This window comes from Pristiophorus japonicus, chromosome 5 (assembly GCF_044704955.1).
Source record: "Pristiophorus japonicus isolate sPriJap1 chromosome 5, sPriJap1.hap1, whole genome shotgun sequence".
NCBI lineage: Eukaryota > Metazoa > Chordata > Chondrichthyes > Pristiophoridae > Pristiophorus > Pristiophorus japonicus.
In genome coordinates this window covers 283515895-283804252 of record NC_091981.1, presented here as the reverse complement: position 1 = coordinate 283804252, position 288358 = coordinate 283515895, and the positions used below count along the sequence as shown (strand labels likewise).

At 44.2% G+C, this 288358-nt stretch overlaps 1 protein-coding gene across 9 annotated transcripts; it reads left to right on the top strand.

Moving 5' to 3' along the window:
* The first annotated feature begins 63443 nt into the window (after nucleotides 1–63443).
* On the top strand, nucleotides 63444–283764 carry nktr (natural killer cell triggering receptor). Of its 9 annotated transcripts, none has more exons than XM_070881735.1 (19): nucleotides 63455–63490; nucleotides 108977–109139; nucleotides 158715–158784; nucleotides 189560–189634; nucleotides 192712–192819; nucleotides 196555–196599; nucleotides 197428–197515; nucleotides 231693–231722; nucleotides 234548–234693; nucleotides 237840–238059; nucleotides 239498–239557; nucleotides 242330–242476; nucleotides 244108–244195; nucleotides 246269–246417; nucleotides 247742–250699; nucleotides 258279–258371; nucleotides 271344–271403; nucleotides 272805–272885; nucleotides 283477–283764. In XM_070881735.1, the coding sequence occupies exons 2-19, from the start codon at nucleotides 109092–109094 to the stop codon at nucleotides 283574–283576; spliced, it is 4566 nt and encodes a 1521-aa protein (XP_070737836.1). In that variant the 5' UTR covers nucleotides 63455–63490; nucleotides 108977–109091; the 3' UTR covers nucleotides 283577–283764. The 9 variants fall into 9 exon arrangements, with proteins under 9 accessions (XP_070737839.1, XP_070737836.1, XP_070737835.1 ...); XM_070881734.1 differs by having other exon boundaries at nucleotides 242327–242476; XM_070881738.1 differs by lacking the exon at nucleotides 108977–109139 and having other exon boundaries at nucleotides 63444–63490; nucleotides 242327–242476.
* Nucleotides 283765–288358: the final 4594 nt, after the last annotated feature.

The following is a 288358-nucleotide window of genomic DNA, read 5'->3' as shown; positions in this document are numbered from 1 at the left end:
GATCTAAGCATCAGAGTAGAGTGAAAAACACCTACAACATCATTGAGTGAGTATGGACGCAGTGTCGCAGGTGTGTGCCCCCTTTTCCTTTGAGATTCCTCAGGCTCAGTGGGGAGGAAAATCGACCCAACCACGGCACTGATTGATTCTTCCCTCAATCAAACTCACCAACAAAAGGAAATGGATGAATCATTCCTTTCTTTGTGGTATCTTGCTGTGCAGAAAATAGCTGCTCCCATAACAGTTACCGCACTTGTAAATAGTTCGCTGAATGTGAAGTGCTTTGAGATGTTCTCTGGGAGAGTTGATAAAAATATTATGTTCAAGAAAGAAAGAAGTATGAACTTGCATTGACCTCAGGACATCTCAAAGCTCTATACAGTAAATGACCAATTAAAAAAATTACAACAACTTGTGTTTAAATAGTACTTTTAATATAGAAAAAAGGTCCGAAGGTGCTCCACTGAAGCATAATGATGAAAATTGACGCTGAGCCAAAGATGTAGATATTATGAGAGATGGCTAAAAGCTTGGTTAGAGGTTGGTTTTACGGAGCATATTAAAGAAGGAGAGAGAGTGAGTGAGGCGGAGAGGTTTAGTGAGGTAGTTCTAGAACAGAGCCTAGACAGCTGTAGGCACGGCCACCAAGGAAATCAGGAATACAAGAGGCCAGAATTGGAGGAATGCTAAGTTCTCATGGGGTTGAAGGGCTGGAAAAGGTTGCAGAGATAGGGAGGAGCGAGACCAGGGAGGGATTGAAACATGACGATGAGAATTTTAAATGTGAGGGATTGGGGTCCAGAAGCCAATGTAGGTTAGCGAGCACAGGGGTGATGGGTGAACGGGACTACCTGCCGGGTAGGATACGGGCAACAGAGTTTTGGATGAGCTGAAGTGGATGGAGGATGGGAGGCTGGCCAGGTTAACTGGAAGGTCAAATCTGGACATAACAAAGACATGGCTGAAGGTTTTGGCAGATGTTACAGAAGTGGAACTAGGCAGTCTTTGTGATGGACTGTATATATTAGGCCGAACGATCAGCTCAGGATCAAATAGGTTGCTGAAATTGGTTCAACCTATATATATATACACAAGTCTTTCTTATCCCTTTCACGTTGATTGAATATTCACCCTCAAAGTTTGGTTGATACACATGGATACCTGTAGACACAGCGGGGCCGAAATTCGGCCTCCCGAAAAGGCCTCTGACCGCCGGAAAGAGGCGGCCAAGCGGCGGAGTCGAGTGGTCATCGATTTGGAGTCCAATAGTCACTGCCAGAGAAATTCACCTCGGTGATTTATCTGGCGGTCCCCACTTCCACCCCACTGCTGCTCTCCTAAGTGCATCATCAAAGGGCACACCCCCAATCTCCCGCACCTCAATCGATATACAGCACAAAATATCTTCGGGCCGCCGAGCTTGTTCTGTCGGTGAGCCTTGTTTTTAATGTGTGGGACCTGGCTGCACGGTGGCCATTCAATGGGAGGGCGCACTGCCGCGGCAGCCATTTTTTTTTGCCGGCCGACGTCCAGATTGGCCGGACAATTATGCCCCCAGGTTCAGCCAGGCTGCCAACAGGTAGCCTGGCACCCCCTCTTGGATGCCAGGCCGCTGGCCCGGCCGAAACCCGCCCTGTGGCCCAGTAAACCTAACTAAAATCCTCGCAGAGCTCGCAGCGGCTCTCCCCTTTAAGTGAAGGGGAGGTACGTGATACACACGCGTCATGACATCATCACCGCTCCGCTGATAAACGACAGCGACGGAGACTCCGTCCCGCCTTGACTTGCACCTCTCCTGTGGTCGATCTTCCGCTTACCGCCTCACTTCTGCCTCACTTCCGCCCCCATTATGACCGACTTCTGGTCTGCCTGAAAAAAAATGACAAAGAGCTGAACTTCGCGAAAGAGGCCACCTCATCCACAGCAGAAAAAACACTTCAAGAGCAGTTGGTGCGACCTGTTTCAGGCGGACCTGAATTTCTGCCCCAAGACAAAGCTATCCCAGTCAACGCTTGATCGGCACCCCATCCACGAGCTTAAATATCCACTTCCTCCACCACCGACGTATCGTGACTGCAATGTGTACTATTTCCTACATTAAAACAGTGGCTTCTTCGGCAGCATCTCCCAAACCCATGACCTAGAAAGACAGTTTCACTATAGCCCACTGACTCCCACAGCTACCTGGACTACACGTCCTCCCACCCCGCATCCTGTAAGGACTCCATTCCATTCTCCCAGTTTCTCCGTCTCCATTGCATCTTCTCTGATGATGCCACCTTTCACGCTAGTGCCTCTGACATGTCTTCCTTTTTCCTCAACAGAGGATTCCCCTCCACCATGGTTAACATGGCCCTCGACCTTGTTCGTTCTATTTCCCGCACCTCTGTTCTCACCCCTTCCCCTCCCTCTCAGAACCATGACATGGTTCCCCATGTCCTCACCTTTCACCCCACCAGCCTTCACGTTCAACAGATCATCCTCCGCCATTTCCGCCACCTCCAGCGTGATCCCACGACCAATCACATCTTCTCCTCCCCTCTCAGCATTCTGAAGGGACCGTTCCCTCCGGAACACCTTGGTCCATTCCGCAGTCACCCCCAGCACCCCCTCCCCTTCCCATGGCACCTTCCCGTGCCAGCGCAGGAGATGCAATACCTGCCCTTTTACCTCCTCCCTTCCCACTATCCAGGGCCCCAAATACTCCTTCCAGGTGAAACAGCGATTTACTTGTACTTCTTTCAATTTAGGATACTATATTCACTGCTCACAATGTGGTCCCCTCTACATTGTGGAGACCAAGCGTAGACTGGGTGACCGCTTTGCGGAGCACCTCCGTTCAGTCCGTAAGTGTGATCATGAGCTTCCGGTCACCTGTCACTTTACATCATCATAGGCAGTCCCTCGGAATCGAGGAAGACTTGCTTCGACTTCTGAAGTGAGTTTTTTTGGTGGCTGAACAGTCCAATACGAGAACCACAGACTCTGTCACAGGTGGGACAGATAGTCGTTGAGGGAAGGGGTGGATGGGACTGTTTGCCGCATGCTCTTTCCGCTGCCTGCGCTTGATTTCTGCATGCTCTCGCCGATGAGACTCGAGGTGCTCAGCGCCCTCCCGGATGCACTTTCTCCACTTAGGGCAATCTTGGGCCATGGACTCCCAGGTGTCGGTGGGGATGTTGCACTTTATCAGGGAGGCTTTGAGGGTGTCCTTGTAGCATTTCCGCTGCCCACCTTTGGCTCGTTTGCCATGAAGGAGCTCCGAGTAGAGCACTTGCTTTGGAAGTCTTGTGTCTGGCATGTGGACTATGTGGCCTGCCCAGCTTTAATCCTCCACTCGACTCCACTCCCACTCTGACCTCTCCAACCTCGGCCTCCTACACTGTTCCAACGAAGCTCAACGCAAGCTCGAGAAACAGCACCTCATCTTTCGTTTAGGCACTTTACAGCCTTCTGGACTCAACATCGTGTTCAACAATTTCAGAGTGTAGACGCTGCCAATCTTTGGCTCCCTTTCCAACCACCCCTCCCCCACCCACCCAACCCACCCTACCCCCAACCCTGTTTTTTTATTCTCCTTGTCTCTAATGGCAGCTGGTCATTATCCCACCATTCACACCCTATCTTGACTAAAGCTTTTCTAACTCCTGGCCTTACCATTTCAATTCGGCTCATCATCCCTTTTGTCTCTCTAATATCTCCTGCCTTCCACCCTATCACAGACCTTCCTTTTTGTTCTTTCCTCCCCTCGCCCTATCAGTGCTCCTTCAGAATGTGTTCTTTTCGAACATTTCCAGTTCTGACGAAGGATCGTCGACCTGAAACGTTAACTCTGTTTTTCTCTCCACAGATGCTGCCTGACCCGCTGAGATTTCCCGCATCTTCTGTTTTTATTCACCTCCAAGTTCCCCTCCGAGTCATACACCATCCCGACTTGGACACATATCGGCCGTTCCTTCATCGTCGCTGGGTCAAAATCCTTGAACTCCCTCCCTAACAGCACCTTCACCACATGGACTGCAGCGGTTCAAGAAGGAGGCTCACCACCACCTTCTCAAGGGCAATTCGGGATGGGAAACAAATGCCGGCCTTGCCAGCGACGCCCACATCCCGAGAATGAATTTTTTTCATGTTAGTGAAGCATTCACTACCAGGTGCACTTTATATATGTCAATAGTCCTAATGCAGTCTCATGCTATAATTTTAGCAGAGTATTGCTACATCTGCAGCAATAAATTACAAAACAGAATCTTGTCTTGACAGCCTGAGAGGCTATGTTATTCATTTTACCTCCGTGCCGATGGAGCTGACAAGTCTCCCCTCATAATGTACGACTTTGTTTATACAGTGCCATACACCACTACAGAGCATGATCAATAAAAGATGTAACTGTTGGCAGACACAGTAAGACATGAATTTGTAATGTGAAATCCATATCTTGTATTTACACCTATTGTCTTTGATAGTGAGAATTATGATGTGGACGTTGATTCCTTCAGTGGACCACAGTCGGGGCTGGATTTTCGGTAGTTTGCCGCCCTTGTTAGCACCCCAGAGGAGCGGCAATATCGGCAGAAAGCACTTGCGCCCGGGCGGCCAGCTTCCAGCGCCCCCGCCGGGATATTCGGTGCCGGTACCAAGGAGGCACGGAGCATTGCCGCCCGGAAGTGGCGAGCCGGTATGCAACGCCCCTGGTTGCAACACCGGCTCGATTTTTGGCTGCTGCCCGACACTTAGCGCTCTGTAGTCCCCCCCCCTGGTGGGACCGCCTGTGAGAGCGGGCGTTCCGAGCTGTAGCACCCGCAGTGCGTTAAGTAATGTCCACCTCAGGTAAGTGTGATTGATATTTTTGCGATTTATGTTGTGTTAGCGTGAGCTGTATATTGGGAATGTTTTTGGTGGGGTTTTTTTCCAGGGGCTTTCCCCCCCCCCCCCCCAGGCCTCTGTTATGGCGCTTCATGGCCGGCTGTTTAGCTCGGGATTTTCCCTTGCTCAGCCGACCTAGCGCCCTAAAAGAGGTGCGAAACATCTCCCTTAGCACTCCGACTCACACTCAGGGCAGACGCAAACCACTTGTCTCATCGCCTCGAGTCTCATCGCCTCGAGTCTCAATGCCGAGAGCATGCAGAAACCAAGCGCAGAAATCAGCGGAAAGAGCGTGTGGCAAACCAGTCCCACCCACCCCTTTCCTCAACCACTGTCTGTCCCACCTGCGACAGAGACTGTAATTCCCATATTGGACTGTACAGTCACCTGAGAACTCAGTTTTAGAGTGGAAGCTGAATTTACCACTCCGCCCAAGACACTGCCCCAACTGAGGTATGACCAGATTTCTCCCCCCATATCTTCGGTTGAAAAAAAAATAATTTGCATTTATAAAGCGCCTTTCAAGACCGCAGGATATCCCAAAGCTCTTTAAAGCCATTCAAGACGTTTTTGAAGTGTAGTCACCACTGCTGTATTGTAGGAAATATGGAGGCCAATTTACGCACAGCAAGGTCCGACAAATGGCACTGAGATAAATGATCTGTTTTAGTGATGCTGGTTGGGGGATAAATATTCCGACAAAAACTCCCAAAGCAAGCACTCTACTCAGAACTCCTACACGGCAAGCAAGCCCCAGGTGGGCAGAGGAAACGTTACAAGGACACCCTCAAAGCCTCCCTGATAGAATGCAACATCCCCACCGACACCTGGGAGTCCCTGGCCAAAGACCGTCCTAAGTGGAGGAAGAGCATCCAGGAGGGCGCTGAGCACCTCGAGTCTCATCGGCGAGAGCATGCAGAAACCAAGCGCAGAAATCAGCGGAAAGAGCGTGCGGCAAACCAGTCCCACCCACCCCTTCCCTCAACCACTGTCTGTCCCACCTGTGACAGAGACTGTAATATCCGTATTGGACTGTACAGTCACCTGAGAACTCACTTTTAGAGTGGAAGCAACTCTTCCTCGATCTCAAGGGACTGCCTATGATGATAATGATTGGTTAGGACACCGAGAACAACTCCCCTGCTCTTCTTCAAAGCAATGCCATGGGATCTTTCACATTCACCTGAGAGCAGACGGGACCTCGGTTTAACATCTCATCCAAAGGACGGCACCTCTGACAGTGTAGTACTCCCTCAGTACTGGAATATTAGTCTAGATTATGTGCTCGAGTCTCCTGGGTGGGACTTGACCCACAACCTTCCAACTGAGCCATGGCTGACGACCAACATCAGCATCAGCTTGTATTTATGTACAGCCTTTAACATCGTAAAACATCGCAAAGGGGTTCCACAGGAGTGTTGTCAAACAAAATTTGACACCCGGCCACATAAGTAGATATTAGGGCAGGTGACCAAAAGCTTGGTCAAAGAGTTAGACTTTAAGGAGGAGAGAGAGGTAGAGAGGTGGAGAAGCGGATAGGCTTAGGGAGGGAATTCCAGAGCTTAGGGCCGGCTAAGGCAGCTGAAGGCACAACTGCCAAAGGTGGAGCGAAAAACATTGGGGATATTCAAGAGCGCAGAGATCTCGGAGGGTTGTGGGGCTGGAGGTGTTTACAAAGATAGGGAGGGGCGAGGTCATGGGAGGGATTTGAAAACAAGGATGAGAAATTTTAAATCAAGGCTTTGCCAGACCGGGAGCCCATGTAGGTCAGCGACACAGGGGTGATGATGGGTGAACAGGACTTGGTGCGAGTTAGGCTACGGGCAGCACAGATTTGGATGAGTTCAATTTTATGGAGGGTTGAAGATGGGAGGCCGACAAGGAGTACATTGGAATAGTCAAGTCTAGAGGTAACAAAGGCATGGATAAGGACTTCAGCAACGGATGAGCAGAATCGGGGGCGAAGACAGGCAATGTTACGGAGGTGGAAGTAGGCGGGATTTGGCCCAAAGGGTGCACTATGTGTTTTCACCCTTCATGGAGGTTTCTCAGTCATTTAAAAAAACAATTACGTTTCTACATTCTGTTCAAAAATACAAAGCGAACTACTGTAATACCCAACATCTGAAAGAGAAGAGAGAGTTATCATTTTATCCTTTAGAGCTCCGTTCTATTCACCTGTCGGTCTCGCTGGATGTTCTGGACCTGAATCGTGTTCCGACAGCGGAGTCACAGCCACGCACAGCGACAGCTCTTGCACCCAAGGACACTGCGGCCACTGCTCCATATCTGAATCTCTGGCCGAGGTTTTGCTGACCTCGGTGAGTCTGGTACGGCCGGTGGCCGTGGAGGGTTGCAACCTCACTGCTGGCTCCATCCTGCTGCCTCAATGGTGCTTGTTAAGCCCACACAGTGCGTTTCCCAGCCCAATTAGATGGAGAGGGTCTGGTGACTTCATTCGTGACGCATCTTGAGCCGGTTTCCATGCCATCTTACTTTTGACATTTGCACTGTCAGTGTTCTACAGCACTGAAGTGCTGCAATCATCGACAATCACGGCACAGAGGTGCAGGATTGCACCCAAGTACTCCCATGACTCCCTCCATATGCTTAACAACACACAAGGGTAGGCACTTGGGTGTTTTATCTAATGTTCATGTGAAGTTTCTTTAATGGCTGTCAAACATTGAAATCATTATTTTCAACACTTTGCATTCTTGGACAGATTTGTGTGCACCTTTGGAAGTGGCTTAGTGAATTGCAGTGAATGGTGAGACATAAGGATACCCGCGCCCGCAATGGTGATGAGTGTGAAATGAATGGCTTGGGCATTGTAGGGATGCTTTACGGTGTTGGTGTGGGGTGGTGCCAACCTGGTGCATCATGTGACAGCCAGGATCACAACGTCAAGTGAAGTAAATCCAGTCATGGTGAGGCCATCCCTGGCCTCCCGGGCAGCAATGTGCTTGGGTAATAAAACCCTCTGTCCTGTGCAGTATCAGGTGATTGTGGAGAAGGTTGATGTTGTTGTTCGTGCTGCTGGTGTGCTTAATTGGGACTGATCGTGGTCAGATTTGGAGGACCAAGATGAAACAGTATAGACGGTACCCATGCTGATGGACTAGATAGCAGGTGAAGTTGAGATGACAGAAGCGATCTGCCAATGGTGAGAGAGGTTGTTCCAATGAGGTGACACTGGATGGTGAGTTTACTTCAAACATTTGCAACCTGCATAAAGCTCAATCTGTGTTCCAAATGATGTAAGCAACAGCTTCTGCTCTTGGAAAGTGAACAGCTGTGAGGTGGGAGCTTTTATAGTACATTTCAAGCTGTCAACTAATCAGCTGATTCAATGGCCATTCAACTCCCACCCCAGGTTAACAGACATGGTCCATGAGCAGCATGGACCCTGTGGGCGAGCAGTTAAAGTGAAAAGGTAAGGTTAAAACCATTATTGAAGGTCTGTCAATAAGCCAATAATTGCTTTAATTGGGTTGCCTGCTTCTGCTGGTCGGGTCCATTCTGAGATCACAGACACGCCATTGGGAAAGGTGCATTGCAGTGGGATGACAGTGGGTGGCAAATTTCCCATCCGACCCACCACCGATCCTGCTTGCTGACCCACCGAAAAATTTATCATCTCCGCGATGCTCCATTAACGGGCAGGTGCACGGGGCGAGGTGGAGCGCGAGATTAGGTGGGCGTCCACAGTGCGCTTTACAACCAATGAAGTACTTTGGAAGTCCATTCACTGCTGTAATGTAGGGAAACACAGCAGCCAATTTTTGCACAGCAAGCCCCCACCAACCACAATATAGTAATGACCAGATAATTTGTTTTAGTCATGTTGGTTGTTAGTTTTTTGTTTTGGAGTGGTACGTCAGCTAGTGTGAGCATTTTGGGTTACCGTGTACGTGCAGCAATGAGTATTCATTCAGTTATGTGCTGCAAGCAAACTCCAGCTGTTACAGGAAATTGCTTTGCCCAAAATGCTACCTAGCCCGGGGATAGCACCACTTTTACAACCATTTATAGCAGCACGACGTATCTTAAATACAGGAAAAGACATGATTCCAGTTGTAATGTATGCACCTGTGAGTATGCTCAAAATAGTTGTAGAGCTGTTGCATTGAGAGTGGCTTCATAGAATCATAGAAATTTACAGCACGGAAGGAGGCCATTTTGTGTCCGCGCCGGCCGACCAAGAGCTATCCAGCCTAATCCCACTTTCCAGCTCTTGGTCCGTAGCCCTACAGATTACGGCATTTTAAGTGCACATCCAAGCATTTTTTAAATGTGGTGAGGGTTTCTGCCTCTACCACCCTTTCAGGCAGTGAGTTCCAGGCTTAGATAGTCACGTGATGTTCACAAGACTCAATAAAACCCCAGTCAGTTGGGTCTAGGTCACCCACGATGAGATATGCAATTGTGAGCCTAGTGGATGAACTGGTAATGTGCAGTGTGATTGTTAAACTTTTGTCAATAAACCAACTAGTTCTTAATAGAAATGTGTTGCTATGAATTCTTAAGCAAAGAACCCATGAAGCAAATATATTACACCAATCAAATAAAGGACAACTGCAGAGAACTTCCAACATGCAAATTAGACTGCCGAAATCACAGCTTAGGAAGCTTTAAATATTAAAGCTGCTGAGCTGAACCTTCCTTTGATGCTGGGACACAGGGCATGCTGGGAATACAGCAGGCAACTCGAAGCAGCTGCTGTTTATGGTGACATGCAAACACTGCTATTTTGGAGCTCGTGGCTTGGATAGGATCACAGTGATGGGGGACGGTAGGGGAAGGAGGGTTTCTCAGAGTCACTGTGGTTTGGAGTCACTTTTAAACCAGCAACGCGGAGATACTGCCAGACCACATTGCAAAGCTGCTTTGTCCTGTTGGCAGAGTTAAAAAAAATTTAATAATTTTGTTGTTTGTAAAGCGCTTTGGGATATCCTGAGGTTGTGAAAGACATTATATCAATGCAAGTTCTGTCGCTTTCTCTCTTTCTTTCTCTCTTTCTCTTTTTCTTTCTCTCTTTCTTTCTTTTTCCTTTCTCTCTTTCTTTCCCTGAAACACAACTTTTACTAGAGGTAACGACACACACAAATGGTGTCCAATTCTATCTCAAAGACTGCTGTCATCATTTAATGCATTCACAGCTGATTTTGTTCTAACCTTTTTTTGCTGTCTGAGTGAATTTATGCACATTACCTCATTGCTATAAAAAAATCTCCTCCCAATAAATCAGCTGTGAACAGTATGTTCAAATTATAGTGCGTTCAAACTATCCGGAATTTGAATACGACTGCAGTTCTGGTCTGTGGAGCGTGATGCAGAAATCCTATAATGCAGAGTCTGTGTGACCCTTTACAAACCTTGTAGTTATAGAAGCCACTTAGCAAGAAACAGAGTGTAAAGTTGGCAGGTTAGGTACATCATAACTAACGTAACCAACCTGCGACTTCGTGGGTCATTAGCCAGCTAACTAATTTCAAGGCTCTAGGTGTCTGTCATGTGGATTCAAGTCCTGCCCCAGAGAATTAAGCATAAAACCCAGGCTAATACTCCAGTGCAGTACTGAGGGAGAGTTGCACTGTCGGAGGTGCCGTCCTTCAGATGAGATGTTAAATCATGGCTCCTATCTGCTTTTTCAGCTGGACATAAAAGATCTTATGGCACTATTTCAAAGAATAGCAGGGGAGTTATCCCTGTTGACCTGGTCAATATTTATCCCTCAACCTACATCACTAAAACAGATATCTGGTCATAACTTTACTGTCTGTGGCACCTTGCTGTGTGCAAATTGGCTGCATTATTTCCTACGTTACGACAGTGACAACACTTCAAATGTACTTAATTGGCTGTATTGCGTGTTGGGACATCCTGAGGTTGTGAAAGGCACTATATAAATGTAAGTTTCTCCTTCAGGTGGAACTTTATTTTTAAGTAAACACCAAAAACAAGAAAGGCAACGCCCCGATATTCCCAGTTCGTGCTGATAGCACATTGGCACATGTGCCAATGTGCCGCACATATTGGGTAACCGTGGGCAACGACTACACGCCCGTAATTTCTCTGTATGTGCGCTGTTGGCCTAGGCCCCAGGCCAGCAGCGCAAACCCAATGTCGGCCCCATTGTGACAACAGGCCGCAGCCCCTACGTGGGAGAACATTTCCAAATGCTTTACAAAGGGGAGGGGATGCTGAGCACAATAAAAGAGGGGGGGGGGGAGGATCGTGAGGAACCTACTGCATTGTGACTGAAAGATCAGTGTCAGGTATGTATGCTTGGGGTTACTAGCCATTGTCGGAGGTCATAGAAACATAGAAAATAGGTGCAGGAGTAGGCCATTTGGCCCTTCGAGCCTGCACCGCCATTCAATAAGATCATGGCTAATCATTCCTTCAGTACCCCTTTCCTGCTTTCTCTCCATACCCCTTGATCCCTTTAGCCGTAAGGGCCATATCTAACTCCCTCTTGAATATATCCAATGAACGGGCATCAACAACTCTCTGCGGCAGGGAATTCCACAGGTTAACAACTCTCTGAGTGAAGAAATTTCTCCTCATCTCAGTCCTAAATGTCCTACCCCTTATCCTAAGACTGTGTCCCCTGGTTCTGGACTTCCCCAACATCGGGAACGATCTACCCGCATCTAACCTGTCCCATTAGTCTATCGAAACATAGAAACATAGAAAATAGATGCAGAAGTACGCCATTCGGACCTTCGAGCCTGCATCACCATTCAATAAGATCATGGCTGATCATTCACCTCAGTATCCCTTTCCTGTTTTCTCTCCATACCCCTTGATCCCTTTAGCCATAAGGGCCATATCTAACTCCCTCTTGAATATATCTAACAAACTGGCCTCAATATCTTTCTGCGTTAGAGAATTCCACATACAAAACATTTGGCGACGAGGACGGCTCAACAAGTTAAGAACTGGACCAGCCAGGACCCGATATTATCGGTTGTGAAATGTTGTGTCCTTAGTGGTGAGTGGTCTGCCATACCCAAGCAAATGGATGATGATACTAAACCTTACAACCGTCGCAAAGATGAACTATCCATTCAGTCAGATTGTTTACTGTGGGGTAATCGTGTTGTTATGCCTAAGAAAGGCAGAGAGAAATTTGTACATGATCTACATAGCACTCATCCCGGTATTGTCATGATGAAAGCCATTGCCAGGTCTCATGTATGGTGGCCTGGAATTGACTCTGATCTGGAATCATGTGTGCATCAGTGCAACACTTGCATGCAGCTTAGTAAAGCACCAGCGGAATCGCCGCTGAGTTTGTGGTCGTGGCCATTTAAATCATGGTCCAGGATCCACATCGACTTTGCAGATCCCTTCTGGGAAAGATGTTTTTAGTTGTGGTGGATGCATATTCCAAGTGGGTAGGGTGTATAATCATGTCATCCAGTACATCCACTATTACCATTGAGAGCCTTCGTGTCATGTTTGCCACTCATGGTCTGCCCGACATCGTTGAAAGCGACAATGGACCTTGCTTCACTAGTCTGGAGTTTCAAGAGTTCATGAAACTCAATGGTATCAAACATATGAGGTCAGCACCATTCAAACCCGCATCTAATGGTCAAGCAGAGTGTGCTGTCTAAACCATCAAGCAGAGTATGAAACGTGTAACTCAAGGTTCACTGCAGACTCACTTGTCATGCATGTTGCTTAGTTACAGAACAAGACCCCACATGCTGTGACCAACCAACCTACCCTCAGTCATCAGTGGACTCCGCTGTCATCAATGAATCTGGACTTTCAATCCCTAACGTGGTCATTGCCACTCCCATCTGATCGGCTACCCAGCCCCCAGTCATAACAGACTCAGAACGCTCGCCCAAGGCTGGAGTTGAACTGAGACGATCAACTCGGGAGTGGAAAACCCCGGACCGTCTCAATTTGTAAAATAACTGTTACTAATATTTTAAAGGGGGATATTGTCATGTATGTATGCTTGAGGTTACTAGCCACCAGGTGATGCCACTGTCGGAGGTCATTGGGCTGTGCACACGTGTGTGCGGCCCAGGTATAAAAGGCCAGCCATCTTGTAATGTAATCATTTTGGGCCCTAATAAAGCAGAGCCAGGTTTATACCTGTGTTCAGTCTATCGAGTTATTACATACATAGCAATCAGTTTCCAATGGAAGAGGGCACCCCTGATCTTTGGAATTCTCTCCCATAACCATTCCCTCCCACCCTCCAACTCATTCCTGGAGCCTTTGGCTTGGTGGTAGCATTCTCATTTCAGAGTCAGAAGTGTTCAAACCCTACTCCAGGCAGCGCCTGGCGAGTGGACATTAGTTTGGTTGACTCATATCTGGACGGAGTGACAACTAGCTCAGTAAAAATCAACCCTATAGAGTTCCACGGCACAGAAGGGGACTATTTGACCCATCCAGCCTGTCATCATCATCATAGCCAGTCCCTCGGAATTGAGGGAGACTTGCTTCCACTCTTAGAATGAGTCCTTCGGTGGCTGAACAGTCCAATACGAGAACCACAGTCCCTGTCACAGGTGGGACAGACAGCCGTTTAGGGTAAGGGAGGGTAGGACAGGTTTGCCGCATGTTCTTTCCGCTGCCTGCACTTGTCTCCTGCATGCTCTCGGCGATGAGACTCGAGGTGCTCAGCGCCCTCCTGGATGCACTTCCTCCGCTTAGGGCAGTCTTTGGCCTGTGCTGGGTCTCTGAAAGAGCTATTCATTTAGTTACCCTCTCCCCATACTCCTAATATAGAATCATAGAATGATACAGAACAGAAGGAGGCCATTTGGCCCATCATGCCTTGAAAGAGCTATCCAATTAGTGCCATTTCCCTATTCAAAATTTGGCCTGGCCCCATCCTAACTTCGCTCTTCTAACACCTCTCCTTGACCCTCGCTCCCTCTGCACCACCATTAGTGAATTCTAATTTGGCACCACAATCTTCCCCTTCTGGAATTTCCCATCCAGTTCCCTCCACTTTGCCACCTCTCTCCCCAATTTAAAAAAAAAGACCTCTTCAAAACCCTCCTCTTGGAGTGTGCCCTTGGTCCCTGATCCTCTCCATTCCCGTGCCCTTCCCCCACGCTGCCCTTATTGTAGAGCTTTCTGGAAGGTCTTGCTGCACATCGGGATCGCGGTGTAAATGCAAGATTTTGTTGTTCCGCACTGGACAGTTCAAATTGGAAAGTCATCGCAGAGGTTATCACGTTTTAAAACATGGAGTGGGTGACTGATCAGTGAAACCATCTGAGTCGAAGGACATCATTTGCCTTCTTGAAATTTATCTTGCTGTTTCCCTCCTCGCGCACCAGATCTTTTGCGGCACAATTACACTCGTAGTAGAAATCCGGGACTCTCTTCCACCGAAAGCCCGAGGATCTGGGACAATTGGAACTTTCAAGACTGATCGCTAAATGATTTATGTTAGGTCAGGGTATCAAAGTATTATGGAACAAAGACAGATAAATGGAACTGAGGTACAGATAAGCCATGATCTAATTGAATGCCAGAGCAGGCTCGAGGGGCTGAATGGCCTCCTCCAGTCCCAAATGTTCCAATTGTCTAAGTTGCACGTCCAACATCCCATTGGCAAAACACAAAGCTGATGAATTGTAAGGGAATGGTAGCATAGTGGTTATGTTATAAAACTAATAATCCGGAGGCCTTGATGAATCTGGAGACATGAGTTTAAATCCCACCATGGCAGCTGGCAAATATAAATTTAGTTAATTAAATAAATCTGGAATAAAATGCTTGCATCAGTAATGGTGACCATGAAACTGTCATAAAAACCCATCTGGTTCATTGTTGTCCTTTCGGGAAGGAAATCTGCCGCCCTTGCCCGGTCTGGCTTACATGTGACTCCAGACCCACAGCAATGTGGTTGACTCTTGACTGCCCTCTGAAATGGCCTAGCGAGACACTCAGTTGTAACAAACCGCTACAAAGAACAGTGGTTCAAGAAGGCGGCTCACCAACCACCTTCTGAAAGGCAATTAGGGATAGGCAATAAATGCTGGCTCTCATGTATCCGACATGGCTATTGTTGATACTATCTCAAGGTGTGCCACCAGAGGGCACAGCAGTGGGAGACTTGTAGGTTACCTGTACAGATGTGCCTGGCCTAGTATAAAAGGCAGGCCACCAGGTGAATCCTCACTCTGGAGTTAACGAATAAAGGACTAAGGTCACTACAGTTCAAGTACAATACATTGCCTCGTGGAGTCATTACTAGAGCATCTAAGGACGCAACAATTCACGACGAGATTACGAACTTTCATGGAAAAATGGCTCCCCTTGGTACGTTGCAGCAGTTCGCCGATGGTGATGATTGGGACGCCTTTGTGGAGAGGCTCGAACATTTCTTCACAGCAAACGACCCGGCCACACTGGCTGATAAGCGCAGAGCTATCTTGCTAAACAGTTGTGGGCCCACCGTCTATGGCCTCGTCAGGGACTTGCTGGCACCAGTGACGACAACGATCAAGACGTATGAGGAGCTCGTAACCCTGATCCATGAACATCTCAAGCCCATGGAGAGCATCCTCACAGCCAGACCCCAGTTCTATACCCACCGACGGCCTGAAGGCCAGGAAATCGTGAAGTAGGCTGCAGACCTCAGGAGCCTGGTGGCACCGTGCGAGTTCGACAGCCACCCTCAACGAAGCATTGCGGGACATTATTGTCATTGGAATCGGCCATGAGGGCCTTCTTCATCGGCGGATACCACAGTCACACTGCAGAAGGCCATCTCTGTGAGACAATCATCCATGACCTCGACCTGCAACTCAAGGCAGATGACTCACCCTCAGGACTCAAACCCGGCAGGTACTGTGCGCAGAGTGGCGCCGTTTAAAGGCTGGACTGTAGAGCGCAAACCGTCTCAGGGAAGAAAGAACAGGCCCATGAGTCCCTTAATTCAGAGTCTGCCGAGGGGGCTAATCGAGTAACACCATGCTGGCATTGTGGAGGGAATCACAGGGCTCACCAGTGCCGCTTTAAAGACTATGTATGCAAAGGCTACAGCACAAAGGGCCACCTCCAGTGAATGTGGAAGAGAAATATGACTCACTGTGTCAATGAAGAGTCTGCAGATGGCTAGGAATCCAGCGCGGATTATGAAACGATAGGCAGAGAGGCAGCCCAGCCCCACAGGGAGGTACATAACATGTTTCCCTGTACCACCGAGTGTTCCCCGCTGAAGATGGAAGTCGCGATGGATGGCTTTCCTGATATGTCCTTACTCTACAGTATAAATGCACATGAGGCCCATACTTGAGAGAAGGTCAGTCTGTGACCAGTTACCTTTATTACCAAGACCTCAAGTGATGAAGGTGGGTGGAGCTTCCCCTTTTATACCTGAAAGTCCAGGTTAGGAGTGTCTCCCACAAGTTCGCGTCTTGTGGTCAATGTTCTCAAGGTGTACAACTTAGGTCAGATTATACATGGATTACAATGATAGTTGAATACATGACATCACCTCCCCCCCAAAGTCTTATTGGGATCACAGGTTAAGTCTCTCTAGTGGTTTACGCTCCCTTGTAGAGTGCCTGAGTTGGGGCTCCGGTTGTTGGGCGCTGGCCTGAGTGTCTGTGTTTGCGGTGCCTCAGACCTGTCCGGACTGTCCACAGTGACTGGGCTCTCCTCCACTTGGTTCCGGTGTTCGGTCACCTGTGGTGGAGTAAACTCTATGTCGTGTTCTTCCTCTGCTTCTTCTATGGGGTTGCTGAACCTCCTTTTAGTTTAATCAACGTGTTTGCGGTAGATTTGTCCATTGGTAAGTTTAACTACCAAAACCCTATTCCCCTCTTTGGCAATCACAGTGCCTGCAAGCCATTTGGGCCCTGCAACGTAGTTGAGGACAAAAACAGGGTCATTGACATCAATACATCGCGCCCTCGCATTCCTGTCATGGTAGTTACATTGTGACTGATGCCTGCTCTCAATAATTTCTTTCATAGTAGAGTGTATAAGGGATAACCTGGTTTTGAGTGTCCTTTTCATTAGCAGCTCTGCGGGTGGAACCCCTATGAGCGAGTGTGGTCGGGATCTGTAGGCCAACAGGAGGCGTGATAAGCGGCTTTGTAGGGAAACCCCTTGGATTCTGAGTATCCCCTGTTTGATTATCTGCACTTCTCATTCCGCCTGGCTGTTTGAGGCCGGCTTGAACGGTGCCGTTCTGACATGGTTAATTCCATTGCCTGCCATGAAGTCCTGGAATTCAATGCTTGTGAAGCACAGGCCATTGTCGCTGACCAAGACATCCGGTAGACCATGGGCGGCGAACATTGCCCATAGACTTTCTAACGTGGCAGAGGATGTGCTTGAATTTAAAATGACACACTCGATCCATTTGGAGTAGGCGTCTACTACAACCAAAAACATTTTTCCCATGAAAGGACCTGCGTAGTCCACATGGATGCGTGACCATGGCTTGGCGGGCCAGGACCAGGGGCTAAGGGGGGGCTTCCCTGGGTGTGTTGCCCAGCTGAGCACACGTGCTCCCAATAAGACTTTGGGGGGGAGGTGATGTCATGTATTCAACTATCATTGTAATCCATATATAATCTGACCTAAGTTGTACACCTGCGAACACAAAGTTCCAGATCTGCGTCTATACCTGGCCACCAAATGTGTGACCTGGCAATTGCCTTCATCATGACAATGCCCGGGTGCTCATTTTGAAGTTCTCTGATGAACACCTCTCTGCCCATCTGGGGCATGACTACTCGGTTTCCCCACAGTAGGCAATCGGCCTGAATCGAGAGTTCATCCTTGCGCCTATGAAACGGTTTAAATTCCTCAGGGCATGCCCCGTATGTGGCTGCCCAGTCCCCAATCAGGACACATTTCTTAACTAAAGACAGTAGCGGGTCTTTATTTGTCCAGAATTTAATCTGACGGGCTGTCACAGGTGAGCCTTTGCTTTCGAAAGCTTCAATAGCCATGACCATCTCAGCAGCATGCTCGGTTGCCCCCTCGGTGATGGCTAGTGGGAGCCTGCTGAGTGCCTCGGCGCAGTTTTCAGTGCCCGGTCTGTGCCGAATTGTGTAGTCATAGGCAGCTAACGTAAGTGCCCACCTCTGTATGCGGGCTGATGCATTCGCATTTATGGCCTTGTTGTCAGCCAAAAGGGATGTTAGGGGTTTCTGATCTGTCTCCAGCTCAAATTTCCTGCCAAACAGGTACTGGTGCATTTTTTTTTACTGCATATACGCATGTTAGTGCTTCCTTTTTTACCATCCCGTCGCCCCTTTCTGCCTGGGAGAGACATCTGGAGGCATAAGCTACCAGCTGTAACTGACCCTTGGCATTGACATGCTGTAACACACACCCGACACCATAGGACGACGCATCGCACGTTAAAACAAGCTTCTTACACGGGTTATATAACGTTAGCAGTTTGTTGGAGCATAACAAATTGCGTGCTCTATCAAAAGCCCTTTCCTGGCTGTCCCCCCAGACCCATTCACGACCTTTGCTTAGGAGCACGTGTAGCAGCTCTAACAGTGTGCTTAACTTGGGAAGAAAGTTACCAAAATAGTTCAGGAGCCCCAGGAACGAACGCAGCTCCGTCGTGTTACGGGGTCTGGGTGTTCTCTGGATCGCTTCCGTTTTGGACGCAGTAGGTCTAATCCCGTCTGCTGTTACCCTTATCCCCAGGAATTCTACCTCTGGAGCTAGGAAGACACACTTCGCCTTTTTCAGTTGCAGCCCTACCCGGTCCAGTCTGCGTAGCACCTCCTCCAGGTTGTGGAGATGTTCTTCAGTATCGCGACCCATGATGAGAATATTGTCTTGAAAAATCATCGTCCTTGGAATCGACTTGAGGAGGCTTTCCATATTTCGCTGAAAGATCGCGGCGGCCGAACGAATCCCGAACGGACATCTGTTCTACCCCTTGTGTGTCGTGATGGTGGTCAGCTTCTTCGACTCACTCGCCAGCTCCTGGGTCATGTAAGCTGAGGTCAGGTCCAATTTGGAAAAAAGTTTGCCACCGGATAGCGTCGCAAAGAGGTCCTCCGCTCTCGGTAGCGGGTGCTGGTCTTGGAGTGACACCCGATTGATGGTGGCCTTGTAATCGCCACATATCCTGACCGACCCATCCGCCTTGAGCACCGGCACGATTGGGCTCACCCAGTCACTGAATTCGACTGGCGAGCTGATGCCTTCCCTCAGCAGGCGGTCCAATTCGCATTCTATCTTTTCCCGCATCACGAACAGCACCGCTCTGGTCTTGTGGTGTACTGGCCTGGCGTCTTGGTTTATGTGAATCACTACCTTGGCCCCCATGAAAGTGCTGATGCCGGGTTGAAATAATGAGTCAAATTTGTCCAGGACCTGTGAGCATGATACTCACTCCACAGAAGAAATTGCATTGACATCACCCCATTTCCAGTTCATGACAGCAAGCCAACTCCTCCCCAATAGTGGGGACAATCCAGAGTGGCAATCTGTTCTCCGAATCTTTGTGGGTCACGACTACCATGGCGCTGCCTAACACTGGAATGATCTCCTTTGTATATGTCCGTTGCTGTGCGTCAATCGGCAATAATTTTGGCCTCCTGGCCTTGGACACCCACAACCTTTCGAACTGTTTGATACTCATCAGGGACTGGCTGGCCCCCACGTCTAGCTCCATTAATACTGGGATGCCATTGAGGAGCACTTTCATCATTATCAGTGGCGTCCTGGTATATGAACTGTATACGTGCTCCACATGAACTCACTGAACTTCAGCTTCCAGCGATTTCCCCCAGTATTCATTTGGCCTTGTAGAGCTTACATCGGGCCCGTCCTCCTCGTACATCAACCTGGCTGCAGGCTTCCTGCACATACGCACCAAGTGACCGCTGATGATGCAGTTTCTGCAGGTATATTTCTGATACCTGCAAGCTCTGGCTGGGTGTTTGCCTCCACGCCTCCAGCATGAGCTGGAGACCCCGTTGTTGGAAACAAAAGGTCCATTACCAGTCGACCGTCTCTGACTGTCTCTGTAACTGTCCTTAAACCACCATTAACAGGTGTTGATGGCCCCATTACTGGCCGCATTGTCCATTGCGACGGCATGAATCGCCGTTCAGCTAGCCATTGTCTCTGTTGACTTCCCCCTTTGGGTTCAACTACATGCTGGAGCATATCTGATTGCCCTTGTCTGCCTGGAGAACTGTGTGCCGCATTAACAATGTTGACTCCTAGTCGTTTGCCGCATTTGAGCCAAGATTTTTATCATACATCATTCTGGTCTCTTCCTCCCCTGGGATAAATGTCTGGGTTATCGGAGCCGCCGCTTCCAAGGTCAAGTCTTTGGTCTCAATCAGTTTCCTGAAAACCCCAGTGTGCCCGATGCCCTCAATAAAAAAGTCTTGCAGCATCTCCGCTCTGCATGCATCTGGGAACTTACATCGGCTCGCCAGTCGCCGGAGATCTGCCACGAAGTCTGGAACGCTTTGCCCTTCTCGCCGCCGGTGCATGTAAAACCGGTATCTCGCATGTGCATGCTGCTCGCCAGTTTAAGGTGTTCCCCGATCAATTTAATGAGCTCTTCGAACATCTTGTCCGCCGGCTTCTCTGGCGCTAGAAGGTCCTACATCAGGGAGTACATTCTGGATCCACAAACTGTCAGGAGATGAGCCCTGCGGTGGTCGGCCGAATCCTGTCCCAACCATTCCTTAGTGATAAAACTTTGCTGTAGTCTCTCAATAAAGTCGTCACAATCATCACCAACACAGTACATCTCTTCTGTGCTGCTAGTGGCCATGCTCGCGTGGTTTAAATCCAAGTTTCTCGTCGCCAATGATATGTCCTTACTATACAGTATAAATGCACACGAGGCCCATACATGAGAGAAGGTCACTCTGTGACCAGTTTCCTTTATTACCAAGACCTCAAGTGATGAAGGTGGGTGGAGCTTCCTCTTTTATACCTGAGAGTCCAGGTAAGGAGTGTCTCCCACAAGTTTGCCCCTTGTGGTCAATGTTCTCAAGGTGTACAACTTAGGTCAGCTTATACATGGGTTACAATGACAGTTGAATACATGACATTTCCAGTCTTCATGGAAGTGGACACGGGGGCAAGCCAGTCAGTAATGAATCAAGAAGCCTTTGAGAGGTTACAGGACAATCAAGCTGAACGATCTAAGTTGGTCCCGGTTCAGGCAAAGCTGCGCACCTACACCGATGAAATCATCCCAGCCGTTAGTAGCACGAATGTAAAGGTACTCCATGATGGCGCGATGCACAAGTTACCTCTGTGGATTGTTGCAGGTGATGGACCAACGCTGCTCAGCAGAAGGTGGATGGAGAAGATCCATTGGAAGTGGGAAGACTTCACCCCCCCAGCGATCGACGTCCTCTGCGCTCAGAGGCAAAGCAAGCCCTCACCTGAGAGCGGACCCAGCACTGGAGAGCAGACCAGCACAGCACCCGAGACACAGACCGCTCAGCACGACTGTGTAGAGATGACCCAGCCGAGACGTCCCAAACACACCTTCCAGGCTCCAGTGGCAGGACTCCGGAGGAAGAAAATCGGATCCAGAGGCAACTTCCCAGTTTCAGAGGCAGAACCCGGGAAGAAGAGGATCACCGCAGTCGACATCGTGGATGGAGGAAAGATGGCGTCCAAACCACGAGGTGAGGCGCTGAAGAAAAAGATAGCCGCGGCCAGACCACGAGGTGTAGCGCTGACGGAGCAACATGTGGCACCAAACGGAGAAGCGGATTGGGGCAAAAGAAGGAAGGCTCTCTTAAAGGAGACCTGCAACCTACTACAATTAAAGGGACAGTTCCACACACTCAAGCAATGGAATAGTAACTGTAAGTCAGAGACAAAGGCCCCAAGTTTCCACATGATTTGCTCCTGATTTTTAGGAGCAACTGGTGGAGAACGGAGTATCTTAGAAATCGGAATTCTCCACATTTAAGTTTTCTGCAGTTCTCGTCAGGTAGAACAGTTTCAATTTTGAACAGAATTTTTTTTTTCAAAAGGGGGCGTGTCTGGCCACTGACGCCTGATTTGAAAGTTTCCACAGTGAAAAAGTACTCCAAACTAACTTAGAATGGAGCAAGTGAAGATTTTTGTTGGCCTGAAAAAACCTTGTCTACACATTAAAAAATCAGGCGCAGGTTACAAATTAGGCGTCGGGAACGAGGTGGGAGGGGGGAGGGGGGGAAGGGAAGTCATTACATTCTACAATAAATCCTTAGTTATACTTATACAAATATTATACAAATAAATCCAACCTGAATAAAAATTTATAAGCAAAGAAAAGATTAAATAAACCATGTTCCTACCTGTGTGAAAGTGCTTCAGGTAGGCCTTTCAGGCAGCCGTTCCCGACGGGCCCAACCGACGGCAGGAGGGGGGAGGCAGGGAGAAGGCTACAGGAAGCCTCATTACTTGAGGCAGCCGTTCCCGACGGGCCCGACGGACGGCAGGGGGAGAAAGCTGCAAGAAGCCTCAGTGCTGGTCATGGAAGGGCAATGTGGTTTTATTAAAAAATGTTAAACATTGAACAGCTACAAAGAATTTGAATAGTCTCAAACAAGTGCATGTGTCCCGTTTATCACAGTCTATCTTTAATTACAGAATGCACTCCCTCACCCTCACACACAGAAATATCAAGAAAATTAAAATACAAGCCTTTGCAAGGGTTCAATCAACAAATTTTCACTTTCTCTGCAGCACTTTTTAAAATGGCCGAGTGCCAATGTTTCCTTCACACTGCGCGTGCGCGAACGCTCCAACGCGCACGCGCAGGGTTGCCGGCACAAAAAAAACTAATTTAAATGGTACCCGCCCCCTCCTACTTACAAAATCGGCGCGAGTGGTAGGCTCCGCCCCCTGGGCGCCGCGCCAAGCAGACATCGAGCTGCAAAGCGCTCGAGAATAGCGCGGTTTTTTTCAGGCGCCGTTTTCGGCGCGAAAAACGGGCGCCCAGCTCGGAGGGACGCCTGTTTTGCCGCGAGTGGAAACTTGGGGCCAAAATGTGTAACTGATCATGTAAAATGTGTAATTGATAATCTGAATTGTGCACATGCAACCAGCGAGGAAAAGTCGCGCAATTATGTAAAATGTGTAATTGATGATCTGAATTGTGCACATGCAACCAGCGAGGAAAAGTCGCGCGATCGCGATCGGACCCACAGAATGTCCATCATAAGTAAAGAAAAGTTGTGCGATGCAGGATTTCAACTGCACGCAGCCAATACAGCGGGCAGATACCCATTGGGAGCACACAGGTCCAGCGAGCTACCCAATGCTGTATCCTGCATCTCGGGTACCAGAGTCATGCACCATGGAGTGTGGCCAAAAGCAGCCAACACATACCAGCTGCAGAGCAAGTGACCTCAGCAGGGCAACGGCACCGGTATCGATACCATGCCCCTGGTCGGCTCCACCTTTCAGGCACCCAATGGCACCGATTGCCACGAGACTGAAGGAGCAGACTGTGCTAAGGTGCAGTCCCCAGACCCCATCGCCACCAAGGCCATACCCATAAATGAAGGGTCACCAGTCACAGTTCCCCCAAAGGGGACCGGGACCAGCCAGGATCCCAAACCAAACAACGCCCAGGCTAGCGACTCAGCAGTCCCCTGTGCACTGCTCGACAACAGTTCCTCAGGAAGCAGCAGCGCCTCAGGGCGCAAAGAAAGGACAGGGAGGTCACAGGCATCTGTGAACCTGCCCGACACTAGGGACCACGGCAACAGCCCCGAGAGCAGGCAACTCGAGCCATCCGGGTTCCCACTGCTAGCACTGGGCAGTGCGCTGCTACCACCATACTGCAGGGACTCAATCCAGCAGCCCTGGAACTATTTTTTCCTCACGCACCAGTCATTGCATCAATAAGGCATCTCACCAGTCTAACGTACTGGTCTCACAACGGAACCACAAATGTAACGTTTTCCCTGAACTTGAATGTATATGAATGCTGTGAGCCTCTGGCATAATCTATATGTGGGCGGGGGGTGGGGGGGGTGCATCGGGGGAGGGGGGGGGGAGAATGGAGTGGTCAGAGACACACACAAACAGCAACCACCAGCACGCTACTGCACCAACCACTCACCCAAGGGTCAGCAGATAGAGCCCACATTGAGCTAAGCCCAGAGCACAGTCAATGCAGAGGTGATTTGTACTAAAGGCTCAGGGGAGAGTGGTGTCCTGTATCCTACATGGCTACTGTTGGTGTGCCACCAGAGGGCACAGCAGTGGGAGACTTGTAGGTTACCTGTACGGGTGTGCTTGGCCTAGTATAAAAGGCAGGCCACCAGGTGTGATCCTCACTCTGGAGTTAACGAATAAAGGACTAAGGTCACTACAGTTCAAGTACAACACATTGCCTCGTGGAGTCATTACGAGAGCATCTAAGGACACAACACTGGCCTAGTCAGCGACGCAAGCATCCAATAACATTTTTAAAAATCTACCTTAGAGGCAACATTTCTCCTTCAGTCTTTGGATCATCGAAAGCCTTAAGAGCTTTTTGTAGCAGGTTGGGGTTGATTGATGGAGGAAACTAATCTACAACAAGTGACATTACAAAGGGAAAAGAAATGAATGTTGCTGACTTGCTTGAGTAGAGTGGAAACCTTGACACAATAAAGAATTGCTTGGTTACGGGAGCTTTCACTGACAATATCCCCAGAGGGTACAGCAGCACAGGAGCTTCCCCGGAAGGAATGATATCTGAACAGTTTAACAGCTATGTTTCTGTCGACTGTTGAAGTCCCAGCTGCTGGAACGATGAGGGGTCTTGGAAATATGTCAAGAATGTAATGAGCAGAGCAGCAAAGAAATATCTTGATGTGTCATCCAATGTTCAAGTGCTGTGATGGGATCCTCGGGATGTGGCATTCTGAACCGTGTGTAATGGAATCGGGAAGAGGTATTTGAATCCTACACATCTTCCCCGCTGCTCCAAGCGAAGAATTTCAGTGCTGACATGGGATCCTGAAATACCACGGACAATGTGACTTGGAGATGTATAGGCATCAGGAATGTGCTGTAAGATACGTGACGTGAAGGTGCAATATCCCATAGCTGTGGCTCAGTGGGTAGTGCTCTTGCCTCAGAGTCAGAAGGTTGTGGGTTCAAGTCCCACTCCAGAGACTTGAACACATAAACATAACAAAAACAGATTATCTGGCCATTATAACATTGCTGTTTGTGGGAGCTTGCTTGTGTGCAAATTGGCTGCTGCGTTTCCTACATTATAACAGTAACTACATTCCAAAATTGGTTGTAAAGCACTTTGAGATGTCCGGTGGTCAGGAAAGGTGCTATTTAAATCCAAGTCTTTCTTTCATTATTAAATTACACAGCTCAGAGTAGTTTCTTGCTGTCCTTGTTGAAAATGCTCTCAAGGACCTGTGAGGATCTCAGTGGCCTCACCGAAATTTCAAAATCTTTCTAAGGTAGCCTTGATGGGAATGATTGAGTTTTCTGATGTGGCCCAGCTATCGTACAAATGCACAAAAACAAAAAAGTTCCTGAAGGCACAAGTAAACACAGAAACGAACAAGGTACTGAACAAGGTGGGAGCTAAATCACAACCCTGTTTGACTCCATCGGAGACAGGAAACAATAGCAACAACTACTTGTATTTATATAGCACCTTTAACATAGTTAAATGGCGCACAGCACTTCACAGGAGTATTGTGAGATTAAAAAATTGACACCAAGCTTCATAAGGAGAAATCAGAGCAGGTGGCCAAAAGCTTGGTCAATGAGGTAGGTTTTAAGGAGCACAGGGGTGATGGGTGAGCAGGACTTGATGCGAGTTAGAACATGGGCAGCTGAGTTTATCTCAAGTTTACTTAGGGTAGAATGTGGGAGACCAGCCAGGAGTGCATTGGCATAGTCTTAAAGGAGGAAAGAGAGGTAGCGAGGGGGAGAGGTTTAGGCAGGGAGTTCCAGAGCTTAAGGCCTAGGCAACAGAAGGTACGGCCAACAATGGTTGAGCAATTATACTCAGGGATGCTCAAGAGGGCAGAATTAGAGGGGCGTAGACATCTCGGGGGGTTGTGGGGCTGAAGGAGGTTACAGAGATAGGGAGGGGTGAGGCCATAGAGGGATTTGAAAACAAGGATGAGAATTTTGAAATAGAGATGTTGCTTAACCGGGAGCCAATGAGGGTCAGCGAGCACAGGAGTGATGGGTGAAAGGGACTTGGTGCAAATTAGGACACGGGCAGCCGGGTTTTGGATCACCTCTAATTTACATAGGATAGAATGTGGGAGGCCAGTCAGGAGTGTGTTGGAATAGTCAAGTCTAGAGGTAATAATGGCATGGATGAGGGTTTCAGCAGCGGATGAGCTGAGGCAAGGGCGGAGACGGGCGATGTTACAGAGGGTATGCTGTGGCTATGCGGTCAAAAGCTCATTTCAAGGTCAAATATGGCATCTAGGTTGTGAACAGTGTGGTTCAGCTTCAGGCAGAAGCTGGGGAGAGGGATGGAGTTGTAAGGGGTTGGAAACTTTACGTTCTTCAACAACTGGCCATCATGGAACTCATGAATCACTTCGATAAATATTTTTCAGGGCATCTAACTTTAGCCAGGAATTTCCACAAGCCCTCTCTGCTGACTTATAGAAGGCCTTTGTGAGATCGACAAAGACACAGTAAAGGTTCACGTTTTGTTCTCGATACTTTCCCTGAAGTTGTTGGGCAGTAAAGACCATATCAGCGGTACCTCTGCTTTCTCTGACTCCACACTGGTTAGCAGGCAAGAATGTGTCCGCTATATGCTTGATGTAACTATTTGGGATAATCCAAGCAAGAACTTTCCCTGCGAGGACAAGTTGGGAAATTCTTCTACGATTGTCACACACACATATCTACCGCCCTTTTTATGAATAGATGGAAGATGGAAGCATCTCTATACCGCATGGATGAAGTACAACAATTGTACATTCCTGTCTGGCGTAAAAATAAAAAGGGGAAGGTGGCTCAACCGTGGCTATCTAGGGAAATCAGGGATAGTATTAAAGCCAAGGAAGTGGCATACAAATTGGCCAGAAATAGCAGCGAACCTGGGGACTGGGAGAAATTTAGAACTCAGCAGAGGAGGACAAAGGGTTTGATTAGGACAGGGAAAATGGAGTACGAGAAGAAGCTTGCAGGGAACATTAAGGCGGATTGCAAAAGTTTCTATAGGTATGTAAAGAGAAAAAGGTTGGTGAAGACAAACGTAGGTCCCCTGCAGTCAGAATCAGGGGAAGTCATAACGGGGAACAAAGAAATGGCGGATCAATTGAACAAGTACTTTGGTTCGGTATTCACTAAGGAGGATACAAACAACCTTCCGGATATAAAAGGGGTCAGAGGGTCTAGTAAGGAAGAGGAACTGAGGGAAATCTTTATTAGTCGGGAAATTGTGTTGGGGAAATTGATGGGATTGAAGGCCGATAAATCCCCAGGGCCTGATGGCCTGCATCCTAGAGTACTTAAGGAGGTGGCCTTGGAAATAGCGGATGCATTGACAGTCATTTTCCAACATTCCATTGACTCTGGATCAGTTCCTATGGAGTGGAGGGTAGCCAATGTAACCCCACTTTTTAAAAAAGGAGGGAGAGAGAAAACAGGGAATTATAGACCGGTCAGCCTGACCTCAGTAGTGGGTAAAATGATGGAATCAATTATTAAGGATGTCATAGCAGTGCATCTGGAAAATGGTGACATGATAGGTCGAAGTCAGCATGGATTTGTGAAAGGGAAATCATGCTTGACAAATCTTCTGGAATTTTTTGAGGATGTTTCCAGTAAAGTGGACAAAGGAGAACCAGTTGATGTGGTATATTTGGACTTTCAGAAGGCTTTCGACAAGGTCCCACACAAGAGATTAATGTGCAAAGTTAAAGCACATGGGATTGGGGGTAGTGTGCTGACGTGGATTGAGAACTGGTTGTCAGACAGGAAGCAAAGAGTAGGAGTAAACGGGTACTTTTCAGAATGGCAGGCAGTGACTAGTGGAGTGCCGCAAGGTTCTGTGCTGGGGCCCCAGCTGTTTACATTGTACATTAATGATTTAGACGAGGGGATTAAATGCAGTATCTCCAAATTTGCGGATGATACTAAGTTGGGTGGCAGTGTGAGCTGCGAGGAGGATGCTATTAGGCTGCAGAGTGACTTGGATAGGTTAGGTGAGTGGGCAAATGCATGGCAGATGAAGTATAATGTGGATAAATGTGAGGTTATCCACTTTGGTGGTAAAAACAGAGAGACAGACTATTATCTGAATGGTGACAGATTAGGAAAAGGGAAGGTGCAACAAGACCTGGGTGTCATGGTACATCAGTCATTGAAGGTTGGCATGCAGGTACAGCAGGCGGTTAAGAAAGCAAATGGCATGTTGGCCTTCATAGCGAGGGGATTTGAATACAGGGGCAGGGAGGTGTTGCTACAGTTGTACAGGGCCTTGGTGAGGCCACACCTGGAGTATTGTGTACAGTTTTGGTCTCCTAACTTGAGGAAGGACATTCTTGCTATTGAGGGAGTGCAGCGAAGGTTCACCAGACTGATTCCCGGGATGGCGGGACTGACCTATCAAGAAAGATTGGATCAATTGGGCTTGTATTCACTGGAGTTCAGAAGAATGAGAGGGGACCTCATAGAAACGTTTAAAATTCTGACGGGTTTAGACAGGTTAGATGCAGAAAGAATGTTCCCAATGTTGGGGAGGTCCAGAACCAGGGGTCACAGTCTGAGGATAAGGGGTAAGCCATTTAGGACCGAGATGAGGAGAAACTTCTTCACCCAGAGTGTGGTGAACCTGTGGAATTCTCTACCACAGAAAGTAGTTGAGGCCAATTCACTAAATATATTCAAAAGGGAGTTAGATGAAGTCCTTACTACTCGGGGGATCAAGGGTTATGGCGAGAAAGCAGGAAGGGGGTACTGAAGTTTCATGTTCAGCCATGAACTCATTGAATGGCGGTGCAGGCTAGAAGGGCTGAATGGCCTGCTCCTGCACCTATTTTCTATGTTTCTATGTTTATACTCTTGCGGGATGCTTTCTTTTCACCTCATTAGCTAGAAAAGCTCAGTCAAAGACTGGGCTCATTGGTGTCCTCCAGCTTAATATATCTCACTCCGACCTCTCCGTCCTCCGTCTCCTACACTGTTCCAATGAAGCCCAACACGACCTCGAGGGACAGCACCTCATCTTTCGTTTAGGCACTTTACAACCTTCTGGACTCAACATCAAGTTCAACAATTTCAGATAACCTCTGCCATTTTTGGCTCCATTCCTCCCACCCCCCCGCCACCCCGCCCCCCACCCCCCAAAACCCCCACCCCCCGATCTTATGGTTTTTTTTCTCTTTGTCTCTAATGGTAGCTGGTTATTATTCCACCATTCACACCCTATCTAGACTAACCTTTTTCTAACTTCTGTCATTACCGTTACAATTCGGCCCATCGTCCCTTTTGTCTCTCTAATCTCTCCTGCCTTCCACCCTATCACAGACCTTCCCTTTTGTTCTTTCTTCCCCTCCCCCTTTCAGTGCTTGTTAAGAATGTGTTCTTTTCGAACATTCACCAGTTCTGATGAAGGATCATCGACCCGAAACGTTAACTCTGTTTTTCTCTCCACAGATGCTGCCTGACCCACTGAGATGCCCATCATTTTCTGTTTTTATATCTCAGCAGGTATAGCATCAGAACCAGGTGCCTTGCCACTGGAAGGAGACTTGATAGCCTTGAAGGTTCTTCAGTGACAGACACTGTGATAGAAACATAGAAACATAGAAATAGGTGCAGGAGTAGGCCATTCGGCCCTTCGAGCCTGCACCACCATTCAATAAGATCATGGCTGATCATGCAACTTCACTACCCCATTCCTGATTTCTCTCCATACCCCTTGATCCCTTTAGTTGTAAGGGTCACATCTAACTCCCTTTTGAATATATCCAATGAACTGGCCTCAACAACTTTCTGTGGTAAAGAATTCCACAGGCTAACTACTCTCTGAGTGAAGAAGTTTTTCCTCATCTCGGTCCTAAATGGCTTACCCCTTATCCTTAGACTGTGACCCCTGGTTCTGGACTTCCCCAACATCGGGAACATTCTTCCTGCATCTAACCTGTCCAATCCCGTCAGAATTTTATATATTTCTATGAGATCCCCTCTCATCCTTCTAAACTCCAGCGAATATCCAGTGATCAGACATTGGGGTAGCCATTTACTTCAATAATGTTCCCCCGCCACCTGCCCGCCTGCCCCCAGTTATGCCAATGTCGCTACAACTTCCAGCGTCCCTTGGAGAAAATCAAAATGAGTCAACCTAGCATCCAGACTGCTTTTGGTTACAATGTACTGGCTGCTTTCAAAGTTGCATTAAAGGGGAAAAATACTCTTTTAAGAAAAGGAGCGTGGTTAGATATAACAAGAAAATAGCTCAAATATTCTGACTGTGGATCACCAAATGAAGAAGGTTGGGGTGGGAATGAGTTGTGAATGCAATTACTTCACCTCATTAAATATTTCCATATTTCATGGAGATGATATTGTTCGGACTTGGGCAGATTCCCTATACGTTTTCTAACTCTCTCTGCAAAAGAAAACTTTCATGGAGAGGCTTGAACTCTAAAACTGAACCTTACGGTGAACCGAAAGAGCCGGCGCAGAATTGATGGGCCGAATGGCGTCCTTCTGTGTTGTACCATTCTATGGGGCCGATTTTCATCGTGGCCTCCGCCCGCCCAAGTGCTGCCGATGGCCGCCGACGGCCACCGGACGGTACTTTAGGCGGGATATTCATGGCCAAGGTCCCTCGAAAGTCGTTGGGCGGCAAATGGACGACGTACGTCGCCAATCTGGGCGGCAGCGGGCGGGAGGTCCCATTCTCAGCGGCAGAAGCGCTTGCCGCCCAAGTGCCGCCGAGGATGGAGTCGGGCCCACGGAGGGTCAAAGAGCTGAAAAAAAAAACAGTAAAAAATGTTTTTAAAGTATCCGAAGATCTTCGGGGACACCATCCAGGTAAGTCTCCGTCGAAAACAATATGAAAATGTTTACTTACCTTTTTTTCAGGTTCTTCAAACTTACCGTTGGGGACAGACTAGTCTCCTCGCAGCGGTTCCCCCCCCCCCCCACCCCCTCCCCGTTCTGGCGTCGACTCCCGCCGACTCCCGCCCTCAGGAATCTGGGAGCCTGGTGGGCGGGAGCCCACTCACACCACTTACACCGTCACCGAGCGGTTCCCGGCGGCTCTCCCCTCCCACCCACTCCAGGCCACCCCGAAAGTGGCACTGGCCGGATCTTCAGGAGGAATGTCGGTGGCAGCGGGCGGTGAGTGATGAATTCCGGCCCCTATAATTCTATGCCTTTATTATATAGAACATGGCTTACCACAAGGACTGCAGCTGTTCAAGAAGGCGGATCACTACCACCTTCTCATGGGGCAACTAGGGACAGGCAATAAATACTGGCCTTGCCAGCGACGCCCACATCCCGGATCGAATAAAAAAAAAAATCCTTCCTCCTATTGTAAGCTTGTCACTAGATACTACGTCTTACAATACATCAGAAGGAAGTATCAACAATGCCAGACACTTTGTAACAGGTTAAAACATGTTTCATTCAGAAATGCAAGCATTTATAGAAGTGAGCAGTACAGGTGAGATATTGAACTGTCCAGTGCAGCAGGAGTCTGGGCACTGATTCCACACCAGTCAGACAAGTGCTTTTAAATTCTTCTCACACAGCATGAGACAAAGTGCTTCTCCGAAGGAAATAAACAATCATGTTCCCATACAAAAACGCAGCACAATCTTTGTACAATTGTACAATAGGCCTGCAGAAATCTCTGTGCATTACAGCAAGGCTACCAACATGTGAAATGTGATGGTTTTTGTATAATCATAATCTCCTTCAAGAACAGCCACTCACTTTGATGACTGATCTCTCAGATAAAGTTGACTGACTGAACAATACCAAAGCTCTACAACCTATAGTCACAAAAGCATGGTCGCCCAGGCAGTGTTGACGAGCTGTGGCTCAGTAGTAGCACTCTCGCCTCTGAGTCAGATAGCTAGTGCGTTCAAGTCCCACTTCAGAGACTTGAACACAAAAGCTAGGCTGCCACTTCAATGCAGTGCTGAGGGGGTGCTGTACTGTCGGAAGTGCCATCTGCAGGATGAGACGTTAAACTGAGGCACCATCTGCCCTCTCAGGTGGACGTAAAAATTTGCGCTATTCAAAGATTGCTCCCTGGTGTCTTAGCCAATATTTATCCCTCGAACATCATCACTGAAAAACAGATGATCTGAGCATTAATCACATTGCTGTGTGCAATTGGTTGCTGCATTTCCGACATTACAACAGTGACTATACGTCAAAAGTACTTAATTGGTTGTAAAGCACTTTTGGACATCCTGGAGTGCTGTATAAATGCAAGTCTTGTTTTCTTTTTACTTCGATGGGGTCTCTATTGCATTCTTTAACTTCAACAAAACTAAGGAATTGTGGTCAGAATATTTGGCGTATGTTATCCCACACCAGTATGGCAGTAACCTTTTCAGTGCTCAAATGGTACTCAGTTGCAGTAGCTTATGGTGGTCCTCCCTCTTATCATTCCTCTGGTTCGGCATGGCATCAACACCCTTGCCCAATGTGTCCATGAGGTTGGTGAGCTGTCAGATTTAATCTGGCCTGGCTGGCAAAGGGTCCACTTATTAGACATCTTTCTGCTTTCCAAATGCATTCTCCATAATCAAGGGCCATCTAGTGTGACTTTGCCTTTTCGATCAAATCCAATGTCAGCATCATAAGCGGTCCCTCAAAATGAGGATGACTTGCTTCCACGCCAAAAAGGGATGAGTTCACAGGTGTTTCAATGAAGGATTCAATATTCCAGATCCCAAACTACATCTTGAAGAGTGGAAGGTGCCTGTGCGTGGATTTTTTTAATGTGTGATGGCCGTTGCACATCAGCCACCACACGGGCCTGACAGAGCTAGGTCTTGGTCCAGTGGCAAGGGTTATCCAAGACTAACTGGAGACCAGTTCTGCTGCACGGACCTAGTGCGCACACATATCGCAGTGTGGGCTGGCCCGTGCTGCCCCTGGGTCCTCGCCTCTTCTGGGCCCCGAGCTCACGCCTGTCCTGGGCCCCGAGCTCACGCCTCTCCTGGGCCCTGAGCTCATGCCTCTCCTGGGCCTCGAGCTCACGCCTCTCCTGGGCCCCGAGCCCACGCCTCTCCTGGGCCCCGAGCTCACGCCTCTCCTGGGCCTCGAGCTCACGCCTCTCCTGGGCCCCGAGCTCACGCCTCTCCTGGGCCCCGAGCTCACGCCTCTCCTGGGCCCCGAGCCCACGCCTCTCCTGGGCCCCGAGCTCACGCCTCTCCTGGGCCTCGAGCTCACGCCTCTCCTGGGCCCCGAGCTCACGCCTCTCCTGGGCCCCGAGCTCACGCCTCTCCTGGGCCCCGAATTCACGCCTCTCCTGGGCCCCGAGCTCACGCCTCTCCTGGGCCTCGAGCTCACGCCTCTCCTGGGCCCCGAGCTCACGCCTCTCCTGGGCCCCGAGCTCACGCCTCTCCTGGGCCCCGAGTCACGCCTCTCCTGGGCCCCGAGCTCACGCCTCTCCTGGGCCCCGAGCTCACGCCTCTCCTGGGCCCCGAGCTCACGCCTCTCCTGGGCCCCGAGCTCACGCCTCTCCTGGGCCCCGAGCTCACGCCTCTCCTGGGCCCCGAGCTCACGCCTCTCCTGGGCCCCGAGCTCACGCCTCTCCACAGCATATCCACAGCTACATTGCTGCAACTAGGAATGAACAGGAAATAATAGACAGCCAACCTGAGGAATGCCTGGATCTATTTCATGGTCCCATTTCAGAATCACATCACCTTCACCTCAGTAGGTCTCGGTTCCGCAGCCACCCTCCCCTTCTCTCCACCCCACCCCATTCCCTCCCCCGCCCTGCCCCACCCACCTGATGCTGGTTTGGGCACAGTCACACCAAAGTCACACTTTTTGGCTTTATGGTTATCCCTGCTTTGCGTAACCAGGTGAGTAAGTTGTGACATGGGTGAGATGCTCAACCTATGCCTGACTCGAGATCTCGATGCCATTTGTTGATGTCACAGTGTGATTCCTGGCCCCAGTCCAGCACCAACTGCAGTGCGAGAGATCCGTTTCTCCTCTTGAACCCCGCAGCAAACGTGGAGTGCCACTGGGCTCTGGGTTCTTGGCAGGTTTCTGCCAAGCTTTTTTTTGGTCAGGTCAAGGCTCTTCATGCACTCAGTTCCAGCCCCAGCTTCTCAAGGCTTCTTTGTTTCACCTCACTGGCACCAAAAAAATCAAGCAGACTCTGTCCTGCAGGACACTTTAAATACGTGGCATTGCGATCATCCCAGCTTTTCTGTCAGTCCTGCACATACTCGGACAATCTAGTGAGGTCATCTCGCTGCAACACGTATCCCACTCCATTCCTATCCTCGCCCGAGTCCTTGCCTGATGGCCATAATAACTTGCAATGTATCCCAAGGCTCCTGTTCACATATCCTTTGCTTAATATAATCTGCCAGTTCAGTCCTCGGTTTAACTTCTCACTTGTCAGCCAAGGCTCAGTGGATAGCCCTCTCGCCTCTGACCCTAGAAGGTCACGGGTTCAAGTTCCACTCTGGGGACTTGAGCGCATAATCCAAATGCAGTACTTCTTTTTCTTCTTTTTCTTTTGTATGGTTGTAGCAAAGCAAATCAAATGTCAATATCTAAGTTGGATATCCAGGCCAAAGCTTCTGCTGTAACAGCGTGGTTATCTTGTAGGCTGCCTGCAAGTTTCCTCCAAAGGGCAGTGCTCAATGATGTGGTCCAGGGTCTGATTAGGAGCTCCACAGTCGCATGATGGGGCTGCTTTAATCTTCCACCTCATCATAGGCAGTCCCTCAAAATCGAAGAAGACTTGCTTCCATTCTAAAAGTGAGTTCTCAGGTGGCTCGATAGTCCAATAAGGTGGGACAGACAGTGGTTGGAGGAAAGGGTGGGTGGGACTGGTTTGCCGCACGCTCCTTCCACTGTCTGTGCTTGATTTCTGCATGCTCTTGGCGACGAGACTCGAGGTGCTCAGCGCCCTCCCGGACGCTCCTCCTCCACTTAGGGCGGTCTTTGGCCAGGGACTCCCAGGTGCCGGTGGGGATGCCGCGCTTTGTCAAAGGAGGCCTTGAGGGCATCCCCGAATCGTTTCCTCTGCCCACCTGGGACTCGCCTGCCATGTCGGAGCTCCGATTAGAGCACTTGCTTTGGGAGTCTCGAGTCTCGTGTCTTCCATCTATGGAGAAGGTGGCAGCATTTACCAGGACCGGTTCTGAGGTGGTTGATGGTTGTCCACTGTTTGCGAGGAAGATTTGATCCTTCAGGTTGGACTGTGGGGTCCTCTATAAGGAATCCATTCCGTACGTCACAGTTCTTCCAAGCGTTTCGCCACCGGTCATCAAGGCTGAGGGGAGATCGCTGAAGGGCTTCGGTGACAGTCCAAAATGACATGCTAGGTTTGAGACGGGTTGGTGGCAGGTTGTTCAAATCGGCCTGGCTCGGCTGGTGTAGTGGTTGTATTCTCTGGCAACAGCATCGCGGCGTAGATGTGATGGTGCAGTACTGAGAGAGCGCCGCACTAAAGCGCTTTGGGACGTGGTGAGAGATGCAATATAAATGCAAATCTTTCTCAGTTGAGCGCAGATTTAAAACTTAAATTGAGATGAAGAATCTTGACACAGATAAGTAGCAATTGACATAATCGTCACGTCAGTTTCTGGGTTAGGGCCCCACTGGGAGAGCATCTTGAGGCTGTTGCTGGCTTGGCACGCTCTCCACCTTTAGGTTTTGAGTTCAAATTGAAGCCCAGGCAGGATTAATGTCTGGCCAATTATGTTGAGCACAATCTTCCAGTCGGGGTCTAAATTAGCAATTGAAACCATGGGGAGAATTCTGACAGTGCTGGAAGCTGTCGAACTGTCTAATCGAGGGACCTTGTTTCAGTCGCTGTGATGGGACTCGGAAAGAGATGATAGGGATTCAAGATAGGAAGGAGGGGCCGATGGACGTCTGGGGAGTTTGTCTTTTTTAAAACGCTGCGGCTTTGTACCAAGCTCAGCAGCGGAGGTCCAATCGTCAGCAATGTCTATACAGCTGCCAGAAGACCAGTGCAAGAAGTAGATGTTCTAACTGGTGCACAGTAATAAGATGTGCCGTGTATCTGTATGGATGGAATCAACCAAAATATTGCAAGCTGTCACATGCGATGCAATATATCATTAGAAACAGAAAAAGGTTGGAAATGCACGGCAGGTGCAAAGTGTTGATGGGCGAATGCAGACTAATCCATTTGAACTTCTCACACACTGATGGACTTGCTGTGTGTTTCCAGTATTTATTGATTTTTGTTTTAGATTTCCAGCGATTGCAATTTTGGCTTTTTCTTTCTTTTTAGCTGTAAAGTCACCTCAGTTGTGGATTCATCCATTTATCACATACAGATGAACACACCAGGAAACGTACTAGCGTTTTGACTGAGTCTCGTATGGATTTACTATTCACACAATATGCACGTCTCCTGTCTATCTGTTGGTACCAGCCAAAATAACAACAACTTGTATTTATACAGCGCCTTTAACATCGTAAAATGTTCCAAGGTGCTTCACAGGAGCAATTATCAAATAAATGTTGACATGAGCCACATAAGCAATGTGGTTGAGTCTTAACTGCCCTTTGAAATGGCCTAGCAAGCCACTCAGTTGTAACAAACTGATACAACAAAGTCAGCACTTTGCGAGTGCTTTCACCACACGGACTGCAGCGGTTCAAGAAGGCGGCTCACCACCACCTTCTCAGGGGCAACAAGGGATGAGCAATAAATGCCAGCCTTGCCAGCGACACCCACATCCCGTGAACGAATAAAAACATAAGGAGATATTAGGGCAGGTGACCAAAAGCTTGGTCAAAGAGGTCGTTTTTAAGGAACATCTTAAAGGAGGAGAGAGAGGGAGAGAGGCGGAGGTATAGGGAGGGAATGCCAGAGCTTGGGGCTCAGGCAGCAGACACGGCCGCCAATGGCGGAGCGAACAATATCAGGGATGCGCAACAACGGTAAATCTTTTTTACGAGATGAGGGACCAAGCCCAGGCTCGCACTGCAGAGTCTCGCTTGATGGAAGTGCTGGTCCCAGAACTGGGCTCCAAGGTCAGCGTGCCGGATTGACGGTGTCCGCGATTTGCCGGCCGTTGATTTTAACAATCGCGTATTGGGCATGCTAACCTCTGTGCCCGATTCACCCATCAGCAATCTCATCAAGTGAGACGCCACACCGAGCATGCAAGTCCAGGAGAATCAATATTTATAACCTGTAGCCACACCGTCGCAAACCATATTTTCAAATGATTCATGTCACATGTCATTTAGAATACATTTAATATAAAAGTATAGCAAATTATTCAGTATAGCCTCAGCACTTAATTTAATTTGAAAGTGTGTCTTTACTGCTTCTCTGCTGCAGGTATTGACTCGTAGGTTGTTGGGGCTCTGACACCTTCGTCAAGTGGCTTGATTTAAGAGGTGTTAACACATGTCATGCAGCAACCAGTTAGCAACCAGTAACTAGTGGGGTGCCGCAGGGATCAGTGCTGGGACCCCAACTATTTACAATCTATATTAATGACTTGGAAGAAGGAACTGAGAGTAACGTAGCCAAGTTTGCTGACGATACAAAGATGGGAGGAAAAGCAATGTGTGAGGAGGTAACAAAATATCTGCAAAAGGACATAGACAGGCGAAGTGAGTGGGCAAAGATTTGTCAGATGGAGTATAATGTTGGAAAGTGTGAGGTCATGCACTTTGGCAGAGAAAAAAAAATCAAAGAGCAAGTTATTATTTAAATGGAGAAAGATTGCAAAGTGCCGCAGTACAGCGGGACCTGGGGGTACTTGTGCATGAAACACAAAAGGATAGTATGCAGGTACAGCAAGTGATCAGGAAGGCCAATGGAATCTTGGCCTTTATTGCAAAGGGGATGGAGTATAAAAGCAGTGAAGTCTTACTACAGCTATACAAGGTATTGGTGAGGCCACACCTGGAATACTGCGTGCAGTTTTGCTTTCCATATTTATGAAAGGATATATTTGCTTTGGGGGCAGTTCAGAGAAGGTTCACTCGGTTAATTCGGGGATGAGGGGATTGACTTATGAGGAAAGGTTGAATAGGTTGTAATATGTCCTTACTATACAGTACAAATGCACACGAGGCCCATACTTGAGAGAAGGTCACTCTGTGACCAGTAACCTTTATTAGCCAGCACTGAAGTGATGAGGGTGGGTGGAGCCATCTCTTTTATACCTGAAAGTCCAGGTTAAGAGTGTCTCCCACAAGTTCACCACCTAGTGGTCAATGTTCTCACGGTGTAAAACTTAGGTCAGTTTATACATGGGTTACAATGCTGGTTGAATACATGACATCACCTCCCCCGCAAAGTCTTATTGGGATCACAGGTTGAGTCTCTCTGGTGGTTTACGCTCCCTTGTAGAGCGCCTGAGTTGGGGCTCCGGTTGTTGAGCGCTGACCTAAGTATCTGCTGTTTGCAGTGTCTCAGGCCTGTCCGGACTGCCCACAGTGACTGGGCTGTCCTCCACTTGGTTCTGGTGTTCGGTCACCTGTGGAGGAGTGAACTCTACATCGTGTTCTTCCTCTGTTTCTTCTATGGGGTTGCTGAACCTCCTTTTTGTTTGATCCACGTGTTTGCGGCAGATTTGTCCATTGGTAAGTTTAACTACCAAAACCCTATTCCCCTCTTTGGCAATCACAGTGCCTGCGAGCCATTTGGGCCCTGCAATGTAGTTGAGGACAAAATCAGGGTCATTGACATCAATACATCGCGCCCTCGCATTCCCGTCATGGTAGTCACATTGTGACTGGCACCTGCTCTCAACAATTTCTTTCATGGTGGGGTGTATAAGGAATAACCTGGTTTTGAGCATCCTTTTCATTAGCAGCTCTGCGGGTGGAACCCCTGTGAGCAAATGTGGTCAGGATCTATTGGCCAACAGGAGGCGTGATAAGCGGCTTTGTAGGGAACCCCCTTGGAGTCTGAGCATTCCCTGTTTGATTATCTGCACTGCTCATTCCGCCTGGCCATTTGAGGCCGGCTTGAACGGTGCCTTTCTGACATGGTTGATACCATTGCCTGCCATGAAGTCCTGGAATTCAATGCTTGTAAAGCACGGGCCATTGTCGCTGACCAAGACGTCCGGTAGACCATGGGCGACGAACATTGCCCGTAGACTTTCTACCATGGCAGAGGATGTGCTTGAATTGAGAATGTCACACTCAATCCATTTGGAGTAGGCGTCTACTACAACCAAAAACATTTTTCCCATGAAAGGACCTGCGTAGTCCACATCGATGCGTGACCATGGCTTGGCGGGCCAGGACCAGAGGCTAAGGGGGGCTTCCCTGGGCGCATTGCCCAGCTGGGCACACAAAGTTCCAGGTCTGCATCTATCCCTGGCCACCAAACATGTGGCCTGGCAATTGCCTTCATCATTGTGGAAATGTATTTTTATCTAAGCTGTACCACACTATATTGTTGTGCCCTTTTTAATATAAAACAAAATGGAGTCCTGGTCCTTCCAGGAATTTCTGCAACAAGCAGTCGGTTTGCATAAACAACTAAACCTGGCTTGAAATGGCTGATAGCCACCAGACAGCTGGGAGGCAAGTCCTGCTGAGACAAGTACACCCACACCCCCCCCCCCCCCACACCCCCACCCCATGGTGCTCTCCTATTGTTTATATGACACCAGTTCCACTCCACCCCACCCTTTTCGAAGTACTCAAACCACCAGCCGTTATCTCTTGTAGAGACCTCACCCATTTGATGCAAAAAGATAACTGACCAGGAAACTGGACAATCCTGACACAATGCAAGGCAGGTAATAGCTCATTACCACACTCTCATCGAGTAATGGCTGGCTGGCCAACTAATAACCCTGACAAAAGGAAATATTTGGAAACCATGTCAGGACAAGGATGTAATAATTAACTCTTTATCTGTATTCACTAACTGTGAGACAGAGCCAATACACAGGGAGAGGCCATAACTTGGGTTTTACTGTATAAATATCTCATGAAATTGTACCATTTTGGAAGTGTTCACTTAGCCATTGACTGAGTGTGACCTTTCCCTTGCTAGCAAGTAAATTAAAGAAACTTCCGCCGGAGCTGAAGGTGTCTGAGTCGTTTATCGGAGGTTGAGATTTTGACAGTTACTTCTTGGAGGTTCCACCGAGATGCATACTCTCTGCCCTGTGAGTAAAACCGATACAGGCATAGTGCCTCTACAGTGAAAGGCTTCAGTGGCCAAAACAAGGTGAGACTTTTGCTCACAAGAGGTTTCTTCACTGTTGAATCGCATATGTAATCTGTTGTCCACAGGGGAGGTACTGCAATCTACGAGACTCGACATTTAAAAGCTAAAGTTATTTTTTATGATCATTTCTTTCTCAGCTTGCAGGCAGAAGAGATCTGGTTCTGGAAATATCTTGTAACAGCCCGGGGAAGGTTTCAGTAGGTAAGGTAAAAACAGCACTAGTCGATCGAAGGTTCTTATGTGATAAGAGTTAATTAGGAAAACGGTTCTTATGTGATAAGATTATGGGGGGAAAAAAGCGCTAATCGATCGAAGGTTCTTATGTGATAAGAGTTAAGGTAATGGGACCATAAGTTTTATAAGTTTTATTAGGATAAGTTAAGGACTCGGTCTGTAGTGGCGTACAACACAGACTGAGAATTGATTATTTGTTTCGATAGAGTTTAAGATTATGATTTGTATACTCGCGTGAATGTTGTTTATCCTAGTTGTCCTTGTTATACTGTTGTGTGCAATACCTTTCTGCGACATTGCAATTAGAGAAACAGGAAGAGTCACTAGGGAAAAATTGTGATTTGGAAAAACAAGGATTGATTAAGAAAAGAAACAGTAACTGATTGATCAACTATGGTTGGTTCGTGCCAACATATCTCACACACCCAGACTGAGCCCGAATTAAGAGCCTTTTCAGGCCACGTAACGGCCAGGAGAAGTGGGCGTAGAGAACTCGGTTGGCCAAAAGGATTGTGAGATCATAAACTGTGGAAAATCTTAATCATCCAGAATGGGTGCCGGAGCAAGTTAAAACACCACAAAAGGCACACCAGCCTATTTTATGCTCCAGAATTGTGGTCAGTCTTCAATTGACCACCAAAATAAAATGGGTAAGGTGGATTCAGGGTGAAAACAGGCCATTTCCACCCGATGGTTCATTTAATTTAGAGAGAACAACATGCCTAGAGGTGTGTCTTATAAACAGAGACCCAGGTAGAAGAGGTAAAAAAAAAAGGAAAGTAATAGAAAAGGCCTGGGTTCTGATTCTTCAAGCCCGTGTAAAATTAACAGAGGAAGTAAATCAATAAAAAAAAAGAGAACCTGATAGTGACTTATGGATTAAAAAAAAAATAAAGCTGGCCAACAGAATGAAGAGACACTTTTGTGAATGTCTGTCTTGAATGAGAGGGCTTCTGTGTTTTTTTTCTCTCGTGTCTGGAAACCTGTTTGGAAAGGTTGTGGAGCTGCCTGTTTGTTTTAGCTCCACCCACTTTTTCAAACAGAGTGAAGTTTTTTTTTTAACCCTTCATAGTGTTGTCCTGTATGTGGGAAGTTTAAAACACTTTAAGTTAGAAACGCAGGTGTGGATTTATTCGGATGAGAAGTTACGGAGCTAGGAAATGCACAAAGGATAGGTTTGTTGAGACATGGCCCGGTGGTTTAAAAAAAAGAGAATTTATTTGACACGCTCACTTACTTGTCGAAAGAAGACACGCAATCATTGATTATATTGGTATGAAAGACACAAATTTAGTCTAGGAGTAAGATAAAGAACAGGGAAGGGAAGTTGTAATGCCTTGGGAAGTTGTAATGCCTTTTTAAAAAAAGGCCTTTGTGGGTCTCTCGAGGCTGCAGGCTTCCATTGTCCTTGGTGTAAAATCTTGACGCGAAAGCTTCTAGCTCAGACAGAGGATTTGTTTTTAGATAAAGAGTGGCAGTACAATATTTGAATTGGGATTTTGAGATATTTCAGGTGATCTCCTTGATCAACATTTTGGGTTTTTGGAAAAATCTTGGGTTTGGAAGCCTTTTAATAAAATTATAAAACAAATACTTTACATTCTGTGATCTGTGAATCACTATAAGCATAAATGAGAAGTCCGTGTAACACACCGATTTTTCCGGTTCAGAAGCCCAATAGTGACAAATGGAGGTTTGTCCAAGACCTACGAGCTGTGAATGAATCTACTATATTCTCACAATGCTTAAAGAAGGATTTGGAATGAATTATCCCGGAATGCTTTCCAGAGTCTTAAGCAGTCCCTCACTTCAGCACCAGCCTTGGGATTACCAGATTACACTAAGACATTCAACTTATTTGTTCATCACAAGTCGGGTTTTGCACAATCTGTTTTGACTCAGTTACATGGGGACAGGCAGCGACCGGTAGCGTATTTCAGTGCCCAACTAGACCCAGTGGCACGCGGACTACCAGGATGTCTTCCTTCGTTGGCAGCAGCTTATTATGCTATGCAACAGGCTCAGACAATAACTCTAAATCATCAGACCATTCTATACATCCCACACTCTGTCGAGATTTTACTTACTAAATGTGCCACCCAACACCTAACCTCTGCAAGAACCAATAAATATGAAGTTAAACTGTTATCAAATCCGAACCTCATCATCAAAAGATGCACTACCTTAAATCCAGCCACTCTACTCCCCACGGAAGGAGACGGCGAACCCCATTCATGTGAAATGGTAACCAAATTAGTGACTAAACCACGTATCAATTTAACAGATGTACCAATGTGTAACCCTGATCTAGTGTACTATGTTGACGGATCAGCCTTACGAAATGATAAGGGCCAACCTAGAGCGGCTTATGCAATTGTAACCCAGTTTAATGTTGTCGAAACAGCCTCTCTTCCAGACTCCTTTTCAGCCCAACAAGCCGAATTGTTTGCGTTAACTCAAGCCTGTATTCTGGCTGAAGGACAAGCAGTTAATATCTACACTGACTCCAGGTATGCTTTTGGGGTATCACATAACTATGGACAAATTTGGAAGATTCGCGGGTAGCTGACTTCTTCAGGAACCACTATCAAAAATGCAGAACAAGTGGAGAATCTCCTGCGAGCCATTCAATGCCCCTTGAAACTTGCCATTATCAAATGCCAAGCACATACAGGCCAGTTGAATGAGGTGGCACTTGGGAACGCCAGAGCCGATAATGCAGCTAAGTCAGCAGCTCTGTGAAAAGGGGGGATGCAGGTGTCATTGTTCCCACGAAGGAAAAATAATTGCTCAGATCCGCCACCCACTATTAATGACGTGCTGGCCTTTCAGACACAGGCGAGTATGGAGGAGGTGGTGACCTGGACGAAGGAACAATGTTATAAAAATCCAGAAGGAATATGGGTTTACCACGACGGCCACGTGGTGGCGGCCAGATCCTTACTTCCATGGATTGCCCGATGTGTTCATACATTCACACATGCGGGCAAAGGGGGGATGGCAGATTATATTTTGGCAACTTGGTACGCACCAGGTATTTCGGCAATTGCAAAACAAATCTGTGAAAATTGTGTTACCTGTCAGACAATGAATCCGGGTAAGGCGGAAAAAGTAGAGTCTCCCTCCCACCCAAATCCAGTAGGGCCTTTTATACATTTACAAATGGATTTTATTGAATTACCTATGTGTATGGGATTCAAGTATGTATTAGTTATTGTAGATGTGTTCTCTAGATGGATTGAAACCTTTCCATGTAAAAAGGCCGATGCCACTACTGTTGCTAAATGTTTGTTTAAAGAAATCGTACCACGCTTCGGAATCCCTGCTAAGCTTTCTAGTGATAACGGGTCACATTTCACGGGAACTGTTATAAGAGAAATGTGTAAAGCTTTACAGATTAATCAACGTTTTCATTGCAGTTATCATCCACAATCAGCTGGACTTGTTGAAAGCTATAATGGAATGCTTAAAAATAAGCTGGCAAAGTTATGTAATGACACTGGACTGAAATGGACAGAACTGCTGCCCTTAGCTTTGATAATAATGCGATCTGCAACCAACAGACAACAGGCCTGTCACCGCATGAGATAGTTATGGGACGTCCCCAACGACTACCTTTTACAGCACCATTTACTGCAAAACAAATGGACATCCACAAAATGGAGGAAAATATGTTGAATTATTGTATTGCACTAACCAAATGTATTTCCAGCTTTCATTCACAGGTAAAGGAAGCTCAAGTCAAGCCAGTGGAAGGGAAGTGTCATAACCTGGAGCCCAGGGAATTCGTTTACATCAAAATCTTTAAAAGAAAAAGCAGTCTACAGCCAAGATTTGAAGGACCATACCAGGTCTTGCTGGCGACTAATACTGCAATCAAGGTAAAGGAAAGACCAACATGGATCCATGCGTCCCATTACAAAAGGGCACCGGACCAGGAGGAAGGGAAGAAGGAACCAGAGGAACAGAAAAAGGAAGACTGAATAAGGAACTGTATGGACTATGGGGACTGATGGTGCTGGGCTTGACAGGGTTTTACTTTGCATTATTGATTATACCAGGGGTACAGACACGCCACCGAAGGGAACTGCAAGTAAACGTATTTATGGCACTGAGTCATAGGTATGCTCAAGAAAGAAACTTGTTGAGTTGTTGGATATGTTCCCATGTACCTGTCCACTCCGAAGGCGGTATTCCCCTGAGATCTGTCCCCTTTAACAAATCAGAAATGGTAGAATGGTTGATAGTACAAAATAGGACAAAGCTAACCAAGGTGTCAGAAACGAAGGGGCGAACAGAGTGGAGGTCAGCAGGGTATAAAGTTACAGCCTTCCAGGGATGGTACCAGCCCAATTATAATAATAACCGTCAGTCTCCCTTCCTAAGCATTACTCCCAGAATAGGAAATCCTGAAGGTATAATATGCCTAGTGAGTAATGAGACTAAAGGACCAGAAATGGGACGCAGCAAGTGTTCCCAAATGACTAAATGGCAAGCCACAACTAATCCCACTGATGGGAGAAAGATAGCAACCGTTGGCTGGATAATGGTCCATAACAAAGCCCCAGGTGAAGGGTGGGAAGGTGAGACCACTCGAGTAGGGATAGCGCGAAAGGACCAGGAGCTGACGTCCTATAATTGCACCTACTTTATTTGTGGCCATAAAGCTTACCCATGGTTACCAGCCAACTGGACAGGGTCCTGTTACTTAGGATATGTGGTACCCTTTATCAGATCAATAAAGACTCTAAGGGATGCCTATGGAAGTCATAGATTTAAACGGGATTTGACATGGCTAAATGGAATATTCAAGGTTATGGTGCCACCCTATGGAATAGCATCAACCGAATGCCAGTTACGGGAACTGGCTAACTTAGTCGAATCAGTAGCCAACGCGACTTCCCAAGCCTTTGAAGGGGTGAATGATGAAATGGTAGCTATTCAAACAGTGGCTCTCCAAAATCGTACGGCCTTAGATTATCTCCCAGCCAAGGAAGGAGGGACATGCGCATTAAGAGGTGGAGAATGCTGTACGTATACCCCGGATAAATCAGAAGAAATCAGCAGTCTAGCTGAATACATTAGGAAAAAGGTAATACTGTATAAACAGACAGTTGGCCAGGATGGTATCACCTTGTGGGGTTGGGCATCGGGATGGTTAGGATCCCTACGGAGATCTATGGTACGGATTTGATCATATTCCTGCTGATAGTCTTTGCCCTATATCTATTACTTGTCTTGGTTAAGTGTTGCTGTGCCAGGGTGGGAAAAACCATGTTACCTACCGAGACCATGGCTAGAGTTATGGTAGCAACAACTACTGAAGGCTCTTGTGTGGAAATGGAAATAGAGAGACTGTACAAGATCAGAATGGATTAAGTTGTCCTTGTGAAGGATATTTAATTGGCCTCAACAACTTTCTGTGGTAGAGAATTCCACAGGTTCACCACTCTCTGGGTGAAGAAGTTTCTCCTCATCTCGGTCCTAAATGGCTTACCCCTTATCCTTAGACTGTGACCCCTGGTTCTGGACTTCCCCAACATTGGGAACATTCTTCCTGCATCTAACCTGTCTAAACCCGTCAGAATTTTAAACGTTTCTATGAGATCCCCTCTCATTCTTCTGAACTCCAGTGAATACAAGCCCAGTTGATCCAGTCTTTCTTGATATGTCAGTCTCGCCATCCCGGGAATCAGTCTGGTGAACCTTCGCTGCACTCCCTCAATAGCAAGAATGTCCTTCCTCAAGTTAGGAGACCAAAACTGTACACAATACTCCAGGTGTGGCCTCACCAAGGCCCTGTTCAACTGTAGTAACACCTCCCTGCCCCTGTATTCAAATCCCCTTGCTATGAAGGCCAACATGCCATTTGCTTTCTTAACCGCCTGCTGTACCTGCATGCCAACCTTCAATGACTGATGTACCATGACATCCAGGTCTCGTTGCACCTCCCCTTTTCCTAATCTGTCACCATTCAGATAATAGTCTGTCTCTCTATTTTTACCACCAAAGTGGATAACCTCACATTTATCCACATTATACTGCATCTGCCATGCATTTGTCCACTTACCTAACCTATCCAAGTCACTCTGCAGCCTCATAACATCCTCCTCGCAGCTCACACTGCCACCCAACTTAGTGCCATCTGCAAATTTGGAGATACTAAATTTAATCCCCTCGTCTAAATCATTAATGTACAATGTAAACAGCTGGGGCCCCAGCATAGAACCTTGCGGTACCCCACTAGTCACCGCCTGCCATTCTGAAAAGTACCCATTTACTCCTACTCTTTACTTCCTGTCTGCCAACCAGTTCTCAATCCATGTCAGCACACTACCTCCAATCCCATGTGCTTCAACTTAGCACATTAATCTCTTGTATGGGACCTTGTCGAAAGCCTTCTGAAAGTCCAAATACATCACATCAACTGGTTCTCCCTTGTCCACTCTACTGGAAACATCCTCAAAAAATTCCAGAAGATTTGTCAAGCATGATTTCCCTTTCATAAATCCATGCTGACTTGGACCTATCATGTCACCTCTTTCCAAATGCGCTGCTATGACATCCTTAATAATTGATTCCATCATTTTACCCACCACCGATGTCAGGTCTATAATTCCCAGTTTTCTCTCTCCCTCCTTTTTTAAAGTGGGGTTACATTGGCTACTCTCCACTCCATAGGAACTGATCCAGAGTCTATGGAATGTTGGAAAATGACTGTCAATGCATCTGCTATTTCCAAGGCCACCTCCTTAAGTACTCTGGGATGCAGTCCATCAGGCCCTGGGGATTTATCGGCCTTCAATCCCATCAATTTCCCCAACACAATTTCCCGACTAATAAGGATTTCCCTCAGTTCCTCCTCCTTACTAGACCCTCTGACTCCTTTTATATCGGAAGGTTGTTTGTGTCCTCCTTAGTGAATTCCGAACCAAAGTACTTGTTCAATTGGTCTGCCATTTTTTTGTTCCCCGTTATGACTTCCCCTGATTCTGACTGCAGGGGACCTACGTTTGTCTTTACTACTAACCTTTTTCTCTTTACATATCTATAGAAGCTTTTGCAGTCCGTCTTAATGTTCCCTGCAAGCTTCCTCTCGTACTTATTTTCCCTGCCTTAATCAAACCCTTTGTCCTCCTCTGCTGAGTTCTACATTTCTCCCAGTCCCCGGGTTCACTGCTATTTCTGGCCAATTTGTATGCCACTTCCTTGGCTTTAATACTGTCCTTGATTTCCCTTGATAGCCATGGTTGAGCCACCTTCCCTTTTTTATTTTTACGCCAGACAGGGATGTAAAATTGTTATAGTTCATCCATGCAGTGTCTAAATGTCTGCCATTGCCCATCCACTGTCAACCCCTTAAGTATCATTCGCCAATCTATCCTAGCCAATTCATGCCTCATACCTTCAAAGTTACCCTTCTTTAAGTTCTGGACCATGGTCTCTGAATTAACCGTTTCATTCTCCATCCTAATGTAGAATTCCACCATATTATGGTCACTCTTCCCCAAGGGGCCTCGCACAACAAGATTGCTAATTAATCATCTCTCATTACACAACACCCAGTATAAGATGGCCTCCCCCCTAGTTGGTTCCTCGACATATTGGTCTCGAAAACCATCCCTCATGCACTCCAGGAAATCCTCCTCCACCATATTGCTTCCAGTTTGGTTAGCCCAATCTATATGCATATTAAAGTCACCCATGATAACTGCTGCACCTTTATTGCAGGTAGGATGTGGGTGGCAGAATTCCATTCCGAACATACAAAATTAATAGGCAGGAAAAGACCATCTGGTTCTTCAAGTCTACTCCTTCATCATCATCATAGGCAGTCCCTCGAAGCGAGGATGACTTGCTTCCACGCCAAAAAGCGATGAGTTCACAGCTGTTTCAATGAAGGACCTAATATTCCAGATCCCGAACTACATCGTGAAGGGTGGAAGATGCCTGTGCTTGGATTTTTTTAACGTGTATTGGCCGTTGCACACCAACCACCACACGGGCTTGACAGAGCTAGGTCTTGGCCCAGTGGCAAGGATTGACCAAGACTAACTGGAGACCAGCTCTGCTGCACAGACCGAGCGCGCACACATATAGCAGTGTGGGCTGGCCCGTGCTGCCCCTGGGCCCTCGCCTCTTCTGAGCCCCAGATTCATGCCTCTCCTGGGCTCCGGTCACTTCCCTCTGCAGACTCTTGTCACCCCTTCGCCCCTCCTGCTGTGCCTTCCCGCACTACAATCAGTGACCTGGCATTGCAGCCATCTCCCTCCTGCAGCAGCACGCGCTGCTCCCTGCAGTGGTATGCCGCCGCACGCTGCTCCCTCCAATGGCCCCAGCCTGCTGATGATCTTGCAGGCAGGGACCGCATGCATTGACTCAATGCACATACACCATGATGGCTGGAGGATCATGACTAGACACCTCCCATCCTCCTCCCCAACCACCCTCGCATTGACATGCACCATACGTCAGTACTGCTGCGTAAATCAGGGAGGCCGTTGGAGCTCTCAGAAATGAAGGCCCATTTTATCGGCCACACGAGGAAGTCAGATGATTATTTTGCTCAGAAGAGTGCAGCCTGTGTATGGGTTAATGTGGTGCAACACTGATGAAAGGTTTGAGTTGTGAATTTATTTTTAGATTAAAGGATTGCATCATCTTTTCTGTCGCGTTGCTATTTTTCTCTCTCTCAATTCTCCTACATTTTCGGCTTGAAACCCAGATATTATCTTACCTATCACCTTTTAATATAAAATGATATGCAGCTACTTTGAATCACTGTTTCTGCCTGTTCTTTATATACGCCAGTACAAAGGATTCCTCATTATATTTGTCAGGATGAACTTGGATTACAAGATGCAGACAAAAGCTTCCATGATGATTTTTGTCAAGTCAGTAATCGATATCCAAACATATTTGCAGTTAGATGGCAAAGACGTCATCTGGAATAGTGCTGGGCCATATATACCAGAAAGTCCCATGTTCAAGTCCTGGTCCATTCTGAGTTAGCTGACCTAAGTTGGAAGAGTTGTTGGGTGTGGAAATTGGACTTGGCACATACCGCTCCATGTGATATCAAAAAATGACTGCGTGCAATGGATATAGCAAAGGCTACAGATCTGTGTTCCACAACTAGCCATCGTCTCTAGCCAAGCTGCTCCAGTACAGCTACATCACTGGTATCTACCCGACAATATGGAAAATTGCCGAGGCAGGTCCTGTCCACAAAAAGCATGCCAAATACTACTCGGATAATTCCCGTTCTATCAGCATCAATCATAAGAAAAGTAATGCAAAGAGCTGTCAACAGTGCTATCAAGCGGCACTGCTCACCGAATCCTCAGTCTGGGATCTGCTAGGGTCATTCAGTTCCAGATTTCATTACAACCTTCATCCATACATGGATAAAAGAGCTGAATTCCAGAGATGAATTGAGAGTGAATGCTGTGGAAATGTATTTTTATCTAAGCTGATACCACACGGTATTTTTGTGCCCTTTGCAATATATAACAAAATAGAGTCCTGGCCCTTCCAGAAATTTCTGCATAAAGCAGTCAGCTTGCATAAACAGCTAAACCTGGCTTGAAATGGCTGATAGCCACCAGGCAGCTAGGAGGCAAGTCCTGCTGAGACAAGTACCCCCCGCCCCCCCCCCACCCCCACCCCCCCATGGTGCTCTCCTATTGTTTATACGACACCAGTTCCACTCCACCCCACCCTTTTCGAAGTACTCAAACCACCACCCATTATCTCTTGTACAAACCTCATCCATTTAATGCAAAAAGATAACTGACTAGGAAACTGGACAATCCTGACACAATGCAAGGCAGGTAATAGCTCATTGCCACACTCTCATTGAGTAATGGCCGGCTGGCCAACTAATAACCCTGACAAAAGGAAATATCTGGAAACCACGTCAGGACAAGGATGTAGTAATTAACTCTTTATCTGTATTCACTGACTGCGAGACAGAGCCAATACACAGGGAGAGGCCATAACTTGGGTTTTACTGTATAAATATCTCGTGAAACTGTACCATTTTGGAGGTGTTCACTTAGCCATTGACTGAGTGTGACCTTTCCCTTGCTAGCAAGTAAATTAAAGAAACTTCTGCTGGAGCTGAAGGTGTCTGAGTCGTTTATCGGGAGTCGAGATTTCGACAATGCCCTTGACATCAAGGTAGCATTTGACCAAGTGCGGCACCAAGGAGCTCTAGTAAAACTGAAGTCAATGGGCATCAAGGAGAAAATACTCCATTAGCTGGAGTCATAGCTGGTACAAAGGAGGATGGCTGCGGTTGTTGGAAGCAAATCATCTCAGCCCCATGGCATCGCTGCAAGAGTTCCTCAGGGCAGTGTCCTAGGCCCAACCTTCTTCAGCTACTTCATCAATGATGTTTTTTCCATCATAAGGTCAGAAGTGGAGCTGCTTGCTCATAATTGCACAATGTTCGGCTCCATTCTCAATTCTTCAGATAATGCATGCCTACATGCAGCAAAACTTGGACAACATCCAGTGTCGAGAAACCATTGTACCACACGAGAGTCTAGCAATGGCCATTTCCAACAAAACTTAGTGAAACTTATAAGATAATGAGGGGGTTTGACAAGGTGAATGCAGAAAGGATATTTCTACTCATAGGGGAAACTAAAACTAGGGGACAAGGTCTTAGAATAAGAGGCCGCCCATTTAAAACTGAGATGAGGAGGAATTTCTTCTCTGAGGGCTGTAAATCTATGGAATTCTCTGCCCCAGAGAGCTGTGGAGGCTGGGTCATTGAAGGCAGAGATAGACAGATTTTTGAGCAATAAGGGAGTAAAGGGTTATGGGGAGCGGATAGGGAAGTGGAGCTGAGTCCATGATCAGATCAGCCATGATCCTATTGAATGGCGGAGTAGGCTCGAGGGGCCAAATGGCCTACTCTTGCTCCTATTTCTTATGTTCTTCAAAGTGAATCCAACCACCTTCCCCTCCATCGCCAAGTCCTCCACCATCAACATCCTACTAGTGCAGCTCAGAGGCTGGGTATTCTGTGGTGAGATTTACCCCTTGACTCCCCAAAGCCCTTCCACCACCTAAAGGTCAGGAGTGTGATGGAACACTCTTCACTTGCCTGCATGAGTGTGGCTAAAACAACACTCAAGAAGCTCGACATCATCCAGGATAAAGTCGTGCAAAGGCTTTGGGGGGTCAAGGGCTGCTTGATTGGCAGCCCATCCGACACCTCAAACATTCATTCTCTTTACCATCGGTGCACTGTGCCTGCAGTGTCTACTCCCGATAGGTGCACTACAGCAACTCACCAAGTCTTCTTTGACAGCAGCTCCCAAACCTGTGTCCTCCTCCACCTAGAAGGTCACATTGCAACAGCGACTACACTTCAAAAAGTACTTTATTGGCTGTAAAGCGCTTTGAGATGTCCGGTTGTCATGAAAGGCGCTATATAAATGTAAGTCTTTCTTTCGTTCCATTCAAAGGACAAGGGCAGCAGGTGCATGGGAATACCATAACCTTCAGGTTCCTCCCCAAGTCACACACCATCCCAACTTGGACATATTTTGTCGTTCCTTCATTGTCACTGGGTCAAAATCTTGGAGCTCCCTATCTAACAGCACTGGGGGAGCTCCTTCACCATATGGGACTGCACTGGTTGAAGCAGATGGCTCACCACCAATGTCGCAAGGGCAACTAGCTATGGACAACAAATGCTGACATTGTCAGCATTGCCCACATCCCAAGATTGATTTTTTGTTAAACTCCAGGGCAAGGGAAATGAAATTGGCCAGGGTTCCAATCTCTTCATCAATATCCGGTATCCCTTGCTGTCTGGTTAGAGAATGTGGGGAAAATGGGTTTGGGCTCAGGTATGAGGTCCTCCACAATCAACCAAATAATATTCATGTCCAAGGCTTGCACTGACAGACGTCCACTTTGCTGAGGCTCATGACACCAGCAGGAACCTGTTACCCCAACAATCGGCCATACCCTTCAGAGAGAAGAGAAGATAAGGCAAGAAAAATTGGGGAAAGGAGAAAGTGTTTCCATTACAAACGAACAGTTGGGAACGAAGAACAAAATCATAGAACTGGTGACAAAATCCAGGTCTACACGTGGCATCACTCTAAAAGGACATTAGTGAACCAGTTGGGTTCAATCCAACAGCTTTATGGTCACTTTTATTTTTATCAGCATATTATTTCAAGACATCTAAAATTAAATTAAATTCTCAAACTGCAATGGTGGGATTTGATTAAATGCTCTCTGGATTAGTAGGCTATATAAGATAATCACTAGACCACACCCCCTTAGATTGATGGGGTTCATTTTTTGGAACTGGCAAGATGAACTGCAGAGTCTTTTCATGTCATGTACTTTCTCATGTTCCAATGTCAAAGTGAATGTTTTGGATGAGGCCTTCATCAAAATTGGCCAGAGATTTGTCTCTTAATTGTTTGGTTACCTGATACAGAACAGGATCTAAAAATAAATGTTTTGCTTAGTCTAAGTCATAACTAACAGGCAGGAAAATCGCATCAGCTGGTAACTAAAGGGGAGTTGGCGAAGGTACACTGGGAACACAGACTAAACGGTGGCACAATTGAGGAACAGTGGAGGACTTTTAAGGAGCTCTTTCATAGTGATCAACAAAAATATATTCCAGTGAAAAAGAAGGGCGGTAAGAGAAGGGATAACCAGCCGTGGATAACCAAGGAAATAAAGGAGAGTATCAAATTAAAAACCAATGTGTATAAGGTGGCCAAGGTTAGTGGGAAACTAGAAGATTGGGAACATTTTAAACGACAGCAAAGAATGACTAAGAAAGCAATAAAGAAAGGAAAGATAGATTACGAAAGTAAACTTGCGCAAAACATAAAAACAGATAGTAAAAGCTTTTACAGATATATAAAACGGAAAAGAGTGACTAAAGTAAATGTTGGTCCCTCAGAAGATGAGAAGGGGGATTTAATAATGGGAAATGTGGAAATGGCTGAGACCTTAAACAATTATTTTGCTTCGGTCTTCACAGTGAAAGACACAAAAACCATGCCAAAAATTGCTGGTCACGGGAATGTGGGAAGGGAGGACCTTGAGACAATCACTATCACTAGGGGGGTAGTGCTGGACAGGCTAATGGGACTCAAGGTAGACAAGTCCACTGGTTCTGATGAAATGCATCCCAGGATATTAAAAGAGATGGCGGAAGTTATAGCAGATGCATTCGTTATAATCTACCAAAATTCTCTGGACTCTGGGGAGGAACCAGCGGATTGGAAAGCAGCTAATGTAACAGCTCTGTTTAAAAAAGCGGGCAGACAAAAGGCAGGTAACTATAGGCCGGTCAGTTTAACATCTGTAGTGGAGAAAATGCTTGAAGCTATCATTAAGGAAGAAATAGCGGGACATCTAGATAGGAATAGTGCAATCAAGCAGACGCAACATGGATTCATGAAGGGGAAATCATGATTAACTAATTTACTGGAATTCTTTGAGGATATAACGAGCATGGTGGATAGAGGTGTACCGATGGATGTGGTGTATTTAGATTTCCAAAAGGCATTCGATAAGGTGCCACACAAAAGGTTACTGCAGAAGATAAAGGTACGCGGAGTCAGAGGAAATGTATTAGCATGGATCGAGAATTGGCTGGCTAACAGAAAGCAGAGAGTCAGGATAAATGGGTCCTTTTCGGGTTGGAAATCGGTGGTTAGTGGTGTGCCACAGGGATCGGTGCTGGGACCACAACTGTTTACAATATACATAGATGACCTGGAAGAGGGGACAGAGTGTAGTGTAACAAAATTTGCAGATGATACAAAGATTAGTGGGAAAGTGGGTTGTGTAGAGGACACAGAGAGACTGCAAATAGATTTAGATAGGTTAAGCGAATGGGCTAAGGTTTGGCAGATGGAATACAATGTCGGAAAGTGTGAGGTCATCCACCTTGGGGAAAAAAACAGTAAAAGGGAATATTATTTGAATGGGGAGAAATTACAACATGCTGCGGTGCAGAGGGACCTGGGGGTCCTTGTGCATGAATCCCAAAAAGTTAGTTTTCAGGTGCAGCAGGTAATCAGGAAGGCGAATGGAATGTTGGCCTTCATTGCGAGAGGGATGGAGTACAAAAGTAGGGAGGTCTTGCTGCAACTGTACAGGGTATTGGTGAGGCCGCACCTGGAGTACTGTAGTTTTGGTCACCTTACTTACAGAAGGATATACTAGCTTTGGAGGGGGTACAGAGACGATTCGCTAGGCGGATTCCGGAGATGAGGGGGTTACCTTATGATGATAGATTGAGTAGACTGGGTCTTTACTCGTTGGAGTTCAGAAGGATGAGGGGTGATCTTATAGAAACATTTAAAATAATGAAAGAGATAGACAAGATAGAGGCAGAGAGGTTGTTTCCACTGGTCGGGGAGACTAGAACTAGGGGGCACAGCCTCAAAATATGGGGGAGCCAATTTAAAACTGAGTTGAGAAGGAATTTCTTCTCCCAGAGGGTTGTGAATCTGTGGAAATCTCTACCCAAGGAAGCAGTTGAGGCTAGCTCATTGAATGTATTCAAATCACAGATAGATAGATTTTTAACCAATAAGGGAATTAAGGGTTACGGGGAGCGGCCGGTAAGTGGAGCTGAGTCCACGGCCAGATCAGCCATGATCTTGTTGAATGGCGGAGCAGGCTCAAGGGGCTAGATGGCCTACTCCTGTTCCTAATTCTCATGTTCTTATGTTCTTATGAATGAGAGCATAGCCTGAGTTATTGACATTAATTAAAGGAGCCTCCCATCCTTCACACTGTAAACTTCAGATCACCCAAAACTCAGTTCCCATATTGTATCCTGCTCACTCATCACTCCTGCCCTTGCCTCACAAACACCCAACGCATCCAATTTACATTTCTTATCCTCATGGGGCACAGTCTCAGGGTAAGGGGTCGACTATTTAGGACTAAGATGAGGAGGAATTTCTTCACTCAGAGGGTGGTGAATCTTTGGAATTCTCTACCCCAGAAGGCTGTGGATGCTCAGTCGTTGAGTATATTCAAGGCTGAGATCGATAGATTTGTGGATATTGATACGTCCTTACTGTACAGTATAAATGCACACGAGGCCCATGCTTGAGAGAAGGTCAGTCTGTGACCTGTCCTTTATTCCTTAGCACTCAAGTGATGAAGGTGGGTGGAGCTTCCCCTTTTATACCTGAAGGTCCAGGTTAGGCGTGTCTCCCACCTAGTGGCCATTGTTCTCACAGTGTACAACTTAGGTCAGATTATACATGGGTTACAATGCTGTTTGAATACATGACATCACCTCCCCCCCAAAGTCTTATTGGGATCACAGGTTGAGTCTCTCTGGTGGTTTACGCTCTCTTGTAGAGCGCCTGAGTTGGGGCTCCGGTTGTTGGGCGCTGGACTGAGTGTCTGTTGTTTGCGGTGCCTCAGGCCTATCCAGACTGCCCACAGTGATTGGGCTCTCTTCCCTTTGGTTCCGGTCACCTATGGTGGAGTGAACTCTACATCGTGTTTTTCCTCTGCTTCTTCTATGGGGTTACTGAACCTCCTTTTTGTTTGATTCATGTGTTTGCGGCAGATTTGTCCATTGGTAAGTTTAACTACCAGAATCCTATTTCCCTCTTTGGCAATCACAGTGCCTGCAAATCATTTGGGCCCTGCAGCGTAGTTGAGGACCAAAACAGGATCATTTACATCAATACATCGCGCCCTCGCATTCCTGTCATGTTAGTCATATTGTGGCTGGCGCCTGCTCTCGACAATTTCTTTCATGGTGGGGTATGTAAGGGATAGCCGGATTTTGAGCGTCCTTTTCATTAGCAGCTCTGCGGGTGGAATCCCTGTGAGCGAGTGTGGTCGGGACCTATAGGCCAACAGGAGGCGTGATAAGCGGGTTTGTAGGGAACCCCCTTGGATTCTGAGCATCCCCTGTTTGATTATCTGCACTGCTCGTTCTGCCTGGCCGTTCTGACATGGTTAATTCCATTGCCTGCCATGAAGTCCTGGAATTCAGTGCTTGTGAAGCACGGGCCATTGTCGCTGACCAAGACGTCCGGTAGACCGTGGGCGGAGAACATTACCCGTAGACTTTCTACCGTGGCAGAGGCTGTGCTTGAATTTAAAATGACACACTCGATCCATTTGGGGTAGGCATCTACTGCAACCAAAAACATTTTTCCCATGAAAGGACCTGCGTAATCCACATGGATGCGTGACCAAGGTTTGGCGGGTCATGGCCAGGGTCTAAGGGGGGCTTCCCTGGGCGAATTGCCCAGCTGGGTACACGTGTTGCACCTGCAAACACAAAGTTCCAGATCTGCGTCTATCCCTGGCCACCAAACGTGTGACCTGGCAATTGCCTTCATCATGACAATGCCCGGGTGCTCATTGTGGAGTTCTCTGATGAACACCTCTCTGCCCATCTGGGGCATGACTACGCGGTTTCCCCACAGTAGGCAATCGGCCTGAATCGAGAGTTCATCCCTGCGCCTGTGAAATGGTTTAAATTCCTCAGGGCATGCCCTGTACGTGGCTGCCCAGTCCCCATTTAGGACACATTTCTTGACTAGAGACAATAGCGGGTCTCTATTTGTCCAGACTTTAATCTGACGGGCTGTCACGGGTGAGCCTTTGCTTCCGAAAGCTTCAACAGCCATGACCATCTCAGCAGCATGCTCGGTAGCCCCCTCAGTGGTGGCTAGTGGGAGCCTGCTGAGTGCATCGGCGCAGTTTTCGGTGCCCGGTCTGTGCCGAATTGTGTAGTCATAGGCGGCTAACGTGAGTGCCCACCTCTGTATGCGGGCCAATGCATTTGCATTTAAGGCCTTGTTGTCGTCCAAAAAGGAAGTTAGGGGTTTGTGATCTGTCTCCAGCTCAAATTTCCTGCCAAACAGGTACTGGTGCATTGTCTTTACAGCATATACACATGCGAGCGCCTCCTTTTTACCATCCCGTAACCCCTTTCTGCCTGGGACAGACTCCTGGAGGCATAAGCTACCGGCTGTAACTGACCCTTGACAGTGACATACTGCAACACACACCCGACACCATAGGACGACGCATCGCACGTTAACACAAGTTTCTTACATGGGTCGTATAGTGTTAACAGAGTGTTGGAACATAACAAATTGCGTGCTCTATTAAAAGCCCTTTCCTGGCTGTCCCCCCAGACCCATTCACGACCTTTGCGTAGGAGGACGTGTAGTGGCTCTAACAGCGTGCTCAATTTGGGAAGAAAGTTACCAAAATAGTTCAGGAGCCCCAGGAACGAACGCAGCTCCATCGTGTTACGGGGTCTGGGTGCTCTCTGGATCGCTTCTGTCTTGGACGCAGTAGGGCTGATCCCATCTGCTGCTACCCTCATCCCCAGGAATTCTACCTCTGGAGCTAGGAAGACGCACTTCGCCTTTTTCAGTCGCAGCCCTATCCGGTCCAGTCTGCGTAGCACCTCCTCCAGGTTGTGGAGGTGTTCTTCAGTATCGTAACCCGTGATGAGGATGTCGTCCTGAAAAACCACCGTCCCTGGAATCGACTTGAGGAGGCTTTCCATATTTCGTTGGAAGATCGCGGCGGCCGAGCGAATCCCGAACGGACATCTGTTGTACTCAAACTGTGTGTCGTGATGGTGGTCAGCTTCTTCGTCTCACTCGCCAGCTCCTGGATCATGTAATCTGAGGTCAGGTCCAATTTTGAAAAAAGTTTTCCACCGGATAGCTCTCGGTAGCGGGTACTGGTCTTGGAGTGACACCCGATTGATGGTGGCCTTGTAATCGCCACATATCCTGACTGACCCATCCGCCTTGAGCACCGGCACGATCAGGCTCGCCCAGTCACTGAATTCGACTGGCGAGATGATGCCTTCCCTCAGCAGGTGGTCCAATTCGCCTTCTATCTTTTCTCGCATCACGTACGGCACCACTCTGGCCTTGTGGTGTACTGGCCTGGCGTCCGGGTTTATGCAAATCACTACCTTGGCCCCCATGAAAGTGCTGATGCCGGGTTGAAATAATGAGTCAAATTTGTCCAGGATCTGTGAGCATGATACTCACTCCACAGAGGAAATTGCATTGACATCGCCCCATTTCCAGTTCATGACAGCAAGCCAACTCCTCCCCAGTAGTGCGGGACCGTCCCCTGGGACAATCCAGAGTGGCAACCTGTTCTCCGAATTTTTGTGGGTCACGACTACCGTGGCGCTGCCTAGCACCGGAATGATCTGCTTTGTGTAAGTTCGTAGCTGTGCATCAATCGGCGAAAATTTTGGCCTCCTGGCCTTGGACGCCCACAACTTTTCGAACTGTTTGATACCCATCAGGGGCTGGCTGGCCCCCGTGTCTAGCTCCATTGATACTGGGATGCCATTGAGGAGTACTTTCATCATTATCGGTGGCGTCCTGGTGTATGAACTGTATACGTGCTCCACATGAACTGCTGAACTTCAGCTTCCAGCGATTTCCCCCAGCGTTCACTTCTGCAATTTCTGCAGGTATTTTGCTCATCTCTGCAAACTCCGGCTGAGTGTGTGCCTCCACGCCTCCAACATGAGCTGCTGTTTGAAACAAAAGGTCCCTTGCCAGTCGATCGTCCCTGACTGCCCCTGTGACTGTCCTTGAATGCGCCATTAACAGGTGTTGATGGCCCCACTACTGGCCGCATTGTCCCTTGCAATGGCGTGAATCGCCGTTCAGCTAGCCATTGTCTCTGTCGAACTCCCCTCTCTGGGTTCGACTACATGTTGGGGCATGCCCGATTGCCCTTGTCTGCCTGGAGGACTGTGTGCTGCTTTAACAATGTTGAATCTCTGTCCCAATCATTCCTTAACACAGTACCTCTTGTCTGTTCTGCTGGTGGCCATGCTCGCGTGGTTTAAATCCCAGTTTCTCATCGCCATTTGGTACGTCCTTACTATACAGTATAAATGCACACGAGGCCCATGCTTGAGAGAAGGTCAGTCTGTGACCTGTCCTTTATTCCTTAGCACTCAAGTGATGAAGGTGGGTGGAGCTTCCCCTTTTATACCTGAAGGTCCAGGTTCGGAGTGTCTCCCACCTAGTAGTCATTGTTCTCACAGTGTACAACTTAGGTCAGATTATACATGGGTTACAATGCTGGTTGAATACATGACAGACATTAAGGGAATCAAAGGATATGGAGAAGGGTCAGGATGGTGGAGTTAAAGTAGAAGATCAGCCATGATCATATTGAATGGCGGACCAGGCTCAAGGGCCGTATGGCCAACTTCTGCTCCTAATTTTTACGTTCTTATGTTTCTTCCAGCCCTACAGTTCCCTCAGAATTCTCCATTCCTCCAACTCTGCTATGTGGCTATAATGCAAATAAAGCGATAACAACACCGCAATGTTATATATCCCATTCTCCATCATTAGTTAGACCACTGGCAGAATACTGTGTGCAGTTTTGGCTGGGCTGCCTCATTATAGAAAGGACATTAAAGCCATCGCATGGGTGCAGCAGAGATACACCGGAATGATGCCAGGCATGGGAAGCAATAGTTATGAGAAGCGACTTGAGATGCTGGGACAATTTCCACTGGAGCAGAGAAGGCTAAGCAGAGATTTAATGTAGGTTTTTATGTATGAAGGGTTTTGACACAGTAAATGGAGAGACTGTTTTCTCTGATTGGGGAGTCAGTGACGAGGGGCCGTCAATTTAAAAGTCTCACTGAGAGTGATGAGAATGTTGGGAGCAATGTTTTTATACAGAGGGTAGTTGGAGAATGGAATACTTTGCCATAGGGAGCTGTTGATGCAAAGACTATTGGATCTGTTAAGGCAAGATTAGACGCAGAGAAAGATACAGGGCCACGGAGAGAGTTAGGGCGAGGGATTAGGCTCAGGGCATCACCATCTGTCTCCGATCGCCTTGTAAAAAGTGTGTAAAAGTGAGAATTATTACTTGGTTCCTATGACATACATTAAAATCCATGTGTTAGTGTAAAACCCACCAGTGTGATTGCAGCTAAATGCAACCAGAAGTTACATTCTGTATAAGGTGAGTGCTTGTCAATGATGTAGAAATATGCAAGCTATGGCAACATAAAATGGAAAGACCCCCCGAGAGTAAGGTTAAGATGCCTTGAACATAAAATGAATTACCAACTGAAATTTGATTAGTTATGCTTTCTTAGCATCGCCTGTAACTAGAATATACTAATCATAAGGATACAGACAAAATGTAATCAATGGGACAGAATATACTAATCAGCAGGGTACAGACAAAATGTAACCAAGGAAATGGGACAGATTGTAACTAGAATAACCCAATCACCAGGGCACAGACAAATGTGTAGTCAAAGGAGATGGGACAGACTATAGGATAGTATAAACCAGGAGGAGAAACCCCACCTAGGCAGCGAGAATCTAGGACCCATCCTCGAGAGAAGCTGGAGCTTAAGCTGGGAGCTTAAAGCAGGACACGAGAGAAGCCGGACCTTAAGCTAGGAGCGTAGAGCAGGGCTCCAGTGGCGGAGATTGATCACCTATGTTAACGGGTAATACGAGCACAAAGTAGTGAGACCTATGTGCTATTTTATACATGGTTTGTTGTACTTTAATTCTACTTTAGGAAATAAAGTTTGTTTAGCTGAAACATAATGTTTGTCGACGACTTTCTTTCAATACTCGAAGTCCCACCAAATTGTTGCGACTGTAGTGACTAAATACCTACTACGTGAACTGTCTACAAACCTACAGTGAGTTTTGGGCAACACTCTCTCCATCTCCTTCAGCTTCCTCCTCATCCATAAGTGTCAGCTGTGACCAGAGACTCGAGCACAAATCTAGGCTGATACCTCAGTGCTAGTACTGAGGGAGCACTGCACTGTTGCAAGTGCTGTCTTTTGGATGAGATGTTAATCAAATGCATTTGTCATCACAGGTGGGAGTAAAAGATCCCATGGCACTATTTCGAGGACGAGCAGGAGAGTTCTCCCCGGTGTCCTGGCCAATACTTATCCCTCAACCAACATCACTAAAACAGATTATCTGGTCATTATCACATTGCTGTTTGTGAGGGGCTTGCAGTGCGCAAATTAGCTGCTGCGTTCCCTACATTACAACAGCGACTACAGTTCAAAAAGTATTTAATTGGCTGTATAACACTTTGGGACATCCGGTGATGGTGAAACATAGAAACATAGACGTAGAAACATAGAAAATAGGTGCAGGAGTAGGCCATTCGGCCCTTCAAGCCTGCACCGCCATTCAGTAAGATCATGGCTGATCATTCCCTCAGTACCCCTTTCCTGCTTTCTCTCCATACCCCTTGATCTCTGTAGCCATAAGGGCCATATCTAACTCCCTCTTGAATATATCCAATGAACTGGCATCAACAACTCTCTGCAGCAGGGAATTCCACAGGTTAACAACTCTCTGAGTGAAGAGGTTTCTCCTCATTTCAGTCCTCATGGCCTACTCCTAATCCTAAGACTATGTCCCCTGGTTCTGGACTTCCCCAACATCAGGAATATTCTTCCCGCATCTAACCTGTCCAGTCACGTCAGAATCTTATGCGTTTCTATGAGATTCCCTCTCATCCTTCTAAACTCCAGTGAATAAAGGCCCAGTTGATCCAGGCTTTCCTCATATGTCACTCCAGCCATCCCTGGAATCGGTCTGGTGAACCTTCGCTGCACTCCCTCAATAGCAAGAACATCCTTCCTCAGATTAGGAGACCAAAACTGAACACAATATTCCAGGTGAGGCCTCACCAAGGCCCTGTACAACTGCAGTAAGATCTCCCTGCTCCTATCTTCAAATCCCGTAGCTATGAAGGCCAACATACCATTTGCCTTCTTCACCGCTTGCTTTACCTGCATGCCAACTTTCAATGACTGATGAACCATGACACCCAGGTCTTGTTGCACCTCCCCTTTTCCTAATCTGCCGCCATTCAGATAATATTCTGCCTTCATGTTTTTGCCCCCAAAGTGGATAACCTCACATTTATCCACATTATACTGCATCTGCCATGCATTTGCCCACTCACCTAACCTGTCCAAGTCACCCTGCAGCCTCTTAGCATCCTCCTCACAGCTCACACTGCCACCCAGTTTAGTGTCATCTGCAAACTTGGAGATATTACACTGAATTCCTTCATCTAAATCGTTAATGTATATTGTAAAGAGCTGGGGTCCCAGCACTGAGCCCTGCGGCACTCCACTAGTCACTGCCTGCCATTCTGAAAAGGACCCGTTTATCCCGACTCTCTGCTTCCTGTCTGCCACCAGTTCTCTATCCACGTCAGTACATTACCCCCAATATCATGTGCTTTGATTTTGCACACCAATCTCTTGTCTTTTTAACACACTTTTCCCCATTAGAATTTTGCTGTAATGTGGCCCTTTTTGTTTTTTGCCTTGGTGCTATATAAATGCAAGTCTGTATTGTTTCCCCCCATCCCCCCCCCATTGTGTTCCTAACACAGATGAGGCTGCACACAAGGAGGTTAAAGTAACAGTGACCTCAGTCTTTTATAAGACGCTCCAGAGTGAGGAACAGGCCTTAGGGGCTGGCTTATAAACATTGCTCCCAAGGGATGCAGGGATCCCTTGGGACTTCAGGGGATGAGCTCTCTGGCGGTGGAACATGGGAGTGCATACTTTACAGATACACAACATCCCCAATGTAAAATCTTACAGCACAGAAGGATGCTATTTGGCCCGTCGTACCTGTGCCAGCTCTTTGGAAAAACTCTATATGGGGGGGGGGGGGGGGGGAAAGTTATCTGATTTAGTCCTACACCCCAGCTTGTTTTTTCCTCCACTTCTTCCCCCCACCCCACTACTAGCAGCTTTTTTCTCCTCCCACCACCACCACCTGGCTTGCTGCTGTTGCTCTCTTCCTGCCCTTTGAAAGCCACAGTGAACAATGCCCGCCGACGTATAATGGCAGGTGGAGGTGGTGGATCGCCAGACGTGCCCTTTAAGGCCCGCGGGGCGGCGCGTCCCAGGATGCTCGGCGCGGCGGTTGGTAACAGCGCCATTTGCAGGGCTTCGAGGTGAGCGGCGTCTTTAACTTTTTCTCAGCAGCTTTTGGCTGTCGTTCCGCCGTCCCCGTCCGCTCGGTGTGTTGGGTTGGGGGTGGCGGGTGGCGAAGTTGATGTGGTGTCCAAAAGATTTTTAAAAAAATGCGATGATTTTTTTTTGTTGTTGACCGGAGGGTCCCGGGTCCATGCTGGGCGGCTGGCGGAGGCTGGCTCACTCACTCACCGGGCCGGGCCGGGCCGGGCGGTTGTCAGGGACCAGGGGTCGCCCCGCTCTGTGTCTCTGCTGAACTTTACTTTGTGTTTGTGTGTCTGGGGGGGGGTGGGGGAGTCCGGCTCCCAGCACCGCCCCCCCCCATCCTGGGGTTCGCCCAGAAGATTTCAACTTTGTTCCCCCCCCCCCCCCCCCAAACTCTATTTAGGAAGTTTGCTGATTTTTTTTTTAAAAAGACATTAATTCGGTTTTCGCTTTTTTTGCTTCCCCCTCCGCTAGTAACACTATATCTCCGCGTTTTCTATCTTAATCTTAAAACTCCAGTGTTGGAAATGCAGCGAATTCTCAGCAGAGTGAGATATTACAGTCTGGCTCTCGGTTCCTTTTCTTTTTGTTTATAAATATATATATTTCTCGTAGCTGAATAAATAGTGTAAAATCTAATGCTTGCAGTTGAATATAAAATTTAAATCGAGTTTTCACTTGCCAATTTGACATATGCCAAGAAAAATATTAAAATTAATATTTAAGTTAAAAGATTTTGACCTGGTTATTTATGTAATTTTCATTTTTTTAATTGGAGATTTTGATCTCTTTTTGTATAAGTTTGAACTTCCTAATGAACTTAAAAAAAATAAAGCTTTTTTGCTAGACTATTGGGTTATTTTATGGGTTATTGTGCAGAGAGGCAGACAGAGACTCATTTCAGTCCCAGGATCACTGTAATGTTGTGATTGGAGCACAAGCCAGACTTACTGGAAGGAATATTTTGAAGCTACTGTGAGCAGAGATGGGTGGGGGATGGGACCATTTCTGTACTGAAATGAAAAGATAACATAAATTTTGAGATCTTTATTTCATATTTCTTTCTGTACCATCCCTATTGGTTTGTGACTGGTTTTAAGGTAGACATTATAGTCAGGGTTTCTGTGATGGAATCTTGGGATTACTTAAGTAGCTTCTCTCTTATTTATTCTTTGCTGTTCTGTCTTTTGCTCTCCTTGTATTCATTCCAACATGAGTTGTGTAAACTGATACTCATTTAAAATAGGCTTTCCTAAAGAAGGTTATGCAATGTTTTAAAATATGTCAAGAAGGATTATATGTAAATGCATCCTAGTGCTAACTGCAAAGGAAGCTTTACTTGTACTTTTGTGTAGTTATCAATGAGATATTTCATAGTCAAATTGTAACATGGCACTGATGTTGGTATCAAAATAGCTTTGAGTGTTGGTGTCTTGAGGCTGTGTGTATGATAGTAAGTAGCTTTCCCGACAATTATTCATGATTCCTGTTGAAGGAAAAGTGTTACTTTTTTTAAATATCTGAAGGTGTGTCATCACACCCAATATTGTTTGCCATATGCTAATTGGAAGCAGCCTGAATTTGGATTGCCTGACTCTTGGTGAGAGAGACTTGTGGAAAAAGAAATGGAAAGAAAAATACAAGAAGAATTTTATTTTTCTTCCCAAACAAAATCTTCACACAAAGAAAACAGTGGAAGGAATATTTTTTTGCTGAGTATTTCAGTGATTGAATGAAATTTAAAATCCAGTTTGATACGTGGTATAATGTCCTTTTTAAAGGGGGATTTTGCCCTTGCGATTGGCTTTTTTTTTAAACCACTCTTGTCTCGGAGTCAGGTTGTGCCTTCAAGCCATCCGCCATGCTTTTGAGGGCATGATCTTCAGTCACTACCGAAGGACTGCTATATTATCGCAGGTGAGATATTAAAAGGTTCCAGTGAATGTAACAGATCAATGGGGGAATCTAGAACTAGGGGTCATCGTCTCAGATTAAGAGGTTGCCCATCTAATACGGAAATGAGGAGGAATTTCTTCTCTCAGGGTTGTGAATCTTTGGAGTTCTCTACCCTAGAGACCTGTGGAGGCTGGGTCAGTGAATGTATTTAAGGTGAAGATAAATCTATTTTTGAGAGATAAGGGAGTCGAGGGCTATGGGGCAAGGGCAGGAAAGTGGAGTTGAGGTCAAGATCAGATCAGCCATGATATTGAATGGCAGAGCAGGCTTGAGGGGCCAAATGGCCTATTCCTGCTCCTATTTCTTATGTTCTTGTGTTCATCTTATTACTTGTAAAAGACCAAGAAATTCTTCTGGAGTCCAGGGCAACATTCCTCCCTCAACCAATACCACTAAAAATAGATTAACTGGTCTTTCATTTGTTTGCTGTTTATGGGATTTGCTGTGCATAAAAAGAGTATAGTTTGGCAATACTAAATGGTTTATACTTCAATGTAAAGAGTATAGGAAATAAGGCAAATGAGAGCACAGATTGACACTTGGAGTACGATAGTATAGCTATTACTGCGACATGGCTGAAAGAAGGGCAGATATGGCAGCTCAACATTCCTGGTTACAGGGTTTTCAGACGGGATAGAGAGGGGGGCAAAAAAGGAGGGGGAGTGTCGTAGTATTGATTTTAAAGAAACAATTATAGCTGTGAAAGGGATGATATGTTAGTGGGGTCATCAAATGAGGCCATATGGGTTGAATTGAAGAACAAAAAAGGGGCGATCACACTACTGGAAGTTGAGAAGTGATTTGGCCACAATGGACTGGAAACAGCTACTTGTAGGTAAATCAGTGTTGGAACAGTGGGAGGCATTCAAGGAGGAGATTCAGAGGGCTCATGCCAAACATGTGCCCTTAAAGAAAAAGGGTGAGAATAACAATTCTAGAGCCCCCTGGATGTCCAGGGACTTTGGGGAAGAGTGACCATAATATGGTGGAATTCTGCATTAGGATGGAGAATGAAACAGTTAATTCAGAGACCATGGTCCAGAACTTAAAGAAGGGTAACTTTGAAGGTATGAGGCGTGAATTGGCTAGGATAGATTGGCGAATGATACTGAAGGGGTTGACTGTGGATGGGCAATGGCAGACATTTAGAGACCGCATGGATGAACTACAACAATTGTACATTCCTGTCTGGCGTAAAAATAAAAAAGGGAAGGTGGCTCAACCGTGGCTATCAAGGGAAATCAGGGATAGCATTAAAGCCAAGGAAGTGGCATACAAATTGGCCAGAAATAGCAGCGAACCCGGGGACTGGGAGAAATTTAGAACTCAGCAGAGGAGGACAAAGGGTTTGATTAGGGCAGGGAAAATAGAGTACGAGAAGAAGCTTGCAGGGAACATTAAGACGGATTGCAAAAGTTTCTATAGATATGTAAAGAGAAAAAGGTTAGTAAAGACAAACGTAGGTCCCCTGCAGTCAGAATCAGGGGAAGTCATAACGGGGAACAAAGAAATGGCGGACCAATTGAACAAGTACTTTGGTTCGGTATTCACTGAGGAGGACACAAACAACCTTCCGGATATAAAAGGGGTCGGAGGGTCTAGTAAGAGGAGGAACTGAGGGAAATCCTTATTAGTCGGGGAATTGTGTTGGGGAAATTGATGGGATTGAAGGCCGATAAATCCCCAGGGCCTGATGGACTGCATCCCAGAGTACTTAAGGAGGTGGCCTTGGAAATAGTGGATGCATTGACAGTCATTTTCCAACATTCCATTGACTCTGGATCAGTTTTTATGGAGTGGAGGGTAGCCAATGTAACCCCACTTTTTAAAAAAGGAGGGAGAGAGAAAACAGGGAATTATAGACCGGTCAGCCTGACATCGGTAGTGGGTAAAATGATGGAATCAATTATTAAGGATGTCATAGCAGTGCATTTGGAAAGAGGTAATATGATAGGTCCAAGTCAGCATGGATTTGTGAAAGGGAAATCATGCTTGACAAATCTTCTGGAATTTTTTGAGGATGTTTCCAGTAGAGTGGACAAGGGAGAACCAGTTGATGTGGTATATTTGGACTTTCAGAAGGCTTTCGACAAGGTCCCACACAAGAGATTAATGTGCAAAATTAAAGCACATGGGATTGGGGGTAGTGTGCTGACATGGATTGAGAACTGGTTGTCAGACAGGAAGCAAAGAGTAGGAGTAAATGAGGACTTTTCAGAATGGCAGGCGGTGACTAGTGGGGTACCGCAAGGTTCTGTGCTGGGGCCCCAGCTGTTTACACTGTACATTAATGATTTAGACGAGGGGATTAAATGTAGTATCTCCAAATTTGCGGATGACACTAAGTTGGGTGGCAGTGTGAGCTGCGAGGAGGATTCTATGAGGCTGCAGAGCGACTTGGATAGGTTAGGTGAGTGGGCAAATGCATGGCAGATGAAGTATAATGTGGATAAATGTGAGGTTATCCACTTTGGTGGTAAAAACAGAGAGACAGACTATTATCTAAATGGTGACAGATTAGGAAAAGGGGAGGTGCAAAGAGACCTGGGTGTCATGGTACATCAGTCATTGAAGGTTGGCATGCAGGTACAGCAGGCGGTTAAGAAAGCAAATGGCATGTTGGCCTTCATAGCGAGGGGATTTGAGTACAGGGGCAGGGAGGTGTTGCTACAATTGTACAGGGCCTTGGTGAGGCCACACCTGGAGTATTGTGTTCAGTTTTAGTCTCCTAACCTGAGGAAGGACATTCTTGCTATTGAGGGAGTGCAGCGAAGGTTCACCAGACTGATTCCCGGGATGGCGGGACTGACCTATCAAGAAAGACTGGATCAACTGGGCTTGTATTCACTGGAGTTCAGAAGAATGAGAGGGGACCTCATAGAAACGTTTAAAATTCTGACGGGGTTAGACAGGTTAGATGCAGGAAGAATGTTCCCAATGTTGGGGAAGTCCAGAACCAGGGGACACAGTCTAAGGATAAGGGGGAAGCCATTTAGGACCGAGATGAGGAGGAATTTCTTCACCCAGAGAGTGGTGAACCTGTGGAATTCTCTACCACAGAAAGTTGTTGAGGCCAATTCACTAAATATATTCAAAAAGGAGTTAGATGAAGTCCTTACTACTAGGGGAATCAAGGGGTATGGTGAGAAAGCAGGAATGGGGTACTGAAGTTGCATGTTCAGCCATGATCTTATTGAATGGTGGTGCAGGCTAGAAGGGCCGAATGGCCTACTCCTGCACCTATTTTCTATGTTTCAAGGGAGGATAAAGAAAAAAAGGGATGCTTATGTCATATACCGACGGTTAAATACTGGAGGAATATAGAAAGTTCAGAGCTGAAATTAAGAATATTACGAATGCTAAGAGAGAGCATGAAAAATTCTTGTCAAGGAAAGCCAAAGATGTTCTATAAATATATTAAGACGAAGAGGATAACTAAAGAAAAGGTAGGGCCTATTAGAGACTGAGGGTAATCTGTGTGTGGAGGTGGAAGATGTGGGTGTGCTTCTGAATGAATAATTTGTCTGTTTTCACAAAACATAGAAATATAGAAACATAGAACATAGGTGCAGGAGTAGGCCATTTGGCCCTTCGAGCCTGCACCACCATTCAATAAGATCATGGCTGATCATTCCCTCCGTACCCCTTTCCTGCTTTCTCTCCATACTCCTTGATCCCTTTAGCCGTAAGGGCCATATCTAACTCCCTCTTGAATATATCTAATGAACTGGCATCAACACTCTCTGCGGCAGGGAATTCCACAGGTTAACAAGTTAACAACTCTGAGTGAATTCCACAGGTTAGTGGAAGTAAGTAGATACAGCTATCGAGGAGGAGTGCGAAATTCTGGACGAAATAGATATAGTGAGAGAGGAGGTATTTTGGGGGGTGGGGTTTTGACAGCTTTGAAAGTGCGTAAGTCCCCAGGCCCAGATGAAATGCATCCCAGGCTGTTCAGCGAAGCGAGAGGAAATGGAGGTTTTGACCATCATTTTCCAACCCTCTTTGAATTCAGGCATGGTGCTGGAGGACTGCTCATGTGGTACCCTTGTTTAAGAATGGAGAAAAGGATAGGCCGAGTAATTAGAGGCCTGTCAGTCTACCCTCTGGTGGGAAAATTATTGGAAGAAATCCTGAAGGACAGGATAAATCTACATTTAGAAAGGCAAGGATTAATCGAGGACAGTCAGCATGGATTTGTTAAGGGAAGATCGTGTCTGACTAACCTGATTGAATTTTTCGAGGTGGTAACCATGAGGGTCGTGCGTACGATGTAGTGCATATGGACTTTAGCAAAGCTTTGGATAAGGTCCCACATGGAAGACTGGTCACATAGAAACATAGAAATTTACAGCGCTGAAGGAGGCCATTTCGCCCATTGTGTCCGCGCCAGTCGACAAAGAGCCGTACGGCCCTCGGTCAGCAGCCCTGAAGGTTACTTATAAACCTATGAACAATGGCGGAAAGGTAAAGAGCACCCAGCCCGCCCCACACAACTGCAACGCCCCTTACACTGAAACATTCTACAATCCACCCCAACCGGAGCCATGTGAGTGCGAGCAGCAGGGAGTCTGGGACGTCGGAGGCCTACAAAAGGTCCAGCGCATCGGAGCGGTGGGAGTGCGAGCAGCAGGGAGTCCGGGGATGTCGGAGGCCTACAAAAGGTCCAGCGCATCGGAGCGGTGGGAGTGCGAGCAGCAGGGAGTCCGGGGATGTCGGAGAGGCGGGAGTGCGAGCAGCAGGGAGTCCAGGGACGTATGAGGGGCCTACAAAAAGACCAGTAGTTCGTGAGGCGGGAGTGCGAGCAGCGGGGAGTCCGGGGACTTCAATGAGGCCAGCCAGTGCAGCTGCAGCAGGGAGGCAAAAAGTAGTAGAAAGAAATCGAAAGATGACGTCACAGCCAAGAGGGTAAGTGATTGGTAAGTAGTTTTTCTTTTTTTTTCTATATCAGTAAGTAACATTTAGCATTGTTGCCAAATTAAGTTTATCTAAGGGTTAAGACATGGCAGGAGAGCTCGGACACGTGTTATGCTCCTCCTGTACTATATGGGAAGTCGGGGACACTTCCGGTGTCCCTGATGACTGTGTGCGGGAAGTGTATCCGCCTCCAGCTCCTGACGGACCGCATTGCGGCACTGGAGCTGCAGATGGATTCACTCTGGAACATGCACGATGCTGAGAATGATGTGAATAGCACGTTTAGCGAGTTGGTCTCACCGCAGGTAAAGGGTACACAGCCAGATAGTAAATGGGTGACCAACAGGAAGAGCAGTGGAAGGAAGGTATTGCAGGGGTCCCCTGCGGTCATCCCTCTGCAAAACAGATGCACTGCTTTGGGTACTGTTGAGTGGGATGACTCATCAGGGGAAGGCAGCAGCAGCCAAGTTCATGGCAACGTGGGTGCCTCTGCTGCACAGGAGTGCAGGAAAAAGAGTGGGAGAGCTATAGTGATAGAGGATTCGATTGTAAGGGGAATAGATTGGCATTTCGGCGGCTGCAACCGAGACTCCAGGATGGTATGTTGCCTCCCTGGCGCAAGGGTCAAGGATGTCTCTGAGCAGGTGCAGGGCATTCTGAAAAGGGAGGGTGAACAGCCAGTTGTCGGGTGCACATAAGCACCAACGATATAGGTTTAAAAAAAAACGGGATGAGGTCCTACGAGGCGAATTTAGGGAGCTAGGAGCTAAATTTAAAAAGTAGGACCTCAAAAGTAGTAATCTCAGGATTTCTACCAGTGCCACGTGCTAGTCAGAGTAGGAATCGCAGGATAGCTCAGATGAATACGTGGCTTGAGGAGTGGTGCAAAAGGGAGGGATTCAAATTCCTGGGACATTGGAACCAGTTCTGGGGGAGGTGGGACCAGTACAAACCGTACGGTCTGCACCTAGGCAGGACCGGAACCAATGTCCTAGGGGGAGTGTTTGCTCGTGCTGTTGGGGAGGAGTTAAACTAACATGGCAGGGGGATGGGAACTTATGCAGGGAGATGGAGGCAGAAGCAAAAGATAGAAAGGAGAATAGTAAAAGTGGAGGGCAGAGACACCAAAGGCAAAAAATAAAAACATTACAGCAAAATTCTAAAGGGGCAAAGTGTGTTAAAAAGACAAGCCTGAAGGCTCTGTGTCTCAATGTGTGGAGTATTTGGAATAAGGTGGCCAAATTAACTGCGCAGACAGCAGTTAACGGATATGATGTGATTGGCATCACGGAGACATGGCTCCAGGGTGACCAAGGCTGGGAACTCAACATCCAGGGGTATTCAACATTTAGGAAGGATAGGCAGAGAGGAAAAGGAGGCAGGGTGGCGTTGCTGGTTAAAAAGGAAATTAAGGCAATAGTAAGGAGGGACATTAGCCTGGATGATGTGGAATCGGTATGGGTGGAGCTGCGGAATACCAAAGGGCAGAAAACGCTAGTGGGAGTTGTGTGCAGCCCACCAAACAGTAGTAGTGAGGTTGGGGACAGCATCAAACAAGAAATAAGGGATGTGTGCAATAAAGGTACAGCAATTATCATGGGCGACTAATCTACATAGTGATTGGGCTAACCAAACTGGTAGTATTGCGGTAGAGGAGGATTTCCTGGAGTGTATTAGGGATGGTTTTCTCGACCAATATGTTGAGGAACCAACCAGAGAGCTGGCCATCCTAGACTGGGTGATGTGTAATGAGAAGGGACTAATTAGCAATCTTGATGTGCGAGGCCCCTTGGGGATGAGTGACCTTAATATGGTAGAATTCTTTATTAAGATGGAGAGTGACAGTTAATTCGGAAACTGGGGTCCTGAACTTAAGGAAAGGTAACTTCAGTATGAGGCGTGAATTGGCTAGAATAGACTGACAAAGGATACTTAAAGGGTTGACGGTGGATAAGCAATGGCGTGCGTTTAAAGATCACATGGATGAACTTCAGCAATTGTACATCCCTGTCCGGAGTAAAAATAAAATGGAGAAGGTGGCTAACAAGGGAAATTAAGGATAGTGTTAAAACCAAGGAAGAGGCATACAAATTGGCTAGAAAAAGTAACAAACCTGAGGACTGGGAGAAATTTAGAATTCAACAGAGGAGGGTTTAATTAAGAGGGGGAAAATAGAGTACAAGAGGAAGCTTGCAGGGAACATAAAAACTGACTGCAAAAGCTTCTATAAATATATGAAGAGAAAAAGATTCGTGAAGACAAATGTAGGTCCCTTGCAGTCGGATTCAGGTGAATTTATAATGGGGAACAAAGAAATGGCAGACCAATTGAACAAATTCTTCAGTTCTGTCTTCACGAAGGAAGACACGAATAACCTTCCGAATGTACTAGAGGACAGTGGGTCTAGTGAGAAGGAGGAACTGAAGGATATCCTTATTAGGTGGGAAATTGATGGGATTGAAGACTGATAAATCCCTGGGGCTTGATAGTCTGCATCCCAGAGTACTTAAGGAAGTGGCCTTAGAAATAGTGGATGCATTGGTGATCATTTTCCAACAGTCTATTGACTCTGGATCAGTTCCTATGGACTGGAGGGTAGTTAATGTAACACCACTTTTTGAAAAAGGAGGGAGAGAGAAAACGGGTAATTATAGACCGGTTAGTCTGACATCAGTAGTGGGGAAAATGTTGGAATCAATCATTAAGGGTGAAATAGCAGTGCATTTGGAAAGCAGTGACAGGATGGATTTATGAAAGGGAAATCATGCTTGACGAATCTTCTCGAATTTTTTGAGGATGCAACTAGCAGAGTGGACAAGGGAGAACCAGTGGATGTGATGTATTTGGACTTTCAAAAGGCTTTTGACAAGGTCCCGCACAAGAGATTGGTGTGCAAAGTCAAAGCGCATGGTATTGGGGGTAATGTACTGACGTGGATAGAGAACTGGTTGGCAGACAGGAAGCAGAGAGTCGGGATAAACGGGTCCTTTTCAGAATGGCAGGCAGTGACTAGTGGAGTGCCGGAGGGCTCAGTGCTGGGACCCCCGCTCTTTACAATATACATTAACGATTCGGATGAAGGAATTGAGTGTAATATCTCCAAGTTTGCAGATGATACTAAACTGGGTGGCGGTGTGAGCTATGAGGGGGACACTAAGAGGCTGCAGGGTGACTTGGACAGGTTAGGTGAGTGGGCAAATGCATGGCAGATGCAGTATAATGTGAGGTTATCCATTTTGGGGGCAAAAACACGAAGGCAGAATATCTGAATGGCAGCAGATTTGGAAAAGGGTGGGTGCAATGAGACCTGGGTGTCATGGTTCATCAGTCATTGAAGGTTGGCATGCAGGTACAACAGGTGGTGAAGAAGGCAAATGGTATGTTGGCCCTCATAGCTAGGGGATTTGAGTATAGGAACAGGGAGGTCTTACTGCATTTGTACAGGGCCTTAGTGAGGCCTCACCTGGAATATTGTGTTCAGTTTTGGTCTCCTAATCTGAGGAAGGATGTTCTTGCTATTGAGGGAGTGCAGTGAAGGTTCGCCAGACTAATTCCAGGGATGGCTGGACTGTCCTATGAGGATAGACTCGATCAACTGGGCCTTTATTCACTGGAGTTTAGAAGGATGAGAGGGGATCTCATAGAAACGCATAAGATTCTGACGCATAAGACTGGACAGGTTAGATGCGGGAAGAATGTTCCCGATGTTGGGGAAGTCCAGAACCAGGGGACATAGTCTTAGGATAAGGGGCAGTCCATTTAGGACTGAGATGAGGAGAAATTTCTTCACTCAGAGTTGTTAACCTGTAGAATTCCCTGCCGCAGAGAGTTGTTGATGCCAGTTCATTCGATTATATTCAAGAGGGAGTTAGGTATGGTCTTTACTGCTAGGGGGATCAAGGGGTATGGCGAGAAAGCAGGAATGGGGTACTGAAGTTGAATGTTCAGCCATGAACTCATTGAATGGCGGTGCAGGCTAGAAGGGCCGAATGGCCTACTCCTGCACCTATTTTCTATGTTTCTATGTAAGCGGATCAAGGGGTATGGAGAGAAATCAGGAAAGGGTTACTGAGGGAATGATCAGCCATGATCTTATTGAATGTCGGTGCAGGCTCGAAGGGCCGAATGGCCTATTCCTGCACCTATTTTCTATGTTTCTATCTTCTGGGAGAGGCAAAAACCAGATTTAAAAACCCATGCCAATTTTGGGGGGGAAAATGTGGGAAAATTCCTCTCCAACCCATCCAGGCGATCAAAACTAGTCCAGGTGATCACCCTGGCCGTATTTGATTCTCTGCAGTACTTATCGTATCTGCGCCGGCCAACAAGAGGTTATCCAGTATAATCCCAATTACCAGCTCTAGGTCTGTAACCCTGCAGGTTCCTGCACTTTAAGTACCCATCCAAAATCTCTTAAATGTGGCAAGGGTTTCTGTATCCACCACTCTTCCAGTCATTGAGTTCCAGATCCCCACACCCCTCTGCGTAAAGAATGCCCTCTCCCCCTCAAATCCGCTCTGAACCTTCCACCAACCACCTTAAACCTATGCCCCCTCATAATTGACCCCTCCACCAAGAGAAATCGGCCCTTGCTATCCACTATATCTGTTATGTCTCAAATAAAGCAATGTGACTGAGTACTGTAGACTTGAGTCAGTGTGACCTTAGTTTCTTTATTCTGACTCCAGAATGCTGGCACGGCATGGGAGGCCTGCTTATATGCAGTGCTCCCAAGGGATGCTGGGATCCCTTGGGACTCCAACAGATGCATCCTCTGGTGGTGGTAGAATGCTGATTACAAGGTGTTGCATACATAACAATATCCAGGCCCCTCAAAATTTTATACACCTCAATGAGGCCTCCCCTCAGCCTCCTCTGTTCCAAGGAGAACAAACCCAGCCTATCCAATCTGTCCTCATAGCCATGATTCTCCATTCCAGGCAGCATTTCGTAAATCTCCTCTGCACCCTCTCCAGTGCAATCACGTCCTTTCTATAATACGGTGACCAGAACTGCATGCAGTATTCCAGCTGTGGCCTAACCAGAGTATTATACAGTTTAAGCATAACCTCCCTGCTCTTGTATTCTATGCCTAGGCCAATAAAGGCAAGCATTCCGTATGCCGCCTTAACCACCTTATCCACCTGGCCTGCTTCTTTCAGGGATCTGAGGGCAAGCACTCCAAGATCCCTTTGTTCATCCACACTTCCAAGTGGCCTACCGTTTAATGTGTATATCCTTTCTTTATTAGCCCTCCTCAAGTGCATTACCTCACACTTCTCTGAATTAAATTCAATTTGCTACTGTTAGATTCATTATTAACCACACAGCCAATTTTAGTGTCATCTGCAAACTTTTTAATCATGCTCTCTATATTCAAATCTAAATCATTGATATATACCACACAAAGCAAGGGGCCCAGTATTGAGCCCTGCAGAACCCCAATGGAAACATCCTTCCAGTCACAAAAACATCCATCAACCATTACCCTTTGCTTCCTACCTCTCTAAGCCAATTTTGGATCCAACTTGCCACTTTCCTCTCCTCACCTCACCACATTTAAAAGGTGCTTGGATGGGCACTTGACATGCCGTGACCTGTAGGATTCCGAACCTAGAGCTGGTAAGTGGGATTAGACTGGATAACCTCATGTTGGCTGGCGCAGATACGATGGTAAGTACATCATAGAATCTTATATGGCCAGAGTGATCATCTGGACTAGTTTCGATTGCCTGAATGGGTCAGAGAGGAATTTTCCCAGATTTTTGTCCCCAAATGGCCTGAGTTTTTATCTTTTTTTGCCTCTCCCAGGCGATCGCATGGTTCCGGGTGGGGTGGAGTGTGAAATGTTGCGATACATGAGGTATTGCAGTTATGTGGGACGGACTGGTTGGGCCGGATGCTCTTTATCTTTCCATCATTGTTCATAGGTTTATATGTAACCTTCAGGGCTGCTGACCGAGGGTCATATGGTTCTTTGTCGGCCAATGCGGACACGATGGGCCGAAATGGCCTCCTTCTGCGCTGTAAATTTCTGTTTTTATCCTGAGGGTACCGAGCAAGTATGTTTCTTTTAAAAAGAAAGGGTGGGGCTAACAATTCTAGAGCCCCCTGGATGTCAAGGGACATGCAGGGTAAGATAAAGAGAAGTTTATGATAGATACCGAGAACTCAATACTGCTGAAACACTAGAGGAGTATAAGAAGTGCAGGGGTGCAATTTTAAAAAAAAAAGATATTAGGAAAGCAAAGAGCATGAATGAATGATTGCAAGTAAAATCAGGGAAAACCTCAAGATGTTTTATAAATACATTTAAGAGCAAGAGGATAACTAGAGAAAGAGTGGGGCCTATTAGAGACCATAAAGGAAATCTGTGTGGAGGCAAAAGACGTGGGTATGATTCTTAATGAGTATTTGCATCTGTTTTCACAAAAGAGAGGGACGGTGCAGACTTTGCAATGAGGGAAGAGGAGTGTGAAATATTAGACGAGATAAGCATAGTGAGAGAGGAAGTATTAAGGGGCTGCTTAGCAGCTCTGAAAGTGGATATGTCCCTAGGCCCAGATATATCTCAGACTGTCAAGAGAAGCAGAAGAGGAAATGGAAGAGGCTCTAACCATCATTTTACAATCCTCTCTGGCTACAGGTGTGCCAGAGGACTGGAGGACTGCTAATGTTGTATCTTTGTTTAAAAAGGGAGAAAGGGATAGACCGAGTAATTACAAGCCAGTCAGCCTAACCTTGGTGGTGGGAAAATTATTGGAAAAAATCCTGAAGGACAGATTGAATCTTCACTTGGAAAGACACGGATTAATCAAGGACAGTCAGCATGGATTTGTTGAGGGAAGGTTGTGTCAGAATAACTTGATTGAATTTTTCGAGGAGGTAACCGGGCAGGTCAGTAGTGTATCTGGATTTTAGCAAAGCTTTTGATAAGGTCCCACAAGACAGACTGGTTATGAAAGTAATAACCCATGGAATCCAGGGCAAAGTGGCAAGGTGTATCCAAAATTGGCTCGGATGCAGGAAGCAAAGGGTAATGGTTGATGGGTGTTTTTGTGACTGGAAGGCTGTATCCAGTGGGGTTCCGCAGGGCTCAGTACTCGATCCCTTGCTTTTTGTGGTAGATATCAATGACTTGGACTTAAATGTTGGGAGTATGATTAAGAAGTTTGCAGATGACATGAAAATAGGCTGTGTGATAATGAAGAAGAAAGCTGTGAACTGCAGGAAGATATCAATGTGCTGGTCAAGTGGGCAGAACAGTGGCAAATGGAATTCAATCCAGATGAGTGTGAGGTATTGCATCTGGGGAAGTATAGCAAGGCAAGGGCATACACATTAAATGGTATGACACTGAAAAGTGTGGAGGAACAAAGGGACCTTGGAGTGCAGGTCCACAGATACGTGAAGGCAACAGGTCAGGTAGATAAGGTAGTTAAGAAGGCATATGGAATACTTGGCTTTATTAGGTGTGGGATACCAGAGCAAAGAGGTTATGCTTGACCTGTATAAAACACTGGTTAGGCCGCAGCTAGAGTACTGTGTGCAGTTCTGGTTGGCACAATACAAGAAAGATGTAATTGCACTGGAAAGAGTGCAGAGGAGATTTGCAAGAATGTTGCCTGGACTGGAGAATTTTGGCTATGAGGAAAGATTGGAGATGCTGGATCTGTTTTCTTTGGAACAAAGGAGGCTGAGGAGAGATCTGATTGAGGTGTATAAAATTATGAGGGGCCTGGATAGAGTGGATAGGAAGGACCTGTTTCCCTTGGCAGAGAGGTCAACAACCAGGGGGCATAGATTTAAAGTAATTGGGGAGAGTTTTCGAGGAAATATGAGGGGAAAATTCTTCACCCAGTTTGTGGTGGGGATCTGGAACTCACTACCTGAAAGGGTGGTAGAGGCAGAAAGCTTCACCACATTTAATAAATACTTGGATGTGCACTTAAAGTGCCGTAACCTACAGGGCTATTGACCAAGAGCTGGAAAGTGGGATTAGGCTGGATAGCTCTTGGTCGGCCGGCGTGGACATGATGGGTCGAAATGGCCTCCTTCCGTGCTGTAAGTTTCTATGATTCTATGTTTGCCTACAAAATAACAGTGACTGCAAGTAATTTATGTTATGTGAAGTCTTTTTTCTTCTGTGAGCATCTTTTGTTCAGTTTATTAAAGAACAGCCTCAGTGAAGTGGTTCTGCCTTGGTTGCCAATGTGGCAGAATCCGGTCCAATTCTGAGCATGGGTTGGTGCCACGGCAACACAGCATCATTGCACATTGATGGTGGCAATTGCTAGTTCCATACCTGGTTGCTGGGGAAGGTACCAGTCAGCAAGTGGAGATTTCACTGTCATACCATCTTGGCAAGCTGAGTACTTGTGCCTGGGAGAAATGACAGCTACTGGCCTTGTATATTGGGAGACATGATGATGGTGGGTGGAGGAGAACCTGAACTGAGTCTACTGTAGAGCAGGTAGCACTGCTTTTTTCACCTTTACAGTCTTGTGGCTGAATTCAAAGCTCTGGTGTTGGCAGTGTTTTACAAATTATTTTATATAATGTCATTTATGTAACACATTCTAAACCGTCATCTTATTGTTAGTGTACTTTAGTATAGTAATGGCTCCTAATTGGGGCAAAATTCAGTATCAAAAATATATAGCCTGATTTGCATTGCATGAGAAGTGTCAGTTTGACTTCATGGTAGCACACTCAACCCTGATTCAGAGGTTGGATGTTCAAGCCCAAAACTTGAGGGCACAATCTAGACTGGCACTTCATTGCTGTGCTGAAGAAATCTTGCATTGTCTGACTTGCCATCTTTCAAATGAAATGTTAAACTGAGGGCCTAGCTATCTGTTCAAGTGGATGTAGTTGATCCCATGACTATTCAAAGAAGAGCATGGATGAAGTTCTCCTGGTGTCCTGGTCAACATTTATCACTCAGCCAGCACTGCCAAAAACAGATTATCTGGTTATTTATCTCATTGCTGTTATTGGGACTTGGCTGTGTGCAAATCAGCTGCCATGTTTGCTCTCAAAACATCTGAGTACACTTAATACTTGGATTCAAGTCCCACTCCAGGGACGTGACCACAAAACTCTCGGCAGACACTCCAGTGCAGTGCTGAGGGAGAGCTGCACTATCAGAGGTGCCGTTCTTCGGATGAGATGTTAAACCAAGGCCCCATCTGCCCCCTCGTGTGAACATAAAAGATCCTATGGTACTATTTTGAAGACGAGCAGGAGAGTTCTCACCGATGTCCTGGCCAATATTTATCCCTCAATCAACATCACTAAAACAGATTATTTGGTCATTATCACATTGCTGTTTCTGGGAGTTTGAAGTGTGCAAATTGGCTGCTGCATTTCCTACGTTACAACAGTGACTACATTTCAAAAAGTACTTTATTGGTACATCCGGTAGTCGTGAAAGGCGCTATATAAATGAAAGTGTTTTTTTATATAGTTGTGAAGTTCATTGGATATCCTGAAAGATGCTATATCAATGCAAGTTTTTATTTTTATTTTGCTTTTAATGTATGTGACAACTGGTGTAAAGAAAATCAATATGATCCGGTGGTATTGTCCCACTGCTTTGGATTTTGCGCCCTGCCCAAAGATGCATCATGTTTTATGTTTGTTGTATGGTGTATGCCAAGGCTGCTCATGTAAACTGACAAACTGTCACTATATCTGGTATGACCATCTCAAGCCGAAGCCAATCTGAACTGTCTGATGCCTGGGGGCGTACAGCTGAAGGAATAACTAGTTTTCCCTATCTACATGCCATTATCCAATTTAATTGGTGTTCAAAATACTCTTCTGAAATATAGTTATTGTATAAATAGCAATTGTTGGAGTTTCTCTTTCATATTACCAGAGATTGGTCAGTAGCAAAAGCCACTTAAAATTTGTGCTCCGAGTTAGTTTGTTTTCTCTTCCCACTCGCTGTATAACTTTAAAAAAAAATACATTTCACATTTCAATGAATTGCTTTTAAATTCTCTGCGAACCTGCAGTGTACAACAGAATGGAGTACAATCCAGTGAGTGCTGGCAGACCTTGGGAACTTTTCCCAAGTGGCCATTCTTCATGTGCAAGCCTGAGCAGTAAGCATTGGCAGGCTACATGACTGTCACAGCTGAGCCCGATTCCATCCTCGTCTCTTCACTTTCCAGCACTGGTGACCTTGGTGTGCTGTCTGTATCTTGACCTTCAGCTTGGTTGTGAATATTATGCTGCATACAAAATGAATATTTGGAAATTCGAAAAATTTGGCAGTTGCTATTCATACTAGCCACAGTGGAACCTTGTGGTGTGCTACTGAGCTATGCATACCAGGATATCTGTGGTGAATTATCTGATCTCGAGTACCAGTGGGTCCTATAATGGTCTCCCTGGCACTGCGGGCAAACATTGGCATAATATTCCCATTGCTGTGGGAAATGCTGATGTGTACATATAAGATAAAGACAGAAGTGGGCAATATCATCGTGCCCACGATTGAATAATCCACTGCCTTTCCCTCGAGCTAAATGCAAAAGTAGTGATCACTTGTGCAAGGTGATGTAGAACTGCTGACACCTGAAATGATACTCCGGGTGGTGAGGAGAGTTTCCTAATCATAAAATCTTTTAGCACAGAAGAAGGCCATTCAGCCATCATGATGCCTGTGCCAAATTGTCAGTGCATTTTAGAAGTGCTATCTAGTCCATAAATTTTCTGTTACTGGCGCTCCATATCTTTTGTGTCTTTTTCACATCTCCTGAGAGGTATCGTCTGCACCAATCATCCATTTATTTCTCTCCATGCCCCTTCTGAAGGCACTTGCCCACGATGGGAGTACAGTTTCACAGATGTTAGCCATTCTTTGGTACCTTGCCCAAGTAGCCACTCTTAACATACAAAATGACAAACAGAAAGGACCGGCTGGTTTTTCAACATGTCCCAAACATTTATAATGCAACCAAGCATCATGACGTCCAATGTAGCCTCCCACTTATAGTCATGTATTCTCCTGGGAGAGGTGAAAAACTAGATTTAAAAAAAAATCTTAGGACTGTTCAGGGGAACAAATTCCAGGAAATTTATCTCCAACCTGTGAAAGCGATCAGAGTTCCAGGGGATGACAATGACTGTGAGGTACAGGCCCAACATTATGTTGTGGTATTGGCCGCAGCAAGGAATACATCCAGCCCCCTGTTGCAGCAAATCTGCACTAACCACACAAGCTGGTAACTTGTTTCAAGTGTCCACAACCTTTAGGATAAAGAAAAACCTGGCATCGAACCAAGTCTATGCTTGCGTAACTTGTACGCATAACCCCATTTTTTTCTCTGCCTATCTAGTTCAAATAGTCTGTCCGCACAGGCACAATATAGCTCCTTCATCATTTTAACTTCCATTTAACCTGCCCGAAGCCTATGCTTTTCAAGAGTAAAAAAACGCAATTCTCTAATCCTATCATGATAACTGAGGGCTTTTAAGCTAGGGATCATTTTACATTTTACTGACCCTCCTCTGAACCTTTTCCAGGGCTTCTATATCACCGACAGGGGACTAAACCTGCACTGCATTCCAGATGAGGTCTAACTAAACACTAATAGGTTGATTCTAAGACTCATTAGGACCCATTCTAAGAGTGGAAGCAAGTCTTCCTCGATTCCGAGGGACTGATGAATAGATCAAACTAAAGTCTAGTACAATGGTTGAATTTTCCTTGCCATACATGCTGATACTCTATTTTCAGTCTTAATAGGCTCACTGCACTGGTTTTGTACCTTCAGAGATGTCTTTCACACTCAACAGATCAATTCTGTACCAAACGTAGTATATGTGTGCTTGGCATTATCACTACCCACATGTATGACATTGCATTTAGCTACGTTAAATGTCATCTGTCAGATGTGAGCTAATTCCTTCATCACATCTAGATCAGATTGTAATTTTTTTCATATGTGAACCTAGACCTTGATTTTCCAGAGGTTAAACTAGCCTGGCTGAATTTCTTTTCTCCCTTCTCTGGAACAGAGCTTTAAAGACCAAATGTCACCGCAGCTGAGATCAGTTTCAATCTTTCTTATCTATTTCATGGTAAATGTTTATGAAAGGACACCATCCAGATTTTTTAAATGTGAGAAAGATTAATATAAACAGAAGCATGAAATTTAGCTTCAACAGTTGGAGTAGTATAAATTTGGCTAACCCTCGCGTGTGATTTTTTTTCCCCCTCTACAACAGTGGGTACATTGATTGCAAAGTGCTTTGGGACATCCTGAGGTTGTGAAAGACACCATATAAATGCGAGTTTTTTCATATACATGGAAACGACTTAAGAATCAGAATCTTACAGCATAGAAACAGGCTATTCAATCTGTCTGTACCTATGTTTTTCCTCACATGAGCCACCTAATCTAGTCCTACACTCCTGCTTTCTATCCATAGCCTTTAATATTCCGATAAACAGTTAAGCACTGTTTGGATTATTAACCTGGGCTCATTAATGGGTTTTCTGGTTGAGAGTGGACGTAGTCTAGATTTATATAAATATTATCGGAAACATTGTGCTTCCAGTCTTGTTGGGCCATGGAAATGTCACCTGTGGAATAATGTAGACTGAAATATATGATTGATACCTGGCATTTGGTTAGATTATCTTTGGGAGCCAGTTCTGCAGTGTCAAAAAGAACTGCCTGCCTCAGTGGGCCAAATGACCTTTGGTCGTTTCACACTCCCTATGTTTTGTTTGTATCATGGGAAAATTTGCAGAGTCCTGCAGCTGAATTAACGTAAGTAGATAGTGATGAGATCAATTGGTGTTTGATGCCTGGAAAGGAGGAAACAGCTGTGTGCCGCGTGCCATTTGTCACATATGTGACCTGATCATTTTTTTACAACATGGGACACTTGTACTGTTACCCTTATCTGTAGACCTCAACTGCCCTTGAAGAATAATTGATTTGTTCAAAGGATGTAAGCGTCGATGCAAAACTTCGCATTTATTTGCTCATCCCTATTTAGGTACAATTTGAGTGGCTTGCTGGGCTACTTCACAGGGCAGTAAAGAGTTAACCACGTTGGTGTGGAGCTGGAGTACATATATACCAGACTGGGTAAAGAGGGCAGGTTTTGTTCCTTAAAGGACATTTGTGAAGCAGTTGGATATTTACAACGATCCAATGGCTTTGTGGTCACTTACTCATATCAGCTTTTTTTACTTCCAGGTTTATAAAAGTGAATTGAAATTGTCAGCTTGCCATGGTGAGATTTGAGCTCATGTTCTTGGATTATTAGTCTCTGGATTACGAATCCAGTAACATAGCCATTATACTATATACATCTGTACTCTGTAAATTTAGCAGCCCCTCAAGTTGCTGATGTGCTGAATTTTCAACTTGTGTATATCATTATTTCTGCTGTTGGCGAATGTCCTGATGACGCTGTTAGCACCAACACTTATTCGATGTGTGCACTAAGCACAGTGGAGAAATGACTGAGCTGGAAGATTCTAAATGGATTAGCCTGTGAAAGATGTACACTGTACATTTTCCTCAATAATTGAAGCTTGCGAGATTGCAGAAAGCTTGTAAAATGTTGATTGAGCAAGATAAGGCATATAGGGCTAGAATTTCTGCCTATTTGTGGTCAGTTTGGAAAAGGTAGTAAGAAAGAAGCTAAAAATAAAGGGCTAGACTGCAAATAGTTGAGAAGAAGGCACTAAGAAACGGAAAGGGGCAAGAAAAGAAATGCACAATTTTGAAAGTGAAGAAAGATTGATCAGAAACAAAAGAAAAGACCAAAGAATAAAAACCTAATCTGGAAATCATTTTTAGCCAAAGCTACACTGAGATTGGTTCCATATGTGATGAACAGCTGGTAATTCCTTAAGGAATTTAATAATGTTTTAATATATAGTTTATTAAAATATTCCCTTGCTTTTGCATCTGAGATGTACTCTTTCAACTAAGTAAGGGCTCCACCCCCCCCCCCCCCAGTCTGATTTGGTTCTATCTCCACTTCAGCCAGATAGGCAGGTGAAGGTGAGAATTAATCCTGTCCTTCGTTGTACGATGCACTATTTAGGAAACTGGTTCGTGCTATAGGTGGGCGTAAGCATGGGATGTAGCCTGCTCAACCTGCCCACCACAAAATGATGGCCCAGGAGGTGCGACATGACTAATTTGAATCTTTCATATTTCAGAGTGATTTCAGGCAATGTTCGTTGCCAGGAGTTGCATCTTTTATATTTGGCAGATTTTAGAATCTCAAGATTCATAATTCGTGATTCTATCCCCAACAGTTAACATATGCAGCTTTTTACAACTTTTTTTTCCCCTCATCTATTGCAAATGGTAAACTTTAAGCATTGTCTTTACAAATAAACTGTTATGTTAGTAAACATGATTTGTAGTATGATAGATTTGTGTGACATGGGTAATTTATAGCTTTCAGTTAAGAGTCAGATAATAGAAATTAAGCTGAAACGGCTGATGTATAATGTGACATGCCTAGCACGGGCTACAGCTCATTCAACAACTCTACACATTGCACAAAGTTGCGCACTCCTGCCATCTTGTCTTCGCTGAGGTCCACTGGCAGTGAATACTCTCATCTTTGTCTTCAAATCTCCCACGACCTCGCCTCACTCTACTTTTAGTGATCTTCAGTTAATACCGACTTAGTCCTTGCTTCCCTGCTCTAACATAGTGACTCATTTTTCAGTCACTTTGCTCCTTCCCTCTGGCGCTCCCTTCCCAAATATCCTCACCGTATCACCATCCTTCTTGCTTTTAAAAGCATTAAAAAAAAAACGATGATGCTTGGTGTCCATTTCTGCCCTGTGTACTGTAAAGTATTAAGGTGCCCTCCCGAATGTGAGGGGGCTATAAACCAGTAACTTGCTTGAAAACATTACTTATGAGAAATTATAATTTCTGTCTATAATTAATCTACAATTAATTGAGGTATTGTTTTGCACCAAATGATTTTGAATAAAATTACACACACATCAACTACGTGGCAATCCAGTACTTTATTTTAAAATATTATCATTTGAATTAAGAAACTACATTATGAGTAAGCCTTATTTATACATTTTAACTGCTGTGAAAAGGTTCAGCTACACAATGCTCCATAAAACCCTATGCTTTCATCCTGTGGAATTCTGTATAGGATTAAATGCACTAAACGGGATCCTTTTATTGAATTAAGAATATTTAATCAGCTGGTAGACACTTCTGTTTCTGAACTGGTTCCTGTCCTACCCCAGTTTTTTTTTAAAAAAAACCTTATCTGATAGTTGTGCTTGCTCTGCAGTTTTCAAATTTTAACTTATTTTTCAAGCCATTCTTATTTTTCTCTGTTAATCTGAAATGGCATTGCTTTATTTTCTCTAGTAAAGTGGATTTGATGCAGAAGTTCTACAATAAAGGTGCATTTAAGAAAAAATGTACTAAATTTCACTCAAATGTAATTTTTTCTGTTTATAGGACCAGGAGTAAGCATTCGCTCCTCGAGCCTGTTCCACCATTCAATGAGATCATGACTTAACCATTTACCCGCCTGGGTTCCGTAACACTTATTAATACCCTTGCCTTAAAAAAAAATCTCCATTTTGAAATTTGCAGCCTCAACAGCTTTTTGGGAAGTGAGTTCCTGATTTCCAGTATCTTTTGTATGAAGAAATGCTTCCTGAAATCACACTTGATAGGTTATCTACTTTTATCACATCCTTCAATCATCTTAAATATCTCAATGAGATCACCCCTTAATCTCCTATACCTCGTCTATGCAATCAGTCCTTATGATTTAACTCTTTTAGTCCCAGTATTTTTTCTTGGCATTTTATATCAAAAAGTCAGGACCACTGAAATTTATAAGCCAACATTAATCTTTCTGAGCTACAGAAAAACCACAGGCAGATGCTTGTGATAATCATAACAAGTGTTGTGAGTGGACCTTTCAAGGAAATAATGCCGTAATGTATATTGGGTTTCAGGCTTGGAAAAGTTACTAAATAGCCCCGTAGTAATTCAGCATCAATGTTTCTCCTAAGTGCCTTGAAGAGTGCCAAATTTCACTCTGCAATGCTGTAAGCAGCAAATCGAAGTCTCCAGCCCTTCTAATCCGTTGACCTAAGCAAAACTCCCAGCAACCAAAAATAACCTATTAAGTTGCTGATGATGAGGACAAAATGGCTTGTGCTCAGTCTGCAGCTCATCACCCTGTTCGTAAGGCATCAGGATAAATCCATTTGGACGGTAGACTTTAACTCACATCTCCCACTTTTTAAAAAAAAACCTGCTCTGCAGTGTAGTATTAATAGAATATCCAGAGAGCATCAGGATGCTGCAGGATAATTCAAAGTGAGATTGGGTTGACTGCAAGGTATTGTCAGTTAAAATACAAGGACATTTGATGTGAACAGCGCTGTTTTTATGACCAGCTGTCTTTTGCATCTAATTCAGAATTCACATGTCTATCTTTCTAAATTAAAACACATGCACAAACACGTATCTCAGGCCTGTCCCATTGCACTTCCATTGACGCACTTCTCGCACTTAATAATAGCAACATTTATTCTAGTCCAAACTCTTGCAGGTATGTAAATTTCTTCCATTTAAAAAAAAAAAGTAATTTGGAATGTGCAGAGATAAACTGTCCACCAATGCGACAGAACGTGTAACCTCGGCAATCACATGAGGGGTGGGGTGGGAACAAAGCCAGACATTACATGGATTGAACTCTGATCTCTCCAAACAAACTGATGTAAACAGAGCACGGGAACTTTGCAGTTAGATGGGCACAGATCCATTTTGTAATAAGTTGTACTTACATGGTGTAATTTTCCCCTCAAAACATCTGAATTACCATGGGCTGTGCCAATATGTTAAAAATGGTACTCTGCACATGCAAAAGTTGCACTGGAGGTGCCACATTTTGTTGCAAATGCAAAACCAAATGCTTTGCACTTCTCAGCTGGTGCCTAAAACCGGCCAGCAAATTCCAGTTTGCGAAGTGTGAATGCAGTGCAGTGAGCCTGTATTGTCACAAGAATCTATTCACTGGTATATCAGTTCAGCCACGCTGCCATTCTAACTCGTCTTGCTATCAGCCAGAGCAGTGCTTAATTTATGATTCCTGCACAATACATCTCGCACATGCCACAGTATTATGTTGAGCCTTGAAACTCAACTGTTGAAACTAGATAACGGGCTTAACATTTGAACAAAATATGGGAGTTACAATGTGTGTGCAACGGGTAAATATGATTTAAAATATATTATGTTTTTTACTTGTTATAGTAACCAGCACAGCAGTTGAAGTATTGCACTATGATGTGAATGCTGTTCTTCCTGTTGGTATAAGATACATAAGAAGTTAGAGAAAGCTATTCAGTCCATCAAACCATAACCTTCAACAAATCATGTGCAATCTGTTCATATCATAAACTCTTACTCAATTGCATTTAAAGAAATAAAGGCCTGCATTTATATAGCATTTTTCACAACTTTGGCAAGTCCCAAAGCACTTTACAGCTAATTGAGTACTTTTGTAATGTAGGAAACATGGCAGCCAATTTGCACACAGCAAGGTCCCACAAATAGCAATGTGAAAATGACAAGGTAAATCTGTTTGTGTTGTTTGAGGGATAAATATTGGCATGAAAATAAAGCCACGGGATCTTTTACGTCCACCTGAACGTGCAGAAAGGGCCTCGGTTTAACATCTCATCTGAAAGACAGCACCTCCGACAGTGTAGCACTCCTTGGTAATGCACTGCAGTGTCAGCCTGGATTATGTACCAATTCCCTATAATGGGACATAAACCCATCTTCCAATTTGGGGGCAAGAGTGCTACCACTGAGCCATGACTGACTTGTGCTTGGTGAGAAGTTGCAGAAACTATCCTACCCTCTCAAAAATTGAATTAAACTCCTGAATGTTCATCCTTTAGTGAGTTCTAGCTCTCATTAATGAAAGGGAAATAAATTTAAGAAATGGTCAAGAGGTGATTAACACAAATTGATAAACTGCATGAAATAATCTTCAGTGTAGAGCAAAGGAGGGCAAAACCCCAGAAATCATCAACTTTTGTTTTATATAGTGTATTTTAATGTAGAAAATGTCCCAAGGCGCTTTAAAGAGCAGGAGAAAAAAAATCAATAGATGTAGATATTGAGCTGTAGACAGAGAGATTAGAAGTGACTGAAAGCTTGGTTGAAAATGTAGTTTTAAGAAGGTTGTTAAAGATGAAAAAAAAGAGCAGAGGGATTTACGGAGAGTACGGCCTAGTTGCCTGAAGGATCTGCCATCGATGGTGCGGCAAGGGCAGCAGGATGTGCAAAAGGCCAACGATAGAGGACATAGGGTGGGGGAAAGGATCTAGGTTGGAAGAGGTTGCAGAGATTGAATAGAGCGATTTGAAGGCAGGGATCATTTTAAATTTAATGTGTTGGACGAGTGGGTGGGTCCAGTCTAGGTCAGCAGGGGCAGGATAGCAGGTGAGTGGTACTTTCATAGAGTTACATTGGCCCCAAGTTTCCACATGATTTGCTCCTGATTTTTAGGAGCAACTGGTGGAGAACGGAGTATCTTAGAAATGGGAATTCTCCACATTTAGTTTTCTGCAGTTCTCGTCAGGTAGAACAGTTTCACTTTGGAACAGAATTTTTTTTTCAAAAAGGGGGCGTGTCCGGCCACTGACGCCTGATTTCAAAGTTTACACAGTGAAAACGTACTCCAAACTAACTTAGAATGGAGTAAGTGAAGATTTTTGTACGCTTGAAAAAACCTTGTCTACACTTTTAAAAAATCAGGCGCAGGTTACAAATTAGGCGTAGGGAACGAGGTAGGGGGGAAGGGAAGTCATTAAATTCTACAATCAATCCTTAGTTATACTTATACAAATATTATACAAATAAATCCAACCTGAATAAAAATTTATAAGCAAAGAAAAGATTAAATAAACTATGTTCCTACCTGTGTGAAAGTGCTTCAGGCAGGCCTTTCAGGCAGCGGTGTGGCATCAGTGTCTCGGCAGCAGCGGCAGCAAGCAGCCTTCGAGCTGAGCTGCAGTGCTTGAGGCTGGGGTGTGGCGTCAGTGTCTCGTTTCAACGGCAGTGGCAGGCAGCAAGCAGCCTTCGAGCTGAGCTGCTGTGCTTGAGGCAGGCCTTCATTCCCCGCGAAGATGCAGCACCCGGACGGACTTGAGGCCATTCGGCCATGGGATTGCAGCGGCATCAGTGGCTGGCCGGGAGCCGAAGGATGAACACAGAACATACGCAGCTGCAGATTTTAAATTCTTTAGGCCATTCGGCCACGCTTATGGGGCGGCGTCAGTGGCTCGAAGGCAGCCGAAGAATCAGGAGCGGAAGTGAGGCCATTTGGCCATGGGATTGCAGCGGCGTCAGTGGCTGGCCGGGAGCAGAAGAAAGAACAGCAGCAGCCTTCGAGCTGTGAGGGGGACTGACTGAGGCCATTTGGACAGGGAGAGGCAGCCACATCGACATTTTTATATTTAAATTTGCAGAATGGGTGCTGCATTGTCAACACCACATATGCAATGGTTTGCTTCCTCATGCAAGAAATTCTTTGTTCTTGGTGGACGTTGATCCATTGCAAAGTTGAATTGGCACTTTTATTTCTCCAAACACACTCCTTAATTTGCAGGCACCGGTTCTGCAAGTTTAGCAGTGAAAAGCTGAACTCACTGATTTCAGCAGGTGATTTATTCAGCAGTGCTGCTAAAAGCACTCCCTCACACACACAAATATCAAGAAAATTAAAATACCAGCCTTTGCAGGGGTCCAAGAAACAAATCTTCACTTTTTCGTGAGCACTTTTAAAAATGGCCGAGTGCCAATGTTTACTTCAGACTGCGCGTGCGCGAACGCTCCAACGCGCACACGCAGGGTTGCCGGCACCAAGAAGCCTCATTTCAATTGTACCCGCCCCCTCCTACTTACAAAATCGGCGCGAGTGGTAGGCTCCGCCCCCGGTGCGCCGCGCCAAGCAGACATCGAGCTCCAAGGAGCTCGAGAATACCGCACTTTTTTTCTGGCGCGAAAAACAGGCGCCCAGCTCTGAGGTGCGCCTTTTTCGCCGCGTGTGGAAACTTGGGGCCATTGAGTCGACAGCAGGAAAATAGGCCATTCGGCCCAACTGGTCTATGGCTATGCCGACATGTTGTGGACCAGTCGGAGTTTGTGGAGAGGGAGGGCCAGTGAAGAAGACATTACAGAAATGCATTCTAGTTCTGAAGAAAGCATGGTTTAAATTGCAGAGGGTCTGAGATGGGCAATGTTGTAGAGGTGAATCATTGAAATAAAACAGTTGAATGCTGTTAAGGGTTCTGTGCAATCTTTCCCAACACCTATGATACTATGGGCCAAATGGTCTTTCTTATCTCTTGTATATTTTAAACAACAACAACCCAACGCGGGAGCAGCAAAGCAGCATTATAGACGGCTCGAGGCTGAGGTCCAACAAAAAACCCAGGACCTAAAGAACAGGTGGTGGATGAAGAAAGCACAGGAGATGCAACAGCTGGCCGACAACCATGATGTCCGAGGATTCTTCATTGCAGTCAAGGTCATCGACGGGCCAAACACCCAAGGCCCCACCCCACTGCTGGCTAAGAATGGGGAAACACTCATCAAGGACACCGAGGCAGACAGGGCCCGCTGGAAGGAGCACTTTGAAGATCTCCTCAATCGAGACGCTGCCTTTGACTCGAGTGTTCTCGACTCCATCCCGCAGCATGCTACCTGCCACCACCTCTGACACCCCAACGCTGCACGAGGTAGAAAAAGCCATAAGACAGCTTTAAAAACAAGGCTACGGTTGCAGACGGAATTCCTGCTGAGGCATTGAAGTATGGCGGAGAGGCATTGTTGGCGCGAATACACGACTTCATCTCTCTCATCTGGAGGGAGGAGAGCATGCCGGGGGATCTCAGATGCAGTAATCGTGACCATCTTTTAAAAGGGGGACAAGTCCGACTACGGCAACTACAGAGGAATCTCCCTGCTATCAGCCACTGGGAAAGTCGTCGCTAGAGTCCTCCTCAATCGTCGTCTTCCCTGTGGCCGAGGAGCTCCTCCCGGAGTCACGGGACGGAATCCGCACTATGAGGCACAACGGACATGATTTTTGCAACGCAACAGCTGCAGAAAGAAATGCAGGGAACAGGACCTGCCCTTATACATGGCAACCTTCAACCTTATGAAGGCCTTTGACACTGTCAACCACGAGGGTCTATGGAGCGTCGTCCTCCATTTCAGATGCCCCTAAAAGTCGTCACCATCCTCCGCCTGCTCCACGACGACATGCAGGCCGTGATCCTTACCACAGACCCAATCCGCGTCCAGACCGGGGGTCAAACAGAGTTGCGTCATCGCCCCAACCCTCTTTTCAATCTTTCTCGTCGCCATGCTCCACCTCAGTCAACAAGCTCCCCGCTGGAGTGAAACTAAACTACAGAACTAGTGGGAACCTGTTCAACCTGCGCCGTCTCCAGGCCAGATCCAAGATCACCCCAACCTCTGTCGTCGAGCTACAGTACGCAGACGATGCCTGCGTCTGCGCACATACGGAGGCTGAACTCCAGGACATAGTCGACATATTTACTGAGGCATACGAAAGCATGGGCCTTGCGCTAAACATCCGTAAGTCAAAGATCCTCCACCAGCCTGTCCTCACCGCACTGCCCCCCCCCAGTCATCAAGATCCACGTTGTGGCCCTGGACACCGTGGACCACTTCCCATATTTCGGGAGCCTCCTATCAACAAGAGCAGACATCGATGACGAGATCCAACACTGCCTCCAGTGCGCCAGTGCAGCCTTTGGCCGCCTGAGGAAAAGAGTGTTTGAAGACCAGGCACTCAAAACTGCCACCAAGCTCATGGTCTACAGGGCTGTAGTAATATCTGCCCTCCTGTATGACTGAGAGACATGGACCCACCCCAAGTTGCTGGAGAAATATCACCAACGATGTCTCCGCAAGATCCTAAAAATCCCCTGGGAGGTGCACCAACATCAGTGTCCTCATTCAGGCTATAACATCCCCAGCATTGAAGCACTGACCACACTCTATCAGCTCTGTTGGGCAGGCCACATCGTCAGCATGCCAGACTCCCAAAGCAAGTGCTCTACTCGAAGCTCCTTCACGGCAAACGAGCCAAAGATGGGCAGCGGAAATGCTACAAGGACACCCTCAAAGCCTCCCTGATAAAGTGCAACATCCCCACTGACAGCTGGGAGTCCCTGGCCCAAGACCGCCCTAAGTGGAGGAAGTGCATCCGGGAGGGCGCTGAGCACTTCGAGTCTCAACGCCGAGAGCATGCAGAAATCAAGCTCAGGCAGTGGAAAGAGCGTGCGACAAACCAGTCCCACCCTCCCTTTCCTCCAACGACTATCTGTCCCACCTGTGACAGAGACCAGCCACCAAAGAACTCACTTCAGGAGTGGAAGCAAGTCTTCCTCGATTCTGAGGGACTGCCTATGATGATATTTTGTGATCATCTATAGTGTCACCCTGTCTTATCAACCTTCAACCTTGTACCTAACCAGCTATCTTTGACTGCTTTTATAGCATGCCAAACCACTGGCTCCAAACTCTCCAGTCTTGTGTAGCTGGCTGTAAATTTGTACGGTCCGGTAAATTGGCTGCGACAAGATCCAGTAAAAATGAAAAATCAAGTGTGATTGAATTGCTGGTGTTTGCATGGATCTCACGTTGTATAAAAACCAATTTTAAAAAGAGGCACAATTAAATTTTCCTTATTCACATCTTATGAAAAATATTTTAATCTTGAGACTTTGTTTTTAGTTCGATAGTGATGCCGTCATTCATCTTTAATTTCATGTTTGCACTCTTATGTCAAGTAGCCTGGTCATATCTGCACTGTTCATACCTCTGGGTATTTAAAAATGTGGCTCGTGTCTCCTTTCAATCATTGTCGTAATGAAAACAGGATAACTTTTGTAAGTCATTAATTGCAACTTAATTTAGGATTGCTTTAGGATGGTTTCTTCAATATTTTTCTACATTACAACAGTGATTTCAATTGGCTGTAAAACACATTGGCATGGCTTGAGGTTGTGAAAAGCGCTATGTAAATGTATGTTTATTTATTTCATTGGCCTTTTGAAAAAATGGGTTGAAGAATCTGCTCCCATATAAAGGAGCTGGATTTAGCACGTAAATATTGTCTCCTGGAATCTGCCCGTAGCAAGCACCAGTACAAAGGTGGCTTCAAAGTGACTTGTTTTCACTTCTGATCAGATGCCCTTGACATACGTGCTGTTTCTTGACCACCTTTTTGTATGAAACATTTAGATTGACCAGATGCTTTTGGTGGTTCATCAATAATTGCACTTGAATCTTCTGCTAGTGACGGTCCTTCATTGTGGACATGGCTCATTACCTCGCCACGAGTTATGTTAAAATTGATGTGCCAGTCCTTGGTCTATCTAGTTGGTCCCGATCTCTTTGGATACTACCGGTTTCTCTTATACTTTGTAGCTGGTTATCAGCAAATATATACAAGAAGCATCTTCCTCATTTCCTCAAGGTGTGAATGGCAGAGGACTGCGCATGCTTCCCAGCCACGAACCATGTCCATTCATCATCATCTATTTTCTGTTGAAAAGACAGCTTCCAATTGAGCTAATTCATGATCTTCTGTACGTGCCTCAATCTAGCATACAGTGAGAAAATCCAATTTCAACCACTGGATTGCCTACACCTAGTGAAGTATGATCTACTTCTAAAACCATGCTACTGCTCCTAGTGCCTTAATTGCTTTTTAGATGAATATTGATAGAACCCTGATAAATGCTTTCAAGTGGTTTCCCCATAAGCAATATTGGGCTAATTGGATTGTGTTTCCTACGCTCATGTCTCACTGGAGTTTTGAAAATCAGGAATATCATTTGCTATCCTCCAACTCTGCTACAGCTCTGTTTATGAAGTTCCAGTGCCTCATCAGTTTTACTGTCTAGAGTTCTTGGGTGTATACCATTTGATCTAAGTGCCTTGTAGACATTTAATTTCCTGAGTTTCTTTATCAGCTTGGCTCAGTGTTTAGCACTATGGCCTGAGTCAGTAGGACTTGGACACATAACCGAGGCTGACATTTCAGTTGAAGTACTGACAGACTGCTTTGCCGTCCTTTGGATACAGCATTAAACCGAGGCCTTGTCCACCATTAGTACCATTTGAAGAAGGGAAGGCGGATCTGACATCCTGGCCAGCATCCTTTCCTCAACCAGGTTAACTGATCATATATTTCAGTGATGTTTGTGGAACCTTGCTGCATGCAAAATGTTTGCTGCGTTCAACTACATTTAAAATGTTAAAAAATAATTTACTATATATGAAGGATTTTAGGATGTCCGATGGTGATTGTGTCTGGTATTAGTCGCCCTGTGAAAGGCGTTAGCATGTTTTATTAAATTAAAGGTGCGATTTATAAATACAAATTCTTTCCTTCATGTTTTAATGTTTTTTGTGTGTTGTCCTTTGTAGTTTTGTCTACAGCTTTTGTTTGTGGTCTGAAGAATGAAATTAATTTGACACTATTCCCAATTATTACAGCCCCATCACTAATATAAATGAGGCCGGCTACACTGCCTCTTGAGATGATTTGGTTCTCGGCTTCCAGAAACCAAGCTCCTCTGACAGCAAAGGTAAATGGCTGTCAGTGCTTCATGGTTCCTGGTGCAACATCTTGTTCTGCCCACATAGACTAGCAGCGTTGTAACATCGAGGCTAGATTGAGAACGTTCCAAATGTAGGTGGGAATTTCCTCCGCTCCACAACCGTAACTCTGTTGGACGCAAGGTGGAAACCGTATTTGCATCCAGAGAAGTTGCAGCGACGGAGCAGGAGCAGCTCCGAGGAAATTCTCTCCTTTTTTGAGCAACCGTGTACGTGCAGTTTTGGTGGTGTTGAATCAGTCCAATAATACAAACTGGGTGAACATGGAACTATATAAGCTGGGTTACATGTGGATCTGCTTCTGGTAATTGACTATAATTAGGGGCCTGTATAACATACCTCTCGCTATGTACAGTAAATACTGTTTCGGTCCCTCTTGCTACCTGCAAACCTGCCCTTTTATCTTTCCTACTGTTTGTTTCATTGTATTTTTTTGTAAGAAATATTTCTGCTTGGTTGCTCTCACTTTGATGCAGATGCATTGATAAACTTGTCCACATAGAAATGTTGGATTTCTGGGATTGTAAGATACTGCTTCACAATTATAAACAAGTGGGTGCAGTGTTTGTATAAGTTGACTGTTCTCTCTCTTGCTCTCTCTTTCCCCCCCCCCCCCCCCCCAAACCCGTGCGCGCACATTTTCGGGACTCAAACATAATACAGAAGAACCTATGAATAATGTATAGTGATACGGCAGAATCAAACGTGGGATTCATTTCAGTGCTGGGATTTTATAGTTATTGTTCATTTGTGCACCGTTGGTATTGCTGTTACATTCCTTTCTTTGTTTCCCTACAATTGCTTGTGTATTGTTACTGTATAGTAAAGGTTACAGCTTGACACACTATATCCTGTCTGGTAACATTGGTCCATTATTTCTAACGTGTTTCAGTTCTCCATTTCCTTTTAATTCGTGGTCAGTTTTACTATTTGGGTCAGCCTTAAGTCTTACCAGTTCCACGTGTGCTGTTGCAGTCCCCTTCCGCTATAATCTCGAGGAAAGAATATACTGTCGATAGGAACTACTCTGATCCCAAAGGAAGTGTTGCTTGAATTTTCTGCGAAGGCTATGTCGCAGCACAGTTATCTATATTTTTATTTGGGAGTGTTACAGGGCAGGGGGTAGTCGACTGGAAAATATCAGTGTAGTAAGGTGCATTTGTGGGCTATTTTTCAGGTGGTGAGCACTCCTCTGGGTAGTGGCACTACCACCTCTCATAAATACTACAAAAGTTATAAGGAATATTATAGGCGACGCCCTCACTCTCACACACTTTTTTTCTCTTCCCCCCCCCCCCCCCCACCCCGCTTTCACTCTTTTCCCTTCCCCCTCTTCCTTGTGTGCTCAACCCACTTCTCTTTCGCTCTCCTTTCCTCCTTATCGCTCTCCCGCCCCCCCGCTTCTCGACTGCTCGCTCTCTTTTGCTCTTGCATGCATTCACACTTTTCCTCTTGTGCTTTATCACTTTCTTCATTCCTCTTCCACCCCAATAAACCTTCAAAAACCTGTTTGGTGTCACAGCCACTACTTGATAAATCTAATCTCTTTTTCAACCTTAGTGTTGTCCTGCACAATTAATTTTTGTTCCTCCCACTTAGTTTCTCAATTTAAAATAAAGGAAGCTTCAGTTGATTTTTTTTAAAAAGGAGATTTACTCTTCAGTGAAGTACAGGCCCTCTTGTATCTAGCCCTTGTAGCTCTGCCGTCAAGGAGGTTGGTGGCCTGTTTCCAGACTTCATTTGGTTACATTTCTGGAGATATCCAACACAAACCTCTTTATTTTCTTTCTCATTACCTGATGGAAGTGGCTTGGTAACCGGAGGTCATAGATTAAAAATAATTGGCAAAAGAGCTAGAGGGGACGGTTGTTAAGATCTGAAAGGCTGGTGAAATCAGATTCCATAGGAAATTTCAAAAGGCAATTGGTCATATACTTGAAGAGGACTAATTTGCAAAGTTATGGGGGAAAAAGCTGGGGTGTGGGACTAAATTGGAGAGCTCTTTCAAAGAGCCAGCACAGGTAAGATGGGCCGAATATGCTGTAAGATTCTATGATGCTGAGTACCAAATATTTCTGCCATGGGTATTTTGTGTATGTGTGTGTTTTGCAACAGCTGTGAAACATGTCAACAAGTATGCTATTTATAAGCATGGATCTTTTGCATACCGTTGAAACAAATTTGCAACTGTTGCAGAGATATTTCCATTTGAGACCAGAGGCTCTTTTGCATTTCATCTTGTCTAACTACCGCAGGGATAAAGGGCTTTGGTTTTTACTCATAATGAGCTTTTTGGTTTGCTTCAGATAACTTGGGAGGACTGTAAATATAAACACTTTCTGCTTTCTTAAAATATACAGATGGCTCCTTAAATGTACAAATTATGCCATAGGATTTGAGAGTAGCCAATGTAATATTGTTGTGCAAGAAGGGAGACACGGATAAACTGGCTAATGATAGACCAGTTAGTCAAACACGTTGTGGGCAAACACCTAAAATCCATAATTCGAGGTAAAATTAGTTAGCATTTAGAAATGCATGGATAAATGTAAATAAATAGAACTTTTTGAAGAAGTGATAAATTAGATAGAGGCATTGCAGTAGTTGTATTGTATGCGAATTTTCAAAAGGTCTTTGATAAAGTGTCAAATAAATTGGCAGAGAACGGGAGTGAAACAGGAGAAGGGAGTAAGTGCAAGACTCTTTCTGACTGAATATGTACAAAGCCCAACAAAGGAGGAAGCAATGATCAATCTTGCAATGGGAAATGAACTGGAACAGATAAGAGACGCAAGTGTGGGAGTAAGTTGATAAGGTTGTTTAAAGCATATGGGAACCTGGGCTTGATAATTCGAGGCATAGAGTACAAAAGCAATGAAGTTATGTTAAACCTTTATAAATCACTGATTAGACCTCAGTTGGAGTATTGTGAACAATTCTGGGCACTACGCTCTTAAGAAAAAGATCAAGGCCTTCGAGGAGTTCACGAGAATGGTACTGGGAGGAGGGACTTCAGTTACGTGGCGAGATGAGAGAAGCTGGGATTGTTCTCCTTTAAAGAGGAGACTGTTATGGGGAGATTAAATCGAGGTGTTCAAAAGCAGGAAGGGTTTTGATAGAGTAAGTAAGGATAAATTGTTTCCAATGGCAGGAGGGTCAGTAACCAGAGGACACAGATAAGAACATAACATAAGAAATAGGAGCACGAGCAGGCCATTTGGCTCCTTGAACCTGCTCCGCCATTCAATAAGATCATGGCTGATCTGATCATTGACTCCGCTCCACTTCCCTGCTTGCTCCCCATAACCCTTTTATTCCCTTATCGCTCAAATATCTGTCTATCTCTGTCTTAAATATATTCAATGACCCAGCCTCCACTGCTCTCTAGGGCAGATAATTCCAAGATTTACAACCTTCTGAGAGAAGAAATTCCTCATCTCACTTTTAAATGGGTGGCCCCTTTTTCTGAGACCGTCCCCTAGTTTTTAGTTTCCCCCATGAGTGCAAATATCCTCTCTGCATCCACCTTGTCGAGCCCCCTCATTATCTTATGTTTCGATACAATCACCCCTCATTTGTGTATAGGCCCAACCTATTCAACCTATCTTAAGTTAACCCCCTCATCTCTGAAAACCAACCTAATGAACCTTCTCTGAACAGCCTCCAACGCAAGTATATCCTTCCTTAAATATGGAGACCAAAACTGTACGCAGTGCTCTCGGTGTGGCCTCACCAATACCCTGTTCAGTTGTAGCAACACTTCTCTGCTTTTATATTCCATCCCCCTTGCAATAAAGGCCAACATTCCATTTGCCTTCCTGATTATTTGCTGTACCCTTCATCCACGTCATTAATATAGATTGTAAATAGTTGAAGCCCCAGCACCGATCCCTGCGGCACTCCACTAGTTACTGTTTGCCAACGAGAAAATGACCCATTTATCCCGATTCTCTGTTTTCTGTTCGCCAATCCCCTCTTCATGCTAATATATTACCCCCACCGTGCGAGCTTTTATCTTGTGCAGTGACCTTTTTATGTGGCACCTTATCAAATACCTTCGGGAAATCCAAATACACCACATCCACTGGTTCCCCTTTATCCACCCTGTTCGTTACATCCTCAAAGAACTCCTGCAAATTTGTCAAACATGATTTCCCTTGCATAAAACCATGCTGAATCTGCTTGATTGAATTATGCTTTTCCAAATGTCCTACTGCTTCCTTAATAATGGACTCCAGCTTTTTCCCCAACGACAGGTGTAAAGCTGTATAGTTTCCTGCTTTTAGTCTGCCTCCTTTTTTTAAATAAGGGCATTACATTTGCAGTTTTCCAATCCGCTGGGACCTTTCCAGAATCCAGAGAATTTTGGTAAATTACAACCAACGCATCCACTATCTCTGCAGCCATTTCTTTAAGACCCTAGGATGTAAGCCATCGTCGAGGGGACATGCCCGCCTTTAGTCCCATTATTTTACCGAGTACTATAGTGATTGTATTAAGTTCCTCTCTCCCTATAGCCCCTTGATTCTCCGCTATTGGGATGTTTTTAGTGTCTTCTACCGTGAAGACCAATACAAAATATTTGTTCAACGTCTCTGCCATTTCCCTGTTCTCCATTATTAATTCCCCAGTCTCATCCTCTCGGGGACCAACCTGTACTTTAGCCACTCTTTTCCTTTTTATGTACCTGTAGAAACTCTTAGTTATTTTTATATTTCATGCTAGTTTACTTTCATAATCTATCTTCCCCCTCATTTTTTTAGTCGTTGTTTGCTGGCTTTTAAAAGTTTCCCAATCCTCTGGCCTCCCACTAGTCTTAGCCACATTGTATGCCTTTGTTTTCAATTTGATACCATCCCTTATTTCCTTAGTTAGCCATGGATGGTTATCCCTTCTCTTACAGTCTTTCATTCTCATTGGGATATATTTTTGTTGCGAGTTATAAAATGTCTCCTAAAATGTCTGCCACTGCTCATCCAGCGTCTCATACTTTTAGTCTATTTTCCCAGTCCACTTAAGCCAACTCTGCCCTCATACCTTTGTAGTTTCCTTTATTTAAGCTTAGGACCCTGGTTTGAGATCCAACTTTCTCTCCGCCCAAACTGAATTTGAAATTCAACCATGTTATGGTCACTCATTCCAAGAAGATCCTTTAATAGGAGATAATTTATTAATCCTGTCTCATTACACAGTACCAGATCTAAGATAGCCTGCTTCCTGGTTGGTTCCGCACCATCCGTTCAAGGAAACTATCCCGGATACACTCTATGAACTCTTCCTCAAGGCTACCCTGGCCAATTTGCTTTGTCCATTCAAGATGAAGGTTAAAGTTGCCCATGATTATTGCCGTTCCTTTTTTACAAGCCTCTATTATTTCATGATTATACTCCGTCCAACTCTGCAGCTACTGTTTGGGGGGGGGGGCCGATAGACTACGTCGACCAGCGACTTTTTTCCCTTATTATTCCTTATCTCCACCCAGACTGATTCAACATCTTGATCTCCTGAGCCAATATCGTTTCTCACTAAGCACTGATCTCTTTTAACAGTGCTACCCCATTTCTTTTTCCTTTCTGTCTGTCCTTCCAAATTGTCAAATAGCCCTGAATATTTAGTTCCCAGTCCTGGTCACCTTGCAACCACGTCTCCGTAATGGCTATCAGATCATACCCATTCGTATCTATTTGTGCCGTCAACTCATCTATTTTGTTACGAATGCTACATGCATTCAGCTAAAGAGCTTTTTAAAAAAAAAAAGTTACCTTTTTTTCCTGCTTTGACCCCACTTTCTGATTCACCTTTATGTTTATACATTCTGTCCCTTCCTGGCACGCTCTTGTTTTCATTTCCCCCAGTGCTCTATTGCTTTCTCGTTATTCTTTGACTTTTAAAAAATTTTCGCTCACCTGAACTCTTCCCCCACCCCCCCTAATTAGTTTAAAGCCCTCTCTACAGCCCTAGTTATTTGATTCGCCAGGACACTAGTCCCAGCACGGTCTAAGTGGAGCCTGTCCCAACGGTGCCAGTTTCTCACGAACCAAAACCCATTTCTCCCACACCAGTCTTTGAGCCACGTGTTTAACTCTGATCTTATTTAAGTTAATTGGCAAAAGAACCAAGGAGATGAGATTTTTTTTATGCAGCTAGTTGTTACGATCTGGAATGCACTGCCTTGAAGGGTGATGGATGCAGATTCAATAGTAAATTTCCACATAGAATTTACAGCACAGAAGCAGGCAGCACAGAAATGGACCACTTGCTGTTTCTGTTCCACACAAGCCTCCAGAACCCCAGTGCTTTGTTTGCACTTATGATTTGTGTATGTATATAACTAGATTCCTTTTCGCCTCTACCACATTTAGACTCCTTTTATTTTCCAAGGAGTAGGTGGCATCCTTATTGGCTGAAAACACTTTGAGATGTCCGGTGGTTATGAAAGGCACCATTTAAATCCAAGTCTTTTCTTTCTTTATTGAAATGCACTACCTCACATGTATATTGAAATTAATTTGCCATTTGCCTGTTCTGCAAGTTTGCTAATGTCATCATATATTTTGTTGCAGTCTTCCTCAGTATTAACTATAACTTCCAATGTCATCTGCAAATTTTGGTACTGTACTTCCAATTACAAAATCTAAATAATTTATGTAAATGGTGACCAGCAGTGGTCCCAACATCGATCCTTGTAGAACACCACTCCCCACCAATCGGCAGTCTGAGCAACTATCTTTAACGCCTACTCTCTGTTTTCTGTTTTGTTGCCAGTTTGCTATACATTTTGCTGCTTGTCTCCTGACTCGACATGCTCTGACCTTAATCGTGACTGATGAAAAGGTCACCGACCTGAAATGTTAGCTCTGATTCTCCCGCCACAGATGCTGCCTGACCTGCTGAGTATTTCCAGCATGTTTTTATTTCCGGCATTTGCAGTATTTTGCTTCTGACTGCATATACTGCTTGTTGATATTAAAAGGAAAGACAAAAGGGTGTTAAAGTTCATCACGTTGTTGGTTGCTTAATAATTAAAGCTGTTTAACTATAAACTAGTGTAGCCATAACTTGCTTGTCTGCTTCTTGGGTATGATTTATTTAAATGATTTTATCAAGTATATATGGTTCAGCATTTTTAAAATCGTTCATTCTGAGCACTATAGAATATGCTTCTTACAGAAAGTCCTGTCACAAGAGAGTGGATTGCTTTCCTTAAACACTCATTTTATTTCTCTCTGCTGTGCACCTTAACCAGACAGTACATTTGTCACCAGCCTTGCATAAATCTATTTGCCAACTACATCTTACTGCAATCCTAGGAGATGCAATGAGGTTGTTTGGGCATGTGCAGATAAGGTGTGGTTTCTTCAAACATGTCTTGCATTTTCTTCATTGTGCCAAAAAAAAAGAGATGCGCTTTTCCAAGTGATTTAAAAAAACAATGCTTTTAAAGCAGAGAAAGAGAAGAAATAAGGGAATGGAGGAAATGGAGCATGTTAAGTTTCTCTCAGAAAAGTTTGGAGAAATTTGTAGTGCACCGTGAAGAATTGTTGGAAGTGCACATTATTTCCAATTGCTAATGATCACATTTGGAGACATTAAGTGTTAATTCTTCCTCCTTTCTATCTACTGTCTTTTTGCGTTCTTTTCTTTGTGGATCATATTCTAGCTGAGTCCTCAAATTTATTGTGTTTTTGCAATTTTGGGGACTTTAAAAAAGCTTGCTTATTTTGGAGAGTGTTTACAGCATCGGACTTGAAAAGGTCATTGCCATAGAAACAAGTGCCAGTGCAAAGCACAAGAATATGTAGAAGGTGGCCCTCGGGAGCTGAAATGCTCTGAAGATGATGAATTATTGAATTAATGTACTTGGTGTGTCTGTTTGTCTGCTTTGAATCAGCTGCTCTTGTGTGCAGGACAGCTTTCTAAATAGTCAAAGCTTCTGCGGTTAAAACAATTGTTCAGCTGCGCATATTGGAAGAGCTTGTGTTCCTTTTCATTACAGCGATAAGATTTGTCTTTGTATTACTGCAAGGAGTACCATTTATTGTGCAGATAGTTGAACTGTGATCCTAACATTGGGATTGTAGGTGCAATGTGATTTAAACCATGATGGTAAAGGAGCTGAGAATTCAATTTAAAAGACCGAGCTGCAGGATCTTTCAAATCTTATTCCCTCCCTATAACAAGGAGGGAGAGAGAAAACAGGGAATTATAGACCGGTCAGCCTGACATCGGGTAAGATGATGGAATCAATTATTAAGGATGTCATAGCAGCGCATTTGGAAAGAGGTGACATGATAGGTCCAAGTCAGCATGGATTTGTGAAAGGGAAATCATGCTTGACAAATCTTCTAGAATTTTTTGAGGATGTTTCCAGTAGAATGGACAAGGGAGAACCAGTTGATGTGGTATATTTGGACTTTCAGAAGGCTTTCGACAAGGTCCCACACAAGAGATTAATGTGCAAAGTTAAAGCACATGGGATTGGGGGTAGTGTGCTGACATGGATTGAGAACTGGTTGTCAGACAGGAAGCAAAGAGTAGGAGTAAATGGGTACTTTTCAGAATGGCAGGCGGTGACTAGTGGGGTACCGCAAGGTTCTGTGCTGGGGCCCCAGCTGTTTACACTGTACATTAATGATTTAGACGAGGGGATTAAATGTAGTATCTCCAAATTTGCGGATGACACTAAGTTAGGTGGCAGTGTGAGCTGCGAGGAGGATGCTATGAGGCTGCAGAGCGACTTGGATAGGGTTAGGTGAGTGGGCAAATGCATGGCAGATGAAGTATAATGTGGATAAATGTGAGGTTATCCACTTTGGTGGTAAAAACAGAGAGACAGACTATGATCTGAATGGTGACAGATTAGGAAAAGAGGTGGTGCAACGAGACCTGGGTGTCATGGTACATCAGTCATTGAAGGTTGGCATGCAGGTACAGCAGGCGGTTAAGAAAGCAAATGGCATGTTGGCCTTCATAGCGAGGGGATTTGAGTACAGGGGCAGGGAGGTGTTGCTACAATTGTACAGGGCCTTGGTGAGGCCACACCTGGAGTATTGTGTACAGTTTTGGTCTCCTAACCTGAGGAAGGACATTCTTGCTGTTGAGGGAGTGCAGCGAAGGTTCACCAGACTGATTCCCGGGATGGCGGGACTGACCTATCAAGAAAGACTGGATCAACTGGGCTTGTATTCACCGGAGTTCAGAAGAATGAGAGGGGACCTCATAGAAACATTTAAAATTCTGATGGGTTTAGACAGGTTGGATGCAGGAAGAATATTCCCAATGTTGGGGAAGTCCAGAACCAGGGGTCACAGTCTAAGGATAAGGGGTAAGCCATTTAGGACCGAGATGAGGAGAAACTTCTTCACCCAGAGAGTGGTGAACCTGTGGAATTCTCTACCACAGAAAGTTGTTGAGGCCAATTCACTAAATATATTCAAAAAGGAGTTTGATGTAGTCCTTACTACTAAGGGGATCAAGGGGTATGGTGAGAAAGCAGGAATGAGGTACTGAAGTTGCATGTTCAGCCATGAACTCATTGAATGGCGGTGCAGGCTAGAAGGGCCGAATGGCTTGCTCCTGCACCTATTTTCTATGTTTCTTTTCTAAGCTCACTTGCTGACTGTATTAACAGAGGTTACAATAGAGCTTTTTGAGAATCTTTTCCTCCGCATAGTGCTTAATATTTTTCAAATGGTTCCTGAAACTTTTCATTTTAAAGTACATTACTACTATGGCAAATTATACATTTCTAAAATTTTCCATGACTTTTGGAAGTTTGTGAATGTGTGAACTTGCCTAGGCATGTTACCTTGGGCTGTGATGCCAATAAGTACTGGTCTGAGACCAATATCGTGTGATGCCTCTGGGACCTTCCTGATCACACTGGCTCAGGACCACACTGGGCAGCGCAGCACACAGCCTGGCGATAAAGAAGCTCTGTGCAAGCGCATGTGCAAAGTTCTGCTCACCAGCCAATTTAAATATTAACATTAGGAGATGGCATGAGAGCGTGGGTTCTCTGACATTAAAAACATTTATGAAATTCTCAGGTGGTCCATGGTCACTGGCTTTAAACTGGGCTGTTATACTGCAGCCGGTGTGAAACTTGAAGTGGTACAAGGCTTCCCCCTGCAGCTCTTTGCTTCAGTGTGTCTGGGATTCAGATCACTGATCTTGCTATGTGCATCTAAAAATGCTTTGCATTGACAACAAAATGGTAGGATAACGAGCACATAATCTAGGCGAACGATACCGTACTGTACTGACGGAGTGCTTCTTTGTCAGAGGTTCTGCTTTTCAGGTGCGATGTTAAACTACCTGTCTGTTCAGGCAGTCGTAATAGATCCCCATGGCACTTTTTCGAAGAACAGCGGTACTTTTTTCCAGTCTCTCAACCGACATACCTCAACTAAAACAGATTAACTGGTCATGCATCGCATTGCTGTTTGTTGGATCTTGTGTACATATTGGTGTGTGTTTGTCTGCATAACAACAACCACACTTCAGTGGTAAAGCGCTTTGGGATATCCTAAGGATGTGAAAGGTGCTATACAAGTCTTTTTGTTCAGGGTAGCAGCCTTCAGTTTTGTTTTTCTGTTCCTAGAAGCATCTTGTGAACAGATGCTGTCCAGAAACCATGAATAAAACAAGGCTGCATGTTTGTTCGTGACTCCAAACTCGGCTCAGAAAAAGCAGTCCAGAATTTCTTCATTAGTTGATTTTGGGAAAATACAGTGCATTGAAAAGGAATATAAGCTTTGTGAAGCAGCTTGGTAAGAACTCTCCCATTCTATTAATTCACAACATCTGCCATTGTGCCTACATGCTGCTTTTGGCATTTAACATTTTGTATTTTCTCCTGGCATGGTTTCAATATTTACATCTGCCCTGCTCATAAAACCTGTGTCATTTAAGGGGGCGGGCAACCTGCTTCCAGACCTCTGCCAATGCCACTGCTGAACTGTGAGTTGCCACCTCGTTGGAATATCCAAGTTCAGTTTTTCTTGAAGCTGCTTTCGTCACCTGACAAAGCTCAAATTACGATTGATTGGAATAGAGGGAAACGTGGTAAAAATGTTTTCAGGTTATAGCGAGTCTCGTCTCCACAGTGATCCATCCTCCATTCTGCAGTGTGCCGCGACCACTGTGCTAAGTGGAACAGAGCAAGGACAATACTGGGCATTCATGAGTTACTGTGGGCCATCAGCAGTATCAGAATTGTATATCTGTACCACCAAAATCTGTAATCTCATGGTCTGGCACACACCTCACTCCTCCGTCACCATCAAGTCAGAAGATCAATCCTGGTTAAATGGGAAGTGTTGAAGGACATATCTTAAAATAAGATATCATTGTAAGCTACTACACAGGGCTATCTGCATGCTAAATGCCAAAAGCGGGTTCAAAACTAACAAAATTCTGTAGCCCTACCACCCCTGTTGAGTCATGTTGGACAGCCAAGTACTCCCTGAACATCTCCATCCTCAAATTTGACCTCCACCGTATTACAGACCTTCCCCATTGTTATTTTTCTGCCCCGCCCCACCCTTCCCAGGCTTTTTTCTTAAAAGCTATTCATTTCTAACGTCTTCAAGTTCTGATTTAAAAAGTCATTGACTTGAAGCGTTGAAACTGTTTCTTTCTCCACTGATGCTGCCTAGCCTGCTGAGTATTTCCAGCATTTACAGGTTTTATTTCAAGTTTCCAGCATCTGCAGAACTTTGCTTTTGTTTGAGATGAATAATAGCTCATCTGTTTTTGGTGGTGTTGCTTGAGAGGGACACACAACCCCGGACCCTGGGATAACTCCCTCCTCTTTGAATAATGCCGTGGGATCTTTCTTTCTGTATGGTAAAAGGAAGAAGCTGTATGCTTCCATATTTTTCTGTTCCATTATTATTCTTTGAGTTCACTGCTTTTATTTAAAAAAAAATCAATAATAAGGAATCGATTCAGTAATTATCCCCTAATGCAACTGCACCCTTCCCCCTCTCGTCTGCTTCATCCCAAATCTCATTTCTATGTGAGCTGGAGTGCCCATGGCATTGCTTGACACTACATGTTTTACAGGAAACTGGGTCAGCTGTAGGTGGGTGGAGATGCACAGCTGCCTGTGTTGTGCTGGATTGCGACTGCTATTTCACTTCTGATTTTTAATGTTTAATTGATAGAAGGCAGTATTACAGTTCTGCTGATCACTACTAATTGTGGCACAGCTGCTATGATGACAAATTTTCAATTCAGCATTTTTATACAACTGCATCCATCCTCTGAAACCGAAATTCTTGCCTGTATTGCAGCGTAAATTACGTTGCCTGAATGACAGAAATCCAATATTTAAGCACTTCTGTCAGCCCTGCAGAACTTTGAAACAACAATGACCCAACAATTTGAACTTGTATTTTTACATATTTAAAATGTAGATTTCAGGAGCATTCATCAAAAGGGTTTCCGAGAAGCCTGGTGAAAAATTGAATGTAGCTTTGAAGATGCAGGGTTTTTAAAATAAAATAGCGAACATGCTTTATTCATGGCTCACTTGATCATGCTGATCCTGACAGTTTTTTTTGCATTCACATTCTGCGCAGGGTACTTTAAAAATGATGATTAAAGGGATGAAGTGCTGATGTGTCGTAGGGTAACTTTACATTTTATCTGTGTTTGTCAAGTGAGCAGAGTTTTTGTAGCTTTTTTTTTTGGTGTTTGGGTATTCAGTTTTCATTGGTTCCCTCACTGAGACCATACCTTTCGAGCGCTGGTGCTGATAGCCCTCCAAGACCATCATCATCATAGGCAGTCCCTCGAAATCGAGGAAGATTTGCTTCCACTCAAAGTGGGTTCTTAGGTGACTGAACAGTCCAATATGGGAATTACAGTCTCCGTCACAGGTGGGACAGACAGACAGCCGTTGGAGGAAAGGGAGTGTGGGGAGTCTGGTTTGCCGCACGCTCTTTCCGTTGCCTGCGCTTGCTTTCTGCGTGCTCTCGGCGACGAGACTCGAGGTGCTCAGCGCCCTCCCGGATGCTCTTCCTCCACTTAGGGCAGTCTTTGGCCAGGGACTCCTAGGTGTCGGTGGGGATGTTGCATTTTATCAACGAGGCTTTGAGGGTGTCCTTTGCTCTGTTGGGCCGGCCACATTGTTGGCATGCCTGACACAAGGCTCCCAAAGCAAGCGCTCTGCACGGAATTCCTACACGGCAAGCGAGCCCCAAGTGGGCCTCCAAGATCAATGTCGCCATTGTTCATGATTGAGCCTACATTGGGCTGACTAGCAGGTAAGTTTTCCACCATGTTAGTGAATCAGGAATGGTAATCCTGTCTGATCCATTTTTCCTGTCGACCCCCACCCCCTAGCCCAAGGTGCAGAAGAAAATTGTAGAGTTTATTTTTTCCACAATGGTACCACCTTAATTGGATGTTGCCTTACTAAAATGATCAGTGTATTCGCCTGTGTAGGATGAAAAATGGCTACCTTTGTACATCTACCATCAGCAGGTATGGATAATTTACAAGGTACGGAGGGAGCATGTGCTTCTACCAGTCTCATTATGAAGGCAAGATGCTGATTAATCGAGCATTGATTTGCTGTTAATTAAAATTTGTAAAGTAAATATATGTGTGTCACAGTATAGATTGATCGATCTTTAGATCCTGTTCTGTGGTAAAGTGGCCACATACTGTCTCGATACAGTAGCCAAATGCTCTAGTAATGTAACCTTCAAAATTAATTTTGAGCAAGTGACACACACAGGCTGAAAATGAAATGCAGTAGAACTGAAATTTGCTAGACATTAAAGCTGTACTACAGTCAAGTCAAAATTCAATAATAATCGACATGAGTTAATCCTGCAAAGATAGCAATTTTATTCTATTTTGTTTCAGGGCACATTAACATCTAAAAGGCTTGTTAAAATTCCCTGGCCCCTGCCTTTAGACCATGAAGGAGTAAGGAAATTTCAAAGGTCACAGTGATCGCCGCAGACTTGTTCAATAATCAATGCCTGAAGTGTGCTGCACAAAATGCACTCTGGAAAGTAGCTTTCAGGTTAGGCTTTTTAATTGTTTTGATCTGGGGGTTCTCTGTTGTAAGGTATTAACTTTTAAAGCCTGGAAAAGATGTGACTGGTTTCGCTAACTACTGGAGTACAGTATTCAAATATAACTGGCTTGTGACAGCACTTGAATGTCACCCTGTGGGCAAACACACCATCTGTCTATCTGTGCTGTTGTGTAGTTTTGGAGTTGGTAATCAGAGCTATCATGTCTCTTACACCAGTCATCCAGTAAAATGAAATTAAATGGGTAATGGAAATATTTTAAAGCATGGACAGCCATCTATTAGATCAGTTTGTGAATTTTGTTTTATGTTTGATCCATACACTTAAACCACAAATCCTGTTGAGCATAGACTCAGGATAAGGGGTCGGCCATTTGAGACAGATGAGGAATTTCTTCACTCGGGAGGGTTGTGAACCTTGGGAATTCTCTACTCCAGAGTGCTGTGGATGCTGAATCATTGAGTATATTCAAGGCTGAGATAGATAGATTTTTGGACTCTAGGGGAATCGCGGGCTATGGGGTTCAGGTGGGAAAGTGGAATTGAGGTTGAAGATCAGCCATGATCTTACTAAATGGCAGAGCAGGCTCGAGGGGCCGTATGGCCTGCTCCTAATTCTTATATTCTTGTGTGTCTCTACCTATTTCCAAAAGTGCCTTCAATTTGAATAAGACCTGTGCTCATGGAGCTAATTCCCAGTGCTTAGCTGGCTGCTAGCCGAATGTTAAATTGCCCACCTGAGTGACTCTGTAAAAAATACACTTTCGGGTTGCAGCAAAGGGCAAACATCTTGGGAGCTGGTATGGAACCCGTGCAATGGAAAAACCGCTTAAACAAGTCCAGCACCTCAAGACTTCAACCACCCTTCCTGACAATTTAAAGCTTTTCTTTTTGATGATGTCCAAATACCAAAATTATCAGTTTGATGGTTTGTATTTGATTAATGCTCCCAGGATATTGAAATTTATTGATTTTTTTTTTGTGTTATAATGCAGATCTCCACAGGTTTTTTTGTCTTCTGCGGTAATGTTATTAAAATAGGAATGCTGAATTTTATAATGGCAGGGAATACTTAAGAGCTGCCAAGCTTACAGCATTTTTCTAGAGACGGGAAGAATTTGCATTTATGTTGAACAGTATCAATTTCTCAGGAATACCCCAAACCACATTACAATGAATGTGGTACCTTTTTGAAGAGCAATCATTGTTATGTAGGCAAACATGCATGCAGCTAGTTTATGCACAACAGGGTCACGCAAACAGTAAATGAATGAAGGACCAGATCCTTTTTTGGTGGTGGTGGTTGCAGGAGGAATGTTGACTAGGAATTGGTTCTGAAAAGCGTAGCAGATGGATAAGTCACAGGGTACTGATGGCACGCAGCCTCGGCTATTGAAAGAAGGCAGAAAAGAGATAGTTGCCCACAATTTTTTTTTTAGTCTTTAAAATTGGTAAAGACGGTAAGTGCAATGCCAGCTATGGGCAAAAACTTAGAACCCATAATTCAAGATAAAATTTGAGTATTTATAAATCCACAGGATAATTGAGAACAGCTAGCCCAGACTTATTAAAGGAAAGCCATGTTTGACAAATTTAATAGACTTTTTGAAGGAATGACTGGACTGAATTGATAAAGAATATACGAGATGTAGTGATGGTATTCATAAGGTGTCTCAAGAAGTATGTTCTAACTATCCAGATGTATCCAGCTGCCTCCCCCTGCAAAACAGATACACTGCTTTGAGTACTGTTGAGGGGGATGACTCATCAGGGGAGGGCAGCAGCAGCCATGTTCATGGCACCGTGGCTGGCTCTGTTGCACAGGAGGGCAGGAGAAAAAGTGGGAGAGCGATAGTGGATTCAATTGTGAGGGGAATAGATGGGCGTTTCTGCAGCCGCAACCGAGACTCCAGAATGGTATGTTGCCTCTCTGGTGCAAGGGTCAAGGATGTCTCGGATCGGGTGCAGGACATTCTGAAAAGGGAGGGAGAACAGCCAGTTGTCGTGGTGCACATTGGTACCAACGACATAGGTTTAAAAAAAGGGATGAGGTCCTACGAGACGGATTTAAGATTTAAGGAGCTAGGAGCTAGGAGCTAAATTTAAAAAGTAGGACCTCAAAAGTAGTGGCTAGTCAGAGTAGGAATCGCAGGATAGCGCAGATGAATACATGGCTTGAGCAGTGGTGCAGCAGGGAGGGATTCAAATTCCTGGGGCATTGAAACCAGTTCTGGGGGAGGTGGGACCAGTACAAACCGGACGGTCTGCACCTGGGCAGGACCAGAACCAATGTCCTAGGGGGAGTGTTTGCTAGTGCTGTTGGGGAGGAGTTAAACTAATATGGCAGGGGGATGGGAACTAATGCAGGGAGACAGAGGGAAACAAAATGGAGACAGAAGCAAAAGACAAAAAGGAGATGAGTAAAAGTGGAGGGCAGAGAAACCGAAGGCAAAAAACAAAAAGGGCCGCTGTACAGCAAAATTCTAAAGAGTCAAAGTGTAATAAAAAGGCAAGCCTGAAAGCTCGGTGCCTCAATACGAGGAGTATTCGGAACCCAGGAGAGGGCTCTGAGCTAGTTAGAGTGGGTGCGAGCGCAGATCAACAGGACCCCAAGAAAGAATGCAAAAGGCAGGTGGCAACAGAGCAGAGTAGCACTGGGATAAGTGTAAACCACAAGGTGATAGGAAGGGACAATATGTATGAATATAAAGGGGCTGCAGGAGGGGTCAAAACTAAAAATTATGGTTTTAAAAACTAGTATTAAAACATTCTACCTAAACGCACGCAGCATTCGAAATAAAGTAAATGAGTTGACGGCACAAATCATTACAAATGGGTATGATTTGGTGGCCATTACAGAAACGTGGTCGCAGGGTGGCCAAGACTGGGAATTAAACATACAGGGGTATCTGACAATTTGGAAGGATAGACAAGAAGGGAAAGGAGGTGGGGTAGCTCTGTTGTTAAAGGATGATATCAGGGCAGTTGTGAGAGACGATATTGGCTCTAATGAACAAAATGTTGAATCATTGTGGGTGGAGATTAGAGATAGTAAGGGGAAAAAGTCACTGGTGGGCGTAGTTTATAGGCCCCCAAATAATAACTTCACGGTGGGGCGGACAATAATCAAGGGAATAATGGAGGCATGTGAAAAAGGAACGGCAGTAATCATGAGGGATTTTAACCTATATATTGATTGGTCAAATCAAATCACACGGGGTAGCCTGGAGGAGGAATTCATAGAATGCATACGGGATTGTTTCTTAGAATAGTATGTTACAGAACCTACAAGGGAGCAAGCTATCTTAGATCTGGTCCTGTGTAATGAGACAGGAATAATAAACTATCTCCTCATAAACGATCCTCTCGGAATGAGTGATCACAGTATGGTTGAATTTGTAATACAGATTGAGGGTGATGAAGTAGTGTCTCAAACGAGCATACTATGCTTAAACAAAGGGGACTACAGTGGGATGAGGGTAGAGTTGGCTAAAGTAGACTGGGAACACAGACTAAACGGTGGCACAATTGAGGAACAGTGGAGGACTTTTAAGGAGCTCTTTCATAGTGATCAACAAAAATATATTCCAGTGAAAAAGAAGGGCGTTAAGAGCAGGGATAACCAGCCGTGGATAACCAAGGAAATAAAGGAGAGTATCAAATTAAAAACCAATGTGTATAAGGTGGCCAAGGTTAGTGGGAAAATAGAAGATTGGGAAAATTTTAAACGACAGCAAAGAATGACTAAGAAAGCAATAAAGAAAGGAAAGATAGATTACGAAAGTAAACTTGTGCAAAACATAAAAACAGATAGTAAAAGCTTTTACCGATATATAAACCGGAAGCGAGTGACTGAAGTAAATGTTGGTCCCTTAGAAGATGAGACGGGGGATTTAATAATGGGAAATGTGGAAATGGCTGAGACCTTAAAATAATTATTTTGCTTCGGTCTTCACAGTGGAAGACACAAAAACCATGCCAAAAATTGCTGGTCACGGGACTGTGGGAAGGGAGGATCTTGAGACAATCACTATCACTAGGGAGGTAGTGCTGGACAGGCTAATGGGACTCAAGGTAGACAAGTCCCCTGGTCCTGATGAAATGCATCCCAGGGTATTAAAAGAGATGGCGGAAGTTATAGCAGATGCATTCGTTATAATCAACCAAAATTCTCTGGACTCTGGGGAGGTACCATTGGATTGGAAAGCAGCTAATGTAACGCCTCTGTTTTTTAAAAAAAAGGGGGCAGACAAAAGGCAGGTAACGATAGGCCGGTTAGTTTTAACATCTGTAGTGGGGAAAATGCTTGAAGCTATCATTAAGGAAGAAATAGCGGGACACCTAGATAGGAATAGTGCAATCAAGCAGACGCAACATGGATTCATGAAGGGGAAATCATGATGAACTAATTTACTGGAATTATTTGAGGATATAACGAGCATGGTGGATAGAGGTGTACCGATGGATGTGGTGTATTTAGATTTCCAAAAGGCATTCGATAAGGTGCCACACAAAAGGTTACTGCAGAAGATAAAGGTACGCGGAGTCAGAGGAAATATATTAGCATGGATCGAGAATTGGCTGGCTAACAGAAAGCAGAGAGTCGGGATAAATGGGTCTTTTTCGAGTTGGAAATCGGTGGTTAGTGGTGTGCCACAGGGATCGGTGCTGGGACCACAACTGTTTACAATATATATAGATGACCTGGAAGAGGGAACAGAGTGTAGTGTAACACAATTTGCAGATGACACAAAGATTAGTGGAAAAGTGGGTTGTGTAGAGGACACAGAGAGGCTGCAAAGAGATTTAGATAGGTTAAGCGAATGGGCTAAGGTTTGGCAGATGGAATACAATGTCGGAAAATATGAGGTCATCCACCTTGGGGGGGGGAAAAAAACAGTAAAAGGGAATATTATTTGAATGGGGAGAAATTACAACATGCTGCGGTGCAGAGGGACCTTGGGGTCCTTGTGCATGAATCCCAAAAAGTTAGTTTTCAGGTGCAGCAGGTAATCAGGAAGGCGAATGGAATGTTGGCCTTCATTGCGAGAGGGATGGAGTACAAAAGTAGGGAGGTCTTTCTGCAACTGTACAGGGTATTGGTGAGGCCGCACCTGGAGTACTGTAGTTTTGGTCACCTTACTTACAGAAGGATATACTAGCTTTGGAGGGGGTACAGAGACGATTCGCTAGGCGGATTCCGGAGATGAGGGGGTTACCTTATGATGATAGATTGAGTAGACTGGGTCTTTACTCGTTGGAGTTCAGAAGGATGAGGGGTGATCTTATAGAAACATTTAAAATAATGAAAGAGATAGACAAGATAGAGGCAGAGAGGTTGTTTCCACTGGTCGGGGAGACCAGAACTAGGGGGCACAGCCTCAAAATACGGGGGAGCCAATTTAAAACTGAGTTGAGAAGGAATTTCTTCTCCCAGAGGATTGTGAATCTGTGGAATTCTCTGCCCAAGGAAGCAGTTGAGGCAAGCTCATTGAATGTATTCAAATCACAGATAGATAGATTTTTAACCAATAAAGGAATTAAGGGTTATGGGGAGCGGGCGGGTAAGTGGAGCTGAGTCCACGGCCAGATCAGCCATGATCTTTTTGAATGGTGGAGCAGGCTCGAGGGGCTAGATGGCCTACTCCTGTTCCTAATTCTTATGTTATGTTATGTAAAATGAAATGGAGCCACATGAGAGTTAGGGTAAATACAAGTTGCTCGGATTGGAGAGGGTTGGGAGTGGTGTGCCCTGGGGGTCAGTCCTTGATCCACATTTCTCTCTCTCTCTCTCTCTCTCTCTCTCAATCGAGAGAGAGAGAGAGATATTTGGACTTCGCTAGTGGAATGGGCAGACAGATGGCAGATGCAATTTAATGTTTGTGTGAGGTCATATGTTTTGGTAGGTAAAAACAGGCAAGTAGTATACACTCAATAAAAAGACACTGAAGGGTGTAAGTGAACAGAGAAACCTAAGAATTCAAATATGTAATGCTTTGAAAATGTAACTACAGCCATGTAAAGTCATAAAAAGGTCCACCGCATTTTTTCTTTTAATTCGAGGCACAGAATGCTGAACGAATAAATTTGTGCCAAGTATTGGTTCAGCCACAGTTGGAGTACTGTGTAGTTTTGGGCACCCCATTATAGGAAGGTTATTAAACTCCTAGTGAGTGTACAGCATCGGTTCACCAGGATGATGCTAGGGATTGGAATCTATATAGTTAAGAGGAGAATCTTGAGATAGTGGGACTATTCCCACTGGAGCAGAAGAGAGGAGATTTAATAAATGTATATAAAATGATGTGTTTTGATAGAGCAATTAGGGAATGACTATTTCTGTTGATTGGGGAGTCAGTGACGAGGGGTCATCAATTTAAAATCCTCAGTGAGGCGAGAGGTTAGAAATTGTTCATGCAGAGGGCTATTGCAGCATGGAATACTTTGCTGCAGAGTGGTTGCGGCAGGGGCAGTGGAACTTAGTTTTGGATTGCTCTAGCAAAGAGCCAGCATACACACAAGGAGCTGAATGGTCTCCTTCTTTGCACTATAAAATTCTGTGGGCACACATTGAACACTTTACATTTGTCTGAGCAAAGAGGCATCAGTTTAACATCTCTCCCAAAATCAGTACCGGTAACAATGCAGCACTCTAAGTACTTCGCTAAAGTACCAGCCTGATTATGTGCTGAAATGCTGCAGTGGAACTAAGTCATGGATATTATTGAAACTAAGGTGGTCATCATTGCTATTCTGATCTTTCTCCTCTCAATCCTTCAATGCCAATATACCAACTGACTACAGCATTGCATTTTCATCCAGCTCCTCATACAGGAGAAAGGAAAACAGGAAGAGGGTAAATTATTGGGGTGTGGGTTGAAGACACAGTCAAGCAAAAGTGCTTCAAGAGCAAAAGCTTAGTAGTTGAACAAGCAGCCACTAATGGGGGAGTGTAAGGCTGGAGTCATCATCTTAGGCGGTCCCTCGAAATGAGGATGACTTGCTTCCACATCTTACAAAAAAAGGATGAGTTCACAGGTGTTTCGAAAGAAGAACCCCAAACTACATCCTCAAGGGTGGAAGATGCCGGTGTGTGGATTTTGCCGTTGCACACCAGCCACCACATGGGCTTGACAGAGCTAGATCTTGGACCAGTGGCAAGGATTAACCAAGACAACTGGAGACCTGCTGTGCTGCACGGACCCAGTGCGCGCACACATCGCAGTGTGGGCTGGCCCGTGCTGCCTCTGGCCCCAAACTCATGTCCCCTCTGGGCCCCGATTACATCCCTCCACAATCTCCATCCGCTCCTTCCCCTATATCTTACCGCTCCTGCTGCACCTGCCCACGTGCCAATTACCGACCTGGACCTTGCTGATGTCACTCTTTGCTGCCCAGCTCGCGCTGCCTCCTGGAGCTGCATGCCTCCACGCTGCTCCATGGCCGCTGCTCGCCACTCCTTTTACAGGATTTGAAAGTGAGGGTGAGAATTTCAGGTTTAGCTCACTGGGACATTGGGCCGGTGGAGGCTTTGAGAGGGCAAGGCGATATTGGGTGTACCATCATCATCATCATAGGCAGTCCCTCGGAATCTAGGAGGACTTGCTTCCACTCCCAAAGTGAGTTCTTTGATGGCTGAACAGTCCGATACGAGAGCCACAGACCCGGTCACAGGTGGGACAGACATTTGTCGAGGGAAGGGGTGGTGGGGCTGGTTTGCCGCGCGCTCCTTCCGCTGCCTGCGCTTGACCTCTTCATCTCTTTGCGTTGAGACTCGAAGAGCTCAACGCCCTCCCGGATGTATTTTCTCCACCTCGGGAGGTCTACGGCCAGGGTCTCCCAGGTGTCAGTGGTGATGTCGCACTTTACCAGAGAGGCTTTGAGGGTGTCCTTATAACGTTTCCGCTGTCCTCCTTTGGCTCGTTTACCATGAAGGAGCTCCGCATAAATCATTTGCTTAGGGAGTCTCATATCTGGCATGCGTACTATGTGGCCTGCCCAGCGAAGCTGATCGAGTGTGGTCAGTGCTTCAATACTTGGGATGTTGGCCTGATTGAGGACACAGATGTTGGCGCACCTGTCCTCCCAGGGGATTTGCAGGATCTTGCGGAGACATCATTGGTGATACATCTCCAGCGACTTGAGGTGCCTTCTATACGTCGTACATGCCTCAGATATACCACTTTATGCATGTAAGGATGCTGGAAACTCTTTTGTTTGAGTTGTAACGTATGTGGTGGAGTGGGGCGGGAGTTGAGACCTGGAGGCTGACTCGAAGATCATTCGAAAAGTCGCGCGTTGTGTTGGAGGGTTTTGGCAGGGATGGTGAAGTTAGAAGAAAGCAGTCGATACCAGAGGACCTGTGGAGGAGGAAGCTGAGCTTGACCGAGCAGTATGCCTGGGTTCCACACTTCCTAACTCAGCTTTAGGTTGCAGTCAGATGGAGCTGAAGGAGAAAAAAAATTGCATGAGGAAATTTTAGAAACTCAAACCAATAGACAATCAATAACCCTGCTGCAAGCAAGTCTGACATGCTTTGGATTCTCATTACTTTGAAATTGAGATTCAGCACACCATTTCCCAGCGTGACTCAATTTGTTTCCCTCGACTGTGGAACCACTTAGCTCTTCCTCCTACTGTGTACAGGCCATTCCAGTTGAACTAGCATCTCTTGATTCATCTGATTTTCGCCACAAAGATTGCATTTACACTCGATAACTTTAGCAACTCTAAAGTTGCAGCATAAATCTGGAGTCGGGCTTGACCTAACTTCAGAGAGAACTCAAACCTGTCAGTCACCCTCGAAGGAATAGTCTTCTGCAGCATGGGGCTTCACTCCAGCGCATTGTTAAACCAGCATTAAAAAGTGTTCGGGGAATCCCCTGTACACATTATTTCAATCCAACTGAGATATATTGAAATGTTTAGACAGTGCCACCAGTGTCTGCAATCTTTTAACTACAGGTTGAACCTCTCTTCTCCGGGACTGTCTTATCCGGCACCATGTCCGGGACCATTCCTGGCACCGGGTGGCATGTGCGCAGAACGCAACCGGTCAAAATCCTTCCTTCCCTGGTCTCAGAACATACATTTTTTTTTAATTCGTACAAGGTACTCACCAATATAATCTTTCTCCTCGATGTCGGGGTTATTGGCTGCCTCCTCCTTCTCGCCTTACTGGAACTCCTGCAGCCACAGTCCTCGGGCCGGCCGCTCCTCCGCTCAGGGCTCCCTCCGGGGGGTCGGGCAACAGGCTGCGTCCTCTGACTGCACCAACTCTTCGGGGCCGCCGACTTCCTCCTCCTTTCTTCCCCCCCCCCCCCCCAGATCTCTGCCCTCCTTTCCCTCCCCCCCCCCCCCACCCCCACCCCCGGGCCGATGACCTCCTTATCTGGCAAAAATCCCTCATTTCGGCTCAGGCCAGGTCCCCAGGGTGCCGGATAAGGGAAGTTCAACATGTATTAGGTTCTGGAAGAGGAGCTCTCTGCATCCACCGCACTGGAATAGGTCTAAATTCCCAGAGCGCGCTCGCAGAATGGACGAATCAGAAGTTCAAACGTTTGCGTAGTCCTCTGCTACAGCCCTCGACCCTCTGTTTTAAAAAAAAAAAAATTTCAATGTGCGATTATACTCCCAGTGAAGTGGGTCAGTTTAATTTGCTGTTCTTCTCAGAAAGAGCCACGTGATGATATCCCAGTTAATGCTGTCCTTCGGATACTTCTGTTCAGATGATTTTTGTTTGAGGCGGAATGAAGCGGATATCTATTTTCAGTGTGTGGAAATGGAGTTCCAGCATCCTTTGTTCCTTATGTTGGTGGATTTGTAACAAGCTCGATGTCTGTCACCTTTCTGACCTTTGGAACAGGAAGAACAGCAGGTTTATTGATTGCCTATTGGTTTGAGCTTTTTATAAAATTTCCCCATGCAATTTCGTTCTCTCTCAGCTTTGTTCACATCTTGGTTTTTATCTTTTCCATGTTTTCTGCTTTATTTTCCCCTTTTCCCTAGGATATAAAATTGTCTGGTTGTACTTCTATTGGGCCACTGTTTGGCCAAATCACTTCAAAGATAAGCTCGCCATGTTTCCTTTCTGTAATTTATTTCACTGATTGTCAGGAACAGGACAAGCCGGCATGCTCTAGCTTAAAATATATTTGGACCTTCACATAAGAACAAATTATAATGTCTGACTAGTTGTGTAATAGACTTACATTAATGTGATCCCTTAGCAAGGAAGGTTTTCAAGCTTTGAAATATAATTGATGAAATGATTTACAATGTAACTAATACTCCAACCAAGCAAATCTAAACTTAGGATTTACAATTGCTTGCATCTATTTTAGACTTGCTACCTTTCCAACAATAAAATTGAAGGTCTGAAGTTGTCAATCAAGTTTACTTTAATCTGAGTACTTTATTTTCTCACTGTATCTGGCTCTCGCTCATATGCTCCCTCCCTCCCTCCCTCCCTCCCTCCCTCCCTCCCTCCTTCCACACGGAGGTAAAAAAACATCTCTCATTCAGTTCACAATGAGAACTGGGCCACAAAAATCATGATTACAAGCACTTGATTCTTCGTCTATGTTGTGTTGGCTTATCTGAACTAACCTGGGTAGCAATAGGTCATTACTATTGGCCTCAGCACCCCACATTGGAGATGGTATCATTGGACAGGGCTACTGCCCATGATCACTCTCCTGCTCGAATTGCATGAGTGGGGATTTCTGGTCGGATCGGATTACACTCCAAATACTCTGCCGATGCTTGAAGTCACTGTAAACTTAGTAAGCATGCAGATTTTTAATGAGGATGCCCTGTTGTTACTAGATATGCCATTGCTCACAATCAAAATGAAAAATTGCCTGTAGGCACTTTTCTAATTGCTGCTTACAGATAACAATTGGGAATGAGAGGGTAACGCCATCTTTTAATAATGTGCAGTGACTGAAAAGTAAAAATTTGAATAGAAAGCAGAAAATCTGGAAACTCACAGCAGGGCTATCGGCATCTGTAGAGGGACCAGTGAGTTGATGTTTTGAGTTCATATCCTCCTTCAGAACAGATGGTTCAGCTGCTGACTTTCTGCTCAAAATAGTCAAATAAGAAAAGCAATATTTTGGCAAAAGTTTGAAACCAAGTTTTGTATTTTTCGTGTCTCCAATGTAGTACCTGCACGGGACAACCAAACTTCGAAGCACCAGCCTCTGTTTTTAGGTTTAAAAAAAATAGTCTGTGGCTTGTGAAGAAATAACATCTAGGCTGAGAGAAATGTGCAGGAATGGAGTTTCAAAGTCTTCATTTTCAGCTTTAAATCTCCGAGGAACCAATGAAGACTAGAGGCTAACTTATAGACCTTGTTGTTTCTTTATATAAAGAATTTTAATTCGGGCATTGATAAAAAGGGATCAACTCCTTCTAATCCTTCTGTTATCACACTTCAATTTTGTTGCTGTAAGCCGACAATGAAAATGACCTTGAGATACTGCAAAAAAAAACCACAATAAATCTGAGATGGTTTTTTAAATCTGACTTTCCTTCCTTTTCCCTGCCACCAGTTTGATTTTCCTGAATTATTCTGGATGGTATATTAGAATGAGGAGTTGCATTTATAAAAAATACATTATAGAGAGATGTAGAGAGAGAGAGATATGTAGAGAGAGAGAGAGTGAAAGATATAACTAAACCACTGCTTTGCTACAGTGATGTGGCAGACTAGTAAGATGAGAGCTTCGCTCCATGTGGGTAGGTTTTTTTTAATCTGGTTTCAACAAGGCACTTTTGATAGGGAAAGTGCCAGGTGAGTCACTGCAGTTTCTCACACATCCAAACATTCAGCTGCGATATGCTGCTCGCTGAGCCCTGGAAGCCTCTGTCGCGCATGAGGAGTGGTACCAAACTCTGCTCAGACCAGTGCCAGGAGAACACTTGTAGTGGTAAGGAGGAGAGCTTGGAGAATTGTGGTAACCCAAGAGTGTATCTCTGTACTGTTTGTGCTATCTCCCTCTCCAAAATCAGGGCATTGGCCAAACCATCATCAAATACAAAGCCGTACTAACTCACTGATTTATGCTGTGGAACAAACTAATCCAAAGATTTTAATCTGTTTTACACGAACTTGATTCAAATGCAGTTAATTGGAATAAATGCGTAGATTTCCCTATGGACAAAGCTTGGTACGGATATCTTGATGCACTTTGGTGCTTCATGTTAATTTACTACATTGCAAACTCACGCCTGTAATATAAATAGGTGCTAAATTTTAAAGACCTGAGGAATGTTGTGAAGTATTATGGTCTCCTGTTTAAATTGAAACCTACCTGCAAAACATTACCTGGGACAAAAATTCTAAACTTTTTTTGTTTTTAAATATACATGAGGAAAAACAGAATTTTGATTTAGCTGACTGTTTCAAATAAATTATTTTGCGCCATGCAGAGATTTTCAGCTTTCTTTGTGTTTAAATATTTAGTAAATTGCAGGAATTGAGAATTAAGCTTGTTTCTAGGATTTTCATGTGAGAGGCCTAACTTGGATTCTAAGTTGTCCTCCATAAATGGAGTGAATTTGAATTTATGTTGGATTCTAGTGCTGCTGGCTCCTGATTTTAAAATTAAAAATGGATTTACCAGTGGTCGGCATTATAAAGAGCCAGCGCCAGCTCAGTCACAAGCAACTGAAAATCATGCCATGGTCAGAAAAACCATTTAAGACTTGGCTCACTTAAAAATGATCAAATGAAAAAAACTGGTCACAATGTATTACTGTTACATTTCTCTACTTTGACTTGATCAAGGATAATGCAATTAGCATAATCACAAACCGAAGAATAACTCGATTTGGAATTCATGTGTGTTTAGCATAAGCATCAAGGATTTCAGAATTACCTCCTCATTCTTGGCTTACCATGTAGTTTGCCATGGCATAAATCAGCTGTGAGAATCGTATAAACACTTGACAAAGTTACTCTTTCAGTTTCTATAGAGAGCAGGTAGTGTTTGTGCATTTTTAAGTCTATATCTTGGGAGATTCCCCAATGAAACCATGAGCTTATCCGGTGAATAGCCGAGTTATGCAGAGCGTGAAGGATAACATCGGTGTCCAAGGATTGGCTTCAGTTTTAAGAAATGGAGAATTGATGACAGCTTTTCTTCTGACTCTATGCGGCATCCCCTGCTGGAAGTGTACATGCAAGGATAGTTTTGTACTTGACTGTGATTGTTTCTCTCTTTTCCCCGCCCCCTCCCCACCCCCCCGGTAGCGTATATATAGAGAAAAAAGGAGACAAAGAAATTTAACCGTTCACAGTATTGAAGACCGAAAGAGCTAAGTGAGTTTCAAACAAACATGGGTAGCAGGAAACCGATTCCTTTAGCCTATAACAATGGTCCACACGTGTCTGTGTCTGCTGACAGCAGCACAATTGTTCCATTTGCCATGTTCTGCCCTCAACTTGAGGCACGCTGCCTACATGCTGCAAAGTGGGAATATATGCTGATAACTGACAGTGTAGTTATGTGTGGATATGTTAAAACTCTTATTAAGGGTGAGGTTATGAAGATTACAGATTGACTGAGAACAGGGTTCAAACTCATTTTGAAGTAGTAGTAATGGTATGCTTCTACTTCGAAGCATTTTTCTTTGCTCAGCAGTTTTCTCATTTCTCCTACTCCTGTCTTTTCCCGATGGCGTTGACTCCTATCTGAGTTATGGTTCCACTCGGGAGCTCCACTTTCTCACCTAAGCTGTTGTTCCTGTGTGAACCTTGATTGTCAGAGTTGACCGGGTGTCACACGTGAACCTAATGCCATCTGCCTGCATGCTTTCAGGAAGGATTGTTGTATACTGATTAGGAAAGATGCCAAGGCCTTGGAGAGGGTGCAGAGGAGATTTGCTGGAATGATACGTTGGATGCAGGACTTCAATTATGTGGAGAGACGAGAGAAGCTACAGTTGTTCTCCTTACAGCAAAGCAGGTTAAGGGAAGATTTAAGAGGTGTTCAAAAACATGAAGAGAAACTTATCCAATGGCAGGAGGATTGACAACCAGAGGAGACAGATTTAAGGTAAATGGCAAAAGAACCAGAAGCGAGATGAGAATTTGTTTACGCACTGAGGCATTATCTGGCTTGAAAGGGTGTTGAAGCAGATTCAGTTATATCTTTCAAAAGGAAATTGGATAATACTTAAAGGGGAAAAATTTGCTGGGCTAGGGGGAAGGACAGGGGAGTGGGAGTAATTATACAGCTCTTTCAAACATCCGGCACAGGCACGATGGCCCGAATTGCTGCCTCCTGTGCTGTATTACACGATGATCCGAGGAGTGGGAACGCCAACCATTCCCTACCTTCCCCAGCCTAGTGGCACTGAGGTCACTTGTAGGGACCAAGTAACATTAATGTTGTTGGCGAAGTTAGTTCAACGCAAAGTCTCTGCAATAATCATAAAACCTATGGCACCAGTTGCATTATATTGCACATTTATACTCGAACCATGTTCTACATACCACCAGTGTATCTTGTTTTTCAGTTTACCCATTTAGGGACGGCTTAGAACATGATATGTGCAACTGGCTGCTGACACTACAGACGAATCAAAGACTCAGCGATTTGAATGTCACATTCTCCTCCCCGTCCCCCGTCCCCCCACCCAGCCTAGGGGTGCTGATGCCAATTTCAGCAACTCTGTTCATGATTCGTAAACACTGCACAGGCCCCGGATTGAACCTAAAATATCCCTGGTCTGTGTGGCTCAGCTATTTACTCGGTCAATTTGCCACGTTCGTTACTTGAGGACATGTGAAGCTCGAATTCTGTTTGGTCTGTGACCAGGTTATGGAAAATCTTTATATCTCCCAGGTTGTAGCTTCATTTTGCTTGGTACGAACTCTTTTCATCTTTGCACAAAATCCTGTTTGCCCATTTGATGGTGTGTCTTTGTTCACAGATTGATTGTTGATTGTGAACTTGGTATTTATGAAGATTCCTTTTGTACTAAGTCCTTTTCTTATCCTTTTCTTGTCTGTGGCAGATGAAATTTAATGCTGAAAAGTGTGAAGTGATATAGTAGAAAGAACAAGGGAAATATAAACAAAATGGTACAATCCTAAAGGGGTGCAGGAACAGAGACATGGGGCCATATGTGCACAAACTGTTGAAGGTGGCAGGGCAGGTTGAGAAAGCAGTTTTAAAAAAAAAACATACGGGATTCTGGGCTTCATAAATAGAGGCATCGAGTACAAAAGCAAGGAAGTTATGATGGACCTTTTATAAAACACTGGTTTGGCCTCAACTGGAGTATTGTGTCCAATTCTGGGCACTGCACTTTAGGGAGGATGCAGAAAAGATTTGAGAGTGATTCCAAGGATGAGGGACTTCAGTTACGTGGATAGACTGGAGAAATTGCGGTTGTTCTCCTTGGAGCAGAGAAGGTTGAGAGGAGATTTGATCGACGTGTTCAAAATCATGAGGGGGGACTAGACAGAGAAACTGTTCCCAATGGCGGTAGGGATATAGATATGCTAAGTGAGTGGGCAAAAATCTTGCAGATGGAGTATAATGTGGCAAAGTGTGAGGTTATCCACTTTGGCAGAAAAATTAAAAAGCAAATTATTATTTAAATGGAGAATAATTACAAAATGCTGCAGTACAATGGGACCTGGGGGTCCTTGTTCATGAAACACACATAGTATGCAGGTACAGCGAATAGTCAGGAAGGCAAATGGAATGTTGGCTTTTATTGCAAGGGGAATGGAGTATAAAACAGGGAAGTCCTGCTACAACTGTACAGTGTATTAGTGAGACCACACCTGGAGTACTGCTTACAGTTTTGATCTCTGTATTTAAGGAGGGATATACTTGCATTGGAGGCAGTTCAGAGAAGGTTCACCAGGATGATTCCTGAGATGATTGAGCAGGTTGGGCCTATACTCATTGGTGTTTAGAAGAATGAGAGGTGATCTTGAAATGTATAAGATTCTGAGGGGGCTTGACAGGGTAGATGCAGAGAGGAGGTTTCCCCTCGTGGGGGAATTTAGAACTAGGGGGCATAGTGAGGGGTCGCCCATTTCAAATGGAAATCAGTAGGAATTTCTTCTCTCAGGGTTGTGATTCTGTGGAATTCTCTACCCCAAAGAGCAGTGGAGGCTGAATCATTGAATGTATTTAAGGTAGAGATAGACAGATCTTTGAAAGATAAGGGAGTTGAGGGTTATGGGGAGCGGGCAGGGAAGTGGAGTTGAGGCCAAGATCAGATCAGCCATGGTATTAAATGGCAGAGCAGGCTCGAGAGGCCACATGGCCTACTCCTGCTCCTATTTCTTATGTTCCTGTGATTATGAAGGCACCTTGATGTGTGTGTTTATGTGTGTGGATTTTGTGCGCACGCATGCATTCACATTCAGTGCTTGCTCTTACTTTTATTTTTCCCCCACTTTCCCTTGCATCAATTGCTGTTCGTGGGTCCATAAACATTATAATTTACAGGTTGTGATTAAGGAACTGTGTTCAGTATAACAGCAGTGAGAAGGAGAGTTTGTAACGCCAATTTTTAAAGCGTGGGTCATTGGCAGTTTCATCCCAAATGTAAAGCTGTTGGATTTTCTTCTCTCTAGTCTTTCCACAGGATTTTCCTGGAACCAGTAGATTTATATTGGGGTCGCCTCTGCTGCTTGGATGAGGTCTTGTAGCTAAATGAGTGCAGCAAAACCCTGGCATTATTTAAGAGGCCGTAGAGCATAGTGATGGTGGGATCCTAGATTTCTATGAAGAATGAGCCCGATGAGCCGAATGGCCTCCCCCAAACTTACTTTTATGCTGTTATACTCGACACAGTGCCCTAATCATAACCTGTAAATTAGGTTTATAAAGAAACTGAGCACTGATGTTAGCTGCATCATATATGCACAGAACATGACTTCAAATCAAGTCATACTGTTAAGTCAATGGTATATTTTATTGAATGAGTGGGTGGGAGCTGAGTGATTGTTGTAAGACACATCATTAATATCATTTTAAACCATTCAATATAAATGATTGTCCATGTATCTATTATTTTATATTTGCGTGAGCAATTCTAGAGTTGATCTTTATTTTGAGTTGAGATATTAAAAAAACACTGAAGTTAGAAAGATTTTCCCGTAGGCTGTGCCTGGCTGGAGAAGCATGTCTGGAAGGTTTTCCATAAGTATTTTGCACAAGACCATCACTCCTGAGCCCCTAGACAATTTAATGAATGGCAAACCTTTAGAAGGCAATGTGATCAAAAAGTTTCATTTGTTGTCATCCTGTTTCTGCCCCTCATTATTAAATTGATCAAATATTGCCAAGAATAAATTAAAGTATTGTACTTGAAATAGCTTTTGCTTGATATTTGTGTTTATTGTAGTGGTACTTGAATTTCCTTTTTTGATTACATTTGTTAGTATTTTAATTGAATTAAAATGCAATCCTCTATTGGGGGTACCATTGGATTTCTAGCTGAAGAAAGTCATAAATATATTGAGTTGAGTTGTTTAGTCTTTGTGCAGTGAGGATGGGTGATTGGGGGGAAAGGACTGGGCTGATCATTGCAGGTTAACTTGTTGTTAGGTGCCTCTTGTTAGCCAGACAAAATGAATATTGGCACAGAGGTATGGGAGCAGGACTTTTGTCTGGCTTGTACAAGCTTTCTGCTCTTTTCTTTGCTAATTAAATGAAATGAAATGCAGTATAAAAAAAATCCAAGCCACCTGACTACCTTAAAAAGAGAAAAAGAGAATGTTTCACATCTGGATACTGCATCAGAGCTTTTTGTGAAGGGGTCTATTCCTGAACTGAAAATTAAGAGCATTTATTTTGGGGTGTAGGAGGGGACTAATTTCACTGTGTATCAAGACAACTCTCTAACCTTGAAGGCCACGTCTAGGGAGAGGACCCAATGTTCCACTCTCCCATGTTCACAGTACAACTGGATTTAGTACGGACCATTGTGATCTTAATCTCAGTATTTGTGCACAACTGATTGTGACAGGAGTGCAGCAATGTGATGGTTATGGCACTGGACTGGCAATCTGGAGATGGAATGTTCAAATCACAGTATTGCTTCTTTTCTACAATTTCTAAGCTCTTTATCCTCCCCATGACAGTCCCACATCCCAGAGAATAACTGTCTATAGTTGGATTATTTTTGATATTGCTATTCGTTTGATTTAAACTTCTGTTGCTCGTTCCTCAAAATGTTCCCTCTCCCTCGCCCTACTTCTGCAATGTGTTAACTTGTGCTTCTGGTTCTGGAGATTATAATCAGGTTTGCTCAAGAGGGCAGAATTAGAGGAGCGCAGACATCTCGAAGATTGTGCGGCTGGAGGAGATTAGAGAGATGGGGAGGGCAACTGTCCTCCAACACATTGCCCCAAGTGTCATGTATGAGCATAAACCGTGAATGTTTGCTGGTTTAATCATGGTTAAGCAGGGTCCTGTCCTCCTCACAGCTGGCCTTGACCCCATTTTTACCCAATGTCTGCACACTACTTTCTGTCAGGGGTCACTGGGTAGTAATCAGGAATGAGAATCTTGACTGCCGTCTTACCCTTTCCCCGGCTCAGTGACCCTGGGCACAATTGTAACACCTCCTTCCACTGTTGCCCAGCTGCAAGTGACTAGCTCAGCCTGGTCTGAGAGGCTGTAAACCACTGCCTACAGTGAATAGGAGATCCATGATGTGGCCCAGTTTTTTTTTTTAAAAGTAGAAATATTTCTGCAGAACTTACTGATTATTTTTCAACTGAGCACACTCGACAGGAGTGACAGCCTAGTTAGATGACATTTTTGTGTGCTATCTGTGCTTAAAAAAGCATCGCTGACTGCATGAAAAACAGACTATGTTTTGATCACTGACCTTACTCTCCCTGAAGTAGCTTACAGCTGCACTTTTAACCTCTCCACTACATAGCTTTTGGCTCTCCATTCACCATAATACTTATGCAACTGTTGATTTGCTCAACTGCTCACTCACATCCACCTTTGATGCCCTTGTCCTTAGCAAAATCTTCGTGGTCGTCCATCCCGGTTGTTCCCTCAGGTACGATCCCATCTTTGCTCAGTAATTTCCAAGGGATGCAGACTTGAGCATGTGCACAACTGCCTTAACCACCAATCATTAGCTCTGGCTGGACCACATCAAGCTCTACCAGCTTTCCATCTCCTCGGCCAAAACACCTGTTAATGGAATCATCCCTGAGAATAAAGATAACCTCCAGCTTCTCTTCTGTGCTACCAACAGTTTCCTTAAACCACTTGCCCCTCCATGCTTATCTCTGACAAGTGTGAGGAGTTGTGACTCTCTTTGTCACTAACAGAGACCATTTGTTGAGCTACCTCTGCTGTTAGCTTCCCTTCTCTTGCTTGCCAAGCCAGATCACCCTCCCATCTCTCCCCAAGGCCTCTCATTTTGTCCGAGGCCCACCTTGTGCTCACTTGACCCCATTCCCACTAAACTGCTCACCACCAAACTGCCCTTCCTGGCTTCTATGCTAGCTAACATTGCAACTGGTTTCATCGTTTTGGGGACTGTGGCCCTCCATTTCAAAACCCCCATGATCACAAACCCTCCTCCTAAAAACCCTCCATCCTGACCAACTACTATACATCTCCAGCTTCCCGTTCCTCTTGAATGCACTTGAATGTGTTGTCTGCTGTTGCATCTATGTTGCAACTCCGACTGATCATTCCAATTCAGTTTTCTGCCCATCCTCCCATCACACAACATTAAAAACTGCTCTAATCAAAGTGATCGACATTTTCTGTGATTGTGCCCTTCCTGTGTTATCTCTCCTTATCCTCCTTTTTGAAACAGTCAGTCCTCCTTCAGTGCTTTTCCTCAATTGTTCAGTTTGGCGGACGGCCCCCATTTGGTTCCACTCTTGCCAAACAAACCTAGTCAGAAAATCTCTAGCAATGGCTTCTTTTCCCATCCGTACCCTCATCAGAAAATCATGCCCCTTTGTCTGGGGTCGAACCAGACTTCTTGCAACCTTACTGTCCTGTTTGACTCCAAGCTTAAGCTGCTGTGTTTGTATACTTTCCATTACAAATAACACACAACATTGCCTCCCCTCTTCCTCAGCTCGTTTCCCACTGACGCCCTCTTCCATGCCCTTGTCACCTCCAGACTCGAACATTCCCATGCTCTACATAAGAACATAAGAAATAGGAGCAGGATTAGGCCATTTGGCTACAAGAGCTTGCTCCGCCATTCAATAAGATCATGGCTGATCTGATTTTGGACTTGGCTCCACTTCCCTGCCTGCTTCCCATAACCCTTGACTCTGCTATAGTTCAAAAATCGGTCTATCTCAACCTTAAATATATTCAATGTCCCAGCCTCCACAGCTCTCGGGCAGAGAATTCCAAAGATTCACGACCCCCTGAGAGAAGAAATTCCTCCTCATCTCTCTTTTAAATGGGCGACTCCTTATTCTGAAACTATGCCTCCTAGTTGTAGATACCCCCACGAGCAGAAACATCCTCTCTACACCTCAGAATCTTGTATGTTTCAACAAGATCACCTCTCAATCTTCTGAACCCCAATGCCCAACCTGCTCAACATTTCTTCATAAGGCAACCCCTTCATCTCGGGAATCAACCTAGTGAGCCTTCTCTGAACTGCCTCCAATGCAAGTATATCCTTCCTTAAATAAGGGGATCAAAACTGTATGCGGTACTCCAGGTGTGGCCTCACTAATACCCTGTACAGTTGTAGTAGGACTTCCCTACTTTTATACTCCATGCCCCCTGCAATAAAGACCAACATTCTATTTGACTTCCTAATTACTTGCTGTACCTACATGCTAACTTTTTGTGCTTTATGTACAAGGACCCCCAGATCCCTCTGTACCGTAGCATTTTGTAGTCTCCAGTTAAATAATTAGCTTTTTTATTCTTCCTTGCAAAGTGAAAAAGCTCCCTATTTCCCACATTATACTCCCACCTGCCAAATGTTTGCCCACTCAGTTAACTTGTCTATATCCCATTGCAGATTCTGTGTCCTCCTCACAACTTGCTTTCCTACCTATCTTTGTATCATCAGCAAATTTGCTACAGTACACTCGGTCCCTTCATCTAAGTCATTAATATAGATTGTAAATATTTGAGGCCCCAGCACTGATCCCTGTGGCACCCTACTAGTTAACATTTGCCAAACTGAAATGGACCCATTTATCCCGACTCTGTTTTCTGTTAGTTAGCCAATCCTCTAACAATGCTAATATATTACCCCCGCCTCCCCCCAAACCCCGTGAGCTCTTCTTGGCACCTTGTCAAATGCCTTCTGGAAATCCAAATACATTACATCTACTGGTTCCCCTTTATCCACCCTACTCGTTACATCCTCAAAGAACTCTAGCAAATTTGTCAGTCATGATTTCCCTTTCATAAAACCATGCTGACTCTGCTTGACTATTATGATTTTCTAAATGTCCCGCTACTACTTCCTTAATAATGAACTCCAGCATTTTCCAAATGACAGATGTTAAGCGAACTGGTCGATAGTTTCCTGCTTTCTGTCTCCCTCATTTCTCTCTGGGCCAGCCTCCCATTCTCTACCCTCCATAAACTTCTGCTCATCAAAAACTCTGCCACTTGTGTCCTATCTTGCCCCAAGTTTCACTTGCAAATCACTCCTGTCGTTACTGATGTACATTCATTTGTGGTTCCCCAATGGCTCCCATTTGAAGTTCTTGTCCATGTGTTTAAATCCATCCATGACTCTCCCTATCTCTAGCCTCCTTCAGCACTACAATCTCTCCCACAGATTCTCCCTTCCTTCTTTTGACTGTGACCTCGTGCAACCCCTCATCTCCCTTCGCTACACCAGTCGTATTGTTGGCCATGACTTCAGTCTCCGAGGATCCATGCTCTGTGACATTCCCTCCCTAAACCCCTCATATCTCTGCGCCTCCCTTTTTGGCTTTTTAACACCCTCTTTGAAACCCACCTGTTAATAATCTTCTTTGTGTCGACGTACATGGGATGTTTTTCTATATTAAAGGCAATATATAAATGTTGGCTGTTACAGTGCAGAGATCTTGTGGGGCAGGAAGAAGTGCACTTGCTTCCTTCCTGCTTGCTGGCCATTAATGTTTCACATCCATACATTTCAAGCTGGGGAATCCTTTAATGTTATTTAAGAATGCTATGGACATGGTTAGAATTAGTTCATTATTATAGTAAAATGTTGCATCTTTGTGAACAGTTAAAGACCATAATCTTTTTCTCAAATTTCCTGTTCTCTTTCTAATTTTCTGTTTCTGTTATCTCCCATTGATTTTTTTAAAAACCTATGAGCCCACTGGTTTCCCTCTGCCTCTGTGGGCTCCACCATCAATCTTCACTGTCAGGACCATGTTTCTTACAATCCGTTTCAGGCTGAAAACAAGTTTCAAAACCTGCTTGGTCAGGAGGCAGTGAAGTTTAGTCTGCTCAGCTCATTGAAACAACAGGCCTTTCTATGTTAAAGGCAATATACATATTTGCGCCTTTTCCGGCTCATTCAGAGTGACAAGAAGCAGAGGGAGTCCTAGCATCGTGTTAGCGCAGGTGGAAGTACTGCAATTTATTGCGAGGAATTATTGGGGTAGGTTAAGACTAGAATTTTCCATCCTTCTTTTGCTTTCTCCATATCATGTTCCAAAGGCCCATTGGGGAGGAGCTGTTCTCCAGGCACCTGTCTCTTTAAGAGATTCCACTATTTGACTTTTTCCAAACATCCTTTCCCCACACTTCATGATATATCTCCAATTTGTTTTTCACCTTTTGATTGTCAGTACACACAAGCTTTGTAAGCTTTGGAAACATTTTGAGCAACAATATCAACATCTTGAATTGTTGCCACTTCCTGACTTTAAAATCTGCATCAGTTCCAGGAAGCCCTTTCCTGACCTCAGCAGTCACAACCTTGCCTCTGTTGATAAGGTGTCACTTTAAAACTTTGTACCTTTTTCATCGTAAATAAAATACATTGCAACAGATAAATGGCTAGTTGTTACCATATATTAATCAAGTGGACAACCAGGATAAACATCCGTATAACGTTTCACAGAAGTTGGTGCTGCTTATCCAACTTCGTTCTGGCATAACTTTGAAAGTTGCAAAATAACGTGATAGAAATTTAAATGATCTAAAATACTGTCGAGTTATTTTAACAGTAAATTATATTTTTAGCGTTTCGGCTGCGGTGCACAATGTTGACCTCCTGAAATGTATGTTTTTGTATCCTAAATATTTTTAACGTCTTGATAGAAATATGAAATAGTTGATGCTATATTTTAATTTTACTGCATGCTATGAACAGTACATTGTGATCATTCTTTGCAGTCCATCCATTTTGTTTATAGCATAGCTGTAGTCATTATCAAGGCTCTTCAAGGTTCTTCCTGATATTACGGATGTGATCCGTGCACATTTTGGTAAGAAAACAATAGGGATTTTTAAAATATTCATTCATAGGATGTGGGTGCCACTGGCAAGGCCAGCATTTATTGCCCGTCCCTAATTACCCTCGAGAAGTTGGTGGTGAGCCCCTTCTTGGCAATTGAGTGGCTCACTGGGCCATTTCAGAGAACAACAGTTAAGAGTCAACCACGTTGCTGTGGATCTGGAGTCACAGAGGCCAAACTGGGTAAGGACGGCAGATTTGCTTCCCTAAAGGATGTTCGTGAACCAGATATTTTTTATGACAATCCAGTAGTTCCTTGATTACCATTTAGTGATGCTAGCTTTTTATTCCAGATTTATTTAATTAACTGAATTTAAATTCCACAACTGCCGTGGTAGGATTATGATTTTTTTTAAATTTCTATTTATAAAGCAAGTGTGGTTTCTTTGGGGGTCAAGACATGTATAGCAATGGAAGATTGGAGCTGAGTCAAACCTCTAGTCAGTAACCTGAGCCAGGCAGGTCATATTTTAACACGTGCTGAGTGGATGATCCATATCGGCCTCCTGAGGACCCCACCATCACAGAAGCCGGTCTTCACCCAATTCGATTCACTCCATGTGATATCAAGAAGTGGCTGAGTGCACTGGATACAGCAACGGCTATGGGCGCCGACAAATCCTGGCTATCGTGCTGAAGACTTGTGCTCCAGAACGAGCCGCCCCTCTCGCCAAGCTGTTCCAGTACAGCCACAACACTGGCATCTGCTCGATAATGTGGAAAACTGCCCAGGTATGTCCTATCCACTAAAAACAGGACTATTCCAATCTGGCCAATTACCACACCGTCAGTCCACTCTCAATCATCAGCAAAGTGATGGAAGGTGTCATCGACAGTGCTATCATGCGGCACTTAGTCACCAGTAACCTGCTCACTGATGCTCAGTTTGGGTTCCGCCAGGCCACTCGGCTCCAGACCTCATTACAGCCGTGGTCTAAAAGTGGACAAAAGAGTTGAATTCCAGAGTTGAGGCGAGAGTGACTGCCCTTGACATCAAGGCAGCATTTGAGTGAGTGTGGCATCAAGGAGCCCTAGTAAAATTGAAGTCAATGGGAATCGGGGAGAAAACTTTCCACTGGCTGGAGTCATACCTAGCGCAAAGGAAGATGGTTGTGATTGTTGGAGGTCAATCATCCCAGCCCCAGGATATTGCTGCAGGAGCCCCTCTAGGCAGTGTCCTAGGCCCAACCATCTTCAGGTGCTTCATCAATGACCATCCCTCCATCATAAGGTCAGAAGTGGGGATGTTCACTGATGATTGCAGTGTTCAGTTCTACTCTCAACTCCTCACAAAATGAAGCAGTCCAAGCCAGCATCCAGCCAGACTTGGACGACATTCAAGCTTGGGTTGATGTGTGGCACAAATGTTACTTGCCACTTAAGTGCCAAACAATGACCATCTCCAACAAGCAAGAGTCTCACCACCTCCCCATGATATTCAACGGCATTACCGTCACCGCATACCCCACCATTAACATCCTGGCGACCATCATTAACCAGAAATTTAACAGGACCAGCCACACACATACTGTGACTACAAGAGTGGGTCAGAGGCTGGGTATTCTGCAGCGAGTGTCTCACCTCCTGACTCCCCAAAGCCTTTCCACCATCTACAGGCACAAGTCAGGAGTGTGATGGAAGAATCTCCACTTGCCTGGATGAGGCTCCTCCTGGCCCACACGCTCCAACAACACTCGAAGCTCAACACCATCCAGGACAAAGCAGCAGGCTTGATTGGCAGCCCATCAGCAACCTTCAACGTTCACTCCCTCCACCACCGGTGCACCGTGGCTGCAGTGTGTACCATCTGCAAGATGCACTGCAGCAACTCACCAAGGCTTCTTCGACAGCACCTCCTAAACCCCCGACCTCTACCATCTAGAAGGACAAGATCAGCAGGTGCATGGGAGCACCATCACCTGCAAGTTCCCCTCCCAAGTTACACACCATCCTGACTTGGAAATATATCGCTGTTCCTACATCGTCGCTGGGTCAAAATCCTGGAACTCCCTCCCTGACAGCACTATGGGAGCACCTTCATCACAAGGACTGCAGCGGTTCAAGAAGGCGGCTTGTAAGAACATAAGAAAATAAGAAATAGGAGCAGGAGAAGGCAATACAGCCCCTCGAGCCTGCTCCGCCATTTAATATGATCATGGCTGATCCGATCATGGACTCAACCCCACTTCCCCGCTCGCTCTCCATAACCCCTTATTCCCTTACCGTTTAAGAAACTGTCAATGTCTGTCTTTAAATTTATTCAGTGTCCCAGCTTCCACAGCTCTGAGGCAGTGAATTCCACAGATCCACAACCCTCAAGAAATTTCTCATCTCAGTTTTAAATGGGCGGCCCCTTATTCCAAAACTATGCCCTCTAGTTCTCGTCTCCCCTATCAGTGTAAACATCCTCTCTGCATCCACCTTGTCAAGCCCCCTCATAATCTTATACGTTTCGATAAGATCACCTCTCATTCTTCTGAATTCCAATGAGTAGAGGCCCAACCTACTCGACCTTTTCCTCATGTCAACCCCCTCACCTCTGGGATCAACCTAGTGAACCTTCTCTGAACTGCCTCCAAAGCAAGTATATCCTTTAATAAATATGGAAACCAAAACTGCACGCAGTATTCCAGGTGTGGCCTCACCAATATCCTGTACAACTGTAGCAAGACTTCCCTGCTTTTATACTCCATCCCTTTTGCAATAAAGGCCAAGATTCCATTGGCCTTCCTGATCACTTGCTGTACCTGCATACTAACCTTTTGTGTTTCATGCACAAGTACCCCCAGGTCCTGCTGTACTGCAGCACTTTGCAATCTTTCTCCATTTAAATAAAACTTGCTCTTGGTTTTTTTCTGTCAACGTGCATGACCTCACACTTTCCAACATTATACTCCATCTGCCAAATCTTTGCCCACTCACTTAGCCTGTCTGTGTCCTTTTGCAGATTTTGTGTGTCCTCCTCTCACATTGCTTTTCTTCCCATCTTTGTATCGCCGGCAAACTTGGCTACGTTACACTCAGTCCCTTCCTCCAAGTCATTAAAATAGATTGTAAATAGCACTGATCCGTGCGGCACCCCACTGGTTACTGATTGCCAACCTGAGAGTGAACCATTTATCCCTACTGTTTTCTGTTCGTTAGCCAATACTCTATCCATTCTAATATACTACCTCCAACCCCGTGAACTTTTATCTTGTTCAGTAACCTTTTATGTGGCACCTTGTCAAATTCCTTCTGGAAGTCTAAATACACTATACTGGTAGCAATACGGTGGAGGAGGATTTCCTGGAGTGTATTAGGGATGGTTTTCTAGACCAATATGCCAAGGAACCAACTCGAGGGCTGGCCATCCTAGACTGGGTGATGTGTAATGAGAAAGGACTAATTAGCAATCTTGTTGTGCAAGGCCCCTTGGGAAAGAATGATTAAGATGGAGAGCGACACAGTTAATTCAGAGACTAGGGTCCTGAACTTGAGGAAAGGTAACTTCGATGGTATGAGATGTGAATTGGCTAGAAGAGACTGGCGAATGATACTTAAAGGGTTGACGGTGGATAGGCAATGGCAAACATTTAAAGATCACATGGATGAACTTCAACAATTGTACATCAATGCCTGGAGTAAAAATAAAATGGGGAAGGTGGCTCAACCTTGGCTAACAAGGGAAATTAAGGATAGTGTTAAATCCAAGGAAGAGGCATATAAATTGGCCAGAAAAAGCAACACACCTGAGGACTGGGAGAAATTTAGAATTCAGCAGAGGAGGACAAAGGGTTTAATTAGGATGGGGAAAATAGAATATGAGAGGAAGCTTGCCGGGAACATCATAACTGACTGCAAAAGCTTCCATCGATATGTGAAGAGAAAAAGATTAGTGAAGACAAACGTAGGTCCCTTGCAGTCAGATTCCGGTGAATTTATAATGGGGAACAAAGAAATGGCAGTTGAGCAAATACTTTGGTTCTGTCTTCACGAAGGAAGACACAACTAACCTTCCGGAAATACTAGGGGATCGAGGGTCTAGTGAGAAGGAGGAACTGAAGGAAATCCTTATTAGGCGGGAAATTGATGGGATTGAAGGCCGATAAATCTCCAGGGCCTGATAGTCTGCATCCCAGAGTACTTAAGGAAGTGGCCCTAGAAATAGTGGATGCATTGGTGATCATTTTCCAACCGTTTATCGACTCTAGACTGGAGGATAGCTAATGTAACACCACTTTTTAAAAAAGGAGGGAGAAAGAAAATGGGTAATTATAGACCGGTTAGCCTGACATCAGTAGTGGGGAAAATGTTGGAATCAATCATTAAGGGTGAAATAGCAGTGCATTTGGAAAGCAGTGACAGGATCGGTCCAAGTCAGCATGGATTTATGAAAGGGAAATCATGCTTGACAAATCTTCTGGAAATTTTTGAGGATGCAACTAGCAGAGTGGACAAGGGAGAACCAGTGGATGTGGTGTATTTGGACTTTCAAAAGGTTTTTGATAAGGTCCCACACAAGAGATTGGTGTGCAAAATTAAAGTACATGGTATTGGGGGTAATGTACTGACGTGGATAGAGAACTGGTTGGCAGACAGGAAGCAGAGAGTCGGGATAAACGGGTTCTTTTCAGAATGGCAGGCAGTGACTAGTGGGGTGCCGCAGGGCTCAGTGCCGAGACCCCAGCTATTTACAATATACATTAATGATTTAGATGAATGACTTGAGTGTAATATCTCCAAGTTTGCAGATGACACTAAATTGGGTGGCAGTGTGAGCTGTGAGGAGTAAACTAAGAGGCTGCAGAGTGAATTGGACAGATTAGGTGAGTGGGCAAATGCATGGCAGATGCAGTGTAATGTGGATAAATGTGAGGTTATCCACTTTGGGGGCAAAAACACGAAGGCAGAATATTATCTGAATGGCGGCAGATTAGGAAAAGGGGAGGTGCAACAAGACCGGGGTGTCATGGTACATCAGTCAGTGAAAGTTGGCATGCAGGTACAGCAGGCGGTGAAGAAGGCAAATGGTATGTTGGCCTTCATAGCTAGGGGATTTGAGTATAGGAGCAGGGAGGTCTTACTGCAGTTGTGCAGGGCCTCGCTGAGGCCTCACCTTGAATATTGTGTTCAGTTTTGGTTTCCTAATCTGAGGAAGGACATTCTTGCTATTGAGGGAGTGCAGCGAAGGTTCACCAGTCTGATTCCCAGGATGGCAGGACTGATCTATGAGGAGAAACTTGATCGACTGGGCCTGTATTCACTGGAGTTTAGAAGGATGAGAGGGGATCTCATAGAAACATATAAAATTCTGACTGGACTGGACAGGTTAGATGCAGGAAGAACGTTCCCGATGTTGGGGAGGTCCAGAACCAGGGGACACAGTCTTGGGATAAGGGGTAAGCCATTTAGGACTGAGATGAGAAACTTCTTCACTCAGAGTTGTTAACCTGTGGAATTCCCTATCGCAGAGAGTTGCTGATGCCAGTTCATTGGATATATTCAAGAGGGAGTTAGATAAAGCCCTTACAGCTAAAGGGATCAAGGGGTATGGAGAGAAAGCAGGAAAGGGGTACTCAGATGAATGATCAGCCATGATCTTATTGAGTGGTGGTTGTTGAAATCTCGACCTCCGAAAAAAAATGACTCTGGCACTTACAGCTCCGGCAGAAGTTTCTTTAATTTACTTGCTAGCAAGGGGCAGGTCACACTCAGTCAATGGCTAAGTGAACACCTCCGAAATGGTACAGTTTCACAAGATATTTATACAGTAAAACTCAAGTTGTGGCCTCTCCGTGTATTGGCTCTGTCTCGCAGTCAGTGAATACAAATAAAGAGTTAATTACTACATCCTTGTCCTGACATGGTTTCCAGATATTTCCTTTTGTCAGGGTTATTAGTAGGCCAGCCGGCCATTATTCGATGAGAGTGTGGTAATGAGCTATTACCTGCCTTGCATTGTGTCAGGATTGTCCAGTTTCTTGGTCAGTTATCTTCTTGCATCAAATGGATGAGGTCTCTACAAGAGATAATGGCTGGTGGTTTGAGTACTTCGAAAAGGCTGGGATGGAGTGGAACTGGTGTTGTATGGACAATAGGAGAGCACCATAGAGTGGGGTACTTGTCTCAGCATGACTTGTCTCCTAGCTGTCTGATGGCCATCAGCCATCTCAAACCAGGTTTAGCTGTTTATGCAAGCCGGCTGCTTTTATGCTGAAAGTTCTGGAAGGACCAGGACTCTATTTTGTTATCTATATATTGCAAAGGGCACACAAATACCATGTGGTATCAGCTTAGATTAAAAAATACATTTCCACATGGTGCAGGCTCGAAGGGCCGAATGGCCTACTCTTGCACCTATTTTCTATGTTTCTACATCCACTGGTTCCCCTTTATCCACCCTGCTCGTTACATCCTCAGAGAATTGCAACAAATTTGTCAAACATGACTTCCGCTTCATAAATCCATGCTGACTCTGCTGACCGAATTTTGCTTTTCCAAATGTCCTGCTTCTGCTTTAATAATGGACTCCAACATTTCCCCAACTTCTCCAAGGCAATTGGGTATGGGCAATAAATGTTGGCCTTGTCAGTGACGCCCACATCCTGGAACGAATTAAAAAAAAATTTAAAGTACATGGCCTCTTCCCAGTCCCTCCCCAGTATTATCTGTCTTCCAGATCACATTGCAAACCTAGATGCTGGGGTCAGTACAATATACATATACATGTACATGTTATGTTGTGATGTTGGTACATGCTCCTCCCTTGGAAGTAACGTGCGCAATAAATGGTCTCTACTTTGTTCCTCATGGCTCGCAAAGTATGAACAGCAAGTTCCCACTCCAACACAATTTATCCTTCAGTGTTAATGCTGCTAATATAGCTCCAAGCTCATTTTTAAATTTTATTACAAAGTTTTTTTTCCCCGAACTTGACCATGTAAAGTGCATCCTGATCTTTTCACTTTATCTTTTAGTCCTGTTTAGAATAGTTTCTAATAGTTATCAGAGTGCTTGAGCTTCAAAAAGCGTTCTGAAGGCGTTCTAGGTTTGAGAGGGTTTTCTACATGTGATCAAGTAAGCTGTTCAGTGGATCATATGTAGTTGAGATTTTGGTGATTAAAATTAGTAATTTTAATTATCTGGAGCAAATGGGGTTTACGGTTTGTATGAAAGTGTTTAATTGAGAGACGTGAATTATTCAACACAATTCACGTTTCTTCAGTAATGAATTTCACATAGCCCTTAAACTCCATTTGCACTGCTTCATTCTGGGGTGCAGCTTTTATAGGGCTTTTAACGTCTTTGGTGTAAATTGTACGCAAAAATAGTTTAATGCTCTGACCTCTGTTGGTTTGCAACTGAATAGAATGTCTTGGCCACTATACGATAAAGATTTTGGATCAAGTTATGGCACGTGAAATGGGAATCTGATTAATGGCACTTTAATCCTTCATTGAACTATATAGATTGAAACCCAACACCATGATTTGGGCTCTCACTGCCATTTCTCAGGTCTGTGCGAAGTCCTATTCTTACTGCGGTGCCTCCTGATCTATCTCAATTGCCAAACCATTCATTACCTCAACTGTGGCTTTGTGAAATATCAGGTAGCTAATGGCAAATCTGTTCCAGCGATAGGACCATGAGCTCATAGGTATACAGGAACATGACTGCACATCCTGTTGCTAACAGGATCCTGGACGGGATATTTGTTATGCAAACACTGGGGCCATAGTTTCACATCAGAAAAAGAATTAAATGCTTGTTTTCCATTTTTCTTGTGGAACAATTTCATGGTTCTGAAACATGGTTCCTGTGAATCCAATTTCATTTAATAATAACTGAACTTGCATTTCTTTACAATGTGCCCATGATAATCCTTTAATACTTTTCTAGTAGATAGTGATCTACTTGACCTACATTTCTTTAATGTGGCTGTGGAGTGTGTAAGTATTGTCGGCAAGTTTGCTGACGATACAAAGATGGGAGGAAAAGCAATGTTTGAGGAGGACACACAAAATCTGCAAAAGGGCATAGACAGGCTAAGTGAGTGGGCAAAAATTTGGCAGATGGAGTATAATGTTGGAAAGTGTGAGGTCATGCACTTTGGCAGAAAAAAAATCAAAGAGCAAGTTATTATTTAAATGGAGAAGGATTGATTGCAGTATAGCAGGACCTGGGGGTACTTGTGCATGAAACACAAAAGGATAGTATGCAGGCACAGCAAGTGATCAGGAAGGCCAATGGAATTTTGGCCTTTATTGCAAAGAGGATGGAATAAAAAAAGCAGGGAAGTCTTGCTACAGTTGTATTGGTGAGGCCACACCTGGAATACTGCGTTCAGTTTTGGTTTCCATATTTACGAAAGGATATGCTTGCTTTGGAGGCAGTTCATAGAAGGTTCACAAGGTTGACTCCAGAGATGAGGGGGTTGACTTATGAGGGCAGGTTGGGCCTCTACTCACTGGAATTCAGAAGAATGAGAGGGGATCTTATTGAAAAGTATGAGATTATGAGGGAGATTGACGAGGTGGATGCAGAGAGGATGTTTACACTGATAGAACATAAGAATTAGGAACAGGAGTAGGCCATCTAGCCCCTCGAGCCTGCTCTGCCATTCAACAAGATCATGGCTGATCTGGCCGTGGACTCAGCTCCACTTACCCGCCCGCTCCCCATAACCCTTAATTCCCTTATTGGTTAAAAATCTATCTATCTGATTTGAATACATTCAATGAGCTAGCCTTAACTGCTTCCTTGGGCAGAGAATTCCACAGATCCTCTGGGAGAAGAAATTTCTTCTCAACTCGGTTTTAAATTGGCTCCCCTGTATTTTGAGGCTGTGCCCCCTAGTTCTAGTCTCCCCGACCAGTGGAAACAACCTCTCTGCCTCTATCTTGTCTATCCCTTTCATTATTTTAAATGTTTCTATAAGATCACCCCTTATCCTTCTGAACTCCAATGAGTAAAGATCTAGTCTACTCAATCTATGATAAGGTAACCCCCTCATCTCCGGAATCAGCCTAGTGAATCGTCTCTGTACCCCCTCCAAAGCTAGTATATCCTTAAGTAAGGTGACCAAAACTGCACGCAGTACTCCAGGTGTGGCCTCACCAATACCCTGTACAGTTGCAGCAGGACCTCCCTGCTTTTGTACTCCATCCCTCTCGCAATGAAGGCCAACATTCCATTCGCCTTCCTGATTACCTGCTGCACCTGCAAACTAACTTTTTGGGATTCATGCATTTTAGGTGAGACTAGAATTAGAAGGCATAATCTTAGAATAAGGGGCCACCCATTTAAAACTGAGATGAGGAGAAATAGACTGTTTCTTAAACAATAATGGGCTATGGGGAGCGGGCAGGGAAGTGGACCTGAGTCTATAATCAGATCAGCCATGATCGTATTAAATGGCAGAGCAGGGTCGAAGGGCCGTATGGCCTACTACTGCTCTTATTTCTTCTGTTATGTCAAACTTGGTGATCACACAAATGACATTAAATAACTGGAAAGAAAGAATGTGCATTTATATACCACCTTTCATAAACTCCCAAAGCGCTTTACAGCTAATGGAATATTTTTGAAGTATAGTCACTGTTGTAATGTAGGGAAACTGAAAGGAAATAAATGGTTAGATAATCTATTTTAGTGATGGTTGAGGGAAAAATATTGTCCCAAGACACCGTGGAACACTCCCTGCTTGTTGAATAGTGCTGTACGATCTTTTATGTCTACCTGAGTATGCAGATGCGACCTCAGTTTAACGTCTTATCAGAAACATGGCACTTCCTCAGGCCAACATCCTTAGCATCGAAGCACTGGCCACACTCGACCAGCTCTGTTGGGCAGGCCACATTGTTCGCATGCCTGACACAAGACTCCCAAAGCAAGCGCTCTACTCTGAACTCCTACACAGCAAGCGAGCCGAAGGTGGGCAGAGGAAACGTTTCAAGGACACCCTCAAAGCCTCCTTGATAAAATGCAACATCCCCACTGACACCTGGGAATCCCTGGCCAAAGACCACCCTAAGTGGAGGAAGTGCATCTGGGAGGGCATTGAGCACCTCGGCGAGAGCATACAGAAAACCAGCACAGGCAGCGGAAGAAGCGTGCGGCAAACCAGTCCCACCCACCCTTTCCTTCAACGACTGTGACAGAGACTGTAATTCCCGTATTAGGCTGTTCAGTCACCTAAGAACTCACTTTTAGAGTGGAAGCAAGTCTTCCTCAATTTCGAGGGACTGCCTATGATGATGACTACATTGAATCGTCTGTCTAGATTATGCACTGTGGAGTATGGGCGGGGGAGGAGACCTCTCCATGCCACGATCGCTGCCGACAACCCTCCCTCGCCCCACCCACCCACCCACCCTGGTCGGCAGCGATTGTGGTAGCGGACCGGAGTCAACCGGAGGGCTGCGTCATCGCTCCAACCATCTTCTCAGTCTTCCTCGCTGCCATGCTCCACCTCACAGTTAACAAGCTCCCCGCTGGAGTGGAACTAAACTACAGAACCAGTGGGAAGCTGTTTAATCTACATCGCCTCCAGGCCAGGTCCAAGATCATCCCAACCTCTGTTGTTGAGCTGCAGTATGCGGACGACGCCTGCGTCTGCGCACATTCTGAGGCTGAACTCCAGGATATATTCGATGTATTAACCGAGGCATATGAAAGCATGGGCCTTACGCTTAACATCCGTAAGACAAAGGTCCTCCACCAGCCTGTCCTCACCGCACAGCACTGCCCCACAGTCATCAAGATTCATGGCGCGGCCCTCGACAACATGGACCACTTCCCATACCTCGGGAGCCTCTTATCAACAAAGGCAGACATTGATGCGGAGATTCAACATTGCCTAAGAAAAGAGTGTTCGAAGATCAGACCCTCAAAAATCTACCATCAAGCTCATGGTCTACAGGGCTGTAGTAATACCCGCCCTCCTGTATGGATCAGGGGCATGGACGATGGACAGAAGACACCTCAAGTCGCTAGAGATATATCACCAACGATGTCTCCGCAAGATCCTGCAAATCCCCTGGGAGGACAGGTGCACCGACATCAGTGTCCTCGCCCAGGCTAACATCCCCAGTATTGAAGTACTGACCACACTCGATCAGCTTAGCTGGGCAGGCCACATAGTTCGCATGCCAGACACGAGGCTCCCTAAGCAATTGCTATATGCAGAGCTCCTTCATGGTAAACGAGCCAAAGGTGGGCAGCGGAAACGTTACAAGGACAGCCTCAAAGCCTCCCTGGTAAAGTGCAACTTCACCGCTGACACCTAGGAGTCCCTAGCCGAAGACCCCCCTTGGTGGAGAAAATGCATGCGGGAGGGCGCTGAGGACTTTGAATCTCAACGCCGCAAGTGTGAAGAGGTCAGGCGCAGGCAGCGGATGGAGTGCGCAGCAAATCAGTCCCACCCGTCCCTTCCCCTGACGAATGTCTGTCCCACCTGTGACCGGGTCTGTGGCTCTTGTATTGGACTGTTCAGTCACCAAAGGACTCACTTTAGAAGTGGAAGCAAGTCTTCCTCCATTCCGAGGGACTGGCAGTGATGATGATAATGGTATGGAGAGGTCGACCAACGGCCTGGGGAAGAGAAAGGCTGCGATCAGTAGAGAGGAGGCCAAAGGCTTCCTTGAGACTCCTGGCCCACAAGGAGTGCTAGAAAAGGCACTTGCCTTGTGAAGCCGATAGTTCCCACCTCCCTTTCACTGCCGGGTTTCCCAGCAGCCCCAGCAATTGTTAAATTTAAATCGGGCTTGCCATTATATTGGGGAAGCCACATTTAAATATGTTAATTAAGCGTCCCGTCTCTCCATGGACGCCACGAAACCCGCTTGCGTGCGGGTTGGAGTTGCGTTCCCCAGTTTTTCATTATTAAACCCCTGTCCGTCGTGAGGAGGTTAATATCACAAAAAATAATGTATTGTCACAGAAATGTTACTAGGGGTATATAAATGACATTACAGGCGCACTGCAGGCAGAAAGTGTGTTAGCTGCAGTGTGGAATGGATCACATCAGCCTGTCTGAATCGACACTGCTTTTAATTTACAAGACAAAACCGGTCTACATTTGTGCCGGGGACAGCTGCTGGAACCTGTGTGCACAAACAACTCTCTGCATAAAATGGAATAGTAGATTTATTCGAGGCGATTCAGAATTGGGCTTGGTGATACTGGACAGGTGTGCAGACCCCAACTAGCTTTCAGCACATTAATTTGTATATTCGTTACTGCAGCGTGCGCTTACTTGCCAGAGGTCCTCCAAACTGGGCTGACCCAAGCCACTAATTTTAGTTGCTGGCTGCAACGCGTTATGATTAAATGCCACCCTTTTCCCTTCAGTAATTTCAAATATCTTGCCTAACAAACTCTAACTTATGCAGCTTAAGATTAAGAGAAATGCAGATGATAAATGGATAGTGCAGCATCTGTTTTTTTTTAATCCCCTCTCCTGAGGGAACTGACTGTTACTGGGGTGCAGGTCCATTGGCACTCCCTCTCATATCACTCAATCAATATTTCTTTGTGAGAGCCCAATAGTGAATTTTGATAGACATGTCAGCCATGGAAGCATCACAGCAAAGCCAGTCCATACTTGCACTTACCAGCAATGGACTCTGGACAGCAATCAGGAGTAGGAATCCTAACTGATTTTCTTTTCCCCCTTCTGATGCTGGTGACTGTGAGGCCATTTGTTTTCGACACTGTTGAAATGGCAGCAGGTTATACATGTTATGGCACCCTTGTAGCCTTGGCTCAGTGGGTATCACTCCTGCCTCTGCGTCAGAAGGTTGCGAGTTTAAAACCCCACTCCAGAGACTTGAGCACATAATATCGGCTGACACTTACAGTGCAGCACTCCCTCAGTACTGCATTGAAGAGCTGCCGACTTTCGGATGAGACCTTTTAGCTGGAAATAAAAGGTTCCATGGCCCTATTCATAGAGAAGTCCGAGCCAATATTTTTCCCAGAACCAGCATCCCTAAAATGGATGACCTGGTCATTATCTCGTTTCTGTTTGTGGGAGCTTGCTGTGTGGAATATGGCTGCCGCTATTCCTGACATTACAACGGCAACTACACTTCAAAAGTTATCATAATAATAAGCAGTTCCTTAAAATTGAGGAAGACTTGCTTCCACACTCAAGTGAGTTCTCAGGTGACTGTGTACAGTCCAATACGGGAATTACAGTCTCTGTCACAGGTGGGGCAGACAGTCGTTGAAGGAAAGGGTGGGTGAGGAGTCTGGTTTGCCGCACACTCCTTGCGCTGCCTGCGCTTGCTTTCTCCATGCTCTCGGCGATGAGACTCGAGGTGCTCAACGCCCTCCCGGATGCTCTTCCTCCACTTAGGGCGGTCTTGGGCCAGGGCTTCCCAGGTACCGGTCAGTGTTCTCGATCAGGCCAACATCCCCATCATCGAAGCACTAAGCACACTCGACCAGCTCTGTTGGGCATGCGGACAATGTGGCCTGCCTGACACGACACTCCCAAAGCAAGCGCTCTACGCGGAACTCCTACATGGCAAGCGAGCCCCAGATGGGCAGAGGAAACGTTTCAAGGACACCCTCAAAGCCTCCTTGATAAAGTACTTCAAAAGTATTAAATTTGTAAAGCACTTTGGGATGTCCCGAGATCATGAAAGGTGCTATATAAATGCAAGTCTTATCTCCACATTCACATGTTGCCTGGTTAGTGTCTCCATGTGGAAAATTCAGCCAAATGAGGTAGAACTTAATAGGGTTTGTGTTCATTTTATTTTGTCCTTCGAAGCTAAGCTTGTCTTTGGGCCAAGAGGAATGGGCAGGGTACAATACTGTATGGTACATTTAAGCTGGTCGTTCTGATCTTGTTCAGCATAGTGCATGCAGTAGTGCTATCAAAACAGTAGAATGTTATTTTCATCATGTTACTAGCTGAGAAATTGACTAGAACGATATCCTATGAGCAAAATGTGTTCAGCTGACTGCAGTTCACTACTGTTTGAGATTATGGAAGACATATTTAGTAGAAATCTTTAAGGCTGGTGTGAGGCTGACTAACAGTGCAACCCACATGAAAATCATCCCAGTTTTAAAATGCAAGCGCACTTTTTAATCAGCTAGGTTAAACCATTGTCCTCTGACTGACTGCTTTTCAGACCCTTTACACACTGCAGTACAAAACTTGCTAAAAGACTATAACTGCTCCAAACAAAACCACACCCAGATTCTATAGGGAATTGCATATATACTTAAACAGCAAAAATCTGCAGGGCTTATGGGGAAAGAACAGGAGAGTGGGACTAATTGGATAGCTCTCTCAGAGCACAGGCACAATAGGCCGAAGGACCATCTCCTGAGCTCTGTGATTCTATGCTGGAAATCTGAAATAAAGACAAGAAAGGTGGCAAACACTCAGAGCAGGTCAGGCAGTATCTGTGGAGGGAACAGACAAGTTGACGTTTCAGATGCGTATTGATGAATGGTCCAGGTCAGAAATGTCTTCTCTTCACCAATGCTGATGACCTACCGTGTGTATCCAGGTTTTACAAGAACATAAGAATTAGGTTCAGGAATACGCCTGTGGTCCCTGGAGCCTGCTCCGCCATTCAATAAATTCATGGCTGAACTTCGACCTCAACTCCACTTTCCCAACCGATCCCCATATCCTTTGATTTCCCTCGAGTCCAAAAATCTATCTATCAGCCTTGAATATGCTCAGCGACTGAGCATCCACAGCCCTTTGGGACAGAGTTCTAAAGATTCACAACCCTCTGAGTGAAGAAATTCTTCCTCATCTCAGTCTTAACTGGCCAACCCCTTATCCTGAGACAATAGGGTTGAAATTGCCCTGTTTAGCGACGCCCGCTAGCGCCTCCGAAACAGTTTTTGCCCAGGGCGGGGAGGGCGCTCCCGGCCCCTGAGAATTTGCCCGGGAGTTGCCTCGGTAGCGCTGCACCCTGGGACGCTGAGCAACCGGTGATGACAATCAGCATGCGCGGTAACCCCTTAGCGCTGTGCAGCGACCCATTTCCGCCTTGTGGCAGATGTTGGCCGAGCGATGTCAGTGGTAGCCTCGCATGTCACAAACCGGGCCAACTTCTGCTCGCGGGGAGGAAGTTAAAGGTGAGGTCGGGAGCGCCCCGTGCCGCCATCTTGCCTCTTTTGGCCAACTCACTGGTCGGCCCCTTCTTTACTTCTCTGGTGCGGTCCAGTCGCCATCGTGCAGCCTAACCCTCCGTTTTGGGTGCTGGGCTGCGGCCCCGGCACTACACCGCTCTGCTTGGTCCCCCCGGCAGAGTGAGCAGCGGCCCTCCCCTTTTAACCGAAGGGGAAGAGTGTTGAACCGTGTCAGCACTACATGCAGCAGCGCAGTGCTGCCAGTCGCGCCCCAGTATCGCCCCAGAGCCCGCCCCAACAGAATGTGGAGCACGCGAAATCACGCTCCACTTCCTGTGAGGGGCGGTAACCGCAATTTGGCTGCTGGGGCGGGACTTCCACACCGGGTGCAGAAAGTCCTGCCCCAAACCGGTTCCCGCCTCCGCTGGGGAATTTCGTCCCCTATATCTCCTACTTATAGAATCTCCAGCCAGGGAAAGCAACCTCTCAGCATCTATCCTGGCAGTCTCCCTGAGAATCTTGTATGTTATGACTTTTGTTTACGGGATCTAAATAATAGGACGACAGTTCGTCAACTAAATTACAACTTTTCCTCCACTTGTTTTCCCTAAATAGGCTCAAATCCTGTATTGGAATTGGAGGTGCCTGAGAGGGAGCATAGAATCTTCTCTGTCGGACTTGGGAATATGATTTTCAAGCATGAAATTGAGTGGAATGCCAGCTAAGTTGAGCCGATGGCCTGAAGTGAAATGTTATATTTATTTCTGAAAGTAGCAGTAAATCATCAGTTATCCAAGAAATCTTATTGGTTATGCCTCCAGCATTTCCAGTATCTTGTCTGCCTTAATTGACACCGTGGCTCCAATACATAATAAGGCCAATGCTTTGGCACTGAGATTTGTCTAGTTTTTAAGTTGTGTATGTGGTACTGTGAGATGGAGTCTTGCTGTGCTTTTTGCAACGTAGTTTTGGTCTGACCTTTCTAATTGCTTTCATCCTTAGTCAAGATTAATTTCCACTCAATTAGCTTCTATTTTGTTCGGATTCCATCGACTCGATTTTTGCCAGAGGACGTCACAGATCTCGCTGTGCTTATAATATTCCATTCCCGTCCAACGTGTAGGGAAATGAGACCTGGGATCTCTGCAGCGCAAATGGGGTGGCACACACGCAGCTTCGATTCGAAAGATTTGATTAAATGTTGTTTTGATGCCCGCAGCTGTAAGCTGCCACTGAGAACAGAGTAAAACTACTGGTGAACTCCACCTGTATGCTATGTATGAGCGTGTTTCAAGGACGCCAGCTGTCTTGGTGACTTTCACGGGAACAAAGGATGTTGAGTTTCTCGGAAAGAAATTGATTGTGAAATACCATGTTTCTGGTGGTGAAGTGATGTGATTTTAGTGGAAAAGAGATGCTTAACTGCATTAGGTGACTACTTGACTTTAAAGGATGAGCGAAAGGATTCTTTTCTTTTGCTTCATGCTACATTTTTATGATTGTAACAGTTTTAACTGGGGAATTTATCCTGTTCACCTTGGGTTCCACTTTGTGAGCTGTTGAAAGGACAAACACTGTAAATGTGTCCATTATTTCTGAGAGGTTGTGGTCCGATTTCAGATTCTCGCATAGTTCGAATTAATTTCATATTTCTTTGCTGTAAACTGAATGTAATTTTTTTTTGCTGAGATTGTACTGTTCTTTGCATCTATAAGCAGGACATAAGTTGTACATAATCAACACAGCCCTGAAAAAGACGTTTTAAGTTACTCACCATTGGATGAGCACAAACTTTTTTTTTAAGTATTTTTTCGAACTTGCCAAAGTTCATGGCCCAGTTGAATTTTACTCAGCGGAAGCGATTTTGAAAAGTAAAAAGTAGTGAGAGATGGGTTTGTTGTAGGATAGGAAGAAGCCAAAACAGGATGTGGAGGATCTGATGCAGTCATAGAAATGTTGGAAACTAGGATCAGAAGAGAAAAGATCCTTGTGAGAAAGTGAGTTGCCGTTTTTGCCTCTGAGCTGGGAAGTTGACACGGAATTTTTCCAGTCCTTGTTCCAACAGCAAAAGGCAGAAATACAAGAATTCAGATCCTTTAGTTGTCAATTTAGTTAATAAATAATTCTTGGCTATTCCTAATAACGATAGTGTTCTCCCTCTCTTTCTCTACCTCAACAACGATGACTTGCATTTATATAGCGCCTTTAACTAGTAAAATAACAAGGCACTTCACAGGAGCCTGCCTCTCTCTCTCTCTCTCTCTCTCTCTCTCTATACCCCATATCTGTCTGTGTCTCTCCTTCACTGTCTCGCTCACGCGCTCTCAGGGTGCTAATGTAATTGTGTGGCTTTCTGTTTTTGACTCCATGATGTTGACATTCACTACCTGCTGTGTGCAAAAGAGTTTGGTTTATAATCCATCAACTTGCTTTGTGATGCTGATTCAGTTTTGTATTTAATGTCCAGCTGGGTTAAAGCTGGCAGCACATGCTGTACATTTTGACACTGCATTAACAGCGGAGTAAACAAGATTGCAATTTTATTTCTGCGCTCATATGGAACCGCTTTGAAATCAGTGAATACTTAAAATTTAGTGACAGTAGTTTGGTAGCACAGCACTTGTAGAGCATGGCAACCTTTTGTTCCAAGTACATGCTAAGCCAGTGTTGAAATCCATGGGAATGGTAGCACAGTAGCTAGATGATAACATTGACACCAACACTCCAAGTAGCTATTAATGCAACATTTGTAAATCTTGCACCGTAGTTTTTTCATCCAGTCCTCTGTGTATATATGTTGTATTTAGTGTAACTGCTGCAACGGTTATCGAAGCCAATAATACAGGCATATCTTATTCGTTATTGCCAAAGTACCCAATGTGATGTCACTTTGGGAAATAAGCATAAGGGGGAGGATCTTCAGCTCAATAAATGACTGGTCACCTGCCAGTAACAATTTTTATAAATGCTCGATTTGCCCTGAAACCACTCACTGTGTCGTTGCACTGGGAGTGCGAAGAGGATGAACGCTGGCTCCAGAGCTGACCGTGAAGCCAGAGAAGAGGATAGAGATCGAAGTCAGAGCCCACAGAGGACTGTTGAGGCAGATGAAGATTGACGTTAAGAGCCCCCTGTGATGTCCAAATTGATCATGTGTATGTTTGTGAGGGTGCCTGGTTAAATTGTCAGTGCCATCTCAAACCTCAGTCACTGGAAGTCCGCATGTTACGTTGATGCCTGTTTAAAGGCTTCAGTGAAATTAATTTAAGCCGAGTAAGTTCCTTTTCTATTGGTTATAGTGCGTGCGACCTCCGGTGTTTTTATTTTAACCGATGCTCACCAAGACAGATAATTTAGCCAGAGTTGCAGAGATTAAATTTGAAGGTAAAATAGAAAATTTTAAGTAATTAAAAAAAAAGTATTTTATTTCTGTGTTGCTCTCGTGCTAATGTTAACATCTGTGCATCACAGGTAGCGTAAATCATGCTGAACGTGCCTTAGTTTGCAGAAGAAATCATATCTTCAAGCAAAAAATTATCTGGTCGGGTGGGATTGCAGCCTGTGATTTTGTTCAGAGCCACATTCCAAGTGCAGTAGTTTGTGTCTCCTGTTGGTGACTGGGCTGGTTTATCAACACATGAAAAATCAAATTTTTTTTTAAAGTAACTCCTCCCTCCCTCACACTTGGCCCGGGCTCACTTTTAGGAGTACTTTCCATGAGACCTACCTACTGCTAAAAAAGCATGTGTCGAGGTGTTACAAGTTTTTTTTTTAAATGTGAAAGCTGCTTTTTAATGTGCAAAGAGAATCTGTGTCCCGAGGTAAAAGGTATGAAAGCAGACACACTGGCTATGTTAACTCGTACTGCAAATCTCTACTTTTGCAGTGAGGATTGGAAGGCAATGTCCTGTGTTGTATTGTTCCCGGTTTAGGACTTTGAGCAGTGTGTTAAAGGTAAATATGCTATATATTTACTGCCATCAGTCATCTGGGGTGTCTGTCTTTATTTAGTACCCTGGCCTTGCTGAATATTTGTTCAAGTATATAAAACACAATCGGCCTGTGGGTTGATGTGGTAAATAATTTGCTTCTCAATTACAGTAACAGGTGTCTGAATTGACAGTGGCTTGTTAGTTCCTCCACAGCTGTTTTTTTTCTTTACATGGATGCATGTTTAGTAGAACTTACCATGTTAAAACTCTCCAAACTATAATTGGCTTGAATTTAGGGAAGCTTCCGATCTCACTTTGTGCTCTAAAGAGGGTAAAGGTATGTTTTTGCGATGTGCCTCATAAATGATTTAGATAGAGAATTTTTTTCTTCCGCCAATGCCATTCAGTATGTGCTGAATGCTCCTTCCCCGCAGGGCAATGTCGAAAGCCATTGAGAAATCCATGAGCTGCTGGTCCTGCCTGCTTTGAAAGTTTGGGATTCAAATAGTTAATTGCAGGGTAAAATGTCTGTTCATACACACGTGTGCCTCTATATTTCTACTTTTCTGTCAGTTCTTTTGCTTCTCAGTACGATAACCAGTTTCCAAATTTTGCTTTTGAGTTTTCTAGTGTTATTTCTTTTGCTGCTGAAATCTTCATCCACACTGCTGTCACCTCAAAACTGTGTTGCTTCTTGCTGGCCTTCCAAGCTCTGCTCTCCATAAGCTCCAGCTCATCAAGAACTCGGCTTCTCCTAACCCTATTCCGTACCAAGTCCCTCACTTCGATCCCTCTGGTCCCTTTCTGTATCCCTCAGTCTGCTCTGCCTTCAAAGTGTCAGCCAGTGGCTCTGGTAGAGCGCGCGCTTCTGAGTCAGAAGGTTGTGGTTCAAGTCCCACTTGAGCGCAAAAATCTAGGCTGGTGCTGTGTTTCAGATGAGATGTTAATCCTTCGTCCCCATCTGCCCTCTTGGCTGGATGTAAAAGATCCCATGGCACTGTTTCGAAGACGAGCAGGGGTGTTCTTCCTGATGTCCTGGCCAATATTTATCCCTCAATCAACATCACTTTTTTTTAAAAAAACAGCTGATCTAGTCATTATCACATTGGTGTTTGTGGGACCTTGCTGTGTGCAAATTGGCTGCCGCGTTTCCTACATTACAACAGTGAGTACTGAAATATTGGTCAGGATACTGGGGAGAACTGTCCTGTTGTTTTCACAATACGTACTACCGTGGGATGATTTGCGTGCACCTGAGTGGACAGACAGACGGCCTTGGTTATGTGCAACGAAAGCCCCGCTAAGATGTATGTACTCGAAACTTTTGCTCCACTGAGGAATCTGTTCTGTTCTGCATTTTCTGGTATAAGACACATTTTGCTACTGTAACAATCCTGGGTCTTGTAGCACCATGGATTTAATTTCCATGGTCCCCACTTAGAGGAGGTTGAGGCAATGTGAGTGCCGTGTCTGAAGCACCACTACTCGCATTTCATTGCATTTTAAGTGGGCTCTGAGGTAGCTTCTGTGCCGCCTCTTGACTCGTCTGCCTCCAGTAAATGTAATTTTACTTTTAAGCATAAAACCCACTTAGTGATGGGTTAGTGTTTTTATTCATATATTTACATTTTATTTAGCCAACACCTTGATTTCTGTAATTAAAATGGGACCCTGTAATTATTTAACTTTTAAAAAAAATATCTCTTCCCATGCTTACAGACAGTATAACACTTGATTCCCAGCTCCTCTGAAGGCTGGGCTGATATCTCGGTATCTAGCTTGCTGCTGCCAGCTGAAATATTCCATGGCTATCGGCGGGGAATCTTTGTAGGGTATGTCAACTGAGCCACGGTTAATTGCCACGTTGCTGATCTGCTTATAAAAACAATCGGAGTTGGGAATTTTTCTTTAACGCACAGCCCCTGTGGAAGTTTATTTCTGCTGTAACAGCAACAATTTGAAAGGTGGCTCTCCCCATTGGATTATAAGTAGATTAACTTGTGAAGTAATAGCTGTCTGTTAGTGATATCTTCCACAGTACTTCTCCTGGCTGTCAGCAGAGCATGTCTGTTATAGCAACGTAGGAACAGGAGTGGGACATTCATTGGTGAGACCTTGTCCTCACCAATCTACCTGTCGCAGACACATCTGCCCATGACCGTATTGGTAGGAGTGACCACCACACAGTCCTTGTGGAGACAAGGTTACGTCTTCATACTGGAGGACAATCTCCATCATGTTGTGTGGCACTACTACTGTGCTAAATGGGATAGATTCAGAACAGATCTAGCAGCTCAAAACTGGGCATCCATGAGGTACTGTGGGCCATCAGCAGCAGCAGAATTGTATTTCACCACAATCTCTAATCTTATGGCCTAGCATATCCCTTACTCTGCCATTACCCTCCAACCAGGGGACCAACCCTGGTTCAATGAGGAGTGAAGACATGCCAGGAGCAACAGCAGGTGTACCTAAAGACGAGGTGCAAACCTGGTGAAGCTACAACACAGGACTACATACATGCTGAACAGCAGCAACAGCATGCTATAGACAGGCTGAGTGATCCCACAACCAACAGATCAGATCAATGCTCTGCAGTCCTGCCTCAACCAGTCGTGAATGGTGGTGGATAAATAAACAACTAACGGGAGACGTCGGCCCCATGAACATCTCCATCCTCCGTGATGGCGGAGCCCAGCATGCGAGTGTGAAAGAGAAGGCTGAAACGTTTGCAGCCAGAAGTGCCGAGTGGATGGTCCATCTCAGCCCCCTCTGACAACCCCACCATCAAAGAAGCCAGTCTTCAGCCAATTCGATTCATTCCATGTGATATCAAGCGACGGCTGAGTGCACTGGCTGTGGGGCCTTACAACATCCTGGCTGTGAAGACCTAGCCGCGCCTCTAGCCAAGCAGTTCCAGTACAGTTCCACACTAGCATACACCGGACAATGTGGAAAATTGCCCAGGTGTGTCCTGTCCACAAAAAGCAACCCAAATCAATCCGGCCAATTACCGCCCCATCAGTCTACTTTCAATCATCAGCAAAGTGATGGAAGGTGCTGTCGATAGTGCTATCAAGCGGCGCGTACTCACCAATAACCTGCTCACTGATGCTCCGTTTGAGTACTGCCAGGACCATTTGGCTCCTGACTTCATTACAGCCTTGGTCCAAACATGGGCAAAGGAGCTGAATTCCAGAGGTGAGGTGAGAGTGACTGTCCTTGACATCAAGGTAGCATTTGACCAAGCATCAGGAGCCCTAGTAAAATTGAAGTCAGTGGGAATTGAGGGGAATACTCCACTGCTGGAGTCATACCTAGCACAGAGGAAGATGGTTGTGGTCGTTGGAGGCCGATCATCACAGCCCCAGGACATCGCTGCAGATGTTCCTCGTGGCAGTGTCCTAGGCCCAACCATCTTCAGCTGCTTCATCAATGACATTCCCTGCATTATAAGGTCAGAAGTGGGGTTGTTTGCTGATGAATGCACAGTGTTCAATGACATTTGCAAATCTTCAGATAATGCAGCAGTCCATGGTTGCATGCAGCAAGACCTGGATGACATGATAAGTGGTAAGTACCATTCACACCACACAAGTGTCACGCTATGAGCATCTCCAACAAAAGTTTAACCACCGCCCCATGGCATTTAACGGCACTACTATCGCCGAAACCCCCCCCATCAACATCCCTGGGGTCACCATTGACCAGAAAGTTAACTGGACCAGCCACACACATACTGTGTCTACAAGAGCAGCTCAGTTACTGGGTATTCTGTGGCAAGTGACTCACCTCTTGACTCCCCAAGGCCTTTCCACCATCTACAAGGCACAAGTGAGGAATGCGATGGAATACTCGCCACTTGCCTGGATGAGTGCAGCTCCAACAACACTCAAGAAGCTAGACACCATCCAGGACAAAGCAGCCCGTTTGAAAACTACCTTAAACATTCACTCCCTCCACCATTGTTGCATCGTGCAGTGTGTACCATCTACAAGATGCACTGCAGCAACCCGCCAAGGCTTTTTCAGCAGCACCTCCCAAACCCAGGACCTCTACCACCTAGATTGACAAGGGTAGCAGGCGCATGGGAACTCCATCGCCTCCAAGTTCTTCTCCAAGTCGCACACCACCCTGACTTGGAAATATATCGGCGTTCCTTCATTGTCGCTCGGTCAAAACCCTGGATCTCTGTCCTTAACAGCACAGTGGGAAAACCTTCACCACACAGACTGCAGCGGTTCAAGAAGACAGCTCACCACCAATTAGGGATGGGCAATAATTTGCCAGTGACACCCACATCCCATGAATGAATTGTTTTTTTTTAAAAAGCCCCTTAAGCCTGTTCTGCCATTGAGTAAGTTCATGGCTGATCTGTACCTCAACTTCATATTCCCTGATAGGACTCTATTGTGCGATGTACAGGCTTGATTGCTGTTGAATGCAAAACTTGGAAGACTAGCTCCCTCCGTTTATTTTGAACAACTATAAAATTAAGTAGATTTACATCAAATGTACAGCACTGAAACAGACCATTTCACCCAGCTGATGTGTACCGGTGCTTATGCTCCACACAGGCCTCCTCCCACCCTACTAACCCCATCAGTATGTCCTTCAATTCCTTTCGCCCTCTGTGTGTTTATCTACCTTTCTTTTAAATGCAGCTACGCTATTCGCCTCAACTACTCTTTGCGATAGCAAGTTCCACATTTTAACCACTCACTGGGTGAAGAGTTTTCTTTTGAATTCCTTATTGGATTTATTAGTGACTATCTTATATTTATGGCCTCTAATTGGGTGACTTTAATCCAATGGCAGATTCATTAACCCACATGTTTTTTGGGACTACGATGCTATCACTTCCCTGGACGCAGACGCTTTACACTAGAGATCGCCGTTGTCTGCTGCACACTTGGAATCTGTCTCTATCTATTTTTGACTGTGTACCTCTTTCTTTAGCTTCCTTCCCCCCTCACCCCAGCTCATTGGCACCACCTCCTTTTAAAAGAATAAGATTCAAGTTGCGAAATAATTCAAATAACATTGGTCAAGTCCCTTTTTTAATAACGCGGCCTATAGCCACGGTGAGCTAGTGCCTGTGATGGCGTTGAGGCCATCATCTCGCATGGAATGTTTCCATTGGATGCCCGGAGGGAGAGTGCCACATTAAGCAAACTGTCATCACTGCTATATGCTGCTGTCTGCCGTCAAACGAGCCAAAGGTGGGCAGAGGAAACATTTCAAGGACACTCTCAAAGCCTCCCTAAGTACAACATCCCCACTGACAGCTGGGAGTCCCTGGCCAAAGACCGCCTTAAGTGGAGGAAGTGCATCCGGGAGGGCGCTGAGTACCTCGAACCTCATCACCGAGAGCATGCAGAAATCAAGCGCAGGCAGCGGAAAGAGCGTGCAGCAAACCAATCCCACCCTCCCTTTCCTTCAATGACTGTCCCACCTGTGACAGGGACTGTGGTTCTCGTATTGGACTGTTCAGCCACCTAAGGACTCATTTTTAGAGTGGAAGCACGTCTTCCTCGATTCCGAGGGACTGCCTATGATGATGATGCTGCTGTCCGACATATCTCCCAAGTGTGGTCGGGCACAGAGCTCGGCCCCATCCTACAGGTCAGCAGAGGGGAACGGCATGCTCAGAATCGCAAGTCGCAAACAAGATTTCCAAACTATTCCGCACGCATAGCTTCACTGATGCTCTGATTACACCCTGCAATGTAAAAAACCAAAAAGTGAATTTAGATTGCCAGCAGCCTCATCATGGTGCAGGAACACTTCCACTGGATACAGTTCGATAGTGTAGACTTAACTTTAAGACTCCACTAGTCTTGCCGTTGTGTGGAGTCATGACGTGTGGCTTTCGTAGATTTGCTGTTGCTGCTGCGGCACTTGGTATTTTTATGTTGCTTGCGTGCTATCGGTGGCAGAAGCACTGCACACCTGGTGCAGACAGCAACTGTACTATACAAATAGCGTGTCCCTGATAGCGGCTCAACTTTCTCTGGACTCCAGGGATGCAGGTCGGAAACTTTAAAAAGCAGGCACTGCTTTCGATCAGTCCTGCAACGGGAATAGTGGTGGCCAGTGCTGGACAGTCCTTCTTTGCACTGCATGTAGCAAAATTCTAAACCCATTCATTGCAAATCTGTTTTACAAGATGGCCGCACATAAGATACCGAGGAAATCCTTCCCACAGTCGTACAAAAGCAAGTTGTGATGCTCTGGAATTGGAGAATCTTTGCTCGAGAGCTGGTTCTCCCATCGTGCCAGTTCAGTGCAGCTCAGTATGTTAGCAGAAAGGATTGTTTAACTCTCCTGAGAAGAAGCTTTTACTGTTAATGGCAACCAGAGTTATGGTAATAAATTTGTGAACATGTACATAATACCCAGAGGGAGCAGAGCAGTGCTTATTTAAACATTACAAAAAATATTCCGGTTGGTTTGTACCTAAGCTTCCCATTTCTAACTATTCCTTTAGGTTTAATTTCATCTTCCAAGCCTAATTTCACTTTTTTGTTCAGGTTATTTAGTTAAGTTTCAAGAGCTGATGATTTTTGTTATACAAGTCCTTTTCATTTTCCAAAACTGCATATTTAATGACATTAGTTGTATATATTTGAGTTCATTTCATACAGTTGTACTGCCGCCTTGGTTTATTTCCTTCAATTAATGCTCCTTCACCAGTTCACTACTACAATCTGCTTAATTACAGAACAGTGCTTGTCAAGTGTCTGTTTAATGGGCTGGTAGGGGCGCTATATGAAACAGATGAGTTTGCATATATAAATTTAAATCCCTCACGCTCTGGCAGAGTTGTGTCTTCACCCCCCTTCCTTTGAGCAGCTCATTCACGTGCTGCCAGGCATGAGCATAAGGAAGAAGGGATGTGCTGTGCCTTTGCTTGCTTCAGAATTGGTTCAGCAGAAAGGTGGGGGTGAGGGGAGGGGTGTGGGAGAAAGAGAATAGATGCTTGCAGGACTTCTATAGCAAAGCAGCTTTGAGTTTCAGCCGGGATCAATACAGCAATCTTGCCAACCTGCTCCTCTTTGTTCTGATCTAGGTGTGTACCGTGATGGGGGTGAAGAACCGCCCGCAATGCTACTTCGATGTGGAAATAAACAGGGCTCCAGGTAAGGCTCTTTTGTTCCCCCTTTATTCCCAGCAAGTCTTTTTATTTTGCTAAATGTAAACATTTTTGGTATGTCTGTTTTAAAACAGCTCTACAAACGGTCCTTGCATTGTTTCTTATGATTCAACTATGTTTTAAACTGCTTTATACATATGAAGTGCTGTTGCTCAGCGGCTAAGCACATGAATTGAAAACTGTATTTATGCTGCCTAAGGGTGTTTTTCACACCCCCTCCAAGGACCAGTGAGTAGATCAAAACGTGATTAGGTATTGTTAAACGATTCACGTTAACTTTGATAGTCTTGTGTACAATAATTTAACCACATATTATTCTCTGCGTCCGAGAGCCAGGTTCTGTGTGGGAGTTTGTTACACCTCTCATTCCATTGTTTAGGAACGGGGTAGGATGTGGTATGACGACTTCCCGAGTTACGGAGCTGTCAGCTCTGGGCATCTTTGTAAACTTGCAGCTGCACTTCAGGTGAACACAGAAGTAACTGATTTGCAAGGAAAAGGCTAATTTGAACCGTCCTCTTCCCTACCTTTCCTCTCAAACATCAGCAATCCAAAACCCGAGCTGTCTTAGTTTCCGTTGTGACACCGGAGGTGCAAGACTGATTTTGCAGCCCTGAGTCACTTTTTCATGCAATGACTTCATTACCCAGTTGCTCTCCTGAGGTACAGGAGGAAGACCAGAAATATAACAATGACAAATATCGTGATGCTGACTCTTGCACTGATCTATGAACCTGTATCGTCGGATGAGACTGGAGTCAAAAGTTTGCTTGTTTCAAAAAATTAATCCTTCCTCCAAATGTTCATGTGAAAAAGCTACAGAAATAAATTTATAAAGCTGCTCTATTGTGTGTATTTATAGGGAGCATAGGTGCCAGTCTCTGTGTATTTAAATGTTGGAATGTGGAGGGTTGGCACTGGATAATAATGTGAGGCACTGAATGTTTCTATTCGTGCATTATTTTTCCACTTTCTACCCTTTTCTCTCAGGCTAGGTTACAGCTCCGTGCATGCTCAAAGGCTCTGCTACACTTTGACCAAATTAATCTTGTGAGCCTAAACAGCGTTAACGGGGTTTTTTTTTAATTCGTAGCCAATCGTTCCAATTCTTTGTCAAATCACAAACGCCAGAGGTCACCTTGCACACATCAAGGATCACTCTGCGCCAATGCTCTTAGCCAAAAGGCCTAGAGCCACTGCACCGTTCCTGGAAGTACTGCAATACCAGGTTCGTGCCATGGAGGTGGATGGGTCAGGCCCCCCACACACCTCCGTGGAGGTGGATGGGTCAAGCCACCCCACCCACCTCCTATTTCCAAAAAGCATAGGAGAACCACCTTCCTGATCCAGGGAGAACCACTTTGGGGTCATGGTTACTCCCCTGTCAGGTCAGTTACGCATGATCTTAGCCAACAGCGTCAACGGGGTTTATGTCGGGCACGCCTGATCTGTCGTCTTCCAGCACATGCCTTCCAATAGCAGTCACTGGACAATGAGCAGAACCCCTACCCTCATGGGATCCTGCACCACCTTCCTAGCCACAGAGTACTGAGGCTCGGTCATAGAATCATACAGCACAGAAGGAGGCCAGTCGGCTCATCATGCCATTGCCAGCTCTTTAAAAGAGCTGCCCAATTAGTCCCTTTTTCTCCTTCAAGAATTTATTCTAATTCCCTTTTGAAAATGCTGACCTGGAATGAACTCTGTGTGAAAGGGTGCCACCACCCTTTCACGCAGTTCCTTCCACATCATAACTGTTGTAGTGGCCTGGCTTAGATAAGCTAACTCACATCAAGATTGAACCTAGGACCTTGTGGTTAGTATGGCTGAGTACTGCACTAGGCAGAGCCTTTCTACCTGCTAATCATTGGAGAGCTCAGTGATGGTATTTTTAGAGTTTGGTATTATTTATAGTCTTACGCCAGAGGACTTCTGTAAGAAAAACATTCTCACAAGAACTATATTTTATGCTTTTCTCCTTCGAAACCAATAAATCTAGAGTTTTATACAATATTCAGTGAATCGTACTTACAGTTTGCTCTGTTGTGATTTATCATTCTGTATGGTCAAATTTATCACTACCATTTTGAGGTTAACTGAGAAGGACATTTCTTTTTTCAAAGTACTCGTTTATTTTATATGTTCAAATCTTGTTTGAAATTTTTGTAAAAATTGGAATTTACTCAACCTTAAAGAAACTCTCAAGTGAAGACCTCCCTCTCTGCTGGGCTGACCGAGGCAACATCCTATGACTTTGAACCAGCCTACGAGCGAATCCACAGCTCTGGCACTTCAAGGTAACTGTGCTCCAGGCTTGAATTTGCAACCCCAACTGGATCCTGGTTTCAGAATTCTGCAGCCTGAGCGTGCTCTCACCCCAGCCCAATCACATTTCCTATGGGCACTTCCCTTTAGTTCGTGCATCAGAGAATCCTGTCGGGGAGGCAGCCCTGATTCAGTGGCCTTTATTGGGGTCATAATTTAGATGTTTTTTATAACAACATTATAAGTAAGTATATAATTTATATTAGTATGAAAGTACAGGTATATAAGAACATAAGAAATAGGAACAGGGATAGGCCATACGGCCCCTCGAGCCTGCTCCGCCATTCAATATGATCATGGCTGATCTGATCATGGACTCGGCTCCACTTCCCCGCCCACTCCCCATAACCCCTTATCGTTTAAGAAACTGTCTATTTCTGTCTTAAATTTATTCAATGTCCCAGCTTCCACAGCTCTCTGTGGCAGCGAATTCTACAGATTTACAACCCTCAGAAGAAATTTCTCCTCATTTGTTTAAATGGCCGGCCCCTTATTCTAAGATCGTGCCCTCTAGTTCTAGTCTCCCCATCAGTGGAAACATCCTCTCTGCATCCACCTTGTCAAGCTCCCTCATAATCTTATACGTTTCGATAAGATCACCCCTCATTCTTCTGAACTCCAATGAGTAGAGGCCCAACCTACTCAACCTTTCCTCATAAGTCAACCACCTCATCACTGGAATCAACCTTGTGAACCTTCTCTGAACTGCCTCCAAAGCAAGTATATCCTTAAAATGGAAACCAAAACTGCATGCAGTATTCCAGGTGTGGCCTCACCAATACCTTATATAGCTGTAGCAAGACTTCCCTGCTTTTATACTCCATCCCCTTTGCAATAAAGGCCAAGATTCCATTGGCCTTCCTGATCACTTGCTGTATGTACCTGCATATTATCTTTTTGCGTTTCATGAACAAGTTATATTAGTAACGTAAGTATATAAGTTATATTAGTACGCAAATATATAATTTTGTTACATATAAAATGGGGAATACTTTGAACAAAAAGAGACTTGCCTTCCTAGCTTTTGAATTCTCCTGTCATTGTTATGGCCTCCTTTAGCTAACTAGACTGTCTCATCAGCATTTCCACTTTATAAAAATCAAACATTTGCAAAGAATTACAGTCAACTTTAATCACCTTCCCGCTCCCTTGAAAAAAATATTATGACTGTTGCATAATGACACTATTGAGGGAATTAATTTGAGACAGTGAGGGAAGTGAATCAATATCATTGGAGACACTCTGGGCATTAAACCTAGAGTGCTACAGCCATCCAGTGTGTATATTCAGCTCCCTCATGCTGCCAGGCTCAGTAACTGCTCCCCATCGTCCATATTATCAACACCCACTACTTAGAAAAGAAATGGAAAACTGTTTTTGTGGTTGATGTTTCCTCATAACTGGTTTTGAAGCTGACACTCACACTTCAGAGATTTGTAGTAGTTTAACAGAAATCTTGAAAATTTTATGTCTCTTGACATAGATTATAAATAAATCAAAAATACTTCAGCGTGTACCAATACAGTTGGCACAGGGAAAGCAAGGAACATGAGGCTTTTAAAAAAAATCTATCGGCGTTAAAAATACTTTCATAGGCCATAATGTTTCAACCCCTCAAAAGCCTAGTGAAACTTAATTACATCGTCAAAATAGAAATCTTAATGCAAACGTATGAGTTTTAGGCAGAAGAAACTAATGGTTCACATTTAGTTAATCCAATTATATTGCGAATAGCAACTGGGATTGTAAAAAGTTATAAATTAGGAAGCAGTGACATTCGTGTTCAATTAAGTCAAAAGTTTATGTTCTAGATGTTAATATGGCTCCTTGAGGGCCACCATTAAATCTCACTCATGGTGCTGGAGACAAAACCTCTGACCCGACTTATTTGGTGTGTTGTCTGTGTATGGAGTTTCTAACAAAGCTTCCTTTCACACCTGGTAAACACGCAGTGTCTGGTTATAGTGTGGTTTGCTGCAGCATCCACGTGCCCAGCACATTTTATTGAGGAGGGCTGCGCCCAACAGTCCACAAAACCACCAGGTTTGGGAAGAGAAGACCCATCCGCAATCTTTGGCGGACACCAAGAATAGGTTTTTAAGATCCTGAGAATTGCAGGAGGCAGCGAAGATCGAGCCAAGTAAGGGGCTCAGTGGTATGAAGGTCCTGTTAAAGAATGAGATGCAGTTTGATTTCATCGCCTTGAGCATGTAGGGGAAAGGGATGGTCTCCTATCTGGAGCTTCAAGTGGAAAGTTCAGAGCAGCATTGAGATCATAGTAATATTGATCAAATGGCAAAAATAAAGGCTGCAATGCAGAGTTTGGAGGTGAAGGAAGGAATCTCTTTTCGGATGCAGAACTTTTTCTTGTATCCTGCCCAGGAGAGCAAAGAGGTATTACCTGTAGAATATTGAGCAAATCTGACCTTGAAGTCTACATGGCATTACCACCAGAATGGCTATTGGTGTGCTTTAGACAGACTGAAGTAGAACTTTCACCCAATTTTTCTTGGTCAGCTCATTATGTAATTTTGGACAGATCTAAAAGAAGACTAGTGGTTGGAAAGGAAAATGCATTTAAGTCTAATTTAAAGGAATGAGGATAATTAAAGGAAGTTGCCTTAATAAGGGAGCAAACCTTATGAAAGCCTCTGGAGAGCCTCAAAGGCATCATCAGCAGCTTATCCTAAGGCTGAAGAGGCAAGGGACTAAAACGAGCAAAACTGAAAGGAAAGGAAACCCATGGTGCAGACATGAGCCTGCAGGCAAGTAATGGAGCAGCTCAGCAGCCACCCAGCCCATGTTTACTGGTGGTGCTGTATGAGTTGTTTGTGAGGATGGTGAACATGTTGCACATCGCACAGCATGATGTCAACCCATATTTTTAATTTTGGAGAAATCCTAGATCAGCATTGCAGTATGCCTATATGCCTTAACAGAGGTGACTAGTCTCGGGCCACTGCTGAATGTTTCTCTCACTGAATGTGTCAGCGCTTGCTACATGATAAAGGTAGGTGCCTTTGTAGCAAAGGGCACAGCACCTGCTTCTGCTGACCCAGACCCTGAGAAGTTATCCAGTCATTGCCAGGGAGCTGTGCCAATGCTTGTAGAGAAGGTCAGTGGCATCTTGACAGGTGTGGGTCAGCATTGGGTGCATGATCAATCTAAATGCGGTCATAATTTGATTGGTCACACATCTTAATGATGCAGAACCTGATCTGAAAAGTGTAATGCTGTTGCTGTGTATAAAGTAGGTCATACTTCTGTTTTACTGAAAAGCAGGGCAGCTAGGGACGGGCAAGAAATGCAGCCTTACCAGCATGGCTCAGATCCGGAGAACAAATAGTTTTAAAAAATCATCCTCATACTAGCAGACTAGTGCAGTTACACTGGGCCCAAGTTTGTCCAGGAGTTGCTCTGTTTTTTTGGATCAACTCGATTTTTTTTTGGAGTACCTTAAAAATCGCAATTCTGCCCATTTAATTTGCTCCAGTGTAAGTGAGTTAGATTTTATTTAGTTTAAGTTTTTTTTCAAAAGGGGGCGTTACCAGCCACTTACGCCTGTTTTGGCCTTTTAAGCAAGTTTAGACAGCTAAAAGTTACTTCTAACTAACTTAGGCCAGCGTATGTGGCCACTTGTGTCCGTACAGAAAAACCTTGCAGTGAGTTAAGAAATCAGCGCAGGTAGCCAGGAATGGGTGAGGGTGGGGGAGGGAAGTGAGAGGGCCTTGCAAAAAGCACTAAACACCTTCACAACAACATTAAAGAAGCATAAGTACATTTAAAACACCAAGCACTAAACAAAGCAGTACATTTAAAGCACCAAGCACTAAACAAAGCACAAAAATAAGCATTCAATAACAAATAAAAAATACAAGGAAGCTGAGAGGACCTGCACCTAGCACCAAGATTTACAAAGCACTAAACAACTAGATTAAAATGGATTAGTAAACTAACAAATACATTGTAGCAAGTCCTGTAAATAAGAGTTTCAGCCAAATTATTTTACAGAATTCCTTATGAAAGCAGATGAAGAGTAAACTTGAATGTAAATCAAACAAAAATTTAGCACCAGATAATCAATCAATCAATAAATAAATAAACAAACAAATAAAAAATACCTTCAGCAAAGTTTTACTGCAGAAAAACACTAGCAGCTGGGTACTGTTGCAGTCTATAGCAAGCTCTGCACACTCTGGTCGTCAATGAGGGAGCCCATTCGACCAGAGCTAGGGGCGGCGTGATTTGGGCCCCTCCCACACAGCCTGCAGCACATGCCCACAGATTCTGGGGGTGAGGAGCCTCCTGCACATGCGTGCACACTCTAGCAGGCATGTGCAGAGGTCCCGGCACTGTTTTCAGCGCCGGGACCTGGCTCCGCGCCCCCACTGTTTGTGCTGCGCCATGCCAAGGCCTACGACGTTCCAAGGAGCAGGGAGGATACTAAAGTAAGTTTTCGGAGCCATTTTTCGTCTACAAAGTCAGTGCGCCTCAGGTAGGTGCGCCGTTTTAATCGGAGGGGCAAACTTGGGCCCACTATGTTGACCAAGCGAGTTAACACAATTAGGGAAAGGCCATTTCTCCAAAATTAAATATGGGTTGACTTCATGCTGTGTGATGTGTAACATGTTCACATTAAATTCTTTGCCTTGCTCTTTTAACCTGTGAGAATGCCTTTGTTAAAACCGCAGACAAAAAAATTTCATAGTCAAGTTAACGCATTTGCTACTAATATTACAACGGGATTTCAATCATTAGTGTGTAAACCAAATTTAGAGCCATTTTATTATGTAGCTCCTTCGTGTTGTGGACTGGATTGAGCCTTGCACCGTGGAGTGGAATCCATTCATACAGATCGGCACAAGACAGAACCTGTGACACACAAAGAAAGATTTCATAGAAACATAGAAAATAGGTGCAGGAGTAGGCCATTCGGCCCTTCTAGCCTGCACCACCATTCAATGAGTTCATGGCTGAACATGCAACTTCAGTACCCCATTTCGGTCGCTCATTTATTATTGAGTTCATTGCAATTCAGTTTCAATTCTGTTCAAACTATAATGTGGTTCCTCCATTCAAATGAAAATAATTCACTCAGCAGTTGCTGGAAGTACGTTGACTTCAGATTCTGCATATGAGAAAGAGGGTCGAAGATCCGCTAGAATATGCCGATGCAGTCCACTTTTGAATTTGGCAAGGAGCTGCAATTCATCTGTCGAGTTTTACAACCTCAGGAGAAGCACTTGTTTCCATGGCAAGCAGCCAAATTGTAGTTGGTTTTGCAGAAAGATTCTGGCTTATAACTCCCAATAAGTTCTTGATTGGCGCCATCAGTCAAGCAGGTTGGTGAATTATCACTGGGTTGTGACTAGGGCCTGGATTGTCCGAAGCTGGGGAACAGCCTGCACACTCACCCTCTGTTAGGAAGTGTTGCGTGACATTGATAGTTAAGTGGGGGTGGGTAGGGAAAGGAAGAAACTTTTTCATCTATTTATGACGTGTATCTTGCCATCACATTTTCACTTGTCTGAATAGCAGGAGATTTACTTTGAACGCCGAGTGCAAATCTCTTGCCATTATCTGCACGAAGGGAAACACGACCCATACTTGAAGCGGGTGATTTAAATAGTTCTAGATTCTATCTTGTTTTCTGATTTGGATGTTAAGTGTTTCTAAAGAGTGTGGTCTGAAGCTCTCAATTAAAACGGTCAGGTCATCAATTTATTATCCAGGTTTGGATAGCCTGTAATTAGAGCCCAGCTGAAAAATTGGGAACCTTTGTTTTTAAATCATATTTTGGCCTTTTCGGAGAGACAGGTCAGCGAACCCTCCTGAGATGTACTAATGACTGCATTTTCTTATTTAGTGAAGGCGTTTGCTGCTAAAACAGTGGGACTGAAAGCTGCCACTGTTTCTTTACTGCAGTATCAGCTACATTCATATAATTACCCAAGCCAGTAGTAGGTGTGCCTTCAATCACCTTCCCTAATTCGGCTCCTACTACTGCTTGACATCTGTTTCTCCTCTGTGAAGTGTTTTGGGATGTTCACTATGTTGAAGCTGCCAAATTAATACAATTGGTTAGGAAATGAATATCCACTCCGTCAGTCTGCAGGAATATAGTGAAACCATTCATGTCAATTTCTCATCTCCCCTCTGGTTTGTTTTCCAATTATCTTAAATCTGTGTCCACGGTTTCTCCTTTATTTACTCTCAATAATTTTGAATACTTCTATTAAATCTCCCTTCTCCATCTCTGCTCTAAGAGCAATTTCTAGTCTCTCCACATAACTGAAGTCCCTCATCCCTGGTGGTATTCTGGTAAATATTCTCTGCACCCTCTCTAAAGTGGTGCCCAGTATTGGACTCGATACTCCAGCAGTCTGGGAGTTCAGGAGGCGAGCGGCCTACAAGAGGCCCGTCAGTGAGGAGGCAGGAGTTCGGGAGGCGAGCCGGTGCAGCTGCAGCAGGGAGGCAAAAAAGTAGAAAGAAATCGAAAGGTGACGTCACAGCCAAAGGGGGTAAGTGATTGGGTAGTCGTTTTTCTTTTTCTTTATCAGTAACATTTAGCATTGTTGCCAAATTAAGTTAATTGAGGGGTTAAGTCATGGCAGGACAGCTCGGACACGTGTTATGCTCCTCCTGTACTACGTGGGAAGTTGGGGACGCTTCCGGTGTCCCTGATGACTAAGTGTGCGGGAAGTGTATCCGCCTGCAGCTCCTGGCAGACCATTGCGGCACTGGAGCTGCGGGTGGATTCACTCTGCAGCATGCACGATGCTGAGAATGACATGAATAGCACATTTAGTGAGTTGGTCTTGCCGCAGATAAAGGGTACATAGCCAGATAGGGAATGGGTGACCAACAGGAAGAGCAGTGGAAGGAAGGTAGTGCAGGGGTCCCCTGCGGTCAACCGCCTGCAAAATAGATACACCGCTTTGGGTATTGTTGGGGCACCAGGGGAGGGCAGCAGCAGCCAAGTCCATGGCACCGTGGGTGGCTCTGCTGCACAGAAGGGCAGGAAAAAGAGTGGGAGAGCTATGGTGATAGGGGATTCAATTGTAAGGGGAATAGATAGACGTTTCTGTGGCCGCAAGTGAGACTCCAGGATGGTATGTTGCCTCCCTGGTGCAAGGGTCAAGGATGGCTCGGAGAGGGTCTAGGGCATTCTGAAAAGGGAGGGTGAACAGCCAGTTGTCGTGGTGCATATAGGTACCAACGATATAGATAAAAAACGGGATGAGGTCCAACAAGACGAATTTAGGGAGCTAGGAGCTAAATTTAAAATGTAGGACCTCAAAAGTAGTAGTCTCAGGATTGCTACCAGTGCCATGTGCTAGTCAGAGTAGGAATCGCAGGACAGCTCCGATGAATATGTGGCTTGAGGAGTGGTGCAGAAGGGAGGGATTCAAATTCCTGGGACATTGGAACCGGTTCTGAGAGAGGTGGGACCAGTGCAAACCGGACGGTCTGCACCTGGGCAGGACCGGAACCAATGTCCTAGGGGGAGTGTTTACTCGTGTTGTTGAGGAGGAGTTAAACTAACATGGCAGGGGGATGGAAACTTATGCAGGGAGACGGAGGGAAGTAGAATGGGGGCAGAAGCAAAAGATAGAAAGGAGAAAAGTAAAAGTGGAGGGCAGAGAAACCCAAGGCAAAAAGGGCCACATTACAGCAAAATTCTAAAAGGGCAACGTAGGTTAAAAAGACAAGCCTGAAGGCTCTGTGCCTCAATGCGAGGAGTATTTGGAATAAGGTGGACGAATTAACTGCGCAGATAGCAGTTAACGGGAATGATGTAATTGGCATCACGGAGACATGGCTCCAGGGTGACCAAGGCTGGGAACTCAACATCCAGGGGTATTCAACATTTAGGAAGGATAGACAAAGGAAAAGGAGGTGGGGTGGCATTGCTGATTAAAGAGGAATTTAATGCAATAGTAAGAATGGACATTAGCTTGGATGATGTGGAATTGGTATGGCTGGAGCTGCGGAATACCAAGGGGCAGAAAAAGCTAGTGGGAGTTGTGTACAGACCACCAAACAGTAATAGTAAGGTTGGGGACCGCATCAAACAAGAAATTGGGGATGCATTCAATAAAGATACAGCAGTTATCATGGGTGACTTTAATCTATATATTGATTGGGCTAACCAAACCTGGCAGCAATACGGTGGAGGAGGATTTCCTGGAGTGTACTCGAGATAGTTTTCTAGACCAATATGTCAAGGAACCAACCAGGGACCTGGCCATCCTAGACTGGGTGATGTGTAATGAGAAAGGACTAATTAGCAATTTTGTTGTGCGAGATCCCTTGGGGAAGAGTTGACCATAACATGGTAGAATTATTTATTGGGCTGGAGAGTGACACAGTTAATTCGGAAACTAGGGTCCTGAACTTAAAGAAAGGTAACTTCGATGGTTTGAGGCGTGAATTAGCTAGAGTAGACTGGCAAAAATGATACTTAAAGGGTTGACGGTGGATAGGCAATGGCAAACATTTAAAAATCACATGAACTTCAGCAATTGTACATCCCTGTCTGGAGTAAAAATAAAACGGGAAAGGTGGCTCAACCGTGGCTAACGAGAAATTAAGGATAGTGTTAAATCCAAGGAAGAGGCATATAAATTGGCCAGAAAAAACAACAAACCTGAGGACTGGGAGAAATTTAGAATTCAGCAGAGGAGGACAAAGGGTTCACTTAAGAGGGGGAAAATTGATTACGAGAAGAAGCTTGCTGGGAACATAAAAACTAACTGCAAAAGCTTCTATAGATATGTGAAGAGAAAAAGATTAGTGAAGACAAATGTAGGTTCCTTTCAGTCGGATTCAGGTGAATTTATAATGGGGAACAAAGAAATGGCAGATCAATTGAACAAATACTTTGGTTCTGTCTTCATGAAGGAAGACACAAATAACCTTCCGGAAGTACTAGTGGATAGTGGGTCCAGTGAGAAGGAAGAACTGAAGGATATCCTTACTAGACGGAAAATTGTGTTAGTGAAATTGATGGGATTGAAGACCGATAAATCCCCGGGGCCTGATAGTCTGCATCCCAGAGTACTTGAGGAAGTGGCCCTCGAAATAGTGGATGCATTGGTGATCATTTTCCAACAGTCTATCGACTCTGGATCCGTTCCTATGGACTGGAGGGTAGCTAATGTAACACCACTTTTTAAAAAGGGATGGAGAGAGAAAGTGGGTAATTGTAGACTGGTTAGCCTGACATCAGTAGTGGGGAAAATGTTGGAAGCAATTATTAAGGATGAAATAGCAGCGCATTTGGAAAGCAGTGACAGGATCGGTCCAAGTCAGCATGGATTTATGATGGGGAAATCGTGCTTGACAAATCTTCTGAAATTTTTTGAGGATGTAACTAGCAGAGTGGACAAGGGAGAACCAGTGGATGTGGTGTATTTGGACTTTCAAAAGGCTTTTGACAAGGTCCCACACAAGAGATTGGTGTGCAAAATCAAAGCACATGGTATTGGGGGTAATGTACTGACATGGATAGAGAACTGGTTGGCAGACAGGAAGCAGAGAGTCGGGATTGTAGAGGGGAGAATACAACATATATATAATGTGTGTTGTATTAAAAAAAACAGGCGCCAATTTTGCAATTTCAAAATAAGCACTTCTATGTCATGAATTAATGGAAAATCACTTCCTGTGCACAGCTGCATCTGTCTGGTGAGAAACTAATGGATTCATCTCCAGTTTCTTTAAAAACTCAGGTGAGCAACGAAACAAATTCGAAGCTGACAAAGGAACTCTCATTTCTAATGAAGATGGAGTTATCCAATAAGAGCATTAGGAGGGGAGGAGTGAAAAGACAGATTACGATAATGAAATTTTAATGAACTTTGTAGTTACATTATAAAACCCCAATTGAGTCCTAACAAAATTAAATTCTGTCTATAATCCATTCTTAAAATGGTAAATCAAAGATGATCTCATTGCATGTCCATGGTCTTGTTACAGTGCATTTTTTCTCTTTAAAGGCAGCATGTGGTAAGGAGATTTGAAAGCGCACCATTTTAGCATTTAACTAATGAGATTCCCTGCAGATAGAAGCTGTCTTGTTCCTTGCTGTGTGATGAAACGGAGAAATTACAGGTTGCCTCGCAAAATTAGACACCGGAATTTTGTAAATCTGCATTAAACATAAGCATAATCAACTAATGCGGAAACTGTTTTACATTTTAATAATTGCTGCAAGGCGTTTACACTGCCATGGGTGTGTTTGGTAATAATCATTTGAGCCCCTAATTGTGACCTATGAATTTTTCAGGATATGTTCCAAAGCCTTTACTGAAACTGTAATCTGTCAGAAGTTTAACATTCTAGTTACCTCAGTTATGAAGCAGTGAATCCTTGTGGGAAAAATTGCTTTCTCTCTCCACAATAGTGAAGTGTTTTTGGATTGGTGATATTTAGCACTTATGAATTATTTAACAGCACAAAATACTTGTGAAGGTCCTAGCTGTTGTGATAACCCAACATAGCACTAATTGAGATAGATTAGTAAAAGTAGACTAGAAAGACTAGACACATCACCGTTTTAGTAATTTATTTATGATTTCCAACAATATAAACCCAGATAATATGATAGCCAATATGCAGTATAAAGTTTGGAGAGCTGCATTTTCAACAGCTAATAATAGTTGGGCGCACAGTACGAAGGGAAATGAAGAATAATAAAGTTGGGTAGCCATCATTGAGAAAGGAGCATGCAAAAATAAACTCTCAAAATGGCTCCTCCTTTACAATCTCATTTGCCCAAGCTCATGAGATAAAGAAACACTACCAATTTGGACATCATCCAAAAAACAAAGGGAACATTCCCAACACAAGAAGGTTGTGAACCAGGAGGAACATGAGATACAGGGTGGTGTCTGTATAACTCTGGTGAACTTCGTCTGAGTTAAGATAGTGTGAAAACACAGTTTGGTTTGTCTTGTCTACTTTCCACAGCAACTGGCCCCAAACAGAGTGCAAGAACAGCACATTTCACCTATCCGATTTCAGTACTAGTGGATGGCACGCAACAGCAGGGTGATCAGGCAGCCCCTTTCTGGATCCTCTTTGGGAGATACAACTAGCAGTTGAGCAGGCTTAACTATAAATTACCCTTAACAGATTCTCTAATGGAGCCTTGTGCCTGCCCAATTTAGTGGAGTGGAATTATTAGAATGGACTGCAACAGTGATGTGAAGAGCGCCTGCACATATTGATGTACTCCCAGGGACCTCCTGACCAAATGTCTGAGACACAATGTCAGCTACCCAATGGCAAACGGTACAATTATTCAAGAATTTTTTTAAAATAGTGTATAAAAACACTGGTAGTAAGTCAACACAGAAAAATAGCTCAATCTGCTGATGGACAGGAATCGGATAGTTACAGGGATCTTCTGAGATCTATTCAATGATTCCTAGGCTCCAGGAACCCCAGTTATGGACTAGTCAGTGGAGAAGGGAACTTTACATGTGTACAGAATATGGGTTTTGTACCTATCCTCCTTAGATGGACGTAAAAGATCCCATGGCAGTATTCGAAGAAGAGCGGGGAAGTTATTTATCCAATATTTATCCCTCAATCAACATTGGCTGACGATTTCCCTACAGCACAACAATTACTACACATCAAAAAGTACTTAAATGGTTGTGAAGTGCTTTTGGGTGTCCTGAGGTTGTGAAAGGCTCTATATAAATGTATATTTCTTTTTTGTATTGTTCACGCCATTTTATAGGTTCACATCGGTGAGTTTTTTTGCTTCCAATCTCTGAAATGTTTTCTCCAAAACACAAGTAGTCATTGCAGACAAGAAAAAAAAATATGCCCTCATATTGCTCTGTACAAATCAATAAAACAAATCCTGCTTCTCAGTCTTTTGGAGCAGGGTAATTTTCCTTCAGCTGTAATAAAATGGATGTGCAGAGAAGGCTTCGTCTGCGAGTCCAGTAACTGCAATTATGTTGAAAACAAATCAAAAAACCATTTGTAGGGCCATTTTGATGAATGCATTTCATTTGTTAAACATCATCCATGCACTAATGTATGCAAGATTAATGGAACTGTATTCTTTCCGCAAGAAGAGATGCCAAATCATTTTATGGCGTGATCATATATATATTTTAAATCTGGCATATGCCAGGGCAGCCCATCAATGTCGGTAACCAAAGCAAATTCTGAATGGCCCTGTTTACATAGGATATACAACACAGAAACAGGCCATTCGGCCCAACCAGACCATGCTGGCGTTTATGCACCACTCCAGTATTTCCTCACCTAACTCTTGTCAGCATAACACTCCATTCCCTTCTCCCTTATATGTTTATCTAATTGCCCCTTAAATGCATCCAAACTATTCACTTCAACCACTCCTTGTGATAGCGAGTTCCTCATTCTCGCCACTCTCTGGGTAAAGAAGTTTGTTCTGAATATCTCTCTTTATTTGAAGAGCCATGATGCAGCGACGTAGGAGGTAACTTTCACCTTCACTGCCTGGGCAGTGATCTGGTGGAAGGGATCATCCACCTGTTGTAGAACCCACCTGATTTCCATCTCACTTTAAACAAAGAAACACACACACATTAGTCCTCCATCTCATTGCTGTTTTGGGGTATTGCTGGCACATAATGTCCTTTGTGGTTGCTACACAAGTCAATGCTCCAAAGATTATTCATGGTGTGCGCTTGGAGATGGTTTGGCAGGAGATGGTTTATAAATGTAAATATTTTAAATATTAAAAGTCTTGTGTCTTTGTGAATGTAGTGTTGTAGAAATCCTTTCACCGCTGTCACTTCAACCAATCAGAGCCAAGTGTGCCTTCAACTGTTTGTTGAATCACAGATCCAAGGATCATTTCAGAGACTAAGCCAGTCACATTCTACCAAATGCTAATTCTCTGCCATAACTGTTCCTCCACCCACACCACTGTACACCCTTAGGAATAAACCTCATTATATGAGCAGTACATAAATAAGCTAATAATTTACACACACTGCCTTTCCTGTTAGGAGACACCATTATCAACAGCCATGTGCCTCAGGCCGTGCTCCAACTCAGGTTCAACATCCTATGACCTGACATATAGAACAAATGTACAGCGGGCCAAAGGCCATGCACACAGCGACAACTCCATCTCTCCTGTCCTCCGGTGCTGACACTACACTCTCCAGTGATTCATGATGCCTCACATGTTTTCTCACTTCTCTCCTGGTACCCTTTCCAGGAAGAAATTAACAAGGAGAGGAAAAGAGTGAGTATAGAAACAGACTACAGGGAGAGATTGTCAGATAAAGGAGAATGAACAAGAGAGGAAAAAATCAGAGAGAAAGACACTGAGAAGAAGACTAACAGACACTTAGTGATAAGAACCAAATTAGTGGAGAGAATAACAGGAGAGAGTGATGCAGACAAGTGTCTACACTTCAAAAAGTACTTAATTGGCTGTAAAGCGCCTTGTGGTGTCCTGAGGTCATAAAAGGTGCTATATAAATGCAAGTTCTTTCTTTAACAAACAGCAGTGGCTCTCCCAGGGCCCACAAACCTCTTAATGTAGCCCCTCGTACTAACACAGGCATAGCAATGGCAAAGTCTCCAGAGGTCACCAGATGTCTTGAAAGCATAGAACAAACATCTCCAGAATTAGTCCAACTGGTTCCTTAGCCACATACATGCATAACTGCAGAAGGAAAATTAGGGATGTTTTATTCTCTCGGAAAAAAACTACCACAATTCAAAAACATTGAAATGCACAAGAAGTTGAGCAACAGATATTGATGCCAATAACTTGGATGAAATCCTGCTCAGTAAATAAAATAAATGGTTAGTCACTTGACTAATTCCAGGGCTATTCACCTGCAATGTCTCTGGGCCACCATCTTTCTCTAGTTTCCGTTTTACCATCAGAAGAAAATTCTTTACCCAAAGAGTGGTGAGAATGTGGAGCTCACCACTACAGGGAGTGGTTGAAGCGAATAGTATAGATGCTTTTAAGGGGAGGTTAGACAAGCATATGAGGGAGAAGGGAATAGAGGGTTATGCTGATAGATTTAGATGAGGAAAGACGGGAGGAGGCTCGAGTGGAGCATAAACGCTGCCATGGACTGGTTGGGCCAAATGGCCTGTTTCTGTGCCGTATATATTATGTAATACCTGCTCTGAGCCCATCTTGTCCATGAGACCCACCTCCTGCTCTTTTTAAACCCATTCCCACTAAACTGCTGATTACTCAACTTCCCTTCCTGGTCCCCATGCCACATTGTAAACAGTTTCCTCTCCTCTGGTATTGTCGTCACCGCTACCCCCTACTCAAAATCCCATTCTCAGTCCCTCTATCTTTACAAACTACCAATCTCCAACCTCCCTTTCCTTTTCAAACTCCTTGAACATGTTGTCTTTCCCCTAAATCGATGCTCAGCTTTCCTGCAACTCCAAGTTTGAATCTCTCCAATCGAGTTTCCACTCCTGCCATCACCCTGAAATGGCACTAATCAAAGTCGCCCCCTGTTTTTAAAAAAAGGTGAGAGGGATAAACCCAGCAACTACATGCTAGTCAGCTTAACATCTGTGGTGGGAAACTCAAAGGGACAATAATCCGGGACAAAATTAATTGGCATTTGACAAGTATGGGATGGGATAATAAATGAAAATCAGCACGGATTTGTTAAAGGCAAATAGTGTTTGACTAACTTTATCGAGTTCTTTGATGAAGTAACAGAGAGGGTTGATGATATTGTGGTTGATGTTGTGTATATGGACTTTCAAAAGACATTTGACAAAGTCAATAGGCTAATCTCTTGACCAATATTTTTCCCATCATCCCTGCTCCAAGCTCATCTTGTCCATGAGCCCCATAATAGATTTGTTAGCACAACTAAAGCCCATGAGATTAAAGGGACAGTGGCAGTGTGGATATGAAATTGGATAAGGGGCAGAGAGCAGTGGTGAACGGTTTTTAAAACGGGTGGTGTACCTCAGATCATTGGGACCATTGCTCTTGGAGGACTTGGGTACGACTCTTACCTGTCCAATCGTAGGCACGGTCTGCACCTAGGCAGGACCGGAACCAATGTCCTAGGGGGAAGTGTTTGCTCATGCTGTTGAGGAGGAGTTAAACTAATATGGCAGGGGATGGGAACCAATGCAGGGAGACAGAGGGAAACAAAAAGGAGACAAAAGCAAAAGACAGAAAGGAGATGAGTAAAAGTGGAGGGCAGAGAAACCCAAGGCAAAAAACAAAAAGGGCCACTGAATATATAGGGGCTGCAGGAGGGGTCAAAACTAAAAATCATGGTTTAAAAACTAGTATCAAAACACTCTACCTAAACGCACGCAGCATTCGAAATAAAGTAAATGAGTTGACGGCACAAATCATTACAAATGGGTATGATTTGGTGGCCATTACAGAAACGTAGTTGCAGGGTGGCCAAGACTGGGAATTAAACATACAGGGGTATCTGACAATTCAGAAAGATAGACAAGAAGGGAAAGGAGGTGGGGTAGCTCTGTTAATAAAGGATGATATCAGGGCAGTTGTGAGAGACGATATTGGCTCTAATGAACAAAATGTTGAATCATTGTGGGTGGAGATTAGAGATAGTAAGGGGAAAAAGTCACTGGTGGGCGTAGTTTATAGGCCCCCAAATAATAACTTCACGGTGGGGCGCGCAATAATCAAGGGAATAATGGAGGCATATCAAAAAAGAACGACAGTAATCATGAGGGATTTTAACCTACATATCGATTGGTCAAATCAAATCACACGGGGTAGCCTGGGGGAGGAATTCATAGAATGCATACGGGATTGTTTCTTAGAACAGTATGTTACAGAACCTACAAGGGAGCAAGCTATCTTAGATCTGGTCCTGTGTAATGAGACAGGAATAATAAACGATCTCCTAGTAAAAGATCCTCTCGGAATGAGTGATCACAGTATGGTTGAATTTGTAATACAGATTGAGGGTGATGAAGTAGTGTCTCAAACGAGCGTACTATGCTTAAACAAAGGGGACTACAGTGGGATGAGGGCAGAGTTGGCTAAAGTAGACTGGAAACACAGACTAAACGGTGGCACAATTGAGGAACAGTGGAGGACTTTTAAGGAGCTCTTTCATAGTGCTCAACAAAAATATATTCCAGTGAAAAAGAAAGGCGGTAAGAGAAGGGATAACTAGCCGTGGATAACCAAGGAAATAAAGGAGAGTATCAAATTAAAAACCAATGCGTATAAGGTGGCCAATGTTAATGGGAAACTAGAAGATTGGGAAAATTTAAAACTAAAGCAATAAAGAAAGGAAAGATAGATTACGAGGGTAAATTTGCACAAAACATAAAAACAGATAGTAAAAGCTTTTACCGATATATAAAACGGAAAAGAGTGACTGAAGTAAATGTTGGTCCCTTAGAAGATGAGAAGGGGGATTTAATAATGGGAAATGTGGAAATGGCTGAGACTTTAATAATTATTTTGCTTTGGTCTTCACAGTGGAAGACACAAAAACCATGCCAAAAATTGCTGGTCACAGGAATGTGGGAAGGGAGGACCATAAGACAATCACTATCACTAGGGGGGCGTAGTGCTGGACAGGCTAATGGGACTCAAGGTAGACAAGTCCCCATGTCCTGATGAAATGCATCCCGGGGTATTAAAAGAGATGGCGGAAGTTATAGCAGATGCATTCGTTATAATCTACCAAAATTCTCTGGACTCTGAGGAGGTACCAGCGGATTGGAAAGCAGCTAATGTAACGCCTCTGTTTAAAAAAGGGGGCAGACAAAAGGCAGGTAACTATAGGCCGGTCAGTTTAACATCTGTAGTGGGGAAAATGCTTGAAGCTATCATTAAGGAAGAAATAGCAGGACATCTAGATAGGAATAGTGCAATCAAGCAGACGCAACATGGATTCATGAAGGGTAAATCATGTTTAACTAATTTACTGGAATTCTTTGAGGATATAACGAGCATGGTGGATAGAGGCATACCGATGGATGTGGTGTATTTAGATTTCCAAAAGGCATTCAATAAGGTGCCACACAAAAGGTTACTGCAGAAGATAAAGGTACGCGAGGTCAGTGGAAATGTATTAGCATGGATAGAGAATTGGCTGGCTAACAGAGTCGGGATAAATGGGTCCTTTTCGGGTTGGAAATCGGTGGTTAGTGGTGTGCCACAGGGATCGGTGCTGGGACCACAACTGTTTACAATATACATAGATGACCTGGAAGAGGGGACAGAGTGTAGTGTAACAAAATTTGCAGATGACACAAAGATTAGTGGGAAAGCGGGTTGTGTAGAGGACACAGAGAGGCTGCAAAGAGATTTAGATAGGTTAAGCGAATGGGCTAAGGTTTGGCAGATGGAATACAATGTCGGAAAATGTGAGGTCATCCACCTTGGGGGGGGGGAAAAAAAACAGTAAAAGGGAATATTATTTGAATGGGGAGAAATTACAACATGCTGAGTTGCAGAGGGACCTGGGGGTCCTTGTGCATGAAACTCATGAAACTCTTTTTGGTAATGATCCTTGTGCATGAATCCCAAAAAGTTAGTTTTCAGGTGCAGCAGGTAATCAGGAAGGCGAATGGAATGTTGGCATTCATTGCGAGAGGGATGGAGTACAAAAGCAGGGAGGTCCTTCTGCAACTGTATAGGGTATTGGTGAGGCCGCACCTGGAGTACTGAGTGCAGTTTTGGTCACCTTACTTAAGGAAGGATATACTAGCTTTGGAGGGGGTACAGAGACGATTCACTAGGCTGATTCTGGTGATGAGGGGGTTACCTTATGATGATAGATTGAGTAGACTGGGTCTTTACTCGTTGGAGTTCAGAAGGATGAGGGGTGATCTTATAGAAATATTTAAAATAACGAAAGGGATAAACAAGATAGAGGCAGAGAGGTTGTTTCCACTGGTCGGGGAGACTAGAACTAGGGGGCACAGCCTCAAAATATGGGTGAGCCAATTTAAAACCGAGTTGAGAAGGAATTTCTTCTCCTAGAGGGTTGTGAATCTGTGGAATTCTCTGCCCAAGGAAGCAGTTGAGGCTAGCTTATTGAATGTATTCAAGTCACAGATAGATAGATTTTTAACCAATAAGGGAATTAAGGGTTACGGGGAGCGGGCGGGTAAGTGGAGCTGAATCCACGGCCAGATCAGCCATGATCTTGTTGAATGGCGGAGCAGGCACGAGGGGCTAGATGGCCTACTCCTGTTCCTAATTCTTATGTTCTTACGTTCTTCTGTTCAAAGCATCTCTAGCAATGGCTCCTGTCTCCTGTTCCCGCTCCCACACATTACCCCTGGGGTCCCCCAAGACTCTCCTTGGCCCCCTCCTTTTCCTCATCTTGCCCCTTCGTGACATCATATAAAGACATCGAGTCGGGTTACACACGTATCCTAAGGATGCCTAGTACCACCTCTGGATCCCTCCAGTGCCTCTGTTGTCAGATTGCTTGTCCAACATTCAGTCCTGGATGAGCCACAATTTTCTCCAGTTAAGCCATCGTTTTTGGCCCTTGCCATCGTTCTCATTGTCCTCCCTCGCTAGTCTCCGATTGAACCATATTATTTGCAACTTTATTTTATTTGAACACGACCTGAACTTCCAACTCCATATTCTCTCCTTCACAATGACTGACTACTTCCACATCTGTAACATCACGCACCTCCATCCCTGCCTTACCTTACCTGTGGCTGAAACCCTCATCTAAGCCTTTGTCACTTCCAGACTCGACTGTTCCATTGATTTCCTAGCCAGCCACCCTCCCCATAAACTTGAAGCTCATCCAAAATTCTGCTGCCTGTATCGTAGCCCGCAATAAGTGACACTCACCCACTGCCCCTGTGCTCACTCACTTACGTTGGCTCCCGGTCCCCCAATGCCTCAAATTTAAAATTTTCATCTACTTGTTCAAATCCTTCCATGGCTTCGCCCCTCCCTATCTATCTCTGTAACCTCCTCCAGCCACACAACTCTGCGTTCTTCCGAGTATGGCTTCTTGTCTTTTCCCCCATTCCCATCGGCCTACTCACTATTGGTTATGCCTTCAGCTGTCCAGGCTCTGCGCTTTGGAGTAACCTGTCTGGGTCTCCACCTCCCTCTCCTTGAAGGCGCATATTGAAACTTACCTCTTTGACTAAGCTGTTAGTTACCTGTCCTCGTATCCTCTCTTTTGACTCAGTCAATTTTTGTCTGGTAAGCTCCTAGGAAGCATTTGGAGATATGTTCCTATATTAAAGGTGCGACTATAAATACAAATTGTTGTATGAGAGCGATTAAAGCTGTGTGGTGGGGGGGTGGAAGAACCGGAGATTTGCAAGCATATAATAGTTGTTATATTTTGCCTTGAAATTGTTATTTACTGCTCAAAAATGAGCAAACCATAAACCTGAATGATTCAAAATGTAGTGCTTTATGTAACCGGAGTTGGATCCAGTACAACATTTGCACCAAATTTTACATGGGGATGGTTCATGACTATTGATTGTCAAAGTGAAATTGTAGAAATATATGCCTTGTGTCTCCTTTGCAGCCGAAAGTGTTTTCATCAGTACAAGAGCTGTTCAATAAGTAATATGACCTAAAAGCAGTGCTTCTTAAAAAAAAAGAGAGAGGTTTGACTTTGTACATCATTACACGATAACCAATAAAACACTAAAATGGCACGAGATCGTCACGTGGACGAGGCACATCTTACAATTGCAGAATGTTTTATGGATTGCACTTTGTTGCAAATTATGTAATAAATTATGCTCAAAACATTTCCCAAAAATTGCTTCCTCTCTCCCCCACCACCACCCAGTTCCCTATTGAAGTAGAGAGATGCTGGTTACCTAGGAAACTGAGACGCAAAGTCAGGAGATCAGAGCTCATCAGTCCGGTCTGGGAAAAACCAGGCTAGATGCTAATAGTATCCCTGCAGACACGCATTCTAGTAAAGCGTTGTCTGTTTATAAATAAACACATTCAATTCTGCTGGAAAAGAGGCATTGAAGAATTGTGCTTTGTTGCAGCAGAAGATGGTTTATGAAAATTGCTGGAAGGCACAGGAAGGTCAAATATATAACTATGCAAGTGAAAGTTTTCTAATATAAGGCAGCATTTTTCGCCAATGCTTGTAACCTGGGGGAGATGGCGATTTTATTTTATTCATGTTTCTTTTTTTATTTCTAGTTCTTCTCTCCTCCCTTTTCACATATCTTGCTCCAGGCAAGGTGGGCTTGAAATCTGCCCACAGGCCTCCAATAATGCTGCTGTTTTAGCAGCTTATGTAGGAGAGTAGCCAGAATGACTATTCCCCCCCCGCCACCGCCGCCCCTCCTCTCTGCCTTCGAGTAAGATAGGCGAGATGAAAAACTCATTTGTGTGAAGGTGATACCACTTTCCTCCCCCGAACCCCCCTTCCAATTTTGATGTCTGCTTTTTCTCCTCCAGTTTTCTCCTGGAGGTGCTGACGCCTACTGGGGTGGTGTCATTTCCCTCTGGTACCTCGCCCAAGTGGCAGGTCTTCATGTGTGAGCATGCAACCAGATTGTCAACTGGCTATTTGAACACGAGATTAAAGGTAGTATTTAGTATTAATTGGAAAGCTCTCGGAGCAATGGATCAGTGGATTCTTGCCACCGGCTTACCTCTGATTCTCTCTGCTTTTAATGCTGTCGCCAGGTGTAGTAGTTGCATTCATAACCGTGGCTCCTTCATACTGTTTATTTTGTTATCCCTTGGTAAAACAGGTACTGGTAATAGTTCCAATTAGAGGATTACAATTTGAAAAATCATAAGGAGGCTTTGTGGTTGTTTTTCTATCTATGGTTCTGGATTATTTGTGAACTATTAATAAACTTCAAGAAATGCTTTTAGCAGAGCACCTAACTACGAAAGAGCAAACCACAGTTGGGTACCATGAGGTGATTCAATGTGCCACCGAGTGGTAGAATCGGTTCACCAGGTTGCAGTTTGCAGTCCCTACTCTATTATCAGAGATGGGCACAGAGCAGAGGCACTTCATCTGGGTGAAGGAGATTGGATTGGGCGAGTTATCCTTATCTGTGCACAGGCACTACTGTTGGCCATCTTGATGAACCAGGTCAACTATCTTCCCATCAATATAACCTCACAAGGATGTATGCCTTTGAGGGAAACAAGTAAACTTTTGAAATCGAGCTAAAGAAAACCCTGACTAATTGCCGAGCATTAGTGGATCTCGTGCGGCCTTCCTCATGGCCAGTTGGAGGTTGCACTGTTGTAAGGAAGGTGGTGATGAGGGGGGAGGTTGTACATTGCCACTGAGAAGTTTTAGGAAGAGGCTTGTAAGTGAGATACTCAGTGTATTTGGATTGATTGTTTCCTGTAAAATAAATGTGTTTTCCTTACCCACTGCATGTAGATTAATTTAAATAATTCTGAACTTATGATGAAGGACAGGTCATTGGAATCATCTGAAGATAGTTGAGCTGAGGATGTTGCCCTGAGGAACTCTGGCAGCAGCGTCTTGAGATGATTGGCCTCCAACAACCACAATCATCTTCCTTTGTGCTGCTGGAAAATTTTTCTTCCTGATCCCCATTGATTTCAGTTTTACCAGGACTCCTGGGTGCCACACTCGGTCGAATACTGCCTTGATGTTAAGGGCAGTCACTCACACCTCGCCTTTGGAATTCAGCTCGTGTGTCCATGTTTGAACAAAGGCTGTAATGAGGTCTGGAGTCGAGTAGTCCTGACAGAACTCAAACTGAGCATTGGTGAGCAAGTAATTGGTATTTAGGTAATCAGCAACTTGCCCTAGTTTGACCTGAAGCCATGTGCCATGGGGCCCGGAGTCCACATTGAGGCCACCCGTAGCTACTCCTCCGGCTGTATGCCACTGTACGCCTGCCTCTGGTGTGTGTGTCCTGCTGGTGGGACAGAATATAACCAGGGAGTCTGGGGTGTGGCTGATGGGTAATCTGTGTGTATGACTATATCAGGCTATTGCATAGCTACAGCTCCCACAACTTTGCCACCAGTCCTCAGATGTTAGTTAGGAGGACTTTGCAGGGTTGACTTGGAAGATGCCTTTGTTCATGTCCTGATGCAAGGCTTAGAGTGCAGCCGAGTGGTCCATCAGGTTTTATTTTTTTCCTTTCTAGCAGTTAACTCTGAAGTGGGCTTGCTCGCCCACTTCAGAGTTAACAGTCAACCATGTTGGTGTGGGACTGGAGTCACAAAGGCATTATAGTGCCTATTTATGACCTCAGGACCTCCTAAAGTGCTATATAGCTTATGAAGTACTTTTGTAATGTAGGCCAGACCAGGTAAGGACGGCAAGTTTTCTTCCCAAAAGGACATTAATGAACCAGTTTAGTTTCTTCCACAATCCAACAGCTCCGTGGTCACTTTTACTGGGATCAGCTTTTTTTTCCAAAATGTCTTTAAAGACTGAATTCAAATTCTCAAACTGCCATGGTGCGTTTGAACTCATTCTCCGGAAGGATTACTAGTCCAGTAACATAACCAGTACTCTACCATACCCCAGACTCCTGACCCAGGAATAGGTTCTTCGAGAAAATGTTTTCCAGAGATGTACAATCAACTCCTAAATAAGAATAAACAGTTTATTCAGAATCGATTTGTTTTTATGGGTTTCTTATGTTATAAATGTTAGTTTTACTGGTTCATTTTCAGGTAGGGAAAAGTTTATGTTGTATCTCAAGCCAACTTCACAATATTGCTGCAGTAATTTGATTGTTCAGTTTTCTGCTACTTGTTCATTCCTTGCTGGCAGTTGACAATTGAATTGAATTGCTTTTGACTCGTTAACAAATTGTTTTTGTTGCCTTATAACATTTCTGTGAAGAGCCTTGGGATGTTTTACTACGTTAAAGGCGCTATACAAATACAAGTTGTTATCGCTTAGATATCTGGTGATGTAATCGATAAGTCCTCATTTCAGCCAGTCACTAATATTTACTAAATAAAGATGTGACACTCCGATATGGCACCTCTGGAGGACATAAAAATCATAGAATCATGGAATCATGGAACAGTACAACCCATTGAATGACTTTTACTTCAATAAATATCCTCCTTAGCTGTGGGGGAAATGTGGGCTACTCCTAGGAAGTTAAAACCATCAGCATCATTTTAGTGTTTGTAACTCATCCAATTTTTATTTAGATTACGTGTCAACTTGGCTCCATGGTAGCACTCTGAGTCAAAAGGTTGTTGGTTCAAGGCCCGCTCCAGGACCCAAGCACATAATCCAGGCTGACACTTCAGTGCAGTACTGAGGGCATGCTGCATTGTCAGTGGTGCTGTCTTGTGGATGAGGACATAAAAGATCATATGGAATTATCTGAAGAGCGACGAGTTCTCCCAGTGTCCTAGACAATATTTGTCCACAAACCAACACTCGCATTTGATTCACTACTGTTTGTGGAACTTAGTGCGCAAATTGGATCAGGCTCGCCAGGGAGACAGTGGAAGCGGTGTTTATTCATTCAAATGCAAATTAGATGGACTTATTTTCAACAATATTTTGGGATACAGTACGAGTAATTTGAGACAAAATATAGAAAGTATGATATCTGTGCTCCTATAATTCTGGACTCTTGAGCATCCCTGATTTTAATCGCTCAACCATTGGTGGCCGTGCCTTCAGCTGCCTAGGCGCCAGGATCTGGAATTCCCTTCCTAAAAATGTCGTCCTCTCTTTCCTTCTTTTAAAACGCTCCTTTAAACCTGGACAAATCACATTGGCCAAGGTAACCTTAAGGAAGAGATCATAGAGTGTATTCGAGATGGTTTCCTTGAACAGTACATTGCGGAACCAACCAGGGAACAGGCTATTTTGGATCTGGTACTGTGTAATGAGACAGGATTAATAAATGGTCTCATAGTAAAGAATCCTCTCGGAAAGAGTGATCATAGAATGGTTGAATTTCAAATTCAGTTGGAGGGTGAGAAAGTTGAATCTCAAACCAGTGCCCTGATCATAAATAAAGGCGATTACAAAGGTATGAAGGCAGAGTTGACTAAAGTGGACTGGAAAAATAGCTTAAAGTGTAAGACGGTTGATAAACAGTGGCAGACATTTAAGGAGATATTTCATAACTCTCAACAAAAATATATTTCAGTGAGAAGGAACGATTTTGAGAAGGGAGAACCATCTGGGCTAACTGAGGAAGTAAAGAATGGTATCAAATTGAAAAAAATGACATACAAAGTTGCCCAGACTTGTGGGAGACCAGAGCATTGGGAATTTTTTAAAAATCAGCAAAGGACGACTAAACCAATTATAAAGAGAGAGATAATGTGAGAGTAAACTGGCAAGAAATATAAAAACAGATAGTGTAAGAGCTTCTACAGGTATATAAAAAGGGAATTAGTGGGGAACAGGGAAATGGCAGAGACTTTGACCAAATATTTTGTATCGGTCTTCACGGTAGAAGACACTAAAAACATCCCAATAATAGATAATCAAGTTACTATACGGAGGAAGGAACTTAACAATCACTATCACTAAAGAAAAAGTACTCTGTAAAATAACGGGACTAAAGGCAGACAAGTCCCCTGGACCTGATGGCCTGCATCCTAGGATCTTAAAAGAGGTGGCTGCAGAGATAGTGGATGCATTGGTTGTAATCCACCAAAATTTGCTGGATTCTGGAGAGGTCCCAGCGGATTGGAAATCTGCAAATGTAACGCCTCTAATTAAAAATGAGGCAATCAGATAGCAGAAAACTATAGACCAGTTAGCCTAACATCTGTCGTGGGCAAAATGCTGGAATTCGTTATTCATCATCATCATAGGCAGTCCCTCAAAACGAGGATGACTTGCTTGCACACCAAAAAGGGATGAATTTGCAGGTGTTTCAATGAAGGACTGAATATTCCAGATCCCGAACTACATCTTGAAGGATGGAAGATGTCTAAGTGTGGATTTTTTTAACGTGTGGTGGCCATTGCTAGGTCTTGGTCCAGTGGCAAGGATTAACCAAGACGACTGGAGACCAGCACTGCTGCACGGACCTAGTGCGCACACATATCGCAGTGTGGGCCGGCCCGTGCTGCCCCTGGGCCCTCGGCTCTTCTAGGCCCGAACTCACTCCCCTCCTGGGCCCCGATCACCTTCGCCTACGAACTCTTGCCGCTCCTTCGCGCCGACCTCGCCGCTCCTGATGTACCTGCCCGCACTGCAATCAGCAACCTGGATTTGGGTGCCGTCAAATCCAGTCGCCCTCTTCACAACCGTCACCCACCTGCAGCAGCACATGCTGCTCCCTGCAGTGGCATGCCGCTGCACATTACTCCCTCTAATGGCCCCAGCCTGCTGATGGTCTTGCAGGCCAGGATGTGCTGATTTCCGGGCCGGGCTGCCACACGCAGCAACGTGCGATGGCCCGACCCGAAAATCCATCATTAAGGAAGCAGTAGCAGGACATTTGTCAAAGCATAATACAGTCAAGCAGAGTCAGCATGGTTTTATAAAAGGGAAATCATGTTTGACAAATTTTATGGAGTTCTTTGAGGATGTAACGAGAGCAGGGTGGATAAGGGGGAACCAGTGGGTTTGGTGGGATTTCCAGAAGGCATTCGATAATGTGCCACATAAAAGGTTACTGCACAAGATAAGAGCTCACTGAGTTGGGTGTAATATATTAGCATGGATAGCGGATTGGCTAACTAACTCAGAGAGTGGGGTTAAATGGGTCATTTTCTGGTTGGCAAACCTAGTGGGGTGCCACAGGGATCGGTGCTGGTTCCTCAACTATTTACAATCTATATTAATGACTTGGGTGAAGGAACCGAGCGTAATGTAACTAAGTTTGCTGATGATACAAAGATGGTTGGGAAAGCAAATTGTGAGGTGGACACACAAAAATCTGCAAAGGAATATAGACAGGCAAAGTGGGCAAACATTTGACAGATGGAGTATAATGTGGGAAAGTATGAGGTTATCCATTTTGTCAGGAAAAATAAAAAAGCAAATTATTATTTAAATGGAGAGAAACTACAAAATGCTGCCGTACAGAGGGACCTGGGGTTCCTTGTTGATGAAACACAAAAAGTTAGTATGCCGGTACAGCAAGTAATCAGGAAGGCAAATAGAATGTTGGCTTTATTGCAAGGGGCATGGAGTATAAAAGCAGGGAAGTCCTGCTACAACTGAACAGGGCTTTGGTGAGGCCACACCTCGAGTACCGTGTACAGTTTTGGTCTCGTTATTTATTTAAGGAGGGATATACTTGCATTGGAGGCAGTTCAGAGAAGGTTCAGTAGGTTGATTCTGGAGATGAGGGGGTTGACTTAGGAAGAAAGGATGAGCAGGTTGGGCCTATACTCATTGGTGTTTAGAAGAGTGAGCGGTGATTTTATTGAAACATTTAAGATACTGAGGGGGCTTGACAAGGTAGATGCAGAGAGGATGTTTCCACTCGTGGGTGCAATCTAGAACTAGGGGGCATAGTTTAAGAATAAGTGGTCGCCCATTTAGAACTGAGATGAGGAGGAATTTCTTCTCTGTCGTAAATCTGTGGAATATATTTAAGGTGGAGATGGACATTGAGCAATAAGGGAGTGAAGGGTTATGGGGATCGGGCAGTGAGGTGGAGCTGAGCCCAAGATCAGATCAACCATGGTCTTATGAAATGGCTGAGCAGGCTTGAGGGGCCAAATGGCCTACTCCTGCTCCAAATTCTTATGTTTTTATGTACCTCTTTGATCAAGCTTTTGGACAACTGTCCTAATTTCTCCTTATGTGTCTCGGTGTCAATTTTTTTTTGACTTTTAGCTCTCTTGTGAAGCGCCTTGGATATTTTACTACATTAAAGGCGCTATACAAATGCAAGTTGTGTAGCATGCTTGGGAGGAATATGTGACTTTGGACTTATAGTTCCCAAAGCTTTCCGACCACTGAGGCTTTTCCTCACCTTTATATCTGGGACTGTTGTAGACTAATTGATAGAGATAGATTGTCATTAATAATTTACAACTCCATTATTATTGTATCATGTAACGAGCAGGATGGTGGAAAGCGAACAAGAGCACTTCCTAAATTGGCTGTCATTTTTGCCTACATTATGAATGACCAACTTCAAAAAGTAATGAATTCGCTGTGAACTGCTTTAGGATGTCCAGAGGACGTAAACAGCTATGTTAATACAAGTTCGTTCTTTCGTTCTTTCTTCAATTAAAAATGGTTCTTTTTCCTTTCTTTTTAAAGTCCATTTTACCAGAAAATAATAATTGTAGAAAAATCATTAGGAAGTAGATTAAATCTTGGAGTTTGAATGACCAGTGAAACTGGAGAGTTTATACCCATTTCTGAACCCTACTGATATTACAGCTTTGAAAATACTCCCTTGTGTTCTGCTGTGCAGTTGAGAGGATTTTATTTTCCTCCCAATTTAGGTTTTCCTCCCATGTTCTCTGGCATTGTGGCTGTTATTCACAATGCCTCATGCAGTTGATGCATCTGAAGAATCAAATTGTGATGATCTCTGCAAGTTTACCAGAATTTAATTTGCAACTAATCACATGAAATGCATGCAGAAAAATGTTTATCAGTAACTATTTACAGCAGTGTTATTAATGCGGTGATTTTTTGGGAATATATATGTGAAAACATTCACGTATGGCAAGATCGGGATTTATAGATTGCTTGACACTGCACACCTCAATCTCCTGTAATGAATTTTCGTGCAGCTGTGCTGACTAATCACAATGAATACTCAATTAAATATTTTAATGAGTAAAATGGTTAACCGATCAATTTATCTTGTTCTGGAAGCTGGCTGGCTGGGCATATTATTGTCCGGAAATGCACTGACTCTCTCGTACCCTCTCGGTTTAGTCATTCAGACCTTGTTCCGCAGGAGGCTGCAGTACCGAAACCGCTGCTCAAATGTATTTTTAGACTTTATGTCAGCGAGTGTGTTGTGCATCAATCAAAAGATTTTTTAAATCTCTACTTTGAGTTGTGGCTTCCTGCTTGACTGTGCACCTATTCAGTCCATCACCCAGTAGTTCCATTAATGTTGAACTGAGCAAGATCCAGTTCTGAATATTTTAGTTCAGCAACATTCTATTGGTGCAGGCCAACTTTATACATTTAATGCATTAACTCATCCTCGTTTGTAATTTAAATGTCCATTTTTTTTTTGTTTTAAATCATTTGTCTGACTAGTTGCAATATTTCAGAGGCGGGGAAGGCAGTGATGGATTTTAAGTGAGACTTAAGATGCGAAAATCGGGTCCTTTTGGAGGAAATGCTGTTGTCAGAGTGCTTAATCAACAAAGCAGGAAGCCTGCTCGGCGGCTGTTCTCGTTTATTAACACGTTACCTGTGGTGCTGCTGACACTGATCGAAGATAAATTCGAGCTGTATATGTTGACACTTATTTTCAAGAGCCTATATGTTGATCTTCAGTTTTTCTTCTCGTTTCAGTGGGCCGCATTGTCTTTGAATTATTTTCAGATGTCTGCCCCAAGACCTGTAAGAATTTCCTCTTTCTCTGCACAGGTATGTAGATGAAGGTGCATGCTTTAATATGTATAACAATTAGTCTTTCAGAGCTTCCAGGCCAGAAAGAAAATTGGGTTGTTTCTGCACCAAACACAATGGAATGACAAAATGCCTCAACCATTTAAATAATGAGAGAAATCATTTAACGTTTTTTTTAAAGTCACCAAAGAAAAAGGATGGGTTTACAATCCCAGCTCAAGAACTTTCATCGGAACCCATAGTCAGTTTTTACCAAATGTTAACTTATCTTTTTCCTTTATACCTACTGACAGAACTACTGTGCATTTTTTGTTTATAATTACAATTTTCCTCTGGGTGGGAGGGATAATATTCTTTGTCCTGGTGGGCTTTCGCCAGTAGGATTGGAGGCTTTGGCCTGCTGGCTTGGTTTGGGGCTACCAGCATTGACAGTTCCTGTTGCTTAGTGGGATGCATGCTTGGCTTTGTGGGAACACGTGATCTCTTGTCAATAGTTTTCTTCCTCCTCCACTCAGCCAGTGAAAAGTGCCCCCTCTAGTGGTCTGGATGAGTATTTATGAAGTACTGTCATTGAGGGTAGCTCAGGCAAAGTGTTGGTTGAGTCTTCACTGATGGAGGCATTTGGTTGCCATTTCAATCTTTTAATGTTTAACTTGGGTACATTAAGTTGCCTATTTTAGCAATGCTATTCTATTTTTGTAGAGTGCTGTGCATTTCATTACACAGAAACAGGAAATGCTGGAATCTCCCAACAGGTCCATCAGTTGATAAACCTTTTTCTTTCAGTTGCTGACCAACCTGCTGTCCAGAACTGTTTGATTCAGAATTCCGACATTCGCCCTTTTCTTTTTACACTTCATATGTTTAATTTGCGTGCAAAAGTTTTTTTTTGGTTTCATACAAACTAGTGTCAAGCTGTCAAGAGTTTCACAATATTGAGACTAGCGTTGTGCAGCTGTCTGGAAGACAGCGTTCCTGCCTTTATAGAGTTCTGACATTCTGTGAATCTATCTATTGGTTACTCCTGTGGCATTGTTCGCAAGTTATGGGCAACAGTCAAGCAGGTCGTGGAAAGTCTGTTGTCAGTCTAGGAACAGGAAAGCAGCAATAGTGGTTGGCACAATGTGATGCCAGCCCTGGCACTGAACCAGGGGGTGGGGTGAATAGGATGAATTTGGATATGGAGACATCATTTTACAAATGATATTTAATCTTCTCTGTGTATAGTTTATTAATTTACAAAATAGTGAAATATGTATGTTAATAATCATTAAACTTACCCATTTAATAGCAAATAAGATGTGCAGAACTCCCATAATTGTAGTATCACGAGAAAATGGTTTTGTGGCAAAACATAATCATAAATTACCTATAGGCACCAATCGCAAACCATAGAGCTGCTGACCCAATCAGAAAGATAAGACGAGCTTACACTGAAGCAATTAGAAAGCTCCGAATTGAGATTTCAAGCAGATGACATAGATGCAAAATTGTTTTTATTATAGAGACTGATGAGGCACCTAATAGATGAGATGCATCTCTCTAATTTTGCCTCAGTGAATGTGTTCTTCTGCTAGTCTCATATCTTGTGTTGACAACCTTTTCCTTTGTCATTGGTGTGGCACCCTTCAAATTCCCAATTCCTCCATACACTTTAACATTATCGCCTTTCTTGATAGTTTCTTTCCCCCATCATATAAAGCCACAGGGCCTGCACCATTGCACCAGTTTTTCCCAGCTATAGTTTCTTTATTCCTGGTGCTCGACCTCTTGTCACCATTTCGATTTCTCAGCAACCCAAGGTGCTTCCACTAATTGGCGCTAGTTGATAAACCTCGAGAAAATATACTAGGTCAATTCCAATCAGGAAAAATGTGCAAAAGAAAAACAACGTGCCTTTTGGGTCCTATGATAACACCAACCTACACTCCTTAGACAGCAAACAAGAGTGTTGACATACAAGAGGCTACAGTAAAATTGGAATGTTACTCTCCGTGTAGCCTGCATACCCTAGCAGGGCTGTGTTTGTATAATTCGGCCCTTTGCATTAGCCTATACAATACATTATTTTAACGTACAAGATATCCCCAGGTACTTTACAGAGAAATAATCAGGATTAAATCCTGAGTCATGGGAGAGAGGTTAGGGGAGTAGACTGATGGCTGAGCCACAAAGATGAGCTCTATGAAAGTTTATAATGAAGGGTAGAGAGGACGAAAGGCGGAGGAGTTTAGGGAAGGAGTACCAGGCAACAGAGCCAAGGCGGCAAAGTCTGTCACAGATAATTAGACGCGGGGGGTGGGGGGGGCGCGCAGCAGGCCAGAATTGGAAGAGGATGCATGTCTCGAGGATGTTCTAGCAGTAGGGAGGAGTAACACATGGAGAATTTGGATATGAGGATTTTGTCGAAGCAGGGAGGAGCCAATGTAAGTCTGCAAGGATTCTGGGGGTGGGAGGACAGCCAGAACAAACTCCATTCCTCCATGGTATGTTGGCTTCGATTCCACCTCTTTTACACATTTAATTGAAAAATGATTTGATTGAAGAACTACTGTTTTCTTTTTCTTCTTGCTGTGCAGCTCTTCCCTGATCCCTAAGGCATTGGTTTTCAAACTGGGGTCCCTGTATCGTGGTAGGTCTGTGAGGTCATCAGATTTCTGTCCTTCTGGTCCCAAGAATTCTGTATTTGTCTTGCAAGCATGTGACTGCTGTTACTGTAAACTATGCTGTCAAGTAATAAAACAAATATATATCCTGCAGTGGTAACGCACAATCTTCCAGTGGGTAGTCAACAGTATCATCTAGCAGTTAGGACAAGCGCCATGCCCACCCACACACCCCCTCCCCGCCCCGATTGTGTCAATACTTGCAGGTAAGTGCCCCAGAAATTTCCGAGGGATCCTGGACTGTGTTTGTACTTGTAAGAAGGCATCTGCAGAGCAGCAGTATTTGCAGAGGTTCCTGGGAGTGTTAATATTTAGAGAATTCCCCCATCCAGAAAGGTTTGAAAACTACTGCGATTAAGGTCCTTCACTCTAGCATATATTTGCATGAATCCTATTTTCTGTATACTAACATTATTTTATCTCTTGCAGGTGAAAAAGGATTAGGAAAAAAAACTCGAAAGCAGCTTTGTTATAAGGGCTCCACTTTCCATCGTATTGTAAAAGAATTTATGATCCAAGGTGGTGACTTCAGTGAAGGTGGGAAGGACATAATTTGCAATATATATATATCTATGTCCAGCTGAAGTGGTATCAAGGCAGTTCACTGTAATGTGGACTGACGTGATTAAAGGGGTCATAGCAGTTATTAAAATTGCCATGGGAAAACTTTGACTAAGCTGTTTTGTAATTAATTTTAGCTCTGTACAAAATGACTGAAAATGCTTAATATCTGAACGGGGAAGGTGCTATCCCTGCTGCCTTGTTTATAGCAGTCGCCTAACCTCACAGTATTTGAGTCCAGGTTGTTGTGCTGATGTGATTGAGCTACTCTGTTCGTACTTTACTCTCACCAGGACTGCTCTGTGTTCTGGGGGCGAGAAATTAGCATGCACAGTCTTGCGTGTTTGTATGAATGCCCTTGTGTACTCACTTTCCAGTGAGCACCGCTGAATAGCAATCAGTATTGGATCTTGCTGTGTACTTTATCATTTTCCCTTCCTCAGTCCTCGGATGCAGGCGTATTGTAGCGCTCCAGCTGCCATCCTGGCTGAGATGGGCACGATCCACAGATTGAAACTGGGGCCTTCCTGTTCTGGTACCTCCGGCTTATATTCAATGGAATTTAGAAGAATGAGAGGGGATCTCATAGAAACATTTAAAAATTCTGACAGGATTGGACAGGTTAGATGCAGGAAGAATGTTCCCGATATTGGAGAAGTCCAGAACCAGGGGTCACAGTCTAAAGATAAGGGGTAAGCCATTTAGGACCGAGATGAGGAGAAACCTCTTCACTCAGAGAGTGGTGAACCTGTGGAATTCTCTACTACAGAAATTTGTTGAAGCCATTTCATTAGATATATTCAAAAGGGAATTGGATGTGGCCCTTACGGCTAAAGGGATCAAGGGGTACGGAGAGAAAGCAGGAATGGGGTACTGAAGTTGCATGATCAGCCATGATCATATTGAATGGTGGTGCAGGCTCGAAGGGCCGAATGGCCTACTCCTGCACCTATTTTCTATGTTTCTATGTACCATTCTAACTTGGATAGTATAAACCCAGTGCAGATGATTGTCTCTGAATTAAATTCAATAGTGTACAAGGACGATTGTTCTGTCTGCCAATGGATTAGGGTGACACCTGTGATGAGTGACATCAAGGTAGCTGAGGATGACAATAGTAATAGATTTCAATTTTGAGCGTCCCTGCTTTGCTCTATTTTTTAAAAACCAAATGTCTTTCTCCAACCCATATGTAAGTAGATCTCTCAGAATAATACAGAACATTGTAAGGCGCATCATGCCTGTGCCAGCTCTTTGAAAAAGCTATCTAATTAATCCCACTCCCTGCACTTTCCCCATAGCCCCACAAAATGTTGCTTTTCAAGTATATATCCAATTCCCTTTTGAAAGTTACCATTGAATGTACTTCCACCGCCCTTTCAGGCAGTGCATTTCAGATCATCATAACTCGCTGTGTAATAAAAAATAAATGAATCCTCACCACCTTCTGGTTCTTTTGCCAATTATTTTAAATCTGTCTCTTCTGGATATGACCTTCCTGCCAGGGGAAACTGTTTCGCCCTGTTTACTCTTATCAAAACCCTTCATAATTTCTTCACTCAGTGTTGTGAATCTGTGGAATTCTCTGCCCATAATGCTGTAGATGCTCTGTCATTGAGTATATTCAAGGCTGAGATCATAGATTTTTGGACTCCAGAGGAATTGAGAGATATGGGAATAGGGCAGAGAAGTGAAGTTGAGGTCGCAGATCAACCATGACATTAAATGGCGGAGCAGACTCGAGGGGCCGTATGGCCTACTCCTGCTCCTAATTCTTTGTTCTTGCGTTTAATCATCTGTTGGCCTCCTTTATTCTAAGGAGAACAGTCCCAGATTCTCGAGTCTCTCCACATAACTGAGGTCCCTCATCCATGGTACCATTCTAATGAATCTCTACTGCACCCTCTCCAAAGTCTTGACATTCTTCCTAAAGTGTGATGCCCATAATTAGACACAATACTTCAGCTGCAGGATGTTCCTCAGGGCAGTGTCCTAGGCCCAACCATCTTCAGCTGCTTCATCAGTGCCCTTCCCTCCATAAGGTCAGAAGTGGTGATGTTTGCTGATGACTGCGCAGTGTTCAGTGCCATTCGCAAATCCTCACATAATGAAGCAGTCCATGCCCGCCTGCAGCAAGACCTGGACGACATTCAAGCTTGGGCTGATAAGTGGCAAGTCACATTCGCGCCACACAAGTGCTAGGCAATGGCCATCTCCAACAAGCGAGAGTCTAATTACCAACCCATGACATTCAACGGCATTACCATCGCCGAATCCCCCACCATCAACATCCTGGGGGGCGGGGTCACCATTGACCAGAAACCTAACTGGACCAGTCACATAAATACTGTGGCAACAAGAGCAGGTCAGAGGCTGGGTATTCTGCGGTGAGAGTCTCACCTCCTGACTCCCCAAAACCTTTCCACAATCTACAAGGCACGTCAGAAGTGTGATGGAATACTCTCCACTTGCCTGGATGAGTGCAGCTCCAACAACACTCAAGAAGCTCAACACCATCCGGGAGAAAGCAGCCCACTTGATTGGCACCCCATCCACCACCTTAAACATTCACTCCCTCCACAACTGGACTACCCTGGCTGCAGTATGTATTATCTACAAGATGCATTGCAACAACTAGCGAAGGCTTCTTCGACAGCACCTCCCAAACCCGCCACCTCTACCATCTAGAAGGATAAGGGCAGCAGGCGCATGGGAACACCATCACCTGCAAGTTCCCCTCCAAGTCACACACCATCCTGACTTGGAAGTATATCATTTTTTCTTCATCATTGCTGTGTCAAAATCCTGGAACTTCCTTCCTAACAGCACTGTGGGAGAACCTTCACCATATGGACTGCAGCAGTTCAAGAAGGCGCCAGTGATGCCTACATTCCATGAACAAAAAAAAGCTGAGGCTTAATCAGAGATTTATAAAGGTTTAGCATAACTTCCTTGTTTTTGTACACTTGTGCCTCTATTTATAAAGTCAAGGATCCTGTATTTTTTAACAGCTTTATCAACCTATCCTGCCACCTTCAAAGATTTGTGTATGTGATCACCCAGGTCTCTCTGTTCCTGCACCCCTCTTTGTATTGTGCCGTTATTTCATACAGTATTTTTTTGAGCAGCAAGCCATGTCATTGTTAATGGTGACATTGTTGAACAGAGTATACATTTTCATTAACCTGGTACGTTGACAACATTGAATGTTTGAAAGATGACAAGTTTGCTAACTATTATTTTCATTTATACAGTAGGGTTCATTTAAATTTGCATGCATGTTATGTGCTCAAGAAACGAAGGGGAAGATGATGCATTTTCCACTGGTGATGGGATTAGACATTCTTTTGGGAAGGGGCGTGGGATTTAATGTTGCTTTAGTAAAGCATGCCTACAGCCTCGTTCATTTGATGTTCTCTTAACCTTCCTTCTGACCTGTTAGTGTAAGAATGCCAGATTTGGGAAGCACTTTCGGCAGTGTGTTATCGTGTAACTGAAAGCTGAATTGAGATTTCCGGAACTGAAGATCTTTTACAGCCTACTAAATGTCACGGCATTCTTACCATCTGTCAACGTGAACTAAAAAAATGATACGAGAGGATATTGACCTAACCTAATCTGCTGCTTCGTTCCTGCATAATATGTTTTTGTCAATTGTATAGAAACATTCATTGTGGAGCATAGTGTTACTTACACACCTGTGGTTCTTAGGTAATGGACGAGGAGGAGAATCTATTTATGGCGGATACTTTGAAGGTAGCGACATCTTTTTAAATTTCATTTCAAAGCCCAACTTAATCTGTTGATTCACTAAATAGAAGACTCCCTCTAACAATACGTGAATAGCATTGCTTTTAATTCCCTCACCTGTTGCATGTAGCTAGTGCTTGAAATGTTGCATGCACAAAATAGATGCATGAATTTGGGCTAATTGTTTCTTAGCGTGTTCACTGTTAACTTCAAAAAAAGTGAATTAAAAGGTAAATTATTATGCAGTAAGCTCGCAACTTGCAGCATGGAGGTTAGGCAATTTATTCATGAGAAAACCTATCATCCTGCCTAAAACTTTCAACATATTCTTTTATTTATAGAGAATGTGATCTTTTGCAAAATGAAAAGGTAAGAAAAAAAAGCTAAGTAACACAATTAAAACACACTCCCTTGCACCCTCCCCAGCAAGTACCGTTATTGGCAGTGAGTTGATGGAATAGATGGTCAGATTTTCTTTATTGCTTGCAGACTTTAAAAGAAAAAAAACACACACACACTCTTTCTCACAAACAGAAACACACACTCTCTCTCTCTTGCGCTCTCGCTCTCTCTCTCTCTCTCGATCTCACACACAGACAGACATCACACAGACAAAATTAAACTGCTCACCTAGAGCAATTAGTGCATTAGCTTCAGTACTGGTAATGTAAAAGAATTTGAAATTTGTGTTCCTCCTCAACACAATATTTTAGTGTAAAGCTGTGGTGAGGCCTAAAGCAAGGCTGTTACTCTGTTGTTGGTGCAATTGGCAAATAGACTACAGTTGCCCCATGGTGCCTCTCAAAGCTGACCGGCTACTCCTTTCTTGGACAGATGAGAATTTTGTGCTCAAACACGACAGGGAGTTCCTGTTGTCAATGGCAAACAGAGGAAGAGATACCAATGGTTCCCAGTTCTTCATGTGAGTATGACTCTCAGTTATCTTACCAGTATCGTGTAGGGAAGTGCCATTCATCAGAAAGATGGCTATCCATCAATGCCTGCAGATGTAATTTGCATTTTTATCGAGTCTCTCACATTATTGGGACGGGATAAAACTTTCCAGTTTTGCATTCCATCGATTCACGTTAAGTGCCTGTTTCTTTATTTGTTAAGCTGCAGTTTTGTGCAGTTATTCTAAAACATAAAGATGCCAAACAACATTAGTTTTTTTTTCCCACACTGCCCAGATCTAAAGGAATAATGCATTAGCTTCAGATACTACCCCCACTCCCCTGACCTGCCTTACTGCTTTTGAGGGCTGGGAGAGGAATTCTTGACTGAGAATTCCTGAATTGGCTACAGCTGTCTGTGTGCTTTTACCTCTCCCAGGAGGTGTGGAGGAGGAATGATAGGTTCATGGCGATGAATCCAGTCCTAGGTACATAACATAACATGCAGGCTGGTATTTAACCCATAGACTGCTCCCGAGAATTTCATATTTTTTTCAGCTTGTGAAACAAACCCCAATATCAGACAATAAAATCCTGTAATTGCAATATTAACTCAATGGGCCCAAGTTTCCACATGATTTGCGCCTGATTTTTAGGAGCAACTGGTGGAGAACGGACTATCTTAGAAATCGCAATTCTCCACATTTTTTTTTCTGCAGTTCGAGTCAGGTAGAACAGTTCTAATTTGGAACAGAATTTTTTTCTTCAAAAGGGGGCGTGTCCGGCCACTGACGCCTGATTTCAAAGTTTCCACAGTGAAAATGTACTCCAAACTAAGTTAGAATGGAGCAAGTGAAGATTTTTGTAGAACTGAAAAAACCTGTTCTACACATTAAAAAATCAGGCGCAGGTTCCAGATTAGGCGTCCAGAACGAGAGGGGGGGGGAAGGGAACTCATTAAATTCTACAATAAATCCTTATTTATACTTCTACAAATATTATACAAATAAATCCAACCTGAATAAACATTTATAAGCAAAGAAAAGATTAAATAAACCATCTTCCTACCTGTATGAAGGCACGGAGAATGCTGCAGTCAGCCTGAGGCGCCCGTTCTTCCTGCGGTGAGGGGGGGGGGGAGGCGCTCGTTCTTCCCGCCGGGGGGAGGAGGCGCCTGTTCTTTCCCGCGCGCGGGGGGGGGGGGGGGAGAGGCGCCCGTTCTTCCCGCGGGGGGAGAGAGGAGGCGCCCGTTCTTCCCGCGGGGGGAGAGAGGAGGCGCCCGTTCTTCCCGCGGGGGGGGGTAGGAGGCGCCCGTTCTTTCCCGCAGGGGGGGGGGGGGGGAGGCGCCCGTTCTTCCCGCGGGGGGGGGAGGAGGGGAGGAGACAGTGAGAAGGCTCAGCGTTGCCGGCAGGAAAAAAACTAATTTAAATACTACCCGCCCCCTCCCACTTACAAAATCGGCGCGAGTGTAGGCTCCGCCCCCCTGGGCGCCGCGCCAGGCAGACAAGGAGCTGCAGGGCGCTCCAGAATCGCAAGTTTTTTTTTAGGCGCCGTTTTAGGCGCGAAAAACGGGCGCCCAGCTCAGAGGGGCACCTGTTTTTCATCGTGTGGAAACTTGGGCCCTATACATCTAACTTTTCTCAAACTTTTAAGAGCGTTTAACATTCTTGTCATTCTGGTGTTTCTTTATTTTCTTCTCCCATAACATTTCAATTTTATTTTAAATTAACTTTTTCTTTAATGTACTGCATCCCAATATTAATGTGCATCATTTCTTTGAATCTGGGTAAATACTTACCTGTTTTTCTGGGTCTCTATCCAATCTGTTGTTGGGAACATATCAAAATTGACCTCTGATTTCCTACAATTTAGCTGTAAAGATCACTTTTCCAGCCAATTGGCTTGGCACTTGAACAATTGACATGATCAGTACAACTTTCGATGTGCTTATTAAGTGTCAAGCCCCAACACTTCTAAGTTTTTTTTTCATTAGCTGTGATAATATGATCACTCCTTGACAGGACACTCCGTGACCATGCTCAAAACGTTACTTAGGAGCGCAGAAAGTGCATCTTTCTATCAGATCACAAGGATAAGTTCTGATGAGGTGGGGCTATTTGCCCATCCTTCTGTAGTATCCTACAATTCCCCCCCCCCCTCCCCCCCCAAAAAAAAATCTTTGCCAATTACCTTATTGAGAACAACAAAGTGCATTTATATAGCACTTTTAACATAGTAAAATATCCCTGGCACTTCACAGGAATGTATTCAGATAAAGATTGATACCAAGGCAAAGAAGGAGATATTAGCACAGGTAGCTAAATTCTTAGTCAGAGGTAGGTTTTAAATAGTGCCTTAAAGGAGGAGAAAGAGTTGGAAGAGGTTTAGGAAGGGAATTCCAGAGCTTGGGGCCTGGACGGCTGAAGGCTCGGCCGCCAATGGTGAAGCAGTGGAAGGTGGGAGATACACTCGAGACCAGAGTTGGAGGAATGCTGAGTTCTTGGAGGGTTGTAGAGCTGGAGGAGAAAACAATGTAGGTCAGCGAGTAAAGGGGTGATGGGTGCATGGGAGTTAGTGCGAGTTAGGATATGATCATGTTCAGTGGAAAAAGCATTGCATAGCATAATACTGAGCTGGTCAGCGTAGGAAGGTCCGAGGTTCCACTTGGTGTTTGCGGAGTTAGGTGGCCAAATCCAGGGATCAAGGGGTATGGCGAGAAAGCAGGAATGGGGTACTGAAGTTGCATGTTCAGCCATGAACTCATTGAATGGCGGTGCAGGCTAGAAGGGCCGAATGGCCTACTCCTGCACCTATTTTCTATGTTTCTATGAAACATCCTTGCTCCTTCATTTTATAAGGCTTTGACAAGCTCATATGATGCACAGAGGATACAGAATGAAGGATATATTACCTACCCATTAGAATTTTCTTTGAATGAGGTGCATTGTCTATCTGCTACGATCGCATCCCATCCATTCCCGCAACTCTACGTAAGTCTACTTTTTATCAGAGTGGGTGGAGGGAGAAGAGTTGATCTTGGCTAACTTTAGTTTAACTCCAGGCCAAAGTGTACTATCCCAATGGTTCAGGTCCTGGAAATTTATACACTGGAATCGGAGACAAGTGTAGCGCAACCTACTGCAAAATTATTTTGTGTGTGGCAGGCACGTGTATACCTCACAACCATGGTAGGCTATATATGCCTATAGTGTGTGGATAATATTTGTCATTCCAAGAGTAAGGAAAGTACTGCAAAGTTCTGTTATGTCTTAGCCATGCATTTTATACGTACACCGTATGTAGGCGACTGATTTAATTTTTATTAACAAAAGTTCTGGAATTTTTACTGGTGTTTGGGGGTAGCATTTCTCAGTTTTGTCTATTTAGACACACCAGCTCATTAATGACTGAAGAAATCAAGTTACATTTTTATTATAAATAATAGCAGGAAATGCTCAGCATGTCAGGCAGCATCTATGGAGAGTGAGAAACAGAGTTTAGATTTCAGGTCGATGTCCTTGCATCATCATTTTTATTATTTGGGGTTAGCTTGGATTTTTGCGGGTGCCTTGGGATTGATTTCTGTTAATTTTCCCATGGAAACTAAATAAGTTGTCTTGAATGTATAACTTAATATTTGCCAGGCAGACAAATGTAGAGCTATGGTATAATTTGTCAGGAGTTATAGAATCATAGACTATGACAGCACCGAAGAAGATTGTTGAGGCCATCGAGTCTTTCAAAGAGCAATCCAGTTAGTCTCACTCCCTTGACTCTTTCCATCGCTCTGCAACTTTTTCTCTTTCAAGTATGTATCTAATTTCCTTTTGAAGGCTATTATTGAATCTGTATCCACTGCCGTATCAGGCAGTGCAGACTTAGAACTGCGTTATTCTAAAGAACCTGTCATATTTCTATGCCACTTCAGAGTTCCATTTATATTGTTACTCTGGGTACTATGTTCTTCAGAAGTTCTGACAAAGCAATTAGATGTCTAGAAACACTGAGTTAAAGATGCTGCAATATCTCTACTTCAATTGAAGTTACAACAGCATTATTAAATTATCATAGAATGGTTACAACGTAGGAGGCCGTTCGACCCGTCAATCCTGTGCCGGATCAAACCTTTGAAACTCCGAAATCCCCCCAAAAATAATGTGGCAAGCTGCACATGTTCTGGTTTTCAGGTATCTTTTTAAAAAGACACATTGATATTTTACATAGAATGTACAGCAAAGAAATGTACAGCCTCCTCTCGCCCTCTTCATCACACCCTATCAGCATAACCTTCTATTTCATTTCTCCCTCATGTGCTTATCTAGCTTCCCCTTAAATGCATCTATGCTATTTGCCTCAACTGCTCCTTGTGGTAGCGAGCTCCACATTATTACCACTCTTTGGGTATAGAAGTTTCTCCTGAATTCCCTATTGGATTTATTGGTGATTATTTTCTATTTATGGGCTCTAGATTAATTGAATCATCATCTTCACATATGCCCTATCAAACCCTTTCATAAAGACTTCTATCACGTCACCCTTCAGCCTTTTTTCTAGAGAAAAGAACCCCAACCTGTTCAGTCTTTCCTGATAGGTATATCCTCTCCGTTCTGGTATCATCCTTGTCAACTTTGTAAAGACTTTAATGTCTTTCGATTCAGCCTCCTCGTGCCTTGAGTCAGTCAGCTGAGATACTGAGTTTGACCTACTCACCTCATTTGCATACATAAGAATATAATAAATAGGAGCAGGAGTAGGCCATACGGCCCCTCGAGCCTGCTCCGCCATTCAATAAGATCATGGCTGATCATCGACCTCAACTCCACTTTCCTGCCCGATCTTCAAATCCCTTTGATTCCCCCAAAAATCTATCGCTCTCAGTCTTGAATATACTCAAAGACTCAGCATCCACAGCCCTCTGGGGCAGAAAATTCCAAAGATTCACAACCCTCTTCTTTCTCATCTCAGTATTAAATGCCCTGCCCCCTTATCCTGAGACAATGCCCCCTAGTTCTAGACACTCCAGCCAGAGGAAACAACCTCTCAACATTTGCCTTGTCAATCCCCTTCAGAATTTTGTATGTTACAATGAGATCACTTCTCATTCTTCTAATCTTCAGAGAGCATAGGCCCAGGTAGACCGTTCTCTCTTTGGAGTGATCAAAAATGCCCCTATCATGCTATCAGATGGCTTTTTGTGAAGTGCGGCCTTGAGCCATACACACCAGTACGATCCCAGGTTTGAGCTACAGAATGTATCATATTAATTGATCTCATCTGTGCCTTGGAGGATTGAGAAATCAGCTGGGATTCATGACACTGTGTGCTGGCCTTGATCTCCGTCGGAGCAAGCGCAAGTGAGGACAGTTTCAGACTTAGCCTCAGTGATGCCTTCCTTGAAGAAATAGCCTGTATGCACTCTGTGTGTACATTTACACTTGAAGAATGGTCACTAAGAATTGGAGGACCGCTGTTCCCCACAAAACCAGACCTTAGGCCAACACTTTTTAGCAGACCCCTGATAACTTTGTACATACCAACATATGAAATTGGCTGAACAGTACCTATCACTTCTCCTCCCCCCCCCCCCATAGCCATGTAATCACCCGGGAGAGGCAAAAGAAGAGAAAAAAACCCAGGGCCAATAAGGGCAAAAAAATACTCTGGAAAATTCCTCTCTGACCTCCTCAGGCAATCGAAACCAGTCCAGGAGATCACACGGACCAAGTGTTAGTCTATGAAGACACTGACCTATACGATGTGATCTCTGCCCTAGTCAGCAACCGGTCCAGCTCCTTGAAGGCAAAGCAGAGAGTCAGCACCCACCACACCAGCTGGCATCGTATTTCAGAGGCTCACTACACTCTGGCGGGGGGGGGAAAGAAGACCCGTCCAATATCCAGTCTATTCCTACTCTCACACAGTTTACACTCATGTCCCCTGGTTCTCCCAATCTGTTGAACTGGAATAATCTATCACTAGGGACGCTATCCAGCCCATCAATTATTTTATAGACCTCTATCGGGTCACTTCCAAGTCTACGATGCTCTAAGGTCCTTAAGCCTATCTAAATTGGAGATTCTTTGAGCTTGAAATAATTCTCGTAGCTCTCCTCTGGACCTTTTCCAAGGCCACTATATCACCCACGATGTGGGGGATTAAAACTGGACACAGTACTCCCAGATGTGGTTTGACCAGCGAACTGTATAGTGACAGAATGTCATCCTTTAATTTATACTGAATAGTTCTATTAATACATCCCATTACCCTGTTGGCTTAAGCTACAGCTTCTCTACATTGGTCACGAATCTTCAGTGATCTGTACACAATCAAAGCTAGATTATTTTTCTCTCGATCTCGTTCAGTATTGTTCCCTGCAAATGATGCATGTAATCTGTGTTGGCCCTATCAGCATGCATGCCACTCTATTTATTCAACTTAAATGCCGTTTGTCATTATGTGGCCCACTCCTCTTGAACATTTAAATATTTTTCCATTTGATGGCACTCCTCTCCTGCTTTAACCCATGCACAGATGTTAGTCATCTACAAACTTAATGACCATACTCCCAGCACCGCTGCCCATGCCATTCATAAAGACTGTGCAAACCAGGTACAACACCGCGCTGAATTTATACTGCATGTGGTATCAAACTAATGCAGTGTGCGAGACTATTTACTTCAGGGAATCTCACTCCATTCTACTGTGGAGTTAGGTCAGGCCTTGACTCTAAATTTACACTGCATGTTTATCATAGAACGGAAGAAGGCCATTCAGCCCACCGAGCCCATGCTGGTTCTCTGCAAGAGCACTTCAGCTAGTCCCACTCCCGCCCTTTTCCTGTAGCCTTGCAATTTTTTTTCTTTTGGGTACTTATCCAACTCCCTTTTGAAAGCCATGATCGGGTCTGCCTCCACCATTTTTTCCTTTGTCGCCTTTGGTTCTTTTGCCAAACACCTTCAATCTGGGTCCTCTGGTTCTTGACCCGTCTGCCAGTGAAAACAGTTTCTCTCTACTCTGTCTAGACCTCTCATGATTTTGAACACCTCTATCAAATCTCCTCTCAATCTTCTCTGCCCTAAAGAGAACAATGCCAGCTTCTTCAGTCTATCCATGTAACTGAAGTCCCTCATAAAAACATAGAAAATAGGTGCAGGGGGAGACCATTCTCACCCATACTCCTTGATCCCCCTAGTAGTAAGGACTACATCTAACTTCTTTTTGAATATATTTAGTGAATTGGCGTCAACAACTTTCTGTGGTAGAGAATTCCACAGGTTCACCACTCACTGGGTGAAGAAGTTTCTCCTCATCTCGATCCTAAATGGCTTACCCCTTATCCTTAGACTGTGACCCCTGGTTCTGGACTTCCCCAACATTGGGAACATTCTTCCTGCATCTAATCTGTCAAAACCCGTCAGAATTTTAAACGTTTCTATGAAATCCCTTCTCATTCTTCTGAACTCCAGTGAATACAAGCCCAGTTGATCCAGTCTTTCTTGATATGTCAGTCCTGCCATCCCGGGAATCAGTCTCGTAAATCTTTTCTGCGCCCTCTCTAAGGCCTTCACATCCTTCCTAAAGTGCGGTGCCCAGAATTGGACACAATACTCCAGTTGGGGCCGAACCAGTGTTTTATACAGGTTCATCATAATTTCCACGCTTTTGTATTCTATACCTCTATTCATGAAGCCCAGGATACCATAAGCCTTTTAAACTGCTTTCTCAACCTACCCTGCCACCATCAACAATTTATGCACATATATCCCAAGGTCTCTCTGCCCATGCACCCCATTTAGGATTGTATCCATTAGTTTATGGCCTTTCCTCATTCTTTATACCAAAATGTATTACTTCACACTTTTCTGCATTAAATTTCATCTGCCACGTGTCGGCCCATTCCACCAGCCTGAATAATGTCCTCTTGAAGTCTGTCACTCTCCTCCTCTGTTCACTATACTTCTACGTTTTGTGTCGTCTGCAAATTTTGAAATTGTGCCCTGTACACCCACATCCAAGTCATTATATATCGAGAAATGCAGTGGTCCTAGTACCGACCCCGAGAGAACACCACTGTGTACCTTCCTCCAATCCGAAAAACATCTGTTCACCACTACTCTGTTTCCTGTCACCTAGCCAATTTCATATCCATGCTGCCACTGTCCCTTTTATTCCACGGACTTCAACTTTGCTGGCAAGCTGATTATGTGGCACTTTGTCGAACGCCTTTTGGAAATCCATGTACACCACATCAACCGCATTGCCCTCATCAACCCTCTCTGTTACCTCATCAAAAAACTCAATCAAGTTGGTTAAACACGATTTGCCTTTATCAAATCCGTGCAGGCTTTCCTTAACTAATCTACATGTTCAGCATTGTTAAAAATCAGAAAGCTTTTCACACCGATCCTAAGCTTGCATCCTTAAAGTAAAATGTATTAAATTATGGAATATGTAATTCTAATAGTTTAATTTTAGTGGTTGCTGTTCCGATATACCACTTCAGTCCTAAAAGGAACCCAGGCGATGGCCCCTACTCTTCTTACATGTATCTGCTGTGATTCCTTACTGCATCCCAGGGTATTAAAAGAGATGGTGGAAGTTATAGCAGATGCATTCGTTATAATCTACCAAAATTCTCTGGACTCTGGGCAGGTACCAGCGGATTGGAAAGCAGCTAATGTAACGCCTCTGTTTTAAAAAGGGGGCAGACAAAAGGCAGGTAACTATAGGCCGGTTAGTTTAATATCTGTAGTGGGGAAAATGCTTGAACGTATCATTAAGGAAGAAATAGCGGGACATCTAGATAGAAATAGTGCAATCAAGCAGACGCAACATGGATTCATGAAGGGGAAATCGTGTAACTAATTTATTGGGATTCTTTGAGGATATAATGAGCATGGTGGATAAAGGTGTACCGATGGATGTGGTGTATTTAGATTTCAAAAAGGCATTCGATAAGATGCCACACAAAAGGTTACTGCAGAAGATAAAGGTACGTGGAGTCAGAGGAAATGTATTAGCATGGATCGAGAATTGGCTGGCTAACAGAAAGCAGAGAGTCGGGATAAATGGGTCCTTTTCGGGTTGGAAATCGGTGGTTAGTGGTGGGCCACAGGGATCGGTGCTGGGACCACAACTGTTTACAATATACATAGATGACCTGGAAGAGGGGACAGAGTGTAGTGTAACAAAATTTGCAGATGACACAAAGATTAGTGGGAAAGCGGGTTGTGTAGAGGACACAGAGAGGCTGCAAAGAGATTTAGATAGGTTAAGCGAATGGGCTAAGGTTTGGCAGATGGAATACAATGTCGGAAAATGTGAGGTCATCCACCTTGGAAAAAAAACAGTAAAAGGGAATATTATTTGAATGGGGAGAAATTACAACATGCTGCAATGCAGAGGGACCTGGAAGTCCTTGTGCATGAATCCCAAAAAGTTAGTTTGCAGGTGCAGCAGGTAATCAGGAAGGCGAATGGAATGTTGGCCTTCATTGAGAGAGGGATGGAGTACAAAAGCAGGGAGGTCCTTCTGCAACTGTATAGGGTATTGGTGAGGCCGCACCTGGAGTACTGTGTGCAGTTTTGGTCACCTTACTTAAGGAAGGATATACTAGCTTTAGAAGGGGTACAGAGACGATTCACGAGGCTGATTCCGGAGATGAGGGGGTTACCTTATGATGATAGATTGAGTAGACTGGGTCTTTACTCGTTGGAGTTCAGAAGGATGAGGGGTGATCTTATAGAAACATTTAAAATAATGAAGGGGATAGACAGGATAGAGGTAAAGAGGTTGTTTCCACTGGTCGGGGAGACTAGAACTAGGGGGCACAGGCTCAAAATACGGGGGAGCCAATTTAAAACCGAGTTGAGAAGGAATTTCTTCTCCCAGAGGGTTGTGAATCTGTGGAATTTTCTGCCCAAGGAAGCAGTTGAGGCTAGCTCATTGAATATATTCAAATCACAGATAAATAGATTTTTAACCAATAATGGAATTAAGGGTTATGGGGAGCGGGTGGGTAAGTGGAGCTGAATCTACGGCCAGATCAGCCATGATCTTATTGAATGGCGGAGCAGGCTCGAGGGGCTAGCTGGCCTACTCCTATTCCTAATTCTTATGTTCTTATTAATGTTGGGGAAGTCCAGAACCAGGGGTCACAGTCTAAGGATAAGGGGTAAGCCATTTAGGACCGAGATGAGGAGAAACTTCTTCACCCAGAGAGTGGTGAACCTGTGGAATTCTCTACCACAGAAAGTTGTTGAGGCCAATTCACTAAATATATTCAAAAAGGAGTTAGATGTCGTCCTTACTACTAGGGGGATCAAGGGGTATGGCGAGAAAGCAGGAATGGGGTACTGAAGTTGCATGTTCAGCCATGAACTCATTGAATGGCGGTGCAGGCTCGAAGGACCGAATGGCCTACTCCTGCACCTATTTTCTATGTTTCTATATGTCTATGTTTAACTGAGGCTCAACTGATGAGAATTAAAAACGAAAGCAAATTACAGCCTAAATAACTGTAGAATGTAATATTAAGGCGATCTGTTTCCCCGCTGATCAGAAAGGGGAAAAGAGAGCTGGTGAGGAATTGTGTCGAATTTACAGCACAGAAACATCCCAACTGGTCAATGCTGGTGTTTATGCTCCACACGAGCCTCCTCCCACCCTACTTTATCTAACCCTATCAGCATATCCATCTATTCCTTTCTCCCTCATGTATATCTAGCTTCCCCTTAATGTATTTATAATGCATGTATAGTTTTTCTTTGATGTGCCCAAATTGACACAAACCTGTTTTAAAATGCATTTAGCTACTTGCAGCTTTCCCAGTGGAAATGATAATCGTGAAAATGCCGAGAATTTTTTCCCCCAATGAGATAAGGAATTCGAATGCATGTCTGCCATCTCCATTATTCAGTGTTTGGATATATCCATTCTCTGTTGGGTTTGGGTAATATCACTGATGTTGTTGCACTTTAACCACCATCTTTCTTGATGAAATGAGATGAATGGCACCTCACTATATCTTTATTTTGCATCTGTCACACAAAGGTAGGTTGTTTTATCATATGCATCTGAATTCATTTACATTGTCTTTATTTTCCTTCTTGTAATGAATTCATTACCAAGAAATTATATAAACCCAGGTTTTGTTAATTGATTAACTTTCGTTGAGGGGAAAAAGTTTCATTTCAGATGTTTAAAAAAAAACTGAGAAGCTAATCTCTAAGGGCTCTAAAATTTCCATATCCTGTTGCCTATAATTGATAGAGGGACTGTTTTGAATAGATAATGCCAGTGGTGTACTCCTTTGTAGTGCCAAAGGCATCAATTTTACAAAGAGTAGGAAGTTGAGAGCAAAATGAGCAAGAGTAATATTAGTGCGAATTATTTAAATCAACTGTTCATATTTTTTATTAATGGCTAGTTGGACTACAATTCTCTTGGGTAGCCCTTAAAGTATGTATGTATTGCAAGTCATTTGGTCACATATGAGTGCATTCAGTTATCCTGCTTGTTGATTTGGCTAGTACAAATTCAGGCCCTGAGTGAAGTAATATGAATTCCTGTCATGGAAATTGCAAATAATGACCATGGACCTAACAACATTCACTGGAATTATCACGGTTGTACAATAGTCCCTGAACTTAAAGTTTGTAATATTAAAAAGCTGCCTCAACCCATGAAGTCACTCGCCGCAGACTAAAGTATTGTGTACTCGATTTTAATTTGTAACAAAAATGTAGTTGTAAAGATTAAAATTAGAGATGGGGGTAGCACTGTGCTTAGGACACTGCTGTGAGAGTAGGAGAACAAGTGTGCGTGTATGTGACCTGTTTATGTCAAGGATTGAAATGGTATGTAATGTCTGAGCTTGAAATACCTGTTGCGTTGCTTGGCGAATGGAGTTAGTTGAGCGTCATTTGATAAAGCAACTCATTTTGGCAGCATTCAGCTTCCTGTGGCACCGTTATCAGGCGTTTGGCCTGTCGAATATCAGCCCGAAACATGAAGTCAGAGTTTGACCTGCTCACAGCTATGGGGTAATCAGATCAAGGTGGTTCCACGGGTCTTTTGTAAATCAATTTTAAGACTTGGGTGAGTTTCAGATTAATCTTGAATGGGAACATAGTGGACATGCAACAAAATGGGTTGGAATGTTACTGAATCTTAAAATGAGAATAAATGTTAAAATTCGAATATTTTAGGAAATCTAATGCAAATACAAATTTTTTTTAAATGGCGGAGGAAGACCAGGGAAGAAATTGTTCTGGGTAGTACATATTTTAATATGACTGTAATCTGAGTAGCAATATTACTTTAATAGATTTTTCAGCACTACAGTGCTTGAGCCAAGCCAACATTTAGATATGTGGTTGAAGGAAGGGGGGGGTGGCGGGGAGCAGCGGGGGAATATGGGCTCGGGGGCACATGGGATAAGGACTTCTGCTCATGTGACAGATAAACACCACAACTGACTGACTGGGCCACACGGCCTGTTTCCATGTCGTAAAAGCTATGTAGTTCTGTGAGCTGAATTTATTTAAAACGCTAGTCCTAGAAACAAAGGAAAGCCTAAATCCACTGGAAATCCTGGGATTAATCTCCATACGATGTTTCTTTAGCAGCAGAAATTGAAATATAAATTCACTTGTTCTTAATATTCTGTTACGAATGTTTATGCCATTTTCGGAATAGTGTAACACAGATTTTTGAAATAATCCATTCATTGAGACTCCCCTTCTATAAATTGTGATTACAAAACATTGTAAGAAGCTTCAACATCCTTTTGGCATGTTTGGGAGGAGTGGTTTAGAGGTGTTACAGAGACTGACCACGTTAGAGAGCTGTAAATGTAATCAGTGACTTTATCATTTTTCTCCGTGTGCTAATTTGACTGTCTCACATTATTTGCCTAAGTCTTTAGCTCCTCATAGCTAATTCAGAGTGTCATCGCTTATATTCACCACAACAGCCCAAATATTCCAAAATCGTTGGGAGATAATAAAAGTGAATCTTGTTTCACTGAGGGTCCTTTTTCACATTATGCAGTTATAATTTTATGCTATTGGTGGCCTTTTTTCAATAAAAGTATGGTGTTCCCCTCTTGGTTGGAATTTATCTATAGTTAATTAATTGAAGTTGAAATTATTTATTTGGGAAGAGACATTATGTTTTACATGCCCCAAAAATGCATCCTGAAAAGTTAGTGCAATGGTAATAGGCCATAGCTAATTGTGTGCCTGGACTTCAATGGCCAATGTGTTCTTGAATTATATTGTGTTTTCTTTCCCACAAAGTTGCCCATTGATTTTTCCATCCTTCTCCAAAGTCACTACAAAGTGATGCTTCATGTATGGGGATGTGGTTCCACGCTTTCGGTCCCTCACTCAAGTAACCAAGCCTGTTGTGCAAGCCTGAACAGTGAGCATTGACTACCTGTCTCTACGGGAGCCATCGCTGCCAAATCTAATTGTCTTCACCTGACACCCATACCCATGTACTGTTAGCAAGAGTCGCTGGATAGTCATTTGAATTAATTTCATCTGCTAATTCCTCCAACACTTCCAAAGATAGTGGTCTGTACACGTGGAGCTGAGACATTAATGTTTGAAGTCAACACAACCCAGTGCAACATAAGATGCGTCAGGAATCTAGGTCCTATTTTCTGCAGGTGCAGTTCTCTTCGCCCTTTCCCCAACCAACCAGCATGTCCTTCATCACATCCTCTCCCTTAGAAACAACTTCCAAGGATACTCGGGCCAATTATAACTTTCCCACCATCGTCCTGCGATCAGCTAACTCAGTTCAGAGCAAAGATTGAACCTAGAATCTTTCTGATTTTATGCAAAACATATACCCCACTGAACCATCTAACGTCAATGGTGGGGAAACAATAATCCAAGATAAAATGAATTGGCGTTTAGAAAAGTATGGCTAATAAATGAAAGTCAGCACGGATTTGTTAAAGGCAAATCGTGTTTGACTAACTTGATTGAGTTCTTTGTAATGGAGAAGGTTGATAGAGTAATGTGGTTGATGTGTATTGGGCGTTTGACAAAGTACCACATAATAGACCTTTTAGCAAAATTAAAGTCCGGGGATTAAAGGGGGCAGTGTCAGTATGGATACAAAATTGGCTAAGGGACAGAAAACAGAGTGGTGGTGAACGATTGTTTTTCAGACTGGAGGGAAGTGTGCAGAGTAGTGTTCCTTAGGAGTGGCTGTTAAGACCACTGCTCTTATTGGACTTGAGTATATGAGCAATAACAGTCAGGTAAAGACCCTCTGGTCCATTGAGCCTGTCCCACACAATTGCGATACCTTGTGTATCACAACATATACACTCCACCCCACCCGAAACCATGTGATCTCCTGGAGAGGGGGAAAAAACAGGCCAAGTTGGGGGGAGGAAATCTGGGAAATTCCTTTCTGACCCATCTCGCCGATCAAAACTAGTCCAGGAGATCACTCCAGCCATTAAATTCCCTGCAGTACCCACCTTCAGTAAGAGGTGATCGCCGCCGCAGCCAAAAACAAATCCAGCTTTCGCTTGAAGGAATTCAGCGAGTCTGCATCCACCACGAGAGGGCAGCTTGTTCCAGTGGTCTATTCTCTGAGAAACAACCACCTCCTCCTGACATCTAACCTAGATCTAGCCTTATACAACTTAAATTTGTGACCCCTGGTCCTGCCTAACCTATTTAATTGAAATAAACTGTAAGCTGGAACACCGTCTATTCCCTTCATTATCTTACAAATCTTAATCATATCCCCCCTAAGTCTACGTAGCTCTAAGGTAAAGAGTCCCAACTTTTTTAACCTATTTTGATCACCAAGATGCTTTAGACTTGGAATTTAGGGCTGGAATTTCAGCAGCTTTCTGCCACGTTTTTCAGTGGGATTTCGCCGTTTTGGGCGGAAAATGGTGCGGCGGAAAATTCCCTAAAGTCTTCCGCCGGCGGTTTTGGAGTACTGCTGGGGAGCGGACTGCCAGCGTGCAAGACTGGAAAAAGCGCTTTCGCCCAAGTTTGGTCACAGCGGTGACCCGTAGTTAGCGTTAAAAAAAAACGCTGAGGAAAAACTGTCGGTGCAGCCCTTGGCAATGGCGGTAGGTATGAAAACCTGCAAAAAAGGTAAGTTAAAGTTTATTTTTAAATTCTTTTGCAGTGATTCACGAGAAAAGGATCTTGTAAATGTTTTGCGATTTTTTTTTTTTGTGTGTTTTTGTGGGAAAACATTTTATTTTCCCCCCCTCCCTAGGCCCAACTCTCAGCGGTATCGGCCTAGGAGAAAAGTCACGGTTTGCGCCGCGAATCTTCATGCAATGCCGATTTTTCCCATGGCAGATTTTTTTCCCACTTTTTCCTGAATTTTCCACTTTGAAATCATAGTGTTTCTTTTTTGCAAAAAACCAGTGATAGCGGTATTTTACGAATTTCCAGCCCATGTCTAGTGGCCCACCTCAGCACCCTATTCAGAGCCTCAATATCACACACAATGTGAGGAGACCAAAACTGGACACAGTATTCCAAGTGCGGCCTGACTAAGGTCTCATACAAGGACAAAACAATACGTCTCATCTTGTATTCAATTGTCCTATGGATACACCTCAACACCCTATTTGCTCTAGCTATCACGGCATGGCATTACTCGTACCTTTAAGAATGAATGCACTAGAATGCTAAAATATTGCAATCTCCATCATCTTTAATGCCTTTCCCTGGAGGGTGTATGAAGGTTGAGCATTTGCCCATCCCACATGCATAACACTGCACTTATCTTAGTTATGCATCATTTTCCAGTCTTGAGACCAATCTCCCAACATATTAAGATCTGCCTGAAGCAAACGAGCATCTTCTACAGTTCTAACACTCACACAGATCTTGGTATCATCTGTAAATTGTGTCCCCCAACCCCAAAATCCAGATCATTAATAATGGGCATAATTTCAAAGTTTGCAGAAGATACAAAACTCGGAAATGTAGTTAACACTGGTAGTAACTTCAGGGGGACATACAGACTGGTGAAATGGGCAGACATGAGGCTGATGAAATTTAACGCCGAGAAATGTGAAGTGATACATTTTGGTAGGAAGAATGAGGAGAGGCAATATGAACTAAATGGTACAATTTTAAAATGGGTGCAGGAACTGAGGGTGCACGCGCACAAATCTTTGAAGGTGGCAGGACAAGTTGAGAAAGCTGCTTTAAAGAAAAAAGCATATGGGCTCCTCGGCTTTATTCATAGAGGCACAGGGTACAAAAGCAAGGAAGTTCGGCTAAACTTTTATAAAACACTGATAAGGCCTCAGCTGGAGTATTGTGTTCAATTCTGCGCACCACACGTTAGGAAGGATGTCATGGCCTTGGAGAGGGTGCAGAAGATTTATTAGACTGATACCAGGGATGAGGGACTTCAGTTATGTGGAGAGGCTGGAGAAGCTGTGGTTGTTCTCCTTAGAGCAGAGAAAGTTAAGAGGAGATTTGATAGAAGTGTTCCAAACCATGAATGGTTTTGATGAGGAGAAACTGCTTCCAGTGGCAGAGGACACAGATTTAAGTTGAACCAGAAGCGACATGAGGAAACAGTTTTTTACACAGCAAGTTGTTGTGATTTTGAATACACTGCCTGAAAGGGTGATGGAAACAGATTCAGTAGCAACATTTAAAAGGGAATTGGATATATACTGGAAGGGAAAAAATGTGTAGGGCTACGGGGAAAGAGCAGGGGTATACGATTAGTTGGATAGCTCTACCAAAGAGCCGGCACAGGCACGATGGGCTGAATGACCTTCTGTGCTGTATTATTCTACGCTTCTATCTCTCTGAAAGCCATAAGAGCTTTACCTGGCAGAATCCAGCTGTTTGAGATCCTGTGGTTGTAAGATTACAGTGACAGTGTGGCAGCTTAGCAGTCAGTCACACAGATAATTTAAATGTTTTATTGTGCAGAACAAGTCAAAGATGGCATGTATTCTGTGACATTCCCCATTAATTTTCCTGAGCCTATGTGATATCGCAGCTGGAAATGGAAACATTCCATTGTTTAGCTTATCTTTGGGATGAGTATAAATTCTAAACTGTCATGAAGCTTGTTAACGGTTACATAGTCATAACTATTGTCCTGACAAGCTCGCTGGGAGATCACTCACTGTTGCAATGATGATTATTCTTTCTCTTTCATGGGCATGGGAATTCTTACTATTACTGTAAGTTATATCCTACCTCCAGTTTTATTTTTCAAATTGCAAGAATACATAGATCGTAGAAGCTTCAGGAGGTGAGTAGATCATTCAGCCCGCCGTGCCTGTGTTGATGGTGCTGGTTCATTATGTTTTGTGAATAGATGCAGGTGTGTCTTGCACAGCAATTTTAATTTGCTTTTAGGTGAGCAAGCGACAAATTCTGCATAGACTGATAAACTGACCAAAATAGTAATGAGCTGCTTATGCTATGATTTCTGTGACATGTATATGCAGTAATAAGGCATTTGCATCCATTTCATCTTGTTAATCTCCACCAGCACTCCGAGGTAATGTCCTGTCATGTGCGAGTTCCAGTGTAGCAGTTGAAACCAACACAGCACTGTGGAACACAAGAAATATTGTGATGAACATTGACCAAGATGTTTGTTTTTCATGGTATCAGCAGTGGTTTGCAAACTGTTGGGCATGTGATCTGTCCAAGTGGGAGATGGTGAGGGGCCAGGCTCCTGATCTGCTGATCCTGTTTCCCCATCAGCTGCTGCCAATCCCACTTCCCAGTTAGCTGCTGTGGCCCTCACAATTCCTTCATTTTATTTCTCCCCACACTGTACACTGCAGGAAACGGGAGAAGAATTGGGTTCCACAGACATAAGAGACGAGGGTGAAAACAAAAGGGAAGGAAAATAAAGGCGAGAGAAAAAAAACAAAAGTTATGGTAGGTAATGGGGGAGAGGCAAGCGCAGAGCAGCAAGCAGAGGTGAGGGAGAAGCAGAAGGGAGTAGAGAAGTGGAATGAGGGAGGGGGAGAAAGAAGTGGGCAGAAGGGGAAGTGAGGTTGCAGAGACAGAAAAAGAGTCCATTGTTTCTCAGGCCTTCAGTCTGATTGCAGCTTTGGCAGCATGATTATTCAGCTTAACACAGTACTGAGCAACATCCTAAACAGCAGTCAGTTAATCATTGGGAAGACCATGCCGCTGTCTCTGTACTCTTGCCACCGATTCCATCCCCTACTCATAGAAACATATAAGATTCTGACGGGACGGGACAGGATAGATGCGGGTAGAATGTTCCCGATGTTGGGGAATGTTCCCGATGTTCCAGAACCAGGGGACACAGTCTTAGGATAAGGGGTAGGCCATTTAGGACTGAGATGAGGAGAAATTTCTTCACTCAGAGAGTTGTTAACCAGTGGAATTCCCTGCTGCAGAGAATTGTTGATGCCAGTTCATTGGATATATTCAAGAGGGAGTTAAATATGGCCCTTACGGCTAAGGGGATCAAGGGGTATGGAGAGAAAGCAGGAAAGGGATACTGAGGGAATGATCAGCCATGATCTTATTGAATGGTGGTGCAGGCTCGAAGGGCTGAATGGCCTACTCCTGCACCTATTTTCTATGTTTACCCCAGCCACTGTCCCAGGTTGAAGCCACTGTTTGCAACACTGGTGCCTTAAGCTGAGCTTTGGACCCCATTTTCTCGCCATCACAAAGATAGCCTACTTCCGTCTCCGTAATATTACCAGTCCTGCTTCAACCCATCTGCTGCCGTAACCCACATTCATGCTTTCATCACCTCCAGACTTGACTATTCCACTGCTCTTCTGGCCGGCCTCCCAAATCGCATCCTTCCTTAAACTTTAGCTCATCCAAAGCTCTTCTGCACAGAATCCTGTTGCGCACAAATTCCTGCTTACTCATCATCCCCACAACTCCTCAAATTTAAATTCTCATCCTCGTATTCACTGACTCTTCCTTCTATCTCTCTAACCTCCTTCAACTTTCCGAAAAATCTGCATTCCTCTAACTCTAGCCTCTTGTCCATCCCCCACTCCCTTCGCCCCACCATTGGCGACCCTGCCTTCAGCTGTGCACTCTGTAATTCTCTCACTAAATCTCTCTGCCTCTCCACCTTTCCTCTTTTAACAACCTCCTTAGAACCTACCCCTTTGACAAAGCTTTTAGTCACCCCTCGTAATATCACTTTCTTTGGCTCAGTATCAGTTTTTGTCTGATCATGATTCTGTGAAGCGCCTTGGGGGAGTTTTTTCCTGTTAAAGGTGCTATTGAAATGCAAGTTATTGTAAACGGCAACATCTTGCACTTGTATACCATCTATTAAGATAGTGAAACATCCTAATGTATCTCATAAAGTAGGGGTTGGACCCAAGCAGGACTGAGGAGTGAAGGATGTTGCCAAGAGGTAAGGAGTTTTTTGAATGTGGCGAGAAATGTGGCATGCAGAAAAATTAATGAAGAGCATACTCGAGTCTTGAACAAGATGACAGAAGACTCTTGCATTAGGGACACACCCTAGACCAGACTGGGGAAAAATAGAGACAGACCTTTGGACCAATTGGATTTTATGTAGATTGTAGCTTGGGAGACCTAATTTGAGAATTTGAGCTGGAGGTGATGGATGTCAGTGGGTGTCAGCGGCAGTGGGGACTAGGCAGGACCAAAATGCATTATTTTCAAGGCATGTCTTGGTAATGGACTGAATGTGGGGTTTAAAGCTCACTTCAGAGTGGAATAAGGTATCAAGGATTCATTCTTGGTTGATATTAAGCTGCATCCACAATTTGGTGTCAGACAGCTCAGCAGCAGGCATGGAATCGAGGGGGGTAAAGCTGGCTATCAGCATATATGGAAGCTTTTTGACAAAAAAGCAACATTTAAATAGGTATAGGAAGGGACCAAGGTTGGAAGCTTGGATATGAAGAGAAACCATTCCACGAGTTGTGCTGGCTACTTAGAACAAGTAGGACTCGAACTAGTGAGGGTGGTAGAGCAGAGAACTGGTAGAAAAGGACAGTGCAGTTGAGTGCGTTAAAAGCCACAGAGATTAAGGGGTATGAAGAGGGATAAGACAGCGAGTTGTAAGAAGAGTTGAGTGCCAGGGAGAGGAGCGGGAGGTTGGAGACTGAATAGCAGAAGAATTGCGAGTAGGCTTTTTAGCGAAGGATGCTAGTGGTTTTGAAGGGCATCTGTAGGTCATTACAGATACACCATGGATGGTGCTAGTGATTTGTCACAGTGTGACATCCATGACAAATCCCATTATTTTCACAACCTACCATGACAAGCATGATTTTCCATCCCCAAGTAGGTTAAAAGTCTAGTTCATGCAAGGGTTTTAACAAATTAAGGATGTTTCCAGTTTAGTGGGTTGCAATTTTCTCTAATCCTCATTTATAAAAAACAGGTGCCAGACCTTACGGTGAAATAACACGAATTGCACATTGTTATTCACAATGCAGAGTCGAATTGTATTTATGTCCTTGAGAGTTTCTCTGCATTGTAAATGCAGACATACTAAACTGGCCAAGTTCAAAGCAGCAAGCTTTTACCATGATTTTCAAAATCTGATTAATTTTAATTAAATGGGATTTAAAGTATATTTGTTATCACTGTTATAAATTGGGGGAATTTCTTATATTTGAAGGAGATTAATGTACGATCGTCAGTGCTATCTTTTTTTTTAAAGAAAGAGGAAAATTATTTATACCCTAACGGTTTTAAATTGCTGTAAAATGTGACTTAAATACGATTGCTAATTACAATGCGGTGGACTATAGGGGAAAATGTCAGCATCACTATCCCCTGCCCTAAACATGCAAGATGTAGTACTATAGAAATGTTAGAATGACACAGAATTGCTTCTCCCGTGAATCTTTGCAATTTAGGTTTTGAGTATTCTCACAACTTTGGCAAACCACGGGTGCGAACTTTTCTTTCTCCCATTATGTAGAGAATGACAGGTAGGTGAAGAGTACCTTGTCTGGCTTGTACATCTTTTATATTCTACAAATAATGCCATTACTAGTTAGTATAAAAGCTATTTGTTTCCCAATTGTTGCTATTTTAAAGATGACTTGGTTGAAACCATGTTTTCATATCCCACCTCCCAAGGCATAAGTAACATGAAGACTTTAAACTTATACATCAAACTGATCAGCAGGCCCCTCTCTGCTGAGATTTTTCCTTGCATGGTGAATGCTCCTTTTTTATTTGCCTTTTTCTTTTTAAATGTGGATATTTTTTTTGTATTTTGTTTTTAGAAACTGAGAATGCAACTAAAAGGTGATCATTCTGAGTGCGCTGTCTCGTGAACTTTATCTCTTCTGAAGGGAGGAGAGTTATTCAGAACCCGGGATTTCAACTGACATCCAGTGCGGAGATGCAGATATTGAATGCCTGTGCACTTTATCAGTAGCAAGAATAGAAGACCGTTGAAGGCAGAATTTCAGGAAACCAAACAATTTTTCTGTCAATACCTTAGTTTTTTTTAAACTATGCGCCAAAAAAGTAATTTGAAAAAAATGAAGCTCAAGACTATTTACAATAAATAATAAAGTCCTAACATTTTTTCATTGCTTTTCATTACATCAGTTCCAACTGATGGCTAGTTTTCAAGCCAACATAAGTTAACTACTTTGATACCGTTTGTTCTCTTTTAGATATTGTTAGCTGTCCAGTTATTCTAATTGAGCATTTATAAAAAATAATCCAAAACTTCATAAGCATAGCAATCGAGCTATGGGTCTTAGATTCCTGTGATCATAGATTTCCTACCCCAGAATTATCAAACATTGGAAAGAACCTGTAGCAGATATAATTGTAGTATATGTCAGTTCTTCATTTTAGCATCCTCCACACACCATATCACAGACAAATCACCTGCGGCAGCCGTACTTTGGCAGATTTCTCAAAGTTGGGACATTGTCCAAGTTTCTATGACCATTCCTGCAGTCCATAACTGCTGCCTTCCCCAATTCAATTATAGCTGAGGTTAGAAGGCTTACCTCTGAAGGTCTTTCCAAAGGAATTGGTTGTTTTCCTCTCCAGTTTGAAAACAAAATAATCCTGCTTGGATTTTCCCATTGATTTTGTGGATAAATGCATCAGGTGATGTGGTACTGAACCATACAGACTAGGAGGATCCTTGGTTTGGTCGTTCATCTAGCTAATCTCGCCCAGGCTACATTCGAGGCAAAGAGATAGGCCAGTGAGGGGAGAAAGCCAGGCATGGTTCTTAATCCTGATGACTATACAGTGACTCGCATTGAAAGATGTATTTATATGGACATCAGTTAAGACCATTGGATGATTGGACTTTGCTGTCATGCATCCTATGGTCCAAGAGCTTCCAGGTGTATAGGTGAAAAAGGACCACTTAAATGACTGCTGATGTCCATGGAAACATATCTCCGCATGAGTCATTGTTTCCGGAGAGTAGAAGATCAAAAGGCATGGTTGATGGAGTCTGACTGTTTTCTTGATGGGATTTAAATACTGTTCCAACTGCGGCCAAACTTTTGCCGTCTCTGACGGGCATGAGTTGTTGTTGCTGGATCACAATATGGCTTTGTGATAAATTTAGTTCTCAGCTTGCGGCTTGTGGGCCTGGTTGTTATCTAAGACCACCTGCATCTCGAGTTAGCACAGCTGGACTTCTGATATAGGACCACCCAAAACCTTGTCTGACAATAGGAGGGTTCATTAGTAGCAAACCTGGTCAGTGTCAACCAATAACGAGAAAGAAGTGACTGATGACGGCGACCAGTGCAATTCCCAATGCATAGCTGAGAATCATCTTTCCACTTCCTGTGATGCCTACCACAGTGAGCTCACTCCATGCTATTTGTCTCTGTTGCCATCATGTTCCATCGGGTCTCTGCCAATGCTGATTGAAAGAAGCGCCATTTTGGAAGTATCGCTATCTGAAGACGAACTTGTGAGTGGTTGAGATTCTTCTTGACTCATGAGCTGTTGGAAAGTGTTAAATCCCTTAAAGTGGACTGAAGGAACTATTTATCTATACCTTTTATGGACATTCAACCGAATTGCTTACCCTGGGAATTCTATAGATCTCCAAGGTTAGGGTCAGAGACTTGCCAGGAAGAAAAGATAAAAGCCATTTATTTGACTTTCCTTTGCAAAGGTCTACTTCTATTCCTTCCTTGGTGTCTTCAATTCCAGGATGATCCAAAGCCTAAGTAGCTACCTACATGCTTCAGCCCTGACTGTTCAAGATGTTGCATAGCCTGATGGTGCCAACCTTTATAGATTTCATCTCAACCAAGGGAAATTTTGGGGCAGGTAAAAATGGCACCTTGATTCAGGCCAAGATAGACCAAATGGAATTAGACAGCAGCTGTTACAGTTGTGAACCCAACATGATGGCACTTATGCTCAGAATCCAAATCATGTTCCCTGGATTGGGAGTCTAAATAGAAGGAAATATGGGGTGGAACTTTTAGAACATAAGAAAAGATAAATGAGAAACGTCTATTTAGTCCATCATATCTTTGTACCTAGACTTACTTTGAATGTCCTGAATGATTTTGCCACTGTGATCCCACTGGCAAATAGTACCAAACTTCTTTTAAGGGGTCCTGTGGAATGTTAGGATGTAGGTTCATACCTGTGATTCCCCTTATGCTGAATTTTTGATCTTAATGATGCTACCTTTGGGAAGCACTTCTGCTTTTCGAGGAAGTCCTAGAGACAGACTACCTACAACAACAGGCTGTGGTGGACGTACTAAGCTAGGTTCCTAACTTTATTGCCCAGAATGTTGCTCCATTGATTGGCTTAATTTGTATCTCAGCTTCCCTCAAAGTATAGGACAAGCCATTTCGCACAACTTTGGATGGAAGTGGGGAATCTCATCGCAAGGTACTTACTGATCACAAAGGTCCTTTTAATTCATTCATCCAGAAAGACCCTATAGTTCAGCAATTGAAATGCATTTAGCAGAGATTTCACCAAGGATCCTCTAGGGCAAACCTGAGATGGCACTAACCTCCCACCTCCAGGTTAAGGCAACTCTTTTTTGACTTCCTCAGGTTCTAAAACCAACACTCTCTAAGCTTGGACTAATGTTATTTCATCAAAACCATCCTGTTGTGTTTCCAGCTTCACTCCAACCATCCAACATGGTACTCACTGTCAACTCACTGGATACCTTTTTGGCAGCAAAATGGGTGAAGATCATATGAAGCTTAGGTCAGAGAAGCAGTTATCATGCATTACATTTTAAGTTGGACTTCCCCCTCCGTTGCACATACTTCAGGGGATTTCTCTGGTCCATTCATCATATGAGATTCCAAGCGGATGCCTTCGCCAGCAGAAATCGGTGGCAAAGCAGGTTCAAAACTGGTTTTAATTATCTCAGATAATGGCACTAACTCATTTCTCAGCTCAGGATATGTTCCCCTGCACCATTTCTTTGATGTTGATAGCAGATGCTCCATACAAGACTGCAGAGCTCACATTCAGAAATCTTGAACCCAAAATCCATGGACTCCCAACGGGTTTCTAACTTTGAGTGGTACTGTTGACTAACGCTAACTGTCAGGTTCTCGCCTGAGCCTAAAACTAGACAACGTGACCATAGTGTGATATGTCGGTAAATATGGTGAAACCTTGTCGCAGTCTCTTCATCTGGATGTGGCACTTGTTGCTTCCTGGTCTATGAAAAATGCTGTGATAATACGAAAGTGGACTACAGCCAGACACTAAATGAGAATGTGGGTCACCTAATGGAGTTGAGTACATTTTCAGGACACAGCTATCCACCAAAGGATTCCCTTCCATTATTGGAGAATCATCAACTGCTTTTGTTCGAGCACAAATCGGGTTGGAGGCTGGATGAACTCTTACTGTGAATGTATTCCTGCACATTGTCCTCACGAGTTTTGGGCAGAAGAAACTGTTATGGGAAGTAGAGATGGAACAAAGGAAGACTATTCTTCATCCCACTGACCACACACAATCCACATTATGGACTCCACCTATTTAAAGTCCAAAGAAAAGTTTTTGAACGGGTTCTCCGTGTCTTCAAAAGGTAAATTGAAGAAAACTCCAGAATATCATAACTACCTTTACACCCCACATCATTTAATCTTTGACCACTTTTCATCTTTATCTTTATCATTACATTTCCATATCTCCAAATAAGTCAGGAACCATTGTGCTTCACCAGCATTCAGTTATTTATATCTGTACTTATCCATGTAACTCTCAATCCCATTCCTAATCAAATATTCATCAAATCATATTAAATTGTATTAATCAGCATAGAATTAACAGCATTAGCTAGGGGTCTCTTCCATGGTTCCTTTGATCTTTGGGTTGAAGGAAACAATATTTTGAGCCTTGCCTGGACTTCTTAATTTTGAAGTGTGTGTTCTAATCTTATTGCCAAATTAAGCCTTTTGTCTACGTTATCCATTCTTGGCTTTTTAAAACCGGATGATCTCTCCAGTGCAAAGAAGTTCTCTCCCTCTAACTTGGAGGCCTACATCTTATAATCATGCTGGTTATTCTTTTCTGAACAGTATCCAATTCAGAATCATATTTTGAACTTAGGGTGCCAAATCCTGCACAAGTAGTCTAAATGTGACCTCGCTAAAGGTTTGATTAGCGCCTTCACGTGCAGTTCTTTGAGATGCAATCCAGTTCACCTTGTCGACGAGCTCTTCACATTGACTGGTTAACTTCAATGAAAGGTGCACACCCCGACTCCTTTTATTTTTAAAACGGCACTCCTTTCACTTTTGCATCTTTGTAGAACTCTAATTCGGTACTCAATCCCCATAAATGTGTACAACCTTACATTTACACTAAAATTCATCTGCTGTTACTTAGTCCCATCCACTTAATTGGCCCTGATCCTATTAAATGTTAAGATCTCCCACACACTTGACCACACATCACCAAATGCTACAATGCACAAGAAATGTCCTTCATATTCTCTCTGAATAGTATGAACAAAAGACACCCAGACCATACTCTAATAGTATGGACACAGAGCAGACGCAGTAATTGAACTGAACACTCAGAGCTGACCCCTGTGAAAGCCCCTTGGACAGAGTTTTCTGATTTTTCAAACAGTAACTTTGTTACAAACCCAGTTTTCAATTCAAGCAACTAATTTGTCATTTTTGTAAATAGTGCATCCCCAGTCCTTGTGCTGCAGAAGGGAGATGTCCTTTGATAACTCTGTCTAGATCTTTAATTTGAACTCAAACTTCTGCTTGATGGCTTGTCTTTTGAGAAGAATGATTTGTAGAACAAGACCTTCCTTCCTTGGGAATAGACATTTTAGTTGCTTTATTGCTAGAAATAGCTTATAATATTAATCGGAAGAAGTCTGCCCATTAGCATTTAATATCTCTTCAGTTTTCGAGTATCTTCAACACCTAGAATTATTTGCGAAGGATGATCTTTCCCCATTGGTCTATCCATAGGACTTTTCACTTGGTTATTCGTGTTGAGATTCTCGCATGGTCAAGTTTTTATTCTGAAAAAACGCATTCCCCGGGGCTCTGGTTTCACCTGTCATGTCTGCACATTTCAGGCATTAGTTACTGAGCAACATTGTTTTATATGACACACTGATCAGGCAGGGCTCAGACCCCATTCTAGATTTTTACCTAAGGTCATCTCACATTGTCACCTGCAGTCGTCGCATTCTTTCATCTGCTTTATCATAGAAACAGGAGAAAGCCATTCAGCCCCTGGAGCCTGTTCCATTATATCATGGCTGATTTCTGCCTCACCTCCATTCACCCACCTTTGATCAATATTCCTTGATACCATTACCTAACAAAAATCTATTGATCTCGGTATTTAAATTTTCAGTTGTCCCAGCATCCAGTCTTTTGGGGGAAAGAGTGTTCCAGATTTCTACTACCCTTTGTGAAGAAATGCTTTCAAATTTCACTCCTGAATGGCCTGGCTCTAATTTTAAAATTAAAAAAAATTCATTCTCGGGATGTGGGTGTCACTGGCAAGCCGCCATTAATTGCCAAGCCCTAATTATCCTTGAGAAGGTGGTGGTGAGCCGCCGCCTTGAACCGCTGCAGTAAATGTGATGATACTTTGTAGGGGTTTTGGGTAGAGAGCAGTTAAGAATCGGCCATATTGCTGTGGGTCTGCCCTCACATATAGGCCTTCCCGAAAGGACATTAGTGAACCATTGCATCCTTTGTTCTGGATTCCCCCACCAGAGGAAATAGTTTCTCTTTACCATTTCGAATCCTTTTATCATTTTAAACCTCGATTTGTTCCCCACTCAATCTTCTGCACTCAAGGGAATACAAGCCAAATTTGTATAACCTGTCCTCATAACTTAATCCTCTATCCCTGGTGTTATTCTGGTGAATCTGTGCTGCAACCCTCCATAGCCAATATATCCTTCCTGAGGTGTGGTTCCCAAAAACTGAAAGCAGTACTCAAGGTGTGGTCTGACCACGGCTCTTATAAAACTGAAGCATAACTTCCTCCCCTTTATATTCCAGCCACTTTGAGATAAAAGTCAATATTCCATAAGCCTTTTTGATTGCTTTTTGTACCTGTTCACTAACTTTTAGTGATTTCTGTACACTGGCACCCAAATCCCTTTGCTCTTCCATAGTCCCTAATTTCTCAACTACTCCTGCACCTATTTTCTATGTTTCTGTTGAGAAAATACTCTGATTTGTCTTGGATCCAAAGTGGATGGCCCACACTTCCCCACATTGAACTCTTATTTGTCACAGTTTTGCCAGCTCACTAATCTGTCTTTATCCCTTTGAAACGTCTTGCTCCCATCTGCATTACTTACTGTGCCTCCCAACTTGCTGTCATCTGAAGTGGATCCATCTTTTCTATTACCATGTCCAGTAGGTATTCTTCATATGTGAGCCAAGTCGATGACATAAGAACATAAGAATTAGGAACAGGAGTAGGCCATCTAGCCCCTCGAGCCTGCTCCGCCATTCAACAAGATCATGGCTGATCTGGCCGTGGACTCAGCTCCACTTACCCGCCCGCTCCCCGTAACTCTTAATTCCCTTAATGACGGTTAGCAAGTTCATATTACTATTAACACCTCTTGGTTATCCATGATTATCAAAGCTGATTGGGGTTTTTTGTGCAGACTTCGGATGTCCTGGATTGTGACTCTTTCGATATTCCTCCAGCATAGACGTCCAACTTGGCCATCTTTGATTGGCACACTGTTTCATAGGTCATACCCTAACCCCATGCTGCTACTTAAATTGAAGCAGGCTTCTCAGGAACTTTATGTCAGCCCCGTGCTTTGCCATGGGGCTTGGCAAAACAAGTCACCTGCTCTTCCATCTTTGTTATCAGTGGCTGCCTTTTCAATTCAAGCCACATTCCTTTTGGAGGGACATGCGAGGATTTTGACCACCTTCTCACCTCAGTCCCAGACACTTGACTTCTTTACATTGAACTTGCATGTTGCTATTCCAGTGCCTTTCTTAATACACTTCACCTCCACTGCTGCCGAGCCTCTGAATCTCTTCATTTATTTTTGAAGCCCAATGCTGAATTCGATGCTGTTGTTAGGCTTTGCACGCCTGCATATGTTTTCGCACTGTAAAACTGAGAAGAACATGATGTACGTCGCTTGGCTGCTGAAGCTCCCATGGGAATGAATGCAAATTATGGACCTTTGCAGTTCATTCTTGGACTACGTTCCTCATGATAAATGTATGCAAACGATTACAGTAAGTACTGCTCATCTTTTAAAGCCTTTCTGTTCATTGACTACCACCAAAATTTCAGCTGTAAGCCACAAGTACATTGGGGTTTTTTTGAATTGCAAAATACAAAATTAGAATGTAAAGCTCTCAAAATGTGATTGAAATACTAGCCTGTGTAAAATATCTTGTCAAATTAAAGGCTGACAGAAAGACCTCATCTTTGGCCTTGCTGTTGAACCATCGATGTTGCCCTTCATCTGGTAAATCCTCTCGGTAATTTTAAAGGCTGGTGTCCAACTATTAATCCTTCTCGGGCCTGAAGGGAAAGATGCAGTTGTACCCAGAAGTCTTTGTTACACTACGCCCTGGAGTGGACAAGTAATTCTTCCCAACCTCCCAGGTGTCACCTCCCTTCCTGAAGGCAGTGACTCGTATTGGATGGGGGCACGGCAGTGCGTATGGTTCCACGAGTGCCAGCAGCCCTCTGGAACCTCACTCATGTGACCAATCAACGTGTTGCTATACTGGAAATTCTGTGGCACTCTTGCCGACTGATCCATGGAAGGCTGTTGGTAATGGAAGGCTAGAAGAAGGCCACAGACTGCTTACCAAGCTGAATGCAGATGTATAATGGTTCTGGGGGGCAGGATGGCGGTGGGGACAAGAGGCGATAACGATAGATAGGAAATTAGCTTGGTCGTAGCAAAGGAAGAGAAGAAAGAATGAATTAAAACATTAATTTGTAAATTTTGTGTAGAAGCTGAATAAAGTAACATAATCTGAAGAAAAATTTTAGAGCCCTCTGCCTACAAGCTTCAAGTACATTTTAATACAATCTGTTTTCGTGCATCGCATTTGTTTTTTGACTGCTTTAAAAAAATATATCCTCTAGTGTTGTGTTGACTTTTGATGTCTTGTGATTTAATGTTATATGTAAAAAAAGAAAATTGGATTTTTTTTTGTCTGGAATGTATTACAATTTTTCTCTTGCCATTTTTGTGTAAAATTTACAGAATCAGTGTTACATCCTACGCTGCAAAGGTAATGTGCCATTACTCTAAGGCTGTCCTTATTTGCTCAGTATGTTGATTTCTTTTGAAAACAAAATGTCTTTGCACTTTCTCAGTCATTGTGGAGGGAGGGCAATGGGTCTCAGAAAATCGAAAACTATTTGTGATTCTTCTACCATCTAATGGGGGGGGTGGGGAGTAAAGAGAGAGACAGAATAGGTATTATGTTGATAGACCAATACCAACATTTTCCAGAAAGCAAAATACTGCAGATGCTGGAAATCGGAAATAAGAACAGAAAATACTGGAAACATTCAGCAGGTCGAGCAGCATCTGCTTCAGGTCGATAACCTTTTGTCAGAGCCGATGACCTCTCGCCTGAAACATTAACCCTATCTTCCCCTCTTCACAGATGCTGCCTGACCTGCTGAGTGTTTCCAGCATTTTCTGTTTTTAAAAGCAGCATTTACCAGCGCTGTTTCGTATATACAGTATAACCTACGATTAAATGGCTAGTGTGGGAGAGGAGAGACATAGTTACTAACCTAAGTAAACATCCCAGCATTCACTAAGGCTGTCAACTGGGCGAACCCGGTTTAAAAACAGCCTTCACTAGTGCAAGATTGGCACAATATAAAACCAGCCATGAACTCTTCAAAGCACTATCAAACCTGTGGTGTTTTACCATGGAGCTGTATTTGTGAGTCCAGTAAGACTGGTAACGGTCTAGCACTTGTACCTATCTCTAAGCTAGTGTACTATGCTGTGATGGCAACTGACTTCCATTCTTCAGTATTTAATAATAATGGTAAAATTAGTTCATTTTTAAAAATATAAAAAGTTTTTTGCCAAATGGGGTGATTCTAATTGTGGCATTTAAGATGATTAAAGGATTTATAGGGCAGATAGAGAGAAACTATTACCCTGGTGATGGTGTTCATAAAAAGGGACATCATTTTAAAATTGGAGATGGGCCGTTCAGGGGTGATGTCACGAATCACTTCTTCACACAAAGGATAGTGAAATCTGAAACTTTGTTTCTCTTTCCCCCCCCCCCCCCCCCCCCCCCGAAAAAAAAGCTGACTGGGGGTCATTTGAAAATTTCAAACCTGAGATTAATGGATTTTTGTTAGGCAAGGGTATTGATGGTTATGGAATCGAGGCGCGGGTAGATGGGGTTAAGATACAGATCAGCCATGATCTCATTGAATGGGGAAACAAGCTTGAGGGTTGAGTGACCTACTCCTGTTCCTATGTTTCTAAATACTGTTCCTGAACTGGATGATCTTCAAGGTTTCACAGGTTCAGCTATTATTTTGTGACCCGGACACAGACACTTCAATCCAAAAGCGCATTCAAGGCAATTAATCTGGTCTCTTTTTTTTCCCCTGAGCACAAGAGGCACAGAGCCAATGAAATTAGCAACTATTTTGTTCAAATCTTTGATTGGGACTGATGCGTCTATCTGCAGCTGCAGACCACCGCCTAACATCATGACTACCACTTATTTTTAAAATCAGTATCGTTTGCAGAAAACAGTGCCGCAATAATGCAAGTAGAGCTCAACGGTTCAAGCTGAATCTGCGCCAAAAAGTGTCGTGCACATTGACAGATGGTGCTGCACCTTTAACGTTTAGTGCCAGGAATGCAGCTTCTGGGCCCAAATTTAATTGTAAAAGTGGCCCTGTTGGAAATTTAACCGGAGTTGCTCCACTAGAGTAGCTTACCATTAATTGAGGTCAAAATTTAGCCTTGGCCTGTACTTTTGCCCAGCACTAACCTTAAATCTGTAATTGTATGAATTTATTCTTGAATTATTTTCTCTAAATACAAGAGAGCTGGAAGACACGGCAACTTTAAAGCCTACCATTCCTGCGTACATGCTGAGGGAAAATTATAATTCTTGTGGAAAATGACTTTTGGAATGGAAGATTATTCATCCTTATTGCAAGAATATTAATCTGGAATGTTTGTGGTAGGCTTTGGATTAGAGTGTCTGTGACCTACTTTATAAAATGATGAACACGATCTCGAAATTCACTGGTATAACTGCAAAGTCAATTTAAATAATCTAGGTTTCACGTCCATTCTCTTTCACTGCATTGACTCCGGAGGTGATAAATATTCCCGACTATTTTTAATATAGTGGGAAGAGCAACCATATAGTGAAAGTCACACTGCAGTAGCTGTGATTTTTGAGGGGAGAAAGTGAGTGTTAATGAAGGTGCAGTTCTAAATGCTCCCCTAATCCACTGTACTAAATGCAAACTCTGCTTTCATGTGAAATGTGTTGTGCATTACTAAAAGCTTTTGTGTCATTGTCGCTGGTTATGGTTACTAGTTTTTTAAAATGGCATTCATGCCTCACACAACTACACACTCCAGAAGGTTTCTCAATTCCCAGATTTACTTCTAATACTGTAAGTGTCTGGAAGTTCCTACGATCACAGGTCACTTAATGCCACTTCTATGCGGTGTTAGCATTGTGCTCAAGAAGCAGGGTGCTTCGGTCCTGCATCCATTTCAAGCTGCCTGTCTCTTCAATACATGCAATTTCAGTCGTGCAATCTCCAACGGGTTAATTTCATGAATAATGGTGAGAACTGTAAAGGATAATGGCAACTTTAATTAATCATCAAAACCAGTTAATCTAAAAGAGAAATTGATCCCCACTATCTCGCCATTAAATTTCCAGTGTAACAGTTTACTTATGACAGTTCTTACTTAAATCCTCGTTTTTGGTGATCAATCATGGCCAATTGACCCTTAGTAACATAGTGATGTGTTATATCCAGCAGGTGGAGCTCTCCAGTGGCTGCATTGTTGAAGTCGTGCAATGGAGCTTACCTTGGGAAAGCCAGAATCATTGGCATCTGACACGTATAGGGGACAGCTGTCTCACTTTAAGTAGTACAACTTAAATGTGTCCTAACTTGCACCAAGTCCTGCTCATCCATCACCCCTGTGCTCGCTGACCCACACTGACCCGGTTAAGCAACGCCTCAATTTCAAAATTCTCATCCTTGTTTTCAAATCCCTCGCCCCTCCCTATTTCTGTAGCCGAGGCCCAAAGCGCTGGAATTCCCTGCCTAAACCTCTCTACCTCTTTTTCCTCCTTCAAGACGCTCCTTAAAACCTATCTCTTTGACCATGCTTTTGGTCACCTGCCCTAATTTCTCCTTATGTGGCTCGGTATCAAATCTTTTTGTCTCATAATACTCCTGTGATGTGCTTTGCGACACTTCACTCCGTTAAAGGCGCTATATAAATACAAGTTGTCAAATATAAGATGGAGAGCAGCATACTTGACCTTAATTTACTGGAAGGATATCTACCCTCTACCCAATTTGATATTCTTACTTGTAAGTAATTCATAGAAATAGATGCAGGACCGATACATCTTGAACATTTAGTACAAAAATATGTCAGTAGCTGAATTTTGCAGTGGTGAGGTGAGGGGACAATCTTGCATCATTTGTCATTTAAAAAAAATGGGTATTGTGAAAATTCAATTAAAATGAATAAAGTGACCAAGATTATTTTGTCTCATTACACTTAAATCACTGCATGTTGTATTACACACTGACCAGTGTTTGAACCAGCACATGGCTAGGACATCCAAAAGAACATTTGTTTCCTATCAAAAGTGATTTAAAATAAAAAAGACTGTTGGGTATAATGCAACTGGGATTGGAGTAGTTGAGGTCCAGTAGTAGCGCTAGGATTGCTTTACGTGTGTGTGTATGTGTATATATTTTAAACATACACATCACATTAAAAATATCTAAACCAAATAACATACAGATGTTTAGAATTGCCCGTCCTTCATAAAAATCTGTACTGGTGAGGTAAACCCTGTCAGCAGAAATAATTTGAGGGGGCGCGGAGGGAGTTAACCTCATTCCATTCAAATCCGACAGTTTCACAGATATCTTTTTTAAATTACTGAATAAACTCTCTCCTATGATAGAATATTTTACTACTAAGAGAGTGGAGGACATGCTTCATTGTTTTTTTAGGTTATTGGTCATTGCGGCAGCTTCAGAACCAGCTGGAGTTCAAGGCTTCAGCCCCAGTGCAAGAGAGGAGACTTGCTCTATTTTTATTGCGTAACGTTTGAGCTCGGTGATCATGTTGCCCCCAAAGCTGAAAGGAAGCCCATTAGAAATGGAGCATAAGGCCACAACACGCCGCTGCAAAGCCTGGGTCCTAGGATAATAATGGGCATTATAACAAATGTAACAGTACGGTGTAGAGCTAAACACCTCGAAATCATCAGTCTAGTGCATGAAGAGCAGTCTGTGGGTGATTAAATATTCTTTAAGGGGCAGTTGTTTGAACTAATTAATTTTTCCTTTTCTTTCATATTTTTAAATATCCTTCCAAACCCTGACATTAAAAATGATCCCTACCTCTGTGCTCGAATTCGTGACACCCTTCCTATTCTTTTTCAAATCATCCTTCCAAACAATGGATCTTTCAACGGAACAGAACTACAAAGCCAGCTCCGCATCTGGATGGGTAGGTCGTGTTGTACTTTTGTTGTCTAATGATTCTTAACTTTATAGAGATGTATATAACCTTTAACCTGGAGTCTCAAATTATCCTGCTCTAACTTTTAACCTGGAGTCTTAAACATAATAATTAGAGCAGGAGTAGGCCATTCGGCCCCTCAAGCCTATTCCGCCGTTCAGTGAGATCATGGCTGAACTTCTACCTCAACTCCACTTTCCTGCATTGATTCCCATAATATCCAAAAATCTATCGATCTCTGTCTTGAATATACTCGACGACTGCGCCTCCACAGCCCTCTGGGGCAAAGAATTCCAAAGATTCAAGTGAAGAAGTTTTTCCTCATCTCGGTATTAAATGGCTACCCCCTTATTCTGAGACTGTGACCCCTGGTTCTAGACTCCTTAGCCAGAGGAAACATCCTCCCTGCATCTATCCTGTCCAGCCTTGTAAGAATTTTTATATGTTTCACTGAGATCACCGCTCATTCTTCTAAACTCGAGAATATAGGCCGAGTCTACTCTATCTCTCTTCATAGGACAATTCCCCCATCCCAGGAATCAGTTTGGTGAACCTTTGTTGCACTGCCTCAATGGCAAGTATATCCTTCCTTAGGTAAGGAGACCAAAACTGTACACAATACTCCAGGTGTGGTCTCACCAGGGCCCGATATAATTGCAATAAGACGTTTTTACTCTTATATGCAAATCCTCTTGTAATAAAGGCCAACATACCATTTGCTTTCTTAATTGCTTGCTGTACCTGCATATTAACTTTCAGTGATTTGTGTACAAGGATACCCAGGTCCTTCTGAACACCACCATTTCTCAATCTCTCACCATTTAAAAAAATACTCTCCTATTTTTCCTACCAAAGTGGATAACTTCACATTTCTCCACATTATATTCCATTTGCCATGTTCCTGCCCACTCACTTAGCCTGTCTATATCCCCTTAAAGTCTCTCTACTGCATCCTCACAACTTCCATTCCCATCATCAGCAAACTTGGATATATTACATTTGCTCCCCTCATCTAAATCATTGATATAGATTGTGAATAGCTGGGGCCCAAGCACTGATCCTTGCGGCATCCCGCTCGTTACAGCCTGCCAACCCGAAAATGACACGTTTATTCCTACTCACTGTTTTCTGTCCGTCTTCAATCCATGCTAGTATATTACGCCCAATTTTGTTCGATAAATTGTTTAACAAACTGTCCTGCTCTAACCTTTAACCTGGAGTCTGAAATTGTCCTGCTGCAATTATTGCAATATATTTCTTTAAAACCTCAACTAAAGAGGTGATTTTCAATTCTGCACATTCTTGTAATCTGCCTTGAGAAGTGTTGATAAAATTGTATTGTGGTGGTGGAAACGCCCCACTACAAATCACTTTTGATACTGGGGATAACCCTGTAAGATGACGTGTTGGATACACAAATTGTCTGTGCTATCAAAACACTGTTGAGAGGGTAGGGATTTTTTACGGTTATAGCACTGGTGCATTTTGTTTTCAGGGGAGGTAGGGAAGGGATATTTAAGATGAGATCAATGGAGGAGGGAATCCATGATCGATTAATCATATATGGCCTCTGGATGGAACAAACTTTAATCGGCTGAATGGCCTTTTCTTGCACTGAGCTAGGCTGTAAGCTCAGGAATTCCCTCCCTAAGCCTTGCTGCATCTCTTTCCTCCTCGAAGATGCTCCTTAAAACCTACTTCTGACCATCGTTTGGTGCATGTTTGTTTGATAACATCCTCCATATCCATTGAAAATAAATATAAGTTGATATAACCAGAATAGGTGATACCAAGATTATTGCACCAATAGTTAATGAGATTGCAGACAATAGCTTCATGTTGGCGGTTGCATAACTGTATTTGTGTTTATGTTGTACAGAGTAGACTAGGAGTATTTTAGTTATCTCCTGTATAGAAGATTATGAAGTGGGGAGAACACTCATTCATATCAATAAAATTGGTCATCTTGAAGGAACTGTGCTGCGAGAGCTGGAGAACTGTTACTACAAACGTAAACCCCATGCATTAAAGGGTAACAAGTGTGGCCCGCTCGAGTGAATTGTTGCAGCATGTGGATGCCCTGGTTCCGATCTGCTCGGAAGCTTTTGTTTTCACCGCCTCTGGGACCTTTTGCACAAAGTTGCAATACTCGGCAGTACGCAAAGTGTCGCACCTCAGAAAATCATTGAGCATACGAGTAGGTTGTTCCACATGCTGACTTCAAGACATTTATCGACAAAATAAGAAACAGATCAATGGCTCACACCTGCTAATGTTGCTGAGGTGTTCCTGGTTTGTATGGCTTGGGTTGCTCACTGCCTTAGCCAGCTGAAATAATGGAATGGCTGACTATTTTTAAAAGCAGATCCTTTTTGTCAGTATGGAAGAGCCTGGATGTGATGATCAGGGATTCTACAATTATGAGAATCATGTGAGACTGCTCAACGATTTAAAACAAAAAGGAGTTGTTGCACTTAGTTATATCCTATGATCTTGTATCCTTTGGAACAATGGATACAGCATTTGAAACAAACTCTTGTGTCTGCTCGTGTGTATTGAAGTAATATAGTTACTAAATCCGGAGTCTCTTACGTGTTCAATTAGAGATTTGGCAGTGGAACCATATAATGTAAAATGTAACAGATGAGGAATGTTCAATAGTAATTGGCTTTAATGGAGCTGTACCCATCTACAAAGAGCTGACTAATAAATTTTATTCATCCCAGTCTTTTGATATTAATCTGTGTCCAATATATTTATGGCTGCTGTGCAGGAATCTTAACGCAAACTCCCATTTTAACTCTGATTTTTAGTGTACATGTCGTCTTCGGCCAAGTAATAACTGGCTTCGACGCGATAAAAGAAATAGAAAACCTGAAGACAGATGCTGCCAGCCGACCATATGCAGATGTTCGAATCATTGACTGTGGAGAGTTTGTTCCAAAGTCTGCAAGTCACGGTGAGTTTTCTTGTTGACCTCCGAGATGTTTTATTTCAGAAAGGAAAAAATATGTGATTGGTAATATTTGCAGTTTTAGCTTTCCGTGCACCATTCCTCAACCAAGATAGCTGATGGTCTTTTCCAGTCCATCGTTTTATATGTCCATAAGCAACAAAAGGTGTTTAGACCAAGGATGCTTCCTGACGAGCTCCTGCAGTGATGTCTTGGGCTGTGATGTTTGGCTTTCGACAACTGCGTCATCTTCCTAAGTGTCAAGTTTGACTCCAGCCACCAGAGGGTTTCCCATTGACCTTAGTTTCCATAGAATCATAGAAGTTTACAGCACGCAAGGAGGCCATTTCGGCCCATCGTGTCTGTGCCGACCAACAAGAGGCTATCTAGCCTAATCCCACTCTAGGTTTGTAACCCTGCTGGTTACGGCACTTCAAGTGCACGTCCAAGTACTTTTTAAATGTGATGTTGGTTTCTGCCTCCACCACTCTTTCAGGCATTGAGTTCCAGACCCCCACAACCCTCTGCGTGAAGACATTTCCCCTCAAATCCCCTCTAAACCTTCTAGCAATTACTTGAACTGCGTACAGTTTTGGTCTCCATATTTAAGGAAGGATTTACCTGCATTGGAGGCTGTTCAGAGAAGGTTCACAAGATTGATTCCGTAGGTGACTGGGTTGACTTGTGAAGATAGGTTGGGCCTATACACATTGGAGTTCAGAAGAATGAGAGGTGATCTTATCAAAACATATAAGAATGAGGGGGCTCGACAAGGTGGATACGGAGAGGATATTTCCACTCATAGGGGAAACTAAAACTAGGGAACATAGTCTCAGCGTAAGGGCCGCCCATTTAAACCGGAGATGAGGAGGAATTTCTTGTCTGAGGGTTGTAAATCTATGAAATTCTCTGCCCCAAAGAGCTGTGGAGGCTGGGTCATTGAATATATTTAAGGCGGAGATGGACAGATTTTTGAGCGATAAGGGAATAAATGGTTATGGGGAGCAGGCAGGGAAGTGGAGCGGAGTCCATGATCAGAGCAGCCATGATCATATTAAATGGCGGAACAGGCTCAAGGGGTCAGGTGGCCTACTCCTGCTCCTATTTCTTATGTTCTTAAATTTATGTCCCCTGGTTGTTGACCCCTCTGCTAAGAGAATTAGGGCCTTTCTATCCGCTATATCTAGGCCCTTCATAATTTTATACACCTCAATGAGGTCTCCCCTCAGCCTCCTCTGTTCCAAGGAAAACAAACTCAGCCTATCCTATCTGTCCTCAACTAAGATTCTTCACTCCCAGCAACATCCTAGTAAATCTCCTCTATACCCTCTCCATTGCAATCAGGTCCTTCCTGTAATGTGGTGAGCAGAACTGCACGCAGTACTCCAGCTGTGACCTAACCAATGTTTTATACAGTACAAGCACAACCCCCCCCCCCCCCACAGCTTTTGTATTCTATGCCTCGGCTAATAAAGGCAAGCATTCCATATGCCTTCTCAATCACCTTATCTACCTGGCCTGCTACCTTCAGGGATCTGTGGATATGCACTCCCAAGTCCCTTTGTTCCTCTGCACTTCTCAGTATCCTACCATTTAATGTGTAATCCCTTTCCTTGTTAGCCCTCCCCAAATGCATTACCTCACATTTTTCCGGATTAAACTCCAAGTTTTACTCCGGCTCCTTGGTTCTGCACTTAGTAACTACCTTTGACAACATTCAACTGTCACCTTTCCTCTGGCAATCATCTCAAGTCCATTCTGTTGAGGTGTGTGGCCAAATTGTTCTGGCAGAGTACAATCAGTGCATGGCTGCCAATGATGGGGTTGAAGGGAGGGATGTGCATGACAGGCCAGAGTCAGAGAAACCGTTTTTGGCGTAGGCTTACAGTGCTGGAGGGAGAGTACAGGTATAGAGAGGGGAAAGGCCACCAGATGTTTCTCTCAAGGATGAGCATTTTAAATCCGAGCACTTGAGTGACTAGGAGCCAATGTCGGTCAGCGAGGACAGATGAATGAGACTTGGTATGGGATAGGATACAGGCAGCAGGGGTTTGGGTAAGCTGAAATTTACAGAGGGAGGAAGATAGAAGGTTGACCAGGAACGTTTTAGAGTAGTGAAGTCTGGAGATGACAAAGGTGTGGATGAGGGTTTCAGTCGCAGACGACCTGAGGTAGAAACAGAGGTGGACGATGTTACGAAGGTGGAGGTAAGAGGTGTGTGATCGGGAGGATATGGGGTTGTAACATCAGTCTGGGGTCTGACAGAATGCTACGGTTGGGAACAGCCTGAGACAATACCAGAACAATTTGGTGTTTGCAGTTGCTACAAAGTCAGATTCAGTGATGGATCCATAATAGTTTAAAGAAGTGGTGTATATATTTTTTAAAGGGTTGGGAAAATGGATGAGCATTTTAAATCTGAGCCCTTGAGTGACCAGGAACCAATGTCAGTGAGAACAGGTGAACAAAACTTGGTATGGGCTAGTTCTTTCATAGACCCAGCATAGGTGTGATGGGCTGAATGGCCTCCTGAATGGCTGTAAAAGTGAAGATCTTCCCTGATTTCGGGCTGAGGAAAGTTTAAGGCTTTTGCGTACTGTTTTGGCTTGGTTACTTTTGAAAATAAGATGTCGAACTATCTGCAGCAATGCTAGAACACTGTACTCAGAACTGTACACTGTATACCATTTTCTCATCTGCCCATGCTTTACTGGGATATCATTCCACAGTTTTAACTCATCCAAGCTGCTATTATTAATACACAAGCTTAGTTACTGAGTATTTGCAGTTTATTTGACATGGGATAATCCTGCCCTCACCAAGTATTCACACATGTGAGTCACCTATGGCGATCAGCAAGTAGGACTCTGGCTCGGTTTCTGTTTTTGCTCCCTATAACCTAAGGGCCTTGAGGCCAATTGTATTCAGTCCTCTTCGCTGCAAACAGCTAACTTAATTACTGTTGAAATGGATGGCTTCAGATTGGCAGGTGCCTGTAAATTCCTAGCCTGAGGTCAGAAGAAACCAGCATGAAATGATTTTCTTTTTAATATATACTTTGAAACTTTGAAGTGTGATGCACGCTGTCTTGTCTTGTGCATATATCGATGCGTTTACATTGGGCGATTCACTGTATCTTGCTTACCTTTCAGTGACTGAACGCAAGAAAAAAGTTACTGCCGCCTACTCCTCGCATGAATCCGAGACCAGCTCCGATTCTTCAACATTTTCCAAGTCCTCGGACTCGGAGACGGAAACCGAAGAAGAGAGAGAAAGGAGAAGGAAACGGAAAAGGAAGATGAGAAGCAAGCACTCAAAAAGACAGAAAGAGACCAGAAGCAAAAAGAGAAAAGTATCTTCCAGCCAGAAGAGGTGCAGTAAGATCTTTTTAGCCATTTATATAGTGTGTGTGTGTTTTATAATTGAATTATATTGCAGTACTTTCCAACCTGGTATTTCTACTGTGAAATTTAGACTAGTCTGAGAAATTAAATTTGGGACATTTTACTCCATTAAAGGCACTATTTAAATAAAAATTATTATTATTAAGAAACAAAATTTGGACTGTCCTTTTTAGTGCAGCCTGCTACTACAGTAGTCCTTTTAAAAATCAACACTTTCACAATGCTCAGATTTTCTCTGTAGATTGCAGTCTGTCTTACTCATTTCCTTTCTTCCTCCCATATCATTTTTGCTCTTTCCTAAGTTACATAACTTGTTACGACAAACAGAAAATGACAGAATTAAACACTTCTCGTTTTCCCTCCATTTATATTCACCCCCCCCCACACACACACCCACACACACACCCACACACACACCCACACACACACCCACACACACACCCACACACACACCCACACACACACCCACACACACACCCATACCCACACCCACACCCACCCACACACACACACACACACACCCCATTCTATTTATTGACTCCCTCTTTGGGCTCAGGTTCCACGGACTTGGGGATCACCCTCCAGTACCACGCCTGAGTAGCCGTGTGTGAGCCTGGGCATTGGGTACAGGCTAACAATCTGACTGTGGTGTGCATTGAAGCCCAGCTGCTTCTGTCTTCACCTCATTTCTAATGAAGGTTGCTAAGTAATGGTCAGGAGCAGTGAACACTGGCTGTTTTCTGCCCTCCCTAACCCTTTTAGTACCCAACTGCTGCCCTGATAACATCCTCAGCACAGACGGGGCATCAAACCTGGGTCCTCCCTAGTCAGTGTGTTTTCAATTGTTTGAAATGAATGTTTTAAATTTGGGTTTGTGCTTTGACTCACTCTCCAGTTACATATCCCATTCCTTCCCAGTCACGTGTTTTATACATGCTTTTTTTTTTCAATTCTAGTGCTATTTTTCTTTGCTTCTCTAACTTGCTTCGCTGTTTGGTATCTCACTTCCCAAGTTCCTGCTATCTCAGGCTGTGAGGAAGTTGCACGGTGGGAGCTTATTCCACGTCTGTCTTTTTTTTGACTTGTTATTGATGTGGAGTGAGTTGTTTCTAACTCCATGTCAGTGAAACTTACAAGCAGGTGTTCATGGTGAAATACACGCTCCCAATCACAATGCTGTTGGCTTGTTTTTTCAAAATGTGCAAAGAGGAAAAAATACTGCTGGCATCTGGGGTGCAGTTTGAGCAAATGTAAATAGCAAATTGTCAGTAAGGCGGTTAAATTGTAGAAAGGGGAAACCATGCATGCATTGATTCAAAGCTCCAAGCAATTAAGGCAAAAACATCAGTTGCTGTTCATCAGCTTGTGGCTCATCTGCTTGCATTCCCTCCCTCTCCCAAATAAAGGAGAACATGGAGAGAGGAGAGGAGAGAAGAACAAGACTTGAGTGAAAATAGAAAGGGAGGGTAAGTGAGAAAGTCATTGATTTGAAACTCGTTCCACTGTAAGATACAATTATCACCTCTTAGTAACTTGAGTGGTTTGTATAGAAACATAGAAAATAGGTGCAGGAGTAGGCCATTCGGCCCTTCTAGCCTGCACCGCTATTTAATAAGATCATGGCTGATCATTCACCTCAGTACCCCTTTCCTGCTTTCTCTCCATACCCCTCGATCCCTTTAGCCGTAAGGGCCATATCTAACTCCCTCTTGAATATTTCCAATGAACTGGCATCAACAACTCTGCAGCAGGGAATTTCACAGGTTAACAACTCTCTGAGTGAAGAAGTTTCTCCTCATCTCAGTCCTAAATGGCTTACCCCTTATCCTTAGACTCTGTCCCCTGGTTCTGGACTTCCCCAACATCGGGAACATTCTTCCTGCATCTAACCTGTCCAGTCCAGTCAGAATCTTATATGTTTCTATGAGATCCCCTCTCGTTCTTCTAAACTCCAGTGAATACAGGCACAGTCTATCCAGTCTCTCCTCATATGTCAGTCCTGCCAACCCGGGAATCAGTCTGGTGAACCTTCGCTGCACTCCCTCAATAGCAAGAACTTCCTTCCTCAGATTAGGAGACCAAAACTGAACACAATATTCCAGGTGAGGCCTCATCAAGGCCCTATACAACTGTAGTAAGACCTCCCTGCTCCTATACTCAAATCCCCTAGCTATGAAGGCCAATATGCCATTTGCCGCCTTCACCGCCTACTGTACCTGCATGCCAACTTTCAATGACTGATGTACCATGACACCCAGGTCTTGTTGCACCTCCCCTTTTCCTAATCTGCCATTCAGATAATATTCTGCCTTCATGTTTTTGCCCCCAAAGTGGATAACCTCACATTTATCCACATTATACTGCATCTGCCATGCATTTGCCCACTCACCTAACCTGTCCAAGTCACCCTGCAGCCTCTTAGCATCCTCCTCACAGCTCACACCGCCACCCAGCTTAATGTCCTCTGCAAACTTGGAGATATTACACTCAATTCTTTCATCTAAATCATTGATATATATTGTAAATAGCTGGGGTTCCAGCACTGAGCCCTGCGGCATCCCACTGGTCACTGCCTGCCATTCTGAGAAGGACCTGTAAGTGCAGTACCAACGGACTGCTGCATTATCAGAGGTGCCATCCTTTGGATGTGATGTAAAACCTGGCTGTCGTTTCCGGTGATTCGGATGCATGTTAAAAATGCCACAACACAAAGGAAGAGAAGAGTTCCACAGTATCCAAGTCTGCATTCCTGCCCTTACTCATTACCAACTAACTGCCCATCAAACTCATTGCTATTTGTGGGATCTTGCTTTGTGCCAAAGGCTGCTCTGTAAAAGCAGTGACTTCACTTCAAAGTGATTTATTTTACGTGAAGTGTTGAGAATTTCTGAGTCTTGTGATAAGGTGCTGTATAAATGCAAGCTCGTTTTCTTTGTTAGTCTAATCTAGGAAGCCTGCATTAATGCTGAGATTTTGAGTAGGTTTATTAAAAGATAATTCTGCTCAGAATGTAACTGACATAATTCGGTGTACTGCGCCGAGGAGATCTCGGCTGAGATGCCGACAGAAGGGGCAGGCTGAGACAATGCGGGAGATGCTCGAGGGCTAGATGGCCTACTCCTGTTCCTAATTCTTATGTTATGAAAAGCCGAGATATTATGGTCAACATCTATAGAACCCTGGTTAGACCACACTTGGACCTGTTGGGCTAAATGGCCAATTTCTGTGTCGTAAATACTATGCTATGCTATGCTAGAGACAATCCCTCTAATGGCCAGTTAGCAGCTGTATACACACAGCTTCATTGATATAAACCTTGCGGATGGGCTGCTTGAGGTGTGTCTGGCATTATTATACTATACTATACTAATAAATACACGGGTTTACTTAGCACCTTATCATGACAAACTGTGTCACAGCTCGCCACATCCTGAGTTACTTTTGAAGCACAGTGACTGTTATTCTAGGGGAAGAGAGTCTGATCATAAAAAGAGACAACGGTAGTTTGCAACCTTTGTTTTTTCCATTCAAGTGCTGCATATGAACTATTCTTAAGAAGGATGAGGGGTGATCTTATAGAAACATTTAAAATAGTGAAAGGGATAGACAAGATAGAGGCAGAGAGGTTGTTTCCACTGGTCAGGGAGACTAGAACTAGGGGGCACAGCCTCAAAATACGGGGAAGCCAATTTAAAACCAAGTTGAGAAGGAATTTCTTCTCCCAGAGGGTTGTGAATCTGTGGAATTCTCTGCCCAAGGAAGCAGTTGAGGCTAGCTCATTGAATGTATTCAAATCACAGATAGATAGATTTTTAACCAATAAGGGAATTAAGGGTTACGGGGAGCGGGCGGTTAAGTGGAGCTGAGTCCACAGCCAGATCAGCCTTGATCTTGTTGAATGGCGGAGCAGGCTCGAGGGGCTAGATGGCCTACTCCTGTTCCTAATTCTTATGTTCTTATTATGTTAATAGAGAAGTCCCATCTTATCCCATTAGGGGTTGCCAGTGGATTTTCTTTCAACAACCGATTTGCTTAAAGAAAGATGCATTTGTAGATATAGCCATAGATTAAATGCTATGGGGAATCATAACTTCGAAGAGAGCACCACTTTGGAAACTGTTTGTTATTTATTGTTTTTTAAATAGCCTCCAGGATGTATTTAAGCATGCTTGTGCACACATTTACTGGTAACTCTTCAGTGTTTAGTGAGCTTCAGTCTGCTTTTCTTCCTCCAGCAGTCACAATGGTGTTGGCGAAGAGGATGATAAAGACCGAGAATCAAACCCAAAGCGACAGAAACTATCAGTGAGGCCTGAAGAGATTCCTCCGGTACCAGAGAACAGATTTTTGCTCAGGCGGGATTTGCCAAAACCAGATACTGAACCGTGAGTAATTCCTTTAAATCTTGCTGGGTTTTTTAAAAAACAATTATTAACAAGAAAAAGATGGCATTATTCCGCATCAGTATCTGCTAACCCAAGATCCAAAGAAGTTGTGATTAATGAATAGCTTTTAGGCGTAGGATTTGCCTTCATTTAATTTATTAGTTGGAAACATTCTTAATAAGACTTTCCCATCAAGGAATTCATTCCATTTGAACTTTCTGGTACATGCAACTAATCAGTGCAATGCAATAAACTGACATCAATCTATATTGATCTATAGCTGTATGTGTATCTGTAAAACATTTAGAATCAAGGGTTATCTTTAATGCATGAATTTCCGGTGCTTTCAAAGCTGGACTGGCACTAAAGAGAAGGGAGCATTGATGCAATAGCTAGAATTCTGACTATGCAGTATTTTGGCTAATTAGTGTTCATATTAATGTTTGTTTTATTGGCATAGATTAGGTATAATTATTTTACATTTCCTCTGAAGTCTCTTGTGATGTCCAACATTCATCTTTGGCCTACAACCATGGAACGTTGGAGATCACAAGAGACTTGAAGGTAACGTAAAATAATCATAACTAATCTGTGCCTATAAAAACTCATCATACCATTTTAACTTTTTTATACTTTGGTTTCTTTCTCTCCTTAATTGCTTTTGTAGCCTTTTCTTCTGCCTTCCACTTAATTAGCTGAAGCTAATGACTTCTCTATCTTGAATAGGCTGATAACATTTTTGTTTTGAGAACGTTTCTATACATCGATATGAGGGAAAAGAACACACTCTACCCTCGGCTCTCAGTGTAGGCATCCAACACTCCCTGATCTGGTGTAGAATGGCTAGATGCAATGCAAAGCTCCCTTTATTCTTCCTGAACAATATTCCTCACACCTCCTCCTCCCTTTCACCCTCTTTATTGCACCAGTGTAGTATTTACTCATTTCCCAAACCACCCATCTTGTGGCCCATTTAGTGTTCATCTACCTGTTCAGCTGGATGTTAAAGGTCCACTCACATTTTTCAAAAGAGTATCAATGACTTTTGCCAGTGTCCTGGCCAAAATTCCTCTTTACAGCCTCTCCCGCCCCCCCTACCCCACCTCGCCTGCCCAACCTAACCAACAACAAATTGACTGTGCATTTGCTGTTTGAGAGACTTTGTTATGTGCAAATTGACTGCCACATTTTCCTACATAACAGTAGGGACTCCACTTCAATAAACTAGTTAATTTGAATGTGAAAAGGCTAGGGTTGCCCTGGAAAAATGACAGGTGCTATATAAATGCAGGACCGTTCTTTGTTATTGAAAAGTTTGGTGCAGCTAGGATGAAGAGTTTACTTAGGGCTTGCTAAAAATAACAGTGTATTCAAATCTGTTTTATGTGACAGAATAATTCAATAGTAAATATTTTTTCCTTGAGCCACTGGCATCCTCTCCATGCTTGAATAACAAAAGGTACGATGCTTGGGAAGCATTTATTATAAAGGCTGAGAAAGTATCTGTGGGTGAAATTTGACTTGTTAATCATTTATATTTGTGAAGAATGTGGAATTGCATGGTGTAGAACATTGTTAATTTTTATCATTTTAGATTCAAATTTTCAGCTCTCTTTTTTTCTCCCTTGCAGAAAACTTCAGGAAGCACCTTCAACTGTTATTGAGCAGAAACCAGTGGTGTCAAAATCCGGACGTAAAATTAAAGGCAGAGGCACAATGGTATGCATTTACTTTTATCTGCCTGTCACTTTTTCACCCTCTCTTTTTGGCTCTCCTTAATTGCTTTTTCTGAACTTTTTCTCGTCTTTCTTCTAAACTCCAAAAATCCTGTTGCTCAAACTCCTTCCTGCATCCTCACTGAAAACACCATCTCCCATTCCCACGTCAACTCACTCTTTCCCGCCATCTCAGAACTTGCTTACGAGTCTACCCTTCTACAATCTACTAGGTTTTGTGCTCAGTATCACCAATCCCTACTTCATTATCCATCTCATCTCTTCACTATTTCAATCGTTGGTGGTGCCTTACTATTTGGGCTTTGGGTTCTTCACCTAGATCTCTTTTTTTAATAAAACTCATATTGTACTTGTACAAATGAAGGTCCTTAAATTCATCATTGACTTACATATTGGAGGTAAACGTTCAATGTTTGTCCCCTCACAAAAATTGCTGACTTTTATTGAATTCCAAATTACGTTTTGCTGTCTGGAAATACTTCACCATTGACATCAATGGTAGGCAGACTCAAAAGGAAAACATGTATTATTCATATTTCTTACAGATAGTATTGACTGGAGCTGATGGCTCAGAATGTGATGTGATACTGAGCCATCAGGAACATTCTATTGGAAATTGTAAGTGTAGGCCCCATTAATGGACGACTGCCTATCCTCCTTGAGGAGGTAGCAAGCAGGGTCTCTTTGGCTTGAGTTGGCTTCATACTTACATACCTAACAATGGCAGATTGAAATACAAACACACACAATTCTTACAGGGCTTGACAGGGTAGATGCAGGGAGGATATTGCCTCTGGCTGAAGAGTCTAGAACCAGGGTCACCGTCTCAGAATAAGGAGTCGGCCCTTTGGGACTGAGATGAGGAGAAACTTCTTCACTCACAGGGTGGTGAATCTTTGGAATTCTCTGCTCCAAAGGCCCATGGATGCTCAGTCTTTGAATATATTCAAGACAGAGATCGATAGTTTTTGAATATTATGGGAATCAAGGGATATGGGGACAGTGCAGGAAAGTAGAGTTGAGGTAGAAGATCAGCCATGATCTTATTGAATGGCGAAACAGGCTCGAGGGGCCGAATGGCCTACTCCTGCTCCCAATTCGTATGTTCTTATGAAACAGAGTTGAACCTCTAGCAGAATCTATATTCCAATAACTGAGCTCGGCAGTTCCAGAGGGTACTCCCTAGCACTATTGGTGATCATCTAGCCAATCTGGCTGATTGATGGAACCCGGTGGGGTTGACCCATTACTGGGGGTTAAGATTCTTTCCATTTGGCACTAGGTAACCTGGCAAGCTAATGCTAGAGAGTTTAGTAATGTCTTGTTCTGGTAAGCTGCGTGGTTTTAGCCAGTTAAACTTCAGCACTATCGCCACACACATCCCTAAGTTTGGCTCTTGCCAAACTGGGTACCTAATTTCTCTGGACTTGGATAATTGTGGTGTGACCCTGTGGGGCGAAAGAGTGTACTCTATCAGGCAAGTGGAATTGCTGCTTTAGTGGAATTCTCAGTAGTTTAGTCAGGAGATTCTTAAGTTGATGGGTCAGGTACCCTGGCTGACCAAAAATGTAAGCAGCATGAGTGTCTGTGATGACCCCAGAGTAGAATAGTTGGCTGACACTGTCTAAATTCAGACGTGACGAATGCACACTGGCGGCATAAGGCACCATCTGGTGTCATACTGAGCCCTTCAGGTCAAGAAGGTCTTGGGTTCAATCCTCAGTCTATGCTGAATTCAGCTGGCATGGTAGCAGGGGAGTTGCAGGTGGCCTTGATCTGGAGATGAGGGAGAATCGGCAACAGTTTTTTCTGTCCATTGACTTAGGTTGCGAATGTGTTGAGTTCTTCAAAGAAAGGAAATGAGGGAATGTGCTCTGCTTGAACTGTGTGTTTTGTATGGTGGACCCAATCTGTCGAGAGAAATGGCAGATAGAGGAATTCAAGGGGGAGGGGGTTCAAATTCTAAAGTGCAGAATTGTCCTTCCAGGCCACACGGTGGAGAAATTGCATTTCATTACTCTCTCTTTTTGTACCTTTTTTCCTCTTTCTGGGTTAGCGCTATCGCACTCCTTCAAAATCTAGATCACATTCAGAATCAGAACTGGACGAGGAAAGCAGTGAAACGCCACCTCACTGGAAGGAAGAAATGCAGCGCGTTAGAACGTACCGAGCCGCCAGCTTAGAGAAATGGACTAAAGGAGACAAGTATGAATTTTATAAATTGGGACTTAAGTTTTGCATATAATCCAACAACGTCGAGTGCACTAAAAACAGAAAATGTTGGAAATACTCAGCAAATCAGGCAGCATCTGTTGAAAGAAATATTAACATTTCTCTCTCCACAGATGCTGCTTAACCTGCTGAGTATTTTCAGCATTTTCTGTTTTTATTTCAGATTTCTAGCATCTGCAGTATTTTGCTTTTGTATGTTAAGTCCACTAATGTTTCTGAGGACCCATAATTCAAAGTAGTATTCCTCAGTCAAGCTACAAAGAAAGATATGGCACCCTTCACAATCTCGGGTTGTCCCAAAGCATTTTACAGCAAATGAAGTACTTTTGAAGTGTAGTAATGTCGGAAACACGCAGCCAATTTGCACACAGCAAGCTCCCACAAACAGCAATGTGATAATCTATCTTTTCAGTGTTGTAGATTAAGGGATAAATATTGGTCAGGACACCAGGGAGAATTCCCCATTTCCTCGATATAATGCCAATGGATCTTTTACATCCCCCTGAGGGGGCAGGTTTAACGCCTCATCTGAAAGACGGTAACTCCAACAGTGCAGCACTCCCTCGGTACTGTACTGGAGTGTCAGCTTAGATTTTTGTGCCCCGGTCTCTGGCGTGGGACTTGAACCCTGAAGCTTCTGACTCAAAAGGTGAAAGTGCTACCCACTGAGCCACGGCTGATACCGAATCTATCATCTGCCTGTTGCATACTTTGTAATATTCTGCTTCACTACAGTGCACATGCTTCTGATATGTAACTTTTATGCATATAATGTAACTTCATTACATTCTAAGATTTTGCTTAGAGAGCTGAACTCAGCAAAACATTAAGGGGATAGTGTAATATGGGGATAGGGTGGGAAAGTGGAGTTGAGGTAGCAGATTACCCATGATCTTATTGAATGGCGGAGCAGGCTCGAGGGGCTATTGCCTACACCTGCTCTTACTACTTGTGTTCTTAACATAGGATTATGGCAACTTTTAATTTGATTACACTATGAGTTTGTGGAATTATAAACTGCACATGTCTGATTTACGAGTTCGGAATAAGTAAATCCCATAAAGGAAATGCCTTACACCTAAAATCACAAAGCACAGATGAGGGGAAATTGGAAACATGCATTCTGGGTAGGCCACCATTTATTGGCATTTGTCGGGAAATGTCACTTTGCCGAGTAAAAATGTTCTGTACTTAGAAATAACTAATAAGAGATGGAATTTTATCTTTATTTAATTCAGTGTTGACTCCAGTTTGCCTACTGTACCACCAATTGAGCTTTATTTCTGTCAATCTACAGATTGAAGTCAGAGTCACATCGGTGGAGCGACAGGTCTGCTTCTCCATGGTCACGGTCCTGGTCACATGATGGATATTACTCAGATCGCAGCAGGCGGAAATCTAGCCGCTATAAGAGACCTAAAAAGGAGAGGAGGAAAATCAAAGCTAAGAAAAAATCTAAGAAGACGAAGCATTCCAGAAGGCATAAAGTCCACAAACATAAACCAAAGGAGATCTCTGTACCTCCAGAATCTGCGCACTCATCAAGCTTTAAGATAAAGTCTTCCCTTGAGCATGAAAAGAAATCTCCATTGTCAGCTTCTTCAAGGCACTCATCAAAAAAGTTATGGTCTGGATCTTCTAGTCATCAATCTTCTTCAGCCAGTACAGCATCTCGGTCCTATTCAAGATCAAAATCAAGGTCTCGATCCAAAGAAAGATCCAGGTCCCGATCCAGGTCTCTCTCCAGATCCAGATCCAGCTCCCGGTCCAGGTCCAGGTCTAGATCTAGGTCCAGGTGTAGTTCAAGCTCTATATCATCGAGAAGTAGATCCACATCTCGATCTAGTTCCAAATCCAAGCATGGAAGGAGGAGAAGTACCAGAACTCACTTTGAAAATCTAAACCAAAAGAAACTTGATACTTCTCGGGTAGCTGCAAAGGAAAATGAAAAAATTGCAACACACACTGCTACAGTCGAGCCTGTTCCTGCAGTTCCTTTAAGTGAGAGTCCTCCACCTTCAAGGTGGAGACCAGGCCAGAAGCCTTGGAAGCCTTCTTATGTTCGGATCCAGGAAGCCCAGGCAAAACTAAGTGAAACAACACCTACATTGAGCAGTAGAGATTCAAAATGTTCTAGAGAGGATGACCCGTCTCCATCTTTACAAAAACACCATCGAAATTCAGATACTAGAAGGCATTACAGCTCTGACCATGAAAGTGATCGAAGTTCAACCTCAGGCTATCAGAAGAGTTCAAGGAGCAGAGGGTTTAGTTCCAGGTCAAGGAGTCGGTCCTATTCCAGGTCAAGGAGTCGGTCTAGTTCAAGGTCACGTTCGCCAACTAAGTCCCCCTATCATGAATCCTCCTACTCCAAATCATCCAGTCATTCATATGAATCGGAAGTGTGTGTAGCTAGTAGTGAAGAGAAGCACAGAAACATTCGAAAAAAGAATTCTGTTTCTCATAAACAGGATAAAGATCAGCAAGCAATCTCTACCACCAACCATGCAAACAAAGAGTGTGACACTGGAAAGAAACACGAAAGCATGGAGCGCAGTGTGTCGTCTTCACACTGTTCCAGCGAGAGTGACTCGGATGAGTACAAGAAAGAAAAGGAAAAAACAGAATCAAAGAAAAACGATGCGTCAAAGTCTCAGTCGGAATCTCTCAAAAAAAGCCACATTAGCAAAGAAACGGAGGGAAAACGTGACCGTTCCAGCAAAGGTTCTACCAAGGAACATTCAAATGTGAAGTCCAGCTCGTCCAATGATCCCGTACAACAGCCAAGGAAGAAATCTGCAAGGAACAAATACTCTGAAAGGCAATCCTCCTCGGGCACTTACAGTAAAGACGAGGACACCACAAAGAAAGCTCACAAGAAAGCACGGTTGAAATCTGAGACCGAGTCTGAAACGGAACAGAGTAAAAGCAGTAAACTACAGTCTGGGTCCGCCTCCGAGGAGGGAGAAGTGGTACAGAAGTCTGATGTCGGTGAGACTGAAGGGAAGGCGACGAGTAGAGGAGCGAACTCGAGATCTGAGGCGTGCAGCGGCAAGTCTTCTGCATCGCCTGGCTCAGAAGCAGGCGGCAGACAACCGTCGGCCAGAAGGTCCTCGGTTTCCAGCAGTTCTTCATGTTCAGCCAGCGAGAATGAGAAGCGGCGAAAGAAGAAGGTGAAACACAAACTTAAAAGTAAGAAAAAGTCAAAATCCAAGAGTACCAAGTTCAAAAAGAAAAGCGAAAAGAAAAAGATCAAAAAGGTGCCAAAACCCAAGGAGAAATTTCACTGGCAGCCTCCCCTGGAGTTTGGAGAAGAGGAGGAAGAAGAGACAAAAACTGACGGGCTTGGTGCAAGCAATGGTAAATCTAAAGTCAGGAGTACATCACCCAACGTGGGAAGAAATGATGCTGAAAGCAGTGCAGTAAATTGCGCTGCTTCAGTAAAGGTCAGCCACCTAGTCAAAGAGAACGCAGAACTGCGTGAATCAACGACAAGTGCCTTGGGTCTCAAACACGAAGCAGAATCCCTGCCAAAACAGAAGAAGATTGATTCGGCAAAGACTGAAGCTGCAGTAGCAAAATCACCAGGAGCAGCCGAAAAATCCAAGTCCCCGCACCAAAAAGTTAAGAGCTCCACCCCGGAGAAGGCCAATCCCGTCTCCGCAAAGCAGAAAGGCAGTGAAAAAGAAGCGTCTGTTTCTGAAGCTGGAGGTTCCAAAGGAGCAAAGGGTGCTGGAATCAAATCAGAAGGTGGCACCTCAACAGAGAAAGCTGAACAGAATAAGAACGCGAAAAATGGAGCAGAGTCACTCCAACCATCCGACATCAATGGGAGTGCAACAGAAAGTGGTACCAAGGCAGAAAATGAACTAGCAGATAGTAACAAGTGGAAACCTTTAAAAGTATTGCCGAATGTACCAACAGCCAGCCCCGTAGTTAATACGGAGGTTAAAGTAGAGGCTGCCGAATCTGATAACAAACTCCAGGGACTGAAAATAGAAATTAAAAGCAAAAATAAAGTCAAGCCGGGCTCTCTCTTTGATGAAGTTCGGCGGACAGCGCGGTTGAACCAAAGGCAGAGAAACCAAGAAACCTCGAGTGAAGAAGACTCGCCATCTAGAGATAGCAATAGCAGTCGCAGTACCTCGCGTGGCCATTACAGATCTAGTTCAAGAGACAGAACACATTCCCGAACAAGATCTCGGTCAAGCAGTAGATCAAGGAGTCGGTCAAGAAGTTACAGCTCTTCTTACAGGTGGGTATAGACCGTGCAGACATTCGATTTGCGTTTAAATGTCAAAGATTGTCAATTTTATTAATTTTTTTTATTGCTGCCCTCATCCATGCCTTTGTTACCTGTAGACTTGACTCCTGGCTGGCCTCCCACATTCTACCCTACGTAAACTAGAGGTAATCCAAAACTCAGCTGCCCATGTCCTAACTCACGCCACGTCCCACTCACCCATCACCCCTGTGCTCGCTGACCTGCATTGGCTTCTGGTTAAGCAACGCCTAGATTTTAAAATTCTCATCCTTATTATCATATCCCTCCATGACCTTGCCCCTCCCTATCTCTGTAATCTGTTCCAGCACCACAACCCCCCCCCCCCCCGAGATGTCTGTGCTCCTCTAATTTTGCCCTCCTGAGCATCCCTGATGATAATCGCTCAACCATCGGTGGCCGTGCCTGCAGCTGCCTGGGCCCCAAGCTCTGGAACTCCCTGCCTAAACCTCTCCGCCTCTCTACCTCTCTTTCCTCCTTCAAGACACTCCTTAAAACCTCCCTCTGTGACCAAGCTTTGCACTAATTTCTACTTATGCGGCTCGGTGTCAAATTTTTATCGCATAATACTCCTGTAAAGCGCATTAGGATGTTTCACTACGTTAAAGGCACTATATAAATACAAGTTGTTTTTTACTTGCAGTAAACAGATTATATAGTTCATTTTCAATAATAGCATCTCCTCCTCTCTCTGGTAATCTCTATAACAAGGAAGCACATTGGTGTCGTAATTTCCCATAAGAAATTGGGATGTTTCAGCAAGATACGGTAACACGCTGTTCAAATAGAATCATAGAAGTTTACAGCACAGAAGGAGACCGTTCAGCCCATTGTATCTGTGCCGGCTGAAAAAGAGCTATTCAGCTAATCAAACTTTCCAGCTCTTGGTCTGTAGCCATCTAGATTATGGCACTTCAATGCATATCCAATTACTTTTTAAATGTGCTGAGCTTTTCTGCCTCTATCACCCTGGTATCTTGGCTGTGCGCTATAGATTGCTCGGTCACAGTTGTCTTAACGGATTATGGCATGTACCAGAGGGCAAACTTTGCCTAATGTTCTGACTTTATTTTTAAATCTCGCTACCATTAAAAATTGTCGAGTACATACATGTGAACACTATGGTTCGAAACTGCTCCAGTGACGTACCGTTGGATCGCGTTTAGTCATTCAGCTTCCTGGAGATGGGAACCGTCCCAGTAACTTGCGTGAGTGTCTGCACCACCACCGTAAATTACTGAAAGGAAGACAGAAAAGGTTGGAACTATATGGCAAGTCAGCCAGCACCTGCAAGAGAAAGCGTTAACATTTTGGGGAAAACCCTCTCCCTCTCCCCCTCCCGCTCGTTAACTTCTGACAATACCGACTGACCTATTGTGCATTTCCAGCGCTCTCAATTTCTCTCTCTCTATCGTACACTGTAAATCCAGCATTGGTCTTCCCAACTACTCTGATCGAAGAATTGTTAATCTGTAAAATCCCAAAATCGGTTAAATTATATAGGAGGATGGGACATCAGAATTCAAACTCCAATGAAAAGTTAGGGTACAATCGTTTTAAACGGTTTTCAGCACTTTGCCTTCCTTAATTGAGTCTGCTGCTAAATCATTGATGCTATAAGCTTAACACAGTGCAGAACCTCAAGTTAATTGCGCCGTGGGTATCCATTACAAAGCTAATCATAGTTACATCGAGTCCACAGCCCACAAACAAGCCATTCGGCCCAACTAGTCTGTGCCAGTGTTCATGCTTCACACAAGCCACGTCCCACCCATCTTCATCTAACCCTATCAGTATATCCTCTATTCCTTTCTCCTTCATGTTTTTACCTAGCTTTTCCTTATCTACGCTTTTTGCCTCAACTACTACTTGTGGAAGCCAGTTCCACATTCTTGCCACTCTTTGGTTAAAGAGATTTCTTCTGAATTCCCTATTGGAATAATTAGTGACTATCATATATACACCACCTCACACTTGCCTATATTGAAATTCATTTGTCAATTACACACCCCTTCTGTAAGATTAATAATATCGTCTTGTGTTCTTCCTCCCTATTATGTTGTTGCTCACAAAATGTGAAATTGTGCTTCCGATTCCTGTCTCCTAATCGTTGATGCAAATTGCGAACAGCAGTGGTCCCAACACTGATTCCTGTGGAACACCACTTCCCACCTTTTGCCAGTCTGAGTAGCTATTCTTAACCCCAACTCTGTTTTCTGTTTTCTAGCCAGCTTGCTATCCATTCTGTTTCTTGTCCTCTGACTCCATATGCTCTGACCTTCGTTATGAGTCGACTAATGTTATTACCCATCTTTTTCCCTTTCTGTGTACAGTCCCTTGCGCTATTAAGATGAATTTAATCAGTTGACCAGTATTAGAACGTGACCATATAATCCTCCATATTCTGAAACTGATTCTCCTGTGGCACTCTTGCCAAAGAATTTTTTTAATTGAGTCCGAGCCACTTTTAAGATGCTGACTACTTCCCACAGTACTAGAGCTGCAAAGTAATGATTTTAAACTTTAAAGGAACCTGAACTGATCTGTTCATAGAGTGCATAAGGGACTCCTTGAGCAGTATGTAACGGAACCACCCAGGGGGCAGGCTATCCTAGATCTGGTCCTGTGTAACATAAGAACATAAGAATTAGGAACAGGAGTAGGCCATCTAGCCCCTCGAGCCTGCTCCGCCATTTAACAAGATCATGACTGATCTGGCCGTGGACTCAGCTCCACTTACCCGCCCGCTCCCCGTAACCCTTAATTTTCTTATTGGTTAAAAATCTATCGATCTGTGACTTGAATACATTCAATGAGCTAGCTTCAACTGCTTCCTTGGGCAGAGAATTCCACAGATTCACAACCCTCGGTTTTAAATTGGCTCCCCCGTATTTTGAGGCTGTGCCCCCTAGTTCTACTCTCCCCGACCACTGGAAACAACCTCGCTGCCTCTATCTTGTCTATCCCTTTCATTATTTTAAATGTTTCTGTAAGATCACCCCTCATCCTTCTGAACTCCAACGAGTAAAGACCCAGTCTACTCAATCTATTATCATAAGGTAACCCCCTCATATCCGGAATCAGCCGAGTGAATCGTCTCTGTACCCCCTCCAAAGCTAGTATATCCTTCCTTAAGTAAGGTGACCAAAACTGCACGCAGTACTCCAGGTGCGGCCTCACCAATACCCAGTTGCAGAAGGACCTCGCTGCTTTTGTACTCCATCCCTCTCGCAATGAAGGCCAACATTCCATTCGCCTTCCTGATTACCTGCTGCACCTGCAAACTAACTTTTTGGGATTCATGCACAAGGACCCCCAGGTCCCTCTGCACCGCAGCATGTTGTAATTTCTCCCCATTCAAATAATATTTCCTTTTACTGTTTTTTTTTTTCCCCAAGGTGGATGACCTCACACTTCCCGACATTATATTCCATCTGCCAAACCTTAGCCCATTCGCTTAACCTATCCAAATCTCTTTGCAGCCTTTCTGTGTCCTCTACACAACCCGCTTTCCCACTAATCTTTGTGTCATCTGCAAATTTTGTTACACTACACTCTGTCCCCTCTTCCAGGTCATCTATGTATATTGTAAACAGTTGTGGTCCCAGCACCGATCCCTGTGGCACACCACTAACCACCGATTTCCAACCCGAAAAGGACCCATTTATCCCGACTCTCTGCTTTCTGCTCGCCAGCCAATTCTCTATCCATGCTAATACATTTCCTCTGACTTCGCGTACCTTTATCTTCTGCAGTAACCTTTTGTGTGGCACTTTATTGAATACCTTTTGAAAATCTAAATACACCACATCCATCGGTATACCTCTATCCACCATGCTCGTTATATCCTCAAAGAATTCCAGTAAATTAGTTAAACATGATTTCCCCTTCATGAATCTATGCTGCGTCTGCTTGATTGCTCTATTCCTATCTAGATGTCCCGCTATTTCTTCCTTAATGATAATTTCAAGCATTTTCCCCACTACAGATGTTAAACTAACCGGCCTATAGTTACCTGCCTTTTGTCTGCCCCCTTTTTTTAAATAGAGGCGTTACATTAGCTGCTTTCCAATCCGCTGGTACCTCCCCAGAGTCCAGAGAATTTTGGAAGATTATAACGAATGCATCTGCTATAACTTCCGCCATCTCTTTTAATACCCTGGGATGCATTTCATCAGGACCAGGGGACTTGTCTACCTTGAGTTCCATTAGCCTGTCCAGCACTACCTCCCTAGTGATAGTGATTATCTCAAGCTCCTCCCTTCCCACATTCCTGTGACCAGCAATATTTGGCATGGTTTTTGTGTCTTCCACTGTGAAGACCGAAGCAAAATCATTGTTTACGGTCTCAGCCATTTCCACATTTCCCATTATTAAATCTCCCTTCTCATCTTCTAAGGGACCAACATTTACTTTCGTCACTCTTTTCCGTTTTATCTATCTGTAAAAGCTTTTACTATCCGTTTTTATGTTTTGCGCAAGTTTACCTTCGTAATCTATCTTTCCTTTCTTTATTGCTTTCTTAGTCATTCTTTGCTGTCGTAATGAGTCAGGATTAATAAACAATCTCCTAGTAAAAGATCCCCTTGGAATGAGTGATCATAGCATGATTGAGTTTCAAATTCTGATGGAGGGTGAGAAAGTTGGATCTCTAACCAGCGTACGAAGCTTAAATAAAGGGGACTATGAAGGTATGAGGGCAGAGTTGGCTAAAGTGGACTGGGAAAACAGATTAAATTGTAGGACGGTTGATGAACAGTGGCATACATTTAAGGAGATATTTCACAAATCTCAGGAAAAATATATTCCAGTGAGGAGGAAAGGGTGCAAGAGCAAAGATAGCCATCCGTGGCTAATTAAAGAAATAAAGGACGGTATCCAATTAAAAAACAAGGGCATACAAAGTGGCCAAAACTAGTGGGAGGACAGAAGATTGGAAAGCTTTTAAAAGTCAGCAAACAATGACTAAAAAACTGATTCAGGGACGATAGACTATGAAAGTAAACTAGCACAAAATATAAAAACAGATAGTAAGAGTTTCTATAGATAGGTATATAAAAAGAGAGTGGCTAAAATAAATGTTGGTCCCTTCCAGGATGAGACCAGGGAAATTAGTAATGGGGAACATGGACATGGCAGAAACTCTAAACAAGTATTTTGTATCAGTTTTTACGGACACTAACAATATTCCAACAGTGGATAGTCAAGGGGCTATAGGGGGGGAGGAACTTAACACAATCGCAATCACTAAGGAGGCGGTGCTCAGTAAGATATGGGACTAAAGGCAGATAAATCCCCTGGACCTGATGGCTTGCATCCTAGGGTCTTGAGAAGTAGCGGCAGGGATTGTGGATGCATTGGTTGTAATTTACCAAAATTCCCTGGATTCTGGGGAGGTCCCAGCAGATTGGAATGCATGTAATGACCCTATTCAAAAAAGGAGGCAGACAAAAAGCAGGAAATTATAGACTAACATCTTAGCCTAACATCTGTGGTTGGGAAAATGTTGGAATCCATTATTAAAGAAGCAGTAACAGGACATTTGGAAAAGCAAAATTTAGTCAGGCAAAGTCAGCATGAATTTATGAAGGGGAAGTCATGTTTGATAAATTTGCTGGGATTCTTTGAGGATGTAATGAACAGGGTGGATAAAGGGGAACCAGTGGATGTGGTGTATTTGGACTTCCAAAAGACATTTGACAAGGTGCCACACAAAAGATTACTGCACAAGATAAAAGTTCACGGGGTTGGGGGTAATATATTAGCATGGATAGAAGATTGGCTGACAAACAGAAAACAGTTGGGATAAGTGTTCATTCTCTGGTTGGCAATCAGTAACGAGCGGGGTGCCACAGGGATCAGTGCTGGGACCCCAACTATTTACAATCTATATTAACGACTTGGAAGAGGGGACTGAGTGTAACGTAGCCAAGTTTGCTGATGATACAAAGATGGGAGGAAAAACAATGTGTGAGGAGGACACAAAAAATCTGCAAAAGGACACAGACAGGCTAAGTGAGTGGGCAAAAATTTGGCAGATGGAGTATAATGTTGGAAAGTGTGAGGTCATGCACTTTGGCAGAAAAAATCCAAGAGCAGGTTATTATTTAAATGGAGAAAGATTGCAAAGTGCTGCAGTACGGTGGGACCTGGGGGTACTTGAGCATGAAACACAAAAGGATAGTATGCAGGTACTGCAAGTGATCAGGAAGGACCAATGGTATCTTGGTCTTTATTGCAATGGGGATGGAGTATAAAAGCAGGGAAGTCTTGTTACATCTGTACAGTGTATTGGTGAGGCCACACTTGGAATACTGCGTGCAGTTTTGGTTTCCATATTTACGAAAGGATATACTTGCTTTGGAGGCAGTTCAGAGAAGGTTCACTAGGTTGATCCCGGGGATGAGGGGGTTGACTTATGAGGAAAGGTTGAGTAGGTTGGGCCTCTACTCATTGGAATTCAGAAGAATGAAAGGTGATCTTATCGAAACGTGTAAGATTATGAGGGGGCTTGACAAGGTGGATGCAGAGAGAATGTTTCCACTGGTGGGGGAGACTAGAACTAGAGGGCATGTTCTTAGATTCAGGGGCCGCCAATTTAGAACTGAGATGAGGAGAAATTTCCTCCTGAGGATTGTAAATCTGTGGAATTCGCTGCCTCAGAGAGCTGTGGAAGCTGGGACATTAAATAAATTTAAGACAGAAATAGACAATTTCTTAAACGATAAGGGGTTATGGGGAGGGGCAGGGAAGTGGAGCTGAGTCCATGATCAGATCAGCCATGATTTTATTGAATGGCAGAGCAGGCTCGAGGGGCCTTATGGCCTACTCCTGCTCCTATTTCTTATGTTCTCATGTTCTCATGTACTGCCGGCAGCTGGCTGGCACAGAAAAGCACTTTGGGTGCACACTACCCCACACAAACATGGTAACCATCAACGACCTGGTGACACAACCAAATTCCTCCCGGCAATACACACGACCACCGCTGCCACCCCTTGGAATCAGCCCCCAAGGTTGCCCACAGCCCTGGCCACTCGGAAAAGCAGAGTTCTCCCGGTGTCCTGGTTAACATTCATGCCTCAACCAACACCGCCAAAAGAGATGAACTGGTTATTTATCTCATTGCTGTTTTATAGGATATTGCTGTGGACACATTTGGCTGCACCATTTGCCTGCAACACAACTGTGACTGCACTTCAAAATTAATTCATTGGTTCTGAAGCACTTTGGACTGTCCTGAGGATATAAAATGTGCTATGTAAATACTACTTTCTCTCCCTGTCCTTCCTTCCTTTTCCCCCTCTTCCTTTTTTAATCTCTCCCCTTTTTCTCATCAGCATCACTCTTGACTGATTTAGGATTGAGAAAGTCCTTTGTGATTTGCATAAATGCGCACATCCCATTGCTGTGTATGCTTTATTTTGCCTTATCACAGAAGCAAGCTGTTTTGCTACCAAATATGCAGCAAACTTTGAAACCTAAAGTGGCTGAAAACATTCCGCGTCGTGTTAATTTGAAACCATTCATGCTGCACTTTGATTAATTCTAGGTCACGGAGTTACAGTAGAAGTCGAAGCAGGCGAAGGCATACCAGAGATCATTCAAGTCATAGCAGCTCTTACAGAAGCTATAGAAGCCATAGGTAACTTGATTTCAAATGACCCTTATTAATGACGGATTTTTAATTTACCTACTGTCATAACTGCAATGGCGCGCTTGACCATTTTAATAACGGGTGCTTGTTAACTAAAGTGCTTTCCCATTAGAGAACTACTTTATTGTTACCAATGACAGAAAATGAATGGTGATTTGAAAAAAAAATGTTTTTGAAACCCTATATTTGAGTGTAAGAGTGTAATTCCTCAGAAGTCATTCTGAAGCTATATAGTATCCTAATCAGACTGAAACTAGAGTACTGTATAGTCTTGTCTCTATGACAGGGAGATCATCCTGGATTGCAAAGGGGAGGAAGTTATGCTTCAGTTGTACAGAGCGTACGTAAGACCCCCCCCCCCCAATCTGGAGTACTGCATTTAGATTTGGTCCTTCTTAGGTCCCCACCATCACAGAAGCCAGTCTTCAGCCAATTCGATTACGCCACGTGATATCAAGGAATGGCTGAGCGAACTGGATACAGTAAAGGCTATGGGCCCTGACAACATCCCGGCTATCGTGCTGAAGACTTGTGCTCCAGCACTAGCCGCGCCTCTAGCCAAGCTGTTCCAGTACAGCAACACCACTGGCATCTATCCAACAGTGTGGAAAACTCTATGTCCTGTCCACAAAAAGCAGGACAAATCCAATTCGGTCAATTGCCGCCCCATCAGTCTACTCTCAATCATAAGCGAAGTGATGGAAGGTGTCATCGACAGTGCTACCAAGCAGCACTTACTTACCAATAACCTGCTCACCAATGCTCAGTTTGGGTTCCGCCAGAACCACTCGGCTCCAGACCTCATTACAGTCTCAGTCCAAACATGGACAAAAGAGCTGAATTCCAGAGGTGAGGTGAAAGTGACTGCCCTTGACATCAAGGCAGCATTTGATCGCGTGTGGCATCAAGGAACCTTAGTAAAATTGAAGTCAATGGGAATCAGGGGAAAAACTCTCCACTGGCTGGAGTCAATACTAGCACAAAGGAAGATGATGGTGGTTATTGGAGGCCAATCATCTCAGCCCCAGGACAGTGCTGCAGGAGTTCCTCAGGGCAGTGTCCTCAGCCCAACCATCTTCAGCTGCTTATCAATGACCTTCCCTCCATCATAAGGTCAGAAGTGGGATGTTCGTTGATGTTTGCATAGTGTTCAATTCCATTCGCAACTCCTCAGATAATGAAGCAATCTATGCCCGCATACAGCAAGAGCTGGACGATGTTCAGGCTTGGGCTGATAAGTGGCAAGTAACATTTGCGCCACACAAGTGCCAGGCAATGACTATCTCCAACGAGGGAACATCTAACCACCGTCCCTTGACATTCAATGGCATTACCATCACTGAATCCCCCACCAGCAACACCCTGGGTCACAATTGACTAGAAACTTGACTGGACCAGCCACATAAATACTGTGGCCACAAGAGCATGTTAAGAGGCTGGGTATTCTGTGACGAGTGTCTTACCTCCTGACTCCCCAAAGCCTTTCCACCATCTACAAGGCACAAGTCAGGAGTGTGATGGAATACTCTCCACTTGCCTGGATGAGTGAAGCTTCAACAACACTCAAGAAGCTCGACACCATCCAGGACAAAGCAGCCCACTTGATTGGCATCCCATCCACCACCTTAAACACTCACTCCCTCCACACAGGTGCACCATGGCTGCAGTGTGTACAAGATGCACTTGTATGCATCTGCCTTGGAGGGGGTGCAGTGCATATTCACCAGAATAGCACCGAGGCTTAGAAGGTTAAGTTAGGAGAACAAATTACTTAAACTTGGCTTGTAATCCCTTGAGAATGGAAGATTGTGGGATGATATAATCGAGGTGTTTAAAATGTTAGGGGAGATGCAGAGAAACTATTTTATCTGGTGGGGGGTGGGAGAGGAGTCCAGAACAAGAGTCATAATTGTAAAATTAGTTAGGCCGTTCAGGGGTGATTGTCAGGAAGCACTTCTTCACATGAGGTATAGTGGAAATCTGGAACACTCTTTCCCTTCCCCTCCGCCCCCCCCCCAAAAAAAATGCTGTTGAGGTTGGGGTCAATAGAAAATTTCCAAAATTGATATATTTTTGTTAGGCAAGGATATTAAGGGTTACAGAATCAAGGCAGGTGGATGAAGCTGAGGTACAGATAAGCCATAATCCAATTGAATGGCAGAAAAGGCTTGGGGGGGGGGGGGGGGCTGAATGGCTGAATCCTGTTCCTATATTTTTATGGAAGTAAGTATAATGGAAAGAAATGCACCATAAATGGTAAGATTATAAATGGAGTGGTCGCGCAGGGGGACCTTGGTTTGCAGACACACAGCTATTTAAAGGTGCCAACGCAAGTAGGAAAGATGCGACTTGGAAGAAGGGACTGAGTGTAATGTAGCCAAGTTTGCTGACGATAGAAAGATGGGAGGAAAAGCAATGTGTGAGCACACAAAAAACCTGGAAAAAGACATAGACAGACTAAGTGAGTGGGCAAACATTTTGCAGTTGGAGTATAATGTTAGAAAGTGTGAGGTTATGCACTTTGGCGGAAAAAAATCAAAGACTAAGTTATTATTTAAATGGAGAAAAATTGCAAAGTGCTGCAGTACAGTGGAACCTGGGGGTCCTGGTGCATGAAACACAAACGGTTAATATGCAGGTACAGCAAGTGATCAGGAAGGCCAATGGGATCTTCGCCTTTATTGCAATGGGGATGGAGTATAAAAGCAGGAAAGTCTTGCTTCAGTTATACAGGGTATTGGTGAGGCCACACCTGGAATGCTGCATGCAGTTTTGGTTTCCATATTTACGAAAGGATATACTTGCTTTGGAGGCAGTTCAGAGAAGGTTTGCTAGGTTGATCCCAGGAATGAGGGGGTTAACTTATGAGGAAAGGTTGAGTAGGTTGGGCCTCTACTCACTGGAATTCAGAAGAATGAGAGGTGATCTTCTCGAAACGTGTAAGATTATGAGGGGGCTTGACAAGGTGGATACAGAGAGGATGTTTCCACTGATAGGGGAGACTAGAACTAAGGGGCATAGTCTTAGAATAAGGGGCCGCCCATTTAAAAGTGAGATGAGGAGAAATTGCTTCTCGTTGTGGATCTATGGAATTTGCTGCCTCAGAGCTGTGGAAGCTGGGACATTGAATAATTTAAGATAGAAATAGACAGTTTCTTAACCGATAAGGGAATAAGGGGTTATGGGGAGCGAGCAGGGAAGTGGACCCGAGTCCATGATCGGATCAGCCAAAATCGTATTAAATGGCAGAGCATGCTTGAAGGGCCGTATGGCCTGCTCCAGCTCTTATTTCTTATGTTCTTATTAGAAGAATGGAATTTTTGGTTTTGTATTGAGGGGCGTCAAATTCAAAAACAAAGAGTTATGGCGGAACTTGTACAAGACAGTAGTTAGGTTGCTGTTAGAGAATTTTGTACAGTTTTGGCCCATTATTGGAAGGATGTAAAAGCAATAGAAAAGGTGCAGTGTAGACCTATGAGAGTGTGGCAAGGCATGAGGGGTTGCAGTTATGATTAAAGATTGGAGAAGTTGGGGCTTTTTTCACTGGAGCTCAGGTTAAGGGGCGACCTGATAGAGGCCTTCAAGATCATGAAGGATTAATGTGAGGTAAATAGCGTTCGGTTGTTGCCGCTAGTTGGCAAGATGGTAGTTTAAGATAATCACAAAGAATTAGTGGGGACTTTAGAAAATGATCTTCACTCAGAATGTGGCATTTTACACCACAAACTGCAGGTGAAGCAGAATCCATAATGAATGCTTCAAATCATTGTTTGAAAAAGAGGAATATTAATGGGGTGCGGGAAGCAAGCAGGAGACTGGATTAGAGTATATGGCTCGTGGAGAAAAAAAAACGATTTGATAGGAGGAATAGCCGGTTTGTGTGCTGTAAGATTCAATGATTATGTTTTCCAATTATGTATTATAGAACAAATCAAAGAGGCAGAGACTTGTACACATTATAGAAGGCCTGTGTATGGCACTAGTAATCCAGAAGACAAATAATCCAGTGAGCATGAATTCAAATCCCACCATGGCGGTTGGAGAATTTGAGTTCTGGTTAAAACATATGGAAATAAAAAGCTGATTATCAGTGACCATGAGGATGTCAGATTGTGGTTCACTAACGTCCTTTAGGGAAGGAAATCTGTCGACCATATCCAGTCTGGCCTATATGTGACTCCAGACCCACACCAACGTGGTTAACTCCTAACTGCTCTCTCAGGTGGCTTACCAAGCCACTCAGCTGTACGAGAGATGGCCAATAACTGCTGGCCTTGCCAGCGATGCCCACATCCCGAGAATGAACTAATTCAGTGTCAAAATCCGTAGTACAATTGAAAATTGTGCCTTTACTTGTCAGAACTGCAAAAAGAAGTGATTTGGCATTGGGTTGATTCACATTGCGAAAACCAAGTAGTGTAACATCTGCAGCCAGTGCCCAGATGCTGATCTACACGGAAACGGGTCCGTCTGCTAGCCAGAACTGGTCTGACACCTGTCAGCCCAGCAAGTCAATTCAGCAGCATCCCTCTGGGGGAAGCTCGGGTGCTTTCCCATCTTCCCTGGCTGTTCACCCTGAAATCTGCTCTCCACCCTGAGTGCGGAGTAGGGCTGTAGTTTGCAGTGCAATAAAACAAAGCAGGTGGATGCTGCAGCAGGGCGAACTGCCTGGCACCGGTCAAAAGTCATCTCAAAACCCCGGATCATACAAAAACTCTTGATCTTTCATATTGTTTGGGAAAATCACCATTCATTGCTAATGTATTGAAAACAGGTTTATTTTTGTATTTCAAAATAATAATAATAAAGCTCCTTCATTGTTCTCCATAAAGATAAGCCTGCATCATTGTCTTCTTTTAATAAAGGCATTTCAGCACCACTTTGGCAGCTCAAATGTGCGAGGGATTGAACAGCTGCCTTGTGATTAAATATTTCCCTGTGTGAGAGTTGGTAAAATGTTTGCCTCCATTTTATAAATTGCAGTTGAGGTTTGCAATTAACCATCAAAATGTGACTCCTCTTCCCCCCTCTCTCTCTCGCTCCTCACCAAGCCCAGTTTTCTAAATCGGCACAAACTATAGCTTCTGAAAACAGAACATGGATTTTTGATTCCGGTATCGCCCCAAGGTGCTGACTCTAGCTGGGGTGTAGTTCCACAGGTGCCAGTGTCCTCCTGTACCTCACAATTTTCTTGTGCAAATCTAGACAGCAATTATTAGACTTGCATTGGATCACACAGGACCATTCAGTCAAACCTGTTCCCGTCCTTGCCCAAAGTTCACTTTCCAGCATAGGTCACCTGCTAGCAAACGCTCTTGGTTGATTTCCCACCCCCTTTCCTCTTCCCCCCCCTCAGCCCAGCTGAGGCCAGATTTAGTGTCTCCCAGTTGCAACCAGAACTGAGATCAGCTATCTTGACACAGCCCAGGAATCAAACATAGGACCTTCTGCCCTGAAAAAGATTGTTAAAGTTAATTGTGTACTTTTTGAAACCATGTTAGTAGGCCTATCTGTAGTATTAATTATCATCTTGCTTCAGAATGATTACATATTCATGAAGTACTCTGTGCACATTTCCCTCCTGGATTGCTGACTGCTATTTATTCATTCCCTTCATTTAAAAAAAAGCTGGCACCAAATGCGGAGCACAGAAATGGTTTACCAATATTCCCCATAGAGCTGCTTCCACCAAGCAATTTAATAGCTTATACTGTTTGGTCAGATGTAGGGCTTTTGCTAGAAATTATTTGCACCGGTATTGGAACCTTATCACGTGCAGTCACTTGGGACAGAGAGAAAAATTGCATCTATATATAAAATCAGGCCACAGCTCTCCTGCTGGCTGCAGCAAGTTAAAAGAAATTAAGCCCCTTCAACAAAAAAAACTACAACCTCTGTGTTGCCTACCTTTGTTGGCCTTTTGTCTACATTGTCAAATTTATTTTTTGTCTTTTAACACTCCTGTGAAACACCTTGGGACGTTTTACTACATTAAAGGCGCTATATAAATACAAGCTGTTGTTGTGCTACGTCACACCATACTCCCATACTCCACATGTCTGCCGTCTGTATGTGTGTTAATATAAAAATTAACCCTTCTGTATCCAAGAAAAATAGCTAACAGCGTGTTTCAATTTGCTGACGTCTGTAAATTGTCCATGCTTTGACTTTCTTGTACCCGTTTAGTTGGGTTACTGCAAAGTAACTCAACTCCAGGTATGTGTTTTCCTCCGTTTTTAGCCCTGCTTTCATAAAGCTTTACTGTTCCTTGAAAAATGTGTTTTTGCCATCAAAACCCCTTCCTCTGTTGTTCAACTTCAGTATGCAAGTAGTCTTCATTTCATGAGAGAGAATTCCCTGCCCGTTCAGACATTTCTAGCTTGTGCAGCATTTTTGGTTAATGAAAGAAGACAGATAGACAGACTAGCATTTATACAGCGCCTTTCACAATCTCAGGACATTCCAAACCGCTTTACAGCTAATAAATTACTTTTGAAGTGTAGTCACTATTTCAATGTAGGAAACGTGGCAGCCAATTTGAGCATTGTAAAGTTCCACAAACAGCAATATAACAATGAACAGATAATGTGTTTTTATTGATGTTGGTTGAGAGATAGATATTGGGCAGGATATCGAGGAGAATGCCCCTGCTTTTCTTTGAATTAGTGCCGTGGGAACTTTCACGTCCACCTGAGAGGGCAGACGGGGCCTCGATTTAACATCTCATCCAAAAAGCAGCACCGTCAATAGTTCAGCACTCCCTCAGTAGTGCACTGGAGTGTCAGCCTAGATTCTCATGTCCCTGGCAGTGGGATTTGAGCCCACAACCATCTGACTCAAAAGAAAGAAAGACTTGCATTTATATAGTACTTTTCATGACCACCAGACATCTCAAAGTGCTTTACAGCCAATGAAGTACATTTGGAGTGTAGTCATTTGTAATGTGGGAAACGCAGCAGCCTGTTTGCAAAAAAACAATCTCCCTCAAACAGCAACGTGATAATAACCAGATAATCTGTTTTGTTATGTTGATTGAGGGATAAATATTGGCCAGGACATCGGGAGAACTCGCCTGCTTCCAATAGTACCATGGGATCTTTTACGTCCACCTGAGAGAGCAGACAGAGCCTCAGCTTGACCTCTCATCCGAAAGACAGCACCTCCAACAGTGCAGCACTCCCTCAGCACTGCATTAGACTGCTGGCCTAGATTTATGTGCTCAAGTCCCTGGAGTCGGACTTGAGCCCACAACCTTCTGACTCAGGCACGTGTGATACCAACTGAGCCACTTGCTGACACACAGTGCTACCACTGAGCCACAGTTAACATTGTGGTCATCCAATCTGTATGCTGGGCTTAATTCTTAGCCATTGCCTTCGGTTTTCACAAACAGCAACGTGATAATGACCAGATAAAGTGTTTTGTTATGTTGATTGAGGGATAAATATTGGCCATAGCAGTCTTCACTCTTTTTTTAAAAAAATTATCTTTTTGCTTATTTCAGTGTAGTTTAGATATTTAGATCTCGGTTTTAGTGTGGGGAGGGGGAGAGTTACGTTGTGCTTGAGCCCTGAAGAGAGCAGCGAACCTGGGAGACGGGGTCATGCATGAGTTCTCCTGGGGTCCTGGCTAGATCCACTATCTGTCCAGCAGGTGGGAACGGCAATTTGGCAGAAGGAGGCCGCAGCCAGGGACCCATAGGAATGGCCGTCGTCCGGTGGGGTGGAGGGGTGCTCTGGCCGCAATCGGAGGGTGGGGTTTCTGGCTGTGATCAGGGCAAGGGAGGGCTGGGGCTTCCTCGTGAAGCCTGGAGGAGCACTCCTGTTCCTCGTGACCCACAAGGAAACCTAAAATAAAGTTACAGAACTTTCCTGCCTGGACCTCTCCTGGACCACGGCCCAGCTACTGACCGGTTACGGCTGAGGGGGTAAATCATCACTGCTCCCTCTCTCAGGCCTCGGACCCTGCTTTCTTCCTGCGCGTGTCCCACAGAGCGGGCTAAGATTGGGACATGGCGGGAAGATAGCGGGATCAGAGGTGTAAGGGACTGCCCTCATTTTAAATGCCCCCCCTGCCCGGTTTTTGCCAGGTAAGCTGTTAAAATCAGAGTCTTACAATCTAGAAATAGCTGTTTATGTTTAAACTTTATTCACAAAAAGTTTTGCAAAGTTTCTTTTTCCCCCCTCAGTGAGCCACCAACACTGCTTTACGCCAGCTAATATCTCATTGATCGCCCACCAAGGCCTATGCCTGTCTCAGTCATCTTTGGATTCTGGTTGGTGTCGGGTACTGTACCAGATTATTGGTATTTCCCATTGACTGAACAGATAATCTTGCAGCATAATTTAATTTTCAGCAGAGTGAAACATGCTCCAAATTTAGTAAAAAGGTATTGACGTGGCAGATTTATTTTTGCAAGTCTCCTGGCTGAAAGGATGTTCAATTTAATGCAAAATTCTAGGTCTGTTGATAAGTACTCCTTGAGTTCCAGAGAATTTAATATAAACAAAGATTATACAGGAGCAACCCAAGAAAAATGAACTGGCTGAAACTGATATGGCTAGAGCGTAATATAGGGAGCCTCTTTCAGTGTTAATTACAAAGCTTGATCATTGGTCTGATGCTGTTAGACACCAGTTCCAAGCAGGGAACTAGGGAATTTAAATCTGAGGGTTGGGTGATTTTCTTGCCACGGTAAAAATCAGTTGCCTTGAGCCCAGCACTGGTTTTGAGCCAGGCCACATCTAGGGCCCAAGTTTCGGGCCGCGCCTAGAACGGCGCAGCCCTGACCTGGACGCCCGTTTTTCGCGCCACAAAGTGCGCTTTCAAAAAAACTTACCTACTCCGGCTCCCTGCAGGCCCTCTGGAGCTGGGCGCAGCGCAGCACAAGCTGTGGGGGGCGGAGCCAAGTCCCTGCGCTGAAAACAGTGCCGGGACCTCTGCACAGGCGCGCTACAGTGGGCGCGCATGTGCAGTAGCTCCAGGTGCCCAAAACTCTCTGGGAGGGGCCCGAAGCACGCATCCCCTAGCCCTGGCCGAATGGCCTCACTGGGGCTGCGTCGATAAGGCTGCCTCCCATGCCCAGCTCCTGCTTCCTCCGGACCGGGACCCGACCCGACTTGACTCCCGCTCGCCCCTGACCCCGATCTCCGCTTCCCCGGCTCCCTCCTCCCCTCCACACCCCCCCCCCCCCCCCCCCCGACCTCTGCTCCCGATCTCTGCTCCCGACGCGCCCCCCCCCAACCCTGAACAGAGTCAGAGGGGAGTGAGCAAAGACTCTGGCCAGAATTTTTCGATCTTCATTAAATATGAGAATTGGGCTGTTGGACTGAAGAGTAGGCAGTGTAACACCTTTATTGACAAAGGACAGGAAGGATAAACCAGGTAACTAAAGGCCGGTTAGTTTAACGGCAGATGTGGGCAAACTCTTTGAATTCTTTTCAGATGTATGTCGGTATCCGGACAAGAGGGCACAGGGTCAGAAGTTGTTGAGGGTAATTTTAGGAAGTATTCCTTCAATAACTTTGAACTGTTAGCCAAGAAGAGGGGGTTGAGGCCAGAGCCCTGGATTTATTTAGGATGCAGCTAGATGCTGTAACAGAAAAATGATAGAGTTGATATTCTGGAAGGTGGAGATCAATTGGGCGAAGTGCATCTGAAAACTATATGATGATCATTGGCTTGATCCTATAATTCAGTCTGATGAATGCTTCATTGCTGCTAGACTGGATATATAGGTCAGAGCATTACCCAATTCTTTCTCTGACCAGGTGCTGTTCAGACCTGCTTTATTTTGTGCGTTAATGCTTTGCTATTGGTATATTTACTCAAGAATTTCGCTGAAGCAAAGTTGTGTGTGTGAATTGTTTATGCTTTCACTATGAACTAATAGATTGCGCCTATCAGGACTTGTGTTACAACTGGAGAGGCTGTTTTCAGGAATTATAGCATGGAAGAAGGCCTCTAAGAGCCTCTCAGCCAGTCCCACTCCCCCGCCCTTTCCCCGTAGCCCTGAAAAAATAAATTTTCAGGTACTTATCCAGCTCCCTTTTGAAAGCAGTGATTGAGTCTGCCTCCACCACCCTTTCAGGCCGTGCATTCCAGATCCTAACCACTCGCTGTGTTTTTTAATGTCGCCTTTGGTTCTTATGCCAAATCTGTGTCCTCTAGTTCTTGACCCTTCCTCCAATGGGAACAGTTTCTCTCTATCTACTTTGTCCAGCCCCCTCGTGATTTTGAACACCTCTATCAAATCTCCTCTCAACCATCGCTGCTCTAAGGAGATCAACCCCAGCTTCTCCAGTCTATCCACGTAACTGAAGTCCCTCATCCCTGGAATCATTTCTGTAAATCTTTTCTGCACCCTCTCCAAGGCCTTAGCATCCTTTCCAAAGTACGGTGCCCAGAATTGGACACACTTCTCCAGTTGAGGCCGAACTGTGTTTTATACAGGTTCATCATCATTTCCACACTTTTGTATATCTCTATTCATGAAGCCCAGAATCCGATGAGCTTTTTTAACCGCTTTCTCAACCTGCCCTGCCACCTTCAACAATTTGTGCACAGATATCCCTCGGGTGTCTCTGTCCATGCATCCCCTTTAGGACTGTACCCTTTAGTTTATATTTCCTCTCCTAATTCTTTCTACCAAAATGTATCACTTCGCACTTTTCTGCGTTAAATTTCATCTGCCACGTGTCCGCCCATTCCACCAGCCTATCTGTCTTCTTGAAGTCTATCACTATCCCCATCATCATCATCACAGGCAGTCCCTAACTTGCTTCCACTCTTAGAATGAGTCCTTAGGTGGCTGAACAGTCCACTACGAGAACCACAGTCCCTGCCACAGGTAGGAAAGATAGTTGTTGCGGGGGGGGCGGGGGGGTGGTATCCTCCTCACTGTTCATTATACTTCTAAGTTTTGTGTCATCTACAAATTTTGAAATTGTGCCCTGTACACCCACATCCAAATCATTAATATATATCAAGAAAAGCAGTGGTCCTAGTACTGATTCCTGGGGAACACCACTCTAGGATCAAAGGGTATGGCGAGAAAGCAGGAGTGGGGTACTGAAGTTGCATGTTCAGCCATGAACTCATTGAATGGCGGTGCAGGCTCGAAGGGCCGAATGGCCTACTCCTGCACCTATTTTCTATGTTTCTATATACCTTCCTCCAGTCTGAAAGACAACCGTTCACCACTACTGTCTGTTTCCTGTCACTTAGCCAATTTCTTATCCATTCTGCCACTGTCCCTTTTATTCTATGGGCTTCAACTTTACTGGCAAGCCTATTATGTGGCACTTTGTCAATCGCCTTTTGGAAATCCATGTACAGCACCTCAACCACATTGCCCTCATCCACACGTTATGTTAATGTGGGAAAAAGGAGCAGGATGGGGGGTTTGGGGCGCGAGGTGTCCAGAGGCTCATCAGTTCTAACTTGGCACTTCACTCTTGCTGAGTTCCGTCTTTGGTTGTTCCTGGTCCAAAAAGGGAGTGAATCATTATTGAACCTTGCAGAGCTGCTAGCTGAGCCTGGTACTTGCTGATGGCTGACTGGATTGATGCCAGGATTTGGGGCCTAAATGGCAGGCCTCTATAGAATTGCTGTAATTAAAATATATATGCTTCATTTTTTAAAGAGAGACATAACAATGATTTTTTTTGATAAATCATGAGGACTAAATTTTACTAAATTCTGACTAGACTATGTTTTGACGTTGACTTGCGATTTTCAGCGTTTCTAAATTACGTTAAATCTCATTTGTTTACAGCGCAAATGATCTCTCTCAAATTTATGTTCTCCTCCTCCCCCTCTTCCATTTTTCCCCATCCTTTTTTTGTCATCCGCCCTCCATTTGTGCTCTGTTCTCCAATCATAAGTGCAGGCCTTAGACCATCACAAAAACACCTTCACCTTCAACACCTTGCAATGCTTCTCAAAAAGCTACATGGAAGTGATGTGGGCAGCAATCCCAGACCCTACCTCGTGATCTGGCTGAGACTTACAAAAAGGGTGGCTTGTGGCCTTGAGGCGACAATAGGCCACTCAGCGTGGCCCTGAGCCATCCAAACCAGGGACATCCCAGGTACAATACCTCTTAATGTGCTGAATCAGGGAGACCATAGGGATGCCACAGCAAGTCTCCGAGGCCCTGAGCCTGCCAGGCTTCCTATTCCACGACCCCTGCCGGGAAATGCCTGTATAGTCTTGGGTTGTAGATGGGATCAGATGCAGGTGTAAAGCCCTCCACTCTTGAATAGCTTGTCATTGCTCACCACTTTAGTTGGGTTTCTGGCACCCATGGAGCTGTACCTCAGCAGTATTGAGTGTCTGCGGGAGAGAAAGTGGAAAGAATTGGGTGGGTGGGGCTGAATCTATTGCCAAAACACGTTCAAACATTTGTCTCAGTAAATGTCCCAAGATGAAGGTAAAGTAACAGTTATCCTGCAATACATTTCCTCCTGTAGTTACACCTAACGTTGAGGTGGCGACAGCTCGTGAGCTCTGTGCCGTGAGTCACCAGGTTGTAGGCTGGCGCCTGCAATTCCTGGCACAGCACACTCTGATCTAAACCTGCCATTGCAGGCACAGCATCAAGAGCAGCTCCAAGTGGAAAGACTCTCATGTGCTGTTCTCCTCCCCTACCTGGCTACCAAATGTGTTCAGCAGAGCACTGTCTGAGACTCGCCTCAGGCTGTACTTTACACCTCCCCGCTGCCAACTGTGTTTCTGGAGGACAAGTGAGAGAAACTCACCTCGGGCTGTTCTCTACTGCTCCAGAGTTACCGACTGCCTCATGCACACAGAGAGCATCTCTCTCTGCCTCTCAGATTTGTGGAGTGCAGTCTTCATTTGGATACAAGTATGTAGCAGATGGCATGAGCTGAAAGCAGCTTTCGTGGTTGTATATTTCATGCACGACGGTTTATATGTCTATTTTTTTTCTTCAAACAGTAGAACCTATAGTCGAAGTCGTTCTAGAAGCCTATCTTCTAGACGTCACCGAAGGTCTAGGTATGTATCCAGTATAAGCTGATACAGACTGAGTTACAGAACATTTTTAGCACTTAATGCTCAAATGTTATACTTGAGTGTAGCTATACCATGGCTGCGTTTAATTTTGGGGGGTAATGTAGTGCAGGAGGAGGCGCTTTTTGTCCCGTTTAACAGTATAAATAATGAGATTTGGTTATCCAAGGTTTCCACAAGGGTGCCCAATTTAGATGGGTAACGGCATGGTTTTCGTCACCTGTACTTGGGATGGATTTTCCTTGAGCAGAGCCTTGTGTTTCTATATGAATAGAATCAAGGGCCTCAGGAAAGCAATTGAGCGTTTAATCTTACCGTGCCACACTTTTTCAGCATGTTTTCTCCTTATGGTTTGTACGATGCCTGTATCGGCTCACAAGAAAGAGAGCCTTCTAATCCAGTAAAAGGCCAAGTGATGAGCAATATTATCTCTTGGGCTAATGATGAAGTGCTGTCGATCGAGGATGTCTGAGACCCCCGCCCCTCCCAAGATGCAGTGATCTCTATACTATAACCAAATCAGTTTACCGGCAGTGTCCAGAGTTTGGCAGAGATGGCCTGACCTCTGCTGTTGGGAATAGGTAGTGCAGAACAGTGATGCAGCGTGCTGGAGCCCTGCAGAGCAGTGAGAGGCAGCAGTGAGAGTTTGCCCTGCCAGGCCCTCAATCTGGAGAGCTGGGCAAGTCATCACCAGTTGCAGGCTTCCAGTTGGCAGCTGAAGGGCAGCATCAGCAAAGGCCTGGCAGCAACGGTGCTAGCTGTGTAGGGCATATAGGCACCAAGAGGTGTCTGAGCATTGGATACTCTGATATCCTCATCCTCTATTAAATCAAGTTTTCTTCTACTAACAAACTTTTCCACTCTGTCCCCTCTGGACGTTATTGTGTGGTGCGGTTAGGGACACTCGTTAACCTTGGATTTTTGCAAATGGCTTTTGCCAGAAAAGACACAGCACAGCAACGGTACATAAGGCGCGGTCCGGGGCAGTGTTGTGTGTGGTGTCTCAGGTTGAAGGTTCGGGAGCCTCTTTTCTCTCATGGGCTGTTGGGTGAGTTTTGTGTGCCTTGTAAAAGGTTGCAAGTGTGTACTGCCTTTGTGTGACCTGCGATGAAATAAGCCCCAAAGTTACTGCAGCTCGCATTATGTAATTTAATCCACTGTGGCACTCACTGCAGCAAAGATTGCTCCATTAAACTGCCCTTCAAGTGTTTAAGTACAGTTAATGGTGAGAGTGCATCACTGGGTTCAGTTGCTCAAGCTTTACTTTCGTGGTTAATAGCATCATCTGATTTTCTCCTGCGTCAACTACATGAAGTGCTGCCTTGGTACATTTTAAACGGATAAATGCATTGGGGTAATCGCTGTGATTTTCTCTCTCGATTGCAGGTCTGATTCATACGATAGCTACGACAGCAGAAGCAGGAGTCGGAGTCGAAGCCGCAGCTACCACAAATCACGAAGGTCCCGGTAAGAGAACGTTCATTGCTCTAACTCTTACCGTCTTTCTCTCCCGAAGGCGTGCTGCCTTTTTACTGGGGTGGGGTGGTTACAAGCTTCCCGACCACCAGCAACCCCTGGCATCTCGCCCACATGCCCATTTCTTTGTATGTGAGCATAAGCAGTGAGTGTCGTCAGGCTATTCAACATGGAGGGCATCAGAGCCATGTCCGATCCCCTCCTCACCAGCGTCCGTAATCTTCACACTTCTAGCACGAATCACTGGCTGTTGAGTATCTGCCCCCCCTCCCCATCACCACCATCACCACCTCTTTCTTCCCCCCCCCCCCCAGTCCAGTGGAGGCCGATTGCAGTTCCCCAGCTGAGCTCAACTGACTTGACCCAAACTGGGATTTTAACCAGATACCTTCTGGTCTGTTATGGTTTACTCCCATACTTGGCAACCCTTTACCCACTAGGCCCTTGGAGCTAGAATGTTTTCGTGCTGCCTCCTTAACCAAACTTCAAAACCTGAAAGCAGTGTCAAAATATTACTGAGCCTTGAAATATCGAAATGAAGTACCTGGAGCAAAGTATTTTTCTGTGCCCAGTTTCCTAGCCGCCGCCTCACTTGAAAGTATTGACTGTTTCCTGGGGTCGAGTTCCACAGGCGCCAGTCGCCCCTTGCTACTTAGTCCAAATAGCCATCATGCATGTGTGAACCTTGATGGTGTTGTCGGGTTATTCAACCATGGAATCTGCTCCTGTCGTATACTTTACATCGCATAGCGATCACGTACTCTAACTAGTGCAGGGGCATTGAGCCCCATTGTAGAACCCCTTCCGGCAGCCCAGCTAACTCCGCACAGACTGAGGGAACAAACCTTCACCCTTCTATTTTGTGTGGCTCAGCTACTCTCTGACTGCTCCACTCCGCACCCCTGGCCCCAGCACTCAAATCTCTTTTGCTAAATTGCCCTGTAGCAGCGCTGAAACACTTTGGAGTACAAAAACCCAGGTCGATGCAACATTTTTTATAAATCTGCTCGAAAATCTTTAGAGCATTTAAAAAAATTTAACACCGTTCTGATCTCCATATTACAAAAAGGATGTAGAGGCATGGGAGAAGGTGCAAAATAAGATTCACAAGGATGATACCAGAACTGAGAGGTTATACTTATCAGGAAAGGCTAAAACAGGCTGGGGTGAGAAGGCTGAGGGGTGACCTGACAGGTCCTGTGCTATGTGGGAAGTCCGGGACGCTGGAAGCAACTACATGTGCGGGAAGTGTATCCGCCTGCAGCACCTGACAGACCGCATTACGGCACTGGAGCTGCGGGTGGATTTACTCTGGAGCATCCACGATGCTGAGAATGGCGTGAATAGCACGTTTAGAGGGCTGGCCATATCGCAAGTAAAGGGTACACAGCCAGATAGGGGATGGGTGACCAATAGGAAGAGCAGTGGAAGGAAGGTAGTGCAGGGGTCCCCTGCGGTCATCCCCCTGCAAAACAGATACACTGCTTTGGGTACTGTTGAGGGGGATGACTCATCAGGGGAGAGCAGCAGCAGCCCCCATGGTGCCATGAACTTGGAGGGGAGGAAAAAGAGTGGGAGAGCTATTGTGTAAGGGGAATAGATAGACGTTTCTGCGGCCGCAATCGAGACTCCAGGATGGTATGTTGCCTCCCTGGTGCAAGGGTCAAGGATGTCTCTGAACGGGTGCAAAACATTTTGAAAGGGGAAGGTGAACAGCCAGTTGTCGTCGTGCATATCGGTGCCAACGATATCGGTAAAAAACGGGTTGAGGTCCAATAAGCTGAATTTAGGGAGCTAGGAGTTAAATTAAAAAGTAGGACCTCAAAGGTAGTAATCTCAGGATTGCTACCAGTGCCATGTGCTAGTCAGAGTAGGAATTGTAGGATAGCTCAGATGAATACGTGGCTTGAGGAGTGGTGCAGAAGGGAGGGATTCAAATTCCTGGGACATTGGAACCAGTTCTGGAGGAGGTGGGACCAGTACAAACCGGATGGTCTGCACCTGGGCAGAACCAGAACCAATGTCCTAGGTGGGAATGTTTCCTAGTGCTGTTGGGGAGGGGTTAAATTAATATGGATGGGAACCTATGCAGGGAGACCGAGGGAAGTAAAATAGGGGCAGAAGCAAAAGCTAGAAAGAAGAAAAGTAAAACTGGAGGCAGAGAAACCCAAGGCAAAAATCAAAAAGGGCCACATTGCAGCAAAATTCTAAAAGGGCAAAGTGTGTTAAAAAGACAAGCCTGAAGGCTCTGTGCCTCAATGCAAGGAGTATTCGTAAAAAGGTGGACGAGTTAACTGCACAGGCAGCAATTAATGAATATGATATCATTGGCATCATGGAGACATGGCTCCAGGGTGACATAGAAACATAAAAATAGGTGCAGGAGTAGACCATTCGGACCTTCGAGCCTGCACCGCCATTCAATAAGATCATGGCTGATCATTCCCTCCGTACCCATTTCCTGCTTTCTCTCCATGGCCCTTGATCCCCTTAGCCGTAAGAACATAATAAGAATATAAGAATTAGGAACAGGAGTAAGCCATCCAGCCCCTCGAGCCTGCTCCGCCATTCAACAAGATCATGGCTGATCTGGCCGTGCACTCAGCTCCACTTACCCGCCTGCTCCCCATAACCCTTAATTCCCTTATTGGTTAAAAATCTATTGGCCAAGGCTGGGAACTCAACATCCAGGGGTATTCAACATTCAGGAAGGATAGACAGAAAGGAAAAGGAGGTGGAGTAGCGTTGCTGGTTAAAGAGGAAATTAACGCAATAGTAAGGAAGGACATTAGCTTGGATGATGTGGAATCTGTATGGGTGGAGCTACGGAATAACAAAGGGCAGAAAACGCTAGTGGGAGTTGTGTACAGACCACCAAACAGTAGTAGTGAGGTTGGGGACAGCATCAAATAAGAAATTAGGGATGTGTGCAATAAAGGTACGGCAGTCATCATGGGTGACGTTAATCTACATATAGATTGGGCTAACCAAACTGGTAGCAATACGATGGAGGAGGATTTCCTTGAGTGTATTCGGGATGGTTTTCTGGACCAATATGTTAAGGAACCAACTAGAGGGCTGGCCATCCTATACTGGGTGATGTGTAATGAGAAATGACTAATTAGCAATCTTGTTGTGCGAGGCCCCTTGGGGAAGAGTGACCATAATATGGTAGAATTCCTTGTTAAGATGGAGAGTGACACAGTTAATTCAGAGACGAGGGTCCTGAACTTAAGGAAAGGTAACTTCGATGGTATGAGATGTGAATTGGCTAGAATAGACTGGTAAATGATACTTGGAGGGTTGACAGTGGATAGGCAAATGGCAAACATTTAAAGATCACATGGATGAACTTCAACAATTGTACATCCCTGTCTGGCGTAAAAATAAAATGGGGAAGATGACTCAACCGTGGCTAACAAGGGAAATTAAGGATAGTGTTAAATCCAAGGAAGAGGCATATAAATTGCCCAGAAAAAGCAGCAAACCTGAAGACTGAGAGAAATTTAGAATTCAGCAGAGGAGGACAAAGTGTTTAATTAGCAGAGGAAAAATAGAGTATGAGAGGAAACTTGCCGGGAACATAAAAACTGACTGCAAAAGCTTCTATAGATATGTGAAGAGAAAAAGATTAGTGAAGACAAACGTAGGTCCCTTGCAGTCAGATTCAGGTGAATTTATAATGTGGAACAAAGAAATGGCAGACCAGCTGAACAAATACTTTGGTTCTGTCTTCACGAAGGAAGACACAAATAACCTTCCAAAAGTACTAGGGGACCGAGGATCTAGTGAGAAGGAGGAACTGCAGGATATCCTTATTAGGCATGAAATTGTGTTAGGGAAATTGATGGGATTGAAGACCGATAAATCCCCGGGCCTGATAGTCTGCATCCCAGAGTACTTAAAGAAGTGGCCCTAGAAATAGTGGATGCATTCGTGATCATTTTCCAATAGTCTATCGAATCTGGATCAGTTCCTATGGACTGGAGGATAGCTAATGTAACACCACTTTTTTAAAAAAGGAGGGAGAGAGAAAACGGGTAATTATAGACCGGTTAGCCTGACATCAGTAGTGGGGGAAATGTTGGAATCAATTATTAAAGATGAAATAACAGCGCATTTGGAAAGCAGTGACAGGATAAGTCCACGTCAGCATGGATTTATGAAAGGAAAATCATGCTTGACAAATCTTCTGGAATTTTTTGAGGATGTAACTAGTAGAGTGGACAGGGGAGAACCAGTGGATGTGGTGTATTTGGACTTTCAAAAGGCTTTTGATAAGGTCCCACACAAGAGATTGGTGTGCAAAATCAAAGCACATGGTATTGGGGGTAATGTACTGACATGGATAGAGAACTGGTTGGCCGTCAGGAAGCAGAGAGTCGGGATAAATGGGTCCTTTTCAGAAAGGCAGGCAGTGACTAGTGCGGTGCCGCAGGGCTCAGTGCTGGGACCCCAGCTATTTACAATATACATTAATGATTTAGATGAAGGAATTGAGTGTAATATCTCCAAGTTTGCAGATGACACTAAACTGGGTGGTGTTGTGAGCTGCGAGGAGGACGCTAAGAGGCTGCAGGGTGACTTCGACAGGTTAGGTGAGTGGGCAAATGCATGGCAGATGCAGTATAATGTGAATAAATGTGAGGTTATCTACTTTGGGGGCCAAAACACGAAGGCAGAATATTATCTGAATGGTGGCAGATTAGGAAAAGGGGAGATGCAACGAGACTTGGGTGTCATGGTACATCAGTTATTGAAAGTTGGCATACAGGTACAGCAGTCGGTGAAGGCGGCAAATGGTATGTTGGCCTTCATAGCTAGCGGTTTTGAGTATAGGAGCAGGGAGGTCTTACTGCAGTTGTACAGGGCCTTGGTGAGGCCTCACCTAGAATATTGTGTACAGTAAGCAGTAGCGGGACATTTGGAAAAGCATGATTCAATCAAGCAGAGTCAGCATAGTTTTATGAAAGGGAAATCATGTTTGACAAATTTGCTGGAGTTCTTTGAGGATGCAACAAACAGGGTGGATAAGGGGGAAACCAGTAGATGTGGTATAATTGGATTTCCAGAATGCATTCGACAAGGTGCCACATAAGAGGTTACTGCACAAGATAAAAGCTCACAGGGTTGGGGGTAATATATTAACATGGATAGAGGATTGGCTAACTAACAGAAAACAGAGAGTTGGGATAAATGGGTCATTTTCCGGTTGGCAAACTGTGACTAGTCGGGTGCCGCAGGGATCGGTGCTGGGTCCTCAACTATTTACACTCTTATATTAATGACTTGGATGAAGGGATCGAGTGTAATGTAGCCAAGTTTGCTGATGATACAAAGTTGGGTGGGAAAGCAAATTGTGAGGAGGACACAAAAAATCTGCAAAGGGATATAGACAGGCTAAGTGAGTGGGCAAAAATTTGGCAGATGGAGTATAATGTGGGAAAATGTGAGGTTATCCACTTTGGCAGAAATAAGAAAAAAGCAAATTATAATTTAAATGGAGAAAAATTGCAAAGTGCTGCAGTACAGAGAGACCTGGGGGTCCTTGTGCATGAAACACAAAAAGTTAGTATGCAGGTACAGCAAGTAATCAGGAAGACAAATGAAAAGTTGGCCTTTATTGCAAGGGGGATCGAGTATAAAAGCAGAGATGTCCTGCTACAACGGTGCAGGGTGTTGGTGAGGCCACACCTAGAGTACTGCGTACAGTTTTGGTCTCTGTGTTTAAGGAAGGATATACTTGAGTATGTGCTAGTCAGAGTAGAACTAGCAGGATAGTTAGGATGAATATGTGGCTTGAGGAATGGTGCAAGAGGGAGGGATTCAAATTCCTGGGACATTGGAACTGGTTCTGGGGGATGTGGGACCAGTACAAACCGGACGGTCTGCATCTGGGCAGGACTGGACCCGATGTCCGAGGGGGAGTGTTTGCTAGTGCTGTTGGGGAGAATTTAAACTAATAGGGCAGGGGGATGGGAACCTATGCAGGGAGACAGAGGGAAAAGTAGAAGTGGAGGGCAGAAAAATCAACGGCAAAAATCAAAAAGGGTCACATTACAACATAATTCTAAAAGGACAAAGAGTGTTTAAAAAAAACAAGCCTGAAGGCTCTGTGTCTCAATGTGAGGAGCATTCGTAATAAGGTGGATGAATTAACTGCGCAGATAGCTGTTAACGGATATGATGTAATTGGGATTACAGAGACATGGCTCCAGGGTGACCAAGGCTGGGAACTCAACATCCAAGGGTATTCAATATTCAGGAAAGATAGACTGAAAGGAAAAGGAGGTGGGGTAACATTGCGGGTTAAAGAGATTAATGCAATAGTAAGGAAGGACATTAGCGTGGATGAGGTGGAATCTGTATGGGTCGAGCTGCAGAACACCAAAGAGCAGAAAAGCCTAGTGGGAGTTGTGTACACACCACCAAACAGTCATAGTGAAGTTGGAGATGGCATCAACCAGGAAATTAGGGATGCGTTCAATAAAGATACAGCAGTTATCATGGGTGACTTTAATCTACATGTAGATTGGGCTAAACAAACTGGTAGCAATATGGTGGAGGAGGATTTCCTTGAGTGTATAAGGGATGGTTTTCTAGACCAATATGTCAAGGAACTAACCAGGGAGCTGGCCATCCTAGACTGGGTGATGTGTAATGAGAGAGGATTAATTAGCAGTCTTGTTGTGCGAGGCACCTTGAGCAAGAGTGACCATAATCTGGTAGAATTCTTCATTAAGCTGGAGAGTGACGCAGTTAATTCAGAGACTAGAGTCCTGAACTTTAAGAAAGGTAACTTCAATGGTATGAGATGTGAATTGGCTAGGATAGACTGGCGAATGATACTTAAAGGGTTGACGGTGGCTAGGCAATGGCAGACATTTAAAGATCACATGGATGAACTTCAACAATTGTACATCCCTGCCTGGCGTAAGCTCAACCACAGCTTACAAAGGAAATTAGGGATAGTGTGAAATCCAAGGAAGAGGCATATAAAGTGGCCCAAAAAAGCAGCAAACCTGAGGACTGGGAGAAATTTAGAATTCAGTAGAGCAGGACAAAGGGTTTAATTAGGAGGGGAAAATAGAATATGAGAGTAAGCTTGCAGGGAACATAAAAACTGACAGCAATAGCTTCTACAGATACGTGAAGAGAAAAAGATTAGTGAAGACAAATGTAGGTCCCTTACAGTCAGAATCAAGCAAATTTATAATGAGAAGCAAAGAAATGGCAGACCAATTGAACAAATACTTTGATTCTGTCTTCACTAAGGAAGACACAAATAACCTTCTGGAAATTCTAGGGGACCGAGGGTCTAGCGAGAAGGAAGAACTAAAGGAAATCCTTATTAGTCAGCAAATTGTGTTAGGGAAATTGATGGGATTGAAGGCTGGTTAATCTCCAGGGCCTGATAGTCTGCATCCCAGAGTACGTAAGGAAGTGGCCCTCGAAATAGTGGATGCATTGGTGGTCATTTTCCAACATTCTATAGACACTGGATCAGTTCCTATGGACTGGAGGGTAGCTAATGTAACCCCACTTTTTAAAAAAGGAGGGAGAGAGAAAACGGAATTATAGACCGGTTAGCCTGACATCGGTGATGGGGAAAATGTTGCAATCAATTATTAAAGATGTAATAGCAGCGCATTTGGAAAGTAGTGATAGGATTGGTCCACGTCAGCATGATTTATGAAAGGGAAATCATGCTTGACAAATCTTCTAGAATTTTTTGAGGATGTAACTAGTAGAGTGGACAAGGGGGAGCCAGTGGAAATGGTGTATTTCGTCTTTCAAAAGGCTTTTGACAAGGTTCCACACAAGAGATTAGTGTGCAAAATTAAAGCACATGGTATTGGGGTAATGTATTGACGTGGATAGAGAACTGGTTGGCAGACAGGAAGCAAAGAGTAGGAATAAACGGGTCCTTTTCAGAATGATAGACAATGACTAGTGGGGTACCACAGGGTTCAGTGCTGGGACACCAGCTATTTACAATATACATTAATGATTTAGACAAAGGAATTGAATGTAATTAATCTCCCAAGTTTGCAGATGACACTAAGCTGAATGGAAGTGTGTGCTGTGAGGAGGATGCTAAGAGGCTGCGGGGTGACTTGGACAGGTTAGGTGAGAGGGCAAAAATACATGGCAGATGCAGTATAATGTGGATAAATGTGAGGTTATCCACTTTGGTGGTTAAAAACAGGAAGGCAGATTATTATCTGAATGGTGACCGATTCGTAAAAGGGGAGGTGCAACGAGACCTGGGTGTCATGGTGCATCAGTCATTGAAAGTTGGCATGCAGGCACAGCAGGCGGTGAAAAAGGCAAATGGCATGTTGACCTTCATAGCGAGAGGATTTGAGTACAGGAGCAGGGAGGTCTTACTATAGTTGTACAGGGCCTTGGTGAGGCCACACCTTGAATATTGTGTACAGTTTTGGTCTCCTAATCTGAGGAAGAACATTCTTGCTATTGAGGGAGTGCAGCGAAGGTTCACCAGACTGATTCTCGGGATGACAGGACTGACATATGAAGAAAGATTGGATCGACTAGGCTTATATTCAATGGAATTTAGAAGAATGAGAGGGGATCTCAATAGAAACATATAAAATTCTGACGGGATTGGACAGGTTAGATGCTAGAAGAATGTTCCCGATGTTGGGGAAGTCCAGAACCAGGGGTCACAGTCGAAGGATAAGGGATAAGCCATTTAGGACTGAAATGAGGAGAAACTTCTTCACTCAGAGTTGTGAGCATTTGGAATTCTCTACCACAGAAAGTTGTTGAGGACAGTTCGTTAGATATATTCAAAAGGGAGTTAGATGTGGCCCTTACGGCTAAAGGGATCAAGGGGTATGGAGAGAAAGCAAGAATGGGGTACTGAAGTTGCATGATCAGCCATGATCATATTGAATGGTGGTACAGGCTCGAAGGATCAAATGGCCTACTCCTGCACCTATTTTCTATGTTGGGCCTATACATATTGGAGTTCAGAAGAATGAGAGGTGATATTATTGAAACTTTCAGATAATAAAGGGGCTCGACAAATGGATGCAGAGAGGATATTTCCACTCGGGAAACTAAAACTAGGGGACATAGTCTTAGAATAAGGGGCCGCCCATTTAAAACTGAGGTGAGGAGGAATTTCTTCTCTGAGGGTTGTAAATCTGGAATTCTCTGCCCCAGAGAGCTGTGGAGGCTGGGTCATTGAATACATTTAAGGCGGAGATAGGCAGATTTTTGAGCGATAAGGGAGTAAAGGGTTATGGGGAGCGGACATAGAAACATAGAAAATAGATGCAGGAGTAGGCCATTCGGCCCTTCGAGCCTGCACCGCCATTCAACAAGATCATGGCTAATCATTCACCTCAGTACCCCTTTCCTGCTTTCTCTCCATACCCTTTGATCCCTTTAGCCGTAAGGGCCATATCTAACTCCCTCTTGAATATTTCCAATGAACTGGCCTCAACAGCTCTCTGCAGTAGGGAATTCCACAGGTTAACTGCAGTTGATTCCATGATCAGATCAGCCATAGGACTGGGGGAGGGGGGGCGGGGGAGGGAAATGAGCCATAATTCCTGCTGGTGATTACTGTCAGCGACCCCTCTGGGAAAGTATATGTACATCATTCGGGGTTTGTTTAAGATACACTTTCCCCTCTCCCCCTCTCCTGCCCTCCCACCCCAAATGCAAGTCACTGTCCACCCTCACACATGGAGGCTGAGGTACTGGAGGGCCAGTGCCTTCGGGAGAAAGTGAAAGAAGTTAAGTTAAACAAACTTTGCGTGGTCCGACATTGTCATGGTTATATTACTGGTCTAATCCTGAGAACATGAGTTCAAATCCCACCGTGAGAGTTTGAATTTGTCCTTTAAAAAGAAAGCTGGAAATAAAAAAGCTGGTCTCGGTAAAAGTGACCATGAAGCTGTCAGATTGTCGTTAAAAACTCAACTGGTTCACTAATCTCCTTTAGGGAAGGAAACCTGCCATCTTTACCCAGTCTGGCCGATATGTGACTCCAGTATACCAACATGGTTGACTCGTAACTGCCCTCTGAAGTGGCCAAACAAGCCACTCAGTCGTACGAGAGGAGGGCAATAAATGCTGGCCCCGTCAACGACGCCCACATCCTGAGAGTGAAATATATATTTTTTTAAAGAAGTTTAGTTTTCCTAGAAAGTTCCTATTTGAAAAGAGTGGCGATTGTGGGTTAGAATGCTAGTGCGAGCTCATCACCAGAACAATCCTCTCCAATCTCATTCCCCTGCTCCTTCCCTGTAGCCCATTAATATATTTTCTCTTCAATGTTGTGAATGACTCAGCTGACAGCACATGTTGAAAAAGAAGGGGATAAGCCCACCCAGTTCAGATGATGCCATCGTTCACCACCCCCCTCCCCCCCCCCCCCCAACCCCCGGAATCACTTCAACAGCCACTTAAGGTAATACAGTCCGTGCACTACTAACTTGTATGGAAAATGTTCTTACTTCCTCCTTTATGCTGAAAGATTGTAGGTGAGTGCTCACGCTGATGTTTACCGTGATTCTTTTTCCCCCCCTCCCCTTGAATGGGATAGAAGCCGAGACAGAAGTTACAGATCATACCGCTCGTACAGCAAAAGCGATCGGAGTTACTCTCGCCATCGGAGCCACAGCGAGAGCAGCAGGTACAGCTGATGGACGGAGCACAGGCGCTCTCTCTTTCTCACGGAACGCTTTCCTTCTCTCCCTGCACAGATTCAGAACTATTTATTGGTGACTGATCCATTAGAGCCATTACTTTAAACAGCGGGGTAAAACTCTGCAGTGCAGCAACTCTGCGCACGGATGTTACAGCGGGTGGGGGGTGGGGGGGGTTGTTTTGATTTTTCTGTTTTTCTTTTTTGCAAAAGTAATAAATTTAACTCTTTGCAGCTCTTGCTGAGAGGAAATGTAATTTGTAACTGCAGTTTTGTATGTAAGCAATAACATTTACCTTTAATATGTACTGCGTTATTCTGTCATAGTTTAGGGGGGGGGGGGGAAGTACATTTTCATACATTCTACCTGGTCTCTGTTCATTTTTGTGTTCAACCCTGTCTATTAAAAGGGTTCATATCAAAAGAATTAAAAATGTATATTTTAAAAGAGCGTGTTTGAATGACTCATATATATATCCATATAGTAATTGCTGTGTGATTATAGTCTGGAATTTCGCAAAACCATATAATTTTCAGCATGCAGAGAGAAACCAGTCAACCCATCAGGCCTGTGCCAGTGCAAGCTTACCACCGGAACAGTCTACTCCAGTCTCATTCCACCTGCTCCTTCCCTGTAGTCCTTTAATATATATTCTCTTCAATGTTGTGAATGACTCGGCTGACGAGCACACGTGTGGAAAGGGGTGGGTTAAGCCCAACCCATTCAGACGATACATCATTCACCCTCCCCCCTAATCGCTTCAACAGCCACTTAAGGTAGTGCAGTCTGCATTCTACTAACCCTTTACATTAAAAATGTTCTTACTTCCTCCTTTATGTATAACAACTGGTTGTATCTGATCACTTGTAAATTGGATGAGGTACATGATGAACGTGAAAATGGCTGTTACAGCACAGAAACAGGCCATTCAGCCCAACAGGTCCATGCCGGCGTTTATGCTGCACAGCCTCCTCCCACTCTACTTCATCTCACCCTATTAGCATAACCCTCTTCCTTTCTTCCTCGTGCACATCTAGCTGCCTCTTAGCTTATAAAGCCAGCACAGGCCTGGTTGTGGCATGCCAGTACTTTGCTCACACATTTTACAGTACTATCACTAGGCTTACTTAGCATATTTTTACCAAAACATTACAGGAAAATCACACTTTAAATCGATGCATTTAATGTTGGGACAATCTACTTGTATGATGCTCTTAATATATCTGAAATTGTTTTCATCACCAATGACAGACCCATACCCATTGATATTTCATCCTAGTTTTACATATCAGAATACTCAGGTTTGCAAAGTCTGTGGGGTAGATTTCCGCTCAGTTGCGTTGGTTTTTTTTGCCGCAAATCACTCAACGGTCAAATCAGTGCAAAGGTTCGCGGAATTTTAAGCACAAGTTACATTCAACGTAAATTGAGTTTCCGCAGTCTTTTGCGCTAGTTTAAAAACCTTGTGCGGGCCACAGCCCCAGGATGAATTAATCACCATTGGGGGAATTTCTGCTACTTGTGCTTGTTTGCAGGCTTTCGAGGAAGCTCCAAAATTTAAGTTGGTTTTTTTGAGCGCAAACTCACTAATACTAGGAATGTTTTAAAAGCTTTTAAATATAATTTTTTTTTAATTTACTGAGAAACATAAGAATTAGGAGTAGGAATAGGCCATACGGCCTCTCGAGATCGGGGCTGATCTTCGACCTCAATTCCACTTTCCTGCCTGATCACCATATCCTTTGATTTCCCCTGGTCCAAAAATCTATCTCTCTCAGCATGTTGTGTTTTTCGTGGATTTTAAATGGAAATAATGTGAGAATATGACATTGCATATGTTTCATACACAATGACACACTTTTTTTTTTTAAAAAAGGTGAGACAAATACTGAATCTACTATGGATTTTATAGCACTGGTCAGACCCCAACTTCTCTTCCATTAATGAGTGTAACCTGTGGATTTTTACAAATATATCTTCTGTGGTAAGGGCACTTAAAATGTCAACCATAGCTCAGAGGTAGCACCCTTGCCTCTGAGTCAGAAGGTTATGGATTCAATCCCACTCCAGAGACTTGAGCACAAAATCTAGGCTGACACTCCAGCGCAGTACTGAGGCAGTGCTGCACTATCGGAGGTGCCATCTTTCAGGTGAGACATTAAACTGAGGCCCCCGTCTGCCCTCAGGTGGACGTAAAAGATACCATGGCACGATTTCAAAGAACAGCAGGGGAGTTCTCCCCTGTGACCTGGTCAATATTTATCCCTCAATCAACGTAACAAAAACAGACTATCTGGTCATTATCACATTGCTGTTTGTGTGGGAGCTTGCTGTGCAAAAAATTGGCTGCCGCGTTTCCTACATTACAATAGTGACCACACTTCAAAAAGTACTTAATTGGCTGCAAATCGCTTTGGGACATCCTGAGCTCTTGAAGGGTGGTATATAGATGCACGTTCTTTCGTTACTGACTTCAGTTGAAGTTGGAGTGTGACCATTGCCATTCCTTTCAAAGAAATATATTAACTTTTATTCTTTTTCTATTTTGCTTTTTGAATCACTGTTTTCTAAGTGCTGATCTCATTGAGGGAGTTTGCTGGCCAACCCTGTGGGAGAGCTGAATTAAAATACAAAATATGGTCTGATGACTGTTCGTGCTGCACTGCCCTGTGTACAATTGAGCCATGGAGACGAGCAAGACCCCAGATTCTATCCCTGGTCTGCGCTGTTACTCAGGAGTCCTGGTCCTTGTTGGTATCTAGTGACTCCTGCCAGAAAGTGCATGTGACGTTGGGTGAGAACGGGCTGAGTTGTAATGTAGCACCCCTCCAGCTAAATAACCTGCCTGCAGCTGGCATTTAGGCACCCATGTTAGTAAATGGGCACTCGGGTGCGATACTGGAGGGAGGTGGTTATATCTAGTAAGTGCTGAAGTTGTTGTTAATGGCTGCTTTTATTTCACACTCTCGAACGGTTAGATACAACAACTAAGTACAAGAATAAGGGACCGCCCATTTAAAACTGAGATGAGGAATTTCTTCTCTGACAGTTGTACATCTATGGAATTCTCTGCCCCAGAGAGCTGTGGAGGCTGGGTCAGTGAATATATTTAAGGCGGAGATTGACAGTTTTTTGGGCGATAAGGGAGTAATGGGTTATAGGGAACAGACAGGGAAATATAGAAACATAGAAAATAGGTGCAGGAGTAGACCATTCGGCCCTTCGAGCTGAGTCCATGATCAGATCAGCCATGATCTTATTAAATGGCGGAGCAGACTCGAGGGGCCTGGTGACCTATTCCTCCGAGGAATTTCTTATGCCCCTCAGAGCCATTCGAGTGTAATTGCTGCAGTACATTTACTGCCCTTCAGGGGGCTCTCTAGTGTTCAGTTGCATTATGATCAGTTGTCACCTGTGAAAAATCTTCGGCAGAAAATTGATGGGGTGAGGTTCGCAGGTAATGTGGTTATGGCAGTGGACTAGCACCCTAGAGGTCAAGAGTCCATAATTAGCAAGACTTGCATTTATATAGTGCCTTTCATGACCTCAGGATGTCCCAAAAACAGCAATGTGATAATGACGAGATAATCTATGTTTCTATGTTGGTTGAAGGATAAATGATGGCCAAGACATAGAGGAGAACTTCCCGCTCTTCTTCCAAACAATGCCATGGGATCTTTTACGCCCACCTGAGAGAGCAGACAAGGCCTCGGTTTAACGTCTCATCTGAACAGCACCTCCGACACTGCAGCGCTCCCTCAGTACTGTACTGAAGTATTCGCCTAGATCTTGTGCTCAAGTCTCTGGAATGGGATTGAACACGCAACCTTCTGACTCGAGGTGAGAGTGCTACCCACTGAGCCACAGCTGACACCATGAATTCAATAAATCTGACCACTTGTGGGCTAGCACTGGAAGATATGACCAAAAACGCTGTTGTGATGTAAAAAAAAAACAATGGGTAAGCAAACCTGCCACTGCTGCCCAGTCTTGCCTGCATATGACATTGAAATGGCATAACAATCCTCTCTGTTGTCAGAGCCTTAAGACAACAAAGGATTGAGAATAAGTACGTTGCCTACATCCTGTGAACAAATAATAACAAACAGCAGTGCATGCATATGGTTATAACTAGTATTCTGGGTTAGAAAATGGGTGCAGGAGTAGGCCATTCGGCCCCTCTGCAGTACTATCCTCACACTTGTCCGTCTAAAACCTGTCAAAAAGTTGTCTCTTTTACAAAAGTACAGACGATGACACTTTTTACCACAAGAATGTAGGCCTGAAAAGGCTGTTCGCCACTTTGTCCCTCTATCAGAATCTGCACTAACCAGTTGTCATTCTTGCACACCAATCTCTTTGTGCTCTGCTGATCCAGCACTCTTGTCAGATTCCCATCTGGCACTTCCACTCAGCCAGCGCTTTACGTGTTCTAAGCTAGCCATTCAAATGTGGGAGCAATGTCTTGACGAGGAACAGATGCTCGTTAAAGGATACAAGATGGAGAAAGCCTAGCGAGTTCTGCCTCCGAGAAACAATCTCTTAAACCACATCAAAGTGTGCTGTTAATTAAGCATCTCTGATCCAGAAGAGGGAATGATCAAATACAAGTCATTCTCTCACATCAACCTCAATCCCAATAACTAAACCACACTGATCTCATCCGAAGAGATGGGAAGGTGCTGCAATTGACCTCCAGAGCAGAGAAGAGGGGCTTCCTGCTCTTGATCATGTGTGCAGGTGTGGACATCGTGCTGATAGAAATGGCCTTGGCCGTGA

What these genes read in the sequence shown, in the direction of transcription:
- nktr (XM_070881734.1), top strand. Translation starts at nt 109,092, where the DNA reads ATGCCTGAAGTGTGCTGCACAAAATGCACTCTGGAAAGTAGCTTTCAG. An exon ending in AATGGTTCCCAGTTCTTCAT is followed by an intron (nt 197,516 to 231,692) that starts GTGAGTATGACT and finishes TCAACGGAACAG; the next exon opens with AACTACAAAGCCAGCTCCGC. An exon ending in GTATCTTCCAGCCAGAAGAG is followed by an intron (nt 238,060 to 239,497) that starts GTGCAGTAAGAT and finishes TCCCAAATAAAG; the next exon opens with GAGAACATGGAGAGAGGAGA.